The 285,026-nt window shown below is 38.4% G+C and overlaps 25 protein-coding genes and 1 long non-coding RNA gene across 61 annotated transcripts in view; 12 read left to right on the forward strand and 14 right to left on the reverse strand.

Annotated features, from left to right (window-relative positions):
• Positions 1-28,714: 28,714 nt before the first annotated feature.
• LOC129239300 (uncharacterized) lies at positions 28,715-29,891 on the reverse strand. The gene is made up of 3 exons (XM_054874710.1): positions 29,693-29,891; positions 29,256-29,640; positions 28,715-28,877 (listed from the first exon to the last, which is right to left on the reverse strand). Exons 1-3 carry the CDS (start codon positions 29,754-29,756, stop codon positions 28,799-28,801), a joined length of 528 nt encoding a protein of 175 aa, XP_054730685.1. The 5' UTR covers positions 29,757-29,891; the 3' UTR covers positions 28,715-28,798.
• Positions 29,892-31,033: 1,142 nt separating this feature from the next.
• Positions 31,034-32,784, reverse strand: LOC129238793 (uncharacterized). The gene is made up of 3 exons (XM_054873980.1): positions 32,410-32,784; positions 31,328-31,493; positions 31,034-31,192 (listed from the first exon to the last, which is right to left on the reverse strand). Exons 1-3 carry the CDS (start codon positions 32,474-32,476, stop codon positions 31,114-31,116), a joined length of 312 nt encoding a protein of 103 aa, XP_054729955.1. The 5' UTR covers positions 32,477-32,784; the 3' UTR covers positions 31,034-31,113.
• A 3,975-nt stretch (positions 32,785-36,759) lies between these two features.
• LOC129238820 (uncharacterized) lies at positions 36,760-37,271 on the forward strand. Its single transcript, XM_054874014.1, has 2 exons — positions 36,760-36,940; positions 37,009-37,271. Exons 1-2 carry the CDS (start codon positions 36,853-36,855, stop codon positions 37,239-37,241), a joined length of 321 nt encoding a protein of 106 aa, XP_054729989.1. The 5' UTR covers positions 36,760-36,852; the 3' UTR covers positions 37,242-37,271.
• A 1,507-nt stretch (positions 37,272-38,778) lies between these two features.
• Positions 38,779-40,867, reverse strand: LOC129238821 (uncharacterized). Its single transcript, XM_054874015.1, has 3 exons — positions 40,681-40,867; positions 40,433-40,601; positions 38,779-38,960 (listed from the first exon to the last, which is right to left on the reverse strand). The coding sequence occupies exons 1-3, from the start codon at positions 40,742-40,744 to the stop codon at positions 38,882-38,884; spliced, it is 312 nt and encodes a 103-aa protein (XP_054729990.1). The 5' UTR covers positions 40,745-40,867; the 3' UTR covers positions 38,779-38,881.
• A 1,332-nt stretch (positions 40,868-42,199) lies between these two features.
• On the reverse strand, positions 42,200-45,102 carry LOC129238822 (uncharacterized). The gene is made up of 3 exons (XM_054874016.1): positions 44,744-45,102; positions 42,803-42,935; positions 42,200-42,527 (listed from the first exon to the last, which is right to left on the reverse strand). The coding sequence occupies exons 1-3, from the start codon at positions 44,838-44,840 to the stop codon at positions 42,410-42,412; spliced, it is 348 nt and encodes a 115-aa protein (XP_054729991.1). The 5' UTR covers positions 44,841-45,102; the 3' UTR covers positions 42,200-42,409.
• Positions 45,103-52,328: 7,226 nt separating this feature from the next.
• Positions 52,329-56,023, forward strand: LOC129238823 (uncharacterized). 2 transcript variants are annotated; one of them, XM_054874017.1, is made up of 4 exons: positions 52,329-52,431; positions 54,051-54,162; positions 55,543-55,675; positions 55,834-56,023. In XM_054874017.1, exons 2-4 carry the CDS (start codon positions 54,054-54,056, stop codon positions 55,931-55,933), a joined length of 342 nt encoding a protein of 113 aa, XP_054729992.1. In that variant the 5' UTR covers positions 52,329-52,431; positions 54,051-54,053; the 3' UTR covers positions 55,934-56,023. The 2 variants fall into 2 exon arrangements, with proteins under 2 accessions (XP_054729992.1, XP_054729993.1); XM_054874018.1 differs by having other exon boundaries at positions 52,359-52,411.
• Positions 56,024-57,443: 1,420 nt separating this feature from the next.
• Positions 57,444-58,007, forward strand: LOC129239418 (uncharacterized). The gene is made up of 3 exons (XR_008581841.1): positions 57,444-57,595; positions 57,671-57,776; positions 57,858-58,007. It is a non-coding gene; the product is annotated as an uncharacterized LOC129239418 (long non-coding RNA).
• A 564-nt stretch (positions 58,008-58,571) lies between these two features.
• Positions 58,572-64,069, reverse strand: LOC129239415 (glucose dehydrogenase [FAD, quinone]-like). Of its 6 annotated transcripts, none has more exons than XM_054874884.1 (3): positions 63,976-64,069; positions 60,355-62,354; positions 58,572-60,278 (listed from the first exon to the last, which is right to left on the reverse strand). In XM_054874884.1, the coding sequence occupies exons 2-3, from the start codon at positions 60,646-60,648 to the stop codon at positions 58,671-58,673; spliced, it is 1,902 nt and encodes a 633-aa protein (XP_054730859.1). In that variant the 5' UTR covers positions 60,649-62,354; positions 63,976-64,069; the 3' UTR covers positions 58,572-58,670. The 6 variants fall into 6 exon arrangements, with proteins under 6 accessions (XP_054730859.1, XP_054730861.1, XP_054730860.1 ...); XM_054874886.1 differs by having other exon boundaries at positions 60,355-62,094; positions 63,976-64,066; XM_054874885.1 differs by having other exon boundaries at positions 60,355-62,094; positions 63,904-63,986.
• LOC129238439 (glucose dehydrogenase [FAD, quinone]-like) lies at positions 62,448-64,386 on the forward strand. The gene is made up of 2 exons (XM_054873464.1): positions 62,448-62,741; positions 62,812-64,386. Exons 1-2 carry the CDS (start codon positions 62,448-62,450, stop codon positions 64,384-64,386), a joined length of 1,869 nt encoding a protein of 622 aa, XP_054729439.1.
• Positions 64,387-68,298: 3,912 nt separating this feature from the next.
• On the forward strand, positions 68,299-76,885 carry LOC129239414 (cell division cycle 7-related protein kinase). Of its 2 annotated transcripts, XM_054874881.1 has the most exons (4): positions 68,299-68,414; positions 68,495-69,599; positions 70,414-70,636; positions 74,326-76,885. In XM_054874881.1, exons 2-4 carry the CDS (start codon positions 69,080-69,082, stop codon positions 75,959-75,961), a joined length of 2,379 nt encoding a protein of 792 aa, XP_054730856.1. In that variant the 5' UTR covers positions 68,299-68,414; positions 68,495-69,079; the 3' UTR covers positions 75,962-76,885. The 2 variants fall into 2 exon arrangements, with proteins under 2 accessions (XP_054730856.1, XP_054730855.1); XM_054874880.1 differs by lacking the exon at positions 68,299-68,414 and having other exon boundaries at positions 68,432-69,599.
• Positions 76,886-81,416: 4,531 nt separating this feature from the next.
• On the reverse strand, positions 81,417-82,242 carry LOC129239417 (zinc finger protein 593 homolog). The gene is made up of 2 exons (XM_054874888.1): positions 82,156-82,242; positions 81,417-82,092 (listed from the first exon to the last, which is right to left on the reverse strand). Exon 2 carries the CDS (start codon positions 82,022-82,024, stop codon positions 81,557-81,559), a length of 468 nt encoding a protein of 155 aa, XP_054730863.1. The 5' UTR covers positions 82,025-82,092; positions 82,156-82,242; the 3' UTR covers positions 81,417-81,556.
• A 922-nt stretch (positions 82,243-83,164) lies between these two features.
• On the forward strand, positions 83,165-133,518 carry LOC129239717 (high affinity copper uptake protein 1). Of its 7 annotated transcripts, XM_054875488.1 has the most exons (7): positions 83,166-83,634; positions 124,486-124,701; positions 127,862-128,036; positions 129,465-129,649; positions 129,858-130,102; positions 130,306-130,335; positions 131,625-133,518. In XM_054875488.1, exons 3-7 carry the CDS (start codon positions 128,003-128,005, stop codon positions 131,824-131,826), a joined length of 696 nt encoding a protein of 231 aa, XP_054731463.1. In that variant the 5' UTR covers positions 83,166-83,634; positions 124,486-124,701; positions 127,862-128,002; the 3' UTR covers positions 131,827-133,518. The 7 variants fall into 7 exon arrangements, with proteins under 7 accessions (XP_054731467.1, XP_054731468.1, XP_054731463.1 ...); XM_054875492.1 differs by lacking the exon at positions 124,486-124,701 and having other exon boundaries at positions 83,165-83,634; positions 129,483-129,649; XM_054875487.1 differs by lacking the exon at positions 124,486-124,701.
• Positions 133,519-135,889: 2,371 nt separating this feature from the next.
• LOC129239718 (probable phosphatase phospho2) lies at positions 135,890-137,081 on the reverse strand. Its single transcript, XM_054875495.1, has one exon. The coding sequence runs from the start codon at positions 137,049-137,051 to the stop codon at positions 136,248-136,250; it is 804 nt and encodes a 267-aa protein (XP_054731470.1). The 5' UTR covers positions 137,052-137,081; the 3' UTR covers positions 135,890-136,247.
• Positions 137,082-140,603: 3,522 nt separating this feature from the next.
• On the forward strand, positions 140,604-148,789 carry LOC129238837 (dual specificity protein phosphatase MPK-4). 2 transcript variants are annotated; one of them, XR_008581810.1, is made up of 6 exons: positions 140,604-141,074; positions 141,133-141,264; positions 147,010-147,109; positions 147,198-147,433; positions 147,510-148,206; positions 148,293-148,789. XR_008581810.1 is itself a non-coding variant. In XM_054874037.1 (5 exons), the coding sequence occupies exons 1-5, from the start codon at positions 140,849-140,851 to the stop codon at positions 148,049-148,051; spliced, it is 1,236 nt and encodes a 411-aa protein (XP_054730012.1). In that variant the 5' UTR covers positions 140,604-140,848; the 3' UTR covers positions 148,052-148,789. The 2 variants fall into 2 exon arrangements, 1 of the variants encoding a protein (XP_054730012.1); XM_054874037.1 differs by having other exon boundaries at positions 147,510-148,789.
• Positions 148,790-150,864: 2,075 nt separating this feature from the next.
• LOC129237612 (luc7-like protein 3) lies at positions 150,865-155,867 on the reverse strand. Of its 9 annotated transcripts, XM_054872463.1 has the most exons (7): positions 155,424-155,867; positions 154,386-155,245; positions 154,219-154,319; positions 153,934-154,154; positions 152,956-153,383; positions 152,692-152,785; positions 150,865-152,638 (listed from the first exon to the last, which is right to left on the reverse strand). In XM_054872463.1, exons 1-4 carry the CDS (start codon positions 155,523-155,525, stop codon positions 154,045-154,047), a joined length of 1,173 nt encoding a protein of 390 aa, XP_054728438.1. In that variant the 5' UTR covers positions 155,526-155,867; the 3' UTR covers positions 150,865-152,638; positions 152,692-152,785; positions 152,956-153,383; positions 153,934-154,044. The 9 variants fall into 9 exon arrangements, with proteins under 9 accessions (XP_054728438.1, XP_054728431.1, XP_054728432.1 ...); XM_054872456.1 differs by having other exon boundaries at positions 150,865-153,087; positions 153,189-153,383; XM_054872457.1 differs by having other exon boundaries at positions 150,865-152,785.
• Positions 155,868-157,681: 1,814 nt separating this feature from the next.
• Positions 157,682-158,781, forward strand: LOC129239345 (pyridoxal phosphate phosphatase PHOSPHO2-like). Its single transcript, XM_054874793.1, has one exon. The coding sequence runs from the start codon at positions 158,021-158,023 to the stop codon at positions 158,774-158,776; it is 756 nt and encodes a 251-aa protein (XP_054730768.1). The 5' UTR covers positions 157,682-158,020; the 3' UTR covers positions 158,777-158,781.
• Positions 158,782-158,970: 189 nt separating this feature from the next.
• Positions 158,971-193,047, reverse strand: LOC129239344 (supporter of activation of yellow protein). Of its 4 annotated transcripts, none has more exons than XM_054874790.1 (13): positions 192,911-193,047; positions 192,112-192,259; positions 166,512-170,265; positions 164,690-166,067; positions 164,230-164,453; positions 163,029-163,120; positions 162,806-162,955; positions 162,302-162,748; positions 161,943-162,215; positions 161,550-161,874; positions 161,321-161,483; positions 161,064-161,252; positions 158,971-161,001 (listed from the first exon to the last, which is right to left on the reverse strand). In XM_054874790.1, exons 3-13 carry the CDS (start codon positions 170,148-170,150, stop codon positions 160,505-160,507), a joined length of 7,377 nt encoding a protein of 2,458 aa, XP_054730765.1. In that variant the 5' UTR covers positions 170,151-170,265; positions 192,112-192,259; positions 192,911-193,047; the 3' UTR covers positions 158,971-160,504. The 4 variants fall into 4 exon arrangements, with proteins under 4 accessions (XP_054730765.1, XP_054730763.1, XP_054730764.1 ...); XM_054874788.1 differs by having other exon boundaries at positions 192,531-193,047; XM_054874789.1 differs by adding an exon at positions 171,057-171,659 and having other exon boundaries at positions 192,112-193,047.
• A 2,046-nt stretch (positions 193,048-195,093) lies between these two features.
• Positions 195,094-196,817, forward strand: LOC129236775 (N-alpha-acetyltransferase 20). Of its 2 annotated transcripts, XR_008581715.1 has the most exons (7): positions 195,101-195,300; positions 195,423-195,538; positions 195,599-195,728; positions 195,794-195,930; positions 195,995-196,056; positions 196,343-196,488; positions 196,588-196,817. XR_008581715.1 is itself a non-coding variant. In XM_054870985.1 (6 exons), exons 1-6 carry the CDS (start codon positions 195,248-195,250, stop codon positions 196,645-196,647), a joined length of 558 nt encoding a protein of 185 aa, XP_054726960.1. In that variant the 5' UTR covers positions 195,094-195,247; the 3' UTR covers positions 196,648-196,817. The 2 variants fall into 2 exon arrangements, 1 of the variants encoding a protein (XP_054726960.1); XM_054870985.1 differs by lacking the exon at positions 196,343-196,488 and having other exon boundaries at positions 195,094-195,300.
• A 6,696-nt stretch (positions 196,818-203,513) lies between these two features.
• On the forward strand, positions 203,514-208,640 carry LOC129236776 (dentin sialophosphoprotein). 5 transcript variants are annotated; one of them, XM_054870990.1, is made up of 4 exons: positions 203,514-203,950; positions 204,342-205,074; positions 205,250-205,561; positions 205,629-208,640. In XM_054870990.1, exons 2-4 carry the CDS (start codon positions 204,600-204,602, stop codon positions 206,366-206,368), a joined length of 1,527 nt encoding a protein of 508 aa, XP_054726965.1. In that variant the 5' UTR covers positions 203,514-203,950; positions 204,342-204,599; the 3' UTR covers positions 206,369-208,640. The 5 variants fall into 5 exon arrangements, with proteins under 5 accessions (XP_054726965.1, XP_054726962.1, XP_054726961.1 ...); XM_054870987.1 differs by having other exon boundaries at positions 203,520-203,950; positions 205,250-205,567; XM_054870986.1 differs by having other exon boundaries at positions 203,521-203,950; positions 204,273-205,074; positions 205,250-205,567.
• Positions 208,641-210,702: 2,062 nt separating this feature from the next.
• On the forward strand, positions 210,703-219,531 carry LOC129237729 (alpha-(1,6)-fucosyltransferase). 5 transcript variants are annotated; one of them, XM_054872638.1, is made up of 6 exons: positions 210,703-210,753; positions 210,956-211,359; positions 215,444-215,921; positions 217,293-217,827; positions 217,900-218,324; positions 218,393-219,531. In XM_054872638.1, the coding sequence occupies exons 3-6, from the start codon at positions 215,686-215,688 to the stop codon at positions 219,045-219,047; spliced, it is 1,851 nt and encodes a 616-aa protein (XP_054728613.1). In that variant the 5' UTR covers positions 210,703-210,753; positions 210,956-211,359; positions 215,444-215,685; the 3' UTR covers positions 219,048-219,531. The 5 variants fall into 5 exon arrangements, with proteins under 5 accessions (XP_054728613.1, XP_054728617.1, XP_054728616.1 ...); XM_054872642.1 differs by lacking the exons at positions 210,703-210,753; positions 210,956-211,359 and adding an exon at positions 211,914-211,964; XM_054872641.1 differs by lacking the exons at positions 210,703-210,753; positions 210,956-211,359 and adding an exon at positions 212,285-212,323.
• A 4,508-nt stretch (positions 219,532-224,039) lies between these two features.
• On the reverse strand, positions 224,040-228,209 carry LOC129237529 (odorant receptor 7a-like). Its single transcript, XM_054872334.1, has 5 exons — positions 228,164-228,209; positions 224,984-225,933; positions 224,559-224,919; positions 224,273-224,486; positions 224,040-224,207 (listed from the first exon to the last, which is right to left on the reverse strand). The coding sequence occupies exons 2-4, from the start codon at positions 225,916-225,918 to the stop codon at positions 224,412-224,414; spliced, it is 1,371 nt and encodes a 456-aa protein (XP_054728309.1). The 5' UTR covers positions 225,919-225,933; positions 228,164-228,209; the 3' UTR covers positions 224,040-224,207; positions 224,273-224,411.
• LOC129237531 (odorant receptor 7a-like) lies at positions 226,142-227,381 on the reverse strand. Its single transcript, XM_054872336.1, has 3 exons — positions 226,684-227,381; positions 226,273-226,633; positions 226,142-226,216 (listed from the first exon to the last, which is right to left on the reverse strand). The coding sequence occupies exons 1-3, from the start codon at positions 227,343-227,345 to the stop codon at positions 226,142-226,144; spliced, it is 1,098 nt and encodes a 365-aa protein (XP_054728311.1). The 5' UTR covers positions 227,346-227,381.
• Positions 228,210-230,283: 2,074 nt separating the features above from the next.
• LOC129237530 (odorant receptor 7a-like) lies at positions 230,284-231,944 on the reverse strand. Its single transcript, XM_054872335.1, has 4 exons — positions 231,804-231,944; positions 230,918-231,650; positions 230,490-230,850; positions 230,284-230,403 (listed from the first exon to the last, which is right to left on the reverse strand). Exons 1-4 carry the CDS (start codon positions 231,901-231,903, stop codon positions 230,329-230,331), a joined length of 1,269 nt encoding a protein of 422 aa, XP_054728310.1. The 5' UTR covers positions 231,904-231,944; the 3' UTR covers positions 230,284-230,328.
• Positions 231,945-234,149: 2,205 nt separating this feature from the next.
• On the reverse strand, positions 234,150-243,139 carry LOC129238440 (uncharacterized). Its single transcript, XM_054873465.1, has 4 exons — positions 243,063-243,139; positions 241,050-241,595; positions 240,455-240,987; positions 234,150-240,395 (listed from the first exon to the last, which is right to left on the reverse strand). Exons 1-4 carry the CDS (start codon positions 243,137-243,139, stop codon positions 239,092-239,094), a joined length of 2,460 nt encoding a protein of 819 aa, XP_054729440.1. The 3' UTR covers positions 234,150-239,091.
• On the reverse strand, positions 241,682-252,716 carry LOC129239533 (mitogen-activated protein kinase kinase kinase). Its single transcript, XM_054875086.1, has 9 exons — positions 252,108-252,716; positions 251,247-251,824; positions 249,982-250,474; positions 249,443-249,605; positions 249,208-249,374; positions 248,972-249,147; positions 247,969-248,160; positions 246,997-247,129; positions 241,682-246,484 (listed from the first exon to the last, which is right to left on the reverse strand). Exons 2-9 carry the CDS (start codon positions 251,640-251,642, stop codon positions 244,002-244,004), a joined length of 4,203 nt encoding a protein of 1,400 aa, XP_054731061.1. The 5' UTR covers positions 251,643-251,824; positions 252,108-252,716; the 3' UTR covers positions 241,682-244,001.
• Positions 252,717-262,261: 9,545 nt separating this feature from the next.
• Positions 262,262-285,026, forward strand: part of LOC129239676 (uncharacterized) — a 226,779-nt gene continuing 204,014 nt past the window's right edge. Inside the window, exons 1-3 of one of the 2 annotated variants that reach the window (XM_054875371.1) lie at positions 262,262-262,761; positions 282,006-282,188; positions 282,318-282,375. In XM_054875371.1, the coding sequence (XP_054731346.1) occupies positions 262,675-262,761; positions 282,006-282,188; positions 282,318-282,375 (328 nt within the window). In that variant the 5' untranslated portion in view covers positions 262,262-262,674. The remainder of the gene's footprint in view (positions 262,762-282,005; positions 282,189-282,317; positions 282,376-285,026) is intronic. The other variant, XM_054875372.1, reaches the window with a different exon arrangement.

Below are 285,026 nucleotides of genomic sequence, written 5' to 3' on the forward strand. Positions count from 1 at the left end.
GTTTCGCCAAACTTTTCAAGTTGTTGCTTCTTTGTGCTTTTGCAAGAAAGTTGAAATCGATAATTTGAATTTCTAAAAAGAGCTTTGAACTCGTAAGATATACCTTAACTGTGTGAAAACTATTGAAGGAATCCGACTTTGTGAGCATATGTATGTGTATAATCAGTAGTAGCTGCTACGCACGACTCTACCTGTGCGGCTGGCTACACCTACGTTAGCAAAATGGAGAAAAAGCATTTTCAAAAATTTTGAAGCAAAAAGTTTGGCCAGCTTAGATAACTTTGAGTTTCATGAAGCCAGATGTGCGTTCCAAAATAAAACATCAATTGGAATTTAAAAAACCTACAAATCAGTTCGCGTGCGCTTTGAAGAGATCAGCACGGAAAAGCAAGGCCTTTAGGACTCTGAGCAGTTCAGCCTACTTGGTGCCTGGAAAAAAATCCACACAATTGAGTCAAATAAACGCCTAAGGAAATAAAAATTGACTCCTTGGGGAGAACTAATGGCATGCCACACAAGATTTATCAGCGTTAGCTGAACCTGCAGAGTGCCTGGAGGGCTAGCCAAGTAACTTCATTTCACAATATTATCTACTTTAACCCATGAATGAACAACAGCATTGCACAGTTCAATACATACTCACATAGGTATGTATGTATGTTTGCCATGAGTTAATGTGCAATTCCCATAATAGACCAAATGCTCATTTAACTATAAAAATGGTTATGTGCAGGAAAAGTAATTTTACAAAAATGTTTTTCAGATTATTAAAATAATAAAGTGCAAATGTTTTGCAGCATTTAATAGTTAGAGCGAACTATGTAACTTAAGTCAAGTCATAAAAAGTGAAAACATAACACCATGAATAAAATATTAAAACGGATTGCAATGAAGCGAGCTCGACTGCAAAAGCCCACCTGATAAGGCAGTGAGTACTGGTAGACAAGTTGGGCTACGCATGAAAGGTTGGCAAATTATAGGAAAGAGTACACAATATACAGAATGCCTATACAAGAAAAAATGTTGTTTGCGGCAATGAGCGTGGGGGGTCAGAAAGAGAGTGATGGTTGAGCACAGTGGAGAGAGTAATGCCGGTGTGTGATAATTGAGCAGCAATGGGCTCCTAAGAGCATGCATGTATACGCACATATATGTTTACAATTACACAGAAGTGTTAGTAGCCACCAGAGTGCTTAGAAATGGAAATATAATATTTAGTATGCACGCTTAGCAAATATTTATATGTGGATTTTAATTAATAAATGCAGGGCTTTAAAGATTCATTTGAATTTATTTGAAGTGATATTTTTAATTATTTATAACATTTACAATTCTTGGCCACTGAAATATAATATGAATGATGTGAAGATCTATAAAAAAGTGGAATTTTACCTTTTTATAAAAATTAAATTTTTGTTAAAATAGAAAAGAATTTATATATTTATTTATCTGTAGTATAGTGTAGTATTTACAATAAATAATCTTTTTTGCAGAAGTTTATGCTCGATAAGGCAGTAGTAGTGATGATGTGAAGTAGCCATCTACCTAAAACATTTAATTTGATTAAATAGGTAAACTAATCATAAAATTCAATTATTAGTACCGAACAAAAACTATTTAAGAACACTTAAATTAAAAAATATTTTTATCAAGGAAATAAAAAATATGTTTAGAGAGTTTCCACCTATCTAATAAATTAAAAATAGTTGATTCTGTTATTTAAGCAATATGTTTGTAATTTCAAAACTTCAATTGAAGGAATATGCGAAACCATTAATACAGAAATATTTTTCAATAGGGTTGCCTAAAAACTACCCATTAAATTTCCGTTGCAACGATACCAAATCATTTGTCCGCCAATCGCCACACACTCATACGTTTTCAATGGTTCCAGCCCTCCATGCTGCCAACACTGTCACTCTACATCTTTAACGGTCTGCCACCTACTCGACAACTGCCCACATTTTTAACAAATCAGGAAAAGTATCTGTTAAGAACTACTTCCTCAGAAAATATATCAAAAATGTCAGGATTGAAAAAATTGATTTGTTGTTTGCTCCTCTAACATAGTTACTATATTTTTACCATAGTCTTAATTAATTAAGTTTTCTAGTCTCCTTTTACATGTAAGACCTTTAAGCTAACCATCTGTTACTTTTACATCAGCGAGCCGAAGGTTCGGCAGCCAGTGCTCCTTTTTTACGTGTAAGAATAATTATATTATTATTTGACGTCTGTAAATAAATAAATAAATCTTTACAATTCAAAAGTACATCTTTTGGAAGAAGTTTTTCGATCTTTTCAACAATGTTATCACGTGCTCTGAGAGTCTTTAAATTATAAATTATGGTGTTGTCTGGGCAAGAGTTTCAATATAATAACTTTTCTCAATAATGATCTGTCATGTTTTTACCTGTTTAGTGAGCAAATTAATTACGCCACGAAACTCACGTTTAATCTTCAATAGACCTGTTTGATCTACAACACGTCAAAAATTAATTAATCTATATTATTAAACTGAATTAAAAAGAAAATCGATCGCCTTTATTCCTCAAACTCATTTACCTCTTCTCCTACATTAAGTTTGCTATTTTTTGTTATTAGATAAATATTTTTCACATATTATATATCAAGTTTATACCAATATGTCCATTCATTATTATATTCCAATTTTAATTATTACATTTGCTGAAATTAACTCCCTTGGTCTTGCGTGGAATGACCTGGGATATATATTACATAAAGCTCATGCCCGTGTCCGTTGGCGAAGAGGTGTATGTGACGCTCTATGCTCCAGTAGGATTTAAAGGAAAAAGCTATGATATATAATTATTATATTAGGATATTCAATAGTATGAAACGAAAGCTATTTCAGAACGCTTTAAATAAGAAATAGTTTTATTCATATTGCCACCTATCGAAAATATTAGAAATTCAATAATTTTGTGTAAAATTTTTCCAGTCGATCTTTAGCTCCTGGGCGATGCTCTACTAAAATGCCGGTCAACTTGGATTATTTCTGTGATTTTAATAAAAGTATAGGATATATCAGTATAAAAATTTTAAACTTTTTAAACTCTTTCCAAAATTTTCATATTGTCGCCTACAATGGTTTACCAAATTTTCCATTAAATTGTGTAATCTGCTTTTGCATGTGTTTCTTATATCACACTCACTCGTTCTTATTACCTCTACTCTGCCCACACTGACTGCATTGCTTTTTCACTCTTCTAACACAAGTAAATTCCATACAGGCTAACTTTACCGATTTTTTTTTCAGCCCGATTGTTGTGTTCTTTACATATTTGAAAAGGTTGACGCCTCCCTAGATTTGTGTAAAAATGTCAAGCAAATCAGAGGAGAACTGAGGGAGTTAATCAAATTTTGCTGAGAGGATTTAGACAGGGCAAGTAGGTGCCAGGTCGCCGAAAGCTTCATGTAGCGCTAAACGCCCGCATTCAACATTTAATCTATATATATAAATGTGAAAATCTGTCCCTATGTTCGCTTATAACTCGAGAATGGCTGAACGGATTTATCTTATCTTGGTCTTGAATTATTCGTGGAGGTCTAGGGAAGGTTTTAAAGGTGAGAAAAATTCGAATAATTGCCGGGAAAATGGTCAAAACGTGGACCCGGGTAACCTTCGGATGTGTATATACAATATGGGTATCAAATGAAAGCTGTTGGTGAATGCTTTAGTTCAGAGTATTTTTCATGCCGCTCCGTGACTAGGGTCTCGAGATAGAGACCAAAACGTGGACCCTAGAATGTGTTTGTACAATATGAATGTCAAATTGAAGCTGTTGGTGAATGCTTTAGTACAGAGTATTTTTCATGCCGCTCCGAGACTGGGGTCCCGAGATATAGGTCAAAATGTGAGCCCGGGTAACCTTCGGATGTGTATATACAATATGGGTATCAAATGGAAGCTGTTGGTGAATGCTTTAGTTCAGAGTATTTTTCATGCGGCTCCGTGACTAGGGTCCCGAGATAGAGACCAACACGTGGACCCTAGAATGTGTTTGTACAATATGGATATCAATTGAAAGCTGTTGGTGAATGCTTTAGTACAGAGTATTTCTCATGCCGCTCCGTGACTGGGGTCTCGAGATATAGGTCAAAACGTGGGCCCGGGTAACCTTTGGTTGTGGATGTGCAATATGGGCATCAAATGAAAGCTGTCGATAAGTGCTTTAATGTGGGGTAATTTTCATACCTATTGATGACTAGGGTCTCGAAATATATGCCAAAACGTGGACCCACCATGTCTTTGCCCAGCGAAGCGGGCCGGGTTTGCTAGTTGCAAAATAAAATTTTTAAATTTTTTCCTCAGAATTTTCCCCCTTGCTGCAACCCATGCCCATTTAGCAAGTGCGCCACTCGGTCAGCTCCGTTGGTAAAAATCTGCGAAATTAGTTTTCGCTGTTTGCAGTACTTTCTAAAATATATTTTTAATTTTTCCTTCGTTCTTTACAGTGCCTACTTTTGGAATTTTTGTTTGCGCTCCAAGATCTTTCCGTTGCTGCATTCCTTTTCTGGGTCATTTACGTTTTGTTATACGAGTAGAGACACTCAGACTATTCCTTTGTCATGCTTCACCATTTATTTGCTACCCCAGTCCATCTCTCTCTCTCCTTTCTTTTTCCTCACTCCACTTAGTCAAAATTACTGCAGTTGCACAACTTTATAAGCCCCTTCGATTTAGCTACACTTCAGCTTGGTTTGCCATATATTTGTGCATGCTTGTGGGTGGGTGTGTGCATATGAGTATGTGAGCCGCATATTTGCATGCACGCATACACACCTATTCGGCGGCCGCCGTAGCCGAATGGGTTGGTGCGTGACTACCTTTCGGAATTCACAAAGAGAACGTCGGTTCGAATCTCGGTGAAACACCAAAATTAAGAAAAAGATTTTTCTATTAGCGGTCGCTCCTTGGCAGGCAATGGCAAACCTCCGAGTGTATATCTGCCATGAATAAAAATATCTGCCGTTCGGAGTCGGCGTAAAACTGTGGATCCCTCCATTTGTGGAGCAACATCAAGACGCACGCCACAAATAGGAGGAGGAGCACGGTCAAACCACCAAAAAGGGTGTATGCACCAATTATAATATATATATACATATATATAATATATACTCACCTATTCCCACATATCTGCACTTAAATGAAAGCTGGACTTAAACTCTATCGTGCTCCCTCAACTCGCACACCCCAGCACCACCATCACCATCATTGCCACTGCTGTCCCAACCTTTTTAAAGCCCACTAGTAAATATTTCCGCTTGTTTTCTTTCTTTTACTTTACATTTGCTACACTTCACATGCACCCATCCACCCGCGTTTCGTTTAACTAAAATTTTATACGCTTTTAAGTTCTTGCGCAAAAATTCCAGTTAATTTTTTCGACACTATTTCGATTGGTTTTCTGCTACTTTTGGTGTCAATCCCTCCTTTCACCCTTTACCATTCTGCACTAAATACTTAGTGCAGCTTAGTTCTCTACAAATTCGCCTTAGCATTGCGCACACACACCAGGACACAAAACTATTGCAACTCGTAGTTCGTTGAATAGTTGTAGTTATAGTTGTAATTTTGTTTTTGTGTCGCTTATTTTAGTACTTTTCGGTGGACTGAGAGAGTGAGTGTGTGCGTGCGTTTACGTGGAGGTAGCACTGAGTATTTAATCGCATTTTTCACTTTGTGGCAGCTCTTTTTTTTGTTATTGTTTTTTTTGTTTTTGCACAGTAGCATGGGCCGGTCGATGCCACTGGCGGTGGTAGGAAAATTTCACTTATTTTAAATACTTTTTCGAGCTTTAGTAGTAGTAGTTGCTGTTGTTGGTTTTTCCTCTAATTTGCATAAGCGTAAAACCAGTTTTTAATTTGGTGCGCAACAGAAATTTTAGTGGCTTTAAACATAAAGGCATGCGAGTCCATTATGTTGAGAAGAAAAGAAGTGTGAGGGAAAAAATTTGTAATTTCCAAATTAAAAAATTAAATTGGTAAAGCTTTTTATATTAAAATGTAAAGTTTAATTTAAATATTTCTCTACTTAATGAAATAACATCTTTTACTTAAATGTTGCGCTACGCAAAAAAATGTAATTAGTAAAGAAAAAATTTCTGCGCATAATGTTGGCATGTTGGAGGATGGTTCCATGTGTAGAAGTCTACGGAAGTGGGGAAAGTTACTGCTCGCCATTCACTTGGGAATGGCCAGGACGATTCTTCTGCATATGGTTTAAGCAGCTCACAACGTCCGGGATTAGCCCACGTATCCTCTGAATAGCTTCCGAACACCCATTCGGGAGTAAGCAAACGATTTGAGGGCATGCACCTGGAATGTCCGGTCCCTTAATGGGGAAGGTGCCTCTGCCCGGCTGGTTGATGTCCTCGTGAGAGTAAAGGCTGACATCACTGCCATCCAAGAGATGCGATGGACGGGGCAAGGCAAGAAAACCATAGGACCTTGCGAAGTCTGCTATTCGGTGTCGGATTTGTTGTGGAAAAGAGACTTCGTCGCTCGCAATAATCCGCATCAAAGCGCGATTTTTTAACATCTCGCTAATTTGCGACCACGCCCCGACGGAAGAGAAGGACGATGCGACCAAAGATTCCTTCTATGAGCGCTTGGAACGTTCCTATGAGCGCTGCCCCCGCCACGACATAAAAATCGTGCTTGGCGACTTCAACGCCAGGGTGGCAAGGAAGGAATTTTTGGTCCCACAGTCGGAAAATTCAGCCTGCACCACGAAACATCCGGTAACGGGCAGAGGCTGATCGACTTCGCCGGGGCCCGAAACATGGTAGTCTGCAGCCCCAGATTCCAGCATAAAAAGATCCACCAAGCTACCTGGCTGTCCCCTGATCGAAAAACACGAAACCAGATCGATCATGTTGTGATAGATGGAAGACACGCTTCTCTTCTAGTGTATTAGATGTACATACGATCCGAGGACCCAACATCGACTCGGATCATTACCTTGTTGCAGCCAAACTGCGCACAGGCCTCTGTGCAGCAAAAAACGTGCATCTACCTACGCAAAGAATGTTCGACATCGAAAAGCTGCAATCACAACAGACAGACAGAAGATTCGCCACTCGACTCTCACTCCTGCGCTCAGAGAGCACTGCCCAACAAACCGGCATGCACGAGCAATGGAGCAACATTTCTCGTTCTCTACGTACCGCCGCCGAAGAAGAAATCGGATTCCGGTGAGCCCAAAAAACAGTTGGTACGACGAGGAATGTCACGCTGCCGCTGAAAGAAAAGATGCCGCCTATAGAGCCACGCTGCGATCGGGCGCAACGCGAGCCATGTGGGATCGCTACAGAAAGCTAAAAAAGGAAGAGAGACGTATTATCCGAAAGAAGAAATGGGAGGCCGAAATACGTGAGTGCGAGGAGCTTGAGATGCTGGCCAACAGGAACAACGCCCGAAAATTCTACCAGAAGGTTCGGCGGCTTACAGAAGGTTTTCAGACCGGGCGTTTTCCTGTAAGAACAAAGACGGCGAACTGGTGACTGACATCCAGAGCAACCTTAAATTATGGAGAGAACACTTCTCGAACCTGTTAAACAGTGATAGCTGCGCATGTCACAGAGAATGTAAAGATCCCGATACTCCAATCGTCGACGACGGAGTTGTCGTTCCGCTACCCGACCATGATGAGGTGAGAATAGCTATAACGCGGCTAAAGAACAACAAAGCCGCGGGCGACAACGGACTGCCGGCTGAGCTATTCAAACATGGCGGCGAGGTGCTGGTAAGGTGCATGCATCAGCTCCTATGCAAAATATGGTCGGATGAAAGCATGCCTGCCGATTGGAATTTAAGTGTGCTCTGCCCAATCCATAAGAAGGGTAATCCTGCAATCTGTGCCAATTACCGCGGGATTAGTCTTCTAAATATCGCCTATAAGGTTCTAGCCCACCGTCAACCAACTGATTGGACCTTATCAGGGGCTTTAGGCCTGGAAAGTCTACCATCGACCAAATATCCACAATACGCCAAATCTTGGAAAAGACCCATGAAAGGAGAATCGACACACACCATCTTTTCGTCGATTTCAAAGCTGCATTCGACAATACGGAAAGGAGTTACTTGTATGCCACGATGCCTGAATTCGGTATCCCACAAAACTAATACGGCTATGCAAGATGACGTTGCTCAACACCAGCAGCGCCGTCAGAATTGGGAAGGACCTCTCCGAGCCGTTTGATACCAAACGAGGTTTCAGACAGAGTGACTCGCTGTCGTGTGACTTCTTTAACCTGATGTTGGAAAGCATCGTACGAGCCGCAGAATTTAATCGCTCAGGCACAATATTTTATAAGAGCGTGCAATTGCTGGCGTATGCCGATGATATTGACATATTGGCTTTAACAACCGTGCTGTTAATTCTGTCTTCTCCCAACTGGATAAAGAGGCAAAGCGAATGGGTCTGGTGGTGAACAAGGACAGAACGAAGTACCTCCTGTCTTCAAACAAACAGTCAGCGCACTCGCGTATCGGCACCCACGTCACTGTTGACAGTTACAATTTCGAGGTTTTGAAAGACTTCGTTTATTTAGGAACCAGCATTAACACAGATAACAATGTCAGCCTTGAAATCCAACGTAGAATCTCTCTTGCCAACAAGTGCCACTTTGGACTGAGCAGTAAAGTCCTCTCATCATGCCCATCCTAACGTATGGCGCAGAAGATTGGACGATGACAACATCCGATGAAGCGAGAGAAAGATTCTGCGCAAGATTTTTGGACCTTTGCACGTTGGCAGCGGCGAATATCGCAGACGATGGAACGGGCAAAATCGCGTAAGCGGTTATCGCGCCAATTAAAAAGAAGAATGTTGGCATTACGCCCTACAAAGAGGTCTTTGGCACTTTTGTTTTTAGGGAAGCCAGATGGGTGTCACAGCGTTTTGCAATTTGAGCAAAAGCTTGAATCGGGGGTGTCACTCTTACTCCCTCTGTTTAAACTTTAAAGCATTGGTAAACTTTTCTTCATGGTTCAGAACTGGCCACAAGAGGAGTTTGAGAAAATGAGCTGGAGAAGTCATATAATCAACAGCACAAGAATTTCTTCAATAGTGAGATTATGAAATGGTTTCTTCAAAATGGATAAAATGTATCGACCAAAAGGGTGCATATTTCATCGATATCGAATGATCCGAATTATGTTAATTCCATCGTCAAAATATTATTATTATTATTATATATAAGAAAAGTAGAGGAGATCCACTACTTTACATTGAAATGGAGCACTAGTGTAAACACCTTCGGCTAGCTTGTTAATGAATTTACCAGAGTAACAATAAATAGTATTAATATCTTACATTATACGCTATTAGACAATTAACTCTAAATTAACTTCCTAAGCTCAACTAACGTAAGGTACTTGTTGATGTGCTTGATGGATTCGGAGTCATAGCTTTTCAGGGCATCGGAAGGGGTGTTGTAACCGAAGACGTTGCATCTTATTGTTGAAAAATGTTGACAATTATCGAGCAAGTGGATGACCGAGATTGAAGCGCTGTTGCAAAATGGACACTGTGGAGGTGGAAGACCCTTAAGGAGATGGTTATGCGTTGCTGTCGTATGACCAATTCGTAGGCGGGAGAAATTTCTAAGATCGTTACAGTTTATTCCCCTCGGGAAGGTGGGTGACTGCCTTACCGAGTTTAATGCTGAGTAGTGATGCCGGAAATTATTCCACTCAGAAAGTTTGGCTTTGAAAAATTTTGCTTGGGAAAGCCTAAAAACATCTTCTTTGAGAATCACGTTCAAGGCGATAGGTGGTTGATTTGCTGCCAGTTTTGCTCTTTCATCAGCGGCTTCATTGCCAGGTATTCCTACGTGGTTTGGAACCCACATGATTTTGATTAAATTATTTCCACCAGCTAAAACATTGCGGATCGTTGAGATGATAAAGTTGCTTTTTGGTATGTTGGTTACTGAACGAATGGTGGACATGCTGTCAATACATACAATGTATTTTTCACCAGTTCGGAGAGCATATTGCGTTTCCAGCAGAACGGCGGCTTCTGCAGTAAAAACGGAGCAGAAGTTTAGTAGATGACCAGCTGAAATTGTGTTATGGTCGGAGTCTACTACCGCAAAGGCTGTGGTGGAAACAGTTTTAGTCCCGTCCGTATACAAAAATGTCCATCCTTGTTCTTTTAGATTTGAAGCAAGTTGTTCGAAGGCTTGACGGTAAACTGTTGGAGGAGTTGTACTTTTCTTAAAAGAATGCATGTCTAGGTACAGCAGACTGTTAAACTGGAACCATGGCACAGGACGTTTGTAATCGAATTTCTCTGGTTTGATAGGAATACCTAGTTCATTCGCAGCATTTAAACATCTCATAATAGTTGACGGTCGATATCCGTGTTTTTTCCTTCTGCTTGCCGAATAAACCGCCTTGAGCAATACTGCATTCTTGCACCGAAGGAGCTTTGGAATCAATTTGATGGTGTTGGCAGTAGCTCTCTCTTCGATGGTTGGAAGACCAGCTTCTGTCAAAGTGCAAATAACCGGTGAGGTAGGGAAGGCACGTATGCTTCTCCTGGCTGCGGTGTGGTATGGAGGGAGAATGAGCTTAACATTGTTTTTCGCACAGTGCCCATAGATCGGTAGGCCATAGTCGATTTTAGATAAAAGTAGCGCTTTGGTCGCATTGATGAGCGATGCTGGATGGACAAGACAGTGTTTCGACGATAAGTATTTGATTATATCTAATATTTTAACTAGAGCTAGTCTAAGGTATTTACAATGACTTTTGAAAGTTAGCTTAGAATCAAATATAATACCAAGAATTTTTAAAGTACTACATAACAATAGGTTAACATTATTGAAAGATAAGTTCATCGGTGGACACATTTTCTTATTGCATATATGAAAGTTTCTGCATTTATTAAACGATATTTTGGCCACAGACGTATTTGACCAGTTTGTTAATTCCGATAAAATTTGTATGAAATCATTGTGTACCACCGATAAATCTTTACATTTAGAGGAGGGAAGTAAATCATCGGCATATATTATGTGGTTAATTCTTTTATGCGTCGATATAATTTTGTTTATGTCGTCAAATGCAATAATGAAGAGGATCACTGATAGTGGTGACCCCTGTGGGATACCATTAAAAAGTTTGTATGTGTTTGAATATTTATTATTGACTTTGACTGAAAAAAGACGGCAAGTAAGGAAGTTTTTGATAAAGTTATATATCGTTTTACCGATTTTCCAAGACGCAAGATTTCGAAGAATGGTATGCGGACCGATTCTTTCGTAGGCTTTCTCGAAATCAATACTAAGAACAGATACGTGGTTTTTTGTGGAAAGGGCAGAAGTCACAAAATGTTCAAAAATAAGTAAGGCGTCCATCGTTCCCTGGCCTTCCTTGAACGCTACTTGATGGGCATCAAATAGTTTGTTTGAAAGTGCGAACCATACAATGCGGTTAGCAACAATCTTCTCTAGTGTTTTGCTTAAACATGACAAAAGTGATATAGGTCTATAATCAGAAGCAGAAGTTCCGCATTGAGACGATTTTGGAATGGGAAGTACTAGTGCATTCTTCCACGTGTGTGGGACGATGCCTTGGCTTAGGATGGCGTTGTACAGGTTGACTAATCGAGTTTTGACTACAGATGGTAAGTTTTGCAGCAATGAATATGAAATACGGTCACGGCCTGGGGTTTTACCTGACATGCAACTAATGGTAACTTCAAACTCGAAAATGGTAATAGGGGACTCAATTTTTTGGGCTGAAGGCGATGGAGAGTTAATAACGTACTTTTCTATTAGAGTTAGATTTTTCTCGGCAACAAAATTAGGGTGGAAATTGGAGTCCTTTGAATAGCTTGACCAAACTGAGCTAAAATGATTTGCCATGTCCGCAGACGAGTTGATAGGGCCATGAGGGGTGTCTAATACTTTGATGGATAAGGGGGAGAAAGTACCCGAAAGCATCTTTATATTAGACCAAATTTTTCTGGGGCTGCAATCTGGGGTTATTGTACTAGTTAACACCTCTGAGCTTTGTCTCTTTGCGTCTTTCAGTTTTTTTTTTTTGAAATAAGCGTTACTTTTTTTGTATTCCAATAGATTGGAAAGGGAACGATGCCTCTTATAATTATGCCAAAGGGTTTGTTTTTTGTTACGTAAAGAAGAAAGAAATTGAGACCAGTAAGGCACCATGGTTTTGTGAAATTTGTTTTGTGTTTGGGGAATAGATAGGTGAGCAGCTGTACGAATAGTTTTAGTTATATTGTTGGCCTCTTTGCTGATCGTAGATGATTGGTTCTACTTAAACGACGTTACAGTTGCCGTACGTTGGAAAAGTTCCCAGTTCGCCTTTTGTGTTATAAACTTTGGTTTAGGGATCCCTGGATTAGACAAGGCGGCTACAACTTTAGTGAGAAGGTAGAAATGATCACTACCGTGGAGAAAAGACGAAGTGGAACAAGAGAGTTTTGGCGCCAAGCTCGCCGAGCACATGCTTACGTCTACATGGGTAAATGTCTGGTGAGTTGAGAAATGAGTTGGCGCCAAGTTGTTTAACACTATGTAGTTAATTAGAAGGATGAAATCTTCTACTATTTTGCCTCTGGAGTTATCCGAAGTGGATCCCCAAAGGGGGCTCCACGCGTTCAAATCACCGATCAAGAGTATATCTGTAGTAATACTAGAGGTTATGTCTAGAAGCATTTTTAGATTAAAAGGTTGTTGCGGAGGAATATAGAGAGAAACGACAGTAAATTTGAAACCTAAATTGACTTCGACGGCAATGACTGACAACGGGGATATAATGTCTAATAATTTGTGGGGCGTTCCTTTTTTTACCATGACGCATATGCCTTGCTTTGAGGTAGCGTTATGGGGCAGGTTATGAAAGTAGCTATGAAACGAATTCGAAATAGGCGCAGACCTATTGAAGGGGATGTGAGTTTCCTGCAGGCAAACTATAGATAGAGATAAGTCTTTAATTAGTAGTTTTAATTCATTTAAATTGTTATAAAGTCCATGGATATTCCAATGAAGTATATCAAAGGTCATCAATGGAGTTACTAAACCTATCTGATCTTTCGCTTTCAGAGTCAGAGGTCATCCGTGTTGAAGAGAAATAGCGGTTTTGATTTAAAAGTTCCTGGGTTAAACGAGTAATAGGCGAAGAGATTGTAGAATTAGAGATCGGTTGTGATTGCATAGTGTTGCTTGAAGTAGTTGTTATATTAATGGAAGTTGAAGGTTGAGATATGTTGGATGTTTTTCTTGGTGGTGGGGAGAAAATAGGTGAGTTAGAAGTAGTATTGCTTGATGAAGCTGTTAGATTAATGGAAGTTGAAGATTGATCAACATTAGATGATTGACTTGATTGTAGGGAGAGAGAAGATGAGTTGTAGTTCGTTTGATCATTGGTATTTGCTGGCTTAACGATATTTTTGCTTGAACTCGAAGTGGTATGTTCTTGCTGGAGTAATAATACGTTCTTGCTAGTGTTTGTTTCTGTTACTGGTTGAATGATTTTGTTGCTGGATGTGACACCAGCGAAAGAAAAGTGAGCTGAGGTAGAGGGAAGTTGAGAAGAGTAAAACTCTCTCGCTTGTTTCAATGTGCATTTACGTTGGGTTTTTATTTTAAGGATTTCCTTTTGTTGCAAAAATTTTGGGCATTTATTGTAGCTGGATGGATGTTCTTCATGGCAGTTTGCGCACCTTATGCGTGAATACTCTAAGTCTGGATGAGGGGGGAGGCTGCATACTTGACACAATGGAGCATTATTGCAATGTTTTTTAGTATGACCTAAATACTGGCAAGACTTACAGCGCATCGGATTCGGGAAATATTCCCTCACCTTAACTTTATACCAAGATATGTTGATGGTTTCTGGAATTCTGAAAGCATCAAAAGTAAGAAGGATGACTCCGCTTGGTGTTGCTTTGTTATCAACTATCCTAGTGAATTTGAAACAACTTACTACACCCTCCGTTGATAGTTCTTTTACGATTTCCTCATCAGGAAGAGACTTGAGAAAAGGAGCGAAGACCGTCCCTTTCACGAAATTGAGGTTATCGTGGTATTTGCATGTGATATCGCATATTCCTGGAAGTTGTTTGGCAGCTATACATTTTTCTGCAGTATGCTTGTCTTTGATCAGTAGTAAAAGGTTTCCATCTCTCAGTTCTGAAATTTTTTCTATGTTTTTGCTTAACACGTTTAACGATTTTTGCACTGCGAAGCATGAATAATGCGATAGGGGCTTCTGATAATTAGTAGAAGAAACAACAATGTATTTTGGGGTGGATATTGTTTTGTTAAGATCTGGAAGATCAGGAAAATCGTCGAATTTAATTGGACGTTTTTTCTTCCGTTTGGGGGAGGACGCTAAGGTAGCGAACCTATTATCCCCTAAATTATGCGCCCCGGGGGGCATTCTGTCACTGTTTAATAGAAATAAATTAAGCACGTGGTACACTTGAAAATAAGCAAATGGAAAAAACCAAACGTAAGAGTGTAGTTGTTGTGATATAACTGCACCGCGAATGAAGGAACTCAGAGAACACTATCGAAACTCAACCGTATGCTACGAATGTTAGTCGATGACGATCGTCAAAATAAAGCAGAAAACTGCGCGGGACTTTTGATTTGACCTAATATATACTAAAATATCCCAAAAAATCTGCTGAGCTTGGTGATTTACTTCCCTTTTAAAATAAACTTAAAAACATCATATTTTCAAATCTTGCAAAGCAGCATTCCTCCTTCTTCTAGAACTCATACTGTGGAACAGGGTAAAGAGGAGTCCCAGTATTGCGGATAACTCAGTCGATAGGTGCTCTTACAGATGGCCTGTTGGTTACCAACTATGAAAGGTTGTACACGTATTAGGACCAGCACAAGGTCAACTAAAAATAGACACGTGGCCCACCGCCTCCTCCCCAAAGTTGAGGCTTGGCTACAGAGAAAGCAGGAGAAGTAGAATATTACCTCACACAAATCTTAAGTGATCGTGGCTATTTTAAGACGTACTTTAAGGGCTATGGGCTCAAGACGCACACCGCAAATCGGAGGAGAAGCTCGGCCAAACACCCAAAAAGGGTGTACGCGCCAATTATATATATATTAAGGGCTATGGGTATGAAGGACTCTATACTGCGAGCAGTACACACCAACAGTTGACGAAGATGCGGAACATGTGCTTTTCGTGAGTTTCGATTAATAAGCCTAAAGGCTTAAACGGCACAGCGAGCAGGCAAGATGGAGACGCGATAGCCAAGAAAGTGTATAAACCAGAAAACCTACTCAGAGGGGAACAGGTAAACTGACGTTGTCGTTAGAAACTAATATTTATATGGTATAAACTGGGACGTGATATGAGGGGGCATGCAGATCGCACAGGGACGACTCTCTTCTGAAATTATTTCACAGTGAATGGTAACAGGTAGATGCAGCTTGTGCCGTATTGCAACAGGACAGTAACTGACGTTCAGTGTCACGCTCCAACCCCCTACCGACTAGATACTTGACGGCATACCGGGGGTATCGGTACTTTGACGGTAGGAAGTTTAGTTCGGGTTAAAGTCCTACACTGACGGGGTAAGGCTTTCGATGCTTCCTCCTCGTAAAAAATAAAAATAAAATAACATGAGTTCAAGAACCGGGCAGCGACAGTTTTTTATACGAAACTGAATTACTTTTTCTCAAAACTTTAGGCCGCACCCATCGCGACATTGCAACAGAACATTCAATGAATGTGAAATGATACCGCATTTCGTCAAGGTCAAATGAGTGGCAACCATATTGCGAAAATTAAATTATTTAGCACAGCAAAATACCGTCAAAGAAAACGTGAAAATTTTAGGTGCATATTTTTCAGTTCAAATGTGCTGATTTACATTTTTCTCGCAACAAATTTCTGATGGCAAATTATCTAAAGCATAGAGGATACTGTATGACTAAAATATTAGAGTGGCTAAATGAAATATTTCGGAGAAAATAAACTCAAAATTAAACTTCTAACAAGGAGCTTATTCACGTACCAAGCACACAATGCACATCACGCATTGATTCCCAAACACGAATTTCTTAATTTCGTTTCACACGTTCATTTTCCACTCGTGTCAACATAACGGTGCGCGCTAACATTTGCGCCTGTCTATATGCATCTAAAATCATTTCGATGCCTCGTCTTCACTTGAATTTCACACCAAATTTATTAACACGCTGACACATTTCACTGTCTGTGCCAAGTGACTGAGACAAACTTCAAAGCTTTCTAAGCATCAGGTAGCAGAAAGCATTTGGCACGCCTTAAAATATGCAATATTTTATGCTTCTACGCGTTATTGCAAACACGAATATATTTTATTACGCTTTTCCTCATTTAATATGAGAAGAGCAACAAAGAAAAAGTTCTAGTTGAAATATCCAAGTGCGGCGGAATGGTGGAGAAAGGTGCCAGGTTATGCGGCCATGTTTGCAACGAAAATGCCACTAATATAAAAATGTATGCGTGAGGGAGGAGAGAGGTCGAAGCAAGTGTAGATTTTCGTGCAGAAGCATTACTTTCAGCAAGGCTACGCTGTGGCAGTGAAGATGGCCAAGGCCGCGATTGAGTGCTGCTCGTCTAATTGTTGTAACTACTACATTTACATGAATACATACAAGCAAATGAAATACATGCAAACCTGTGCAGATACGCGCGCTTCGAAGTGTCACTTTAGTTGTTTTTGTTGTTTGTTTTATACATTTACTTTTTTTTGTATGCCAGCACTTGCCACGAGAGGCTGGCAGTCCGCTCGAAGTGAAGAACCTTTTAATTTACGCTCGAGCCTTGTAACAATAATAACGCTTGTCGAGTGCACCGAGAGCAGCAAACACATATACATCAAACAACCAAACATTACAACAATAATAAAAATCCACTAAATCTTCATAATAGCCTGCCGGGTCGACGCTTAAACGGCGCAGAGGTATGTTCATATTACACCTACTTCCTAAGGTGTGACTGTATGAGTGTGCACAACTGTAATTACAATCGCTATTAAATACGAACACATACGCGCGCCTTAATGCCGACGCTGCACTTGAATTTACCTCTTGCTGCTACAACAACAAGCGCAGGAAAGTTATGGGATAGAGGGTAGCGATGGAGAGGAAGAAAGCGCGTGCTATGTGAGCGATGTGTTAAGAAATTACTCGTTCGCGTTTGTTAGAATTTAATTAACATTTGGTGCGATGATTTTGAGGTTGCCTGTGTGAAAAGAGGCCGAGCGCAAAAGCAAGGTGGGGCGCAGGGAAAAGGTGCAAATCATGCCATGTATGGTATGTCCGTGGTTTGTGCTGAGCTTATCCGTGGTTCCAAAACATGCAGTGAACATGTGGGCTCATATCGAATTGGTTTGAATTCGATTTGTGGGATTGTAAAAAATTATTGTAAGGCATTTTTGTAGGAAGTGTAGGCAAGGTTAGGTTTTAGTGGCAGTCGGTTTAGAATGGTCAACTCACTTAGCCTATGTAGGTCCGTTATGGTACCATTTAGACACTCTTATGAAGCGTAGAATAGGTTTTATCCCAACACCGGATAATTTCGTAAGAGAGGTCCTAACGACCTTGCTCTACTCCTAGCTAAGACTGGACTATTACAGAGGAAGTGCTCTACTATTTCTTCCTCTTTCTCTTCTGTACAAATTCTGTAGTACTCATGAGAAAAGATTCCTTGCCTAGATGAGTGCCTGCCTAACAGCCAGTGGCACAAGCTACGACCTTCGAGATGTTCCCCCTTGAGAGGTTGAGCAATTCTCCTGACCTTTTCTTATCTATTTGCGACTAAAATAGTCTGGTTGTAACACAAGCATTTTCTTCTCATCATGACCTATCCTCCATGATCATGGCCTCCTGGAGAATATCATGCTTTATCCTTAATATGCAAGTTGCCATAGAATTCCAATATTGGCTCTGTTTTCAAGCAGTGGAAGATTGGTACCCTTTCTGGCTAGCTCATCGCCCTCGCGACTTCCTTCATTATCCCTCAACTATAAAATTTACGTAAATTTTCCTTCTTAAAAAATTGGTGTGCGTGGACTCTCTCCGCCTCTTTCTAATGCAGGTAGAATTTTACCCATGAACGCTCATTCAATGACCACCTAGAAAGTGAAAGAAGAAATTTTAATTAAAGAGAATAGTGGTCGGTGAAATGAATTGTCGTTGAAAAGGCATCAAAGAATTAAATAAGGATGTTAAAGATGTTGTTTACTTTCACTTCAATTCGCTGCAAAATTATTTTGCTCATTAAAGTTCATGAAAAAAGAGCCGTAGAGTGCCGCTTCAGTATAACAAATAACCACAAAGTTTATGCAGGGTCTACTAGTTGGGCCTCAAACATTTTATTAATGGAAAAAGCAGCAAACATTTACACTCCACTTAAAGCTGAATAAAGCTCAAATCACGAAATTTCAAAGAAACCAATGGAATTCCAGCTTCTAATAATTGTTTTTTTTTTTGCCATGACTTAAAACCATTTGCGGGTTTTACAAACGAGGAATTTGTGGCTTCTAGTGAAAACCTTCTAATAAATTACTTTTTGGTATGACTTGAAAATTTTTTCTCGTAAAATCGTTCTAATAAAGCCTTACGGGTTATCCTCTGCTTACAACTCGAAAATTATTTTCAGTAAAAGCTTCTTAATAAGCTTTTAGTTTTCCTCACAGTATTTGTTTTTGTTATGGCATAATTTTTCATAGAAGTTGTGTAGTGAATCTGGGTGCCGAATTATTTTTATGAAAAAATTATAATAATTACAGCTCAAAAATTAGTTCCTGTGAAAGCTTTCTAATCTTAATTAAACAAGCTTCTATTAATCTTTTTGTTTCTGTTTTAACGTAACAGTGACAGCTTTACCTTCAGTCAGAGCTTTCTAAAGTTGCTTGTTATTTAAAAAAACAAAAACAATTTTTTTCTAAAAAGTTTCTAAAAAAATTTAATTTTTTTATTTGCTTTCCTTTATACTTGCAGAAATTGCTTTATACGAAACACTTCTAATGAAGCTTTGATTAATTTAGTGGAGCTTTCACAGTAATTAAATGAAATAAATTTTGAATTTAACCGAGTTGGAAATTGTTTAGTTCTGCAACATTATTCAAGTTTGAAGCATAATCTGATGAAAAGCTTTTTTGTTCGTCCTTTTAAACTGTCTTTTGTTAAAAATGGTCCTTTATTATTTGTTTTTGCATTCAAATCTATATACGCATGTATATATTTATAAATAGATGTCTGCATGTCGTAAGCTAATGGTTTTGTAACGGAAATAATGACGCACATTTAACAACAACAACAATTGTTGTTAAAGTGACACGTCCTGCAAAGAATCACACTCAACGAACCAACTAACAGACGCCAACATCACCTCAACGCCTTTTTAACTGCCTCACGGGGCGCTGCTGTGGAAGCAACAACAAAAACGCAATTTCATCGCCTCCATAGCATTCACTCTCATTCCCTCAGTATTTCTCTTGCGCCACGCTGTTGCATAAATTTTATGAACATGTTTTGCCGCTTATGTCTGCCACGAGATTAATGATGTCGTTCGTGTCGACTGGGCAGCATGTCAGGTGTGGGTCAAGGAGAGAGTGGAGCTGAGGTGGGGGTATAAAGTTAGATAAAGGCGGCTTAGCGCAACATGCAAACGTACTTACGGCGCAGCAACTTAGAGCAAGCAACTTCGAAACTTCATTTTCACATACCTACAAACACGCACACAAATAACTTTTACAGCAATAATCCTGCGCGCACATATCATTCCAGCAACAACTCACTGTCGCGCTTTGCTTGCTCTTTGGAAAACCCAAAAAAAAAACAAAAAACAAAATGACATATTTTTTGCTGCTTCCGTTCTTCAACTGCTTCCTTCCATTTGTATTTGCTACTTGGCTACATTTTAACACACAGCGAAATTATTTAATTTAATTATATTATATAAACACTTGAACAGCCGTGTGAACACTCACACACGCAAGCCAGCTGTCAGCAGTTGCAACGCATATATTTGCACCACACTTTCATTAAATTACACGTATTTGTGCATGTGTGTGTGTAGGTGCCAAGGTAGTCAGCCGTTTGCTGCAATTTAATTGCCGACGGAGCGCGATTCTCCTGCCACACCTTCCATACTTTTCATAACTTTCCACGCTACCTTTTGGGCCAGAAGTGCTGCTGCTGTCAGCTCAAGCTGAAGTGTTGTAATTTATGCTGTAAATACAGGTATTTATGGACATTTATGCATATGTAAAAGATCATAAGGACCATGACTATGACAGAGAGATAGCTGTAATGTCACTGATTTATGGAAAAATTTGCTTACTTCTCATATCTGTACGAAGATGGCGCACAAGTGGGATTCAACGGAAGAAGTTGGTCTCGAAAACTTTGTAGCAAAAACAGTAATTTCCGCAGCAAACGCTTTAATCTTCAAGGCAGCTAAATATTGCTAGTCATATTTGAAAATTCGCTTAAGCTGCGAGTTGAAGCGGGTGAACTCAATTACTCAATGCACTGGGACGGGATAAGTTTAATTCGGTGAAAAAAGGCAATATTTGGGAAATATTTTTCTACATTTTTATAGGAAAATAGTGAAAATTGAGTGAATGACAGTGAATCTCCGCAGGCTTCGTGAAAAAAGTTGTTTTTTTGTGTACGTCCTAACTCGGAACTGAATTTTTTGAAGGAGATGACCCTCGAGGTATTCCTGGAAGAATTTCGTTCGTTTTTTAATTTTTCATAGACAAAAATCCGATTTTCGTTAAACAAAATCGGCTAATTTGCTATTGTAAGGTAATAATTATTTAAAAAAGCAGAATCTAGGGATATCTGGCGTATTGTGTAAAGAGGTACAATACAAAATTTCAAGACGGTTATAGATATAATATCCTGTAACTCCGGTTGGAGCGTAGGGCCAGAACAGAAGTATTGAAGACTTTTCGATTGGGAGCAAGTTCTTTTAAAAAAGAATAATCGGTCCAAATGACTTACCCCTTTCGTCTCGAAGGGTAGACATATGTACCAGCACCTTGGTAAAGACCAGGAAAACTTTAAATGTAGGTGACAGCTTATACGCCTCTTCTCCTCTTTGGAGTAAAATAAAGCTCTCTATAAAACTAAAATGGCGAAGAGCGAAGATTTTTTACCCGTTAAGCGCCACCATTTATATGAAATTTGCACTGCCCAGATACCATTGAAGTAATTAACTGTAAAACTTGACATTATTTTTTTTAAATTAAATTATAATTCTAATTAAGCTTACCTTTGTTTTTCAGCTTGTGGGTCACATGGCACTCAACGTGTTAAGTTAGCACTTTACCTAACCAATTTTGGTTTAAAGTTAAAAAAATTTAGTCATTTACAGGCGCTGATTAGTTTGGAACTAAATTAAGAGAAATTATTAAAAACAAAATTTAAATGAAGGTAAAGCGAATAAGATTTGTCAAAAATGCCAAAAATCGGAGTCCGCCAATAGACGCTACTCATTTTTCAATATTCATATCACATTCAATCCACAAACTATGATTATATATGTATATATATATATATATATGTATATATGTATAATTGGCGAGTACACCTTTTTTGGGTGTTTGGCTGAGCTCCTATTTGTGGCGTGCGTCTTGATGTTGTTCCACAAATGTAGGGGCCTACAGTGTCATACCATGTAGACATGTCATGGCAGAAATACACTCGGAGGTTTGCCATTGCCTGCCGAGGGGCGACCGCCACTAGAAAAAAACTTTTTCTTCCTTTTGGTGTTTCACCGAGATTCGAACCTACGTTCTCTCTGTGAATTCCGAAAGGTAGTCACGCACCAACCCATTCGGCTACGTTGGCTGTCTTATGATTACGAAGTATTGATATTAAAAGGCTATTTTATGTGGAGTAAAACTGAGGCAATATTCAAAACGTATGAATTTGAAAAAATTTTAATAAATTGCAAGGAATACAAAAATTTAGTGACCAAAAAAGGCTTCACACATAAATCCAAGGTTTAAACCCGACATACCCCTTAAATTTATAAACTTAAAGATCATTACCAGCTTGAAATCGATATTAAGCGCATGTATATCAAGACCTCCTCTGGAAAGATCAGGAGGAGAAGGACTTGGTTTCTCTTAATGTGTCCACCTGACACGAGAAAGAAACGACTGGCGCGCGAAACTCGACCAAAATCGCGTAAACGAGTAGTACCGAAAACATAATATTTAAACGAACATAGCAGAGCAGCCTATTAGGCCAACTTAGATCTTGATCTTTTGCCACATTTCGTTACCTTCGTCCATATGAATCTTAATCGGTCTGTAAGAAAAAGTTTTGCCGATATGCTTCAAACGAGCTTCTGTAGAGAATTTCTTTGGAATAGAACCAGAAACTTGCAATTCAAATTTTCTTAAACTCGTTAGCAGTGCCCAACAAATTCATTGCCATGCATATCTAAGACTTTCAAAGAGATTAATAATAAATAATATGAAATAAAATAATGCATGAAACGTTTCTGAACCAAAAATTACTAAGCCTAATTATTCTTCGCTGTTACACCCCGCCCCTCTGTTTTTTTTATTTTCTTTTTGTATCCCCCAACATTTACTTAATTCTTCCAGCTCATTATTCAAGCCATTCATTCAACAGTTCATTAGCTCATTGTGGTAAGCGATTGGTTTACGTAGAAGCAGAGTAAAAAAAGTGGACATCAGAAGGGAAGCAAGGGAGTGGAGTATTGTAAAATTGCGAAAGTGCGCAGGCATTCTCCGCTTAATTTTTCATAGCAGCGCACTTCCTGTTGCCTTTCAAGAAAAAAAACCGACAAAAGTAAAGTAGCTTTACTCGCAACTTTTTTTGCTTTCTTTTTTTTTTGCTTATCCTTTAATTGCCCCATTTCTTTGGTATTTTTCTACTTAATATTTATTTTCATAATTTCGCTCATATGCGCATATTCGCGAATCCGTGCACCCGCTCACTTAGCACAATATGACTTGCTTGCTTTCTCGCCTTCTCACTTTCTTGCTTCCGTTCTGCCCCTGCTCTCCAACGCCAGCAGTCTGCCGCTGACCATTGCCCTTCACTAATTTGATTGAACAAATCCACAGGCAGCCGAGCAACATACCAGTCGCTCAATATCCGCCCCGCCTTTACTCCTCAACTGGTGCAGCCCACTTGCCGCTTTCACACTTTCTTACATTCGTTCGCCTTTACTGTCTATCTCCCTCTTCGTCACCTACCGCTCATCCGCCGGATTTATCATTTCCTTCATTAACTTCCCGGCATCTGTGCTCATCACTGCATCTGTATTCAAGCTATCGTCAATCCTTCCCGCTTTCCTCGCCCGCCCAGCCCTTCTCGCTCTTGGTATGGCGTGTCTGGTGTCCTTCATTTTCAGTTATCCTAATCTGCTGTCAGTAGCACCGCCGCCGCCCCCAAGCTGCGCATAACGGAAGTTTTCTAAAAAAAAGAAAAATGTTGCAACTTTTTTTTTAGTTACCAGCGCCGACTTTGCTCTTTTTATTTACATTTTTTCCTTGGAGTAGTACTGCATATTCATGCTTTGTTGGTGTGTGTCTGTGGCATGACTAATTGTTTTTGCTTTTAATTTTTTTATGGTTGATACTTTTGGTACTAACTCACTTGAGTTTATCGCATTATTATATTGATGTTTTTTGTTTATCTTTTATGTCGTTTTTTCTATTTTTTCTTAATTTGAATTTTCTTCTTCCTCCTCTTTTTTGCTTTCAATTTTTATCTAATCTTTTCGCATCATTTCTTTATTTATATTTAATCTTACGTACTTCTCAACCGCTGGCCAAGATTCTCATTATTTGTTCGTGTTTGTTGTCTTTGTCGATTAACTTGGCTGCTCATGTTTCCTCATCGAAGCGTAAAAAGTCGCTAATGATTGTCCAGCAATTAGCAACTAACTTTAGTTTTCATTATTTTTGTTGCTGTTCTTTATTTATAATCGGTTGTTATGCTTGTTTTTTCCTCGCTGTTGCACGTACTTGGCAAGATTAAAAAATTTTCAGAAAATTAGCAGAAATCAAAGATTCTGCTGTTTAAACAGTGAAAAGTTGTATGCGGGTCAGTATTAAATGGAAAAAGAAAAATGTTTTTGATTATAAAAAACCTACAAAAAATAAATATGGGATAAGTATTTGAACGTTTTTTTTATCGACCTCTCTCTTGTTGTTGCTACAACAGCATAAAGATTCACTATAAAATTTAGGGAACGCTGCTGAAGTGCCATATCTTGGCTGGACCCTTCCGATAGCGTAGACCTGAATATCATGGGTGCATTTCCTCTTCTCCAGTGGCTCTAAGACTGTTTAATAGCACTAACAATAGTTTGTCATAGTCGGACCTCGGTAGGAAAAATTTCCAATGAAAGATCATCTGCTATTCGGAGACGCTCAACATCAAGGCACACACCACAAATTAAAACAAAACTTCGGTCAAACAACCAACGCGCTAATTACATACATATATAATATATAATACACCACACCATGCTGATCGCCCCAAATACACAGCAGCACCTTCGAAGGATGGGTATTCGGCCTTTGAGTAGGCCGTGTTCTCTCGATTTCACATAGGATTTTCTGCTTTTAGGGGTGTCATAATGGTTTCATGTTTTATCCCAAGTGACTATCCACAAACACGTTTCTTTTTACTGTTGAAGCAGCATTTCAGTCAAACACAATAGCCCTTGAATGCTTTCCACGATTTGTGTTTTGTAGGGAATAAGGTTCACATAGTCGGAGCTCAAAAATGAGTTCCTTACAGTTCGAAGATGCCAAATAATGATTTCATAGCCCAAAAACTTAGTTAGCGTAGACTGAATTTACGTAACTTAACTTAATATTTTGCCCGACCTCTTGTAATATTATATTTATATTGTATATAATTGGCGCTTGCACCCTTTTTGGGTATTTGGCCAGCTCCTCCTTCAGAAGGTGGGTTTTTATGAGGAGCTTTTTCATGGCAGAAAAATACTCGGGAGTTTGCCATTTCCTGCCGAGAGGCAACCGCTATTAGAAAAAACTTTCTCTTCATTTTTTTTTGTGTGCCACGGAGATTCGAACCTAGGTTCTCCGAGTTCCGAATGGTAGTCACGTCGGCTACTGCGACCGCCATACCTATTACCTAACCTACTATATATGCCAATATGTTCATTTCGTATTGATTCTGCTGAGTTACTTCTTGGTTTGAAGCAGGATATGTTCTAATTTTCAGGGCCAATAAGGCCCCCATTATATCGAAAGTCGATAGGTATTTATATATTTCATATATTTTTAAATGTTAATATTGGACAAATTTTGAATTTTCCGAAATCTTATCAAGACAAAAATTGTTATAGAAGACTAAATATGAATTTCTGTACGTTTTGTGTTCACTCCAAAAAACCTTCACATATTTGACCAACTTTCGGTTGCCTGCCAACGACATGAAGCCAACACTCAAGACAATAAAACTAATATGAGAAATGGCTTGCTTTAGCATAAACAAAATACATGGAAAGCAAGGAACATGGCAGACAGCGGAGAATAGGACAAATGAGCAAATAAATGAATAAATAAATACCTACAACATAGAAACAAAAACAGGAAGCACTTTTTAAAGTGAGTGCTTATGCCACGGCACACAATGGCTCAAGTGACACAAACAAAGTGCGAACGCCATATGCAGACGCATACAAGCACACAAGTATGCAAAAGTACATTCGCTCACACACTTGCAAGCATTTTAAAAGCGAGTAAATATTTAGTACACAAAACAGGCCAAAAGCATCTCATCAACATTCCCAGCTAGCTGCAAGAAATTAAAAGAAAATAACGGAGTGTGGAAGTGACACAATAAGCACGAATGACATGGAGTGAGTTGCAGACTAGGAGAGTTGTGAGTCTGATACCCCCCCCTTCCAGCCCAAATTGAAGATTTTCATGCTTCTCTTTTCGCCCTTCTCCTTGCCTTCAGGTGCAATGCAATGGAAAGCCTAAATAACGACAGTTTTGTTGTAATAACAACTGCGACAGCAGTTAACTGTTTTCCGTTTACATGGCCACAACAACAGCGAATTAAATAACAACAAAACAAAAAAGCGAAAACCTAAAAATAAAAATAAAGCAGTGAAAAAAGTTGCAAGCACCACGAAAAAAATTAAAGGAAACAACTGCTTCAGCAACAAGCACCACATCCGCGCCATATAACAACAAAAATGAGTGACTTTACAACGAATTTAAGCGACAAGAGCCATAACTGCCATTACGTGGCCGTAGACTGTAAGCCGTAAGTTTTCACCTCCGGCTGCAAGCCGCTGACTCTTGGTTGCCGCGGATTGGTTACATTCGGCAACTTCGGCTGGTTTCCATACCACAAGTTCTTGCGTGCGCGCTTGGTGTCCTAAAGGTCGCTGCAGCTTTAGCGTATTTTGAGTTTCTGAGGCATGAGTATAGGAAGCAGGGTGCCACAGTGGTCTTGCAACCTGGTTGTATTTGGCAAATGGTAAGGTGTACTTTATTCTAGTACAACGAGGAATAGAAGCGCTTGGAGTGGTTGTGGATTAAACCCGAAAGTGGGTAGAATTTGCTTTAATGTCAACTCAATGACGATTTACATTGCAACTAGATGCGGTAACCAAAATTCGACAGAGGTTTTACATTGGCCTAAAATCTTGCTAAAGGTGTTAATATATACATTTAACCTTACCAGCTGACATCGGTATCCACGTCCCACTGTTCATAAAGAACACAGAGAGTTTGAGAGCCCTCAAAAAGTTGAAGCTGCTTGGCTAACAAGGCTTTGGCACATTGTGTAAAAGCGTCGCATTCCCTTTAGCTGCCAGGTAATCAAGGTTTAAATAAAGCAACCCCCATGTTGAGGTTATAAAATCATTCAAAGGTTCGCATTTTTCTTCTTAAACCAAGAACTCATTGAATTTTAAACCCTTTTTGGAGGCTTTTCATTTCAACTTTGTGTCTGTTTCTCTTATCGGCTTAACAAAGGCTGATCAGCCATAGGTAAAATTTCTTTTGCATTTGACCTCTCGATGTACGATTTCAATAGTTTTTTTCGAAAGTTTTCCTCGACAATATTACCGAAATTTTTAGCCATTTCTACTAATGGGCTCTTGGGTTCCGAAACAAACAACTTCTCTGGAAGTCTTATACAAAAAAGGCTAAATAAGGCTTAAGTTTTACAGTCTTATTACAGAAGAGTCATTAATAAGAATTGGGGACTCCCACTTGAAGTAGCTAAGAGATCATATTTCAAGCAGTAATTTTCTATGGAAGCCCAGTACATCACAGGCACTCGTAGCTCCATATTTCTCAATTCGCAACGAGTATAATTCGCCTACCTGTAGTACTCTCTTACCAACCTTCATTCCTCGCCATCAAATAGAATTCACATTTACTTACCTTCCTAACTGTCCTAATTTAATGCACTTTTTATCGCATTCACCCCACTGTACTAGCATTTTTGCGTCACTTTGGGCCTGCAAGCATTCATTTGTTCATAAGTTGAGCTTTTATGAACTCCTTAGGCAAAAATAAAAAAGGGAGAATTTGGTCAGCTGCTCTGGAGGCGAGTTGCTTAAAAGGCAAGCGGGTGCTGGGTTAGTCGGCTGATTTGCGAGTTGGCCAACAGTTCATTGTAGGGAGAGACACGAAAATAATAACCAAACCAAAGGTTTTTGCGTGAAATAATATTATTTTTAACTTTGATTTGTTTGTTGTTATTTTTTGTTTTTTACAATTTATTTCTCTTTTTTATCGCCAATCATTTCCGTATGCATTTGCAACGGTGTCGGCGACGCTGTCATTTCGTTTATTTCCGCTTCGCATTTACGCCTCAAATTGCAGGCAATCAAAAATGCTGGCATACTTTGGGGGGTTGTAGCATTAAAAAGGCAAGCAAATGCAATATGTGTACCTAAAATGCATACCCCTTCTTGTTGCCATTGCAATATCCGCTGCCACAGCAGCCACCCTCAGCTTCCACGTCGCCGCCATCGCCTGTGGCATCCGGCTCAGCATACAACACCAACGCATACGCAAACGTCATGGCAATTCAGTGGCAGCATCATAATTTGTTTAAAATTTGATTAGTAGCAGCAACAGCAACAATAATAACACCAACAATAAGTTGTAGACAAAGTGGATGTCTCGAAGTTAGCGTACGAGTGTCGGCTTTAGTTGCGCAGGTCAGCCGAATTGACTGCTTCTCTGGAGAGTATTGCTGTATTGTTGCTCTGTTTGTAGATTGGAAGTGGCGTGAATTTGTACAAACAACTACAACTTTGTGGAACAGGTGGCGCACTGCTGTCACTGCTATGAAATGACAGTTGAGTTATTTTGACGTTTGCTATGTCCAATGAACACAGCCAAGCACATACAACTATATGGATAAACGAGTATAACAAAATAGTGGGGCAGGGAGTAAACGAGTTGTGTAGGAAAACCAAGATGGAAAATGAAAGCAGCAAAGAAAATTCAGGCTGATTGATTGAATTTGCGTTTTTACATTCATTTACCATAAGAACATTTTTTCTATTTTATTATATTTTACATAGTTAATTTTTTTTTTTTGTTTTTTTTATTTCTCCATTTTTTATTGAAAAAGAGATTTAGATATATTTTTAATGTAAATAAAATCACTGTAAGGAGAATTAACAAGAATTATTTTTTTTATATCTAATTAATCATATTCTAGTTGAATAATATTGACTTTCTCTTCCCTGAATACAACTTCTCTACTTAGCATTCTATGCAACAGGCTGGAAATTCTCCTTGAAAAGTCAGCTGATTTTCGCATACCACATTGAAAACCGAGCACCTGCCAAGAAAAAATCATAAACAAGTACTTTAGTGAGCGTATCCTAAATATACTAGCGCAAATATGTCTCTATTTTTTTTGTTTTTTTGATTATTTACAGTTTACTATACGAGTATGTACAGGAAAGCTTATCATGAATCTATCGTGACACAAGTGCACATTCGAATCCAAAATATCGCGTGCTTTTAGGCTCCTGAAATTTAAGTATAAGCGTCATATTCTATGCACTTCACGAGCAACTTAATTTTATGCTGCACAGTGTACAAAATGTTTTAATATCGAATGGGTGACTTACTACGAGTTACATGATTTCGTCGTCAACGTTTTCGCTCAGAATTTTTTATGAAAATTATACTTAAATTTATTTTTCACACTCACTCTTCCACTTTGACGGTCCACGTTGCATCATTCTCACAAGTAGCGCGTTGCAAACACAAGCCAGTCACATTTTGCCCATAATCGATAAACTCTTGGCCTCGATCGATTGTTGGAAACCAATTGAGTTCCATATTCACGCCTCGTAGCGTCCTGTAACGGCATTCTACGGGTGATTTAGGGGTGGTAGTAGTTGTGGTGGACCTTCTTGTAGTTTTATGTCTAGTTGTTGCTCTTTTAGGTCTGGTTGGTTTTATTGTAGTTTTAGCGGAAAATGATTTTGTGCTTGCTTTCGAAGCGTTCGATTTGGTGGTGATTTTGTTGGCGATTGCTCGCATGGGAAATTTCGTCGTTCTACTCGTACTAGTCGAGTGATTTGTAGTTGACGCTTAAAAAGTATTAAAAGCTAATTTTTTCCTTATACAATTTTACGACCTTACCTGATCTAGCGGCACACACAAAGCCCAATATGAGAAAATTCAAGAATAGCAAACATAATTTCATTTGAATTAAAAAAAAACTTTAGCGTTTTACAGTCGGTGAAATACTGAAATGGTTGCAAGGCAAATAATTATTTTCATCTGATTTCGGTATACATTTTTTAAAATTTCATTATTCAAAATTGCTGGTAGTAACAGGTTTTCTCGATCAAATTTATGTATTTCGATCATCAATTTTGGATTGCATTATCAGTCGCTCGTCAAAAGCAATCGCAATCAAGAACAAGTATTGGTTATTGAAAATTTTTATTTGTTTTTAATTTTAATCGGCAATCGACCTTAGCTGCGACGAAAAAAATTATCAGTAAATGAACTAAAGTAAGGAAAGCTGGCTTACGATTCTTACTTATCAGTACTTCACGTTGTCAAAAAAAGGCAAAAACACATTGAAATGGCTGTGGCTTGCCTACAGTCAAACCTGGATAAACGTTGCCTGAAAAAGTATGAACCTTTCCTCTTACACATTCTGTCAGAGAGCTCCTCATTTACAGAGAATATTCAAAAATGAAGACAAAGGGTAATCTCTACAACTTGTAGAGTTTTCCTGCTGAAGCAATTCTCATTTATATTGGTTTGACTGCACTAAAGCGCGAATTCGATAAGTAAAATTTTGAATATGTAGATTAAAAAAAAATTAAGTTATTGAAAATTCCAGGGTTCAGGTTTTTCGTACCTAAATTCTATACTTTATTTGATTATATAGAACAGAATGGTCGTGTCATTACAAGCTACCTGGGAAAATATTTCCAACAGATTTAAACAGATTTCTTTGTGATAATATCTAAGCCCAATTTCTCTACTCATTTAAGCTTTGCCGTTTCTGGTTGGGAATCGGTTTTAATAAGAATCTTAATTTGAGATTTTAGTTGGACTAAAGTTTTCATTTCCGAGTTGAGCTCTGAATAAGTATAATTAAGTTCACTGACAAAGTCATTGAACTGTCAGAAAATTTTGTAAAGCCAATCTTTTTTTTTTTGAGAGACAACTCCGTAGTGACTTTTAGTCATTAAGACTAATGCCTGAGCCAATTAACGAGCTCTAACCGCATTCCCTGTGTATCAAATGTTGCATATGTATGTCAATGAGTAGGTGAATGACGTTGTCAATTTATTTGAGATTGATGGGGCAGAGACTCTGATTAACAAAGCCTGCCTGAACTAAAGTTTTATCTATTGAGAGCATCGGGCAATTGATGCCCCTAAAAAATTAATTCGCGCTCATCATCTGAATAAAATATTTCAGTAGTGTGTATTAAGTCTGATAAAAATTATAGATCGATACTAAAATTTTGAAAACAGTTTTCAACTTGAAACTTTCAATTTATTCTATTAGAGCTTTTTCATAAATTTTTCATATAAATGTTAGCATTTGATACAACAGGCTGGGAATTCGCCTTCAAATAATATGCGATTTTCACAGGTTATTCGGAGGTCACTGCATCTGTAAAAAATAAATATTTAAAATTATTTTTTTTAATTTATTTTTGTTTTTTTTTTTTTATTAATATATTTTTAGTTTTATGTTTTTAAATATATGAACTCGTACTTATTCAGTCTTTGCTTGTTTTCTACTTACTTTAGTACTTGCGTCGCAAATTCCTTATTACACCTCGCTCGTTGTATGCAAATTCCATTCGTATTGCTGCCATAATCCACATATTCCACGCTCTTATCAGCGGCGGCGTCATAGGAGACCACTGGCGCTGCACCACTGAGCGATGTATAACTGCACGTCGTTGGAGCTGTTGGGGAAAAAATTTTAAGAAGCCGAAATTTAAAACCGAAACTAATTCAACACGTTGACCGCCGAGTCGTTCTGAAATTCTGTTTAAAACCAGCTTAAAGCAGTTTTTTATATTTTTTTTTATTGGTGCCTAAACAGTTGTTTCTAGCCGATTTCCTTTTTCCATGGGGTATCACAAGGCAACATACGTCGTGGCAATCAAAGTGTTAATTTAATATTACTTTATTTATTTATTTTTTTGGTTTAGAGTAAAAAATTTAATTTGAAAAAAAAAAGGTATTTTATTTACATTTACATTTATGTGCTGTTGTTTTGTTTTTTTTTTTTTTGGTGTCTTTTACCCATTACTTGTGGTGAGAAAAAGTATTAAACCGCTAAATTAGCTAATTTAATTAAAACAACCTCATTAAAGAAATATCATATTTAATTTTACTTAAACAGATTTTTTTTTTAATATTCAGTTAAAAAAAAGCATGCTTAAATAGTGGATTTTTACTTAAAGCAAAAACATGTAAAAACAGTTAATTTTTACTGAAATAAAACTACTTATAAAAAATGAGAATTTTTATTTGCAGAAAAAAAATTGTATTAAAAATAAAACTTTTTTGATTAAAATTTAATATATATTTTTTTTAATGCATAAAATTTTGTGTACCGGCATTTGTTTAAAATACAAAGTCTATGTTACACGTGGTATGGAAAAATATTCCGTGGGTGCAGTAATAGAACTCTTTTAAGAAAAAAGTAAACTAAAAACTATAAGAAATTTAATTAATGAATTTGAAAAACATATTTATATGAAAACAAGTATGTTATGAAAAATAGTACATTATTTGAGCATACAATTTTAAGAAATCTTTCTTCAGTCAGTAGTTGAAGTTCACTTAAATATATTTTTTATTTTTTGTACTTACAAGCTTCCGAACAGGCTAAGACTTTCAACAGAAGCAGCAAACTCAAACACAAATACAATTTTGCCATAATTATCCACCTTTTTCAATATCACTGATTTCAAACTTCTTTCATAAGAATATCCTCAAATACGCCTTTAATGTTTTTAGCCCTTTCTAGTTAATTATTTGATTAGTTTATATATTTCGAAAAGGTTGTGGCTGAAGGAATATATTGTTTTATATAATTCAATTTAAATGCACTTAATTTTTTTAATATCTCAGTACTCGGATTTTTTTTCTATACAAATTTTCAACCAGCAAACTGATTTTTCTCACGCAGTACAACACCAACTGAAACCCGAAATTAATTTTCCGCTCGCTTTTATAGCTTTCACCGCAGCGCACAAGCAACTCAATTAAGTGGTGGAAAATTTAAATATTTAATTACATAAATATTATGAAACCCCTACAAGTACCAGCTCTTCGAATAGGCCTCAGCGGCTAACCTTCCATGACTTACACAAAATTTATTTGTTTACACACTTTCCCTACAAGAACGTACAGCTCAAGTGAATTGGTTTGTTTTAATTTACAATAAAGTGAACGAGTTGTTGTTGTGCAACATGATTAATGTGCAGTAACAGAATGTGATTGAGAATGAAGATTTCTGCGCACTCTTACTTCCCAGAAGTGCTACTTAGTTTATGTATATATGTATAAGTATGTGTATGTATATATGTATGTATTTAATTTCGACAGTAACGCAATCGATCGTGCGTGTAAATTGATAACGGTTTGGTCTTATTTTTTAAGTTCATGATCTCATTTCCTTACTTCAGTGCAGTGTGGACTCCGTTAGCTTTGAAGAGCATATATAAGGAGTCTCATATTTCTTCTCAAAGACAATATTGTGCAATGGGAATGACCCTCTATGAATGCGAATGAGAGACCTTCAATAGATTTGAATAGATGGCCAAGTCTCCTTTTGGCTCTGATCTCTCGTTCATAATTAATATTTTATCAGCACATAGGCGCCAGAATGATTTTTAAATCAGCTTCATTACCTAACTTCATCTGCTCAAAATGAGTATTCGAACTGAATAGTCCACATCTGTCAAGTAAAATCCATTTTTTTACACTAAAGCAAGCCGACGGTTTTCAAAGCCAAATTGATAGCAATAAGCGTCGATAACTGTTCAAACGCGGTCGTAATGAGTATCCACATTCCACCATGGATATACCATGATTGGTAGGCGATTAATTGTTTTTGTTGTTGGAGGAGCTTTACCATGCTCTACCTAGGTTGGTGCATTACTTAGCTTTGTAATCGAGATCACGTGACGTTTGGATGTGGTCGAACCAAATGGAGAGAGATGTGAGATGAGTTCTTTTGTGTGAGCTAGTTAATATTTCATTAGTATCAAGTGCAGGTTCTGCACATCCTGCACTTACGTTTGATATGTCGGAGATTGCCCTCGATAAGTAGAACGTAGTTTGGCGCGTCTCAGGTGACAATTAGAGCTCTGTATCTGAGTTGATTGTTGTTAATTAGGTTGCGATAGATGTCGTGCAGTAAGTCCGTTAGGTCCAGTTGTTCACATACGTATTACTAAGGCACTGTTTTATGTTGCCAAAATTTTATACTGAGGTGTATTCTTACATAGCCTAGCAGAATTCTTCTAACAGCCAGATTGTAACTAATTAGTTTCGCTGCCTTTTTTGAAAACCTACCTTGGGGTGATTGATAAACCCACCGAGAAAGCGATAACGGACAAGCTGAGGAAGTAACCAGTACTGTTACCGAGGAAGTACATTGTTTCGACATATCCGGAGGTATTTCCATTATATATTGCTGATGCTGGCGGCCTACACTGCTCTACGTTATTTGCTACAGCTATTCTGATTCTGATTACCGTCAGCGGCAGTAAAAGAAGAGAGCATTATTTGTGCTATACAGCTTCTTGCTAAATGTTTAAGTTTGGTTCCAACTCTCTCATTTGGTTCCAACAAGATAGCGCAATTTCCCGCACAGCGCGCTAAAAACCGAATTATTGCAATATTAACACCATACGCCCAAATTTATTGGGAAAAAAGTCTGAAATTGGACTGGTCGAATGGACCATGTAACTTGTAGCCGCGGCGGACATATGCCGGATATCGTTTTCAAAAAATAAATGCCATGAAATTATCTGCCAGATTATAATAAAAAAATAGTCCCTCCAACAAAATTTCTGTATTGTACTTATATATATTAAGTTCTCAAGCTTTTAAAAACACAGCAGTTTATGTTGAAGCAAGGATCAGCGGGTAAAGCATAGCGAAAACTCTACACTTTGTTGGGCGTTAATGTTGAAGCTTCAATGAGAGTGCAGATCTTAGTGCTATTTTAGTTTTAAGGGGAAGCAAATGGACACCGAAGAAGAAATGTTGTTGCTGTCTTCAAGAAATAATTATAATAATTTTAATCTAAGTTCAAACTAAACGAGGCCAAGCTTTGAAGAAAATTTCGCTTATGAAAACTTCAGTGCACATATTGACCGGAGCGACTCGATCAACGATTTTCTGGGTTGTTGTTGTTGTTGTTGTAGCAGTATCTTTGCCCTGTCAGTGTAGTGTAATCACCGGCCGTCTTCGTCTAGCTCATCTAACGGTAGGCCCAGGAAATTGGCTGTTTCGACGGGTTGGGTCCAGAGGGAGAGAGGTGTTAGATGAGTGGGTTTGATGGGGCATGTGAAAAGGTGGTTAGTGTCGTGCGGGGTGCCTTCACATGCCGGACATATGTTTAGTATGTCGGGGTCGATTCTGGATAAGTAGGAGTTTAACCTGCTACAGTATCCAGAACGTAATTGTGCCAAGGTTACCCGGGACTCTCGGGGAAGCTGGAGCCCTTCGTCTGCAATTGGTGGTGGTTAGACTCCGATAACGGCATTCGGGGGTTGGGAGCTTAGGAGGTGGTAAGGGTCTCCCGATGAATGTCGTTTATGGCCTGTCTGTACACTGTCTGATCCTGGAGTGGTCTGTCTGTTTTGTCCAGGATCTCGTCCACGTAGTTGAGGAAGTGCCTCCTGATGTGCCTGGGAGGTGGCTCAGGCTCAAGCAAGTGTCTGCAAGGGTGAGGCCTACGGTGACACCCTAGCAGAAACTGCTTGCTGAGCAGTTTGTTATGCTCCTTCACAGGAAGCATGTGAGCCTCGTCATGCAGGTGTTGTATAGGGGTCATCAGGAGACATCCTGTCGCGGTCCTTATTGCAGTATTTTGGCAGGTCTGTAGCTTTCGTCCGACCAGACAGGCGCAGCATAGTTAAGAACCGGTCGGCCTATTGCTTTGAAAGTCGACAGCAACATTTCTTTGTCTTTGCCCCAAGTGCTGCCGGCAAGCGACTTGAGGACCTTGTTGCGATTCTGTACTCTCGTTGCAATAGCGGTTGTGTGCGCTGAGAAGGAGAGCAAGCTGTTAAAGGGGACTCCCAATATTCTGGGGTTGTTTACCGTCGGTATTGGGGTATCATCGACGTGTACCTGAAGTTGCAGCTTGACCTCCTTTGTCCAGGTGGTTAAAAGTGTCGCCGTGGATTTAGTGGGAGAAAGTTGTAGGTTTCTCTCAGTGAAGAAGCGAGAAAGGCGGGCGAGGTAGTCGTTTACTTTTGTGCATAGGCCATCAATGTTATTGCCCGACGCCATTATCGTGCAGACGTCGGCGTATGAGACTAGTGAGACTCCCTTTGGTGGCTGGGGAGGTTTCGAAATGTAGAAATTAAAAAGCGACGGTGAAAGGACACCACCCTGCGGTACTCTTTGCTTTTTTTTCTCTGTTTTGACGTTTGGTCTCGAAATATCACCGACGAGTGACGACCACTCAGGTAGTTCGCGGTACACCTCTTCAGCTCTGGTGGAAGTGTCGACTGTAAAATGTCATCTAGTAGCGTGGCGTGGCTGACTGTATCGAAAGCCTTTTGTAAGTGCAACGCTACTAGGACAGTCCTTTGATCGCGTCGCTGGGCTCTTATCGTTAGCCTTAGTTCACAATTCCGCTCCTAATAAACGCCATGTACGAGTAAAAATGTTCTCTGCTCTTATCTCAGCTAAAACATTAAACCACCCTTAAGCGTTTATTGCTTATTCCCCCTATAAATTTGCCTTTTCTTATTTATTATCAATATTTTTTCCGCACGTTTATTGTTTTCTTTTTTTTAATTGTCTCATTGCCGACTGTAGCTCAGTCTTTGTTCTCCTCTTAGCCCACCACTAATTCACTCATTGCACAAAATCTGCCAGTTCTGCTTCTAAAATAACACAAATGACGCCACCACGTCTCAAACCTCAGTAAGCATCACTTCAACAGATTAGCATTTGAAAAAGTAAACATTAAATATACGCCGACAGGTTGAGTACGAAAACAGTCTATCAACAACCAGCTTACGCAGAAGACCTTGACGCTGTAACCAGTGGTAACGCAAGTTTAGAATGAAGTTTCTTGTAATAGTAAACGTCGCTTTGTGCATCGTCGCTCCAGCGCTTGCTGAGTCCTATTTGCCTAATTCGCCAGATCCAAGTGAGCTTTATGCCAAATAAATGCTTAGATAAAAAAGTACTAATTAACTTTGGTCACCTCTCCCTCAGATAATCCCGGGCACTGCTTCCACCAGGAGCTGCAGCTCCCCATCAAACTGAATGAGAGCGTCAAACCGACCAATGCGGAACTGTGCGCCGAACTGACTTGCCAAGAGGAGGGGCTCATACGACTTAGTCAGTGCCCGCGCGTGCAGCCAAGCTGTAAAGATTTCAAATATCTGCCAACTGACTTTAGCAAACCCTATCCGGAGTGTTGCGAGCGTTACAAGTGTAATAAATAAATAAATAAATGAATAAAATAGTTTATTGAATATCAGAGATTTAAAAAATGTGTATACGTGATATCATGGTATTGTATCTATATACATATGTATATATGTATATGTGTGTATACTTATTATTTGTATTCAAGTTGCTGAGATGCTGCGCAATATCTACGTCTCACTTCGGCCAGCTGCCTTTTCAAATTTTGCTAGATGTGAGACGTCTGTAAGATTAGTTACACGTTTTTGCTTCAATTAACTACACTGCACAACACAAACAAAACATAGCAAAGTTCTTGTGATAGATTCTGGTAGAGAGAAAGAAAAATTGTGATGAATCGGCATAGGAAACCACGTAATCGGACAGCGGATTCTGATAGGGATGAGCCAAAAAAATTATGTACCCGTTTCGGCAGTTTGGAAATTTACGTTTAAATTTTTATTTTAGTGGCGGAGGTCAAAATGTTCATTCTTTTGCACATTATTATGGTAAATCAGCTATTTATATAGGTTATCCATACACTTTAAATGCTTAAAGTGCTTGACGGTCATTCTATATATAAAAAATACAACGGGAATCACGAAACACCTCCAAATTCGATGCTGCTTTGAGTTCACGATAACTTTTTGTAAAATTGCTACAGCTCGCTCAATTTTGCCCCGTTTAGTCTGAAATTTCGGCAGATCGTTGCAAAAGCGTTAGGCTTTTTAGGCATGCAAACTGATAAAAATTGGTTGTAAACCAACAAAACTGTCAAATGCCGAGTGAGCCGGAACACCTCCTAATTCAAAGCTGCTTTGAGTTCACCATAACTTTTCGTGAAATTGCTATAGCTCGCTCAATTTCACCCCGATAAGCCTGAAATTTCGGCAGATCGTTGCAAAAGCGTGCTGCTTTGTCCAAATCTGTATTACTACCAGTCTCGAAAAATATTTAATTTCGATCAAATATAATATTTATTGAATTGTTTTCTAGTATTGCTCCCAATCATACTATACGTATATAAGATATGTATTCCCATCATCTGCACAGAGAAGAAAAAATTATGCATAATCTCGTTGTTTATAATTACTTTAAGAAATGACACAATGTAACGCTTACTGTAACATTTTTTGCAAACCCCCCCATAAATCTGAGGGTCTGCGCACGGGCCTGGTCTATATTGACTCTTTTGGAAGAAAAATACAAACAAATACTCATAACAGAGAAGGGATTTAAATGTACCATGTATTAAAATTCTAATATAAATCTCTTACAACAACAAAGGTCAAAACTCAACTTGAATCCCAGAAATAAGTCAAAACGAAAAGTATGACAACGTCAATTTCGTTAGTGTATTTTCACTTTTTTCTAATGTGGCAACTTTCAAATCGTCAATATAAGTATATTTTCTTTTGTCTCCTCTACCAGAACACAATGCCAAAACTTTTTGTTATTTTGGCAAATGTCTCCTTTTTCACACAATTTTATTTACGGTTGGGAAGTTTATCGTAATTGGGCAGTTATCGATGCACAGTTGATTGAGTATTTTATACACAAATAGAGTCACAGGCATTTATGGGAAATCCATTTTTATTTATTAAAATCCATTTTCAATCTACAAATTTTTCTCAACTTTTTTAATTTACTTTGAAGTGCTGCCTTATTTCTTCGACGCTTAACACTTGACACAGCAAGTGGGGAACAAAGATGTGAAAGTATGCCGGTTGATGCAGTCTACTTTGTAGTCAGTGCAGCTGAAAATTCAAGAAAAAAATTGAAGGAATGAAAAAACATTATTTTTTATTGAAATTCCAAGATATTTGAGTATTCGTTGAAGTAATAAATTAAATCGTTAGTGTTGAAGTTCTCAAAAAACGTTAATATAAAAAGAGTTTGAAAGAAATTATCTCACGGGGCCACGTTTTGAAGTAAGCAGCTATCGGTTTTCAGTACTTATAATGCCAAGTTTACATACAGAGCCAATCCTACGTTCAATGTTAACCACAAAAATATGGAATGCGAGCTAAACAGATTGCCCAAAGAAGAGATAATTTATTTGGTGTCCTATAGTGAATCACTAAAAGGAACAGAATCCTGTTGCTATCATATATAAAAGTGAATCATGTAAAAGTTGGCGCCAATCAAAATGAAGCGTTGGTCAGGCCGATCCAATGAGATATAAAATTTCTTGTTGTACCAGAGTTTAATAATACTTTCAAACTTCATTTGGTTATTTATGAGGGGGTTTTCATCATAAAAATATGTTTAGAGAAAAGAACTCCACAGAACGACCTTTGTTAGGAATAACCTTTTTACGTTTAATATCCGCAGTTAAGCTCGAGCGAGGGACTAAAATATCATGCACAAACACGTATAAGGACAAACATATAAGGGCAAGTAAAACAAGCAGTTCTGACAGTATGGCCATTGATGTAAGCTCCTCCTAATGGTTATGAATAAAAAATATGCTCCCAACAAATGACTCAGGTTAGGTTATGTACATTTGGGGTTAGATTCGGATGACTACTTTATAGAATATTATTCGGAGACCATAAAGGCTCATTATGGTGCCAAGAGAGTATTCAAAATTCGCCTGCATGATTTCAAAAACCCCTCCCTGTATTTCTGGCGAATCCAGTCAACCAAGCCAACCAAGAACGATAGATGATAAGATTTGGGCATCGGAAGCAAAATTTGTGAGAATACCTGTGGCTACTACGTCATAGGGAACTTCACAGCACAATTGTGCCCACTCATTCCACATGCGTTCTAATGATCTTCCAATCAATCGATCTTCCAATATGGCCACGAGTTACATTGGCAGTGGCTGCGTTGATTTTTCCATACATCACCATCACAAACTCAGTTTTTGCCGACCTTTGTTGTTGATATACCGCTCTTATATCCCGTATTACGTCAGCAAATTAGCTGTTTTCTTCAAATTTACCGATTAACGGTTTAATGTTGGTCACATATCTGCATTCTGTACATCGAGCAAGCCAACCAAACAAAATTTGTACTGGATAGGGCCCAAATAGTCTCGCAGTGATCTAAGATCATATGACTGGAAATTCCCAAGTGAAGTTTTGAATGGACTTTGCCTTATCTTCATTCAATTCTGCAGAATGATCCAACAACTTTCTGGGGATAGCATTTTATTCCACCTGCTCAGTTCGAATTTTTACTCTACTTATGTAATTATAAGTACATATCTGCATATACTCACGATTCCACTTTTGTCTCATAAGTCTCCAAACACTCCGCTCTTTGCAGGCACACACCATCCTCGCCGTTACCATAATCGATAAAGTCCTCGCCTGCCTTGATACCCGGAAAATATCTCAAAAATACATTGTGACCATCGAGTGCGGTGTAGCCACAGACTTGTTGCGATGCTGGTGGTATAGAATTTAAAGGGCGGTTACTTTATTTATTTGTTTTCATAAAAAATATTATTGCGACTTTTTCACTCACTCGCTTTGCTGCTGGCGAACAGACACCCAACCAAAAACAACAACAATAAATAATGTTTCATCATTCGTGACGCGTAGATCGGCGCTTGAACTGCGAATGATTTGCTTAATAAATTCGCGCACAACTTTATAGTATTTACAACAAAAACAAAAACAAATCAATAATAACTACACAATTAGCAATTGCAACTGATCAACGTAAATGGCCGATGAGTGATAAGCAAATGTGAATACTTAGAGAGTGCAATTCGCTAATTAAAATAAATATTAGCGGCGAGCACGTTAAAAAATCATTGCAGATGCATACAGATCTGTGTGATTTATATATATTTAGTTGCATTATCACATTTGTATTGGGTGATGAGAAGGAGGAATGAATCGTTTTTTTTTTTTAGAACTGAAGCGAAAGTGCTTGACGTGGTAGAGTTCTACAATTATTAATTTCATTTAAAAATAGGACCAAAAAGTGAATTTTAAAATTTTGTTATTTTAATTGCTTCTTAATTGAAAAAAAATAATTTTAATTTTATTTATTTTTATTTAAAAATGTTTTTCTTAAATTTAAAATTTGCTTACAAGTTCGTTTTTTTTTTCTTTTTTTTACTATCAATCATTTTATTTTATACTTTTTAGTCTTTCCTTTATTTTCTAAACAATTTTGAGCTCACTTTGGTTGGTTGGTTGGTTTAAGGGTGACCCCGCATCGGAGTGCCACATAGACCGCAAGTTGGGTCCGTTGTGTTGCCCTAGAGCTCATTATGTTATATGATTTCCCCACCTAACCGAGATTTTTATTGTGCTTTACTCACTTTACTTAATATATTAGCAGCGACAAAAAACCGAAGTGTGTCTTCCAAACGTTACGCTCAATATTATAATTTTTTTTATTATTTAGAACATTTTTAAATTTTTTCTATTTAATAATTTTTTTTTGTCAAATTTGTAAAATTTTTTCTTTTAATTTTTTTTTTTTTAATTTGTAAAATTTTTGTTTTTCAAAATTTTCATTTCTTTACTTATAATTTCGAATTTCTATTTCTAAAACGTAAGGTCTCCGTAGACAAAATATTTTTAAGCTGGGAATTTTTTTAATACTTTGTTTTTTAATTTTTCAACATTTTTCCTATATGTATATATTTTTTTTAATTCGTAAAAAATTAAAAAAAGATGCATATTTTTTTATTTATTTATAGTTTTCTGTTTTCACTAAATACTCCAATCGTCCATTTTCATAAAAAATTAAAGCCTGTTCTGAAAATTATAACCGAAAGTTTTATTTATTTGTAATGAATATTAAAACAATTTTTTTTTGTTGGAAATTTGAAAAAAAAAATTAAATTTGAATTTTTTAACCATAGTAATTTTTTTTAATTTTTCAAAATTGTTTCCTAGATTAGTTTCTGTTTTCTAAATGAATATATAAGGTGAAATAGAAGATAGATAAATAAAGTTGACATGTCCTTCGCAAATAAAAACAAAATTTCAAAATTAAAAACAATTTTTCATCATTCGTTTTTTTTTTTGTTTTTAATATTTTTTTATTCTTTCAACATTCTACAATAAATGTTCTTCATAAACTTCTACTTTTTCTATACACATAAATAACACTCGTTATACGCCTGCAGAGCTGCGTATTTTTATAAACGTGACAAATGATTTAACACAATAACAACAATGACCATTTCGAAATTGAAACAATTAAGTTTCAACAATTAAGTCGCCATTACAAATTAAATGAAATTGTTGTCTGTTTGACACACTAAGCGCGGACAACAAGCTGGATATGCGCGCCGCATATCCGATTCGATGCGGCATGTCTCGTTTGGTTGCAGGTTGTGGCGACCGCAGCTGAGAGGGAAGAATAAAATTGAATTTAAATAAAATTTATTCGACTTAAGCTCAAACCAAATTTAAATGCATAAAAAGCAAAAGATAATGAAATTTTGTGTTGATTTTTTTGTTGCCCGGCGACACACCCTGCATTTCGCAACATAATTTTTTATTGAATAATTAGCGTAAGGCACACAACGAACAGTGAGGAAACATAAATAATAATGAACCTCGTGCTGGATTTTTTTTTTTTACTTTTTACTAAATAAATATTTAAAATCGCGCATACTCACAATTCCATCTCGATTACATAATCTTTGCGGCAAAAAATCGATTCGCAGCGTCCATCTCGATTAATTGGTTTGTAAGATTGATTCTTGGGTATCGGCTGACGGAGCTCCTCGTAGTAGCATTGACCCGGGTAATCTGAGGAATACAATAATAATTTTACTGAATAGAAAGCAACCAGAATGTATGATTTGAAAGGCGTAAAGGAAGGATAAGATGATCGACTTTTGTTCTCCGCACATGCACTGCACATCGTGGACATTCCCACGACAGTCGGTTCTACGTTACCGCAGCATTCCCCTACCATGCATATAGAGTATTTATGCTGTCATAACAACAGCAACAACGTGAGCATGCGAAATTTTGACACGATCTATCACCCTGGGCGTTGGCATTGGCTTCTGTACTTTGAAAAGCTTGCGCAGCCTAAGTATTTAACTCACAAATTTCATAAGGCCGTAAAAGTAGCTGACTCCAAGGTGGCGTGGTAAAGGTTAACGCTATGGTTACAAGGGTATATATGAACAAATTTTAGAAGGAAGAGAAGACTTGGCCATGTCTGTTTGTCTGTCTCGTGGTTCGTTCGTTCTCGTTCTCATTCATTTTTTTAAAGTTATTGCGTAAACTTCATTGCAAATACAAGGTGGGTTACTAACTATTTATTTAACTTAACATAATATAACTTGACTTAACGTAACTTAAATTAACGTAACTTAGCTTAAATTGACTTAAGTTAGTTAAATTTAACTTAGGGCCGGCCGACTATATGGGAGACATTTACCTATGTAGTATTAACGAGTATTCCAGGTTAAACCTAATTGAAAAACTTTACAAAGCTATTGGTCCCCCAATGCTAAGTTCCGAACTTTTGTGAATTGACAGCGGTGATTTTTTTTATTTTTAATCTGGGGTATTTGGAAATACATTGTAAACAAAATTAAAAATATCGAACAAAATAATGAAATGTGCAGTACGGGTATACTAGAAATTTACTACGTTCAGTAAAATTATGAATTAATATCAAATAATGAGTATTTCACTTCTATACCTACTAATGTATATAAAAAAATTAAGTTTTTACTTGAAATTAATTGAATTTTTAAGTTTTTACTTTAAATTAGTTAAATTTTTTTATAAACATTTTTTTATTTTGGTTTAAAATTTAAATTTTAGAAATAAAACTTCTAAATGTGTTTTTTTTTTTTTTTTGTTTCACACTTTCTTATTTTTACTTTTACTTTACCAAATTAAATTTTTTTTTAATTTTACTAATTTTATTTTGAAATTTATAATTTTGGTTTCTGATTTACAAGATGGTTTTACTTTTACTTCTAATTTTATTATTTTTTTATTTTGGTTTTATTTCGATTTTGTATAATATTTTTTCGGATTCAAGTATTTCTATTCTTACTTCTAATTTCCTTTACAAATTTTTATTCCTTTCCTTTAAATTTTTTAATTAAAATTTTTCAAATTTCATTTTAAAATTCGTAATTTCAGTTTTTGACTTATAAGAATTTTTTTCATTTTAGTTTAAGATATTCTTATGTTTACTTCTAATTTTCTGACTTTTTTTATTTAAAATTTTCTTATTTTTACGCTTAATTTTCATTGCTCTGCCAAATTAAATTTTTTAATTACAAGTTTTCAAATTTTTTTTGATTTGAAATTCGCAATATTTTGGTTCACAATTTTTTTTATTGTTACTTCTAATCTCTTTGCTTTGTCAAATAAATTACTTGAATTAAAATTTGTTCTTTATTTTATTTTAATGTTTATAATTTTCGATTTTACTTCATTCGTCGTACAACGACGTTTTATTTTTTATTTTATTTATACTTTTAATTTCCTTTGCTTTGCCGTGGATTTCGATTTCCTTTTTCTCTTAGCACAAATATTTCAATGAGTTTTTTTCAGTTGTAATGAAATTCACATTTTTTACGCACCTGGATGCACTGCATTACCGCGATAACGTAAGTCCCCCGAAACACTGTATCCAGTCAAAATTGCCATTAACAACAAAAGCAACAGAGTGGTTTGCATGATTTTGGCAGATAAAATAACTTTTTTGTTAACAATTTAGTTGGAAAGCTTTTAATAATCAATTTATTTTAATTTTTTTCTCCTTCTTTTGTTTTTAGTTTTTCTTCCCAAAATACTGGCAAATATTTTTTTAGAAAAATATTTATGTATCTACTTATAAAGGTACTTGACACTTTTACTCTTTACGCTGCGGCGTTATTTTCGCGACTGGATAATGCAAAAGTAATTGTTGTTGCTTATATATAAAATTAATTATGGACCACTTGTAGTTGGCGGAATGCGAAGTCAGTTGAAGACAATGAGATACTCGTAGACAAGCAGCAGACCGACCTGCATACAAACTTTGCTACCTAAATCATACACGCATATATATATACATGCATACATACATACATTGTACTACTACAAACTACTCTTTCAGTCGATTTGTGGTCTCTCACGTTACTTTTTCTACTTTTTATCTTCTTCTTCTTGCTCTAGTTTTGATTTTAGCGCAGAGCTTTTGTTGATATTCATTTTTGTCGGTATGCTTCCTTTTGTTGGTGTTGTTGTTATTGTTTCTCCAGTTACATCGCCTTTGCTAGGCGTTGTTTATTGTCTTTGCATTGTTTAATTAATTAAGCTCAAGACAGAAACTGTAATTCGAAAAACAGGCGGGTGGGTAAATGTGACTGTCACTGTGACTAGAGCTCGTAAAAAGTTATTTTTCTGTATAGGACAAACAATATGCTCACGATAATCCAGCGCCTCAAAGCGATTGAAAGGAAAAGTGAGGCAAAGAATTTGCCAGCCTGAGCACACAGAGGAACAGTTTGAGTTCGTATTGCTGCTACCCTGTGAGAGCCAGTTGGCTGCTCATTTTTTAAACCAAGAACAGGTCGCTCAAAGAACTGCCACCCTTGAATTTACTCTGTCAGATGGAAATGAAGATGTCTGATAATGCTTACTTAATGCTGCTTAGATACAAGTAGAAACTTTTAGGCACAGAGAAATGTCCCAGCTGCCAGCTCTCTTGTTAAAAAAAAATCTCTCTCATGGCAATGGCGCATAAACTGCAGGTATCAACCGTGGCAGTCCTAGACACTTAAGCCTTTACCCTCGTTAATCAAAATTTTTGTAATTTAATTTTCAAAGAAAAAAGTCTCCAATTAGTTAGCCCCGAAAGAAACCCTGAGCCAGACCTAAATTTCATCAGCTGCTGGGTTCTCAGAAAAAGAGCTGTCAAATTCTCTTATGTAACATTTTGTCTCACCCAAGCCTGTGCAGGTAAACTGCTATTGTGGTATCGCAATGGATCGGCAAAAGCCTAAGTCAGTTGGTTTAAAGACCGACTATCACTTCTACCTAAGCCTATGCTGCCATGCTGGTAAGCGTGCTCTAAACACCTAAGTTATTTTAAGTACATATTTTAACAATTTAAAACTTTCTTACTGGTTTTGTTAACAATTGAACTATATTTTTATAATAAGTTTACAAAGAAAATGTGCAAATATTACGAAACGAGCTGTTCGATTTTCAGTGACTCCCACTGCATATTTTTTGGAATAGGTTCTTTGACATTAAGCCAAGCTTACCTTTTTTATTTACATACATATAGGGTTTTCCAATAACAGGTGTTATTGGTGAATGGATTGCGCTATCGAGAGATGATTAACGATGTTTTATGGTCGGTACTGAATGGTATTGATCTGGACAACGTTTATTTTCAACAAGACGGCGCTACGTGTCACACAAACAACGAAACCATTGATCTATTACGGGAAAAGTTTCGGGACCGTGTTATCTCTCGAAGAGGGGATCACAATTGGCCACCGAGATCTTGTGATTTCACACCTTGTGACTTGTTTCTTTGGGGGCACGTGAAAGAGAAGGTCTACGCCAACTGCCCTGGGTGGATTTAAGACCTCAAAGATGGAATTCTTGAGGCTATCGAGGATATAGGGCAGCCACTATGCAATTCGGTTATGGAAAATTTCATGAAAAGGATATTGTCCTGTAAGCGTGGTTGTGGTGGTAATTTGCCTGATGTTATTTTCCACTATTAACGGCATATCTTCCTCTTCATAATAAAATAAACATGAAATCATTTATATTAAAAAATAGCAGTTTTCTTTGAATATCAAAATAACACCCCCGTTTGGAAGGTCCTATAAATTTCCTGAAGTGAAGATCGAAGGTCAAAGACGCTAAAAAAAAGACACAAAAAGACAATAGCATAAGTCGCGACTAAACAGAATTACACAGCTCACAGCACTTGAGTTGCGTTTGCAGAAAAATTTAAAAAAAATATTTAAACTGAAATAAAATAAAATACTGCCATCACAATTAGTTAAAAAAGGAAATGTTTCACAAAATGTAATACAGAATATTCAGAGAAGTCATAAAATCAGATAAGTAAGCTGAAAACCAAAAACAAAATAAAAACAACAACAAAACATAAAAAACAGCTTAAGAAAAAAAGTTCAGCACTTGTCCGCTCAGCGCGTCCGACTTCAATGCTAATTAGGTAGATTAACAACGGCAAACTGACAACGGTTTCGAATTAAATACACACACAAACCTAGTAAACGAAAACCTATACAAATATTCATTCGCTTATATAAATATACCCATGCTTTATACAAGAATTAATGGCATTAAGCAATGTATAAAAATAATAAATAATTTGCATAATTTCAACACCTAAGTGACACCTTTCGCACTATGAGCAATTTGTTTTGTTTTTTATTTATTAATAATTATCTACTTGGTGCTGGGTCAATACATCACAAACACTTCGTTCATTGCTTAGGCTTGATAAAAACATAAACATTTTGTGTAAATCTGCTATAAGCGATTCATTACAGTTTCATTTCAAGTACGCACTTAACGGTACTTGACGTCATGCTGGCAGTTGCGCGTCGAGTACACTGCGAAAAATTCAGAGAACATTTAAAAACGGAACATTTTCTAATACATTATATATCCATATGTACACGGTGGCACAAAATTATTCATCCCATTCCTGTTTCTGAATAACTTTTTACTAAATAAAAAAATTACTTAGAGTGATGGAAATATTTTGTTTACCTTTACGCATCCATTACTCGTCTTTTTGTATACTGCAGCTGTGCACATTCTCTGCAACATGCGCAGTTGTCACTATTCACAAGTTCTCTAAGTGTTTCCTCCACAATTTAAGCGTGCGGATGTCAGTCACCAGATCACTGCCTTTGTTCTTACAGGAAAACGACTCGCTTCTCAAGCTTCTCGCCCTCACTTTGTTCGGTCTCTCGTTTCTTCATACCGATAATACGTCTCTCTTCCTGTTACAGCTCCTGGTAGCGATCTTACATGGCTCGCGTTGCACCCGAACACAAGTCCTTCATTTGCGCGGCAGCGTGACATTCTTCGTCGTATCAATAATTTTTCCGGCTAGTCGAAATCCGATTTCTACTTCGGCAGCGGTATGCAAACAGCGGGAAATACGCTAAATTTGTTGTCGAGAAACATCGTTCCACACTAGTCGACCCACCCTAATAAATAGGTATGCATATATCTACATATACCTATGTGCAAGAAGACCAATATTGCTTGCTCCGAATAGTCAGTTGACTGTGTGACTTGACTGAATCATTATACACGGTGGCGCAAAATTAATCATCCTATCGGAAGATTTATAATTTTTGCAATGCCGTCGTACATCAATCATTTTTTACACTTGTGAACTAAACAGTTGCAGTATACAAGCAGGCAAACAATGGAGCGTGTAAAGGTTAAAATAAAGGTTTCCATCACTCAAAACAGTTTTTTTTAAATGGTAAAAATTAATTAAATTAATTAATGATTAATTTTGCGTCATCTTTTCCATACATTTGTTAGCTGCCTACTGCTGGCGTGTTGGCGCTGTTGTTGTTGTTGTTGTTGTTGAGGTGGTTGAACATTTCTACTGAAATACTCCTAATTAGTGACCAGCACCGTTTTACTACCACTGTCTCGTGTGATGATATCTTTTTTTTTGTTTTTTTTTTTTTTGTTTGTTTCCAAGTCAGATCCATTTAGTGACGTCCAAGTATAACAGCAAATCCTTTATCTCGATGTCTGAGATCTCCTTAATTTGTAGAAAAGGCTTACCGAAGGAGCGGAGTCGTGCCCTGGCTAGCTCCGGACATTCACATAAATAGTGGAAAATACTTTCCTTCGCCCCTTCCGCTTGACAGCTTCTGCAGATAGGATTGAAGGGTAGATTGAGTCTAGCTGCATGATCCCCTACTTTGGCCGAGAACATCCTAGCAGGTCATTCGCCCTTTGGATTTTGTATGAACCCATGTGTTTTTTGTTGTAATACATGTTGTTATTTGCTTCCATCTTCTTTCGGCTAAAGCATGATAGTGTGAAGCAAAGGATGCTTTTAATGTGTTCAGTGGGGTGGAGACTGCCACCGCCTCTGCTATGTCTAGTGTCGAACCTTTTCTTGCTAGCTCATCCGCTATCTCATTGCCCCGTATGTTCCTATGACCGGGAATCCATATCAGAGTAATTTCAAACCAATGGCTGAGCAATTCCAGCTCCTCTCTACACTGTAAGACCAGTCTGGATGAAATGTACTTGGAGTCTAAGGCCTTTATAGCTGCTTGACTATCTGAGAAGATAGCTACTCTTGCACCAGCTTCCTTACATAGCTCTAGGAAGCATGCTTGCATGCTTCTCTGATCGCTAAAGGTTCTGCCTGGAACACGCTGGCATAATCAGGAAGACGAATTGACTGAGATAGGTTGAGTGGCTCCGAATGGAAGCCAGCTCCCACACCACAGTTCATCTTAGAACCATCGGTATAAATTTCGATATCGTGTCTTCCAATCACCTCTCCTTTGCTCCATTCGACTCTCGGTAGAAAACGTACTGTAAAGCCTTTCTTGAAGTTAGGGTCGGGGACTGTGTAGTCTGATCCGTTTTTGAGCAGCGAGGGCCCCTGTAGGAGGATCTTACGGTGACCGTACGGCCTTGTTGCCCAGCTTCCTATGTCTCTGAATCTCACCGCGCTGCAAGTAGCTATTGTTTTAATGTGAAAATCTAATGGCAATAGATGTGTTAGTACATTGAGCGCTCCTGTAGTTAAGATACACGTTAGTTTTGTTATATTTCCTTTCTGTTGCAGGCCACCAAACTAGTGCCGCATATGTTAGTATTGGCCTTACAATGGCTGTATAGGACCAATTGGATAGTTTTGGTTGGAGACCCCATTTTTTCCCAACATCCTCTTACACGTGTAAAATGCTATATTGGCTTTCTATACCCTGTACTCTACGTTGGATTTCCAGCTGAGTTTGGGGTCCAGGATAACATCTAGGTATTTTGCATGTTTGGTTAGCGTGAGGGAGATTAAAGTTTGGCACCTTGGTTTTCTTGGTGAATAGCATCAGTTCAGTTTTTCTCGGGTTTACACTTAAACCACAGTCCGTGGCCCAATTGCTGAGTAATGCCAGAGCTCCTTCCATAATCTCACTGATTGTGGTTGGAAACATTCCTGAAAGCATAAGCACTTTCGGTTGAATTTGGTAAGGATGTTGTTAGCGACTAGTAACCACAGCAGAGGGGATAAGACTCCTCCCTGAGGAGTTCCCCTGTTGACAGAGCGTTTTATCGTGCTTCTGCCTACCTCACCGATGATTATTCTAGTTTTAAGCATGTTCTGTATCCATTCGTTGAGACCTATGTCTATGCCTAACATATTAAGAGCCTCAATTATGGATCTTCTGGTAACATTGTTGAACGCCCCCTCTATGTCGAAAAAAGCAACTAGTGAGTATTGCTTATATTCTATGCTCCTTTCAATCGCACTTACAATTTCATGAAGAGCTGTCTCTGTGGATTTTCCTTTGAGATGGGCATGTTGAGATGGTGAAATCGTTGTGTCTGTAATCTTCTACCTGAGATATACATCCAACAATCCCTCGAGAGTTTTGAGGATAAAGGAGGATAGGCTGATGGGTCTGAAATCTTTCGCTGTATCATGACCACGTCTACCAGCTTTGGGGATAAAGATCACCTTAACCCTCCTCCAGCTTTTTGGTATATGCCCTAGCATAAGGCTTTTTGTGAAAAAGTCCTCCAGCCAAGGAATCGTCGTTTCCGAGTGTTCCACAGCATGGCTGGGAATATCCCATCTGAACCGGCTGCTTTATATGGTTCAAAGCTTTTTATAGCCGATAATATTCTATCTTGGGATACGATGAGGTTGATTATAATGGGTGATAGTTTGGATGTTTGAATACTGTCACTATTGTTCTCAATATATTCTGTGTTGCTTGGGAAATGTGTATTTACAAGATATTCTAGTGTGTCGGCCGAGGATTTCGTCCATTCTCCGTTATCTTTCTTCAAGAAGGAAGGGCAGGAGTGTTCTTTGGATAAAAGCTTACCTAGTCTGGCCGTATCTTTGGTTGATTCGATGGAACTACAAAAATCTCTCCAAGCCTCTGTTGGCGCTATATACATATAACTTTTAGGGGGTCATGTGCGCAATCTGTTTTATGTTTCTGCTTTTAGTTTTCCAAGTTAACTCAAAATTAGTTCTTTACGTTCCTCACAACAAACCGGCTGAGCTTTTACTTAGCACTGCTTTGCCCACATATACTTACTTACTCACTCAATTTAGCTTGTTTTTGTTTGTTTAATTTTTAATCAACTTTTCCATCAACTGCTCTATAAATTTTATTAGGTCCGCATCTGCTGCATTGACTTTATTTGCTTGGTCTTGTTTTTTGTTTTAATTGCTGCTCCATTTGACCTACATATGCCACCCTACTTGATAGCCTTTCACCTCGCCTACCTATCAACGCTATCAACAATGTTTCGATGAGTTATAAAAGAATATTAACGCATTGGGTTGTTAACCTCACAAATTTGTAAATGCTAAAAATCATATTTTGCTTATTTTCGGGAGCATTTTTTTAACAAATATTTTTACTTATATTTACATAAAGTACATCATAAAAATATACATACATATATGCCGTATACTTGTTTTCGCATGATTTTCTATTTCCATATTTTGTACATATGTACACACGTATGAATATCTTTGCGAGTGTATATTCGATTTTTCTACTCACTTTCCGGATTTTTTTTTTTTCAATTTCTCCGTCATGTCACACCTTATGTGTTTCTCTCCTTCCCACGTTGGCCTAATATTTTACAATATGATTTCTTTTCTACTTAAATATTTAAAACTAAATATTGGAGAATTCTTTTCCGCATATGTATATTACAATATATAACCTCGCACAACCTGAACTTGAGCTCATCAGCCCCTCTCGGCACGCTACTCAAATCGTTGTGATGATCTTCAGCATTTTAAGCGCCAATTATTAGTCATAAAGCCAAAATATGCACACATATGTACATATGTATGTGTGTATGTGTCGGAATATTGAAATGCTTGAAAATATTTAAACTCAAATAAATAATATTTACATTTGTTCGATCATTAATATTTGCACAGCTGAATTTAGTAACACTTGGATCTTCTTCGTAAACGCAGCTTAAACGACACCTTAGGCGTGAGAGTAGGAAAAAAGATCCACTTAAAAGTAATCAAAATAAAAATTTAGTAAGTAAAAATGAAATGTGTAAATAATTGTCAATTATCGCGTGAGAATATCAGGAAAAAAGTCGTAAACATTTAAAAGTGGAAGAAGTTAATGGAGAAAAAAATTTAAAAAAATATAGTAGTAAAGAAAATAAATAAATATACACTCTATATTCCAATCCACCTACCGGTTGTGCACCCAACGCGTATGTGGCGCATTCAAAACGGTGGCCGACGATGCAGCTCTAGTTATATCTGGCATGTACCCGCTCCATACTAGCAATAGAAGCTGCCCAAATAGCGAGACCACAGAGGCCTATAGCTCGTCTTCTCGAGCATCAACGAATGGCAAACAAGGTGGGATAACTCTACAAAAGGGCGTTGAACGCACAAATTCATTCCCAACCGTGAGCTTTGGCTAACGCGGCCACATGGAGAAATGGACTTTTGCCTGCCCCAGTTCTTGACTGGACATGAGTTTTCCATAGAGCCTTTGGATAACCTCCTTCACCGGAGACAGACTTAACCTGGTTTCAGAAGGCCAATTGAGCGTAGCGAACTACTACAACGACTATGAAATAAAAAATAAAGAAATACTTTTTCCCAAGGCAAAATTAAAATAAGAAAAAAAACCACAAACAGTATATATTTTGTGACAAATATTTTTTTATTAATCAATATCACGGTTCATAATTAAATGCAAATGACCTAGCATCATGACATTTGCAAATTATTATAGAAAATATGGTATACAGTGAAGTCTCTCTTGGGCGGTCACTCAACTCCAGTCAGCTCTTGTACGTCCAAGAGAGGTGTGTACTCAAAAGAGGGTCACTTCTTTCGATACATAAGATTTGGTATAGAAAAAAATGTCCGCTAAATGTAGGTATCTGTCTAATAAAGGGTCCGCTAGGAAAAGTTACACTGTATTTAGTTGTTGTATTGCCGTAGTGTTTTGTTAATTCCACACAGCCAAGATATTTTTAAACTCAAATGCCGAACTGCCCTAATACATACATTCACCTTCCACTTATATACACAGGCTTTTCCAAGTTTTCAAACGCGAATGTTCTATGGTCCAGTAGTCGCTCAGAAATGGCCCTGAGTCGGTTTAAGGATACTTCACATTAAATGAATTTTTGGGTTCATTGATTACGAAGCTGAGTTAATTTGTCAAAATTTAGAATTCAATACGATGGACGACTTTTAAAAATAATTATCCGATTTTAATCAAACCTCGTATAGGGTGCATTCCTATATCTAGATGGAGGTCTTAGTTCGGCTCGAGGAAGCAGTGCTTGCAGTTAAATGCAGTTGTGTTGTTTTACTTCATATCAGCCAGTCAAGTCGTCAGAGTGGTCACTGCTATGTTATTCATACACAAATAAGCCCGTTAGGAAATCATATTCCGCTACAGCAGCGACAGTAGAGCTCCGTTCGGTGGATAACCTTTGAGGGCCCTGCTTACAAGAGCTTTAGCCAAGTGAAGATATCACCAGATAGCCTATATTTAAAATGTAACTGAGTTTTAGTTTCAACTTTCATAATACCATTGCGGCCATATTAACCGTAATTAAAGCACAAAATTTTAATTAAATGTTTTTTAATTAAATGCATTCTACGCCTGTTCCATTCCATAGATCATGGAGGAAAGCTTTAAAATGAATACGCTGTGGATTTTACTAATTTTCGCATTATTGCCGTTGTCCTGCTCATTCTCTACACAATACCTCGGTAATAGGAAGCACACAGGTAAGCAAAAATGAGCAGTAAATTAATTGAATGCATTCCTTATTAAAATACCTGATTCGTACTGATCTTAGTTTTTTAAGAAAAGTAAATATACCAGTTAATATAAATATTTGCTTTTCATATCAAAAAGAATAAAAAATCTGAGATATTTAAGAGTCATATATTTTTATACAAATTGAAAAAAAAATTTAACTAAAGTAGCAGAATAAAGGTTGGTTTGCATAGAGACCACATGATACCTGCCCATAAGCGGCATTATTCGCTCTTCGGATGCAGATTTTAGTTTGGTTATGATTTTTAATCATATCATCCGGTTCACCACCCTTCCTCTCAAATTTTCAACCACTAATCGTTATTTGATCAGTCTGTGAGCCTGTATGTAAATTGGGACTAAGCTAAAAATTTACATGTATTCATTAAAAGCAAAATATTGCTTAAATCTCGACATAAAAATGTCTAGAAAAAATGCAAAACCCAAAATTCAAAAACCGAAAACTCTTTAATTTCGAAAATATTTCTACGAACCTTCGGTATTTAGAAGTCAGTTAACTAAGCATTTATATGTACTCGTAAATTTTTCGAAAAATAAAAACCAATAGTTTTGTATGGAAAATTACTAAAAAGTATCTAAAAACTTTCAAGAAAAATATAAAATTGAAAATTGGAATTTTTCGAAATTTTTCAAAAAATAAATTTAAGCTTTTGTACTCGAAGCAGTCTAAAAAATATACTTTGTATTTGAAATTTTGTTTTTCATGTTTCAATTTTTGGAGAAAAATATGATTATATTATTGCTCATTTCCCAAAAAAATGATAATATATAGAAAAAAGCGTGCCAACCCAATTTTTTTTGTTTTTTGCGCGAATGTAACTGGTATTATGCACGTGACGACGTTCTTGTTGTTTTGTAGCAACATAAGCTTTCCTCATTCATAGTATACGGGAAAGCTCAATCGATTCAATTAAAAGTTAATTAAAGACGGCAATATATTTTTTTATATACATATGTATAGAAGTTTTTTTTAAGGATCCCCTCTGCTACAAATAGTGAAAAAAAGGCTGAATCTGAAATACTTGAAAAATAACTGCGCATGCAGGTGTCAAACCCTTTAAATTGTTGCAATTTTGAAACGACATGAAAAAATATATGAAGGACCTTAAATGCTTCAGCTTAATAACTATTTATGTCATTATTTCTTTAAATTCAACGTTTTAGTTTGAGTAATACAATTTTTTTCTCTTAAAGAATCTCTAATTTAAATATATTTTTTGATAAATTTTTAACCTTAAATTTAAAAAGCATTAAGCAAATATTTTTACTAACCATTTCATATTTTCTCTTTTGATGTGGAAAATATATTTTTTTCTTTTTTAATTTAGTTCTACCAGACCACTGCTACTATGAGGAATTAGAGCTGGCAGTGCCAGTGAATGAGACGCTGTATCCAACAGATATTGAATTTCAATGCATAACCGTTACCTGCCGCCAGGATCATGTGCTGCTGATAAAGCAGTAAGTGCAATATTTAATTTAATTGTAATTAAAATATTACTGCATAACTTTTGCTGTGTAAAAAAAATATTTTTTGATTCAAAAGAAGCTTCTTCAACAGTTAGATTAATTTCTACCATTTTTCTGATTTTTTTTTTTTTTTGCTTTTACTCTTACAGCTGTGACCGTTATCTGCTGCGACATGGTTGCATTGAGCAGCCACCTGACTACAGCGAGCGTTATCCCGATTGTTGTGCCCAAGTGAAATGTATTAATTAAAATGTTGCTGAATGAGGAAATTTATTTAGTAAGGAATAATTTATGTTAGTGAATAAATTAAAATAAAAAACGTAATTATTATTTTCAACACGCGTTTTGTGGAATTATTACTTACCACAATAGGCAACTTACCACAGACACCACCAACGGTAAGGCAAATTGCTTTCTCACTTCCGCCCTTTACAGCCGACCCTCCTCCCTTTCTATATGCCAAACCACTTTTGTTTTTGTATCGGAAAGTATTCTGATTTATTTGTATATTTTATTGTTTTGTTTTTCATTTTTTATTACATTATTTTGTATAAACACACATTAAATGACCGCTTGACTTTCTAGAAAAAACATAAAGTGGCAAAAGACGCTCTGCTCACCAATCTCAGATTTACTTATCTCTACATATATTCGAAAAATCCCCAAACCTACCGGTTTCGAGCGTTACCGAAGATCATCTGTCGTCGCTGCCAACCAAAAATTTTCGTCACGCAGTGTGCGGCTTTCACCAAACAAATGGTCTAAAAAAGGTAAGATGGGTAGTAAACTAAGCTTAAGATATATATTTGCTGGAACACTAGACAAATTAGATAAACGGTACGTTTGGCGAGCAGGCATATAAATCAAAAAGTTGGATTTTAAAAAATCTGTGGTGAAACGGTTCATTTTAAACCCGATAATTAGGTATTTCCGATTTTTTCAACAATTTTCAAATTCTCAGAAATTTAGATACTCGCTTATGTGCCAAGTGTTACTGGAAAAGAGCCTGACTTATATGCCTGACTTAGCACTCGGGACCTCTGGCTATACCCTAAGGTCAAAGCACACTATTTCGACTGAAGGCCAATTCCGAAAGAATTGGAAAAATTAACGTGAAATTGTACTGACGCAATTGCAGATAATAGTTAGCGAGTGAGTGTCAAAACAGGTCAGGTTGAGACAAATAAGTGAGATTATAAATTAGAGATTAGAAAGAAAAAGTTCAAGACTTACAATTTTTCAGACGCTTACGTTTCAAAGTTACGTTCAACAAAAAAACGAAAATGAAAACATTTCGAAAAATGTTGTATTTCTAAAAACAAATTAATATTTAATATATTTTATATATTTTTTAATATTTAATTAATATTTATTTTTTTATTTCGAATTTTTTGTAGAAATCTAAAACAAATTTTTCTAAAATATTTTTTTTTAATTTTAAATTCTCAAAAAACTTGTATTTAAAAAACCACATAAATTTTAAATTTGAAGGTGGCCATATATCAGCTTATCCCTTGATAAGCTTCCTTCATCAATCTTAATTTAAACTTTTTTCCAATCTTTGGCCGCCCTTCGAACACTGTGCGTCTCTTCCTCTAATATTTTAAAATTGAGCTGGGTTTCTACACTCAACCCGACCTAATCAGCGATAATGCAATGTAGTAGTTATTTAATTCTTAAAACATACAAATACAATACAAATCAGTAAATAGAAAACAAATAGCAACCAAATTCTCTTTATAAGCACCGGTTTTGAATAAGCAAACTTCAATAGCTGTTCAGATTTTGTTGAGCATAGAGATAGTTTCGATCGCTCGAGAGTAGATTAAAAAATCAGCGCCATGAACTGTGTTGGAATCTTTGGTTTGTTGTTTTTGGCGCTGGTGGCCGCGCTGAGCAGTGTAAATGCCGGTTAGTGACAAGAATTTTGAAGCGTTGTTGGAAAAATTATTATTATATTTTTTTATTCTCACTCCATGTCAAAAGACTGTGAATATGGCGGAGAGAAAGCAAAGCCCGGTCAAGAATTCTAAGTAAAAGGCGAATGCAATATCTACACCTGCCACGAAGGCGGCGGCCTTACAGCCAAGACGTATGTTGATTTGAGACTCCTGTTCAAATTCCTCATTATTTTAATGTTTTAACATTTTTTCTTTTCATTTCCTTAATTTAGCTGCCCAGTAGTGCAAGCCGGTCCTAATTGCGTAAAGGTTCCACAGGACAACTCGAAGTCTTTCCCAGGATGCTGTGAAACATACAACTGTTGAAACGTGATTTGAAAAAGCGACAATAAAAAATAAAATATTTAAATTATTTCCACGTATCCATAGGAAGTCCTTATTTATTTTTTCTAGACATAAAAAGAGCACATTTTAAAATTTTCTTTGAAGCTGTAAGGGTATGATGTGGTGCAGCAATTTTCATTTTGTGCAATATTTTACCCCAAAGAACCGATTCTTTTCTTCAAGCACATCTTTATAGTCCAATCGATAACTGATCAACAACACAATTGAGCTACCGTGCTTCGATGGCAAGTGTAGAGTTTACCAAACTAAATGCTGGATTTTAGTTGTTGAAAATCAATAATGGAAGCAAAAGTAAAGCAATCTCGAAACCAATATATCTTGAGAGGCTTCCATGCTCCCGGTCAAGAATCACAGCAAATTGCTCAACAGGCAGCTTCTGCTTGGGTGTAGAAAAAAAATGGATCTGTAGAACTGTTGCTCCTACTTTAGGAAGGGGTTTGTGATAATTATTTTCCATATCCCGTGAATGATCATAGCTACCGGAGATTAGATTTGACAGAAATTGTGTTGATGAATTTGTATAATGAACGTGTAAAATAGCTACCTAATTACTGTCGCGCCCTATATAAAAAGGAACAGACTTCCAATCAGTTGACAATATTTTATTTTGAAAAGGGGATTAAATGAAATTACATTTATTGTGGCAAAAACGTTTGAATATTAATATATGAAATCCACTCTTAAGGCCTTTTTAGCTTCCCCTCCTCCTCATCCTCCCCATACTCTCCTTCTTCCATCACTTTCCCTTTCTTCCAATCTTGTTTTATGAAATCGGCCGCTCTTTCACCGATCATAATCGTCGGCGCATTCGTGTTTGCTAGCGGCACAGTCGGCATTATACTTGCGTCCGCTACACGTAAATTCTTCACACCATAGAGGCGTAAACGTGGATCTACACACGCTTCCCGATCGCTGGTCGGACCCATTTTCACAGTGCCAGTCTGGTGATAACCCGCTTCACCAAAATATTTAACATAGCAACGCCAATATGCATTCGAGCGGTACTTGTACTCATCGCATTCTTCGAGCGGTATATGCAATAGGGTCGCATTCAGTTCGCGCATAGCCTTTGTGCGCGCTAAGCGTTCAAGAAAGCGTATACCGCGCAAAGTAGTCGCCAAGTCTTCAGGATCGTCAAGGTAGTTCGAGAACAAGCGCGGATGGTCCAAATAATTGTTACTCCGCAATCGTATTTTGCCAACGGAACGTGGCTTGGATAGCATCATCATGAAAAGTAGCAAGCTCGACTGCTTCAATTGCTCACTTAAGACTGCCGTGAATTTTTCGTCGCGTCTGATCAAATAACTTTGCAAGGGCTTCACATCACCACGCCGATAAAACAAATAATGATATTGAATATCTGGAATATCGCCGTCGCCTTTGGTATTAACGAAAGAAACTAAACCACTGGGGCCCCTAAAGGTGCGGCTGTCATTGCGTACTAGAAAATCATAAAAAGGATCTGTGCCTCCTGCCTGGCCCCATATATCTAAAGTTTCATTATACACTTTGAAATAGACCGCTATCATCAAATGATCGCACAAATTGGAGCCAACAGCCAAGTCATGCACCACTGGTATGTGCAACTGTTGAAGATGCTTGCGTGGTCCCACACCAGATAACATCAACAACTTGGGTGAGTCCATAGTGCCTGCTGAAAGTACCAACTCCTTGCGCACTTCTACGCTCAGCTCATGCTTGCCGCGTAGCACAAATGTAACCTTATTGACGCGCTTGTTGTTGCGATGGAAGTGAATTTTGCGAACATGCGCATTTTTGATGACGTGTAAATTGGGGCGCCCGGACACTTTGGCCAAATGCACCTTACCTGTGGACATACGTTTGCCTTCACTAAGCATTACTGGTAGAAATGTTGTGCTTATTTCTATGCCGTTCTTAAACTCCAACTTTGCAGGCACGCCCAGCTCTGCTGTGGCACTAAAAATTGCATTATACACTAGTAAATTGTCGGATGCATTTTTTATGTTCACTACTACATAACCCTTTGGGTGTGTGGCATTACCCACTGGGCGCAGCGCCTGCTTGAAATAACGTTTCACATCCTCCCAACCCCACTGCGTATTACCTGCGGCCAACCAATCATCAAAGTCCTTTGGATGTCCCTCTACATACACCATACCATTGATTGCACCTGAGCCTCCTATAAGCTTACCACGAGGATTGTAACACAAACGACCTTTCAGTCCTAGGCAAATGTGTGCAAGTGGCTCTGAATAGTAGTCCCAGGTATAACGAGTTTGTTGCAGAAAAGTGTTCATGCTGGGTATCTATAAGAGGAAAATTGCGTGAAGTCAAAAATTAACTGTTAACTGCTAAAAGATATGTGTATGAACTCTACTACACCTCTGACTCCTGCGGTGGATCATCGCCCGCCTCCAACACCAGCACTTTCCACTTGGGATTCTCACTCAAACGACTTGCTACAACCGAACCCGCCGAGCCGGCGCCTATCACTATGAAATCGTATTTTCCCAATCTCTCCTTTAGTGCTTTATCGGCATAATCTTGTGGCCAATCAGACTTAGCGGAAATAGCACATTGTGCCGTTAGTATCGTTTGGATCAATGTGGAGACCAGGCTATTAACTGTGCCGACGCTTTGTGCCGCGCAGGGCAGCTGAAATGTAGCGTTTGCCATCACGGCTGTATTGTAAATATTTACAAGATCGCCAGCAATTTTCGGTTAAAGGCAGTTGGGCCGTTTGTAAAACGCGTGTGACCCAATTATTGATTATTTTAGTTGTTTAAGAAACTGGATGCTCAACAATATGCTGGATTAAACTACGTACGTGACTGCTAAAGTGTGTGTGAGTGTATAAGTGCTTAACACCCCAAGAGGCTTCATTATGGATCATCTGAGATTTCCAAATCAGTGAGCCGGTATCGGAAGTCAGTATCATAGAGTTGAAAGAACTTGTAAATAAAGTTTTGAGACGCATGTAGCTCCATTTCCTAGAGCCCAGTTTAGTTAGGCCTCCAGATGTATCGATTTCGTCCAAAGCTTCTTTATCTGCCTAAAAGTACTGCCGGTTAAAACTTCGACCTGTATTGCGCTCATTCGTAGCTTAATACAAGTTACGGCGGGAGAAAGAGAACACAATTTCGATGGCTGCAATTTTTGTTCTTCCCTTTGTCCATAGAGCGGATAGCAACAAAAGATTTTGCTACAGAAAGGAGAGATGGCTCTTTTGGAAAATGTTTCATTACTCCTGTCGGCGGCGAGAAGAGATTGGTTAGATAGGGCTTAAACAGAGTCGCGAAGAGTACCCCACCTTAGGACTCTGCCCTCTTTGGAAATAATGCTTCAGAGCAGATGTGACGGAGTAGGTGCTTTAAAAATTTATATATATAATATTTTGTTGACATTGTCTTCTGTGGCGCGTTTTAAAAATAGAAGAGGATACGTATTGTCGAAGTGGTGAGAAGCAAGTTCTGGGCAGAATACCAGTAGGCGTTGCACACTGGCTGTTGCTTGGCAGAAGGGGCAGATTTTTGATATAATGCCCTGTAATTAGATGTGCGCCCAGTACGGAGACGTTTTTTTTCAGGATGGCGCCAATGAAGAGGAAATTCTCATGAGTACTGCAATACCGGCATAGAAGTATGCACGGCTTGTAGCCTCACAGCTACACCTACGTATTAAACACCTCTCCACAATCTACCACTCTTCCCACGAACCTGCCAAAAAGGTATTACACCCCGGGGATGGTTAGTTCAAAAGCTCCTAATTATTCTCCGTACTCCGTGACTTCGGATGTAATTATTAGTATGGCGGAGGTGTGTTACCCTGGATGCCGGAGTAACCAGGCATCCACATGATTTTGATACTGCTCCGATGGGATGTTGCTTGGTCTTCCTGTCGGAGCAAATTATGCGTTTGTCCTTGCTTTTGGCGCAGTATTGCTTCGGTGATAAAAATCGACCAGAATGATTTTCCTTCACCACAGTGTAGGAAGTGTGGGGTCCTTTCGTCCCGTCAGTGAAAACCAATTACCAACGGTTAAACTTATAGTGTGCGATTGTTTCGGAGACTTGGCCCTCTAGACGACGTTTGGTGTATTGTCTTTCCGTAAAGATGCTTGGTCTAAATAAAATTTAAAAATATACATATGTACGTGTATTTAATACAACTTTTTTCATGCTCAATAACAAGTCTTAATGAACAATTTGTAGAACAATGTTTACACTTCATTCGAGCGCATGCACCTAATTTATGTATTTATTTACCGTTATCTCGTATTTTTCCGGAACCCTTTTCATTTATAACGAACAAATAAAGTATTGTGTGTGAACCGTATTTTCTCATTGTTGTTCGCTTCAAATGCCATTCACCTCACAACTGTTCTGAAATCGAACAAAAGCCCAGAATTTTGAAGGGATTTCAGTATATCACATCATACTAACAGAGTTAAACGTTGTACGCTCCATACGATATAAATGTCTGCGCCAATTCTACAAGCGCACTGTCCCAACCCCAGTGTTGGCACAGCCAATGGTTTGCTCAGCACCTTAGTACAGACGCTAATCACAGCGCAATGTGCGATTTCCGCAAAGGAGAACTGGCCCGAGGACTATGGCGGTCTGGCGCTGGAGAACGGTTTAGAACCATATGATTTTGTGGTGATCGGCGCGGGCACAGCAGGTTCAGTGGTCGCTAGTCGTTTAAGTGAGAATAGAAATTGGAAGGTGCTAGTTTTGGAAGCCGGCGGTGATCCACCCCAAGAATCCGAGGTACGCGAGTTTTCTTCTCCGCTATATTGTTTATTTATTAAATGTTTAACTCATTTTAATCACATTAAAGATTCCGAGCCTGTACACCTACACAACATTTACAAAGTATAACTGGAACTATTATACTGAACCCCAAACGACCGCCTGCTATGCCGCGCGTGATCGCAAATGTTACTGGCCGCGCGGTAAAATGATTGGTGGCACTGGCGCTATAAATGGCATGCTTTTTCTGCGTGGAAATCGACGTGACTATGACAACTGGCTGGCGAAGGGAAATGTAGGATGGGGTTGGAACGATGTACTGCCCTATTTTCGAAAAGCTGTGACACCAATCGGCAATAGCACTTACCCTATGGGTCATGTGGTATTAAACGACTTCAATTTCTACTATGACGATATACTCAATTTGGTGTGTAATGGATCTGCCACGTTAGGCGTGCCCCGTGTACCTCAAATCGGTGACGAGGGTGCCGCTATTGGTTGTACTCGCGCGCCAGGCACAGTGGAGAATGGCAAACGCATGAGCACCGGTAAAACATATTTGGGACGTGTTCGCCAACGACCAAACCTGCATGTAATCAAGCACGCTCAGGCCACTCAGATCAATTTCGACAGAAGTGGTCGTCGTGCGGTGTCGGTCTCATTCATGTTAAGGGATACATACAAAAGGACTGTGAAAATTTTGCGCGAACTTGTGGTATCAGCCGGCACGATTGAGTCTGCGAAGCTACTAATGCTATCAGGTATTGGGCCAAAGGAGCATTTAGATAGCTTGAAAATCCCAGTATTGCATGATTTGCCTGTTGGCAATAATCTACAGGATCATCTTATGAACTTGATGTTTTTCACGTTGAATGTGCGGCCGATGCAACGCATTACTCAAGAAAAAGAAATGGAGAACATGGTAAACTATCTATTGCATAACAAAGGACTGCTTTCGAGCCATGGCACCGCTTCGGTTGTAAGTTTTGTCAATACGCTGCCAGAGAGTGATGTGCCATATCCCACAACGGAATTCCACAATATCTTCTACCAATATAGCGCCATCGCTGCTATGAATCTGACCACGAATGTGTTCGCCATGCAACCGTTATATGCTGATTATTTACGTAGCATAGTGAATCAATCAGATATGATTAATATATTCAATGTACTTTCTCACCCAAAGTCAACAGGGCACATACGTTTAAGCAGTAGAAATTACAAGGACAATCCACGCATTATACCGAACTACCTTGATGATCCAGAAGATATCGAAAGTATGCTCCGTGGTGTACGTTTCCAGGAACGGCTTATACGTACTGCTCCTTACCGCGCTGTAAATGCCACCATTCTGCGTATACCTATAAAGGAATGCGATAAATTAGAGTATAGAAGTGACGCTTATTGGCGCTGCTACATCAAATACTTCACCACAACTCTTTATCACATAACTGGCACAGTGAAAATGGGAACACCTACCGATACCACTACGTGCGTGAATCCTCACCTACGCCTGCATGGCACTTGGAACGTGCGTGTGGCTGATGCGAGCATTATGCCAGATGTGATCAGCGCAAATACGAATGCAGCAACGATTATGATTGGGGAACGCGCTGCAGATTTCATAAAAGCCGACTGGGCAGCATTGGACGCGAGAACATGATCAATTTAGAGGGCATCTCTCACTTCTGAAATCATAAAATCATAAAAAATAAAATAGGATAGTAAAAGGAATAAAACACAGGCATCCTCACTTAATTCCTTATTTACCAAGTTTGCAGTTCTATTTCATTAAAATTTATTTTTTTCTTATTTACTGTTGCTATCATTCGTATACATACATATCTAATCAATAGATGTGAAACTTCTTCATTTTGAGAGAGAGCGCGCCCATGAGGACGTTTAAAAACTTGGCAGCACTCACACATTATGGGATTTTGAACAGCTGATAGGCGAAATGGCAGACTGCCAGAAGAAACGCGCCGAAAATAACTGACGAAAACAGTTCGTTTTTGCTTAATGGAGAAATGACGTGTTGAAATGTTTATAATTATTTGTCTTAAAATTAATTCAATTGAAATGTAATAATTTGAATTGAAGTGAGTTTGTAGAATCCAAAGCTCGTTATATCCTTTTCGACTTCTACTTTTAATTAGTCTTATGTACATAATGTAATATTATTGAAAACTGTGTGTTGGTTTATGTAAATTTGTATATACTTAAATATTCTATGGTTGAAAAGCGTAGGTAAGGGAACTGAATTTGTGTTTGGGATATTTTACAAAAATTAAAGGTAATCTGCTTTAACTTATTCTGTTCGTTGTTTGAGAATTTTTTTTTTGTTACCCAATTTCTGTGTTATATTAAAAAAATCGCAATAAGTCATGTTTTTAATTATAGCTTATGTTTTTCGGGTTCATAACTTTATTATTATTAAATTACTTATGTATATCAGTTTTAAATAATTTCATTTACATATAAATTTTTAAATTTTTGGCTTATTTATGTACATATTTCATATGGATTGTGCTTATTTGTAGTATATGTAGGTGTTTACGAGTGATTTAAGGCTATTGGGCAAACGCACACTAAATACTAACCTCAATGGTGGTGTGGAAACTAAAAATTCCAGACCTTTGGTTCAAAAATGCCCAATTCATGTTTCTACCGGTCTGGCAATATTGGAAAACGTTATAAAAAATGCACATTTTTCAGCGCTCTCACGAGAAAAAGAGTTTCACATCTAGTCATCTATGCTAATCAAGGCGGACTGAATTATTTTATCATTCTTTATATGATATAAGAAATCAATTGTGAATGGTAAAGCTATTGGGGCGAATTGGGCAGGCTTAAACACAAGAATGCAAGCAAGGTGGATTTAATAAGGTGACAGCATTCACCCAGCTGAATTTTTCGCCGTAGGGATGGCTTACGTCAAAATGATATGCTTTGTTTGTATGTATTGGTATGTTTACATTCGTATGTTCACATTTGCTTGCTGATTTTGACATGATGCTTGCACCAAACGCAACAACAAATATATGTAGGGTTTTACTTATATGTGTTTGCTGTCACCTGTAATAAATTCGCCTTGAATGCAAGCAAGAATGATAGAATACTCAGTTCACCTTGGCTTAAACAAATGCTGCCAAGTTTTTTTTTTTTTGTAAAAATTTGTAAATATTCATCATTCTGGAGTGAATAAAATTATTTCAATTGATTTTCAGTATACCATTGCCAACATATGTAACAAGGGAGAAACTCTTAACGGAATAAATTATTTGTCTGGTGTATACATTATTTTAAAACACAGCTTGTCGCTCTTTGTAAGTCATTCTCATATCAGACATTTGTAATTATAATCTCACTTCACCTTAACAAACTAAAAAAACTAATAAAATCACGCTAAGAACCACTTTCCCAATGACTGATTAAGTGATTAATCGGAACATAATCGTCAGAGGATTAGAAGTGGGATTTCTGGCTAGCGCAGTTATCTTGTGATAAAGTTTATGGCAACCTGAGAACCAAAACAAATACTAACAGCTTACAGCAAAATAATAAAATATATAAATAATTGGCACGTACACTTTCGTTAGGTGTTTGGCAGAGCTGCTCATGCTATATGCGGTGTGCGTCGTGATGGTGTTCCACAAATTGAGAGGCTTATAATATGTTCACATATAAGTAGATGATCTACTTTTTCGTGCCTAACTCAAAATCCATAAATAAAAACCACGATTTCCCATACAAAATTTTCTCCCAAAATCTGAGATTATAAAGTAATCCTAGATAATAACGATACTTTTTGACATATAACCCTTTGTTTTCTGGGTTATCGATAATTATTATTACGAATGTAAGGAAAAACATCAAAATAAAAACTAAATGAAATGGATGTCGGCAAAGAAAACAAGTCTGTAAACATAATTCTAGTAAAATGTTTGTTAAATATTATTAATTATGGATTCATTTTACAGAAAAAAACGTGCCTCCATAAACGTTTTGTTCTCTTATTACTTATTATAAAATGTAATATAGAATTTCCCATAACTTTTTGCAACCTCAGTAAACGTCGCAAACGGATTTTCTCCAAATGTTAATTATTAGCAGCCAATTGTCCAATTAAATTAGCTGTTCCTTCTCCTTGTATTTCCTTTATATCGTTGGTAATAATTAAAAAAGCAAAAACACCGAAATATTCCACTAAAATAATTTCTATGAAGAAAAACCTCTCAAAGCAGAATTGACAGCTTATTGTCAATTTTGCAGGTAATCTGCCATATGTGAACGGGTAAATTAATTTGGTTGATTTATAGGTGATTAATGCATATGTGAACGTATTATTACAGTTTTAAGCCGACTCCGAACGACAAATAGTTTTATGAAGAGCTTTTTCACTGTAGAAATACACTCTGAAGTTCGCCATTGCCTGCCGATGGGCGACCGCTATTAGAAAACACTTTTTCTATTGTTTGATATTCATGTGCGGAGATTCGAACCTGGTGGAACCTGTACTTCTTGAGAGGATTTTCTTTAATATTCCTACCAAAGCTGTTCGTAGTTCAGAGTTCTTCATTGTTGGTCTCTCAAACTCTGCTTGTGCCCGAAATGCTCCTATTACTAGAGCCTAAATTGAGTTGAATAAAATCTCTAAATATGTTGAGATAGATTTTTCAAAATATCACCTATTGAAATGTTTCAATATTTATTATAATTATAAATAGCTTAATTGTACTTCCTTTTTTTAATGCCTGTTAAGACTAGAATTTGTCCACTGAGCACAGCTTAATAAATAAATCAATAAAAAGCAGAAAACCCGCGTTTGGAAGCTTTATATTCATTTGAGGCTTAATAATTTAATTTCGTTTTCATTAGTTTGCTTAGTTTAAATGGCACAAATCACAATTCTACGAAGCCATTCACTGAGTTTTCACAAACATATAATTTCTCCTCCTCTAGTTTATTTTGTTCGTTTGTTTTGTATTGGAAAAAAGCCTGACGTCAGACTTGTCAAAATCACGAAAATTAAAGTAACTGTTTTGAGAAGACGCCACCTGCAGTACTCTATTCGCCTTGGATATTACCTTAGTTGAATCCGCTCAAGGCGAATTTATTATTAATATAAATCAACCTTAAATCCGCTTTAATAGCCCCTGGTGACGCTCCAGTATGCTTGTCCAGCAGGCTTATATGTGTGCGTGTCGGGTGCTTGACGCTAATATCTAAAATTTTTGATTTTCATCATGCAAAAGCCGACAACAAGTATGTGTGACACGAAGCAAGTACGAGTGTCACCCGACACGCACACATATAAGCCTGCTGGACAAGCATGCTGGAGCGTACCTGAGGCCATAATAAAAGTTTGTATTCAATTCGCCCTAGCTTTAATATATGAACTTACACTTCGCTCCTTTCTTTGACATTTATCGCATTTATCGCGGTGCTTCTGTATTTCTGCCAGCTGCTCCAGAGAACGTTAATAATATTTAACGTTCTCTGTGCTCCTCTTTTGTTTTTAATAAATAAAAAAACGTCACATAATCAAATAAAAGAAATGGCAATGATTCCAAAGCTCAGCTGGGAACGCCTAGCCATCCGCATTGAGTAGTTGCGTAGCCCGGAAAATGCAACACCGGGTCCAATTTACTTTCAGCCTTGCCGTCATTCTCACAGCAAACTCGATTTTCGGTAACTGACAGGCAAAAAGCGAGACGGGTTTATTTTTTAATAATTTTTCATAATTTCTCATCAGTAAAATTCCTATTTAGTATTTATCAACGTCAGCTTTAACAATACGGAAAATAAAATAAAAAAGTTTAATTACCATTTCGGTCGACACAATTGACTGTGAAATAAATTTTTCCGTGCAAAATTTGTTGTGTGTCGTAGGTACGAGAGAGAAATTTATATGAGTTCGGTTCGGAGTGAATTACAAAAATCTCAATTTTCATAATTATATTGGCAGAAATAACCGAGATCTGCATTTGCCTCAGTATCTGCGTTAAAGCGTTTTTCGGTTTGTCTTTGTGAAGCGACAGAGGCACAAACATATTAGTACATAGTTGAAATAAATAAGGTGTTGTGAAAAGTTTGCTGTAGTGTGCCAGAAACTAGCTTGAAATAAAAAGAGGTGAAGTGCCCCAAAGGCGTCGGGAAAATCGCAAGTCACAAATGCGACAGATTCAGTGACAACGCCAAAATTTTACGCCAAGGGCGCAAGCACCAAAAAAACTAACATCAGGTAGAACAACAGTCACAAGCAAAAGTCCCTGAAAAGCCATCACAAACAACACCAAAGTTAAAAGAAAAATCCGGCATCAAATAAAACCGGAAGATAAGCCATCTACAAAAAAATGGAAAGGAAATCGCATAAAACGGCACGCAATAGCAACATTATAGTAGCCGGTGGAGGACTCGGCCTTAAAACCGGCAGTGCAGTTGCACCCGCCACGACGCTTGCCATACCCACCCTCGCAACTGGACAGAAGCAATACACGACAGGCGGTAGCGCTATAGCCGCAACTGGCGAAGCTGTCGATAACGCCGGTGGTGGTTCTGTCAGCAGTGGCAGTAAACATCGTAGCAGTAACACAAGCCATCACAATCATAGTCGTCACGCACACAATACTAGTCACCATCAACATCATCAGCACACACATAGCAGTCAGGCGCAGCAAACGCAAGTGCAGCATACAATACATGCCACGAACCCAGCGCTGATGTTAGCGGTCGGCAAAGCTGCCAACGAAGCCAGCAAAAATACGAAAGTTGTAGGCACACAAATCTCCAACGCCATGGAACAAGTAGCAGCAGCGCTAACAACAGTCAGTCCCAAGTTGGCAACGACGACGGCGATGCGCAACAAAAACGAAGGTAAATAGACTTAGCGCACAATACTTTAGTGATTATCATTTGTTCTAATGCCAATAAGTCGAAGGTGAGAAAATCCAGTTAGCGTGTATTGGGAAAAAATATAATTATAATAATAATGATAGGTGATAAAAAATATAAACTCGTACATAAATAGATATGTTGATCTCAACCAAGTGTAATGTGGAAATTTTTTTTCGGTGTGCATTAATAATACTGCGCTAAAAAACGACTTTTGCTAAGGTTGCTGGACGCTCCTACTAACCACAATAGAAAAACTATGAAAGTGAAGAGAGGAAAGCTCTAAATGATTTTTTCACAATTAGTGCACAGATGTACACTGGTACATATGTATATACAAATTGTTGGTAAATAATTAAGTTATTTTTATTATGCATAGTATGATATTAACTGGCATAGAATTGAAGAACAGGTTCATTCATATACGTATGTAGCTATATTACAATAACATCCATAAATTTATAATTAACGTAGTACTCAAACACTCAATTCTTAGTATTACGGCATTTTTTATTTGCCGACTCGTGTATTGCTACAATCAATAAAATCATCAATAATTTGTCGGCGTAGTACTAATTCGACGCTACTGATTAAATTACTATTTATTACCAATACAATGCGCACATGAATGTGTATGTGCCTTTTTACCTCACCTTTGCCCCAAAATTGGTTAGTTTCCAAATTCTAAGGTACATTTATTGTCATAAAATTAAGTTTTTTCTACTTGTAAATGCATACATGCACATGCACATCTACATAGTATGTATTAATCACTAAAGTATACCTATATTTATAGAGGCTATCAATGACTTACGTCAACGCATTCCTGAAATCGAAAATATTTTCGATGTACACAGCCGGATCGGCAATGGCACCTTTAGCACGGTGCTGCTGGGCACTTTGAAGAAGGAGCGCGATTTGCCCGAACATGTGCGACGTAAATTCGCTATTAAACATCACATACCCACCAGTCATCCCGATAGAATAATGAAGGAGTTGCAGTGTATGGCAAAAATCGGGTAAGTAGTGGCGATAGGGCGAATGTAATTAAACGTAGTTTTTTACAAACTAGTAAGGAAACTGAGCTTAGTTACTAATTAGTAATTAATAAGGGTTGGAAAATGGGATTCACTGAATTTTAAAAAGCATCTATTGGAAAAGCATAATCAAATGTTGCATTATTTGAGGGTTTGTTAAGATTGTTTATTGCACGTGCAATAGAACGGCTGTCCCATAGAACGGCAGAAAATCACGCAGGTTTCGGTGAGAAATATTAAAATATTATTTTTATTGAAGTTTATTAACATAAACTATAAAAGCTGTAATAAAATTAAAAGTAAATGTTTACGATTGATGGGCTATTAATGTCTTAAAAGTCTTAACGGCGCGCAACAGTTGTATTTAGCTGTAATGCATTATTTTACAAAAAAGGGAGAACGATGGCCAGAAAATTCCAGTATGAAAAAATATTTTTAGCAAATTTAAATCTACAGAAGTGTCAAACAATTGTGTCCCCCAAATGACACCCTCTGCTTGAATTTACAGTGGTTTTTTGCAAGTGTTGGGGGTCTTCTAAAATATTAAAATTTCTTAAAAAAGCACTCAATAAAATTGCTGCTAATGGACAGCAAAAATTGCGTCACTGTCCTTTTTTATCAAGCTCCAATCATTTTTCTATGTATACTTTGTTTGACTGCACACTAATACAGTGGTGGGCGATGAAATAGAGCCTGACAATTGTGTTAAAATACACCTGGTGCAACCGTCATTTGGTTTCATATGAAAATGCTTTCTAGAATTTTGATTTAAGAACAAATAAATTTTCTATGTGTATTTAATAAGAAAATGAAAGAATGTGTGTGACCTTTAGAGAACAAAATATATTTAAAAACAATTTGCATGAACTGTTGTCTATAACTGATGCAAAAAGTAAAAAAAGAGATTATATGGACTAATATAATCAATTCTCATTGGTATTCTAAATTATAAAAACCGTGGCTTTTAACAATAACAAAAAATTTAACTAATATAGCAAATATTAATGGTTTTATGTAAATTAACCAAAAATTGTCCAACTACTCTACTCATCTTAAGGCGTTACTTTATCTGGAAGGAAAATTAAAGTTTGTTATTTTTCTTATTAAATTGGAGAAAGTGTATGAGTTATTTTATATAAATAAAAACGTTGCATTGCCGGTGGCACTATATCATTGCACACCACTATATATTTATCCATATTGGTTGTATAGCTCTGTTTTAAGAGCCTACAAAATCGCCATCCAAAGAAATGTCTAAAAATAATCGCATCTCTGTTGCCTATTTCCACTGAATTTCATGTTACGGCTAATTTCGCAATTTCAACAAAAATTCTTCATCACATTTTCAATACATAATTATTATACGTATCTACGTTACCATCAAATGGGGGGAAATTGGAGCGAAAACATATCGAGCAAAGCATTCACTTGCCAAAAGAATCGAGCACGTCTAAGTCTTTGTTTTTGTTTGCTAAAAAATGTGTAATATATTGCCACTCACGCATCCAAACGTTGACGTCTTCAACAACGCATTGAATTATGGTGGAAATTTATGACGTATTTCAGTAATTTAAAATACCCATGCAACGCTTTTCGTATTGAAATAAATTCATTTATAAAGTGGACGCACATACATGATTTGGTCGTGTACATAAAGTTTGTATAAGTATGTGTGTACGTAAGTACATTTACTTGAGAGCAACAGCAGTCAACTGCCACTACTTAGCCGTTACTCGTTGTCGTCGACTGCCGAGCACTTCCTTTTTGTGTTGGGGACGCCTACGGGTTCATTGCGGGCACAAAACTTTCGCACTTGTAGGTACTGAATACCTTCATGCATACACATGTACATATGCAGATACATGTAACCAGGACGGCCGGCATCCAACCACAATCATTGAATGCGAATTAACGTCAACGCCAAACTATTTTGCAAATGCGCATGTGAAAAGAACAACAACCAACCGCAATCACCCCACCCTACAACGCCCTCGATTGAATACGAGCACGCAAGCCATACGCCCTACACTGCACACCGCAATTAGAGCAACGAGACGAGCTACTTGAGAACGCTTGTGTTGGTGCTGTTGTTGGCTACACGGTCAATCGATCGTCACTGACGTATGTACTCGTACATATCGGCACTTGAGCACCAACAACAGTGCAGGCGTTGCTGCCGGTACCGTAGCCGCCTCGTAAGCACTTTATGTAAATATAAACAGTCAACAGTCTGGACGGTATTGCCGTGTAACCTTCACCTTCGATCCATAGTTGAAGGCGGTCGTACACCAGCAAGGTTGCAATTGTTGCTGTTCTCACTTTAATAGATTTTCCGTTCAATATAATGCCGCGTCTACCCCTTCATATTCGTATTGCTGTCTGTGGTGCTAGCGCGCGCCGTAAGCAAAGCATAGCGTGCACTATCGCGCATTTAATTCTACTTTGCTTTGTGATTATTTTTTCTTTACAGTTTTTTTATTATTTTTAGTACATTCATCTTTGATAGATAGGTCTATGCGGGCATGTATCTACGTCACAACGTGTCGACGGACGTCACAGGGAAATTTATTTCTATTCAACTCTCAGTGTAACGAAAATAATGGCTATCCGTCTGTCTAGAGGTGATAGGCCGACGGGGTGGCGAGTAGCGTGTTTTTCACCTTCAAACGACAACAGTTTATGTCAAATCCTATTCCCAAACAAGGATACACATCTTCGATTACAATAAAGGGAGTGATGTGAAGGCCCTAAATGCTCGTCAACGCCCCGCTGACATACATTGCACACAAGGCGCACCTACTTGAATTAAATTCAATATGCTTCATTTATTTGTTATATGCGTATGTATGTACATCATATGTTGGTTTATGAATCCCTACAACGTCAATCAGGCGCCTGCTTTGTGTTTGTGGGGGGTGGGGGGAAGCGGCAGCAGTATGACGTCCGCTCACGTTTCCTCTATAAAAGTGCCACTCTCTCATCGTTTGTTGTGCTGTTGTTCGGTGGTGGCTTTGGTTTATATTTATTCGCCAAATTTTTATTTGCGTAAATAACAGCGCGAACACTTTCTCGTCTTGTCGTTGATGATAATTGCTGATATTAATTTTTGAATTTGGTTGAATTGAAATTATTGGTTTGTTTGTCATTATGTGACGCACAGCCCTTTTCATTTTACTGTAAAATATTTGGTTAACCCACTTTTTATTTGTATGACAGAACCGCAGTATTAAATTTTTAACGTCAAATGTTCCTAATTCGGATCACAGTTTAATAAAATATTATTCTTATTATTAAAAGAAATATTATTGTTGATCATGTCGTAGTGCTTAGATGGCTCGGATTAACACCCAGCCAAGGAAGGCCGGTTTAGCAGCTTTCCCCAAATTTTTTCTCCAATATTTGTGAAAACGTTTGCGTTTATTTGGCTTCGATCCCAGATAAGTTGGAGTTTAAATGTCCACATAGTATCGAGACGAGAGTTGTGCCACATCATGTATGAGTAGGAATCTGCCTATATCTACTTTAAAGGCTGTATTCTCTAATATAAGGAGTTTCAAAATTGAGACAGCAAACTATTTCTAACCTGAAAATGCCCTTTAACTCTTTGGTTTAGGTTAGCGAACCTAATGTCCCCTTCCGTTACTAATGCAATTTCTCTCTTCTCATTTTAGCGGCTCAGACAATGTAGTCGGCATTAATTGTTGCATACGCTACAACGAATCGGTTGCTTTCATTATGCCATACATGCAACACGATCGCTTTCACGACTTCTTCAACAAAATGAAACTGTTCGAATTGCAGCACTACATGCGCAATCTACTTATCGCCTTGCGACACGTACACAAATTCAATGTCATTCATCGCGATGTGAAGCCCAGCAACTTTCTGTATAATCGCCGCAAACGCCAATTCCTGCTGGTAGACTTCGGTTTGGCGCAACAGGTGCTTACACCCCTCCAGACCAGTGCACTGGAAACTGGTTGCGAGCAGCCGCTCTCATTGACGCTGGGCTCGGAGGGCAAAAGGCCACGCGATGGTGACGAGTCGCCCACCAACAAGAAAGCCGATTCCAATAGTGGTGTGACGGCCAGCGATGCGTATAACGGTTCAAAACGTCCACGTTGCACCGGTCCGCATGGCGATCAGGAATTTGCTGCAAATGCGACGCCCAATGCGCGCGTTGCCAATAGTTGCATTGTGGGCGGTTCGCCATTCAAAATGCCACTCAAGCAATTGAACGAGATCTCTGCGGCTGGGGGCAATAAAAGTAGCACCTTGAACATGGCAGCTAGTACGATGGTGGCAGGCACCAACAACAATGCCAATCACACTAACTACGCCGGCGACAATGGCATCTGTGATACGCCGCTGGGACGGCCGGTCAAGTCCGCTATCATCGGCGGCTGTGCAAACAGCCGAATGCAGCAGAAGTTGCGGCAAAGTGGCAGCGTCGTGCGCACTCCAAACAGCCTCGCGCAAGAAACAGCTAACGGCTCGAACGCCGCAATACAGTGCACAGAGAGCAACATGACCAGCAAGTACAACACCAATCGCAATCTCAGTGCCACCAACGGCCCGAAGTGCGTATGCTATGGGAATCCGCAGGTCTGCAACATATGTCTCGTCAAAAAAGAGATGCATGCATCCCGTGCCGGCACACCGGGCTATAGGCCGCCTGAAGTGCTGCTGAAGTATGCCGATCAAACCACTGCGGTGGACATTTGGGCTGCGGGCGTAATATTTCTCTCAATACTGTCGTCGGTATATCCATTCTTCAAAGCACCCAACGATTTTGTGGCGCTTGCTGAAATGGTTACGATATTCGGGGATAAGACCATACGAAAAACAGCATTTATACTTGACCGCTTGGTGACGCTGAGCCAAAAAACCAGACCACTGGATCTGCGCAAGCTGTGTGTACGCTTTCGCAATCGCGTCAAATTTAGCTCACCTGAGCTGCTGAAGAAGTATCAGCGGCCGGATGGCACCTGTGAGGTGTGTCGCAACTGTGATCAATTCTACTTCAACTGCTTGTGCTCGGAAACTACATATAACACCGAGCCACTGGACGATGATGATCCCTTCCCCTCGAGCGCTTACGATCTGCTGTATAAACTACTTGAAGTGAATCCCCATCAACGCATAACTGCCGAGGAAGCGCTCAAACATCCCTTCTTCAGTGAGACGGGCACCACTAGTAGCGACAAGTGTACAGGTATCTCCAACAACAACAACAATATAAACCCCTCCGTCATCGCCTTGGAGGCCGCGCAAAAAAAGGGTTCGCGCGATAAAGTCGACCCTTGAAGTTTGCGAAAGCGTCGTGGCAAACGTAAAAGAAAAGGAAGAGAGAAACCAAAAGAAACTGAAAGTTAGTGAGCATAGTCGGTAAAACTGTTTGCTAAATTTGAAGAGTGCAAAATGTTCAGATGTGCGCACCTCGGTCAATCATAAACGATGTATACCAGTCACCGATGTGTCAGCGCACCAACGCCTCCTAACTTAATGGCTCCGACAACGCTACGCAGATACCGGATCCCAAATCGCCTTGTTAAACTATACGACGATCATTTAGTGTATTTATTATTAGTAATTGGTAGCAACCGTTTTGGGTCATTAAAAAATTTTACAAATACGTTTGAAAAAATTGTGGATCATAGCATAGTAGTGTTTTTATATACATAAATAGTATAATAGTATAGAAATATATTTTTTAAAATCATGCAAACACGCGACGATTACATGATTATTAAGAAGGGCAACTAAACACTTTGGAATGGCATGGTGCGCCAGAAAAACTACCCAGTTATATTGTAAATGACACGCTTTATTTAGTAATTATGCTTTCGTTTGTTTTTGTTGAAAATTGCGCTTATAATCCTTAGTTACTCATAATTTATTGCGTATTATTGAAGAAAATAAAACGGTAAACGTTGAAAAGTTTCAGTTTTTTTCTAGGTTTTATTACAGTTTACTGTCAATACTATTATTAAATATTAATGATTAGAAATGTTGTGTGTATGTTATTTCATATATGTTGTGTGACTTAGAATTGATAAAAGTTTAGCGTACTAATTACAAATTATTTTAACACAAATCTGCTGTATTGCCAAAATACAAAACTCTTGTTTCATAGTTATTTATGTATATATATTTGTTGTATTTATTTTATTAGAAATTTTTGTTTTGCTAGTTCGAGTAAGTAGACGTAATAAATTTTTGAAAACATTATTTCATTTGTTTTATATATGGAACTTAATCAAAATAGACTATAATTCCAATGGAGACCTATGGGCTCTTAAACAAATGATGTGAAAAACGCATGCCTTTACTTTCGACCTCTATAATATACAGCAACACCGATTGGAATAACAGGTGCAGACTAGAAAAAACAACTACACCTAGAACAGGCACTCTGAAGCAGGAAAGAAGCTTTAAGACGAAAATATGTGACGTACAGCACTGCAGCACTGTAATAGATTGGGAACGATTATCGCCTGCCAACTGCTCCACCATTTTATTCGGCGCATGAGTATATGAAAGAAATGGGGTCAAACTTTGCAAAACTAGGAAGTAAAGAAAGGAAGTATTACCTGGCACTTGAAAAACAGTCGTTCGCTCTTTGGTGAACTAGTCTACGGGATAGTAGGAACCAATAGGAAAAATCTCCAGGTATGCTAAAAATCGTCATATATCTTCAACAGACTTCAGAGTTGGTCAAATCGGTGGCTCGCCTCTGACTAACCCAGCGCGCTACACACCAAGCTAAGTAAACGAACTATTGCAAGTCATTCCCATGGCAGCCGGTTCTACGTTACCGGAATGACTCGGGTTTTTCCCGACCAAGGGAAGCCGCCCCAGTAAACTAGCCCTGTCTAGTGAACAGTATATCACCCCACCCCTTACGTCACAGGAGCAACTCCTCGCACCAACCGTGCTCCAAATACTTCTCCCCAGGGCTGGAATTGAATCCAACCCTGGGCCAGAAGTATTCTATTGCTGCGTCTGCCATAAACGGCTCCGCCCGAACTCCACCTCGGTTAGTTGCAACAAGTGCAACGGGTGGAGGCATCTTAAGACCTGTTCAGGCCTAAAGACCCATAGAGAGTGGTTCACACGGTGGCCTCGTGTTGCTCCCGCCGGCAGGCGTCAGGCTACTACCCCCCTGATAGGCCGGCACTACCAATCGCCACCACAACCAATACCTACGGTAAGGAGCCTATCGGAGCAACACAACTCCCCCGACTTAACCCATCCCCTTCCCTCCTGCTCCAACCCCAGTGCGGGGACAAACCAGCAGCTCTTGGTCCCCCGCACAGTCTGTTCCGTGTGTCAGGCCGTAATACCTCGAAATCTGGCATCAGTCAAGTGCAATTCTTGCAATGGCTGGTGCCATTTTCGGAGATGTTCCAGCCTGCGCATCACCCGTGAGTGGACAACTAAGTACGTTGCCCCCTGCTGCAGAGCTCTGCACCCGCAACCGCCCCCCGTAGAGCGGCCACCCACCATCATCAAACCGCAACAACAACAGCGGATTACACAGCAGGCCCAACGTAGGCAACCCCACGCGTCCCTCACCCTCCGAGTTACAACGACCTCACCCAGAAACTTTAAGCTTCTGCAATTCAACAGTAACGGACTCACGAGCAAGGTCGACGAGATAGTTGACTTCATGAGCCGGCACAGTATCAAAATAGCTGCGGTCCAGGAAACCAAGCTGCACGCTAGGTCCTCTCTGATCATCAGGGATGGCTATAACGTGCACAGACATGATCGCGAGCGAGACAATGGTGGGGGCCTAGCGTTTATAGTCCACCACACAGCGTAGTATCGTCTCATTGATGAAGGGATCGACCGCAGGGACAGCACCTTAGAATGTCAAGGCATAGCTGTTTGGACAGGCGATTCCGAGCTCGAAATTTTTAACGTTTATATACCCCCTGTCACCTGCTGCCCGGCAGGATATCACCCTGATATAGGTGCGCTCATCAGAGGTGAAAACCGATTGGTTGTAGGTGACTTCAATGCGCATCACGATCTTTGGCATTCAAGCTTGCCCCACGATCGTAGGGGACAGCAAATAGACGATTCGACATTCAGCACTGAACGACGAAGCCCCCACCAGGGTAGTGGACAATTGCAGCAGCTCGCCTGACCTAACAATAGCTAGCGCGAGTCTGATAAATAGCATAACGTGGCGACTTATGATATCGCTTGCATCAGACCACTTGCCCATTATGGTCTCGATTGAGAGACCTGCCGACTTTGTTTCTGCGAACCACTGGTCCTATTTTAACTTTAAAGCTAATTGGGCCGGCTTCACGGAATTCACCGAGGACACCTTCGCCGCTCTTCCCATCCCCACCGATCTGCGCGCAGGCGAATGCGCATTCCGCAAGGTGCTCACAGCTGCTGCGGCTCGCTTCATCCCAGCTGGAAGTTTCAAGGGCATCCGTCCTCATTTTCCAGCCGAAGCAGCCAGCTTGGCAAACGAGCGTGACCACCTACGCCAGGCCGATCCCGGGGATGCCCGCATAAGGATTCTCAATTTGAAGATCCGGCAACTGGTAGACCAACACAAGCGGACTAAATGGGTTGAGCACTTGAAGACCTATAACCTCACCTCTGGGGTGAGTAAGCTCTGGTCCACCGTTAGGTCCCTGTCGAACCCGACGAAGCACAACAACAAGGTGGCCATCACCTTCAACGGTTGTACTTCGTCGGACCCGAAGAGGTGCGTGAGCTATTTTAGCCGGCTTTTTATACTGCATCCTCCGGCCGACAGATCCAAGTGTCGTGCTACCAGAAGGCTGCACAAACTGACGAACGACAGTGCGCGACTTACTTCTCCGGTGATGAGGTGCAGGAGGCCATCAACAAATCAAAAACATCTAAAACAATTGGCCCTGACGGACTAAACGACGAGCTGATGCTGAAACACCTGGGACCATTGCGAGTAGGATTTCTCGCAAGGGTCTTCAATCTGTCCTTGGCCACTCTCATCATCCCTGACAAGTGGAAAGCAGAGAGAGTGGTCCCACTACTGAAACCTGGGAAACCCGCCAACCAAGGGGAACCTTATCGTCCGATAACTCTCCTTTCCCCAGTAGTGAAGACACTTGAAGCCCTCCTACTCCCACTCTTCACGAAACACCTGGCCCCAGCCCCACATCAGCACGGCTTCCGACGAATGCATTGCACCACCACTGCACTCACCGTCATAAACGCCCAAATTAACCAAAACCGCCCCTGCGAGAGGACTGTCCTAGTAGCGTTGGACCTGAAGAAGGCTTTCGACACAGTCAGCCATTCCACGCTATTAGATGATATTTATCAGTCGACACTCCCGCCAGGGCTGAAGAGGTGGTCCGCAAACTATCTGAGCGGTCGTCATTCGTCAGTGACTTTTCGAGATTAAACATCAAAGCAGAGGAAGATAAATCAAGGTGTACCGCAAGGTGGTGTCCTTTTTCCCTTGCTGTTCAACTTCTACATCTCGAAGCTCCCCCAACCACCAGCGGGAGTTTCCCTGGTCTCATACGCTGACGACTGTACGATAATGGTGTCGGGCAATGACATCGATGGCCTGTGTTCCAAAGTGAACAACTACCTCACCGACCTTTCTCGCTTTTTCACTGCGAGGAATCTCCAACTTTCCCCCACTAAATCCACGGCGACCCTATTTACCACCTGGACAAAGGAGGTCAAACTGTCCCTTAAGGCAAAAGTCGACGACACACCAATTCCGACAGTAAAGAACCCCAAAATTTTGGGTGTAACCTTTGACAATTTGCTCTCCTTCTCAGTGCACACAACCGCAATTGCCACTAAAGTCCAAAACCGCAACAAGGTCCTCAAATCGCTTGCCGGCAGCACTTGGGGCAAAGACAAAGAACTGTTGCTATCGACATTTAAGGCAATTGGTCGGCCGGTTCTAAACTATGCAGCGCCTGTCTGATCGCCTGGAACTAGTGACACGCAGTGGACAAAGCTACAGGCATGCCAAAATACTGCCATTCGGACAGCGACCGGTTGCCTTCTGATGCCCCGGTTCAACACCTACACAACGAGGCACAAATGCTTCCAGTAATGGAGCATAACAAACTGCTCAGCAAGCAGTTCCTGCTGGGATGTTACCGCAGGTTTCACCTCTGCAGACACCTGCTTGAGCCTGAGCCGCCTTCCAGGCACGTCAGGAGACATCTCCTAGACTACGCTGACGAAATCCAGGACAAAACTGACCGCAATCTAGTGGACCTGACAGTGTTTAGGCAGTCAATAAACGACATTCACCAGGATACCGTCACCACCTTCTTAAGCTCCCGTCCTGTGAATGCCGTAATCGGAGTCCAACCACCACCTACAGCAGATGAAGAGCTCCAGCTTCCTCGTGAGACACGTGTAACACTGACACAATTACGTTCTGGATATTGTAGTAGGTTCAACTCCTCCCTATCCAGAATCGACCCCGACATACTAAACATATGTCCGGCATGTGAAGGCACCCCGCACAACACTAACCACCTTTTCACATGCCGCCTAAAACCGACTCATCTAACATCCCTCTCCCTCTGGACCCATCCCGTCGAAACAGCATGTTTCCTGGGCCTACCCCTAGATGAGCTAGACGAAGACGACCGGTGATATGCCCAACACTAGCGGGGCTACTATAACTGTTAACAAACAAACAAACAAACTATTGCAAGTTGCAACTATTCTTCTAAAGTTCAAAAACTTCTAACAATCAAAGTGATACGGCCAATTTGAAATCTTATTCTAATTATTTATTTTATCCATATCACTTTTAAACATATACATATCTCTAGCTTTGCTACATATCCATGCTTCATGCCTTCATGTACGTATGCAAATGCTTGTAAACGAAACAATGAAAATATTCACTTATAATTGCATTTTTTCCACCTTTCTTTTAGATTTGGGTGTCTCAACATCCTCCATTTCTTTTTCTAGCTGGATGCGCTTGCCGTTTTTCACTTCCTCTTTTGTAGGTTGCGTCTTTATTACTCGTTTTTTCGGTGCTTTATAACTGCCTTGACCAGCGGCACGCTCGGCTTCCTCCACCGTGTAAGGCTCCAGTTCCAATGCCTTCATACGCCGCTTATGCACTTTGGTGCGAAAGTGTGCTTGCATTGCATGGTCATCTATGAAGTACTTGGCGCAGTGTACGCAGTAGAATTGTGCAAAACCTGGTTCATCGAGATTCACCGCTTGATTGATAAGCTCCGCTGATTTTGTGCGCAAGTCATCGTCGATTTGGTCGAGATCACGTCGTCGACTGCGTACTCGCCAACGGCGACGCAGATGCGTATCACCGGAGTGCATCTTTTTACGTTTCTGTACCATACCCATTATGAGGCAGTTCTTTGAAATATTAAAGTCACGGAGGACGAATTTGGAAATATGTCAAAACTGGAAACCTAAATTAAAATAAATGTAATTAGTATATTTAATTTTATTTACAAAGAATAAAATGTTGCTACCAAATGAAATTCAACTTGGAAAAGAACACGCGTTTTTGTTTTTATCAGAGAACGTAAATATGAATTTACGTTCTCTGGTTTTTATATTGCCTACAAGCAAACATATGATTTTGACACCTCTCTTTATATGACATGCGCGGCGGTGGGCAGAGCACAGAAAGTGGCGCCTTCTAAAAGAAGCTACTTCCCATTGCCGTGGAAATTCGCAAGAGAAACCGAAAGAAATTGTATTTGCTTATAACGGCTACTTAATAATTAATAATTTTATTTATTCGTATTTCACAAAATCTCTTTTTTATTGCAATATAAAATACTTATGAATAGATTAGATAGATTATTTTCTTTATTATGGAAATACACATAAATATCTTAAACTCTTTATTAAAAAATATGCGACAAAGGCCCAAATGGTCATGCGTCGGAACAACTCAATTATATTCACATTAAAAACTACTTTTATTCAAATAAAATACGCAAATATTAATTATATTCGTTTACAATTAATTGTCTATATTTTAAAAGACCAGTGACAAACCATTCCACTCAATCTATTAATCACTTCATCTTAGTCTAAGGAGAATTACCCAAAGTATCGATATCTGAGTTGTTTAAAAATAGGGCACCTTCCTAAGAAGTGTGCTATGTTTTCTAATTCGTGTAGTTACAAAGAGAGCAGTTCACATATTTGTGCCCCCGAAGTAAATAAGATCGCATCTGGCCTTCAAAATCAAAGAGATTTAATAATTTTGAAACGTATCGTTGAAATAGCTTTTACCAATATTGTGATCTAAGTCCTTGTATATCCCAGTACTTTTCAAAGCTCTTTGCTACAATCTCTGTTTGTTCGTAGAGCTCAGTTATGTATATTATTCCATAGTTTATTTGCAACTATCCCGCCAGCGCCTTGAATCTCTCAATTCACAATAAACGCTCCAAAAATGCACTTTGGTGAACAACTGTACACTTCAGTGTGAATGATTCGTTCTCTGTTGTTGGTGATAGTGGATTGCAGCGCTGCAGAGCTGTCAATCGGTCGAAAAGCTTTGAAGTGATTGGTTATGTGAGTTTCCATTGTAGCTAAAATTAAAGTTATTCAGTTGGCTAAAGATTAAATAAGCATAGTTCATTGTAAGAAATAATAAAGCACCAAAGGTGCAAGATTTCAAGCGGTGCAAAACATTTAAGACCAATAAATGACAAAGTAAATTAGTGTGATGAGGCTTTTGTAGCCTAAAACAAAATTGTGCACAGTGCAAGTTGTATGAAAAAATTGCTGATTAACGAAAATGCGCTAAATGAACGAATGATAAATTCGAATTGGATTGAATAAGCTGTTATATACATTCCGATAAAGTGCATTCAACTGCTACAGAAACGCAGTTGGTTATTTACCCAACTAGGCAGCAGCCATTTCCATAGCAGTTGTGTCTTGATTGGTCTTCCATTGCACGCCCCAAAGGTGATAGTGCATCAAAAACGGTAAGAAAAAAACGCATTTGTAAATACTTGTATCGTTATAAACTACTCTTATCAGCAGCGCTTATCGGCTTTTACACCAATTAATACTACTTTTTATGCAATCAACTTAGCTTGATTTTATTCATTTCCAATAATTAAATAGTTATACTATCAATTTTATTTGCATTGTCCGTGCGTTTACTTCCTTCATCTAAAGTACGAGTATGGGTTATTTGTGAATAGGTTGGTTTTCGCATGATGTAACGTGTCAGTCAGCCAGGCAATCGCACATTCAGGCACGCAACAAAGCGCAACGCTCGAGTGGAACAATATTCGCAAAAACTTGCTGATGTGCATACATCGAACTGCACACAATGCGAGAAATACGTAGCAGCGTGCCGTCACATGGATGGAAGTTAGGGCCAAATCACATTGTTGCTTAATCAACAACCAGTTTTTTCTAAGCGCGGAATTCACAAAAACACTGTGCCAATTATAACATACATACGCTGAATACTACCATTTGCACATTTACGATGAAATTCGTTGCTTTGGGGGAAATACAGACTTTAAAGAGCGAGTGTTCCATTAAGACTGCCTAATTTAATATTAGCAAAAAATGCTGCTGGATTAAAATTAAGCGTCCTTTAATGGAATGATAAAAGAAATATCGCGGAAATATAGTTTTTCCACTCACAAAATGGTAAAGTAACCAATTAAATATGTGTATGTGTATGTATGTTGTATATTTATATGTACATTCCCTTGCTGCTCTTCATTCGAGCAGTAAGCAAAACTTACTGTTTTTAGAATTGCTCCAGTTTTTATTAGCTAAAACATGAGCAACAGGTTATACTCTTACTTCGAATTGTCATAATATTGCCCCTACAAATACATCCATACATAAACATTTTTCAATATAAAATTTTTAAAATATTCCCACGAACTGTGTAAAATGTGTAATTTTATACAGTTCCGTTTGTTTGCTTTCATAATCTCCATTTTACTATAAACCTGCTGTGCTATGTGTTTATACAAGTCTTACCAATATTTTTTTACCAAAGTGAAACTGGTTTCAAAATATTTTCAATTATTATTTTGTTCATTGTCTCCTATTGTTTAACACAAAAGGTAAATATAAAAAATATTTGCTTGGAATTTAGATATTTCTTCAACCTTTTGTGATGTTTTTACTTTGGTTCTTAATCGACAGACCCTTAACAATGTTCAGATACGGCTTTCCCATTTAAATGTAGTTATGTTCACTGTATTTTGTTGACGACACAAATAATACCCATTACAGAAGTGATAAGACTCCCTTTGAAAAAAAGGGGAAACAAACGCTTGCAAGAAAGAAATGTCAAAGAGAGTAACTCCGAGCAATGAAACCGAAATTTCCGCCTGCACAAACATCACAGGTCAACTTATTGGATGCCCATAGTCGTCGACTCTCGATACAAGTCGCTCACAGAAAAAGGGTGTCATCGCCGCTATGCTTTTTATATTTATATTCTTCTATAGTCTTTCAATTATGGCATACATTTTTGTCATTTGAAGAGCCTTTAATTGGCAAGCAATTGTAATGTTGTTGTTGTAGCCACTTACCATGCCCCGACTAGATCGCTTAGGTCCAAGAAACTTGCTACTTCAAATAGAAAAGATAGTTAGATGAGTTGATTTTACGTGGCAAAAGAAGATTTCATTAATTTTATATAGGGTTCCTGACAAGTATGACATTTTTGAGTATGCCCTTTATACAAAAAACTTGCTTCAGCAAGTGAAATGAAATTTTGCGACCAAGCCAAAAATTCTTTCTGAATAATTTTTTACCTTCAATAAAAGTGAAATAATTGATAATTAAGTGTAGTGCTTTTGACAATTTGATTTCCAAGTAGTAGGGAAACTGCATAGCAAATGAACTTACAAGGATAGGTACAGTTGGGAAAGTTTCTCTGGTATGCCTTTAAGTTCACATTCACAAATTCGTATAGTTAGCAACGAAATCCAGGTTAATTTCATAAGGGATTGTAAATGTCTGTCAGACAAGTCTGCTCAGGTAGAAGACCTTTGTTGGCCTCTGTCGCATCCATATATGAATGCACGGCGTCGAAGGCTGCATGTTCGAACCCCACTTCGGGCATATAAAACCCTGTCAAAGCTCCAAGTGGCTTTGTACCATTATTGTAGACTTCTTTTATTTTTTTTATTTTTTTTTATAATTTTTTTTTTTTTTGTTTTGAAGACAAATCAAGTAACTCGGACCAAATCTATCAAGGTTTACTAAGAATTGGCTATTTTTTTAAGAGTTATAATACAAAACCGAAATACTTTTGTAATGAATATTTTTATATTATAATTTGGCATTTATTTTTTGGAAATAATATCCGGCATATGTCCGCCGCGGCTACGAGTTACATCTTCCATTCGATCAGTCCAATTTTTGACTACTTTTCCAATAGATCTGGCCGTATGGTGTCAATGGTGGCTTAAAAATTGCAATAACTCGAATGTTAAGTGCGCCGTATTGCAAGTTGAGCCGAATTATTGGAATCAAATGTTGTCGATGTTTAGCGGATTAATTTTTGAAAACAAAAATCCAACCAGCAGTAACGGCAGCTCCTTCCTTATTTTGAAAGAAATAACGGCCGATGATGCCGCCAGTGATCTATGAACTTCGCGAACAGATTTATTAATTTTTTTTTCAAAGTAAATTTCCACAATTTGGAAGCGTTGTTCTGGCATTAAACGATTCAAGATGAGCTGCCAATCCTTACTAAACAGAAATGTCAACACAGTTTGCCATTATCAGCTGTCTAACGATAGTTATCGATATCGCTAGTTCTTATGCAGCTGAAAAAAACACCCGATACATCTTCTGCTAGCTAAAATTTCTCTGCTCAAAATTAAAACTTTCATGAAACATGCGAGATTTGCAAAATCATAATACATACAATAATTTTGAGTATGTTTCTCTTTTGAAAGCGAACAGTTTCTTCATGTATGTATGCAATACGTTTACATGCTTTACGCTTTTAATGCGTAACAACAACAAATGTTTTATTTTTTGTCATTTTTATATGACACCCGCCCTGTAAGTCTTCCATTTAAACTGAGATATACATTTTCCAGTAAAATCGCGCTAGCCAGCAATGTCAATGGCAAATTTGTTAAGGCCATTATTACTGGACATTGATGGACGCATAATTAACAAGCAAATAGCTGCGCTAATTACTGTCACTATCAGCTATCAGTCAGTTGTCAATAAATAATGAACACTTACATATTTACATAAATATACATTTATTATAGATTTGGTTATTGAATTACGATTTGTAATGATTTGCATGATTCACCCCAAAGGCAACAACAGAAACAGCCGCAGCAGCCGCTGTTGCTTCAAGCGTTAACCACCAGTTGCTGAAACAGCTGAAGCTTCAATTACAATTAACACATAATAATAGGCCGACAATAATATTGACGAAAAAATAAATAAAAAGGGTTTAAGCTTACATATGTAGGTGGAAATAACGGTGTTTTTGATTTCTGCATATGTAATACATAGGTGTGTCATATGGAGCCATGCGCGCAGCTGGATTGTGCGTTGATGGCACCTGAGAAATAAAATAAACAAATGTAATAAATATGTAAAAAAAATTAAGCGGCTGGAAAGAAAATGCCGCGTCACGTTAATCCAATACTTAATCGGTGGAAGCGCAACAAAGTCACGTTGCTGTGCTGAATACTCAACGTGGATGTTGCAACAGTTGCGTCAAACTCACTTGTATGCATAAATGCATACACATACATACACACAAATATACTCAAATGTAAAAGTGAATGTGAGCGGAAGAAACACACACCAACATGCAACTTCGGGCCAAAATTTGAAAGTAAATCTCAATGCCATTCATGCTAACTGTGCAGGAGCAAACTTTTTCGGCAAAAAAACTTGCACCACTGGCAAAATCAGCAGCGATTTTTTTCAATTCTGTATTTTGCTTAATCACCAAGTAGTATGGATCTAATGGCTGGTCTACAGCTGTGGTGAATTACAAAATTATGCTCCTATACATTCTGTGGAAGGTAAAAATTAAGGCGTGCTATCCCGTTGTATTTTGCCATTTACGTGGTTTCGGGCTTTTGAAAATGAAATCCCAATACTTTCGGACTGTAAAATACTTATTTCAGAACTTCGGAACTCTGAAATGTAAATTCCGAGCCACAGGATTTCTTGGAACCACGCTAAATATTAGAGCTATTTAACGAACTATTTTTCAAAAGGTGGAAAAAACAGTTGAAACACATAAGTCCCGGTATTCGGGATTTTATGTTATGATATGAAATACCCTAATACACATACGCTTGTACGTGTATATTAGCGCTACTAAAATTGCTTTTGCCTCAATTATTTATTGCATATTTTTTATTTGTAAACAACATAGTCGGTACGTACGTTTCAATGCATACATTTGGCTTGGACTCCCTCCTTTGGTTGGTGCGGAGTCTTGCCTTTTTCTGTTTCTCCGGCTTGCTATCTGACCAGCTTTTAGTTATTGCAGCTGCTGCTTCACACATTCCCTTGTATTTGTTTCATGTCAATTGATTGTTATTATTGTCATTATTGCTAATAAGAGATAGAGACTCATGCAAAGTGCAAAGAAACTGCAAAGTGCTTCATCAAGTGTTATTCGATAAGCCAATACATATTTAAACAAATTCAAAAAAGAAAACATAGCAAAATAGCTACCAAATAAACAAAAAATAAATATATAACCATGAGTGTGATACGTTCTCCCCCTTGGGAGAGAACACGATCCACAAGTGAGACTAAAATTCTTACTCCGCAAACAGTGCCGCTACATATCGAAAACTCGAACTCAATGCCGTGCGCGAATTTAGCACAAAGCGGATCAAAAACAAAAACAAACGGGCCAATACAGTCAGCTCCCATAAGCTGCAATAACAACATGCGCTCTACATTATTGCCATGGAGCGCAGAGCGCTATGCTGATAATCAAATCAGCAGTCCCGTATTCCCTACATCATGCGTGAGCACAACTGGTATGCCCACAACTACCACAACAAATTCATCGACAACTACTTGTTCAGCTGTAGCTTCAAATGGTACAACAACAACTGCATCGACAGAACTAATGGTAGCGACCCTTTTGTCTGCCTCTACGCAATCAGCTACACCAAAAAAGCAAACTGCGTTTAAAAGGGTTCGAAACTCACCTACAAAGGTCTCAACGTCGACTGCCAGTAGCAAAAAAATTAAAGCAACATCAACCCTGAGTCAAAGCAAACTGCCAAATTACTGGCTGAGTGGAACTTCTTCTGCAAACAAATTTGCAGTTTTAGATGTGGATGATGAAGAAGAATCTGCTCAAACTGCAAACAGTGGGCAAATTAAAGATCCACCATCACAAAATATAAATGCAAATAAAGATGTAAAAGAAAAAAATAATAAGCCTCCGCCAATATATGTTCAAGGTGTAGAATGTATAAAAACATTAAAGAGTGCTTTAAATGAAGTTGCAAATAACAGCTTCACTCTAAAAATTTTAGCAAATAACGAAGTTCGCATTCAAGCAGAAAATTTGCAAATATATAACCAATTGCACCATATGTTAAAAGAAAAAGGAACGAAACTGTATACATTTAGACCAAAAAGTGAAAGAGGATTTAAAGTAGTCTTACGTAATATGCACCACTCTACAGACCAAGAAGAAATTAAAAAAGAACTAAGCGAACATGGCCACAAAGTACTTAACATTACTAATATAATACAAAGATCAACAAAAAAACCACTATCACTTTTTTTTCATCGAACTACAAGCAAGTTATAACAACAAAGACATTTACAATATAAACAAGCTAATGAACTGCATAGTCTCCTTTGAGGCACCTCACCATAAGCGCACCATTTCACAGTGCACGAAATGCCAGAAATACGGTCATACCAAAAATTATTGTACAAGAGATCCAGTATGCGTGAAATACGCTGGTAGACATCTATCAATAGAATGCAATAACCAAATAAAGGAAGTTAAATGCGCCTTATGTGGAGGTAACCATACCGCCAACTACAAAGGATGCGAAATTTATAAAGCACTTAAAGTCCAAAGATTTCCACCTCTGCGAAATAAAGAACCAACATCAAATACAAATAAAAATAATACGCCAATAACAACAGCCGTAACAAACATAATTCCCGGAGTCAGCTATGCTGATGTTGCATCTTCTTCAAGAGAACATAAAGCAGAGCAGGAGCTGACTAACAAATCTGAAAAAAAAAACAATGATATCGAAGAGCTTAAAGACATGGTAAAATCCCTAGTCAACCAGATGACAAATATGATGAATATAATTACAATGCTTTTAAAGAATATGAATGGACAAAAGTGAAAAAATTAAAATTCTAATTTGGAATGCAAATGGACTAATACAGCACTATTTAGAACTAAAACAATTCTTAGCTGACAAAGAAATTGACATAGCATTGATTGCAGAAACACATTTTACTGACAAAAGTTTTCTGAAATTTCCTAATTATAAAATATATGTGACAAACCATCCTGATGGAAGAGCCCATGGAGGGACAGCTATAATTATTAAATCTCATCTCATTAAATCTCATCTTCAATCCACGACATTGCAAATATATGACAAAAATGGACCAGTATCTATTTCCTCCATTTACTGTCCACCTAGACATATAATAAACTCGGATGAATATGACAAATACATAAGAACGCTTAACAATAGATTTATTGCAGCTGGAGATCTCAATGCAAAACACATCGACTGGGGCTCAAGACTCACCAACAAAAAGGGCCGTATTCTAATTAACGCAATTAACAAAAACAATTGCAGATTTATAAGTACCGGAGAACCTACCTATTGGCCAACTGACGTAAAGAAAATTCCAGACTTGATCGATTTCTGCATAACCAAAAACATAAGCCATAACCAATTGACAATTCAGTCGTGCTACGAACTTTCTTCTGACCACTCGCCGATATTACTTGAATATGTAAGTTATATAAAATCTATAGATACATCTTTTCGCGTATTTAATGACAGAACCAACTGGGAAAAATTCCGCCACCATATTGACGATCAACTTATACCAAATGTGATATTAAAAACGCAACTTGACATTGAACGTGCCATTATCCATTTCAATGACGTAGTACTAGAAGCAGGGATCAGATCGGTACCAAAGCAAGCTAATAGAACAAATTCAGCAGCAACTGACATTTCTATGAAGAAGCAAATTATTGAAAAACGAAAGTTAAGAAAAAGATGGCAAAAAACCAGATCACCTGACGACAAGAGAAAACTAAACTTAGCCACAAAAATTCTTAAGGATACTTTAAACAAAAGAAATAACAAAGAAATCGAAAACTATTTGAAGAACCTGACTCCCAACAAAGATACAAACTACTCTCTTTGGAAATGTACCAAAACATTAAAAACACAAATAAAACATCAACCACCACTAAAGAAAGATGACAATTCATGGGCCGTTACAAAAGAGGAAAAAGCGAAAACTTTAGCAAAATACTTTGAAGAGGTTCTATCAAATGACGAAGAAAAGAAAATTGACAACCAAAACAACTACCATTATGACTTTACAAAAATAAAAAGGACGAATACACACGAAATAATAGCTTGCATCAAAAAAGGACTAAAACATAAAAAAGCACCCGGATATGACATGATAACAGGAAAAGCATTAGTGGAGCTACCAACCAAAGCATATATATTTTTGCGAAACGTTTTCAATGCCATGTTTCGCTTGCAATATTTTCCGAAACTCTGGAAAGTGGCAGACATTATTGCATTGCCAAAACCGGGTAAAGATCCAACTACCGTATCATCTTATAGACCAATAAGCTTACTACCGACAATATCTAAAATTGCTGAAAAATTACTGCATGATCGACTAACCCAATTTCTGGAGAAAAAACGTATAATACCGGATCATCAATTTGGATTTAGAAAAAAACATTCGACTATCCAACAGATCCACAGAATTACAAAAAAATCCAATCAGACTTTGAAAACAATCGTTATTGTGCGGCAGTATTCTTAGACGTAGCTAAAGCGTTTGACAAAGTGTGGCACAGAGGCTTACTCCACAAAATAAAAATAATGATTCCTTTTGACTACTATCTTATCATAAAAAGCTACCTAACTAATCGAAGTTTCTATATTAAATATGACAATCAATGTTCAGATATTCATCTAATAAATGACTGCTGGAGTTCCGCAAGGAAGCGTTCTTGGACCTCTACTATATGTTTTATTCACCGCAGACATACCACCTCCTGACGAAACTAATTCATCAATTGCTACGTTCGCAGACGATACAATACTACTGGCATCGGATAAAAGCTTAACTATCGCTACTGAAAAACTGCAGCGATACACAAACGCAGTTAAGGAATGGTTCGATAATTGGTGCCTAAAAATAAATGAAGACAAAACCGTACAGGTTATATTTACTACCAAAACAAAATTTACTGCAGTTCCAATAAAAATAAATGGCAAAGCAATTACAATTAAACCAACTACGAAATACCTTGGAATACATTTGGACTCGAAACTAAATTGGAATCACCACATAAAGCAAAAGGTCAAACAAATAAAAGAAAAGCTTCGACAACTTCATTGGTTAGTCAGCACAAAATCCAGACTTACTATACAGAACAAGCTATTATTGTACAAAGCCATGATTAAACCAATCTGGCTATATGGACTACAGGTATGGGGAACGGCTAAAAAGTCTCACCTAGTAAAAATTCAACGACAGCAATCGAAGATTCTTCGAATTTTGACCATGTCTGACAGGTACACGAAAAATGATGACATCCGCAGGACTTTTAATATAGCAACAGTAGACGAAGATACCAAAAAAATAGCAAGAAGCCACTTTGAAAAAATACAGGGACACAATAATGCAGAAATCAACAAACTTCTGGAAAGGGGAAAAAAACACTGAAAGACGCTTAAAGAGAACTCGACCAAGCGACTTAATGAATGCTAGAAAATAATAAATGTGCAAAGGGGTTAAATTGCTGTTAAATTGTTGTAAAATTGTAATTATGTAGAGTAAAACTTGTATTGAATATTATTTAATTGTATATAGTATTACTTCGTTTATTTTAATTTTTATCGCTTTGGCACTGGTCATTAAGCGATGTATGTAAATCCTGGCCAAATTGTTAAACAACGTACTTAATGTCACTGGACAGATGTATAAAATAAAGGGGATAAAAAAAAAAAAAAAAAAAAAAAAATTGATTGTTGCCGGCTCACTGGCTTGTCTCATTCCAAGGCAATCCAGTTGGATGTAACACAAAAGCCAAGTGGCATTAAATGGTGAATGGTATCTGTAACTTAGATTTTATTGCAGTAACTCGGCTCGCTTATACAGCGTAAAATGGTAGCTAATGAGTTGAGAAGAAAATATTGAGGAAAAGCGATTTGGCATGTAAACTACCACACACATTTTATATATTTACATATATTAATCTTTCAAGTGATTGCAAGGGACCTAAATTTGTTTCTAAAACTCGGAGTTGGGCGGCATTTTTTGTTCGATTTACTATTTCTCTTGTTTGATTCCGCAGTTAATTTCCTTTTTTTGAGCGGAGGTCTTTTAGAGGCTATGTTCACTAATATTTTGAGTACTTCCTCTTCTACGAACATTTGTATTTATGGGGCCCAGGATTTTAAATTTTCTCATTAATTCAATGCTAATTCAAGCAACTAAAAGCGCAAGATAAGATAGTGTTGGGCTCACAAGTAAAGAAGTTTTGGCAAGTTACAAATGAATGTTGTTGTTGTTATCATTATTATTATTATTATTATTATTACTACTATTGCCATTCTTGTTTTTGCTTGTCGAGGGTGTTGCACCAGCCTAGCTCAGTTAGCCTAACAGTTGTCGCTCAAGAAACACTTTTTCGACGAGATCGGATCGAAGAACCATCGCCGACTACATTCTTCAATATCAACTAAGGCAGAATGTCGACTCTGCACACCTTAAATACAACTTGGTTCAAGTGCCAAATCTGAGAGTCATTCCTTCGCTATTCTCGAAAAACATTTCCGCGTCTTAGCGTTATTATTTATTAGTCCGGTTAAACTTTGCGCAGCACTGTTCGTGAAAGTCCAACACGGTTTTCTTTCTTCATTCCAACATTTCTCTCTTGCACACAGCGGTCGAAAATTGCAGCTCGCAACTTAATTTTGCCTTTTTCTATTGGACCATCGGCGCGAGCAGACCTTAAGTTTTTGTCTTTAAATTTTTGGTAACGGCAACGGGCTTTTCTGCGTTCAAATACAAGTATTTTAGCAAATCTGAAATTGGAATGGCTGAAAATACTATTTTACTGCCCGTCATCATAACTATCAAGAAGCTTTTAGGCTTCATTAAGGAGTGGGAATGTTAAAATTGCTCTAGTCGACTTTATTTGCATTCATATAAAATTCATGCCAAATTAGGTATGAAAAATTCAAATCTATTCCGAAAGCAAAACGTAAAATTTCTGACAGACCAATTTTAGTTAGCGAAAGGCAATGCGGATGTAAGATCTCCACATATCCTTCTCTACTTGCTAACCCATAAATCTTACTGTGCTTTGCGCAAAGAAATTTATTGCAATGATTATGGCAATAAAAAATTGCATATTTACAACATCCTCAAGCATTAAAAACTTTCAAATAAGAACCAAATTGCTAGAAAGCTTTCATTTCAATCAAATAAACGTTGATTAAATCGGAGCAACAGAGTTTTTCGGATGAAGCAAACGCGCAGAAATCTGCTTTGAAATGTTGCAAAACGCATTTAGTTCATTGACCTAGAAGTGATGGCAGCAGCAACAATGAAAGAGCCAACTACACGCCATAAACAGAACTATAACAGCAATAAACAAGAACAGTTTAAACCCCCTGCAGTAAAACGTAGTTGTAGCGTACGGCTATCTCTTATGGGACCAGTACTGGTTCACGCTCCAGATAATGCTTTGACTCGAATCTATTTGTATGCGGCGATGTGCTAGCAATTGGACTGCTTTCAACTATACTGAATGCTTTCTGAACTAGTTTCGTTTTGGACAATTCACTACAACAAATTCTGTAGAAAGAAAAACCAATTGAGGGGCCACAAGCCTGCGTACATTCCTTCCAGACTTGAGCTTACCCCTAAATTCGTAGATAATGTCAATCCGGAGTTCTTACTTTGCTGGCGAACTTTTTCTCAGTATATTTTGCAGTAGCTGATTGCAATATGCAGCGTTACTATGGTCATACGAGTATTGAACACGCCAGACCACATGTTAGTTACCACTGCTGTCAAATTATAATATTTCACATATTCGTACGTAGATGAAGACTCAACAATGCCGCGACTGGCCAAAAATATAGCTCTAGTCAGATTCCATTTAGTAAACGACAAATAAGATTTTTATTTTATTCAGGCAGTTTTACGGCGCAATACAAATGCATGAAGTCGCCGCCCTCTTCAAAAAACAAAAAAAATCCCAACTGGCGTTTAGATAATGGAGATAAAATATGAATGGTCAAATGTCGTTTTCGGTGTGTTTGTACTAAGCTTTATATGAAACATTGCAAAGCTTCCAAATAAAAAATTATAATAATAAGCTCACCCAAGAAAGGCGGCAGTTTTTTTAAGAACCGAAATCTAAAAATATTCCGCTTCAGAAAAAATTAAAAAAACTAAAGTTTCAAAGTATAATATATCATCAATTGTCGTCAAGTTTTTAGTCCCCTGTTGGAGTAGCATATAAAACCGCGTCATTCCGGTAACCTGGAACTGACTGACGTGTGAAACTAAGAAACCCTTTTTAGTCCCCTCGTTAACGATGGCGCTGCCGATGCCGATGAAAACTGAGCAAAAGTGGTCGTACTCTCACTCATTTTACATTAGTTTGGAGGCAGTTACGAAATACCTAGTATGAAACTGGCTCACGGAGCCTGTCTCCAGTGCCTACACATACATACATATTTACGAGTACATACATATCTGTATAAACTTTTTTCTTACCTGAAAAAACAAATGCCAAACTTTCGTTCAAGCTTCGTTCGCGTCTTTGGGTAGCATTTTGTGATTTTCTTTCACCTAACTGCTTATAAAACTATCAGTTTGTATTTAATTTGCTGCCAGAAATATGCGCCCGTGCAAAAAAAGTTATTTGTCTACATTTAAATATAAGATGAATAGCTCTTAACTGCTCTTACTATTTCAACTTGTATACTTCCTTTGCAGTAGTGTTCTATTATTTATGTATTTACAAGTAGTTTTGAACTCACGACATGCGCTTGTCGGACCTGCAACTTTGTTTAAGACATTGAAGTATATTTGTATATACATACATATGCATGTGTGTATGTATGCATGTAACAAAAGTCATATTAAATGTGCGCTGTTTTCCAGAGTCTTCCTTATCTTTTGCGTTCATAAATCTTGTAAAGCCCCCGCTTTAACCGCCTTTGAGTGTAAATGCTATTTATTTTCGCTGCAATTTTTGCTTTCTGTTTGCAAAAACAAATTTTTCTTTACAATGACCTCTTGATTTTATTTATTTAAAAATGTATGGCCATAACTTCTGAGCTGTGCGCAATTTAGCCTTATTAATTAAGGCAACCAACATTTTATTTTTCAACATATTGCATACCGTTATATGTATGTAAGTATGTGCCTATCTAAACTACTGGGAAACACTAAATTGAAAAAAAGATCAAATAAAACATAATAGTCAAAACTTTGCACTAGTGGCGCTGCTATTATTGTGAATAAAGGTCGAGTATATACCATACATATGTATCAGCATATGTGCCTGTGTACTTATTTGCCTTATCATGCATTCGTGAAAACAAACTTAAGAGCTGCCGATAATTGAAAATTCTTGTCCTTGATCGTCGCCGATACCCAGAAGAAAGAGTAAAAGAAGGCGGCAAGAAAAAATTTAAGAAAAGGAATGATAAGTACAATGACAGTTATTGGCTGTCTTCTCACCTTAAAAACGTTCGCTTTGGTTTTTTTTTTCTTCACTTAAATGTCACGAGACAACGTGGGAAAATGTGTGGGTAGACCAGCGATTGTTTCCACTGAAATAGTTTCTTCGTCTGTTTTCATGTCTTTCGACAAAATGGAATCGAAGAGTATATTCAGTTTGTCGGATATCTTCCAATGTAGTAGAAGTAAGCCAAGCTAATAAACTCTTATAGAAGTTTTATGATTGGGTTTTATGATTTAATTATAACAATAATCAATATATATATTATATATACATATATACAGGGTTGGCCATATTAAACTGACCCATGTGATTATTAAAAAAATATGGAAAAATAAACATTTTTTTGTGTTTCATTGTGAAAAACATTTAATTTAGTTCAAGGAGATTCGTTTACATCACTTTTTGAATATGATATCGCGCAAGTGATCGCCCTTAGCACGTATTTGGATATGTACAGGGTTGGCCATCTTAAACTGACCCATGTGATTATTAAAAAAATATGGAAAAAGAAACATTTTTTTGTGTTTCATTGTGAAAAACATTTAATTTAGTTCAAGGAGATTCGTTTACATCACTTTTTGAATATGATATCGCGCAAGTGGTCGCCCTTAGCTCGTATAGCGTAATGTGCCCGTTTTTCGGCGTTTTCCATAGTTTTGGCCAGCGTCTCGGCCGATATGGCGGCTATTTCCCGTCGGATATTGGCCTTAAGTGCGCCTAGTGTCTTTGGCTTGTTGACGTAAACCTTAGATTTCAAATTACAGTAAAAAGTTATAGGGTTACTCAATGGGTCAGTTTAATATGGCCAACCCTGTACCTATGAAACCGGTATATGTGAAATAAAAGATGCGTTTATAATTTAATACTAGATAATTGTCGTAGGGGCCGTCTGTTAACTCTCAGATAATTTGTGAATGTCTCACCAAAATCATTGTTCAAATTTAAAGCCAAAACTCGCCTTTTTCAAATTTTCGTAAGAAGCGAAGCTCAAAATTTCATCCATTTGTATATAGCGCCATCTATGTATGTGTGAATTCCTATTTCATATGATATACAACTGGTGCATTTGTGGTGACATAAAACAGGCAGTTAAAAATAAATATTCTTTATATATTTTTTTGGCAGCATTCTTTATCAAATTTTAGGACTGTAGTGACAGACCATGGACGAATATAAAGTCGATTTTATGTATCTGTAGGTAAGCCCAGTCCAGCTCTCCAATTCCCATCCAACTAAAGTAATCCCTACTGACCTCACTGTCAGAAAATGAACAAAATATTCGAGAGCCAGCCAGAGCTTTGCTAGAGCTAAGCTCATGAAGCCATTTGTATGAAAAATCCAGCGAGTAGCTGTTCTGATTCAACAGAGGGAGCTGCAGAAATTTTCAAAGGTCTTCTACCGTGATCAGGCCACATGCACAACAACTATATTTTTACTATGTAAAGTGATGGAAAGCCTTTAGCTAGAAATATAAAATTTAACCAAAGTCATCTCGCCGCAAACAGGGACGTTCTTAATTGCTTTCACGCTCTTCTTTCCACTTTCCTTATACTTTGCTTGTTGCTGTAATGCGATTTTTGCATAAAACAATATTTTCAATTGCAAGAAAGCGGCAAAGAATAAATTTGCTTAAATATGTACGAGTGCATGCAATCTCATTATCTGGAAAGAAGCCGGTGAGCTGCTGCATTACTGTTATTAAGCTGAGTGTGTGCGTCTGTTCCTGCACTATTTGACCGTTGTAGGTGGGTTCAAGGTATTATATTGTATTTCTTGTTATTAAAAAAATGCAGCTGCATCAACGGAATTCTATTGTTTGTACAAATAAAGTTTTACCAAGTGTAACGCTTCTTTACGTTCTTTCTTTTCTTCATATTTTGCTGTGTTACACTCTGCTTCTGCTCAAAATTTTCTTTTCGCCTTTGCTTTCTAGTTCGCTCGTCGAAAGTGCGATAATATTTTTTGTCTACTTACCAGCCTAGCAGCTACCTGTTATTGTTGTTACTTGTAGCTCTGTGTTTTGGTGTTTTAAGCTGACACAAGACTGGTTGAGGCGCGAAGTACAAAGGTCAAAAATCTCAGTTTTTTTTTGCCGGAACTGACAGCTGTTTTAAGATCAATAAGAATTCTTCTTTTTGTAACTGAAACGCAACATATGCGGAAACAGTTTCATTCGACTTCACAATTTGCTGGGAATTTCGGAAATCGGTTTATTATTATTATTTTTTTTATTATTATTTTATTATTTTTATTATTATTTTATTATTATTATTTTTATTATTATCATTATTGTTTTCATTATTATTATGTTTTTTTTTTGTTATTATTATTATTTTTTAATTTAAATAATTCAACTTTTACGTTTAACTCTAAAAAGTTCTCGGGGACTGATTTCCTCGCTTTATTTCCTTGAATACTCTGAAAGATTTGACGGGACTAAGAATCAATTCGTAGGGATACGAATTAAACGTGGTTAGAGCAAGGATATTGATAGGTGTTTCACTTGGTAAATTCATCTTCTGCTTGCACAAAAGTTTCTTAGTACGTGGCGACAGGCTTCGTAAAACCTTGAAATCCCATCAACGTTTCTGCTGCTGCCCCACCTCATGCGCTTTTTCCACCTACAAGTGGGACCAAATGAACTGAGTCGCATTCCACCATTACCTCTACTAGCCGCACTATTCTCTTTGCACTTCCCTGTACTCACAAACCCCGTTTTCTTTTCACAAGCGATTCTCCCCCCAAACCTCCCATCTCCCTCCTCCTACAACTTATACATTTGTATTTTTTTGTCTTACGATGAAGCATAAATCAACTTTTCCTCCAATTAAAATCTCATGAATACTAAGAATCTGGCATGATATTTCGGCCACAGCAGATGTCTTCCGATTCTGATTCCCATTTTTCTTCTCCCTACATCGCCTGTCTCAAAATATTGTTTATCTACGAGAAGTGGCAAATTTCGTTTACAACATGACAAATTGTTGCTGTGTACATACACGTACATGAGCACTTAAGTGTGCGTGTTCTTTTGATTATACTTATACAATAGAGATTTTAATTACTCGTCATACGCTGCGTATACGCAACGCATTATGTGCAATGACTGCAAATTATTAGAATTCGTGTAAATCGTAAGTATGGAAATATATACTCCAATATTCGACATATATTATACTGCTATATATTTTATTATATATATATATATATATTCAGGACAAATTTGTGGTTAAATTAAGCAAAAATATTTGAGCAAAAATTCTCTTAAAAGCATGCAACATCGTAATTGGGTTTTAGTTATGAATTGTCTAGGTTGGTTAAAAAGTAGAGAAATCAAAATTTATACGCTATTTGAATACAGCTTGAACAAGCAAGAAGTATTATTTCGAATTATCAATTAATTGTTTGCTTACGAGCCACTCGCAGTGGACGTGACGGTTTTTTTTTTGTGTTTTGCAATGGCAAGCACAACAAATCTTGAAAGTGTTAAAGAAATATGTTGTGCATCGATGGGTTTTTGAGTTTAAACGGTGTCTTAAAAGCTTTGAAGGTTAACCTCATCATGACAAATGTAACCTTGTGTTAGTTGTTTGTAATTCGCTATTTGTTGTGTTTGTGATCTTTTATTGTATGTTAGCTTTGCGGCATTCAGTGTGAGTGTTCTCGTACTCCTGCATATTTTAATAAAGATTTTACATATTTCATGCTATTGTGTAGCTAGATATAGGAAATCCTTGTCATATTTTTTGTACTATTTTTTTTATTTATTTCTTTGTTAAAAATAAGCTATAAAAAAATGTATACGTATGTATGTAACATATTTATAAGAGAAACCGGCTACTCAGAATTTGTCTCATTGTGTGTTGATATAGACTATAGAAGTAGACTATATAGAAATACATTTTAAAATCGAGTTATAGTATTACTAAAGAAATTTCAAAGTAAATCATAACCTTCTTACCAATAAACCCATACCTATAACCTTCTTAATTTTTTTTATCAGATTCACTATTTTCCTGTCTTTCAGTGACGGCCTAACTTGAAAATGCTTGCATTGTTTGCTGGTACATTTTACAATAATTTTTGAGCCTTCAAATTTAAAGATTTGTTTAATTTTTTATAATGCATTTACTGTTACACGACCTGTAAGTTTTGTTGAAAACAATTATATAACAATGATAAAACATCTATGGCATGTGGAAGAAAATTGAGAGACTTGCTCACAAAAACACGAATCTCCACATTTCTTTGATATGAATTTAATTATCTAGAACAAATTTATGTTTGGAGATAAATAGACAACAGAGCAAAGTTACTTTGGTCAACTAAAAATCGAAAAATTCCGCTTATATTATATTGCATGCATACATATACATACATACTTACAGTATAATAAGTGAGCAGCTGTTAGGTTTATTGTAGTAGCGTGAAAATCGTATGTGAACCAAAAACTCTCGTCTGTGTTCTATTGTAATTTTTTTCCTATTTTATAATAATTTTATACAGCTCATTTTTTTAGCCTCGCCCTTGGGTTTTGTTTAAACATGTGTTGTTAAAATTTAATAAAAAAAACTGTTGTGGTCATTGAACTGCATCAAAGAAATGCATTCCTTTTTTTATATATTACAAATTTAATCCATTTTTTATTGGAGTCCCTGTACATATAGCTTCTGCTCAAATATGAACGAGACGGTATCAATAAAACGGTCCGCGGATGACATATGGCAAAAATAAATTTTTTATTTTTTGGTGTCTGAAGCCGAAATTTTGTTGGAATAACAAAATTTCAAACAAATTCTTTGAATTTCCATCGTTAAATTCGAAGAACACACTCGAGCTTGACTTGTTTACAGTAGCACAGAAAACAAACTATGTGACTTATCACGCTGAAATTTGCCATGTAAGCTTATAACAGTCCTAACAAAAAATAAAAAATTTATTTTTGCCATATGTCATCCGCGGACCGTTTTATTGATACCGTCTCGTTCATATTTGAGCAGAAGTATATGCAACTCTGCATGGCCTTTTCATTTACTAATTTTAGAATGAGTTTAAAACTTACATATACAACTTTACGACATTGTTTCCATCCATGAATCGGTAGCCAAAATCAGAAAAACCGCATTAATACACAGCGATCAGTAGAGAACAACCAAAACCGCTGATTACACTATGTATGTGTGTAGGTATGCTTTTGTATATAAAGCAGAAGTGAGTTGCATATGTATGTATGTACGTAAGTGCAGTATGTGCTATGTGCATGCAAATATTATATCAGGTGCAGCAAAAAGTTCCCAACTTTTTTTCCATTTATTTCTGCGATAAAATTAATTTTGTTAGTTTTTTTTGTTTTGTGCTCACATGGCGGCCGATTCAGCGACTTTTAGGATATTATCAACATTTTCGACGATTGGCGCTCCAGCTATCCTCATTTTTGTCGTAATTTTTACCTCTTTTTTGTAAGGCTGTAATAAACAAATGGCTTCTCTAAATTCAAAACAACTTTTTCTAAGTGCTTCTCTTAAATCGCCGTATGGCATATGGGATAAACGCTAAAAAAAACACTTTTTTCATGAATTTATTGTAGCGAAACGGTTCAAGTCAGTTTATTAAAAGTTGTTGCATATTATAAAGTAACATTTCAAGAATATTTGATAAAATTTTCATGTAAAAATATTGCAAAATGAGCGAATGAGAGCACATTTACGTAGACGTCTTTTCAAAAATACATTTTGCAGTAGTCAGCATATCTCAGCGTAGAATCATCTGAAATCAAAAAAATCGAATAATTTAGTTAAAGTATGAGTTAAACTTCCCCCCAACGTTTATTTTGACGATTTATTTTCATTTTCAGCCATTTGGTAGTCGTTTGAAGTAAAAAGTGATTTTTGACGAAAAAATGCCGCCATTTTGTAGGTGTAAAACCACCTTAATATAAAAAAAAATGGCGAAAAAAAACGTTGGGGGACGTTTTTTATATGTAAAATATGTGTGCAAAATTTCAAAAGGATCGGTTGAGTAGTTTTCAAATGCCAATGACTACGCACTTTAAAAAAAAAGGTTCGAGAAAACCGCGTTTAAAGTTTTAAGTTATGAAGTTAGGTATACGTTTGTAACGCACTACGCGCGCAACTGCTGCGTCTCGGCAGATGTTTGAGGCGGCTCGGCTTTATGCTCTATAACTTAAAAAGTTTTGCTCGGATTGACTTAAAATTTTAACACGGTATTTTTGAAATGTTTTACTACAATAACATGCAAAAAAAAAAAAAAACTTTTTTTATCCCTTACTCATCCTTGAGAAATTACTTGAAATTTGTACATAATATGCTAAGTTTTGATACCTAAGGTAAGTCATAGGTAAGTACGCTTACAATTCGAAGTCACTGTTGGAAGTAATGTTATATTTTCTTATCTGACACCTTTTGTGTTCCTACAGTCAAATATCGCTGCTTTTGTTTTTTTGTATTTGAAACAAATTCACTTTCAACCGCAGATAAAACCGGCGGTACACATTCAACTTTTACTACTATCGCCTAATGAAGTTAACTGCGGTTGTGGTGGTCTAACATTGTGTTAGATAGAAAATTCACTGCGCTGGAATTTTACATTTCTTGATGTACTATAATTATCACGTTGGGTAGACGGCGCACCACATTCAGAGCTCGATATTAAAAATGATTTGAAGCAAAAACACAAAATACAGTCGTGTTTATGCAGCAAAGGCAAGGTGTGATACAAAAAAACAGCATAGTTGAAAGCATTTCGTGCGGCAGCCAGACAATCACTTTTTGGTGAGTTTTGTCTATTCGCCCTAGATCTCGTGCGATTTTCGAATAACAATAACTATCTTTTTCGCACAATTTTCACAACTTGCAATTTCCACTAATTACTATACGTTTTTTCTGCAATTGTTGTTGAACGGTCAAAGTGTTTGGACGTCGTTGCATGCAGATCCATACTTGTGCTTAATTAGTTCGGTTTAGTGCTATAAATAACGGTATTGTTTCTATGGTATGGTAAACAGCTACATATTTGTTGGTACGCGCTGCTTTTTCCTGCCGCCATCCCTCAGCGTTCCTGTTGCCCCGCAACCAATCACTTTGTGCCGAAATTACTGCAGAATTGTGCTCGTTAACAGTTGCAAGTGCAATAACGGAAGGACCTAAGAAGGACTAGCCGAGAGAAAAGTGAAAGACATGCAATGGCACACATGAGCAGCACAACTTCTAACCGCCGACATTTATTCTGAGAAATTGGCATTCCAGCAATTGCCGTGGCATGTTTAAGCCGAATTGTATATGTATTTTGAATATGACATCTAGGAGTGCAATTTTCGTCTTCGTAGGTTCACTATTAAAAAAAGTATTCAATCAATATTTATTTCAGAGCTGCGAAGTCAAATTCGCACACACAAAACTCGCACTAGCAGCGCATATGGCATCCATTCATTAATAGCTGTGTGTGCGAGAGCAATTGAGTGTTAGTGCTTTGAGCAATTGACTCCAGGACAATCATTGCATTTTGTGTGCTTACGTAGAAGTGAGTGTGTTCGTTTGCCAAATGAAGTATGAGCCAAAACATTTTTTGATTTGCTTGCTATTAAGTGTTTACTTTGCTGGCGAATACACGCACTTATGCAAAGGGTATTCCGAAACAACAAAAGACACATGTTGTATACTTAATTAAATTCAATATTATTGCTAGACCTACACTTTTGTCCATCTTTTAGGCAATTTCTGAATGCCTCGGCAGAAGCAACGACCACTTATAGAGGCAAACCAGTCATTGAGGCATTTTTTCACATTTGCATAGGAAAAAGAGTGTCACCCTATAAACACGTGTCGTAACTGCGTAGTAATACGAGTATTTATTTATTTATTTAATAATCTACAAATGCAGTATTTCTTACAGATTATAAAAACTGATTAATGCTAAATAATTCAATCAAAAATAAATTAAATTTCTAATTTACTTGTTTCACTGTAATGAATGAAATCTATATATATAAAAAGAAGTTACATTTCCTTGGTAATCTTATAACTCAAGAACCGCCAAACCGATTGGCACAAAAATTTTAGAGTTCTTTTCTATCTTTAAGGAGGTGGTTTGTGTGAAGTTTTATTGAAATCGGTGCAGCCGTTCCTGAGTTATGACATTTTATGTGAGTAATGGTTTCCTCTCATACGAGATGCCTGTATGGGAAAAACAACAACAAATACACAGCCGCTTATGAGCGTTTCTGTTGTACTGTTACATTCAAGGAACTGGAAAAACATTTTTAACTATTTATTTTAGCATAATTTATTTAGCGTAAAAAATTGAAATGGAAATTAAAGAATCAAAGTTTAATTACAAGTTTTTATCGGCTCTTTCACCTTACCTGTATATAGGTGACCACCACAATCAAATTTTAAAAAAGTACAGAAAAGGCTATTGTGACATCTTTAGAAAGTATGTTGAATGAAAAAAATCAACTAATTCAACTGTTTAAACATTTTACGAGTTTTATAAAGAAAACTTAATATGAAAAATTTCTTGCGATATAAAAAAAACATTTTATGTATGGTGGTGCGAAGCCCACTGGGAAATGCTAGTAAAATATAAAATTTCTTATGATTTACAAAGAAAGAATATTATATGATACTTATTATTTAGTTAACAATACATTTAGTAGCAATTTGAAGTGGTACTTTGTTGAAGAAAAATTTAGGACAATATGATTTGAAAGCCAATGAAATTATCTCAAAGTTCTTGTAATCGGACCATTAGAAGCATAATTAGTTCTACCCATCCCTAACCAGAAAATATTATGATTTCGAAAGCTTCGCTGCGAAATGTTGAAATTAAATTTTTCTAATATAGTAACGACGGGGAGTCAATCGCCCCACTTATCAAATCGAAAACGAAAGTTTATCTCCCTCACATTACAAGTCCTTCTAATATCTAGCGTTTTCAGATTAATGAGCACCGACTTTTATGGGATGAAATTGGATGAAAAGAGAGTCAAATACCAAACCAAGTCCAATAATTTCACTTCGATTGGATAAACTAGAACCAGCAATGTGATAGGAAGTGGGTATAAGAGAACAAGAGACATAAAAACACTTGCTTATATTTATATTGTGGACCAAACGTTGTTGTCAGAATCCTACGCTCATGGGCTCGTGAACCACTGTGAAATCTGAACAGGAAAAATCGACTTAAAGCTGTAGAGCAGCCCATGCTCAAAGGGATACCGCAAATATTGGCAAATGTTGACGCCACTTTGAGACACCCTTTACATGCACCATGGCCACCTATTGGTCTCGATTTAAATTTCAGCAACATACGCAAGTTACTTTAAGGGGGGGGTAGGGTTTAGCGCTAAAAAAAAAAACACTTTTTTTTTAATTTTTTACAGAAATATGGCTTAAGATACTTTAATAAAATCAGTTGCATGTTATTGTACATCTTTTCAATAAGTTTTTAAAAAATATTAACAATAAAATATTGACAAATAAGCCCAGAGTTTTTTTGGAGATATGTTTTTCGAGAGGTGCTCTGCGGTGCCAATCGGCATTCGTCGTAGAATCATCTGAAACTAAAAAAGTCGAATTTTTCAGTTAAAGTATGACGTAATGCTCCCCCCTACATTAATAATTTTTTTTTTCATTTTTGTAGTTTTGGTGGCAAAAAAACGTAAAACGAGCATTTTTGGCGAAAAATTTCGCCATATTTGTAAGTGAAAAACAACCTTAAAAAAAAAAAATGAAAAAAAACAGTGTAGGGGGGAGGTATTTTTGATTTAGAAAAGGTGTGCCAAATTTGAAAAGAATCGGTTGAATAGTTTCGGAGTTGTGATTGGCACCGACTTTTAAGAAGTCGTTTCGGGAAAAACGCGTTTGAAAAAATGACTCTGAGAAATTATCGATGCTCCGCATTCGAGGTAGAGTGCCTACAAAGGCTATAACTTTGAGAGTTCTGCTCCGATCCACTTAAAATTTTGACACAACATTCTTGAAATGATTTACTATAAGATGAGTGAAGAAAAAAATTTCGATTTTGTGACCCTAACCCACCCCCCTTAAATGTTAATTAATGACTATTGGCTGAGTAATTGATTGTTGCCAGTTTCAACAGCAAAAGCAATTAAACGAACAATGTGCATGTGAATTTATTTCAAAAAGCAATGCTGGAATTCTTATCAATGTGTTGCTAAGAAACAGAAAAATAAGTAATAATAATGCCACAAAGTTTTTAAAGGATGGTAAGCAGGAGTGATAGTTAATTGAATTTGTTCGGTGTCAGATTCCCGCCTTCTCTGCGGCTTGGTAGAAAAAGTTGAAAGCTGCCTTTTCATAGTTTCATTTACATAATATCAAAATTCAAATAGTTTTTACGCAAATACAAAGTGGCGCAAAATTAATAACCATATCGGAAGATTTATAATTTTTGCAAATGGCGTCGTACACCATATTTGAAACAAAGGGACAAACAATAGAGCGCTTAAAGGTCAAAATAACGATTTCCATCACTCAAAAACATTTTTTTTTATTTAGTAAAAAAACAAAATTGGACGATTAATTTTGCGACATTTTATATAAACGTAGCTTGAGCTTACCTTACCTGTCCTCTGTTACCCTTTGATTTATCACTCAATTTTCACCCTCTATATATTTGGGTACAACATTTAAACTATTTTTATGAGCAATTTTAAAAAATGATGCTGGCCAAACTTAAAGCTACGTTTTGAATTTTATTTCCTGCTTCGACAATCTCAGGATGGTTGTGGATGATAAAGCACGCAATGTAATATAGTTTGGTCTGTAAAAAGAATGTTTGTGGATTGCTCGGACATAAGTGATGAGAAAACAGTCTCCATCTTCAGAAACAGCCGAAAAATCTGCGGCCTAATCGGAATTGAAATCCTGCCAAATGAAGCCAAGTGAAGTGAACACTCAACTCTTCAGGTGCCAGTTCTTGAGGTGCCCTTGACTGATTTTCTCAAATATAGATATATTGTATATATTGGGTGTTTTTTAGCTGCATGAGAACGAGCGAGATAGATAACTATGGTATGACAGCTGAGAATGATGATGACAGCTATGTTGATTTATGTGTCGATTTATTGCAATATTCAAGCCACCATTAACGCTAAGCGTTAATATTCATTATTGGTATATCTACATATATAGAGCTAAGGGCCGAAATTGTATAACAAACATTTTTGTACTAAATTTTAAGCCTTTATACACATACATATTTTATGTGTTTTTTCCTAAAAAGGACAAATAGTCCAATATGTGAAACAGGTAATGAGTTAATGTGTTCTAAAAAATTAATCTTATGATCTCATATCGTTTAATCCTGTTCGTTGATAGTTTTTTGAAAAGCTTTTTCGAATCAGAAATATGCTCTACAGTTTACCTTAGTCTACCGGGCCTTTTCACGCTCGACTAAGACGGTAACCTCAGGTAGAGCAATGCTCTCTAAATAAGTTTGCAATAAGACAATGGCTTTTATCGATTTTTTATTATAAATTTTTTTATCAGCAATAAATGCACATTTTTAGTACGAAGCTGCACATTTTCAATGCAGTACAAACACAATTTTTTGTGGAAAAGGCAATATGCTGTGGAATCAATATTGACAAATTTTAAGCCTATGAAAAGGCCTCATTTGCAAAAAACCTTTCACTTTCTAAACGCACAAATACACATGCATACACATAGTTGCTGAACAGTTAGAAATATACAATTTGGGCTTAGTTTCAACATTCACACATATACATACATACATATACTATATGTATGCGAACGTAACTGCTTAATTTTCCTTTCAGCTGTGTTTCTAAATTTATAATTACTTTTTGGCATTTTCATAACCGACCATCAGATTAGGCGAATTCGGTAATGGTTGGCAATGGTTGGCAACTCTGGCACGTACCAAATAACTTCAACTAAGTTTTTTAAAATTTTATTATGCTCACTTATAAAACGCGGAAAGTTCATATGGAATCGAAACAAAGCTGAAGTATAATGAAATAAATAAAATTTTATTTCTGAAATTTAAATGAAAAAAAATATATATTTTTTTAAATTTAATTTAATTTTTACACTATTCCACAGTGTATTTATTTTTTTCTTTCCTTAAAAATTCTGCCCATCCCGGGCCACAAATTGTTGGTAAAATTTAGTGAAAAGTATATTGTGTCCAACATCACATTGTTAACCGGCTTTCAGCAAAGTTGAAGGAATCAGTTCGGCTTCCATGTCATCGGTGGCTCAGCAACAGAATTTTGTCCGCTCATTTCGCAGGTATTCTTACGCTCATCCAATCAGTCGTTATTCACGTAGTGAAAAGATTTTTAGAGGTGTGCTATTTAGAAGCCGGTATTCGGCTCTCAGCGTGTTTAAAAAACACTGAGCTTGTGTTGGTGGTATACGAGAAAAATCAACCAATGACATTTCGTTGCCGTCTGAACAACGACTGATTCGACGAGTGTACGATTACATTTGAAATGATCGTGTAGAATTCGGCTGCCGAATCCCCAAGTGACGTGCAACCAAAGTTCCCCTCACAATTTTATTTTTCACCATAGTTAAAGATTAAACCTAGTAAATCTATCATCCTTGGTTGTTCAGGCCGCAACGAAGTAACATGAGGAAGGGATGTGTCGATTTTTTTCTTACATATAATATATCACCAATACACTCTAAATTTTTGCCAACGTATTTTTTAAGCAAACCGCTATCATATCCCTTCTTCAAATCAGCTGATGCCTTCAAAATCGGTCTGATGCTGGCCACACCTTCTATAATTCTCTCCACCAAGTTTCGCACCCTGGTTCTATCTTTCTTGTGGGTTTACCATGTAAAGTTTCTGATCTGATCTTCCTCAATACTTTATTTTCTATTAGTTCATATTTTGTTTTGTTTTACTTTACTTTATTTTATTTTATTTTTTAACTGATTTTATTTGTAATATTATATTCTTATTAATGTAATTTAATTCTATTTTCTGATATAATAAATAAATAATCGCTTAACTTTATTTTAATTTAGTTTTATTTTATTTTTTTAACGTTCTTTTTTTGTTCCTCTTATCGTAATTTATTTTTCTTTGATTTGAACTTTTGTTTTGACTTAACTTAATTTTTCTGTTTTAATAAAGTTTATACTATTTTTAATATTATATTTTAATTCATACAATCGAAACTTTTGTTTTGTATTATTTTAACTCAAATCTTTTATTTTTTTCTTTTTTTGAATAATTTTGTTTTTGTGTTTAGTTTTAATTTTGTTTTATTTTATTGTTGTCTTCTTCCGTTTGTTTTTTTATCACTGTATATTATTTTCTCTTTCTTTCTTCCCGGCCATTAATTTCTCTTCAAAACGCACTTGCGAGCAAATTCAAAATAAAATGTCGCCTCACAATCTTTATTGCCACTTTACATATTCATTGCAATGTCATTGGCGTTGTAAGCAGTTTTTGATCCATAAATAAAAGCCAAACCTCCTCCAAGCAACGCTCCATAAATATTCGCTTGGACACTTGATACTGCGTTTACGTTTTCATGAACCTGACAATGCTACGCCTGCGGATGCAACTATACCCACTCATTTATCGTTCTTATTTTCTAGCAATTGCACAGCAATCGGATGATTTTGTAAACAGCTTTTCACAGTAAAAACCAATATCATAAATACTTTTTCATGCTAATCGTTGCATTTGTACTGTCACTGGCATGGAAGTAATTGTGCTTACGCAATTTTACAGTTCAATAAATAAAAATAATATTAGAAATGGCTCTAGCATCTCTTCATGTGATCCTTATGGCGTGCCGCACACGAAAACCAGCCCTTCAGCAGTTAGGTGGAGCTGAGAGTGGGGTCGCAAGCCATTGTTCGACCCACACCTTGGTTGCATCCTCATAGCCAAATTTTTTTTATGTGTCATTCATTTGTGTCAACTAAAAACATGACTTTTCTCTTTAAAAATTATATTTTTGGGCATTTTGTGTCATTGTTTTTGCACCAACTAGCGATACTACCGTCTACGCTGTGCATGTAGGTACTCATATTGCATTTGCTTATGTGTGGGTGCTGTAGTCGAGTGTGTTTATTTATCGCATACCGGCATTAGTTACTGAATTCAAAACCTACCACTGATATAAATCAACCAAATGATGGAACAGACATATTTATAAATGCAGTGGGCACTCGACTTGCAACTGGCATTGGCAAGCCGTCGAGTACATTTCAGCCAAAAAATAGCCTCTCATATAAATTTTCTGGAATTCAGAGGTGGAATAAAACTGTAGCGTCCTTTATGTGCCAGAAAATAAATGAAAATGAAGGTTCACGTAAACCTGTCAAGATTGTAAGGCACCATACACAACAGAGCATTGCCGTTGGCTGCTATTAAAAAAAATCTTTGCTCTTGGAAAAAGCATCTTCATTTTTTATGTTGTGTGTAAATCCATCCATTTTGCTATGCTAACTTTTCCGATCTACCACCACCACATAAATTTCTCAACAGTATATCGAAGTAATTTCATTATCGCCTCGGTATTTACATAAATTAACACCCGTGCCAAGTTCAATCGCATCACTAAAAGCCGTTCGGCAAAACCAATGGAAAAAAACCTGAGAAGGAAAATACTTCGCATAGAAATGCCTGCGTGTCAAATGTGCAAAATGGGTTTCTATTCCTATTGCCGCACACATATACACACATACATCCCAACCATTTGCCTCACAGCCCCACCCGCATAGCTCAACTCCCACGCACATTCACTAACAAACCTGCATAAATACTCTTCCATATAAAAGCATGAAATCAACTCTGTTTTTGTCATCAACCTTCAGTCTTTTAAAGAAATTCCAAAAATATGCAAAAAAAGTGCTCGCCCTTCGCCGCTGATCCAACAAGTTGCCGCTGCCGGTATACGAAGTACTCTGTCTGAATTCCTGTTCCACACGCCAGCCACACACAATATAGGTGTATGTATATATGCACTCCCTGTTTTCTTCTTCTTCTTGGTAATATTTTTCACGGTTATTATTGTTGTTGTTATTATTGTTTTTATTAATGTTCTGCATGACCTGCATGTTCATTAGTCGGCTGGCAATGTCAACCACATTGCTTCTGGTACAACTCGACATTCTATAAGTACATACATACACATTGATAAGTACACACACACAAATATATATATTTATATGTACGTATATACAATTGCATTGCATTAACACATACAATAACGCATTTGAACATATCCTTCACTGCGGCTGGGTGTAATGGAGCTGCTTGGCTCTGGTTTGCTCCACTGCGCCGCTCTTCTTCAGTGTCAAGGCAACCGACTACTCGCATAAGTGAGCACGCACGACGCACACGTCTCAGCTACAGTGTCCAGTATCTGTTATTCGCATTTGTAAGCTTTTAATTTCCGCTTTCCATTTTCTTTATTTTATCTGCGGTTTTTTCCTTGTATTCTTATTTATTTATTTATTTTTACGAGCCCTCTATTTGTAAGCAGGTGGCCCGCAATTTGTGCGCTTTTATTGTGGCAATAGTGTAATTTTTAATATCCGAGAAGAATCCATAAATCATGCTTTCTTGCATTTTGCTCACTTTAACGCTTGCAGGCACTCGCTGCTGCCGTCTTGCAATTTATTAAGTGCAAATTTATTGTGTAAAATGTGCTTAATATAGCAGTTTATCTTATTTAAGGCTTTGGAATAGTAAGTACTTAGCGTCTAAGTGGAGAATGATGATGCTGAGAAGAAATATTTTGATATGATAATTTTAATAATTTATGAAGCATTCAAATGTGCTGGCTTTCGAATGCGGTCTCATTCTCTGATGCTCCAAAAGCTGTTCATAGCCAAACTTCGACTTCCATCATAAGTGTGTCGAGAAAAAAACAAAAACACTAAGCCATAAACAGCCTTAACCCTTTAGTCTGACTCGTGGTAAAGAATTTGTGCCATAAGCGAAAACAACGAGTCTGACTCGTGGTAAAGACTTTGTGATCAATTGATTATGATTACTTCCTAGACATCTTAAAATTACTATTTGTACCTAAACATTGTTTATTATTTCACAATTCCTTTCGTTGCATTGAAATATATATGTTACGAAAAGTATACACTTTGCGCCAGTTCGGGTACACGGCTGAACAGTTGAATGGCACGGCGCGCGAACGAATTTCTTGCGTATTATAGCTCGCGCAATTGGTAGATATCGTGTAGGCTAAGGGGTTAACTAAGTCCAGAAGTCATAACTTTTCTCCGATGTATGCTAATTGCAATTCCTATCCTTGCACTTAAGGTCTAGTTGCTTGGCAGATTAGTAGCGTGCGCGAATATTTGCTCCTGTTAGCATGCTGCGCTCGATCAATCGCTACGTAAGATGTGATTTCTAAAAACTTAGACTGGCGCTGCTATGAAAGAAATGTGGATGCGCCAGAAGCCAGCGACCGCCAACTGTTGAATATGAAGCTCTCTCTTTCGAAAGCAGTAACTCTCACTTCTACGAAAAACAAAACAGTTTAGCCGATGCGCTCTCTCGTATTAGAGTTGTTATTTTATTTTGTTTCACAGGAATAATTTTAAATGTAAGAATACAAGAAGCGCCGTAGACGAATAGCCTCGTGCGTGACTACCATTCGATAGGGGCCGGCTTAATAAAGCACCAAATGATGCAAAAATTGTTTCTAAAGCAGTCGTTCCTTGCCAGGCAACGGCAATTCTCAGAGCGAATTTCTGCCACGAAAACAGATCTTCAAAACTTGAGGTTCCTCTATTTGTGGAACAACATTAAGACGCATATCACAAATTGGAGTAGGAGCTCGGCCATAGTATTAATACAGCAGCGAATTGTTGCGAAATTTTGCATGGAACTTCGATGTACTGCTACAGAAACATAATTTGTACAGAATTTATTGAAAAAATGGAATGTTCAAAGAAGTAAGTAGCTTAATCGTTTCGCGGTTGACGAAGCCGGACGTCGACAAAAGCGGATGACAATATTGCAAAAAAATTGTTATCTAGTTTGGTTTGATTCGATTGGAACCTCGTCGAGACACACACTACAAATAGGAGGAGGAGCTCGGCCAAACACCCAATAAAGGATGTGAGAGCCAATTATATATACAGTATACTCTCTCCCAACGGACACCTCGCATAAGCGGTCACTTTTTCAGTACATATTACAAATCCTTAAGCATTAAAAAAAATGTTTCTCTTGAGCGAACTACCCTCCCATAACATATTATTGACTTTGTTACATTTCTCTCATAAGCGGACTAATTTTTTAGTTCCTTAGGTGTCCGCTTAAGAGGGAGTACACTGTATATATATATAGTTCGATTGGACACTGGTCTTCTGAAGGTCAAACTATTATTCAGCATTACTACCTTCTTTTTTCTGCTAAACTACGTTAAAGGTTAAGAGAAAAACTGACTCAAATTTCGGAATTACAAGATATTTGACCCATACCAAAATATGCGCCGCCTCATGTGGCATTGTCTTGTTAGAAAAAGTTTCTAATCTAGTACCGCTTTCCAGTGTTAGACCATCTATCGCATTCGCCGGATCCTAAATATTTGTATTAAAATATTTTAAATTTTATTTAAATATCGTTAAAGCTGTGACAGAGAACGGCATGCGTTCTGAAGAAGCTAACAGACGGAGACTTCCAGCACTGTTTCGAACAATACTTACTTATATTGAAATTGATAATAGATAAATATGTATGAAATCAAAATGAACCTGTTTTACATCAATAGCCTTATTATTCAATAACCACATCTTGTATTTTTTTAACTATGGTGATTTTCAGCAAATCAACCTTATCGTGAACTCCATGTGAACAAATCTTTTCCATAAATTATATGCCAATACAATAGTGAATATTCGAAATCTATTTAACGAATGGTAAAGCGAACGTGTTATTTGAACGTTTTTTGTGCAGCATTTTTTTATTTTTTTATTTTAATTTTTCTGTGAACTTTATCCATGTACCTACTTCGTTAAGCCAAAGATCAATTAAAGGGTGCTTGAGAGCACTTTTTTGTCGGCTGGTTCAAAAAGCGGTTTACTTTCAAGGCAAACTTTCGAGCTATAATTGGCTTTCTTGTTCAGCTACCCATTCTTTGGTCATTATTTTCCTATTTTCGCACTCTTTTACTCTCATTCCCGTCGCTTTTTGTTTTTTTTTTTTTGAGTGGTTCAAGGTACAGTGAAAAGCGATTGTTCCATCCTATCACAAACACACCCACACAACTTAGCTTGCATTTGAGCTGACTTTGTCATTCCATTGAATGCATATCTATAGATAGCTCTAGTATTTTGTCAAAACAACTTAAATCGACTTAGCACTTTCAGCGTGTTAAGCGTTAAATTTCTGTGCACTAATGCAGCTGTTGAATTATTTATCATTCATAGCTACAACCTAGGGGCCCATTTAATAAAAGCTCAATTGGAATAAAAAATTAACAAATAAGAATCTGAATTTTTTTACCTAAAGCAAAACCTGCTAAAATGAAATAAATTATTTTGTGAAAATTTCACAGATACTCTATCCATTTGTAGTTAATCTGTCGAAAAGTCCACCTAACTCCAAGTAAATTGGCTGTCAATCGTTCAGTTGCCCTGCAGAATTGGCAAATTTGTGTAACTGCATTTTTAGTTGGGTTTTGGAATTACTTATGTATTATACATACATACATACATATTCCCCTACGACCGCACCAGCAAATTGTTTCGTTAGATTAGCTTAAAAGCTACAAATACCTAAGCACATTCATACACACATACATATCCGGATGCGATTTTTTTTATATATGTATATGCACACTTGTATCACCTGCCGCTGGCGAGAAATTGAATAAACAAATTCAACAAATTCGATGTGCGCCAATGAGCCAGCAAAAGTTGTGCAACCAATGTGCAAATTTAGCAATGGCAAATAACTTTCATGGTATTTACTGGGTGGAAATTTAATTTAGGTTGGAAAGTTAATTCCAAATGAATCATTATTTTACTAAAATTTGTTAATGTTATAAGCTTTTGTTCGCAAAACAACCGAAGCGGTGCAATACAATCAACCATTAAATGAGAGTTAAACTCAAAAAAAAAAAATATTTAGATAAAAAATAGTGGTGCACAAGTGGTTTTTATGGTTTTCAAAACATCCTCCAATTATTGGGATTAATGTTCCAACCATTTCTACGTAAAAATTTCTGCTGAAATGAAATTTAAGTATAACCGTCGCTTGCAAGTGTTTAGGTTTCCAAGGAAATGGAAAATAAGTATGTAGGTATGAAAAGGTATTCTTCCGAAACAAAAATTCCATTAAAAGCACTGAAGTGTTCAATATTCTATTGTAGTTTTATTAGCGAAAAAAATTTATGGTATTTAGTGTTAATAGATAGTAATATATGGCCAGCTTAGCATTTCCTCCATAACCAGTTATATCACGCTAATACACGCCCCATGTTGTTTTTGCAGTTTACATCTACATAAATATGTACATTTAAATGTTCAAATTTCCATGTATTTATTGTAACAAAGCGTCCAAACTCAAACTACGAATGGAGGTATTTCAATTTTGTGAGCATTACCAGAAAATGTTACGCTAACAGTGATACAAACTGTAAGCATTTTTAAAGAATACTTTCATGGATTTCAGATGATAAAAATAAGCATATTTTCTCTTCTTTTTTTTTGTAGTATAATAAAGGAAATATTTTAGTGATGGACCAAAAGAGAAACACTTCTCCACGTAAAGGAAAACCGACTTTGCGTTAGACTCAAATATATAATACCTAGTTTGGTATTTCTAGATATCTGTTGCGATCGCCATATAGAGTAAAGCTTGCTGAATGTTGCTGTACTTTCTTTATTCATTCTTGAATATCTGCACTGGCTTCTCCATTCGCCACAATAATACTCCTTCATTATAACTCAGCCGCTTATCTGTTTACATATAATCTGCAAAATCGAACTCACATATCGTAGTTGATTGGCCTGAGTATATAGTGTGAAATATTTATTTGCTGTATAAAATAAAAATTGCTAAAATACATTTGTATTTTCCTGCAAAATGAATCTAGTATTTTATATTATGTTATCTAAATTCTGCACTCGTTAACGCAGAACGATAATTAGTGAATACTCCCGCCTAAAAGTTCTCGCAAATCAGCTGGCGTTGTCGCAGGAAGCAAAGTGTTGGCATTCCACGCATAATTAAAATTCTTTTGTTATTGCAATACCCTCAAACTGGCAAATTATTTAACGATAGGCAGTGAAAGTTTATGGTGCATCAGTCAGTCAAGGTTTGCCACTAAATTTTGTTGTAGGTCAGCGGCTTTCCCCAAAACCGGTGACCTCTTTCAACAAATTTGAGCCTTTTTGTTTTTTTTTTTTATTTCGCCACCGCACTACATCGATATGCATACATATGCATGTGTGGGTAGCGACATTGTATGCCGCACATATACAATTTATTGTATGACAATATATTTTGGGCGGGCGTGTTGTGCATCACAATTGCACAAAAGCCCAAACGCATGCAAATACAATAGCAAACTGCGTATGAAACACTCGACCATAAGAGTACAGTAGTTCAAACAAGTAAAGATACGCTTCGAAAATATTGTCTTAAGTAGCTGTAGGTGTGATCAGGATAGTTCACTTGGTGCCGGTTAACACGAGAAAGAATAGACTAGCGCGCTTTGTTAAACTCGGCCAAAATCGCGTGGGTGTGTTTGTGCGTGACTACTATTTGTTGGCTTAGAGTTTGAAGCGGATTATTGACATGAAATATCAAATTATATTAAAAACTTTTTTTGTGTTTTTAAGGAAAAAAAGAAAATTCTCGCTGCGCGTTAGTGTCATGAAAATATATATATACTAGCGGACCCTCACCCGCTTCGCTGGGTGAAAGAAAAATATAAATGAAAAGTGTTCTTTGTTTTTTTCTTGTTTCATCATTTAATTCATGCTCGGCCATTATTTTGTGACTTATTCTAATAACAATGTTTTATTTATTTTAGTGACTTACTCTAATGATTGTAAACTAACAACTTATTCTAAAGCCTTCTGATACACAAAATTTTTGGTTTTATTTTCATGCGGTGTATAAATATAAAGTAACGATGGTTTTCCTACTCGAGAACATTGCCCATGTCCAAAGCATGGATAAGTTAGGTCAATTCCACATAATTGAAGTGTTTGAACTTGAGACTTATTGATTGTAATAGCAAAAGCAAGGCGAATGGGAAATTGAAGTCGCTTAAAATCAAAGGGCAAATCTGTTGAAATCATTGGAATGCACGGAATCAAAACATCTTCACCTTTAAATTTGCCTTTCAAAATTGTTGCTTCAATTATATTGTTCATTGTCCGTTTCACTACTAATCTTGTCCCATTGCATAGTTTCGGCTGATTGATATTTCGCAACATAATGATCACTACGCCGACTTTCAATTGCAAACGATGTGGTGGCAAGCCAGGCAAATTAAGTGAATTCAAAAATTCAATTGGATAATTCACTACATCGTCGGGATTAGTGATTGAATCAATTGATTTATAGGTGACAACTTCACCTGGAATTTGAGTCAAAATACTGGCATTGCTTTCATTGACATCGACATTTTTGGCAGCTAATATACTAGCTCTCTCGCTTAGCCAATCTTGATTTCGATAGTTTTGTGCAATATTTGGGAATACATTTTGCACTAATTGTACTCTTGATTCTGTTACGGTACCAAAAATAGTTGGAAGTGTGATCATGGCTGTATTCTTTTCAATTGGCTTTCGTCCATTTCCAATTTGCAACAAATGTTCGGAAAATTCAGCAGCTGTTGGATCATTCTGTAACTGCACACGAACATTAGTAGTTAATGTGAGTTTTTGAACATATCTCCGCAGATTAGAAGATTTAAGGCACGCTCTCAATTCATCAGCTGCTGTTGATTTGGGAATAACAGGCAAAGTTTGTCGAAAATCGCCGGCCAATAGAATTAGTGCACCACCAAATATGTTTGTGTTATTTCGAAAATCTTTCAGTGTTCTATTTAAGGCTTCCAGTGATTTTTTATGAACCATCGTACATTCATCCCATACAATAATTTTACATGTTTGTAAAACCTTTGCCATTCCAGAATTTTTAGAAATGTTGCAAGTTGGTTCTTCATTTACTTGCATATTTAATGGTAACTTTAATGCAGAATGTGCAGTGGGACCGCCGTCCAATAAAGTTGCCGCTATTCCAGATGATGCCAAAGCCAATGCAATATTATTCTGTGATCGAATGGTGGCCAAAATTAACGACAACAAAAACGTTTTTCCAGTCCCACCTGGTGCATCTAAGAAGAATATTCCTCCTCTTTCATTTGCAACATTGTCTATAATTGTGTCATATGCCTTCCTTTGTTCTGTGTTTAATTTTGGTAGGTTTGTTGGTACAAATGTGTTCAGATCATTTCGATCATATTATTTTTCACGTCTTAATTCTGCATTGTATGCATCATGCATCGGCCGATTTGGTGCGTTCATACCTAACTCACTCAGAGTTTTATTTGCAATCATCAGGCAAAAGTCTTCGATTTTAATTAATGCCTCATTATATAATATAATTCATCTGTATAAATCAAATTTGGATTTGCAGTAATGAGACGTACTTGATGTAGGATATCTTCTGTCATGTATTCTTGGTAAGTACTCCACAATTCTTTTGGGTTTGCTGGGAAACATGTAGCAATAATGATGACAAATAGTGTTCTTATTTGGTGTGGAGAACTTGTTGCACATGCATCCATAAGAGTTGCATCCCACTGATTATCATTTTCAAGCAAATTCAATTCTTTGCATGCTTGCTGATAAGTACAACAAAGATGACCATTAACTCGTTTCAAACTTTCAAATGATCTTGGGCCGGGAATATAAACTAAGAGTAAACGTAAATAGAAACATTCCACTTTACTTGGATGCACAGTGTAAAGTCGTCCGATTGCATCACCCAAATGAACACCTGGATATCCATCTACAGGTATTCCTCGTTGCCTTCGTACCCAGGACCTTGATGATGCATTCCAAGTATAATATTTAGGAACATTTGAATAAAGCAATGTTCTTGCAAATGAATCTGTTTCACATAAATTGAAAAATGCAGTTAGTGTTGTTGCTGGTGGTCGTTCGGCCATTTGTTGAGCAGTATTTTCAGTGAAATAAACACTTTGTTCATTTTCTAAATGGACTGACAAATGAATAACAGCTGGATGGCGATCATGAATCGGAAATGATAATATTCTCCAAACTGCTTCGTTGCTACTAATGTATCTTCCCATTTGGTAATTAGTAATTTCATCATTTCGATTTACAACTCCAAATCTGCCATGTCACTTCCTTTATTGATATATTTGCATATGTATTTGATGGATTTTACGGAGTTACAATATTCAACATTTATATCGCACCCTAAATACAAAAGGGTCACAACTCAAAATGAGCAGAAGCTCAAATATGAACGAGACGTTATCAATAAAACGGTCCGCGGATGACATATGGCAAAAATAAATTTTTTGTTTTTTGGTAGGACTGTTATAAGCTTACATGGCAAATTTCAGCGTGAGTCAAGCTCGAGTGTGGAAAATTTTGAGTTGTGCCCCTTTTGTATTTAGGCTGCGATATGTGCGTTAAATGTTTTCGATAATAATTTGGAATACGGAACTATCCAACGGTTATCGATCTCCACATCTTGATTATTTATTTTCACAGTGACTGTTTTTCCATTATCTTCTGGTGATCTTTTACGGTACAATGGATATCCATCATTTCCAGTCATTGTTTCAGCAATTAATTGCCTTGGGTAGTTTTTTGAACATTTACCATCAACCATACATGGAGAATTTTGATTTAACGTACCACACGGTCCATGAATCATGTTTTTGGTTACAGTAGTATGTAATTCTGGATCTTCATTTATATCTGGAATTTCAGCACATATAATATGATCAATTTTATCTGTGGTTAGTTTTTGTTTTAACCAAATCAAAATATGCGCATGAGGCAAGCCTCTTTTTTGCCATTCCACAGAATACATGAAATATTGTACATCTCCGTAAACTTTATGTTTTACAATGAAATCCATTAGAGACTGTAGCTTTCGTCTAAACACTCTTGCAGTAATGTCATGCCTATCAGTAGCTGATTGCCCAGTATATAAATGATTCTTAATATCATCCCATTTCGGATTGCATGTGAAAGTTATGAATAAGTCGGGTCGAGAATAATTTCTGACATAACACATTGCATCTTGGGCGTATTCATGCATATGCCTTGGACTGCCTGTATACGATGAAGGTAATATTACCATTTGGCCAATGTTATTAACTTTGGTATCGTTGTTAATTGCATCTCGTAAATGTATGTATTCGTCACAGCGTAATTTTCTTTGGTTGAATCTAATGTAATTCAATCGTTCTGTTTCTATTTTCGCATACATGTCAACAATATACTGATTAAATAATTTACGACATTTTAAATTGTGATTCTCTTGATTTTCTCTTATCATGATTCTGTATGCATAATAATTCATTGCGCTTACAGTTTTATGTGTTTCTTGACCATTTGCTGGATTTATTTGTTTTGTAGCAATCGAATAACCATCTTCACTACGACAGAACATAAGAGGATATTGTAATGCATCATATTTTCGATGCGTTTCATTAACACGTTGCAGTGTATCATTTCTTCTTTGCGAAACAATATCTCTTGGTTGAAATTCATCTCCAGATATACAATTGCAACCTCGTTGCTTGAAGTTGGTTGATTGTATCTTCCACGATGTTCGCCGGCAGGCGTTTTATTTGCATCAACTTTAATTTTATGATTATCAGATGACAATCTTTCGATTGTTGTTTTAAAACTTTGCACCAAAACATTGTGTGTGTAATAAATCTTGTAGCTCTCTCATAATGACTCAGTTTATATTTCTGGAAAATGCACACCGTGCTTCAAGTTCATCATCGTTGTCATTAATGAAATAAATTTACAAAAATTTTGACTCTTGATCGGGTAGTGGTAGTAATGAACCTATTAAGTGATATGCTTGCCTTGAATCTAAAAAAAGCCATAATTTGTGTCCATAAAATCAAATGATTCATTAGATGTGTCAACGAATGTTGTTGAACGTTGAAGTTTATGTATTACCTTGAACGTTGGCATGAAGTTATCGGTTATAATTTTTCCAGCACCAAAAGATGTCATTTGAAAACATGAATTATATGTGGAAATTTTTTGAAGAAAATGTTTGGAATCGGGTGATGTTCCCGATAATAATGTAACTAATGGTTCGGGCGGATATTGTATGTCTGGTAAACGAACTTTTCCTGCAGCGCAACACATGCCTGGTATTTCAATTTTGAATTTCAATGCTTGACAAAATCCGCAAATTTTATCCATAATTCCAATGACAACGTATTTTTGAGATGAATAATCAAGTTGTGGATTATATTGAAATGCTGCAGCATTCAAATTTACAGAATTGATATTTATTGGCCGATTTTGAGAACGTGACCTAGTACGATCTCTTTGTTGACTTAATCTATCAGCATGATTTTCCTCACTTTCATTTTGTCTGTGATTTTGCACATTTCTATCGTGACGTGTATTACGTCCGATGTTAGCATGTCTTCCACCTTTTGGCATTTCTTTTACCGAATCAAAGTGGTCTTCTTTATGTCACTCTGAGCTCTTGATTGCTACTTTTCTTGTTTTTAAACTGGAATTCAAATTAACATACTGTTAGCGCCATCTTTTAAAAATATACTTTGAAATGAAAATTACACAGAACAGAAATGGGAAATAATCAGCAAAAATAATATATATTTTTGAAATTTTTCTTGAAAATATCTACGGAAAGTGTGAAAACAATCTCTTTTCTTAAATATCTTAAGTAAAAACTTCTAAAATATTAATTATTTTTGCCGATTTCAGTTGTGTGTATTTTTCACACCATTTATTCACTGTTTCACTTGTTATCAATCATTTGCAAAATTAATATATATTTTGTAAACTTTTCGTGAAAATATCGTTGGAAAATGTGAAAACAATCTTTTCTCTTAAATATTTCTGACGCACTTTTTTTATCTCTTTGGTTGATGCCTGGAAACTGCTTCACTTGAACACTTTACCAAATAAAACACTTTCTTGTTAGTTTTAACACTTACTTTCACTATGCACTATTACTTTGATAATCTTCTAAGAAAACGGCCTTGCTTAAGTACTTTTTTAGCGACGACCTGTTCAGGTTCGTTGAGCTAATGGTTTTGCTTCGGTTATCCCGAAGTGTGGGTATAAAGAAGAAGTATTTAAGCAAAGTGTTAAGTTAGTCATAGCGGCATTGTGTTACGATTAATTATTGCAGGCTGTCAGCTACAGCTGTGCCTGCTAATTTGTATGTTTCTATTCTATGGGAATGCAGGCGTGCAGCCACTGCTGTATGAATATATGTATATGTATGAATGTTTGCATTCCATTGAAATGTATGTAATGGAATGAAAATTTAGGCATAAAAACTGCTGCGTTAACTTGTACATATGTGAGTAAATTGTACGCTCCATGCAACCGTTTACAATAACAACCACACGCGTAAAAAGAACGCTGCCTCGTGTATACTGTGTGTTGACGAAGAAGTAAAGGAGATTTTAACCAAACATAGTTGCAAACTTGCTCCACATGTGTCTCTTCAAAGTGGCAAAGTTTGGTTAAAATCGGTTGAGCCATTCTCCGTAAAGTTCATCACAACGCGAAAAACGGCTGAAGTTTTATATATATATGTAGATATAATTGCCGCGTACACCCTTTTTGGGTGTTTGGCCGAGCTCCTCCTACTATTTGTGGTGTGCGTCTTGATGTTGTTCCACAAATGGAGGGACCTACAGTTTCAAGCCGACTCCGAACGGCAATATTTTTATGAGGAGCTTTTTCATGGCAGAAATACACTCGGAGGTTTGCCATTGCCTGCCAAGGAGCGACCGCTATTAGAAAAATCTTTTTCTTAATTTTGGTGTTTCACCGAGATTCGAACCGACGTTCTCTCTGTGAATTCCGAATGGTAGTCACGCACCAACCCATTCGGCTACGGCGGCCGCCGTGTCATGAAAAGCTTCTCATAATATTATCTGCCGTTCGAAGTTGACATAAAATTTTAGGTCTCTCCCTTTGTAGAATAATCTTAATTTGCGTGATACCCGCATCCTAATTCTTAATTTCTCAATGCTATTATTTACTATTTTCGCCTTAAGAATAAGTGGCAACGCAACATATAATTTTAATTAAAACTATGCGCATTACTCACAAAATATTTTATTTGATGCCAGTATCTTAACCCCTAATTTAAATTATGTTTTTAGTTTTCAACTTTCTTTGAAATTTGCTGGCAACGCGAATTAAGAATAGTCTATTAAAGCTATGCTTGCACTTGCATTGATATATGTATGCATATTTTTTACAGTTAATATATTTTTGTAGCCAATTTCTTAATTCACAAAAAAATAGGTAGCAATACCGACTAAAATATTTTTTTTTGCTTACTTAAAATCCTTTCACTTAATACTTTTATCTTAATATTTGTGATAAATTGCCTCTTTTGTAAAACAAACCTGGTGGCAACACCATAAAAAAAGGTTTTGGAATAAAGTTTTACTACTACTTTTTTTTAATTTTATAAAATTGGGCATAGCTCATTCTACAACAAGTATTAGTATATATATTAAAGTTTCAAAGTTTGTAAAAATTTTCACCAACATTTCAATTTTTTTCAGAATTAAAAAAAAAAGTTGGATGTGCAGTTTTATGGCCCATAAAATTTTACTACATATGACTAAGTGCAAGCTTCAAGTGGCTAACAATTCACGAAATTTTTTATATAGAAGATACGTTACACCGTCAGGGAAAAAAATTAAAGAAAAATCCACTACTGGGAAAGCCGATTAAAGGCATTAGCAACCACTGGAAGGACCGACTCCACATGGTTCTATGTAAGTCATGCGAACTATCAGGCGGAGGCCTCAGAGAGATGGGCCCATAAGATACTTTTTTCTATTGCTTGCTCTGGGCATGCTGCATAATTATAATAAACGAGTTGTAAGTGCCTTTAATTAAATATTTCATAAATCTGCTGAGAATTGCAAACCAATGTTTCAAAAGTTGCAATGTAATATACTTCGTGAGAGATTTCTAAATCGGTGTGATTTTCTCATATGGCGATATTTTGTCTTGATTTCTCGAGTTAAGTTGAAGTCGTCCCCATCTTTCAGCCACATATGTGCATGTTCTCAAATACCGTGTGCACCCTGTACAACCCCCATGCTTGCGCTGCATTACTATATTTTAATTCTTTATTTCAATAGTATTTATGTGCTCCCTCTCCTTCTGATTGTCTCGCAATATTGCATTGCAGTATTTTTGCATGCAAATATTTGTTTTTTTAATTAGCAAAAGCTTAACGAAAATTTTCCGGAATTAAAGTTCTTTGCAGCCTCTGCCAATTGACCACAACCCTCTGACTATTGTATCCGCCTACTCCCGTTGAACGGCCGCCTTTTCTTTGAACTTGCCCTCTGTCTCTCTTGACCTTGGTTTTGTTTTTGCTTGTGAATGCAACAAAGCCGAAATTCTGAGGACTGTCTGTTGCCTTTTTAGTTTGTTGTGAAAAGGAGAAACTGATTTGCCGCCACCAGAGGACTTGAAGCACCATTTCGCAAGTGACAAGCGTTTCAGTTTCAACATACTTTTTTACTCCATTTACAATGAAATATATATACATATATGCATGTACATATTCTCACTCACGAGCATGCAGCACACATTGCTCGAAGTTTTCTAAAATTGCTCTGGATTGTTTTCCCAGAAAATATTGATTTAACACATGTCGGTTGTCAAGTAAAAACCATAAACGAAGAAGGCTTGATTGCGAATTTAAAAAAAGCATTGAATGAAAGCTACGCGTGTTAATAGAAAATGGAAACATTAAAAAAATACCAGTAAAAAAGCCTTTCCATTTCATTTCTAGCTAGCAAGGCACGCATGAAAAGTAGACAACGTCTGTGCTCGCCTGGAGGTGTTCGCTGTCAGCGGCCATCTAACTTTGAATAAAAAATATACTATCATACCTATGAAACCGGAATTGTTTAATAAACAGAATGCGCTTTATTAGTTTACGAATAGAATAGTAGAAAATATTTCATTCAAAGTAATGGTGTTTATGAGACTCGCATTTTTACCAACTCTCCGGCAATTTGCGAATCCCGCGCCAAAAATATGTTCCGTTTTTATAGCCAAAGCAACCATCCGATCCGATCCAGTCGATTACGGCAGTGCTTCTCAGCTAAACATTTCAACGCTTCATTTCCTAGATTTACCTTACACGACCCCATATCCTTGAAAAACCTTGTCTCGCATTGTATTATTTTCCGAAGCGATTTGGATATGGCTTTCCACTTTTCCTCACTGATTTGATGCCCGAATATTGTTGCTTGAAGAATTCGTCCATTTTTTGGCCACCATTAGAAATTATTCAAACAGATGAAGCCTTCGTTAAAAAGCTAAGTCCCTTCGATTTCGCCGGTACCAAAGATATTTGTGTGCAGCCAGGCGCTTTAAATTAGAAAAACTTTTCCTAAGTAATTAAATTGAGTTAACATATAGAGTAATGCGCTGCTCCCATCACGAATTTAGAAAATTTGTGAGTTTCCTACTAGTTGGGCTCTCAATAGACGATGTGTTTTCGACACGCCCTCAGCAGGATTCGGATTTCGGTTGCCCCTTGACAGGCAATGGCAAAGCTCGAGTAGTTGCGTTGTACGACAAAGCTCGAGGATGAGGTGGGCGCCAGCGTATATTCCACACATCTGGGTATATCTTCTAGCTTTCGGTTCCCGGGCTAATGTTGTGGTTTTCAGGCTGAACTGATGAGAATAGTTAAGGCCGTAACAGTAGTCGTATGTGCTGCGATACCTGTAGTTAATATTTACATTTTCACTGATATCCAGACGGCTTATAAAATCCTTCAAAAACCAATCGATAACTTCCACGGTAGGCAGGAAGTGCTGAAAAATCTTCAAGATATGGCTAAGTCATTTCGTCCAAATGTAAAATGGGTTCGGCCATCGCGACATCGAGCAGAATTGTGGAGCCGTTGAACTAGCGATACTCAGCGCCAAACTTCCTAAGAAGTACATTGGCCATGATATAGGTACACCATTTTAAACATGCAAGCTACTTATTTTTGAGACATTTTTATGAATAGCGAACGAGTGGCGTAACGAAACCGCCTACAGAATCGCCCATTAATTGTAGCAGACTCTCAATACTAAATGCACCGAATCCCTGCTGAGCAGGGAAAATTTCGGTTAAAAAGGCGCACTATCTATATTCATCATTCTGACAATGCTTTAATGAGTTGAAGCATCTCCGCACTGTGGAAATCAAGGATCGTTTGAAATTTTTTTATTAATTCACATTGGTTTTAGGCGATATCAGGACAAGTTCGCCATGCGGCACCACAATGGGCTGTCAGCTTGAGTATGTCCCATAATGTACAATCGCTACAACCTAACATAACCGTATAAATAGTTATTTAAGCGAACTGCGCATATTATTTTCCTCATGCAAAGCCTGAAAATGCGTGAAAACGGAGAATAAAATAATCATTACAAGCTCTCATATGACCGTCTATGTAACTTTAGCCTCAGCTTTTTTCCCGTAGTCTTATCAATCCTCTTAGAATACGAGTTGCACAACGAGTTTAGCGGTTGGAAAACCGTTTTTGCTTGCCTCATGCGGCGTTGCGGCCGTTTGGTTTTTCTTATCATTTTGCAGTATTTTTTGTTTAAAAATTCAAATTTTTTCTAGAGTTGTGCAATTTACATACTCGTACAACAGCAATGAAAAGTTTTGTCTGCCTAAGCTGATTATGCGTGAGCTTATCGCCACTTTTTAGTTATTTTTGTGTTTTTTTAAATAATCTTCTGTTGCTCTCATCTCTTTTTTACATTGTTCAACGATTAACTGCGTTTAGCCATCCTTGCTTACGAAATGTTAAACATCCGCAATTAGTTATGTAAAATTTTAACAAAAACATATTGCAATTAAAAGCAAACCGCACTTAAAATCCTTTCGCTTTTTCTGTCTTTACAGTTAGCAATTTAAAAGCATTCTTCCTAAGCGTCAAAGCAACTGCTGCGAAATAAAAAAAAAGAGTTACAAGAGTGGTTAACTCTCTTTCTTCTGTTGGTTTTAGCTACAATAATAATTGGTTACCTGTACAGTGGTGGCAAAATGGATCATTCACAGCACAGTATACACAATCACGGTAAGTTTTGGCAGTATACATAGTAAAAATGAAAACGACTTTAAAAAAAAATTTCTAGAAACTTATTTTCGAATTATTTCATTTCATTATTTTTTCTCATATACTAAAGAATAATTGAAAATAACAGTTAGGGATTGTTATTATTATTATATTTTTTGTTTTGTTTTATTCCCAAGATCGAGTCTAATTTTTTTACTCGCACACTCTCAAGAATTATTCGAATCGTTCCGGTAACGTAGAACCAACTTTCGTGAGAGGCAAAGGGCTCAGTAGTTACAAGTATGCATAAAATTGAGAGGCGGCAAAGTTTTTTAATTAAATAGCCAAGCTTTGCCATTCTCTCGTTTTAGTAGTTGTTTTTATTTTATGGATCCAAATGTATCCCTTTGTGGGACGCCTTGAAGATCATTAGCATATTCCTAGTGCACAATTCCCATCAGGCTTGTGGAATATGATGTATCTACTGATTTAACCCTGCGTGTAGAACAAAAGACCTGAATTCAGGCCCACAGAATTCAGTTTCTTTTTTTGTTTTTATGTGGGACTTATTTCCTTTTGTACGCTGTTCACAATTCTCGGGACCAAAAGTGCGCATTCAAGTTACGGTTTGGGAAAATCTGAGGCGGATACCCCTAAAAACCTGTAATCAGCGACCCCAACAATTTTAAAGCAACTCCGAAAATAGGGAGTAGCTCAATGCAATTTATAATCACCATGGCGGTCACGCAGTTCAGGAAGATAGCCGCTGATTTTTGCCGCTGACGTTAAAAATTCTGTTTTGTTAACTAGAGCTTGCCGAGTCATTGTGCTCAAATCTACTTCAGAGGCAAAACACGAAATAATATTATCATCCAAAACTATATAATCTCACTTTTTTCTAATAACGGTCGCCCCTCGTAAGGCAATGGCAAACCTCCGAGTGTATTTCTGCCATGAAAAAGCTTCTCATAAAATATTTTCATATCTGTCGTTCGTAATCAGCTCAAAACTGTAGGACTCTCCATTTATGGAACAACGCACACAACAAATTGGAGAAGGAGCGGGACCAAATACATACCTAACAGAAGTGTGCTCGCCAATTATTTTTTATAGAATCTTAGCCCAAATGTCCGAAAGAGTTTTGCGCCGCATGTAAATAATAAATTTTGAAATGTTAGCCAATCTTTATGATTTTTAACCGTTAAAACTATAATTCAACCTGATTTTGAATTTTTTACGTTATTTAAACTTTCAGCTAAAATAGTTTAGCATATTTTTTAATTTATTTTTACTTTATTACGAATTCATTATCATTTTTCCTAATTTCTGTTATTAATTTACCATTTTTTTTATTATTTTTTTATACAATATTTAATTTTTTGTTTCAAAACTACACCAAATCATCTTTTGCATACTTGATACTTGTGATTCATTTGGATTGAACTAAAGATCATCATATGGCCTTAGATACTGCAACAACGCACGACCATGCAGCTATGATGATATCTACCACCACTGCCAGTCCCATTGATATAATGGGCCAGGGCGCAAGCGATCATCACGCGATGCAACACAGCCACGAGCATGGAACAATGGGCATGGAGGGACCGATGCATCATATGATGTCAATGGCGGTGAGTAGAAGGCACATGCATAGGTATGCGCCTAAAAGTAGATAGAAAAAACTGTAGGATGCTGAAAAGTAAAAATACTAAGGCTACAATGCTTTGGCGTCACCAACAGGCTCCAGCTGCATATTAGCTTCAGCTTTCCTCAACATTTCAATATTTTCCAACTACTTTAACTGCTTTTATCCTATATACTTGCTCGCCATTATTTCAGTTTCACTTTGGCTATAATGAGACTGTGCTCTTCTCATGGTGGAAATTTGATAGTATTATGGGTTTAATTGGCTCAATGATCGCCATATTTGTAATGGCTGTTCTTTATGAGGGCCTAAAATACTACCGGGAGTACCTGTTTTGGAAAACTTACAATTTGCTGGAATACCGGCCGGTCACCGGTCCGCAACGCAATCCCGAAGATCCGCAGCGTAGCACGCCGTCAACGAGCGCCTCTCCAGTGCAGTAAGTGAAGGAGCATACATAATTTTGTTGTTATAGCAAATATTTTTCATTTTTTTTCTTTTTAATTTGTTTTAATGATTTGTATGCACTTTTTGATCAAATTCTAATCTGCATTTGTTTTGTCCGTTTTGCTTACTTTTTCAATTTCATTTCTCTCTCTCATATACATATTTGTGCTGTCTACGAAAATTTTCTCTAACTAGATATGTTGGCGAGGTCATACATAAGCAACCGTGAGTATAAAATAAAAAAGAATATTAAGACATTTTGATAGCAAGTGACATGATTACCATTGCATTCCATTTTAATCTGATTTTTATGTCTGTATGTATGTTATATGTGTCGCATAATAATGATGATTCTCAGCCTAATTTTCTTGGTCATGCCTCACGTGCAGAAGTATGTCAAGTATTTTATGTAGATACCTACTAGACACTGTTTGGGCATAGAATTGTTACACCTCATGAAAATAATTGAATAGGGAATCGTTCAGTAACACAGTTAAAAATAAAAGCTATGCATCTCTGTACGTCTCTGCAGTGTAGGAAAATTTGTTCAACTGAATTTTTGCGTAATACAGCGGCCGCCGAAGCCGAAGATGCGAAATGCCGGGCAAGAAGCACCAATTGATAGGAAGAGTTTCTATTCATAGCGATCGCTCCTTAGCAGACAAAATCAAACCTCCAAGACTATTTCTGCCATGAAGAAGCTCCTCATAAAGAAAACGTCTGCCTCCATTTGTGGAAGAACATCAAGACGCATACCACAAATTGGAGGAGGAGCTCTGCCAAACACCTAAAAAGGGGGTAAGCGCCAATTATTTAGAATATATACATAACATAGTCTAAACTACAAAGTTGGAGAATGGTTCTAAGTTGCTGGCTAATTTATTTGCAAACCCCAGCAGAACTATCTTAGGCGGCCCACGCATACCGGAGAGGAATCACAAACGATGATAGCTCCAGATTTTGCAAATGACTAGAAGAGAAGGAAACTCTAGAACACCTTCTATATTCTTGCCCTGCTTTAGCTAGAACCCGAATGAAATGTTCAGGAGCTCTACAATATGAGAGGTTAGAAGGTCTCTCGGGGATAGAGCTTCAGAGCTTACTTAGATTCGCAAAAGACGCAGGCTTATTACAAAAACCTACCACAAGGAAACGTAAGGGTCTATGTGATGGATTTCAGCCAGTCAGGCCAACCTAACCGAACCTATTTGCAAACCCCTAAAATTTCCAATATTTTATATGCAAAAAATATCCATTCCAACAGTTTCAGCTCAAGCGCTGTATTAAACCTATGTAAAATCCATTTTCGTCTCGCTCAACTTCCACCTATGTATGCATGTGTTTGTTAGCGCATCGATTATCCGCCTTTAAACGCATCAAATAATCCGTTTCCTGTTGCCATTTTATATTTTATTTATAATGTATGTATGCATGTTAATTTTAAACACTTTTCCTGGTTGTCCCTCGCACTAATTTAAACTGAATGTACTCTTCTTACTCTCTTCCACCCGCAGTCCGACAATGTTGTCACTGAATCATCTATACCAAACCGGCCTCCACATCATCCAAGTGACGCTCTCCTTCATGCTGATGTTGATCTTTATGACTTACAATGTATGGCTGTGTATTGTGGTGGTACTCGGCGCCGCTGTGGGCTACTTCCTGTTCTGCTGGCGGAAGTCGGTGATTGTCGATGTAACGGAACACTGTCACTAGCAATGTTTAAAATGTGAAAGGCGCTTCACTTGGATGCGCTGCCTCTGGCCAAGGCAAATTGGCAATTCAAATAATCATCAAACTATAAATACTAAAGCTGCAGCAGCAGTGACTACAACAACAGCAACAACAAATAGAACTGGCACTAGATTGAGCATAGCAGGCGGAGGAAGCAGAGCCGAGCGAGGATCTGACGCTGGGGAAAAATATAAAAATGGCAGAAACGGTGAAGCAACTCGTCACGCAACGGCTACTTCGCTAATGAATTCCGCTGGTGGAAGCGTACGTTGTGCGCGATATACGAAGAGTGCGGCGCGTGACGACCTTGAGAAGCAGCGCGGCATACAAGTGACCATGGCGAACTACAACCAAAAGGACTATGATATTTACTACTACGAACGTGATGAGTATAAGGATGAGAAAGTTATCATTGATACAATTGCCGTTTCGGCGACCACCACTACCCAGCGGATGGAGAGCGGTTGCGGCAGCATCGGTGCTAATTGTCAGGAATGTCGAAATATTAAAATTCTCTTAAGACTAAGTTTAAGATATTTTTATGATATAAACTGTGAAATTGTAAAAAACACAATTTAAGGAGAACTCAAAAACACTAAGGCAAGCAAAAATTAAAAGTAATAACAAGTGAGCCACAAAAAGTGAGGACAAAAAAAGAAAATCCAAAATGTAGTGGGTTTAGGCAAGTGATAGCACGCAATTGTGCGGCAGGGAGAGCATATTGCAGAATTTAGAAAAAGTGAAATATTTTTACAAGATGTAGTTGTGCAGTTGTTTAGATGTAAATTGGATGTTTTGAGCTCGGTTCGTGCGCGGCAAGCGGCGAGCTATCGCTTAAGTACTGCGAAGTGATCTTCGACCAATAAAAACGAAAGTTTCACTTTTTATTTGTTAAATTACATTCACACTATTATATATACAAATATACACATACATATATATATTTTTTGCCAAAATTTGTAGCTTAAAAGTAAAACTTACTCAGCTGAACGAACATATTGCCACTTTATGGCGTTTATATTTAATTCTAATTTATTCACGAAACCAATATTATGGAGTTTTAGTATGAATTTTATTTTTCTTATTTACCCATTTGCTACTTGTTCTTATAATATTGAATTTTTTTTATTATAATCTTTTTTATTGAGAATTTTAATCGTATTAGGTCGCAAAGTATACACACAAGGCAATTTAATAGAGCAGAAACGTACATATACATATGTACCTACGCAAAGAGAGTACATAGGTACTATAAGACCAACCCACTTAGATACAGAAATGTGCATGTTTGTATTTGAAAAATTGTTACAGATTTGAGTGCGAAACGCAAATTATTGCAAGTATTATCGTATATTGCATTGTTAAGTTAGGATTGATTACAGTGAAGAAAAAATGTGCTATAATATAAAGCTCTACAACAACGCATTTTAAGTATATACATATGTACATTAAGGAAAATATTTTAAAGGAATCAAAACAATGCCCGTGGCTAATGACTTGTGTTATGGAATTAGTTTTGAGAACCAAAAGGGCCCTAAATTATACACTGCTACAAATATACATGCATATATTCGCACACACATCCATGCATACATCATACATATGTATAATATTACGAGAAAATTTTTCAAACTTACTGTGTATACTTCAAATAAAGACAAAAATATTCTTTAACTAACTGGTACTATTTTGGATCATTCATAAACGTATGTATGTATATGTGTATAACCACAATCAAATGTTCATAAATATTGAAAAAAATGTTTTTTGTATTAAAAATCAAATGGCAAACTATTTGAAATCATCTTCAAGTTAAAGCAATTTTAAATATCATTTGATACCCAATTTTTTTTACATTTATTTTATGCTTTGTATTTCGATACAGTATGGCACCATTATTTCAATAAAAAATAAATTTGGTTATTAAACGGTACAGAAACGGTAAACAACAAAATACAAATAAACAATATTACAATTTTAATTTGTCTATTCATTAAAACTTAACATCGTTATAAATTTTTTTCGGAGTATTCTTTATTCAATCCTTGTTCATATGAACCTAATTTTGGGATTATATTATCATTAAAAATATATTTTTTAAACGAAATAGATGAAACAATATGGTATGAAAAAATTACATTGTGTTCAAGCGCCTCAAAGATATGCAATTTTCAATAATATTTTATCACAATTAGGTTCATATTCTTAGGAAACATATTGAAGAAGTTATGACTTTCCCAATCTCACCCCAGGCACCTTCTTGTTTTTATTTCCTTTTTTTGTTTGAAACTTCTGCTGTCTCATTCAAATAAAATTGATTCCCATAAAATTAAATTTTAAATCTCTTGTTTAGTGTATCTAGAACGTGGAGATAAACGTGTCTGCAAAATAGAGACTACGCGTGATAACTCACATTTATATTGTATATACTCGTACACTCGTGGACACGCAAACATAACCACCTCACCTTTCTCACCTTTTCCCCAATTACTGCGCTTTGGTTTACCAAATCTTTCTGAAAATCGAAACATCTACAAAATAGAAAATAATGCAGTTATATAATATGCAGTTGAACCGTCTTTGGTAGCAATAACTGCTTAGACCCAGGCAGGCATTGAAGCAACGAGGTTTTCAAAAATTTCGTTCGGAATTTCCCGTTCCCATACCGTATTAGGCACTTTTTTCTGTTCTGCCTTAAAGTTTGATCTGTTTTGAGCCACTTTCTTTATCATCGTGCGCCATAGGTGCTTAATCGCAAACATTTTCTACATCTGTAGGAAACAAAATGGCGGCACTTGCCATAAACATGCGAATATATCGTTGGTTAAATACCGTATAAAATCTTACCGATTTAGCTCGATGACATGGTGCGGATTGAATACAACTTTTCCAAAATTTTAGCGTTCATCATTCCATCAATAAAAAGTAAAGCATCCCGTATATAGAAAGAAAACCATGCCCGGATCCATGCCCATATGGTAAATGATCATTGCAGTGCGAATTAAATCTACTTTCACCCGACCATAGTTCCGTTTTCCACTGCTCCAAGGACCAGATACGGCGCATTTTTGTCTATTCCAACCAAGATAGTCTAATTTTTGTAGACTACTAAAATGCATTTGTCAATATTTTTCACTTCAACTTCAAAAAAGAAAACACTTAAGATCAAAATAAAAATTTAAATCATTTCGACCAGAACTGCTAAAACTGCAGTTAAAATGCATATTTACATGATAAAGTTTACTCCTTCGGTTTGCGTGGCCACGAGTGTACATACATACATATTTTTTCAATAAATAAATAAAAGCCAATGTCACGCTAGATATTATCAACGAGTGAAGAGAAGTAATTTATTAATTTATACCTAGAGTTAAATGGTACAGACACTAGGAAAAATTTCAAAATATAAAAATTTTTTAGTTTTTAGTATAATACTTACTTAAGGGTAAATTCCAGTAACATTATGCTAAATTATTACACAATAAATAGTACTTCAATATATAATAGAGCACTGATTTGAATTCGATAAAGCTAAATGTTAAAAAAAATCGAGAAGGAATTGAACTCCTACAGAGCTCTATTAATTGGGTGATTAGCATTGCAAAGCCTTTTATATAAACCTACACGAAAAGTATCGAAACTGCGAAGGTTTCTACATGGCACATTAAAATCAATTAACCGAAGAAGGGACGAGTAGGCGATTTGACCCGAAAGGGTAAAGGATTATAAGATGGAATCAGTTCAAAACAATGTAAGGAGTACAATGCAAAACGTACAAATATTTTATGCACTCTGTCCAATCGATTTATATGAATAGTGTGATGTGGTATCCAGATAAAGCAGCGTATTCCAATTTAGACCGAACAAATGAAGAGAATAGAATCTTAAGTATATATGGGTCAAAGATTGCGAAGAATGTACGAATACGATATAATAAATAATGCCCCTGTTCCGCTAAATATCCAAACTAAATTTGCAGGTTTTTTTATATTTTTTTCACTTTTATTCTTTTATTCATGCAATAATGCAGTTTTAATGAGCTGCGGAAACGTCTAAAAAATATATTTACTTTCACATCTGAATATATATAGTACCGTGAGTAGGTACAATAAAAAATGCTTTTGTTGCTAGCATTACATACACACATATTACACAAATTTATTTACACCCACATCTAACACTTCTTACACAAATGTTTACAAATACAAATTACAGTTATGGGAAGTATTTTGTTAATTGCAACAATGAGAAGTACACAAAGTCAAATTACAATTCATGCACACAAAGTCATTGAGGAATAAAACGCAATTAGCTAATACTAGGCACACCACGACACTTGTTAGTATTGAGTTGACATACGTAGTTTAGTGAAATTGCAAATTTTCTAGTCATCAATTTACACTCTACTGTTTGGTTGACTCAGACTTGGGCTCGTCTGCATCTCCATCATCCAATGTGGCGTCACGTTCCACCAATTGTTTCAGCAATTCAAAACCACTCTTCCACTTAATAATGTCCGCCCGCAAATCCATTTTATCTCGGTGTGCTGTAATCTTTTTGTCCAACGCGAAATCTCGCCGTGGACAAGCTATGTCGCCCTGTCGCAGTTTCAGCACTGGACACAGGTCATTGTGGCCATCACCGACGTATATGATGCGCTCGTATTGCGTATTATCACGCAAATTTCGTTTGGCCACAAAATGTTCCAATATTTTACCTTTGCACAAGTTAGAAGCGCTTAATTTACATTCGGTCTGATGGTGATAGGGGCGTACATGCAGCAAGCCATCGTTGTCAAAGTATGCTGGATTTGTGAATATACTTTCGAAACAATTTGTCAGACCATGCGCCTCCAGCCATTCTGTTATGAAGATGGTGTTCGAGTCACTGATAATGATTAGATCGTATTTGTTTTCCGGCGCTTGATGCAGCCGCTTCAGCAATCGCACAAAACCAGGTACTTCCGGTATGCCGCGTATTTTGTCGCGAATCGATTGTGGCGAATAACATTGCTTATGCAAGCGTCGAAAAACATCAGCCATGTATTCTTGCCATCCTTGTTTGTGAATAATAGTATCACTGGGAAACTTATCGACTGGTAACAGGTCCCGCACAACTGTGTCCGTATTATCATCCACCACAGTGCAGTCAAAATCAAAAGCGACCAAGCGGCGTGAAACTCTTGGAAGCATCTTGCAGTTTGCCATAATCGAGCTATTTGACTTTTGAATAAACAATCAAACGCAAAACATCCCAAGCTTGTGGGTGACTGTCAGGTAAATGCGAACAAGCAGCTGACTTTCTAATGGTTGCGCTCACCTAGTTTTGCATAGATGTGTGAATGAGTGGGTGGGAAATTTTTGCACCAGGAAATTTCTAAATTTATTTAGAGGTCACAAGTTTGACCTTTACTTTGGATTAAAAGCTAACAACTTAATAACATTACTTAATTCAATTTTCAAAACGCTTTAATAACAGAAAACAGAGAACGCAGAGATGGTCTAAAACGGAAGCTCGTTTCGAAAATATACACAAATATACCAAATGACAAAATATTAGCAGAGTAGTATTTTTCATGCATGAGAGATTTTAAAAACAGAAACAAAAAATAAAGAACATTGGATAAATCCAAATCAGCAGTTGGGATATCAGAGCAGAGAACGTAAATTGATAGAGAAGGCTCAGAGAACGTTAATGTATACAATGTATCAGGGCCGTGGAGAGAGTATTCGGGCCCCGGGGGAAACTTGAGATGCGGGCCCCTTCAAATTATGTCTAATTCATATAATTCGAATTACTCTCGAGTCCGGGCCCTCTGAAAACTCCGGGCCCTCTGAAAACTCCGGGCCCGGGGGAAAAAGTACCCAATCCCTCCCCCTCTCGTCGAGCCTGCAATGTATACATTATTCTCTGGGGATATAACAACAGAGGCAAAATATTTTTCGGTTTTTGCATTGTTTAGTGTAATTTAAATAAATTTGATAATTTATAGAACTACTGTTCCTATCTGTTTAATTTGCATTGGATAAATCGGTATAAAATTAAAGAATGATCTGAGAAAATTATTCTTAATAAGTCTTACACCATTCTTTATTTAAAAAAATTTTAAATTTAGCAACAATTCTCCTAATTTTGTAGGTGATAATCATGTATAAAAAGATCCCTAAATACTAAGGTCCGTCTAAATTTTTGAAACGCATTTCCGCTCATATTTCTCACGAGTAGAACTAAGTAGGAGCGATACGTGGAATAATTCCGCACCCTCATTAAAACCCTCCGGGGGATTCTGCAGTTTCCGTGGCGCCGCAATCTGACGACGGATTCTTATAGAACTCGACAAAAGAAAACGAAATGATTAAGTAAAATTTTTTGATATTTCGCTTAGTTTTCGAGATATTTAATAAAAAAGGTCTCAAAATGCCCTTTGCAACTTCACTATAATTTGCCTATTACGCTATATATTTTTTAACACTTCAATAAAATTCACGAAATATACACTCACACGCGTGTTTTTACTTATTTTTATCCTTATATTCGAATTATTTCTATTAAAATAAAATGCAAATGCATTTGTCCATGCAGTAACTTTCCAATTTTAAACGCGAGTAAGAAGAAGATTGGAATGACGACAGTATGGTGTTGCCGGATGCCTGCGAATGAAACAAAAATATGAACCAAAATCTGAACAAAAATTAAGGCCGAAGGCCGCCCACGCGAAAAGGTGTTCTACGCAAAAATACTGTGGATTGCGTAGCCGGAGTTGGACTGATGAGGGTTATTTTTTTGAAGCGCGGCCGAAGGCCGCCCACGCGAAAAGAAGTTCTACGCAAAAATACTGTGGATTGCGTAGCCGGAGTTGGACTGATGAGGGTTATTTTTTTGAAGCGCGGCCGAAGGCCGCCCACGCGAAAAGGTGTTCTACGCAAAAATACTGTGGATTGCGTAGCCGGAGTTGGACTGATGAGGGTTATTTTTTTGAAGCGCGGCCGAAGGCCGCCCACGCGAAAAGGTGTTCTACGCAAAAATACTGTGGATTGCGTAGCCGGAGTTGGACTGATGAGGGTTATTTTTTTGAAGCGCGGCCGAAGGCCGCCCACGCGAAAAGGTGTTCTACGCAAAAATACTGTGGATTGCGTAGCCGGAGTTGGACTGATGAGGGTTATTTTTTTGAAGCGCGGCCGAAGGCCGCCCACGCGAAAAGGTGTTCTACGCAAAAATACTGTGGATTGCGTAGCCGGAGTTGGACTGATGAGGGTTATTTTTTTGAAGCACGGCCGAAGGCCGCCCACGCGAAAAGGTGTTCTACGCAAAAATACTGTGGATTGCGTAGCCGGAGTTGGACTGATAAGGGTTATTTTTTTGAAGCGCGGCCGAAGGCCGCCCACGCGAAAAGGTGTTCTACGCAAAAATACTGTGGATTGCTTAGCCGGAGTTGGACTGATGAGGGTTATTTTTTTGAAGCGCGGCCGAAGGCCGCCCACGCGAAAAGGTGTTCTACGCAAAAATACTGTGGATTGCGTAGCCGGAGTTGGACTGATGAGGGTTATTTTTTTGAAGCGCGGCCGAAGGCCGCCCACGCGAAAAGAAGTTCTACGCAAAAATACTGTGTTAATTAATTTAATTTTAATTACTTTATTATTTTTTGAGATACGCTTAATATCATTGTTTTTAAGTTTGAATGAGTTGTATGTTTTTATTTTCAAAATTATTTCTCAACTTAAAATTAGAGCAAAAAATACTGCAGTTTTACAATGAATTTTCTACTGAACATCTCTGCATACGAACTTCGTTTTTATTTCAGGTGTACGGCAACACCAACTTTGCGCTAAATTAGTGAACTTTAACATTAAATTACTCGAAAACTAAGCGAAATATCAAAAAATTTTACTTGTTCTTTTCGTTTTCTTTTGTCGAGTTCTATAAGGAACCGTCGTCAGATTGCGGCGCCACGGAAACAGCAGTATTGCCACCCTCCGGAGGCTTATAGTTTTTTAAGAAAGTTATTGTTAAAACTGCGGAAACTAGCGAAAAGTTAGTTCTGCAAGACATCTGAAAAGAAGGAACTGGAAGGGTGTTTTTTAATCCGTAAAATTTTTGCATAAGACGTTTTATGAGTCCAACTCTGCCTGTGCCGTCCACAAAATTTTTGCATAGAACTCCTTTCTGCGTAGACAGCTTCGTCACGCTCCAAAAATATCCCTCGTAAATTAAACCGTCATATGTATTCGGGTAGTCTGAACCCATAAAAACTCCCCTTCCCTATCATTAGCATTGAATTGAAATACTTATTTTTTGTTCGTATTTTTATTTTCATTTGCAGGCGTCTGGCAGCACAGGTTTATTGTCAGTTCCAAAGAATTATTTTCGCTTAAAATTGGAAAGCGATGATATTCATAGATGTATTGCATTTAATTTTCATTGAAATATTTTTTTTATTGTTTTTATTGAAAACATGTGTATGACTGCATATTTCATTAATTGAAATTAAGTCTAGAATAACATATGTATAATGTGCCATACTGTTGTGAAATTAATGTAGGCAAATAAAACCACACTCTAAGTGGAAATATCGCAATAATATTTTCTACAAACGCAATTTCACACAAGTGCGAACCTCAAGTAAAGTTTTGTGTGCCGATTTTTATCATCAAACCTACAACCCTGCCAATTGGCTTGTTTTGGGTAATTTCTCTCCCTTTTTAAATTTCCTTTTACTACCCTTTAAAACACGCTCCGTAGAGTAAAAACAGCTGTTCGTTTTCTTAGCAAAATGTAAATAAAACATAGGGGCAAACGTCAACACCACTACTGCAAATAAATTTTGGTTTTCGTGGTCGTGCGCATAGCATAGCAAAGTGTTTTAGTAGTCTGCATCGCACAGTGCAGTCTAACGTACGTTCGCAATTGAAGGTGTACGTTGAAAAGCTGTCATCATTAATTCCATAAATTGTGTCCTGGCATAGTAGTAAATAGTAAGATTTGGTTTCAAGAAGAAGTTTCCAAAATGGAAGTGGAGCGCAGCTCAGCGCAAGCACAAGTGAATACGACAACTGCTGCTGGTAGCAGTACTGGCGCAACAGTTGCATTAGGTTCGGCCGAGAAATGTGCAACAATTGCTAATATCAAAAACCAGCAACATCGGCGATTACAAGATGTCGGTACTCTACAGCGGGAAGACTTCGATGGCGGACCAGTGAGTGTAGATGAAATCGAACCGGGACTCTACTTGGGTATGACTGCTGAATATGTACCATGGAATGATCAATCATCCATTCTCTTCTGCTGTAGGTAATTTGACAGCAGCAACTCACATGGAAACGTTGAAAAATTTTAAGATCACACATATTTTGACTCTGGACTCAGTTCCTTTACCGCAACATATAACACAAGCGAGCTTCCTAACAACCAAATACGTGCACAGTAAGTTGTGTTTCGCTTTCCTTACCAAACACTACAATCATATCACGATGTTCTAACTGAAGCACAAACATTTTCATGAATGAGTCGTAACAAAATTTCAAACCAGTTTGTATGATAGTGTGATACAAAAAGAATTGCTTAGAAAATTTAAAATTATTTCTGTCCTTCAGCATAGAAAGGAATTTTTAAAGATATATTTTGCCACCTATAAATCTTAAATCAGCATTCGTGTGTGCACATACACATGACATTCCAGGGCGTCGTACTTAAAGCTTCACAATGATTTTATTTAAGGACTTACATGTATCGAAATAACAAGAATTGAGCACATGAATTTAATGTCAAAGGGCCTTCTAATATAGTAGCACCGAATTGTGCTCTACTAATATTATTGCATGACAATCACGCACAGAGCTATATAAAGGGCCCGTTGGGATAAAGCCTTACAACTGGTTGCAAGGAAAACCCTGCCGAGACAGTTTCAACAAACTAAGCTTTTAATATCCTGACGAGTATCCTTTATGATGCACACACTAATGCACGTATTTGCATAGCCGGGTACTCGCATATGCCAACATGCCAATGCGCGGTAGCCGAACATGCAATTTAGCCATATTGGCACGCAATTTCATCAGCAGACGCACAGGCATGTGGATGAGTATTGCGTTTCGCCTATCCCTCTGTCGCTGACTGTTAGCGCCTTATATACGCTTCATCACATTCACCCTCCCCTGCACCCGTTGTGTGTGCGTATGCATTGTTGTTGTTGTTGTTATTGTAGCAGTATCTTTGCTCTGTCAGTATAGTGTAATCACCGGTCGTCTTCTTCTAGCTCATCTAACGGTAGGCCCAGGAAACTGGCTGTTTCGACGGGTTGGGTACAGAGGGACAGAGGTGTTAGATGAGTGGGTTTGATGGGGCATGTGAAAAGGTAGTTAGTGTCGTGCGGGGTGCCTTTACATGCCGGACATATGTTTAGTATGTCGGGCTCGATTCTGGATAAGTAGGAGTTTAACCTACTACAGTATCCAGAACGTAATTGTGCCAAGGTTACGCGGGACTCTCGGGGAAGCTGGAGCTCTTCGTCTGCAATTGGTGGTGGTTGGACTCCGAAAACGGCATTCGGGGGTCGGGAGTTTAGGAAGGTGGTAAGGGTCTCCCGATGAATGTCGTTTATGTCCTGTCTGTACACTGTCTGATTCTGGAGTGGTCTGTCTTTTTTGTCCAGGATCTTGTCCACGTAATATAGTTGAGGAAGTGCCTCCTGATGTGTCTGGGAGGTGGCTCAGGCTCAAGCAAGTGTCTGCAATGGTGAGGCCTACGGTGACACCCTAGCAGAAACTGCTTGCTGAGCAGTTTGTTATGCTCCTTCACAGGAAGCATGTGAGCCTCGTCATGCAGGTGTTGTATAGGGGTCATCAGGAGACATCCTGTCGCGGTCCTTATTGCAGTATTTTGGCAGGTCTGTAGCTTCGTCCACTGCGTATCACTGGTTCCAGGCGACCAGACACGCGCAGCATAGTTAAGAACCGGTCGGCCTATTGCTTTGAAAGTCGACAGAAACATTTATTTGTCTTTGCCCCAAGTGCTGCCGGCAAGCGACTTGAGGACCTTGTTGCGATTCTGTACTCTCGTTGCAATAGCGGTTGTGTGCGCTGAGAAGGAGAGCAAACTGTCAAAGGTGACTCCCAATATTCTGGGGTTGTTTACCGTCGGTATTGGGGTATCATCGACGTGTACCTGAAGTTGCAGCTTTACCTCCTTTGTCCAGGTGGTTAAAAGGGTCGCCGTGGATTTAGTGGAAGAAAGTTGTAGGTTTCTCTCAGTGAAGAAGCGAGAAAGGCGGGCGAGGTAGTCGTTTACTTTTGTGCATAGGCCATCAATGTCATTGCCCGACGCCATTATCGTGCAGTCGTCGGCGTATGAGACCAGTGAGACTCCCTCTGATGGCTGGGCGAATTTCGAAATGTAGAAATTAAAAAGTAAGAGTGAAAGGACACTACCCTGCGGTACTCCTTGCTTTATTTTTCTCTGTTTTGACGTTTGGTCTCGAAATATCACCGACGAGTGACGACCACTCAGGTAGTTCGTGGTCCACCTCTTCAGCCCTGGCGGGAGTGTCGACTGTAAAATGTCATGTAGTAGCGTGGCGTGGCTGACTGTATCGAAATCGTTTTGTAAGTCCAACACTACTAGGACAGTCCTCTCGCAGGGGCGGTTTTGGTTTAGTCCGTGTTTATGACGGTGAGTGCTGTGGTGGTGCTGTGCACTCTTCGGAAACCATGCTGGTGTGAGGCTGGAGTCAGGTGTTCTGTGAGGAGTGGGAGTAGAAGGGCTTCAAGAGTCTTCACTACTGAGGAAAGGAGAGTTATCGGACGATAGGACTCCCCTTGGTTGGCGGGTTTCCCTGGCTTCAGTAGTGGGACCACTCTCCCTAATTTCCACTTATCAGGAATGATGAGAGTGGCCATAGACAGGTTGAAGACCTTAGTGAGAAATTCTACTCCCAATGGACCCAGCTTTTTCAGCATCAGCATGTTTAGTCCGTCAGGGCCAATGGCTTTAGATGGTTTCATATTTTTGATGGCCCCCTGAACCTCGTCGCTGGAGAAAGCAAGCGGTGCACTGTTGTATGTCAGTTTGTGCAACCGTCTGGTGTCACAACGTTTGGATCTGTCGACCGGAGGATGCAGTATAAATTGCCGGCTAAAGTAGCTCGCGCATCTCTTCGGATCCGACGAAGTACGACCGTTGAAGGTGATATTCACCTTGTCGTTGTGCTTCGTCGGGTTCGACAGGGACCTTACGGTGGACCAGAGCTTGCTCACACCAGAGGTGAAGTTGCAGGACTTCAGATGCTCTACCCATTTGGTCCGCTTATGTCGGGTTACCAGTTGCCGGATCTCCGAATTGAGATCCTTTATTCCCCCCGGGATCGGCCTGGCGTAGGCGATCACGCTCATTGGCCTGAACAACTGCTTCGGCTGGGAAATTGGGACGTATGTCCCGGATCCGTCCAGCGGTTATGTGAAGAGACGCGGCGGCTGTGATCACCTTGCGGAATGCGCGTTCGCCTGCGCGCACATCGGTGGGAATGGGTAGGGCTGCGAAAATGTCCTCAGTAAATTCCGCGAATCTGGTCCAATCAGCTTTGTTAGAGTTGATATATGACCGGTGATCCGCGGAAACAAAGTTGGCAGGTTTCTCGATCGAGATGATAATGGGCAAGTGGCAGGCTTGAATGCCAAAGATCGTGATGCGCGTTAAAGTCACCTACTACCAATCGGTTTTCTCCCCTGATGAGCGCACCAATATCAGAGAGATATCCTGCCGGGCAGCAGGTGACAGGAGGTATATATATATTATAAATTTCGAGCTCGGCATCGCCTGACCGGACAGCTATACCTTCACATTCTAAGGTGCTGTCCCTGCGGTCGATGCCTTCATCGATGAGACGATACTGCTCTGAATGGTGGACTATGAACGCTAGGCCACCACCGTTGTCTCGCTCGCGGTCCTTTCTATGCACGTTGTAGCCGTCCCTGGTAATCAGGGGGGAGCTAGCGTGCAGTTTTGTCTCCTGAACCGCAGCTATCTTGATACCATACCGGCTCATGAATTGGTAGTGGCCTGATGTTGACTGGCGACCGCGCCAATGGGGGCGGTTGCGGGTGCAGAGCTCTGCAGCAGGAGGCAACGAAGTCGCGTGTCCACTCACGGGTGGTGTGCAGGCCGGAGCACCTCCGAAAATGGCACCAGGCACTGCAAGAATTGCATTGGACAGTTGTCAAGTTCCGAGGAACTACGGTCTGACACACGGAGCAGACTGTGCGGGGGACCAAGAACTGCTGTTTTGTCCCCGCACTGGGGTAGGAGCAGGAGGGTTGTGGGTCAGAGAGGGAGTTCTGTTGCTCGTAGGGGCTCCTTACCGTTGAGGTGTTGTTGGTGGCGGCAGTTTGACGTGCCGGCACTGAGGGCAGTATCGCCGTTGAGGCCGGGGCCGCCTGTGGGCGGGAGCAACACGTGGCCACATACCTTGTGGACCACTCCCTGTGAGTCTTAAGGCCTGAGCAGGTCTTAAGATGGCACCACCCGTTGCACTTATTACACCTAACCGAGGTGGAGATCGGGTGGAGCCGTTTGTAGCAAATGCAGTAGTAATATACTTCTGGTCCGGGGTTGGGTTCGACGCCAGCCCGGAGGAGAAGTATTTGGAGCAAACGTGCTGTAATGAGTTGCTCCTGTGAAGAAAGATTGGGGGTGGGATACGTTACACTTGGTCGGGAAAAACCCGAGTCATTCCGGTAACGTAAAACCGCCTGCCATGTGCATTTAATTATTGCTATTGCCATAAAATTTCATTTGCGTAGGTTTTATTAAATTTCATTTTTTGCTGCCATACATCCATTCAATAACCTTTCTTAGCACACCCACATTATGCAACATCGCCGCTAGTCATTGACAACGATAAGTGAATTGTAGCACACACCACATACCATCCAACACTTGCCGCGCATATCAAAGTAGTCATTACATGAGGCGCTTCACACACTCGCATATGTATGCATGTGCGAGGTTTACTAAGAAACATAAGGGGACTTTTAAAATTTCGCGGACTACGTAAATACTTGAACATACATACGTTTTCGGCCATTTTACAATTCTGTTTTCTGTTTTATATAAAGGATCCACGATCGACCAAAAGACGGGCTTGGTGATTTTTTTACCCCTTGTTCGTGATTTTTGGTCATACTTCTATTCAGCGGACTTGGCCCTTTGCGAACTGGTCCCGTTCGCGAAACTGAAAACATCCCTAAAACAACAGATATGCCACGCTCGAGGACATAAAGACCGTACCAGAGGAAGATTTTAAGGCTAGCTACAGAACGAGGATTAGAAAACGCGATGATGCAAAGGAATCTGAGGGCATTATTTTGAAGGGGACAGCAGACACGATAGATAATTACATAAATACTATTCGAGAGACACAAAAAGTCACCCTATTTTTTAACAAACCTTGTAAATATCTGGATACATATACACATATGTGCAGAGCTTTTACCCCCAACTGTCATTGTGTAAGCTACAACGATCCGACCCATCGCCCTGTGCGGGTTGCGTTGACGTTGATGGCAGATACTGTGGATTTGTTTATTATTACACTCTCATCTGAATTAAGGCAAAAGCGACAGACTCGAATGTTTTTATTGGCAGCGTGTTTACTTTTCCATGATATATTTATGCCAGCCGCCAGTGTGGGTCGCAGAGCACATGAAAAAAAAAACAACTCTTATAATAGCCTTATTCCACACATATAGAAAATAAACTTGCAGTGACATCGATAAACAAAATACTTATAGATGCTGATGTGTAGCGTTAGAAGTAAAGGAGGGAATCTTTTCAATATTTTAGACGAGCTGTTCAGCCATAAAAAAACTGAATACATGAAAAATTTCACTTAAATAGACATTTATGGCGATTTTTTAAAGAAAATTTTGAGTTCACTGACGAAGGTTTTTTTCCATATACCTTGAAAATTCATTAACAGCATCTATATGATTTAGCTCAAAGTTGCACATGCACCTTTGATCCATAAGAACCTTTTAAAATTACAATTGTTGAGTTTGTATACAACTTCAATGGCAATTCAAACCCAACCCAACGCGGTTTTGTGTTCTCAATTGCTGCTATGACTTCTCATTTTGTTTTTATTAACTTTCTGTGTCTCTCTTTCATTCTATCTAGTTGCGGATATGCCTAAGGAGGACATCTTACACCACCTGGATACCTGCACGGATTTTATAAGCAAGGCTTTAGAGCAAAAAGGCAATGTTCTTGTACACTGGTGTGTACACTATAACTAAACATACAATAAGAATTACCTTCTGCTTTCTCACCTCGAAATTTTTAGCTCATACTTATTTCCCTTTTAGTTACTTCGGCGTTAGTCGGAGCTCCGCAGCGGTCATAGCTTTCATTATGAAACATAACGATATCGAGTATCAAGCCGCCTTTGATTTGGTGCGCTCAAAACGACGTTTCGTACAACCAAATCCAGGCTTTATGTCGCAGCTGAAACTCTATCGCCGCATGGGCTGCAAAATCGATCCGCAATATCAGCGTTATAAACTGTATCGCCTACGTTTGGCTGGGGAACAAGTACGCAAAGGTGTGCACTTGAAAATTTAATTTGTGAGCATCATAAAACTTTCTTTACAATCATTTTTTCTTCTTTTTACACACAGCGAAAATATTGCCACAATCGTTTAATAGTCTGATAAGATCAGATCCAGCCGTCACACAGGAGAATCCGGAACCCATTGTCTATCGTTGTCGTAAATGTCGTCGCATTTTGGCGTCCAAATCGCATGTGCTGCTGCACAACAACAAGTCGCTTCCTGTTACCAGCAATGCGCTATCAACCACCAGTCACACCAATGTAGGCGAGCAGACGGCGCCGCGGCTGCTCGAACAGATCGCCGCTCAAATACGGAAAGCTTCATTGGAGTCACCCACCGGCACTGATGCCATCAACGCTGCCACGGAGCAGCAGTCGACTGCATGCCGCAGCATCCTGTTTGTGGAGCCGATCTCCTGGATGCGCAACATTTCACACAGCACACAAGGCCGTTTGAATTGTCCGAAATGCGACCAAAAGGTGGGAAATTTCAGCTGGATCAATGGCTGTCAATGCCCATGTGGCGAAGAAATATCGCCAGCTTTCTATTTGATACTATCGCGTGTAGAACTTTCCAAAGCTGTGCAGAACGTGCAAACCACACTTTAGATTAGTTTGAATAGAAAGTAGCAAGCGAAAGCTAGACAGTGAAATGCTGGGCCTTTATTCTCAATGGTATTACTTGGCTTACTTACTACAGTTATGAAAACAAAAATTAAAATCAAAGTTTACAAATCTTGATGTGAAATTGAAATGCTTCCATTGTAAGTAAATCGAGACTCAAATTAAACAAGATATCCAAATAAATTACTTCCTAGCTAAAATATCAAAATTTTCAAATTACGTTTAGATACATAAAAAACAAATTTAAATGAAAAATACCAAGTTGTGAGCAGCTAATCAAATTTAAATGTGTATATTTCTATGATGCGAACTTACGGCGGTAAACTTTTTAAATTTTGCAAATTAGCCAATTTCCTTTATGTTTCGAAAAAGATAATGTAAGGAATGTTTGTATGTATTATTGTAAAGTACTCAGCTTGAAGAGATTAAATTATAAATTTATGCGATTCCGCAAGAGCACCGACAATAGTTGGAAAAACTGTATTAGAAACTTATTCCGCTTTACAAACATTTAAAAAATAATGATATATTGATATATGTGTGTATGTACGTGTCAACAAAGATAAACTAAATGAAAAAATATTAAAAAATGGATATTTTAAGAAGAACTCATTTCTATGGGAAATTATTAAAATTCGTGATATGAGAAATGCCCAAGATTTATAAACGTTTTCCAAATAACACTGCATTTTTCGATTTCAATAAATAACAATTTCCATGAAACTACTGAAGTTTTTGTTGCCAAATGTACACACAACATTCCATATAGGTGACTACGTACTAAGTATCATATTATATATAAGAGTACTTACCTGACAAAGATATTTTCAGCTCAAATTATATTAAAAAAAAAAGTGATCCTTCTGCAGCATTCCTCCCTTTGAAGGTCGTAACCTTCACAATTTGGAAAATACCATGATATTTAGAAAGATATAGGCAGACGCGTGAACCATTCATCGGATACAATTTAAAAATGCAAAAAAAAAAAACGAAAATACAGGGTCCGCCATATAACTTTACGGAATTAAAAATGCTATAAAAAAGAAACTACTCAATATTTTTCCAAAGTGTTTCTTTTATTTTGAAGTACAATTCTTCCGGTTAATGATGGAACACAACTTCATTCATATGGCTGCCTCGGCTAGCTATGCACCATCCCATACGGTCGGTCCAATTTTTCAACACATTTTCGATTGTATGCGGCTGTATTTCAGCTATGACATCGCGTATCTTGGTCTTCAGTGCATCAATTGTTGCTGGTTTGTTGGCATAACACTGGTCTTTGACGGCACCCAAAGATTTCGGGTGTACGTACGGTTTTTGGTCGGTCACGCGTTGGTTTGTCAATAAGCAACCCAGTTTCTCTTACTTTTTTCGCAAAGTACGCACATACGCTTCATTCGGTGCTTTTTTTCTTCCCATTGCTGTACGTAATTTTCGTACACATTCTGCAACATTACCATGATTTTCAAAGTAATGTCGCAATATTTCCCAGCGTTCTTTGAGCGTATGCACAACCATTTTCGTTCAGCGGAAGAATAAGACTAATTTTCTGTCAAATCAGATGACAGCTAAGTGTTACCATTCTTCAAATAATACCTAGTTCAAATCCGTAACGATAGATGGCGGGCCCTTTATAATACTTAAAAAAATATATAATCCTTCATGATCAGCATTTTGGTCTTAGCATAAGATTAGCCATGAAACTTTTATGTTGTTGCTAACACCGCATAAAAATACTACAACACCCCATTCCCATGGCAGCCGGTTCTACGTTACCGGAATGACTCGGGTTTTTCCCGACCAAGGGCTGCCGCCCCAGTACACTAGCCCTGTCTAGTGTATCGTATATCACTACAACACCCCCACGTTCCCCCCAACAGTCGGTTCTACGCTACCGAAACGACCCGGATTTATATCCGGCCAAGGTCTGTCACTCCAGCAGCATTATGCTGTTACAACAACAACAATACAGCCCCATAAACACTAGGCGAAAGGCTAAACATGTGCAAGCCAGAAATAATTCAGCTAAAAGCTAGCATTATTAGTACATGGAACAATTTCTTAGCTAAGCCATACATCTCATACAAAGCTAAATGGAAGCTGTTTCAGGCTGTGTGCAGAGCCATACGAACATACGCTGCTCAAATCTGTGGTTATACGCTGTTCGAAGAAGTAAATAAACTTCAGCGTTATTTTATTAAAAGAATTTTCAAATTACCTGACTTCACCCCGAATTATGCAATAACGCTAGAAACTAACGTAGAAGATAGCTACTTACATTCGTTAGAACTACATGGGGACATATACATTTGGAAAACTATCTATAAATACAACAGCAGTAGACTCTCGCTCAAACTTACACAGTGCATATTACGAAAAAACGAGTTTTGTTTTGACGTCGAGTGTTCTAGGCGAATTTAAAAATAACACTTCGAATCGCTTAAGCACACATCTAAGCAGGTTAGACTGCAAGTCTGCTATAACAACAATAACGGCAACTTGATAAAACAAGTACTTTAATAAAATAAGAAAAATTGTGCAGCCACAAAGACTCAATTCTTATAAAAATTTCAGAGCATTTTTTTCGCAACGTAAAAGTTAGCTCGGATAATGGCAATCTTGGGCCGCACGGAATGAAATTATTAAATGTACAAATCATATTTAAGCTCACATAAAAAATTTTAATTTAAAACCATTTCAATGCAGCCAAGAGTGTCGTAATTTGCTGTCAGCACTTCCTTCCCCCTTCGCAAATCGTTCCATGTCCAATATCAAAATAATACAATAATCGCCGCTTCTTTTCAAATCTGCATATTTTATTGAAAATTTTGTACCCATCTTCGTTTCATAAATAACTATGCTACTTTAATTAAACCTACAAAATCGGATAACGTATATGTCTGCGTACGTTTTTATACAGAAACGCGAAAAGCGTGTATTATTTTTATATTACAAGTTGTTTAGCTTTTTAACTTTTTTATAAAATTCTTCATTAAATTTTCAAGGCGCTTACATAATTTTGCCGATTTGGATGTTAAAAAAACGAGTTTGACTAATTTATAATATGAATTCAAAAAAGTTCAATTTGAAATACGAAACCTAGTAATTCAATCTGTAATAAGTCGCCTATGGCGGCCGAAAATAAAGCAACAAATTGCAAAATGACGTTGTATTATTTTTCAATTACAATTCACGCTTAATTGCAAAAAAGTTAAAAAGTTACAATATTAGAAAAATAACATACGTAGTATAGTAGGCAATTTGCTTGGAAACGAATTACCATTTGCCATTTTTTCTGTTGTTTTTCAATAATAAAAATATGTATAAGAGAACTCAAGCATAAACTCAATAGTTAAAAAATCACCTTGTTTTTTGGCTTTATGGTGACCTAACAACTGGCGTACTGGCAGACCGTCCGGACGCCGACGTTGGAAGTACCTAGTTGCATTCTTTGTTGTGCTAAGTGCCGCTTCGTGTTGCTGATGGGGTAACCGGTTGCTTGGCTGTTCTGCTCAACTGTTTGTGTTTGAAAAAAATGTTGATTTTGGAAGGTGTCTGTTACCTGCAATGAGTTGGGGTTTTGCCAGTTTGATGGCTCATGTTGCACCAAACGAACAAAGGAAGGTAGTAACGATTGTTTGAACGAGTGTTGATTGTAGTTGCTCGATGATTCGCTGTATTCTTGTAGGTGATTTCTGTAAAAATGCACAGTATTGTGAAAGTTTTTGCGAATACCTCATTTTAATATCTGCTAAAAAAATATACCATCACACAAAATTTATGAAGCCTTCTTTCATCGCTTGTATTAGAGAAAGTAAAGGTAAAATTTTGCTTTATTTAAGGACTTAGGTATGAGGGATGAATGCGCTATATCAGCGATAGCCACGAAAGCTTTTCAAATCGGAAAACGCATGGCAGGATCGAGTTTTTGGTCACAAATGCAATAACGTCAGATACCATAACACATGCGCCAAATCTTCATTGCCAAAATTTAAAACCAGTGAATTGTACACACAAAAGCGAGCTTTCAAGGTTATTTCGCCATTTGAGGCGGCTAGGACGTAGGATACCGAATTGTTAGTAAACGGTTGTGGACGACATCAACTTAGTATATCCAGTTACGATTTTTTTAAATTTTGTTAAATCATAATCTTTGGTCTTGCAAAGTTAGGGGTTTTCACCCATTTCAGTTAGAATATCGTTCGTTTTTATTTTAATTTAACATTTATTTTTAAAAGGCTTTCGTGGCGTGTTTAAACGAATATTTCTGTACCGCAAATTGTTAACTTATTTTTTTATATTTTTTTAAGCAACTTAGGTCTAACATTATTTTTCCATATTTTTTAACTGCTGTATTAAAAGATAATATTTTCTTATTTAAATAACTTATTGACTATTTTAAATTATACGAGAAAAAAATACAAGTTAACCGTATCATAAATTATTGTTACCTTTGTAAAGCGGGTATGAAAAAACTGAGTTTTCCACTAAATCACACATCAACTTCAATCCCTTCACTTCCACCACATTACTTTATAACTTCCCAACACACAAAATCTTTTTCTCCTACTAAATAAGAATTAAGAGGCAATTTGCAAATTGATTTTTGTTTTAACAATTACCTCGGTATGGGTGAATGTGTGCGCAGTTTACTGAGCGTACGAACGAAGGAGCGAACTGGCGTACGAATGAATGCGTACGCGGGTCACTTAAAATCTACAAATGATATTGGTATGGTAATCTTCACTTGTTGACTTCCAGAACATACAGTACGAAAAATACGAGTATTAATTTGCTTCTTTTTTGTCACTTTGTTATTATTATTTTTTTTTTTTTTTTTGCTTTAAACTACATATCAGAAAAAATCCAAAAAATAGAAAAAGTACCTTGTAATAGAGTTGGTTCGAAGAGGACTGGTCTTGTAGTCGCAAAAGAACTGGGTTCTGGAGGACATTCAGTCACTCGTGTGCGCATGTGTGACTATAGTCACTTATCTTCGTTTTGTAAGTAAATTCACGCTATGAAAAGTTAAACAAAAAACTCAAAAATTAAAACCAACTACCTTGAAAATAAGCTGTTTTTTAATCTATTTTGTGTTTAATTTTTGCTTCAAATGTACCTCGAAATGACGTTGCCAACGTAAAGGATTTTATAGCCTGACAATCGCACAACCTACGGCAATTCACGGCGGCATTTCGCAACAACTAATGCCAAGTGAGAGTAGAGTCTCATGGAGTTAAGTAGAGCAAACCGCTGGTTAGCGTTACAGGCAGTTACGCTGCAACGCCTTCAATGTGCATGAATGTCTCTGCTCCTAACAATTAAAAGTATTGATTTATTTTTTTAGTTTTACATTAATTTTACAACATTAAAACTTATTAGATAAATGAAAATCATTTTAAAGGCAATCTCCTTTGCCTAAACTATTCTATTTCTGTTTTTTTTTTTTTTTTTGTATTTTTTTTTTGTATTTTGAAGAAAATTCTGTAATATCTGTAAATTTAAATATTAAATAAAATATCTATTGGCGATTCAACTGCGTCAGAGTACACAATATACAAGAGTTGTATTAAATCATTAATAACAAAAACGTTTAGACAAATGCTGTCCCACACAAAGACATTCAGTCCACTCTAGACAAACACAAATCAAATCCTACATCAATCATAATTCTCGTTACTTAACTCAAGAGAATATTTTCCAATCGAAACCCCAAAAATGTTAACCCCACATTTTGTTATTTTATTCTTATGAAAACAATGTAGCACGCGTTTGCTTTGAAAATTATGCATTGATTGTAGAAATATGTGTTTTATGTAAATATTCTTAAATAGAAATACTGTTAAAATAATATTTTCACTCACCTTGTTCTACGAATTGAGAATATTCTTTTATTTAGATTATGCTAGATTTTTAAGTTATATAGTTTGTTTTTGGGGAGAGTACCTCAATCCGCCACGTACGAATGCGTGTAATTAATAGCGGCTGCGACTACGGCTCCGGCTGTGACTATGACGATCCCGACTGCTGCGACGATGACTGCTGCGCGAATGCGATCGTCTGCGATGCGTTGATTTATGATGATCTGAAATTATTAAAACCAATTAATAGTTGAGAAAAATGTATTTGTGTAAACATTTTTGGCTTACGTCGGTGTCTATCGGCTGAGTGTCGGTTGCTGTGATCGCGTGAACGTCCACGATAATCACGCTCTCGTTCACATTCGCGATCACGATGATCATGATGCTCGCTGAGATAAGAAATTACGAAAGGTATGCATTATTTTTTGGAAACTACTAAGCAAGAGCATGTTTACCGTCTACGGTCGTTATGATGGCTATAACTGCTACGTTGAGCGCTGCGTTGCTCACGTTCCTCACGTCTCTTGCGCTCCTCCTCTTCTCTATCCTTTTGCCTGCGCTCGTGTATTTCTTCTACGGCTTTGCGCAAGCGCGAATACCCCAGATGTTGTTTGCCCATGAGATGGTCTTCAATACGCTGTTGAGCGTCGCCAACAATGAGAAACGCCCCACAGATTTCACAAACTTCCATTTGCTTCTCGGGTAGGGTCCCCAAATCCTGCATCCAAGGCAGCATTTTCTTTTCACTGCCACTGGCGCTCGAACTTTCTTCATTTTTTGGTGATTTATCGCATTCGGATTTCTCAATGATGGTGTCCGGTGGTGGCGTAGTTAAAGCTTCTTTAAGCGCTCCATTTGCCTGTTGGTGTATTTGTTGCTGTTGTTCGTGCTGGGCGACCAATGCCTCCTTCTCATCTTTCAATTGCTCGCACAGCGCCATAAGATCCTTGGCCTGATCAACATCACCGCGTATTCCAGCTTCCTCTGCTTCGGAGAGTAACTTTTTTATGCGAGCGTTCATATTATTCAGCTGCTCCTGGTACTTCGACAGTGGTATTGTTGGTATAGGCTGATCACGATGCATGAGCTGCAGTCGCTGTTTGCCTTTTTGTATTTTTCGATCCACATCATTTAGCATATTATTGCAAAACCTTAAGAACTCATCTTCGTAAGATCGTTTTCGCGGAGATGGGCGTGCTTCATCATACATCCGTTTCGCCTCGTCATCGTGGATTTGAGTGCATGGTCCCAAATCGGCTCGAGTATTAATAAAAAGGTCATGCGGACAGAATTTAACTATATAGTATTGGCAGAACTGTAATGAAGCCATAAAAAAACAAAAACAATAATCAACGTTATTTCTAGATACATCATAACGAGCGCGGCTTTATTGTTCCGCATGTGTTATCGATTTTGCAACAAACTACCAAAAACCCTACAAATGGTACAAGAGTGTTTGTATGTTTGATGGCAAATTAATTCATTATACTTACATCGGGATCATCCCAACTGATTTTACGTGGCGCCTCTGATGGATGTAAATTTCGATTACGACCCATAAGTTCGTCAAGCATTTGACGGGCTGCGTCCACCATGATTGAATTCTATATATATATATATATTTACTGAATTCTAAAATGTAGGGGTCAAATGTGAAACTTTCGGCAACGCACTTTCGATGCCACAATTAAATTACTTGCGCGAGTACATAAACAAGAAATTAAGATCTTTGTGTTATACTTTGCGTGTTTATAAAATACTATCGATTTTTCTCGTTTATAACTTTTATTCACGACTTTTTGATACGTTTATGTATACTCCAAAACTATAGATTTTCCATCCAAAGTATATTTTTTTCATCAAAACTATTCTTAATGGTAGCTGTGGTAATCGAAATAGCCTGTAGCCGATTTAACAAACACGATGACAGAACGAGAATGTGAAAAGCATCCTTGCCATGTTATGGTAAAAAGAAAAAGCACATGGTTGCATATGATTAGCCATGAACCAATTACTAAATATCATATAATCGTTCAACCGTGGGCTGTAATCGAATTTGTAAAAAAAGTTCGTCACGTTCTGCTTTTTGGAATTTTTCGTTTAGTTTATATTTCATGCTTCTTTTACATTTTCCGCATTTAAAAATCGACCTGTTCTGTTACTCCACGATTGTAAACCACTTTCTACCATGAAAATCATATTTTTTTAAAACTTTGTTAATTTTCAATCAATTAAGGAATGCGAGCTGTCAATTTCATGGCATGCGGAAAAATCATTTCATAACTTTTCATAAAGAAAATCAATTTTTCGGGCAGAAAAAAAGTTATTAAACGCGAAATAAAAAAAATATCAGTAGCTCAATATATTCACTGCCTAACGTTGTTTCAAACATCACTTTGAAAGGAAACGCGAACTATAAGATTGCACTATATGTATTTATATATGCTTCTGTACTGTTTGACAAATAGATTCAATATTATTATAATGAGCGCGAAAAAATTCTTGAAATAGGTCACAAGATTTTTATTTGAAAAGCGATGAATTTTCGCATATTAATTTACTAAAGGAACTGAAACTGGCGTCACCTGCGGAATTAAAAGATTTTTTGGATCTATTTGTTTATAAATCTAAAAAAAAAAAAATTCGAACGCATCTCTTTTTTTTAATTTATATTACATATATCCAAGACAAAACACAATTACAACTGCTGGACCCAACAGTATATATACAGACATTAAACCATTACCAGACAGAACCATAGGGAGACTTCTACCGCTTTCCTATATTCCTACTCCGAATGGCGTCATCGGAGTCCAGCCACCACCGATCACAGAAGAAGAGCTTCAGCTACCTCCTGAGATCAGCGTAACTTTGGCTCAATTACGTTCTGGATATTTTAGTACTTATCCAGAATCGACCCGGACATACCCAATATACATATGTCCAGCATGTGAAGGCACACAATACGGCACTAACCACCTATTTACTAACCTACTCACCTAACACTGGACCCAACCTGACAAAACAACACATTTCTTGTGTATAGCCTTAGATGAGTTAGACGAAGACCACCGGTGACTAAAACACACTGGCAGGGTTCAGTAAGCTGCTACAACTCCAACAACAACCAAAGAAAAGAAATTATGCACAAGCGCACAAACTTTCTTACCATGGCCTCATCCTTATAAAAACTGCTTTTGGAGCTATATTTATAATTCGTGCTTTTTCTATTTTACACACGGTACTTCATTTTCATTAGTTTGTTTAGTTTAAATGTCACAAATCGCAATATTACCATGCCATTCACTGAATTTTCGCAAACATGTAATTTATGCTCCTTTGTATTATTTAAGTGCCTGACGTCACACTTTTCAAAATCGCGAAAAATAAAATAACGGTTTTGGGAAGACGCCAGCTTTTGCATTCAATTCGCCTTAATTCTTGGCATACTAAAGCTTTATATCTGGTCCAAGGCGAATTCATCTAAGGTGATGTTATTACAACAGTTGATTTGTTGTTTTTTCTTTCATTTTGGCGGCTTAAATTTCAAAGCGATCTGTTTTTAATCGATGTTTATGGAAAGTAACCTGTCTATTTTGACATTTATGCCCGCCCAAGGACCATCACTTCAGCAGCATTCACCACAAAGAGATCGATCCCAATTACGTTCCGTTAACCTACACCCATCGAGATACACATTTTTTCACCTGCAAAACCTGATTGTTCGTTCATGAAAGTAGTAACTCATGACAAAATTTATTTGCGCATTTCAATATTTTTAAATAAAAAGAATACGATTAGGAAACAATTTTGCGAAAGGACGAAGCTACGTCTACTTTTATCAAAAGCCGAAAACTACTACTAACCTGAACTTGTTTCACGCATAGCAAGTTTATTTCTCTTTCAATACTTCCTTCATCTACATACTTACATATGTATGTATATATTCACATATCACTGTAACTTTCTAAAACACATTTGATATTTCGGGTTATCATAATAAAATTACAAATTCACTAACCAAAAATATAAATTGTTTGACTTGCGCAGCAAAAAGGGCTTCTACTGTTAACCGACTGATAACCGAAAAATGGCTTTCGGACCGCCTACGCGCCGATTACTTGTATTAGATTTTGACGAGACGTTAACGTCTATAGATCCGGTATTCCTCCTACGCGATTTGCTACCCGTAAATCGACGGCCCAAAGAGCCTAATTTTACGAGAGTTGGCTGGATTGACTATACGAACTCGCTATTAAGAGAGCTGTGCTCATCAGGCTTTTCAGTGGTAGAGTTACGGAGCCTCATTGCGGCCATACCGCCAGTTCCCAGTATGGTGGAATTTGTGCAACATCTATACGATTCGTGTGATCCCAAATACGACATCATCATTATAAGCGACACCAGCTCAATTTTCATTCAGGACTGGCTTGCCAATCATAAACTGACCAAATGTATCAAAGCCGTTTTCACGAATCCAGCTTTCGTTGTAAGCAACGATGGGCTCTTGATGCGACCCTACCACAGTAACACGTGCCCGTTAAGTCCACCTAACATGTGCAAGCGTTCCATTCTGGAGAACTATGTGTCGAAGCGACATGAAATGGGCATCAATTACGAACGGACGATTTTCGTTGCGGATGGCGCGCATGATTATTGTCCTATGTTGGGTATACGTAGAGATGATATAGTGTGTGTTCGCAAGGGAAAGGATTTGGAGCAGAGAGTACGTTGCTACCGCAGAAAGTGCAAGGTACGGCCGCTGTTATTGTTGTGGAGTACTGGACATGAGTTGCTGTCGTTGCTGGAGTCAGTAATGGACTGCGTGGCTATTTCATGTTTTTGAGCGTTTTTGAGGGTACTTGAAAGGAATTTTGCTTAAATTAATAAAATTGTAGCAAAAATTAGTTACACGATAATAAAAGGTTATGGTTATATTGCAAACAGTGAGAACTTGATCCAAAAACCAAAAACAAGCCTAACCAACATTTATAATTTTCTTTATACCAATTCCAGTATTCATATTTTTGGCAAAATAAATTATTGTAGAAAAATAACCGCATATTTTATTTTTATTATAATTATCATATCATTAAAATAGTATCATAGCATTTATTTGGGTAAATTAATTACTTTATTACAGTAAATTAACCTGGAGCGTATATCGCCTCCAACGCGCCACAACTGCGGAGAGGAGGCGTCCGTAAGGGACAGATAGTGCACTTTTCTTTTGTAGACTTAAATATTCGTTTGCTTCTTACTGCTTAGTTGGTATTTAAGAACTAATTTTTAGATAAGAAATAAAAAAATACAAATTATATAGGATCCAAGAGAACCAATTGTGTTCATGTACGCATTTTTGTTGATTTTTATTAACTACATTATTTTTGTCAACACACTTACAATTCTATAATAATTGTATATGGATTAAAATCATGTAAAGCAAACGCAGCGGCGGAGAGTGTGTGGCATTATCAGAAAAGTTTAAAATTGAGAGAACCCGCATTAAGGGGTTCGAAGTCATTGTCAAGAAAAGCAACAGCAAAAATAATAAAAGCAATTACTTGCTTTTTAGAAAACAACAAACACTTCATAACCATAACTACATAAGTTAGCTAAAAAAAACTTAACGATTTAAAAACTACATCTAAGGATTGCATATTCAAACATTAAAAATTAAATTGCAGCAATTGGAAAACCACATAGAAATATTTCATCTTCATAAGGCGCAACTGAAGCTCTGCATAGATTGCATTTTTCGACAATTGCCACTCCGCCGCTTGAAATATAGTTTGTTCGACAACTAATGTTGCTTTTTTGTTATATCTTTAAATACATTTTCTTTGTAATATAATATTACAGTTTATGGTGTTGTATACAAAGTGAATTTTACGCATTATTTAGTTAAATATTAAATTTAATAAGTTTTATTACATTTTTATTATGGTTTAATTTGTTTCCTCTTAGCTTTACTTAAGACTTAAATTAACTCTTATGTGCATTATTTGACATTTTATAAAGACATGATTGTGTTTGCAAGCAGCAAACCTTTTACTTTTGTTTTAGTAGTAACTAATGTACGTAAACATTTGATTTTAATTTAAATATTCATTATTTCCTGTTTGCACTATAATACATTTGATAAATTAAAACTTTAGGTTTAACGTTTTAGAGTAGGCGAATCGAGCATATATTCCATAAATTTAGCTTATCAGTAAACAGAACTAAACATATAAACTTAATTAAAAATTAAAACTAAAAACTTAATTTTCAACTCAAATCATAAACAAAGTCGTTAAGGTTCATGAATAGGCGTTAAGTTTGTCATCAATTCTTCAATAATATGCTCAAAGCGCAGTATCTTTAAACTTAAGACGAAATGTAAATTTCTGCTTTGAACTTGTGAATGTTTTAGTAAAATTTTAAGATGCTTTCGTTCCTCATTCACATCCCCATCCACGGTGTTTTAGAGCAGCTCATGCACCAACATACTTTGTTCAGTTGTCGCCGCACTTCATTGCTACTACATATCTGTTAGGCTACTACGCTTGGGGCAGTAACGTATCACCCCCACTCAGGCAACAACGGGCGGTGGCGGCGGCAGCGTACTGGCTGCGCTAGATTTGTTCATTGCAGGCGCAACAGCTGGGGTGGCACCTTTGGTGCATGCACCATTGCTATTCGTTGCTTCATTGGCTATCGCGGTGGCACCAACAGTCGACGCGTGAGGTTGCGGTAGGATTTTTACTGGCTGTTTTTGTTGCATTGCGGCGGGTGACGACGACTGATTCGATGCACACGTGGCTACTACGCTGCTAACGCATGGGCTGGCTATTTGAACACGTTTTACGCTCTTCGAGCGGCCGCATGGCACACACAACATGGAGCATTGTTCACGCAATTTCGTGATGTGATCTATTCTATACTCGTTAATCCACTTTACTTTCTTGTGTTTGACTTGTTTGATCTTCTCGCCATTTGGCGAGATTAGAGTTGGTTGTTGCGGCAAGCCCTCTGGTTTGGTGGCGCCGCAACGAATGCAAATACTGCAACGATCACAACTCCATCGACCTGGTAAACCGATAAACGTTAGTAATCTTATCATTGTACTTATAAAATTTGGCAGTACTCACCATCTGGCACGGCTTTGATGCCCAGGCAATAAATGTGAAAGCCTCGATCGCACTGCTCGCAGTATAACATTTTGTTCTGATCCTTCTTTCCTTTGCATTTAATGCAGCATTTACACTCGGTACACTGCCAGTTGTAGTTCCTCACACGCGCCACCATGCGATGTGGCATTTCAATACAACTCGGGTGTACTGCAAAGAGAGCAATGTATAGTTTAAACTCGAGTACTTAAAAAAGATTTTCTAAGCTGATCAATTACCTCTGCGTCGACATGTGTAACAGCATATAAAGACCTCGGGCAGATTTTTCATATTTCGATTCTGCACAAGTTGACAAACGCCACAGGTGACTGGCGTGTTGCTCTCCTCTTCAGATGACGACGAAGTATCACCGTTTGAGCTATCCGAATCGGTATCCGAGTCCTTTAATAAGAAAAGTTCAAATACCCTCAAGTTCTTGTTCAGTTCTATTAATTTTGTATAACTTACCGTTTCACTTTCACTGTCCGATGAGGACAACGCGGACTCTGTTGCACTGTCGCTTTCCACTTTATAGCTTTCCTCTGCTGACTTCACGTTATCACAATTTGCCTTTGAGGCATAGCGTGAACGCCCGCTACATCGCAGATCGTTTGCTGCCGTGGTGCTTTCCATACAGTTGCCAATGGTGGCCTGTGCGTCTGCTGCATTAGCAGTCAGACTTGTAACCTGAGCGCTCTGGCGATCAACCAATGGCTTTGTATCCAACTCATATTGCGTCATACGTTCAGCCAGCAAACGTGGGTCCTGAAGAACCGTGTTAAGCGGGAAACAACTGCAAATCAAGAAAAAAAATTTCGCTGCTGAGCCTTAATTAAACTTGGCATTTCCTTTCTCATTTACCTCAACTCAAATGGCGTGTATTGACGATATTCCGCATAAAACTGGCCCGGTATAACTGCTACGGGGTAACTGGTGTTCAGATCCCGTGTCGGCGTAGTGTTGCGCGGTTGCAGCAAGGTTGGTGGTTCAGGTATTTGCTCGGCTTTGGCGGCCTCTGCCACTGACTCAGCTACAGGCCTATTCACAAGAGTTGCAATGGGTGCTGTTGCAGGCAATGGCACATTCACTGTTAACGTCTGCAAGTCTAGGCATGCTAAACGTTCCTCCTTGCGGCTGCAAATACAATAAATACAGAGTTTTAAATTTTAAAAGCCTGTTCAACTTTATTCTTTTTTTTTTTTATTTGAAGAATATGTTACCTCCTATTGAAGTAAGAATTCCATTTGCTGGCTGATAGCAGAGCACGTTCACGTGCTTGCAGCCCACGACCAGACACATTGAGACCCAATGCTTTCTGTTTCGCCTCGATTTCGCGCAGATGCTTTTGCCGTATGAAATCCTTATACTCCTCGTACTTTTCATAGAAATCTGTATACATAATGTCCAGTATGTCGGATGCCCAGACTGCCGTAATGCCTAAATCGCACATACGTTCTGAAACGAGGCCTTTCTCCTGCAACCAATTACGCTCCTCCATGTCGATTTGGCGACGTGGCAAATCAGGATATTTTCGCTTAAAGCTCTTAATTCCCAAATATAAAGCGACCTGCTCTTGGATCATGAAAGTATCGCGATTCTTCGATGGGCAACAACCTTTTGGAGGTGGCCACTCATACTCGGCAATCGCTGAGACGGTAATTTCGGCGCTGAAATGATTATTATTTTTTAGCTTTCCAAGTTTGTTGTAGAAAATAAAAACTTACTCTTCAGCAACGCAAACTTCCATTTTCTTCTTCTTTGGACGTTTGATAACGCTGCCATTTTGGACTGCAGTCACAGTGTTTGGATCCAAGATGCTATTCGTGCTCACCACTGAGGATTGCGACTCATCATTGTTAAGAAAATCGGGTTGTCTAAAAATTTACAAGCAAAAACAATAAAAACCGTTACAAAATGTTTATATATATTCATTAAACAAGCTTTTACCTCAAAGGAGTTAGTGGCTCCGGTGGCAGCTGTATGTGCGTATGACTCAAGTCGGCGCTCATGCGTGTATCCTCTTCAAACACTTGTGGGGACTGTTAAAACAAAATAATAGCGAAATGTTTTAGCAATAAAAGCAGGAAAAAGTTTCAAATATGAACACTCAATTATTTCAATTACAATGGTTTCGTGAAAAATTAATTAAACAAAACTAAATACATTTAGAAGGTAAATTTTTTCAATTTCTATTGTCGCACCATTTTTCGCCCTCTCTGCAGCGCTTGATGAATATAAAACTGAAACGCATCAATGCAAAGTAATTGCGATTGTTGCATAAGTAGTTAATTAACTGAAAATTTAATTTAACATTAACAACAACAGCAGCACTACTATTCTCGCTGGATATCGCTTCATATGACCGCATAATAAAACAAAAGCAAGAGCACAGGGGCACGACATCACCAAATGGGGGTTCACTTAATTCCCAACTTGGGTACACAGGGCAGGGGAAATTTATTTGTAGTTGGCTGGGGAAGATATTCGAACATTCGTAAATTCATATTCGAAAGAAGCCCTATTTATCTCTGTTGGCCGTCAGGTCTCACCGCGCACCACACTTTTACAATGGTTTTCCTAAGTGGTAGGTATAGGTAAAATACACCACAAGGAAAGCGGGGAACAAAGAAAAGCGTAAAAAGCAGCTGCTCCGCACACCTGAATATTTCTGATATTCAATGATTACGAAGTGGTATGCGGAGATGATGACGTTCGCATGCTGTCGGTATGAGCAATGGAAGCACCGATGAACGCCGCTTGCGGTGCGCGTAAATAGATATGTGTGTGTTTGCTTTTTTATATGCTTTGCACGTTTGCATTGGTAAAGTGAATTGGCGAAACAGCGAAGTAATAAAATGTACTAAATTAATATAAAAAAGAAAAAACGGCGAAAGCACGAAGACGAATGAAATAAGGAAAAAAATAACAAAAAGACAAGACTTACTAGAGCACCATAATGCAGGTGCTAGAAAATGTAGCGCACAGATAAATTTAGAAGAATCAGTGGAAGCGCTCATAACAACTAGTGAAGCGTCGGTTTTTGGACATTGATTGTACACGATTTTAGGATTATTCGCGTCAACAAATTTCGCTTATTTCAATATATAGGAACATCTGAGTGTATGTATGTATAAATTGAAACACTTACCGGACTGAAGAGGCCTTTCATTCGTTCTGGGTCGGGTGTATGCTTCAGACCACCAATGCATCGTGGCCGACTAAGCGCGATTTGCTTAGCGACAGCGCTGGCTCCACGGCCCAAACGATGCGCACGACTGCCACGTCCGCTCCCACGGCCAGAACCACGTCCACGACCGCGTCCACCGCGTCCACGGCCAACAGGTGTGCTCACTATACTTGTGGTCGAATCGTCTAAAACGAAAATAATAAAATCCAAACAACTGAATATTGGTTTTCCAAAACTTTGTTTCAAGAATTTAAATTAATTTCATCATTGCACTATTGGTTCTTTTATTAATTTTTAAGTACTTGTTTGAATTAATATCTATTGTTTTATATTCCTCCTTCTTGCTTTTACGCTACATTTTACTGCCTCAATCAATAATTAATCAATTACAGTCCACCTTTTAGTTTTTCTTTTTACTCACCTCCAGACATACCCGTCCCACTGCCTTCCGCACCACTACCCTGACTGACAGACTCTTCATGGCGCACATCATATTTGCTGCTGTTTATCGTTGTCTGGATCCGCAGCAGATCCGTTTCCATACCTGCGCGGATTGAGTGGGCAGCGCGTAGCTGTTGAGTTGCCATGAGCGATGAGAAATCGTTAGGTCTAAAGACCACATCCGGTACTGGATCAGAAGAGGAGAGTATAGTGGCCGGTGGCAGCATTGAGCTGCTACTTTGATTTTGCACTGCGGCGTTGATTGCACCGGCATTAACGGCAGCACTTCCACCTGCTATGGTCATAGTGGCAGTGGTGCTGCCATTGCTCGCTGACGACGACGACGAGCACATAGTCAAATCGATTTGTGTGGCCAAAGAAATGGACGAAGCTACGCCAGTGCCCAGTTGGCCGCCAGCAGCTGTTGTAACAGTAGCAGAGCTCATTGAGCTGCTTGAGTAGGTAGACGATATGCTGGAATTCGAGCCACCATAGTGATTAAGGACGGACAAACCAGCATCTGACACTGAACTTGCGGTGGTATTGTTAATCGAATTTGAGCCAAAGGTGGCACTGCAGCCACCTAAGACGTTTACCGAGCGTTTGCGATTTTTAATAGACACTTCGCCATTGTTGCCGACAGGTTTCAATTTAGCTACCGGCGTAATTGCGCCACCCGGCAAAAAACTACGTCGGGAACTACGCGCCCCCGTGCGCAAGGCGCGTTCACGTTTCAAAATCTCACTATCATTCACTACCTCTGCACTTTCCTGCTCGTCGACTGGCTGCTCACCATCGACCATATCGATTGCGAGACGTTTACGCAACAGCTCTACACGTCGTGACTTCGAAACAACCTCCGTATCGTCGATACCAATGTTGCCTTCGTTAAATGCTGCTGCCACTGGCATTTGCACGACGTTGGCCGTCGCAGTAGCATTATTGAAGGCATTCTTTTTCGGACGGCCACGCCGTTTGACGACGGGTGTGTGTACAAGCAACTGTTCTGAGGTTGCTCCACTTACTTCATTCGATACGTAACTATTATTAGCTACATCATTGTTCAAATTGTACTGCATGGGATCTTCCTCGTCTAGTGGTATAGCCAGCAGATGTTCGTGGCGTTGTTTGCGTGGACGATGAATGGAAGTCTTTGGCGAAGAGAGATGCATTGCGATGGAGGCGTTATCTGATTGAGCAACATCGTTGGTTATGTCCACGACGTGATGATTGCCACCGAATATGGTGGGTGATGTAGTTATTAATTTCGTATTAGACGACTCATCGTCCGTCAGTATGGTTAAAGTGGCCATGGTATGCGACTCACTATCAATGCGCCGCACTTTATTTGGTGTGATCTGTACCAGAGCAAAAAATATGACATGTATGAAAATTGTGAAAATGGTGCAATAGAATACTAACTAAAACAAAGTAAAATTAAATAGTTTAAATGAAAAAATAATTTATTAACAAAATATTAAATAATTAAAAACATGTTTATCAAATCTGTCCACGCACAGAAAAATGTTATTATTTTTACTTATTATTTTCCTAAGAGCTCTCCACTCATCTAACCCTGAAACCTCTAAAATCGGATAATTCCCTTTTACAACACGCTTTCTTTTCCAATTTTTATTAAATATATATAATTTTTTTTTGTTTCAGCATCCATTAAGTTTCCAATGAAATAAAATTAATTAAGGATAAACAAAAGCCAAGGTAACAGAATTGATCGAACAAAAATTAAGTAAAGAAAAAAGCAATTAAATAAAACTGATTCTAAAGTTTCCTTCTTAACTCACCTCGATGCATTGTTCCGCTACTTCGTTCTCCATCATCAAAGTCGACATGGCGCTCGCGTGCCTTTTCATATTCATATGATTTACCTCATCCGTTGGTGCTGTTGAATCCTCCATAATGTTGTTGTTGTGACTCAAAATATCTGCGCTATTTTCCTCGTAGGCACCGGAACCTGTTGTATCATTCAATCCATCCTCGTTGTTTATATGCAGATTCTCTGGCAACGCAGCGCTATCGTCCAGTGTTAAACGCGGACTGCCCTCCGGAGTATCCAGAATCTCAATCGAATCAATGACCTTCTCCGGTTGCAGTGCCATCTGACATGACATGTTAGCACTCATAGCTGCATTATTTAAGGTCGCGTCCGCAGCATTGGCTGCACACGTTATGGTCGAATTTTGCCGTACACGCGCGCCATTAGCCATTAACCGTTCTGTTAATTGGGGATATTTAATGCTGTTGCTTATTTGCTGTTGCTTCTGTTGTGGCTGGTGGAGGCCATGTTGTTGATGATGCTGTTGCTGTTGCGGCTTCGGCTGTAGTGGCGGAGGTGTACCGTATTTGGTAGCGTTCAGCGACGTATTCAATTGATTGAGCAGGAAACTGTTGGTGTTGTCCAGTGGTGGCGCAGTCTGTATAACGGTCATTTCACGCTGCAGCCGTTCCATGAGTATGGTGGCTTGTGGTGGTTGTTGCGCATCGCTTATTTGAGGATCCGCATCAGTGTAGGTGAAGTGCGCTGGCGATGAGCCAGGCGAGGGTGAGGATGTCAAGTCGACGGTATCAACAACAATCGACAAATCATCAGCGGATAGCGGCGGCTGCATGAGTTGCGATTCTTCAGCGTTTTCCATTTGCAGCGAATCACCATTGCTAACATGAAACACATTGTTGAATACCTGTGGGTCATGTTGCTGCAAACACACATCAATATCCATGTCGTCAGAGTTACGACGTGGCTCCTCAAGGTCCTCCTCTTCAGCAAATGTTGTGTTGTCATTGTTGAAGCCACAAAATTCTTGGCTACTGCTCGATTCGCAACCGTTCACTATTTGCTCGCGCGCATTACTCTCTGTACTTTTTTGTGGACCCAGCGGCCTTTGCGGCGCGGCGCACATGACTGTGGCGTTTGTGTCGATGGCGCTTTTTGGGTCGCTGGATTTTCCACACTTTTTTGAAGCATTACGCTGTGGTTTATCCTCTAAAACTGCTTTCATTTTCAATGTTGGCGACGAAAGATTTTTAATGGTCAGCTTGGGCACCACTTTGTTAGCAGCTGACTCTTCCCCGGCTGAAAGGGGTGGCGATGATTCGCCACTTAGGCATTCATCACTCTCTTCCGAGGATTGATGCTCCATATTGGGTATAGATTTAATAGTTAGTTTGGGGATTTTCTCCTTGCACTCGCTGCTGCCACCATCCTGACTGTTAGTTTTAATTGTCAGCTTTGGCACTACTTTCTCCACAGAAGCGTCACAAATGCTACCTTTCACATCCTGGCGAGATATCATTAGTTTGGGCAGCCTTTCTGGTGACTCCGGCTTGCGGGTGCTGGTCGACAGCTGCCGCACCACAAGCGACGATTGCTTGGGTGATTGTGGCGACACGCTGCCCTCCAAATTCGCCATGGAGATGGTTAGTTTCGGGATTGCATGAATGTGCTCCATTTCGGGTTGCTGGTGCAATGTCTTAATACAAAATTTAGGCGTTGCGGCTTCAGCGGCAGTTTCGTTTGTTTTTATTGTTATCTTGGGTATCTTCTCTGGCGGCGGTGCTGGATCCTCGCTTATGTCGCTTAGCGACTCTTCTACATCCAGAGATTTCGTTTTGATCGTCAACTTTGGTATGATCTGTGCGTTAGAGGTGTCATTGTGCTGCGTTATAATGACTGCGTGTTCCTGACCGGTTTTGATTGTAAGTTTGGGAATTTTACTGTTACCGCTGCCAGCGACATTGCCGCCGTCGTTAGCTTCGGCTTTGTCTTCAACGGAAATAGTCGCTGTAGATGTGCTGATGCAGGCACCTGTTGCATTGGTTTTAATTGTTAGTTTTGGCACCAGCTCCTCGTGCTTCGGAGGCAATGTTTTTATCGTCAGCTTAGGCACAGAACATGTATTATTGGTGGTATTTGAAACCGTACACAACGCGGTGGTGGAAGACAGCGAGGGCACGCCTGCTGACGAAGATGTGCTGGACGATGACGACGAGGAGAAAGCTGGCGAAATTGTGGACATTATCGATTCGCTGGTGCCATCTAGCGATGTTTTTATGGTGAGCTTCGGTATGGGTGGTGGAGTGTGTTCCGCAAGTGATTTTGTAGTTGCTGTGCTGTTCGCCATGGAAGTGGACGCCGGCAATTGACTAATGCTGTTGTTACCATGCAAACTGCCTTGAGAATCGGACATTTTGATCGTAAGCCTAGGCACAATTGAACTGTCCGAACTGTCGTTGGCCGAACGTATTGTCAATTTGGGCACAATGTGTGGTTCGTCGCTGCCTCCAACGACGACGGACGCCTTAATAGTTAGCTTCGGTATTTGTGCACCGATTCTTGTGCTACAGGGCTCTGCCAGCATATCGTCTTCGGCTGAAGACGAATAGTCCGAGGATGCAACATCATTTGTTTTCTTCACGATCGGTCTAATTGTGATTTTCGGCACAATATTTGGACTATTATGTGTGTGTAAGTTGATTTTCAATGGTTCCACTTTGCGGGACGGCTCAGCACCGCTGTAGCCAGCGGCATTGTCTTCCGCAGCTATCAATTCGGTATTGCTCTGAGATTCAATGGAGCGTGCATTTACGCTCGTAGCGTTTGGCTTGGGTAATTTTAGTATTATCTTATGTGATTCGGTGGTTTGCTCAGTTTGCATTACTTGACCTTGCTCGCCACCGGCACTTAAACTCACTGCGTGACCAGCGACAGTATCGCCGCTTGTAGCCACCGTGGTTGTTGTCTGCTCGCGCGCAACCATAATATTGACGTGTCCGTCCTCGTCGCCGATCGTATGTTCCAAACTGCCGTTACTTAAATTACTAATACTATTTTTGCTATTGTTGCTAGCAACAACCGCTGTCCTCAGTTCCGCCTCCTCACCCCTAACGCCTACTGTACTTGTCGCCGCTGCAGCAGAAGTTGTCGGCATTGCCGAGTCTAGAGCGTGCACTGCTCGAGAGAAAGCACAGGCTGCCCCACCTGACTTCAGTATGTTCCGGCTAATGAAAGATGATTGCGTCGATTGATGTGGTGATTGTGATTCATCCTCGCTGGAGGCATCCGTTGTTGTTATGTCGCCACGGTTCTGGGTCGATTGTCTGCCACTACCGCCGCTGCTGCTGCTGCTACACGTCGTGGACAACACACGCTGCGGCGATGAGCTACAATCATTCCCCGTGGAACTGGTGATGCGCGCCGGCGATGTGATCAATGCGTCGATATGCGGCAAATGGCCGGGTGTACTTGTCTGCGTATCACTCGAAGTTGACGTGACGATTTGCTCCTGTTCTTCTGCAATTAAGTTGTTGGCCTGCACGTGAGCCAGGATGGCGTTTTGGTTGCGGCTAACTCGACTGACTGCGTACGAAATGTTCTGTGTTGGATTTTGTGATTCTTCGGACGCTTGATTGTTTGTATCATTCATTGCTTCGCTGCTGCTTCGTTAAGTGTGATGGGTTGCGAAGTCCGACAGAAATGCACCTTGAATTCGTTTAGGATCAATTATCGGGAGAAAAGCGCCATAGCCTAGAGACCAATGTCTGGAATTAAAAAAAAATAAATAAATAAAAAAAGAGGATAGAAACGAATAAATAAATATATGCATACGTGAGAAATGTGTGTGCTCGTCATATAGTTTATTAAAAAAAAAATTGGTAGGTAAATTCCTATAATTATTTTCCTTGTGCAGAAGGTTCAAAAAAACCTTCCGCAATTACACTCACAAATTTTTATTTACATAAAAGCGCAAATCAAAGCCAAACAAAGAGATAACCGCGTATAAGTTCAGCGCCCACCGCAGCAACAGCAAAACTCTTCCTTCGAATCACGTTCACCAATGGATGCAAAAAAGCGAAACAAATTTACATTGAGATCGCGCCGCGAATACTGCCAGCCAGGCAGCCGATGAGCTTCAGCCACGCGCATCATAGGCGCATTTGTCGTCAAGTCGGGGAATCCGCACGCCTGCTATGCGCCTATCGCTAGCTAACGTTTGTCATAGTCATAGCCGAGCTCATTGCTAGGTGGACAGTCGAGCTGGCGAAGAAACGGACAAACCGACAGACAACTAACCCCACGACAAGCTCCAGCCGGCGAATGGAGTGAGCAAAACAAAAAATGCGAAACTACGAAAAGCACACACAAAGAGTTAGTTCTTAATTGTGTTTCAGCTGCTGTTTGACGACGCTGCTTTGCCTAAACATTTGGAACAAGGTAAACGGCATCAGCTGTTCGTTCTCTAAACGTTCATAACTGTTGGTGCTGCTGCTGCTGGTGGCTGGCCCGGTGCTCTATTCCTTTCCTTTGGCTTTGCCTTATCACAAACACTCACCGCCCAGCAGATGCCATGCCATCATTATGCTCTCTGCATGCAGCACACTCTCACTCTCTCGCGCGCGCGTAGTACAGCCAGTCGAGCGCGCAGTTTGTTTGTATGCTACGGCTATGGCTACCGCTGCTGTAACGCCACCACAGGGTTCCCCTTCATCTAGGAGCGCATCGAAGGTTCGGCAAAGCGACGGAGAAAAGCTGCGAAAATATTCAAAAGTGAGGTGATTCTTTCATTTCTCATGAATTAAAATGTTCGTCGTGTGAACGGGCATGCGATTGGCATTACAGCTGGGCAGCTATCGGCAAAACAGCCATACTAACAGTACGGCAGTCAGCAGTCGTCAGTCAGCACAAACAACCAATCAGCCAACAAACCAGCTAGTCAACGAAGAAACCAAACGGCCCACAATGACTGTCGGTGGAAACGTTGTCGCATTTGCAAATGGAACTTCAAGCGAAACACAGCCAGAGCAACAAAACGACCGAAAATGAACAGCAGCAAACGCGCAAGCGAATAAGAACATCGACATGAGGTACAAAACGGTCAATAACAGATGATAAAGGGTTAATAGTAACTTCAGTGAAAAATAAATATGTAGATAGGCTGAAAAGAGTTGAATCGTTTTAAATTATTAAAATATTATTTTTTTCGGTGTTAATTTTAGCAATTCTAGTAGATAAGAATACAATTTTTCTCATATTTACAAGTTTTAGATAAAGAAAAACTACAAGGAAGATGATACGTTACATATTACAAAATGTTTTTCTTATATATATGAATGAATGTACATATGTATGCACTACAGAAATTTATGTTATATTCCAATCAGATTTTGAAGTCTAAAAGCTTAAGCCCAAAGACTGGGTGCGTCGAAAACCTTTGTAAAGTATACTTTGGTTTCTGGTACAATTTCCTATTTTTTACATAAAAAATGTATCTATAAGTGAATACTTGAATAAAACGAAATTATTAAAAAACTAATTAAGCAGCAAATTATGAAAACCTCTTCTTGTACAAAGTAATGAATATTTCAAACTTTGTATAATATTTTCAATTAAAAACTTTAGCATGCATTTTTTATCTGCCCAACTTTGGTTATTTGGTTTAAAAACAGCAATTTCATTCTTCCATCTGAGCAACGACGTATTTTTTCGTTATGCATATACTATATGTACATATCTAACAAAAGTAAACCCAATATGCTGGAACATTTATAAAATTTCTTTCCATCGAACCTATTAAGAAAACGATAAAGTAATTTTTATCATATAATATCTATTTGCAAAAAAACTAGCAACATACCTTACCTTTTATTGTATTTATTTTAAATACAGAAGGCAAGCAGTTGACGCAATCCGTCTGGAGCTTTCACGATGACTTCATCACCTCTATCTATTCATGAATTGCTGAATAATAACAAACGCGAACCCAAGATCTGCAAAACTGGCAAATTTCAAGCAAAACCAGATCAGCTGCTTTCCTTGCTGTTGATTCTTCACAAAAATTTTTTTTCTGAAAAGACTTTGCCAATGCATAGAAATGGGGCTTACGCGAACAACGTTCAAAACATATTAGTGGAAACTTTTTTTGATTCTTCGAACTCCCATTTAAATAATTATTAGTTTAATAAATTTTATATGCATGCTTGTTTTGTTTTTGCTCATAATTTTGGTTTGACTTAATCGAAAAAAATACGGGAGCATAAACAGAAAAAATCGCTAAATCGCAGACGATCACTCAGCGTAATACTGATTTCCCAGCCGTCAGTTGTGCTGCATAAGCGTAAAGTCAAATGTTCTTAACAAAAACGGTCTTAAAGGTCTAAATTACATAATGGTGGTTTTCGTATTGCAGTGCTAAAATGCAGAGCGATTTTTAGGAAGTCACCCTAATTATTTTTTTACTTTAGGAAAATTGTGCAATACCCAAGAAAGCGAGAAAGTCCAAAATTGGCATTTCTTTTGGTTGGAACACGCAAAAGCGACTAACGCTCGTCGTATTCTTTTTCACCTGCACAGCACAACAAACAGTGCAAGCAAAACAAAAACTCGAACAAATAAGCGAGCAAAACAAAAGCCAAACGCCGCAGGAGGCGAAAAAGCATAGACCGCGTAAAGACTACAATGGGTCCGATACCCAGCTGCCAGCACCTAATCGAAGCAATAATCGGTCGTGCGCCCTTATCGACTAAACGAAGTAGTTGACCGAGCAATCGAACGACCAAACGAACAATCTACCGAGCCGAACCAACCGGCCGACGAACGCAACATCCCAATATTCACTTGCACGACCCCCAAAATTTTCAATCGCCAAGCATGACAGATTGGCGAGCAGACAGACCGTCATTCAGACAAAAGCGTGGCGACGCAAAGTAAGCACTGCTAAACACATCCTCCACTGCAGCCTCGGTCGCAACCAACACTACATACCCATAAAACCAAATGTATGAATGAGCGGTTGAGTAAGTGAAGGAATGAATGAACGTACGTATGGGCAATGAGCGAACAAACGCACAATTGTTGCATCTTCTCGCAGCGCGCAATGTTTTGGTTTCGGGTCATTCACCCGCACGACAGACAGTCAAGCTTATAGCTAGCGACCGTTTGCTTCACACCCGCACCGCAACACCTGCAGCAGCAGCTTCGATGGCGCGGATACGTTCGCTTTTGTTCAATTCAATTCTATTCAGTTCAGCTAAGTTTAGTGGCGCTGCGTTTTCGTCAAATCGCTTTTGTCGGATTTATTTGCGGGGCCGTACGGAAGGTACTCGGCACCACAATGACACACCGACAACGCCGACGACGTTGATGACGAAGATGATAATACAAAGCGCTATGAGACAACTGGGCAATTGAAACCCCACACGAGGAACTTTACACGCGGCGTGAGCGCCAGACGCTTGATAGTTTGTGGAGGCAAGGTAAGCAAGCGACGTGGGGTGACTATGATTGTGTTCTTTTAGACCTACTTTTTCGAACGCTGATAAGAATTATCCTCAATTGTTCAATGGAAAATGTGTTGCTCTAAAAGAGAAAGTTTCATTGAGGCACATTGCGTTTTGCGAGTGCTTGGTGTAACACTTGTATGTGGTGATGATGCTAAAAATTGTATAGCGCATATCTACGTATACATTATTAGTGAAATCAGCTGTTTACGCAACAAACAAACAAAAATGGCATGTATAGAAACAAGCGGGCGATTCATAAATGATCGGATTCTAAAAGCTGGTTTCAAGGTTATCGGAATATGTATGTAGTTGTGTATATAGAAGCATGTTAAGAATTGGGATAAGAATTATTTTTAAGAGGCATGACTAGTATCACTCAAAATAGAATCGCGAAAATTATAAATATTTTGATTTTGATATTTTGAAGCAATCGAGTAATTTATATTTAAAGATTTTTCAATATACTTATAGCAGTTTTTTATTCTCTACTTTTTTAAGTTAAACTATGTATTTCTCTAAGTATTTTAAAAATTAATGATTTATTTAACGCTTTATAACATTTCGGGCAAATTGAATAAAAAATCACTACCATTTTACATTAGTGCAAAAAATACTAAATTTTCTGGGTCGGCTTCTTCTAGTTTTTACATATGGTACAAATTTAGATCGGAATATAAATCGTTCGATATATCGACATGCCTGATATTTAAAATGGAATTTTCATAGTGGAATATAAAACGTACGTTCACATAAGCAGTGATTAGCAATAAGTCCACAAAAATTAGTCTACCCGTTCATATACGACAGATTAGCTGCAAAATTAACCATCAGCTGTCGACTGTTTCGAAAGGTTTGTCTTCGTAGAAATTGGTTTGGTGGAATATTTTAGTGTTTTTAGTTTGTTTAATTATCATTAACGATATGAAGAAAAGGCAAAGAAAATCAATAGTTAATTTAATTGCACAATTGCTGCTTGTAATAGACAGTTGAAGGAAATCCGTAAACGACGTCTACTCGAGTTGCAACAATTATGGCAGGTTGCACAAATTATGACAGCAATCGCATGCGAAATTCGATATTACATTTTATAATAGCCAATAACAGGCGGAGGCGACTATGGTTAAACGCATTTTCTGTAATATGAATGCATAATTAGTAATATCTAACAAACATTTTTTTAGATTTATGCCTTCAAACCTCTTTTATTTTTGCCGGTTAGTTTTACTTTGACTATTCTTCTTGTATTCGTAATAATAATTGTCGATAACACAGAAAACAGAAGGTTGTTTCGAAAACATTAACTTTATAATCTAAGATATTTTATAATCTCGGATTTTCGGAGAAAAATTTTGTATAGGTAATCTCGAAAATGTGTTTTGTATAGTATATTTAGAGGTATATTTTTGACGGTAGGAAAAATTAATATGGCAGCATAGTTCCCTCACGGCTGTCAATTTACGCAAAATACATAACATACTCTACGTTTTCTAAGTTAAGTGGAGTTTAGGCTAACCAAAAGCACGTGGTACTTAAATACATATGTGGTAGGTTGGCCTAAGTTATGTCTAAGTCTTGGCTAACGGGGGCTCTAAATCGTTATTACGCACAATTTAATTTCGACGTAGAGTTCAATTAAGAAGTTAGCGTTTGCTTTTTGAACCACTTATTTTTTTGAGAATGGTAACACAAATGACATGTCAAATGTGTTCATAATTTACTTAAAGGTTTGACATTTACGAAATGGGACGCTATACGCTTGAGCAAAATTGGGAAATATTGAAAACCTATTTCCAAAGTGGTGAGTCTTCTTCTTCCGCGGTTACAGTAAATGGCGAGTATTAACGTGACATGCTCAACGAGTTTTTGTTTCCACAAATTGAACTGGATGACATGGACGACATTTGGTTTCAACAGGACGGTGCAACTTGTCACACTGCCAAAGTTACACTCGAACTTTTGGCTACCGTTTTTGAATTCCGATATCAATTGGCCGCCTCGGAGCTGTGATTTAAGCCCGTTAGACTATTTTTTGGGGAGCCGTTAAGGACAAATGCTGTGCGAACCATCCAGAGACGATTGATGCTTTAAAGCACGGAATCGAAGTTGCCATTCATGAAATTCGAGCCCAAACAATCGAAAATGTGCTTAAAAATTGGGTTGATCGAATGACCTACTGTAAAGCCAGTCGTGGCAGTCATTTGAATGATATTATTTTTCATTAATAAGTGACCTTAAAAAAATTCTAATGATGACTAAGAAACATGACATAAATATAATCATGGGCGACTTCAATGCAAAAGTAGGAAAAGAGGAAACAACAAATGTGACTGGAAAATTCGGTCTAGGAGACAGAAATGAAAGGGGAAATAGACTAGTGCAATTTTGTCAAGAAGAGGAATTCATAATTGGTAACACGTATTATAAATTACCAGAGAGACGACTGTACACATGGAAATCACCACAAGACGGAATGAGAAATATAATACGTAATCAAATTGACTACATCTTAATTAACAAAAGATTTAAATCATCGATGATACGGGCAAAAACACTTCCAGGCGCAGACGTTCCTTCTGATCACAACTTATTGCTGGCAACGATACGATCTCGATTAACATCACGGAAAACAAAACAGAAAAAATCCCATATCGATATACAAAAACTGGAAAACGACTATATTAGAAATGACTTCCAAAACAAGCTAAATGAATTATTGACAAGCTGCAATACTGGTGAAAATCCGATTGAACGGTGGAATAATACTGCTGACAAGATAAGAATACTGACAACTAATACACTAGGAACAAGAATTAATGTAGCAAAAGAAAAATGGATGAATGATGAAATTCTGAACTTGATGAATGAGAGAAGAAAATATCGGAACATAAACATTGACGAATATAAACGTAGAAACAAAGAAATCAGAGACAAAATAAGAGACGCAAGAAACCAATGGATGGGCAAACAATGCGAGGATATAGAGCGATTGGAAAAGTTACATGATAGTTTTAATTTACACAGAAAACTAAAGGAAATATGCAACCTGAGAAGATACAATACAATTAATACATTATACGATACAAACGACAAGGTTATAACAGACGAAAACGAAAAACGCAATATTTGGGTACAATATGTCCATGAATTATTCAAAGACGATTCAAGAGATGTAAATATCAGCACAAACGACTCAACAGACGATCCACTACTTAAAATAACTATGTCGGAAATAAAATATGCGATAAAATTGTCAAAACCAAAAAAAGCAACAGGCTGTGACGAAATCTCAGCTGATATTCTCAAACTTATAAATGACAGTGGAATGCCAACCCTAATGAAAGTGTTTAACCACATATATGAAACTGCTAATTATCCAAGTTCATGGTTAAAATCCACGTTTATTGCGATACCAAAAAAGACCAATGCAAAACAATGCAAGGACTATCGGCTAATAAGTCTAATGAGCCATACGCTAAAAATTTTTCTTAAAATAATTCACAACAGAATTTATCAGAAATGCGAGGCCGCTATAGGAACAACACAATTTGGCTTTAAGAAAGGGTTTGGGACCAGAGAAGCAATATTTAGTCTTCAAATGCTTACACAAAAATCACAGGACGCCAATCAAGATATATGCATGTGTTTTATAGACTACGAGAAAGCCTTTGACAAAATAGAACATAACAAGTTATTTGAAATAATGAAAGACTTGGACATAAACAAATATGACGTCAAATGTATACAAAACTTATATTGGAATCAGACTGCAGAAATCAGATTCGGAGACAGCACCACAAGAGAGACAAAAATCTACAGAGGAGTGAGACAAGGTTGCATTCTATCGCCACTATTATTTAATGTGTACGCAGAAAAAATATTTGAAGAAGCAATAAATGACGCAGAATTAGGTATTAAAGTTAATGGCATATATATAAATAACATTCGCTACGCAGACGATACAACGTTAGTAACAAACAATTTTCAGGATCTCCAAACTATTGTAAACAAAGTTGAAAAACACAGCAAAGACTTCGGGCTAAACATAAATATTGACAAAACCAAATTTATTATTGTAAATAAAAGCAGCAGAGACTACTCCCATGCGAGGCTAACCATAGGTGGCAAAACAATAGAAAGAGTAAAACGTTTCAGGTATCTGGGTGTATGGCTGAATGACCAATGGGACCATGATCAGGAGATAAGAGGGAGAATAGAAATGGCTAGAACAGCCTTCATGAAGATCAAAAAGATACTGACACGCCGGGACATACCAAACGGGTTAAAGACAAGATTTTTAAAATGTTATGTATGGTCAACACTCTTATATGGATGCGAGGCCTGGACATTGAAAACCGTAAGCATACACCGACTAGAATCATTCGAAATGTGGTGTTACAGAAAAATGTTGAAAATAAGCTGGAATGACAAAATATCGAATGACGTAGTGCTAAATAGAATGCAAACCGCTAGGAACATGCTTACGGACATAAAAAGGAGGAAGGTCGCTTATTTCGGACATATTACAAGAGGTGACAAGTATGATATTCTAAAACTGCTGATGCAAGGAAAAATTGAAGGACAAAGAGGAATTGGTAGGAAGAAAATGACATGGCTAGACAACATCAAAGAGTGGACAGGCCTAAAAACAATCGGCGAATTAACAACAGCAGCGAAAAACAGACAAAAATATAATGAAATCATTAATAATATGACCTGACAACTGTATGACTAAGATCACAATGACGTTTGTATGTAATCGCGAACATCCAGCATGGATACGCCGATTAAGAAGAAGAATAAGTGACAATATTCAATCTTGAAAATAAAGAAAAAAGTTTGAAAAAATACATTACATGGTATAATTTATTATATATACAAATATAAACATTCACAAATCTCCAATTCAACAAATTCATAACAAAAAAATCAAATACAATATTAATCTAAAATGTGTGCTATTTATAACTCCACATCTGTACATACATAGTTAATATGTACATATAATATTTGAAAATATAAAAATGTTCCGGTCTCATACATAAATTTCTCAGAAAAAGGAAGCATTTAATACTAATTACATATATATGCCTTCTATTCCAATCTTCCACATGGCAGCAATATGGAGTTCATTGTGTACTATGTACGTGTGGGAATAACATTTTCTCCCTTTTATTCATATTCTCACAGATTTCATAGATGTTCCAAGGTGTTTATTAAACAAACGCTTGCACACTTTTACATATTTATTTATGTACATATGTACATCTAAGGTACCCCGCACACATTTCCATTCATAGCGACAGACTCGTCATGAAAAAACACGAAATTGTACATTGAAAAATGTAATAATGTCGAAACGAATAGAGTGCAAGCGCAATTGGCAAATAAATGGAAAAGCGAACATGTAAAATTATTATTAAATAATATATCTAATGGAGAATTTTAATATTAATACTTGCAAATTTATATTAATTTACATGTATTTGTCGAAATGTGTAAACGTACGACTGACTGGCTATGTCTTTGCAATCATTAGCCAGCCGTCACTCTTGACAATATACAAACCGATTTGAATGTTTACTGATTTATTTGTATTAAAATGTTTGTTGAGTACCTCATATGCTAACCTTGTAGCGGCCTAATTGTTTTTACTATAATTTTATATTGACTTGTGAGCAACGAAACGCGCTAAAACACCGTACAAGTAGTATGTATGCACATATCTACACATGTTTGCAGATATGTATGTGATGTATAAAACATGTAATTATAATAGAATTTCTAGCACAGCGTCAGCGAAAAACGCCGAGATCAGCACAACTTTGCACATTAGGTGTACTCACACAAATTTCATTACTTTAGGGGTTTGTTGGTAGGCACTTTGACATTTTTGACTTATTTCTGACAGTTCTGTAACGCTCCTTCGCACTTGCTGATTTATAGCAATTCCATTATATACAAGTATAATCTTATATATAAAATTCTCGTGTCACGGTGTTCGAACTTGAACTCCTCCGAAACGGCTCGACCGATTTTTGTGATCCTTAGCGTGATTGTCGGCCAGGGTGGAGAATCGGCCAACATCTATTTTTCATCCCCCTAAATGTTAAGGGTAGTCCACCCCTATGTGGGCCCGGGTAACCTTCGGATGTGTATGTACAATATGGGTATCAAATGGAAGCTGTTGGTGAATGCTTTAGTTCAGAGTATTTTTCATACCGCTCCGTGACTAGGGTCTCGAGATAGAGACCAAAACATGGAGCCTAGAATGTGTTTGTACAATATGGATATCAAACTGAAGCTGTTGGTGAATGCTTTAGTTCAGAGTATTTTTCATGCCGCTCCGTGACTAGGGTCCCGAGATTGAGAGCAACACGTGGACCCTAGAATGTGTTTGTACAATATGGATATCAATTGAAAGCTGTTGGTGAATGCTTTAGTACAGAGTATTTCTCATGCCGCTTCGTGACTGGGGTCTCGAGATATAGGTCAAAACGTGGGCCCGGGTAACCTTCGGATGTGTATATACAATATGGGTATCAAATGGAAGCTGTTGGTGAATGCTTTAGTTCAGAGTATTTTTCATGCCGCTCCGTGACTAGGGTCTCGGGATAGAGAGCAACACGTGGACCCTAGAATGTGTTTGTACAATATGGATATCAATTGAAAGCTGTTGGTGAATGCTTTAGTACAGAGTATTTTTCATGCCGCCCCGTGACTAGGGTCTCGGGATAAAGGTCAAAACGTGGGCCCGGGTAACCTTCGGATGTGTATGTACAATATAGGTATCAAATGAAAGCTGTGTGTGAATGCTTTAGTTCAGAGTATTTTTCGTGCCGCTCCGTAACTAGGGTCTCCAGATAGAGACCAAAACGTGGACCCTAGAATGTGTTTGTACAATATGGATATCAAATGGAAGCTGTTGGTGAATGCTTTAGTTCAGAGTATTTTTCGTGCCGCTCCGTGACTAGGGTCTCCAGATAGAGACCAAAACGTGGACCCCAGAATGTGTTTGTACAATATGGATATCAAATTGAAGCTGTTGGTGAATGCTTTAGTACAGAGTATTTTTCATGCCGCCCCGTGACTAGGGCCTCGAGATATAGGTCAAAACGTGGGCTCGGGTAACCTTCGGATGCGTATGTACAATAGGGTATCAAATGGAAGCTGTTGGTGAATGCTTTAGTTCAGAGTATTTTCAATGCCGCTCCGTGACTAAGGTCTCGAGATAGAAAGCAACACGTGGACCCTAGAATGTGTTTGTACAATATGGATATCAAATGGAAGCTGTTGGTGAATGCTTTAGTTCAGAGTATTTTTCGTGCAGCTCCGTGACTAGGGTCTCCAGATAGAGACCAAAACGTGGACCCTAGAATGTGTTTGTACAATATGGATATCAAATGGAAGCTGTTGGTGAATGCTTTAGTTCAGAGTATTTTTCGTGCCGCTCCGTGACTAGGGTCTCCAGATAGAGACCAAAACGTGGACCCCAGAATGTGTTTGTACAATATGGATAGTAAATTGAAGCTGTTGGTGAATGCTTTAGTACAGAGTATTTTTCATGCCGCCCCGTGACTAGGGTCTCGAGATATAGGTCAAAACGTGGGCCCGGGTAACCTTCGGATATGTATGTACAATATAGGTATCAAATGGAAGCTGTTAGTGAATGCTTTAGTTCAGAGTATTTTTCGTGCCGCTCCGTGACTGGGGTCTCGAGATAGAGACAAAAACGTGGTATGAATAAAGAAATAAATAATGTGAGAATAAAGACATACATAATATGAAAACCATATCTTTTCTGTTCTAAACCATATCTATTCTATTTAAGTGTGCCTAGCGAAGCGGGCCGGGTTTGCTAGTTTATATATATAAAACAAACAAAAATTTGACTAAGAAAATAACTTACTTTTTTTCCTTCCCTTTTTTGATATTTTCAACCAAAACTTCGCGTCTCACCATCAAATCCAGTTATCAAACAGCTGATTGTTACTTTGCCAACTACCGATGAAATAACCAAGTTTATCACTGCGCAAATATACGCATAACGGCCAAGTAACGAAGCAACGAGCTCGATGGAAAGACCTTATTTTTTTGTTTGTTTTTTAGCGCGAATTTTTAAAGTTTTGTTTGAGTGATCATTTATTACACTCATATGATATACAGAGAGCCTTAAGCCGGAGCCCCACTATACATCTGTCTATAAGTAACAATGTATGCACATATTTCACAGTGCACTTGACGCATTCATTTTACAACTTTTTCAATAAATTGAAGCACTTTATACATAATGTGCATGGTCTGCGAACACCGAAATAGCAGAAAACACGAATGTAGATACAATTATTCAGCTTGTTAGCACATACGCGTTTAAGTGCAGACTTTCTTTCACCCCTTAAATTTTTTTCTTTATAGTATATCCCGCCCCACTCTCTTTCACGAACAAACGCCTCTACTAACACGTTTACACAAATGTGTACATACTTTATGTGTCTCTACCGTACCACTTCTTTCTGAAAGCAGAGCGAATTTCAACGTAAATGATGACTACTTTTTCATAATTTTCACCTTTACTATACACAAAACACAGTACGTCAACACAAGTTTTATCGAATTTTCCTGAGCGCTTGACTATCTGAAAATTGCATGCGCTTCGCGTAAAGACAAACGTAACGCACTGCACGCGTTTCAAAACGTTGAACTTCGAAACTGAAAACGAGAACGAAAATATGCTGCCTACAAAGAAAAAAAATTGTATTGTACCTTTTTTGTGCGCTGTGAAATTTTCAGTGCTATGCCAACGAACGAGCGCGACATAGAAACGAATCGTACTAGCCAGCGCACGAAAATATATGAAACAGAGGCAGTGATAAATTACAGGAAAGCGTAGTGGGAGAGAAGTGACTACCGACGATGGCGAAAAGCAACGAATATGCATGCGACAGCTATGCCATTGTGACGGTGGCGGCAGGCAGCGGTAGAGGTAGACGAAGTGCAAAGTTAGAGAAATAACCATACGAACAGATAAAGGTGGCAGGGGATACAGTCGCCGACTACCGAACCGAACAGGGCGCACGATCAAAGAACGGACCGTATGAAGCATGTGCACAAGAGAAACATGAATAAAACACGATGCAGAGCAATAGCAACTCAAGAAACCCGAGTTCGCATTTGGCTAAGTGTGTGTGTGAGTAATGTATGAATAGGGTGGATGGATATAAAAGTAGCAGCAGCAACAGCAGTATGTTAAATGACAGCAAAAGATGTTCGAAGAAACTGACGAAACGTATACCAAAAGTTGCCGCTGCGACAAACAAAGAAGAAACCAACAGATACTTTTGTCTCCACATACGCATACGGACCTGGGTAAGTATGCACGTGCGTATATACGGTAGTGTGTAAACCCCTGAATGTACAGAATCAAGTCGCTAGTTCAACAGCGTCGGAAAATTAATAAAACATATGTATGTATTTTGTAGGCAAGAGATAAACGCTAACAAATTTTATTTGCTATTTGCCAGTCGCAGATAAATATTTCGCCCCATACAGAATGGGAGGTGTGGGTGTTTTAGCATGTGGCAGAAAAGAACAACGAAATACATTTTTGCCGTTGATATTCCAAACACGACGAAATTTGACGAATTAGCTTCACTGAATACGATAAACACAGATATAAAAGTATTACGCACGAATACAACTACAATTGCATATACAAACAAATTTAATCACAAATACAAATAGCCATTCAAGCATTCAATAGCTTCGGCTATCATATACTTTTATTTTTTAATATGTGCATATGTATGTAGTAACAGCATAACAGTTGACCGAACGTTCGACCAACCGACAGACAAATGACGATGAAACATTTTGATATGAAAATCGCAATATGTATGAACGCGTGTAGCTACATGGAATTAAGTGAAAACAAATACACGAACCACAACATCCAACACAAAAAAAAAGAGCGCCAGTACAAAGTGGCGACATTTTAGGTATAAAATGAGCGAATTAAATTAAAAATCTGGTGCTTTAAGTAACGAGCACGCTCCAGATGGGCTACGAAGAGACGGATGCCAACTTAACTTATAACATTTTCTTACAGGGAAATATTAAATTGTAAATAGTCACATATTATATTATGTGATCGTTTAAAAAGTTCGGTTACCAATTTGAGCACAATCTTAAAAAAATAATCAAATATACGCCAATTTGATTTTTCCTGGCATTTTTCGAGTAAATTCCGTTAGCGTAGAAATTCTGTGAGTTTTTGAAGTATCATATTTGCTAATACAATTCGCGAGAACGAATTACGTTGGCTTTCGGAATACATCATTAAATCAACAACCATTTTCTATATATATTTTTTTTAATAAACCTGACAATCTTGAACTCGAATCTCCTGCTGCAGAACTAAACACCCACACGCACGACTTACGCGACCAGATACAAAGGACGTATGAGGGTTGCCCTAAGAAAGTTACCATTTCAATGCCTGTGCGGTGAGTGGTATTTTTTTAAATTCTTGCAGCACTGGTCATATGGCATTCATGGTGCACCAGATTATACAAATTACACCAAACATATGTCCAAGAATAATTATAGGAATGATACACAAATAAGATGTAAAGCTCAGTGGCGAATTTGAGAGAGCAACAGTGTGAGATGATGGATGCAGAATGAACCCAACTAATATCAATGCAATGGGATTTCGGTGGTTTTTCGGCAGAAAAAATATTGTATGTAATACACATGTACCTATAATTATAGGGTCCGCCATATAATTTTACGGAATTAAAAATGCTATAAAAAAGAAACTACTCATTATTTTTCCAAACTGTTTTTTTTTATTTTGAAGTACAATCCTTTCGGTTAATGATGGAACACAACTTCATTCATATGGCTGTCTCGGCTAGCCATGTACCATCCCTTACGATCGGTCAAATTTTTCAACACATTTTCGATTGTATGCGGCTGTATTTCAGCTATGACATCGCATATGTTGGTCTTCAGTGCATCAATTGTTGCTGGTTTGTTGGCATAACACTGGTCTTTGACGGCACCCCAAAGATAATAATCCAACAGCGTCAAATCGCAGGTCCGAGCTTGCCAAACGATATCAGAATTTCGGTTGATAATGCGATCTTCGAAGGCAGTGCGCAAAAGATTGATCGTAGCATTCGCTGTGTGGCAAGTAGCGCCATCTTGTTGGAACCAAATGCCACCAATATCCTCCTCTTTAATTTTTCGGAACAAAAATTCGTTTAACATGGCCCGGTAACGCTGTTGTTGTTGTTGTAGCAGTATCTTCGCCCTGTCAGTGTAGTGTAAATTACCGGTCGTCTTCGTCTAGCTCATCTAACGGTAGGCCCAGGAAACTGGCAGTTTCGACGGGTTGGGTCCAAAGGGAGAGGGGTGTTAGATGAGTGGGTTTGATGGGGCATGTGAAGAGGTGGTTAGTGTTGTGCGGGGTACCTTCACATGCAGGACATATGTTTAGTATGTCGGGGTCGATTCTGGATAGGTAGGAGTTTAACCTGCTACAATATCCAGAACGTAGTTGTGCCAAGATTACGCGGGACTCTCGAGGAAGCTGGAGCTCTTCGTCTGCGATAGGTGGTGGTTGGACTCCGATAACGGCATTCGGGGGTCGGGAGCTTAGGAAGGTGGTAAGTGTCTCCCGATGAATGTCGTTAATAGCCTGTCTGTATACTGTCTGATCCTGGAGAGGTCTGTCCGTTTTGTCCTGGATCTCGTCCACGTAGTTGAGGAAGTGTCTCCTGATGTGCCTGGGAGGTGGCTCAGGCTCGAGCAGGTGTCTGCATGGGTGAGGCCTACGGTGACACCCTAGCAGAAACTGCTTGCCGAGCATTTTGTTATGCTCCTTAACCGGGAGCATGTGCGCCTCGTCATGTAAGTGGTGAAAAGGGGACATCAGGAGACATCCTGTCGCGGTCCTGATGGCAGTATTCTGGCAGGTCTGAAGCTTCGTCCACTGCGTATCACTGGTTCCAGGCGACCAGACAGGCGCGGCATAGTTCAGAACCGGTCGGCCTATTGCTTTGAAAGTCGACAGCAACATTTCTTTGTCTTTGCCCCAAGTGCTGCCGGCAAGCGACTTGAGGACCTTGTTGCGATTCTGTACTCTCGTTGCAATAGCGGTTGTGTGCGCCGAGAAGGAGAGCAAGCTGTCAAAGGTGACTCCCAAAATTCTGGGGTTGTTTATCTTCGGAATTGGGGTATCATCGACGCGAACCTGAAGTGGCAGCTTGACCTCCTTTGTCCAGGTGGTAAATAGGGTCGCCGTGGATTTCGTGGGAGAAAGTTTTAAGTTTCTCGCAGTGAAGAAGCGAGAAAGGCTGGCGAGGTAGTCGTTTACTTTTGAGCATAGGCCATAAATGTCATTGCCCGACGCCATTATCGTGCAGTCGTCGGCATATGAGACCAGTGAGACTCCCTCTGGTGGCTGGGGGAGTTTCGAAATATAGAAATTAAAAAGCAAGGGTGAAAGGACACCACCCTGCGGTACTCCTTGCTTTATTTTTCTTTGTTTTGAGGTTTGGTCTCGAAATACTACCGACGAGTGACGACCACTCAGGTAGTTCGCGGTCCACCTCTTCAGCCCTGGCGGGAGTGTCGACTGTAAAATGTCATCTAGTAGCGTGGCGTGGCTGACTGTGTCGAAAGCCTTTTGTAGGTCCAACGCTACTAGGACAGTCCTCTCGCAGGGGCGGTTTTGGTTAAGGCCGCGGTTTACCTGGGTGTTTATGACGGTGAGTGCCGTGGTGGTACTGTGCACTCTACGGAAACCATGCTGGTGTGGGGCTGGAGTCAGGTGTTGAGTGAGGAGTGGGAGTAGAAGGGCCTCAAGTGTCTTCACTACTGGGGAAAGGAGAGTTATCGGACGATAAGACTCCCCTTGGTTGGCGGGTTTCCCAGGCTTCAGCAGTGGGACCACTCTCCCTAATTTCCACTTATCAGGAATGATGAGAGTGGCCATAGACAGGTTGAAGACCTTTGTGAGATATTCTACTCCCAATGGACCCAGCTTTTTCAGCATCAGCATGTTTAGTCCGTCGGGGCCAATGGCTTTTGATGGTTTCATGTGTTTGATGGCCCCCTGAACCTCGTCGCTGGTGAAAGTAAGCGGTGCACTGTTGTAGGGCAGTTTGTGCAGCCGTCTAGTGGCACAACGCTTGGATCTGTCGACCGGAGGATGCAATATAAATTGCCGGCTAAAGTAGCTCGCGCATCTCTTCGGGTCCGACGAAGTACGACCGTTGAAGGTGATATCCACCTTGTCGTTGTGCTTCGTCGGGTTCGACAGGGACCGTACGGTGGACCAGAGCTTGCTCACACCAGAGGTGAAGTTACAGGACTTCAGATGCTCTACCCATTTGGTCCGCTTATGTTGAGTGACCAGTTGCCGGATCTCCAAGTTGAGATCCTTTATACGAGGATCCCCGGGATCGGCCTGGCGTAGACGGTCACGCTCGTTTGCCATAACGGCTGCTTCGGCTGGGAAATTGGGACGTAATTCCCGGATCCGTCCAGCAGGTATGAAGCGAGCCGCGGCGGCTGTAATCGCCTTGCGGAATGCGCGTTCGCCTGCGCGCACATCGGTGGGAGTGGGTAGGGCTGCGAAGATGTTCTCAGTAAATTCCGCGAATCTGGTCCAATCAGCTTTGTTAAAGTTGATATATGACCGGTGATCCGCGGAAACAAAATCGGCGGGTCTCTCGATCGAGATGATAATGGGCAAGTGGTCTGATGCAAGCGATAGCATAGGTCGCCAGGTTATGCTATTTATCAGACCAGCGCTAGCAATTGTTATGTCAGGCGAGCTGCTACAATTGCCCACTACCCTAGTGGGGGCGTCGTCGTTTACAGTGCTGCTCTGCCAGTAGCTGTCCCCTACGATCATTTGGCAGGCTTGAATGCCAAAGATCGTGATGCGCGTTAAAGTCACCTACTACCAATCGGTTTTCTCCCCTGATGAGCGCACCAATATCGGGGAGATATCCTGCCGGGCAGCAGGTGACAGGGGGTATATAAATATTATAAATTTCGGTAACGCTCTCCATTGACGGTTACAGACACTCCTCGCTCATTTTCGAAGAAATTTGGACCAATGATGCCTCTCGACCAAAATCCGCACCAAACAGTGACTCGTTGTGAATGCATCGGCTTTTCTTCGAGTGCGTGCGCATTTTCTGAGCCCCAAATGCGGCAATTTTGCTTGTTAACATACCCGCCGAGATGGAAATGAGCTTCATCCGAAAAGATGATTTTTCGGTAAAAGTCTTCATCTTCTTCAAGTCGATCCCAAGCCCATGAAGCGAAGCGAAAACGCATTGGGTGGTCGGTCCTTTGAGCGTATACACAACCATTTTCGTTCAGCGGAAAAATAAAACTAATTTTCTGTCAAATCAGATGACAGCTAAGTGTTACCATTCTTCAAATAATACCTAGTTCAAATTCGTAACGATAGATGGCGGGCCCTGTATATATATGAATATGTGTATTGGATAATCAGTGAATAAATAGATAAACAGCAAACCCCATTTTCATTATAAATTTGAAAGATGACCAAAGTTGTCGGGAGGAATGGCAAGTGAGCCAAATCTGAAAATATGCATATATGCTCAACTATTGCAAAATTCTTGATGGTTCATTTATTGCAGAGTGCAAAATAGATTACGAATAAAGAAAACATTTATTATCACACGCACATTTGTACATTGCTAGAGCAACCAAATTTGAATGAAAACAAAATTGTGAAACTCTTTCTGTGAGTGAAACAGAAATACAAGCAGGCAAAGATTCCGAAGATGAATGCAAAATAAAAAAAATTCGTAGGATAAAAAACTAAAAATACATATGTAAGTGCAATATTTAGACTCGATAAAGAAAAAAACAGAGCGGGAGAGGCATAAATATGGTTAAGTGGATAGAGACACAGAGATAAGATGCCGAGCGCCAAGATGGGAACTGGTGAGGGCTTGGTAAACTGCTACAACAACTGGTGAGGCATGAAAAAGTAATCGATGTACTAAATATATTTCATTTGGAGAATACAGAAGGTCTAGTTTCTGAAAACAGCTGCTTTTGACGAATTTAACAATGGAGTGACGTCAGTACGGAAAGTAAACATAGCTGTATGCAAATGTATGCACGTGCAGATATATGCGAGCACGATTTATTCTATTCTATATTCTTGGCTTTCTATTCACTTATTTACTTACTCTTCTTTTTCTTTTTGTATACTGACGGGAAGGCGCAAACTTTATTAATAGAATATCAATCTTCTGAAACATACATTCAATTTTAATGTCGTACCAATTATGGTGTAATGCCGACAATCTCCATATTTTTAACTTTTATTTTGAAAACTAATTTTTTTATTTTTTTTCGCATTTCTCTCATTGTTTAAAAAATTCCTTTCATAAAATTACGCAAAAAGAAGCTGAAAATCGCAAAATGAGGAATATGAAAAATTATATTACAAATATTTGCAGTAGATCTGACGAAGTTGTACTCACATTTTGTTTTAAGAACTTTAGTTTATTGCATTTACAAATCTCCTTATAGTGGAAACCCTGTGCGGTGTACTAAAACAGTCGCGTGCCTGCTAAGGACGAGTTAAAAAATATTACATTTTACAGTTTATTGGTTCAAATTATTGTGGTATTAAATCATATTTTGTTAAAAAAAAAAACCATTCCACAATCATCAGCGAGAAGTTCAAAATCGTTAAAAATAAATTCAAACAGAGAAAATTACTCATCGAACAGATTAAACAATAGATTTGGCAGAGATCACGACTAGGGATTATTTAACCGTTCACAAAGCTCGTTCTCTGACTGGGGACGTTATAGCGTTGCAAAGACCACACTACCAGAGCGTTCCGAATTTATATCTGGTCAATGACAAAAGTGCATGCAAAAATTATTAAGACAAAAAAACTTCCAGCTGGATGGGGAGGCTCAGTAGTCCCAACTGTTTTGCTTCTTAACTTAATTAATTCAGTCAATCTTTAAAACACCGTTATTAAAAAGAAAGTCAATAGAGGATGGTGGAGTTGAAGGAGAGGTAATGAAGATTTTCTGCATTATTCGTAAAATACATACATATGTGGAGTTTTATTTCAACGAATGCCAATGCACTTTTCACCCCAAAAATCAATAAAGTATCGATAGGCCCGAGGAGTGAACGCATTCCGCTCACTGTAGCGTACGTATGTAAATACAAATTTATGACCGGTTTTCCCCTTCTTTGACTGCTTACACCATTTCGGATACAGCTAGTTTTTGTATACAGATGTTAAAGTTACAGCTTTTCCGTTGGGTGGATAACTCTAATTTACTTATTAAGTGAAATAAATATGCATGTAGTAGAAGAATGCATCACAGTCAAATCTATCTTTACTTTTTTTTGTCTTTCCCTCGCATACAAATTCAAACACATACATACAATGCAAATAATCACTACACATGTATAAATGTATCGCATTGACGCTGGTTTGTTGCCGTTACTGCTGTAAATATTAGCGCCATTGACTTGGTGCACGCTTGGCTACTGCTGGGTTGACATTACTTTACAAAACACGCGCGCGTCCGTTAAGTGACTCGACGAAGGGGAAATACAACAGTCGCACAACGAAGCTGGAAAAATAACAAACAAACGAATGCAATGTGGAGAAATTTATGAAATGAAGAAATGTCGAAAATATTTAAAGAACACTGACTAGAGTAGCATTGTCGAGCAAAGAAAAGTGGTGAATTTTTTTCAATCAACAGGGTGTCCCGGCAGAAGTATTGTGCCAGACTAGACAAAATCGCTTGAATGAAGTTGGGAAATATAAAAATCGAATAATCAGTCGAAACGGTTATGTCGATTGGCCGTCGCGATTTGACTCCATTAAATTTTTTTTGTGGGGCATATTTAGGAATAAATGTTACGACAACAATCTAGAGACGTTTTAAGAGTTGAAAGTCAGAGTTTCCATTGGAGAAAGAAATGAGGATGTATTGAAACAGAATGAACCATGGAAATTATTGGGATCATATTGAAGCTGGAGCATTCATTATTTAATTTAAGACAAGTCCTATAACCTGGAATATCAGCGAAAAGTTTCCGGATTTAATCCCAAGTTTTTATTCTGTAAACGGTCATCTATGCTTGCTACTGAAATTAGTAAAATATGCAAACAATATCCCACTTTATTCAACATTTTAGACCGCAAGAAACCAAATTTATGAATTTGAATTTCCTTTTTGATTTAGATTTTTTACTCGGACGTCATGGTCGTTTGTGCTCTCTACTCATCACAGTACCTCATCCAGACCCAGTTCCCTTATTAAATCTAAGATAGAGCTGTGTTGGACTATGAATATGTGCCTTTCTTCTGGCTGCAAATGCTGCTATTGCGCTGCATTCAAGAAGGTACATTGGAGCAGAAACGACAAGAGTCAGTGGGCCATACCTCGATCATGTGCAGATGATTGCGCAGTCTTCAATGGCCTGTGAGAATGCCCGTGACAGTCTTAGCTTATCTTTGAGGAGTTTTATGAGTTTTTAAACCTATTTTGGTATTGCCTCCACTAAGGATTTTACCTGCCGTAGTCCAACAGTTTAGTGTCATTTAACCTCCCTTAGACTTTATGGATTTCTTTCAAACAAGGTTTTATCAACTATATTTATAATTAATAGTTTTTGAGAAAATTTTTTAATGACTGAGTGTTCTATGTTTCTTCTCTAATAGTATTGCTGTTATCCTTGAGTTCAAAATAAGGATTTTTTTATTTTGCATTTAATTTGCAATACATTTTGATTCTTTTTCTGCTTCCTCTTACTTTTCCGGTTTTTATGACTTAAATTTGATTTTTTGGTGTTGAGTTAAATTGACACTTTGCGACTTTATAGAAGTGCATTATTCCTTTATAATAGTTTATTCTACATATAAACAATTGCAATGTGTTTTCCCCTTCTTATCACTCTCTACTCGCAACCATTTCATCAAAAGTTACCACATCACAATCAACCAACACCCTCCTCACACACAACGAGTGAACTTGGTAGCAACAATAATAACACCAAATAAATACTCACCATTTTAGCCCAGCATACGAAGAACACAATGCAAACATATGAAATGGCAAGAGGTATACTTGTGTATGTTTCCTGCGTTGTATTTGTTGGAATTAATTCACTTTTCCGAATAAATACATATATTAATCTTCTACTTTCCACCTAATTACTATAAGCACAATTTAGAATTAAACAATTGTATATTTTTTAAATTTAAGAAAAGCGTTTTTGGCCGTCAGTCGTCATTTACCAGCGAGCACCGAACGCGCATGTAAGTTCAACGAATAACTCCGACAATTTGTATGAAAACAGTGCGTGGCTCACGAGTCGAGTACCCACAGCGAGTGTTTGTAAGTGTGCGTATACCAGCGCAGGATGTTAGTTGTGTTGGTACCCTGCTAGTCTGGCACAATTTTTTTACTTCAACGTTAAATTTTTACCTAATTTTTCCAAAATTGTAAAAATAGCACATTCTCTTAATTTTCATAATTTGCGAAAGAAAATCACAAACAGATCAAATTTTGCTAGTATCTCGTAACGACTCGCGCACAATTGGTCTGAAATTTCCCGCAATGAATTTTTTCATCTTCACCATTTCTGCTTTTTACAGCCTTTACCAACTCTTATGCTTTCGTACAAATTCGCTGGCACTGGTGCTGGTCCACCGCAGAGCCGTTCTACCGTTTTCGCACCCCTACCCGAATTGAACGTATATACTGGTCCAGTCTCTGTATATTGTCCCACTTAAGTTTCTTTTAACTTTTACTACTTTTACAATTCACCACCCACTTTATAATTATACTATGTGTTTTTTTCTCACTTTTAACTTAAAATTAGTTTACATATTTTTCTTTTCACCGCACAAAACTCATTTGAAAAACACATTCAACTCGGTACGATGCTTTCCGCAGCGAACGAACAGTGACACCGAAAAGCGAACAACGAACGAACGATGACTAGCAACATTGCCAAATGAAACATTACTATTTGCTTGAGCCTTGGTTTGAGCTACAAAAATTGTGACATAAAAATAAAATTTGCAGATAAATAATATATGATAAGATTACTCAAACTTACTTACTTACTATCCAAACTGGAATTCATTTTTGGAACTATAGCCAAAGTAGTGGAAATAGGTTCAACTTATTTTAGACTGTTTTTATTTAAAAAAAAAATTAAGCAAACAAAAATTCAGAAGGTGTGACCAATATCTTTTTAAGGCGAGTTTGACAAGTGAGTGACATCCGTACAGAAGCTAAATAACCTTCGCATGCAGATATATAGCCTTGGCCAAAAGTATTATTACTAAAAATACAAGTAATTTCTATTGTGGCTAACGACGTGACCGTTGTTTTTTGCAGATGTGTCATTATTAAAACAATAAATTGTATTATGGGAATAGCCATGACACACTTGATGTGTTACGTCTAAAACGATGCATTTTTAAAGGTACACCTAAAATATTTCGGAATTTTAAATTTGGTAGTAAAAGTGTGAAAAATCCTTATGCAAAATTATTAAGTCGGTGTAAATAATTTCTTTTTATCGAAATTCCTAAACAAAGTGAACTTTGTTACAACAAAAGAGTGAGAATATAAGTTTTAAGTGAGGAAGGGAGGACAAATTTGAAAAGTCCCTTAGTGCCCGAACAGCTAGAAGAAGGCTTCTGGAAGCAGGTTCAAAAGAATGCAAAGCCCGAAAGAAGCATTGGCTTTCAGAAAAAAATCGGAAAAGGTGTTTAGAAAGGGCTCTCCGATACAAACATTTTACGGAAGAAGATTGGTCGAATGTTCTGTGGTCTGCTTAATGGAACTTTGATGGATGCTGATTTAATATAATTTTAAAATATCAACAACCCTAGCTTCTTACGCTATTCCAATTACGAGCAAATAATACAAGTCTCATAAAAAGATTTTTTCCTTTCTGACAGGTATTTGGAGCACCTCGTTTGGCGTTCGTGGGGCGACAGGTTGTCGAGGAATACCATCCGGGATTACGAGGTACGCATTGTTAATCGTGGGGAGGCAGCATTATGATCTGGGGCAGCATGACTGCTAATAGTGTCGGTGAAATGTTCATTTGCGAAGGCGCATGGACAGTTCCAAGTACATAAATGTATTCAAACGAGACGATACTCCTTAGCGGCCTCGATGCGTGGTTTTAGAGACAATAACATTGTTTTTTGGTCAGCATAGTCTCCAGATCTTAGTCCCTTAGATCGCATATGGGCTATTTTAATACCTAAGATAAAGGTACACAGCATAATATCGCAAATAGCCCTGAAAATGCTTTAATTCACGAGTGGACCTCCATAAGTATAGCTGAATGTACAAAGCTTGTACGCAGCATGCCCCAGAGGATTGCTGCTGATATCAAAGCAAAGACTGGATCTACTTACTAAATATTCACGTTTTTATCACTTTTATTTGTACTGTAGTAAGGAGGTACAATAACCCCATCCCCATCATTAACACTAAACTCAAGTACTTAATTTTTGTTTTCATTTGCAGGCATCCGGCAACACCATATTGTTGTCATTCCAATTTTCTTCTTATTCGCGTTTAAAATTGGAAAGTGATTGCATGGGCAAATTAATTTGCATTTAATTTTAATAGAAATAATTAGAATATTAGCATAAAAATCAGTAAAAACACGCGTGTGAGTGTATATTTGGTGAATTTCAGTGAAATGTTAAAAAAATATAGAGTGTAATGTGGCAAATTATAGTGAAGTTCCCGAGGGCATTTTGAATGCATATAATTAAAAAATTATTATTTCCCGAATAATTTTAAGTTATAAAGAGTGTTCCTTAACACCTCACTAACATCTCCACCAAGTCTCATTAAAAAAAACATTATAGTTTGCCAGAAATTCCCAAATATACATTGTTCTAAATTCCAGCCCTCTCTTCTTTCTGTTCGTTTATTTTCTGTACTGACATCAAGCTTTTGGGCAGGTGCAATCTTGTATTCAGCATTCAAATAAATTAAATTACACATTTAGTATAAAAATACAACATTGTGTTTAGACAGTTCTCTAATATAACTGACAGTGCTCTCTTTGTGTTACTGCAAATCAGCTGTGTGTGACGTGCAATTAATTTACCAAAATAGCTTTTCGTAGTTAATTTTCCATTTTAAATTCATATATTTAAAAGATGACTACGCTGCGACCATTCACTTGTGATGACCTATTCAAATTCAATAACGTGTGAGTGACCCATCAAGGATAGTTTTTCCTGAAATTCCATTATGGTTATTGCTCAGGCATTTGGTTGCCTTTTCTCCTGCGAAAAAACTGTAAAAATAAATGTTATATTTACCAATTTGCAGCAATTTTGACCCACTGACTGAGACGTATGGGCTTTCGTTTTACACGCAGTATTTGGCAAGATGGCCAGAGTACTTTCAAGTGGCCGAATCACCGAGTGGTCAAATAATGGGCTACAGTGAGTATAATTAATGATGTAAAGTCCACTGAAAACGTATGTTCTTATTCTCATATACAGTTATGGGTAAGGCAGAAGGCCACATGGAAAATTGGCATGGCCATGTTACCGCGTTGACCGTTTCTCCTGATTATAGACGTTTAGGTTTGGCAGCATTGCTGATGAATTTCCTAGAGGATATTTCGGAGAAGTAATTGAAGTTTAGAATACTAACGTTTTTATGATATAAATTTGATGATTGTGTATAAATTTCAGAAAACGTGCGTATTTCGTTGATCTATTCGTACGCAAAAGCAATAAGGTAGCCATCAATATGTATCAAAATCTAGGCTATATAATTTATCGCACTATACTTGATTACTACGCTGGCGAACACGACGAAGATGCCTATGGTATATCATGAAAACTGTATATCTTATATATTTATGAAATGCAAATGTTTTTTTTTTCGTTCAGACATGCGAAAGGCCTTATCTAGAGACATGGAAAAGAAATCTATTATACCCTATACACATCCGGTACGGCTGGAAGATTTAGATACCAATTGAGATAAATTGCGCATTTTCGTGCTGCTTGCGGCCATCACAAAAACACATTAATATTTCATAAATAAGCATTACCGAAAAAAGTCAAACAAACTATAGATACATACATACAATAAAATTAGAAAAACGTATTCCTTCCGATATGTGACTAATTTCATCGTGTTAACTGCTTTTGCATTTCAATGAAGCTGCTAATATATTAATTTAAAATATGTTAATCATTAAACTATTTGCTAAACATCATTAATTCTCCTCTTAGGAATGTAACTAATTCTTAAGAAAAAACTGTTTCTACATGTAAAGTTAGTACACCGATAAAACCAAAAACATGAGCTCCGCTGTTTTGTTTACTACTTCCCAGAGTAAATAATACACCACACCACAACACATTAATCAAATGATGAGGTAATTCAATATAAGTAACGTGACTGGCATTCAAGCAATTTCATTCCACATTTTAAGAAAATATCTATGAAATTTGATTGAATCTAATTTTTTTTGCAGATAACAACACATCAACTACATCTAGCGAATGCAAATCAAACACCCACGATTATGGACTAGCTTTACTTGTGGACTTGATATACATATGTATTCCAAAGAAGAAATTTTAATATATTCTTGCAATAAAAATGTTGGTCTCCGGTATAATGCTTTGCAGGTCTCTAAGTTTAAAAACGGCACATATTCATAGTCCAACTCCATATAAATAATAAATTATTTTGTACATTTTACGCAAGTTGGCTAAAAAGTTCAACACACTTTATGTTAGCGAAAAAAGCTATACAGAACATGTGCTGCCAAAAATTACCCAGTGGTAACATTCTGAGGTGATTTTCTTAACACTACCACCTACGCGCACACTCCTTTTTTATTTAAAAATCATTTTTGTATCCTAGGGGGGGGGGGAGGGAAACCGACTTATATCAATAATTGGCAATAAAAAATAAATTAAAAGAAGTTGAGCAAAACGAGTGCCTTTGGAATAAGTATAGTCTGCTGGAGCTGCGTGCCCAATAGTGTTGGCGAATTTGGTGCACATTTTGTTAATCTATTTTGTCAACTATTATAAAATTTAACGTTAAAAACAGTGGAGAGCTGCCGAAAGTGTTGGAAGTCGTAAAGGGATCGTTTTGTAATTGTATTGAGCATAAAAAATAGATCGGTTGGAAATACAAAGGAGTGGTTAATTTCCCTCACCACCAGTATAAGTCCAAAAGGGTGAGATAACTTGTCCTGTGCATACTTTTTAAAGTTTTTCTGAATGCTTGTTAAATTTTCAATTCCAAACTTGGTCTCGCACCCGCACGCAACAAGTTCAGTAAAAAGTGAATTATCCAGTTGAAAGCAAGAGCGAACATAGGTATGGCAGCTATGAATTTTTCTGCAACCATGGATCCCATCGTCATTTCAAGCTGGATACAATAGAAAACAAAATTTGCACACTAATAGGGAACTATTTCAAATTTATAAACTTCCATAGGCAGTCCGCTGATCCATTTCTAGCTGTAATACAAGAATTCTTTGAGAAAGTACCACCACGCAAACAGTTGGTATTCAAAAGGGATTAGTGAACTATGTATACTTACAAAATGTGTGTGGAAATTGAAGTCTAAACAATAAAAATACCTATGTTAAATTATTTGGGCTTAAATTCGAGAGAACGATTATTAGATTCCTTTACTTAGTTTAGTTATTTTAAACTTTCAGTACATTTATTAAATAACTAGCAAACCCGGCCCGCTTCGCTGGGCACACTAAAATAGAATAGATATGGTTTAGAACAGAAAATATATGGTTTTCATATTATTTATTTCTTTATTCAAGTGCTTTGGCATAAACAATATTTTTTGTTTTTCTATTTGTTTTTGAGTAAATATATAATGTTGTTGGCTTCCCAACACGTGAACAGCCAACGTATAGTTGACCATGGGTGAATACTGGTTCTTCTAAATTCATCCCGCATATTTCTAAAGTTTGCCCTTGTGATTTCTTGATAGTTATTGCAAATGCTAAACGAATGGGCAGTTGCAAACGCTTGAATTCAAATGACAATTCAGGTGGAATCATTGGAATTCTTGGTATTAGAACGTCTTCATTCTTGAATTTGCCAATTAAAATAGTTGCTTGGATAACATTATTCATCAATCGTTTGACTACCTCATTTTGTTCTTGACGTTCTTCTGATGTCACGTTATTCCGGGCATTTCTCATGCGCCTATTATTATTTGTCGAACGACCAATATGATTACGTGATTGTCTTGGCATTTGTACTGTAATAAACATGATTGTAATTATGGAATTCTCAGATTTTAAAACATGTTTTTTTCTCAATTTTGTGGATTATATTTTCGATGCATATGTGTTTAAAAGCCCAAGTCCACATGGTCAGGATTATTTTATTTTGTTGTGATTTTCTTAAATCATGTCTTTTCTTCTGAAAATTGTTGACAATTTGCATGATAAGACTATTATTTTTTTCATCAAAGTTACGCATTTTTCGTGCTCTTCTTTTGCATCCTTTAACAATTTCTTTTGTTTTTTCATTTTTTTTTTACCATTTTTTTCACTCATGGTGTTTTGTAGCTTATCGCATATGAACCGAAAAAATAACTCCACAAAACATAATTTCATTTGAACATTCGGATTTCACATTAAATTCTCGAATTTCGTAAGAAATTATTCACTGTTCCAAAATCCACTCCGAAAAAATTCACAAAAAATGTTTACACTTTGCACTTACATACGTCTTCTCCTTATGGCGTCCAAATCAGAAAGAAATGTTGACACATTGTAACTCACACTGTCAATTTGACAGTTCAGCTCCGCCCCAAGCGTTAAAAAAGTAAACGACATTATGGCTGATTCAAAAGAACGCTGTACGCGTTGCCGGTTTGGTTTAATTCGGTGCAAAGACACGGCGGGTCCACGTTTTGGCATATATTTCGAGACCCTAATCATCAATAGGTATGAAAATTACCCCGTATTAAAGCACTTATCAACAGCTTTCATTTGATACCCATATTGTACATACATAACCAAAGGTTACCCGGGTCCACGTTTTGACCTATATCTCGAGACCCCAGTCACGGAGCGGCATGAAAAATACTCTGTACTAAAGCATTCACCAACAGCTTCCATTTGATATCCATATTGTACAAACACATTCTAGGGTCCACGTTTTGGTCTCTATCTCGAGACCCTAGTCACGGAGCGGATGGAAATACTCTGAACTAAAGCATTCACCAACAGCTTCCATTTGATACCCATATTGTACATACACATCCGAAGGTTACCTGGGTTACCACGTTTTGACCTATATCTCAAACCCTATCCACCAATAGGTACCCTATGTTACTTGTATCACCTCCAAAAACATGTGTACAAAGTTTCGTAATAATCGGTTAAGTAGTTTTGGCGTGAAAGCGTAACAAGCAAACTTACATTCACATTTATAATATTAGTAGGGATATAGATTAAATAATAGACATTTTAATAGGTTAAAGGATTATTGGGAGCTAAAGTGTTGTTTTCTTAATATAATCTATTATCAGTTTGTTGTTTTAAATCCTTGACTTCATCAACTTTATTATTTTACCATTTACTTCACACCATCTTCTGATTCGCCATTGCTTTTGTTTTATTAATGTGAGTTTTAGCTTGTAGTTGGCAATTTTTTTTTTTTTTTTCATATAAAAAAATTCGCTCAATCTCGTATGGAAAAAAGACTGAGAGGGCAAAACATATCATATATATAATTGGCGTGTACACCCTTTTCGGGTGTTTGGCCGAGCTCCTCCTCTTATTTGTGGCGTGCGTCTTGCTGTTGTTCCACAAATGAAGGGACCTACAGTTTCAAGCCGGCTCCGAACGGCAGATATTTTTATGAGAAGTTTTTTCATGGCAGAAATGCACTCGGAGGTGTGCCATTGCCTGCCGAGGGGCGAGCGCTATTAGAATAAACTTTTTCTTCCTTTTGGTGTTTTATCGTGATTCGAACCTACGTTCTCTCTGAATTTGAAATGGTAGTCACGCACGATCATTCGGCGGCCGTGCGTTTATAGTTTATTGAAATTTAGCAATGGTGGATATGACAAGAAATCTAGAGGTACGAATTAATAGTGATTAGAGAAAGATTACTATGTCAAAAAAGTTCCGGGAATTGAATGCCACACCGAGACACCCGTTTTCAGCCGATAGAATACATACAGGGACTGGTATAAAGAATACTAATTTTGTTTTAGTATTTACAATGTTTTTCGAGTTAAAATTTCAAATATTGTTGCAAGTAAAACACCACCACGCCTTAAGCGATGAACCATTATGTTTAACTGTTTTTTTTCGCATACTTGGGATTCAATTCCTGAAGTGGTGGACGTCTCACGCAAAACCTTCCATCATCCCCAATTTCACTAAATTTGGATCCATTGTTCAGTAATAAATTTAAAAATTCTGCTGTAAGTATTCTAAACGCGCTGCAATTAATGTTCGAATTAAAAATATAAGTTTAAATTGACCTCAGGCGTACTGACCTTTTGTGAAACAAACTCACTTTACCACAAAACATAGAAAGTAGTCAAACATATCTCGTGCAGTATTACTTTGAACAAAATCAAATTTTACCGTTAAGTCATTGTTATTTTTGATTTTTTTAAATTGTATTTCCGACTACTTAATTGTATGAGCACAAGCGTACATACATATATACATATTTATCATTCGTTTGTATCGCATTTTCCTCCATTTTGTGGCTTCATTCTATTCCCTTATTCATTTCATTAGTTTGTGTTCTTCTCTGCTATTTGTTCCTCATTTATCTATATTCTTGCTACGCTTTTGCAGAGAACGTTAATGATACATTACATACGTTCTCTGGCTTCTGTTTTTGCCATAATATGACTCCCCTTGGTTTCTGCTTCGCAAGCAATAACAAACCGATTTGCTATATTCACGCTACACACTCCTATACATACATGCTGTAATGCGCAGAACAACGCCAACGCCAGCGATGTGAAATTCAAAAGCGAGTAGGGTAAAAGTACGGTAATTTCAAAGGAAAGTGGAAATAAGCAACAATTTAACATATCGCCTCTATGCTTACTCCATTACAACAACATAACATATTATATACATTGCTTAAGCAGTTAGAGCAGCAGTAACAATGCAACCAGAACCAATGTGCGTCGGCAACCAACCAAGCAGGAAGGCAATAACGACCGATGTCGGCTATTCATCGTTGTTTTACATCACTGTCATTATTATGCCTGTAGTTGTTGTTGCTGTAAGACTGGACACAGTTGTCGCTTATCGACACACATTGAATGCTACATCTGTAGCGTAAAGGCGCCGCGAAACAACACCACGATGGCCATGTGTGAATGAGTAGAGAAAACGCACAGCTGCTGCTGAACGACAACGGTGTTAGCGCTTGGTTTCTGCTTCGCCAGCTACTTACTCACATACACGATTGTCGTTGTGTTATTGGTATTGTAGCAAACACACGGTTGTAGTATTACCTGCTGCTCGCACGTAGTCGACTGCTTTGATCGTTAAGGTCGTACGGGTTTTTTCCATGAGCTGTTTAGATTTTGGCTGTCGCTGGCAATAACCGATTACAATGAATGTAATATAATTTTTTGGATTTGTGCATATGCTCATATTTTATGCACCCACTGTATATACATATTTGCATGTATACGCTGCGCTGGTATATGTATGTATTTAGAAGTTATCGATTGTGTATGCGGCACTTAAATTGGGTGAACAGTTTAAATCTGGTCTTTTGAGAAATTGAGTAGAGAAAAAGTCGAAACAGTCACTGTGCGGTGCACAGTTCACTAGACGTTCCCATTTGCTTGTGGAATGTTTCAACGCTGCATTGCAACCCTGAAACGAAATGTTCACGAATTGTGTAGCGAACGGCCGAATGCAGCCGAATCTTGGTGTGTGAGTGATTTCATACGAACTTGGAACAAATAGACGCGCTTGGCAGCAGTAAAGTATAAGAAGAACACTCAGCAATACACACGCTAAAGTTGCCACATAACTAATACGAAAATGCCCATGTTTAAGTTTGTAAATTTCCAAAACGTAACAAATTTGGTTAATGGGCATAAAACGTGAGCATTTGCCACCGTTAAATTAAGAGTTCGCAATGAAACTCTTTTCCTTGTCGTTAATACTTTCACATGTCAATAGTACGTTGTCTATTGCAGCACTTACGCCTTCGTGTGTTTATTTAATTGGTAGTGGTATTTGAAAAAGAGCCTCAAGATTCGTATTGAGTGACCAAATAATTAACCCTAACTCATTTTCAAGGGTACCGATTTCATGATACTCAACCTAATGAAGTTTCTTCGTTTCACGTTCTACCTCGTGAAGCTTCAGAATCATACGCCAATCTTGACAAGCGTCTAAATGCCGGCATCATTGAGTTCCAACCAATCTTCAACTAAGGGAAAGTAGTCAACTCAGCAACTAAAATAATTACACGAGCGTCGTTGCATGTATAAAAATCTAGCTAAGCAGCAAAAAATTAGTTGTCGAACGAAATTTGTCAGTAATAGTTTTCAAAATATTCTAAAATTGCTCGTTTAGATAATGCCACACAATTGCAGAAGTATTTGGTGCCCAGGGCAATCGGAAAGAGCTCGAGCACTTAGCCTTCTTTGTCTCAAATTGAACGAGCGGCAGAATTTATCAATAGACCGAGTAGACTGAAGGCGTATTGCATTCTCATGGCAGGCGGTTCCACGTACCGGAAGGGGTTTCCCGACCAAGGGTCGCCGCCCCAGTAAACAAGCCATGTCTAGCGCGCAGAGCATCTCCCCTCACAGGCGCTGTTGAGGGGCCACCGATTACGTTGACCTGTGCAGGGCAAAGACAGCACTTGGGACAAAGACCAAGAAATATTGCTGGCGACATTTAAAGCAATAGACGGGTCGGTTCTAAATTACGCCATACCTATGAAACTTCCGTGCTTGATAGAGTCTGAGCCACTCCGCAGGCGAGTCAGGACAGACATTAAACGAAATTCATCGCGAATCTTATACTACCTTCATAAACTTCCACACACCAACGATTAAACCGAGATATCTGAGTTCTTTCCTAACTCAACCCCGAACCGGGAAGTGTAGTGGGATCAAATCTTATATGTAGAGCTAGGCAAGACCCTTATTTCCCATAGCAAGCATAATTTGATTGGGAACACCGCTCACTTTTTCGCATATCTATCCCACGCATTTGATACCTGAATCGCTTTGAACCCAACCAAAGGAATTCACAATTTCTCGGAGGACTATGACTAGATAAAATGGATGAATACATAAAAAATTTGGTAGTAAAACGCTTTTAGAGGATTCTGTTTAGTTTTAGAGGATTCTTCAGGTGGCATCCTTATTTTTAACATAAGCAAATAAGCAGGCAGGGAAGCAAATCGCGAACTAAAAAATCATCGGTCAGGCAGCAACTTTGTCGACAACGATGAGTTTAGGCAACCCAAAGCACAACGGCACGGCAACGATAACGTCTACCAACCGGGCACAGCGCAACACGGTCGTATATAGCAATACGAAAAGCAAACATACACACACACTTATACATACACTAGCGTGAGCACAGTGAACGCGCAGTCTGTCGCTGAAATAAAAGAAAAGCGAGGCGACAACGAAGTGAACCACAAAAGGGAAATGAAGATAAAACGAGGAAAAAAATTCTGTCGATTTTTATTCGTCGCTGGCGTAAACTGAAAAACTTGAAATTGAATCGAAAATAAATTTGTAGTCGGTGGTGTAGAGGAGGTGATTTTGACGATTTAGTGAAGTTTTTCAATTGCAAAGGAATCACTTTTGACGTATTTTGAATTGAGGTGAGTGCAGAACTTTGTTTTTGAAAGAAGTTGTGTCTTTTTACTCTTTAAAATTAAATTAGTTGGATGTGTAATATGGTAATGAAAGTGTGTGAGTTATGAAAAAAAGTCTTGAGCTGGGATTCAAGAGTGAACATGACTTCGTTATATTGTTTCTAGAGCAGGACTAGTCGTGAACATTAAAACATGGTGTAAAGCGAAGCCATACACCAAAAATTGCTGCATAATTGTGGAAAGCAGTTAACAGCAGCCAGAAGAAAAATCTTTTTTTATATGTATATATATGTACGTATATAGTTGTTGAATAAATAAATATCCGTAGGATCTATCTAAATCGGCAGGGGATTGACCAGTGGGCTCACAATATTTATTACAATCATCTTCCCCACAGCCATTACGACTCATCCACCACCACAAATAACGTTGTCATTATCATCACTACCACAACTGCGAGTGTGGTACCAATACCAGCAACTAGCAACCACCAGTGTAACCACTGCTGTGCTAACCAACATTGCCATCGATCGATCCATCTGCCAACAATAACGATAGTAGCGGAAGAAATAGCAACGGGTATATACATTTTGAAGAATATTCGTTCGAGAACGTCAACGTGATCGTCACCATAAACGCAGCAGCTGTTTTCGATATGACAACCAACAAGGACACTGCGTCGTTCTTCGAGAATGGCACTACGCATCAATTCGAATATTGCTACAAACTTTACCCACAAGTGCTGAAGCTAAAAGCAGAAAAGCGCAATAAAAAACCACAAGAGCTTATACGTTTGGACGAATGGTATCAAAATGAGTTGCCAAAATTGATAAAAGCACGAGGGAAGGATGCACATATGGTATACGATGAGCTGGTGCAGACCATGAAATGGAAACAGTCGCGTGGAAAATTTTATCCGCAACTTTCGTACCTGGTGAAGGTAAATACCCCGCGTGCTGTTATGCAGGAAACAAAGAAGGCTTTCCGTAAACTGCCTAATCTAGAACAGGCCATTACGGCACTGTCAAATCTAAAAGGAGTCGGCACTACCATGGCATCAGCGCTTTTGGCAGCTGCTGCACCTGACTCGGCACCATTCATGGCAGATGAGTGCCTAATGGCCATTCCAGGTGTGTAATGATTTTTTTCTATCATACATATGAACATATACTCCTATAAAATATGCATAGGTATATAAATTTAGTAGGTAAAGTAATTTACATACATATTTCGTTTATATAAATAATATGGAATAATAAAGTATTATTTTTGCTTAATTTCCTTTATTTATTTTTCAAATTTTAGAGATCGAGGGTATCGATTATACTACCAAGGAGTACCTCAATTTTGTTCAGCACATATATACTACTGTCGAACGCCTGAATGTTGAGGCTGGCGGTGAAACTCCGTTTTGGTCGCCACACCGAGTAGAATTGGCACTGTGGGCACACTATGTAGCCAATGATTTGAGTCCAGAGCTTTTGGATGAAATGCCCGGGCCAGGTGCTGGTGGTGGTGCCAATATTAATGGTAGCACAGTAAAGGTGGCAGCACATACAGCCGAAGTTCTTAGTGGTGAAGCTGAGGATACCAACGATGGCGATGAAGAGAGCTTAGGTGCAGGTGGATAGCAAAGCGATTATGTATGTTTACCATCTCATTGACTTTTACAACTTTCTTTTAGCTGAAAATAACCACAATAACGCTGCACCCGGCATTACAACAGCGACCACTTCCTTGCAGGATGGCGATTCTAACTTCGTTTCAAACGACTCCACCTCACAAGAGCCCAATATCGATGAGAACACCACCCAGACCACAGCTACAACTTCAACCGATGATGGCGAAGTAGGTACACCACTCGCTTCAGATTCAGAAAGCAATTTGGAGGCACCAGAAAAGGCTAAACTTAAACATAATAGCAGCATCAGCAATAATCCAAACACAAATAGTAACAGTGAGATTGTAGGCATCGGCCACAGCGACATCAGACAGAAAGATGTGGTTGCTGCGGTAGTAGGAAATGGAAATAGAAATGGGAATGGTAATGGTACTTTAGTGTCTTTGGGCGCACCTGGTAGTGATGGAGAAAACAGCAGTTGCTTGCGTTCCACAGGCATTGAAGATGCTAGTGAGGAAGACGACGTTGACGCTGAGGATGATAGCAGCAACAGTAATAGTCGCCACATTGGCCAGAGCCACAAGTCAATAACGCCCCTGTTTGGTGGTAACTTGAACGATGGTACAAATTACACCACGACCAACGCCAGCGATTCCAATAATGATTCCACGCTTAGCAGTGCCGCCGGAGGTGTTGTGGCGCAGAAGCGAACATTACAATGTAACGAAGGTGGTAGCGAAGTCGATGGAATAGCGGAGGAAGCACACAGTCAACCAGAGCTGAAGAAAATTCGGAGTGAATAAGTTAGAAAAAAAAGTTAAAAACGCAGGAAAAAGTTTGCGTATAAACTAAAGGGAATAGGCGGTTTAACTAGAGCGTAATTAAAAGGTAAAATATATAGAGGGCGACGCGAGATCCTGGGCAGGTTAAAAGACACATACCTAACAACAATAACAATACATATAATATACCGCAAAAGAAAGCGTCGGAACAGCGTGTGTAGCATTGCAGGATCACATTAATTCTTTATCATTAAGTAAAATTTTTACGGATAACATCTTAAAAAAGAAAATTAAAAAATACTAGAATGTAACAAGAGAGTATGTAGAAGAAAAGTAGTTGAATGAAAAATGCAAAGGAAAATATTACAGAGCGTTAAATGTCAAATCGCAATAAGTACCATTCATACAATTAAAGTAGAGCCCAAACATGCAGCGTTAAAAAAAATGCTGCCATGTACTAGTAACAAATGCCTTGAACCCACTCATTGAACAAAACACACACAGCACAGATACAACGTAATAGATACAGCGTTTTCTGGCTGGCCTAACGCTTGACTTCCAGCTCCAGGATGAGCAACCGCTGCCGTCTGCTGTTGAATTTTCATTTTGCTGTACGCTTTTAATTTCCTTTTAATTCACCTTTTATTCTTGTTTTCTGTTTTGTACTTTTTTCTTTGCACTGTTCGAACTATTTTTCAACAAATAAGGAAAAAGCAAAATTAGCACTTTCCTGAAAATAAAATTATAAGTTAGTTTAATAATAATTTTTACATAGTTTATAATTAAAGAATATTTATTTCTGCATTTTTTCCCCACAAAAGAAAGATTCAATTCAAAAGAGAATATCTTATTAAAGAACTAGCAAAAATCATTACGTACATTTTTATTAGTTTACTCTTAATGTAAAACGAAAGTAAGAAAATATGTTTTACACAAAGCATTAAAAATCAAAGTTGAGACGAAATGTGAGTAAACGGCAAAAAGTATAACGGTGAAATTATTGAGATAACGCATTGAAAAGTCATAACGCGAAATTATAATTATTAAAATAATACAATAATAAAAAACAAAAACACAAAAAAAACAGTAAGTAATGCGAATTATTTTTAATTAATTAGTAATGTAATGCATACTACTTTAAAACAAATTAAAATGCCACACACACATATATATATATATGCAAACATACATACATACATCCTACCACCATATTAAAAATACATTTACTAAACATAATTTTACTACCACAATAAACAATGACGAAAAGTTAAAAATCCAATAAAAATTCAATATAATTGGGTATATACGAACATATCGCTAATGTGCTGTATGAGTGTCAAAATGTAAGTATGTAAAAGTAAAGCCATATTTCCACCTAATGAGTTACGGTAATTGGTATCGCCATGCACTTTTACACACCACAAACATACTGTTTTATCTACATACTTATCTAGGAATAAAATGTTTTCCGATTTTGACACTTGCAGCAAATGAGCGTTAAGAATATTTGCAAAAATGTGTATTTTTGGTGTTAAAACATTTTTCATATATTACAAATTACGGTGCATTTGATACGCACCACCGTACATCTCTGGGATGACGTAAAGAAATGTCAATCAGATTCCATTTAATGAAAGTCGAATATGCCGTTGGTGGTCGTTTAAGACACTAATTAGGTTATTGATTGCAAACATTTCTCTCGCAGGCATTCTTTTTTGTTTAAGCCTAATACAAGGATAATAAAAATAGTCGAATATGTGAAGTGATCAACAAATTGCACTACTACCTTAAATAGAAAGAAAAATAAAAAATACAAATTGAAAATTTTTACAATAGCGCATTTACAATACATATAGAGAGCAAACTACATACAATTATAGCAACAAAAACCAATATTATTAATTAAAAGAAGCAAATCGAAAAAAACTTAATTTTAGGTACATATAGTCATAGTAATATGAATATACATATATTAAAGAAGGAGAAACATTCAAAAATACAATAAAATAAATTTAAAAGTATAAAAAATATAGGTAATACAATTTTTGTAGTAAAAAATCAAAGAGCAGGAGATAAATTATAGCATTAATAAAATAAGAAAAGCAGGGCTGATGTTTAACAAGGCAAGGTTTGGTCATTCGAGATAAAAGTGAACCTGAGGGCAGGTGATCCAACATTTGATGAACGACGTCGAGGATACGAAGTAAAATGTGTAATTGCAACAGCAACGGTATATAAACAAACAAATGATATATGAAGTAATATTAACAAATAATAAACACATTAAAAGGAACTTTTAATCAAATTTGCTTTGCAACTGGGAGCGGGTGTCCAACGGGTTGTTGTTGTAATAGTATCTAGAATCTCCATAAATACTTGCGTCTGTGACTATTGGCCGGCTGTCGGAGTCCTGTACTTGAGTACTTTACTGAGGCATTTTGACTGCTTACCATAAGAACAACAGTGAAATCGACCAACGGCTGTGTCGATGTTTTGGGAATGGGTCGTTATATCAGTTCATAGCTAGCCAACAACAAGTTTTCGACATTGAATATAAAGTATCCAAAAGGTAGCAACAATCATTTAAGAGTGGTCGCCGCTTGGCAGAGAATGATTACTTCCAATCGCAATTCTGCAGAAAGAAAACTAAAGATATTTTAAGAGGATATTTAGCGCACAAAAGTTATTTCCTTGATAGTGGAAGTTTTAAATTTTTCCAACACTACGGTAAAAATGTTTATCAGTTTAACATTAGATTTGTTTGCATAAAATGGCGTTTTCCGCTTCAGTAGCATTTGGAAATTGGCGCATTCGTTAACGTTCTTCTTGATTACTCGCTGCCTTAGTTTTTCGTTATGCCAAACATCGTAAATACTATCCACTGTTTTACTAATTTAATATTTACGTTCTATGGTTGTATTGCTTTTGCAGAAAAAAGGTCACTTGACACCTTTCAAGTGGCAATCCCTTAACTAACTTTCGCTAAAGCACAGTGTATTAAATACCTCCATAAGCAACTAAGTTGCATACATAAAATTTCAAAATTTCTTAAATATGTGTTTAATTTTTCAATTTAGATATTCACTTTCGTATATACATAATATAAATATAACGCCACTTTCAAAATGGCCAAGCACGACTCCCATCGGCTTATGGCCGATTACATGCAAGTAAATAAAATGTAAAGAAATAGAAGCATATTTATGGGTATGTGCGTGTGTGCTGAAGCCGGCAAAACATCGACATGGTAGCTGAAGCACTGGAGGATGAAATAATGCGAAGGCAGGTAGCAATTTCAATGCTGTTGCCATACAGCGTCGACTTTTGTTCGTATCCGGCAACGCTCAACTTCGACGCGAAATGTATAAACAGAACGAAAGTAGAAGATGGAAAAGAAAATTTGTAAATTAGTTATCGCAAAACAAGTAATCATAATTTAGATACGAGCAAACGTTCTCTGGTGTACAAAGCAACGAATAATATAGAATGCAGAAAGGAAAAGGAAACAACCCCCAGTCCAGAGAACGTTGAGCAAATGTTAGCCATTCTCTGCCCCGGCATTTAAGTTGTATTTGTATTTCTTTATGGCTTAATTTTGTTTTATTTTTGTTTTTATGGCAAGCCGAAATAGGCATAAAGTATGTGATAGAAAAATCGCTGGTAACATGTACATATATATTCATATACATCTGTATTGATGTAAGGTTGTTTTTACATCTATGCAATCTGCATTTTTAATGACTGCCCCTGTTTGAGGTATTTCTACTGCAGCCATTACTTTACATACCTGGTACGTTTCAAGGTAAACATGGGTAAAATATAACTAAAATAAGTATTTCTGGCAAACCCGTCCATGAGTCGAAAAAGGAGATTTTTCGCTGATGTACTGTCGAAATTTTATGGCATTCTGACAAATAGAAACGTACTTATAGAGTCTGAGGTGGTTATTTATGCCATTAGCATGAAAATGATAATGTTGTTGCTTTAACGACTTTAATATTCCATACAAATGTTTGGGGAATTCTGTTGCAGTGAAAGTTCTTGGCCGGATATAAATTCGTTTACTTTCGGTAGAACCGGCTGTAACGGAAACTCTGAAACTGATCGCTGAATAGTTTGATCAAATATTCGAACAGAATATTGCGCGGGCAGTTCGTTTTTCGCATTTTAGCTATCAATTACTCTTCGGATTTATTTTCCTCATTTGTCGTCGGGTTACTTTGACATTTTCGGAAAAGTGTATTTGCGATTTGGTATTTTGAATATCAAAGTCACCTGTTTCTTTGTTATCGCTTATATTTTGATTAAAAATTCGAGATTAAAAAACCAATTTAAAAAGCAATTGAGATGCAACGATTTCGTCGTTCAAATATTTTTTATTCCCACATAGATTTCGAACTATTTTGGTGATGTGTTGAACCAAATTGAAATTATATCCTGAAAATTCAAAAATTTGTGCAGTTATAAGATCATTTTTTTTGTCGAAAAGTCTCATGTATTTGGCAAATGACCTTGAGTCGTTTGAATTATTCTCAAAACAGAAATTCAATATTCAGATATTTTTTTAAGAACTTTTTTTGATATCTCTTTTTCTCCTTTACTTTGCAGATAATATACCTACTTTGCTTGTTATTAAGACGTAGCCGTTGAAGGAAGAGTAATCGGTTCATACTTCCAGCAAAACCTGACGAGTACCAACTTGTAGTTTACTTGGCAACTCTCCGATTGAGTGAAATCTTATTAGCAAATGCAGCATTTCCTCGGCCAGCTACAAGCGAACTATTAACCTGATACTAAATTCACGCTATTGCGACGGCCAATACTGGCGCGAGCTATTCAGTGAATACCGTGAGTCGAGAATGTGTCAATTGAGAATGTGTCGTTTTTGAGTGCGCATCACATGGCGAGTACGAATATTTAGAAAATATCTGCTAGTAAATTTGCTGCTGCAGCACAATTGTACCTCAAGAATCAAGAAAAAGCAAAACGCAGATAAAAAAAAAAAAATAAATGTAAGCAGGTTGTGGTGTTGATAAAAAACAAGTTAATAGATATAATGTAGTTTTAATATCTATATAAATGAAATCGAAAATGTTTCGTGTTGGGGAATAGAAGAAAAAATTAAAGCGAGAGAAAAACGAAAACTTTTTGCTTTGCGTTGGTGATTTGGAGAAGGAAATACACTTTGCGGTAAAGCAGCCGCTGTTGTTTTTGGCTCTGCTATCTCGCAAGCTACTCACATACTGTAGCAGTCTGCTGGCTGAGCAGAACGCACATTCACATACAACATATGTGTGTTGATGGATATTACAAATGCAATACATCTGCCTTGTGTACGCCAGCTGTCAAAGAAGCGCCCACAAAGCACTCGGCTCTCACCAATAAGTGCCCTGCTCTTTGCACTCAAATACGCTCATTAAATGTAGGAGTAGTTTTTTTTGTTTTTTATTTGGGGCAGTTGTTAGTTTCATTTTATTTACATTTTTGTTGTTGAACTTATGCACACATGTATGTTTGTACATATGTTCGTACGTAAATATGAGAACTTGACAGTGGTTTGCTAAATGATGCGCGCCATTAATAAATAAAATTTATTTGGAATTCCAACAGAAATCTGGTATGAAAAAGATTAAAATTTGATTGTGCAATAAAAAAATTGGCTGGCTGATTAAAAAGGCAAAAAAAAAAAAAGATTAAAAATAAATAAGTTCTGGTGCCGTTGAAGTATCAAAATAAATATGCAGAATATTTGCGATATTTTGTCGATGTAGATTTATTTCTCTTTTTTCTTTTTTGCTGCTCGCTCGGTTCAAATAAATTTTATTAAAACGCAAAACAACCAGTGTCAGCTTGGTGAGTGATTAGTTCACCGCACTTAAAGGCGTGTTATTATATTAGCTTTGTTATTGTAGTAAGCGTTGATTATAATCCATAATACACAGTGAAGGGAGAATCTAGAAAAAAAAATCAAAGGAGGTTAGTAACAAATCTAGAATGAGAATACAAATTTGCGGCTTCCCAGTACGGAAAATAAACATAGTAACGGCTTTCGGAAGGCGTCAACTTCTGTATTCCCTACATCGTGGTAATAAATAATGTGCGAGTAGAATGTAATTATCTTTAACGCCCCCATTAAAACCCATTTCGTGAGCCCATTATTTTCTACTTGAATGCTATTAATAAATAGTTGTCCTTCATTAAATGATAAAAGTATATTCCCCACGGCGAAATGGCAGCACATTGACAGCAATTTTCAATATTTTTTTAACGTTCCAAATTTTATTTAAACTTTACAAACTTTTCATCACAATTCTACGGCTTTTAATTAGAATTTCGCGAAAAATGTGCATTCGTTACATAGTTCAAGGAAAAAAATAAAATAAAATAAATCAGGAAAAATCACAAGGAGCTTTCATCAAAGTTAAAAACAGTGAGGAATTGGTTTTTCATGCATCTAGTGGACTTGCGTGATAGTCAGCTATTTGGCTTAATAATTAAAGGATAACCATATTCTAATTTCTTTAATGAAATGTTGTTGTTGTAGCAGCATAAATATTCTCCCATTTCTAATACGGTACGGGGAATGCTGCTGAAGTAACAGTCCTTGGCCGCATATACATAAATCCTTGTCATTCCGGTAACGTAGTACCGACCGTCGTGGGAACGAACGGCGATCTGCCACCTCGCAAGTTGAAATGTTTGATCACATCCCTCAATTGTGGCAAAACATACTTTGAACATATAATAAAACTACAGTGCCAGCTCGCTAATCCGAAGGTGTGTAATCCGAATTATCCAGTAATCCGAATTGAATTTATGACGCATTACGTGCTCTATAGTCCGCATTCGTTGCAAGCTCGCTAAACCGAATTTTTGTTTTTTTTATTTTTGAGTCTGTTTTTTTACAAAACCATGAACGGAATTTTAAATCTAACGGGGCATTATTGAAATACAGAGCCTTCTATGTATAATATGTAAGTGTGTATTTATCTTGTTGCGAATAGTTTAGTTGTGGTATTAGTCGCGAAAACACCAATTTAAATAACATGGCAAAAAAATGAGCACATAAAACACTGTCATTAGCTGATAAGCTTAAAATAATAGAAGAAGTAAATCGTGGACAATCAGGAAAAGTTTTAGCAAAGAAATTTGGTTAATAGCTTCAACAATTTGCGACATAAAAAGAAATGCTGAAAATATTAAAAGGTAAAAAACCTGTGTAAAAAATGTATGCTTGGTTTGAAGAGAAGCGGTCGCGGCATCAAACCATTTCAGCAGAAATTTTACGACAAAATGTATCCGAATCAATCATTTCACGCTAGTGACGGATGGTTGCAAAATTTTAAGAAGCGATTTTCTGTGCGAACTTTGAAAATATGCGGCGAATCCTTATCTGCTAGACCTGATCTTGTACCTGATTTTCAAAATAAGCTCTATGGCATTATCGAGACTGAAAATCTGATTGACGACCAAATTTACAATGCTGATGAGTCTGGACTCTTTTGGAAAATGTTTCCAGAAAAAACTTTAGTGCATTGTAAAGAAAAGTCTGCTCCTGGTATCAAAATGAGCAAAGAGAGAATCACCTTCTTGTGCTGTGCTAACAAATCTGGAACTCACAAGCTTAACATTGCTGTGGTTGGGAAATCAAAAAATCCACGTTCGTTTAAAAAACAACATATTGTTGAATATTACGCGTCGAAAAATGCATGGATGACAACATATATTTTTACTGAATGGTTTTTTAAATCGTTTATAGCACAGGTAAAAGACTATCAAATTGAAAATAATTTGCCCAAAAAAGCTTTATTGTTACTGGAAAATGCGAAGTGTCATGGAGAGCCGCTGGTATCTGAATGTGGGCAATATAAAACTATGTTTTTACCCCCAAATTGTACTAGTATTATTCAACCCATGGATCAGAACGCGATACAACTAACTAAGCTGTTTTACAAAAAAAATCTCTTGTGTGAACTGGTAAGCTCTGTAGCGGATGATTCAGACATTTTTTTGAAACAATTCAGTTTAAAGGACGCTTGTAAATTGCTTAAACGTTCTTGGGACAGGGTGCCCAATTCTTCTATAAAGTCTTGTTGGAAGCATATTCATTCTCAGAGGTGGGCTTCAGATGATAATATCCCTCTATCATTGTTACAACAAGAGTTGCCAGAGAATGATCGTGTTGAAGAAACAGAAGAATTTCGCACAATAACCAACTTATTTCACCGCAACAATGACGTGCATATTTCTGAAGATGAAGTTCTTAGCTGGATTATTAACTCTGACAATACTTCGTGTAGTAGTTCAGAGTCAGACACAAAAAATCATGAAGCTCTGCAGGCCTTAAATATTTCAATAGATTGGGCAAAGGAACGAGGTCTGCAATCAGATTACATATTAATGCTAAAAGAATTGCGGAACAAGGTTTTAGAAGCATGTGCACTGAAAGACAAGCAAACCTACATCACTAACTACCTACGTTAAAAAAAAAAAAACGTAATATATAAATACATGCATACATATGTACATATGTATTTATAAAAATCTTTAATTTTTTCATTGTTGATTAATAAAAATAAAATAAATTTGTTTTGATATCCTGGCTTTTGTTTTATTTTCGAATATAGTGAATTATAAGCATAATAACAGCACATCCAGTAATCCGAATATCTCGTTAATCCGAATCAGGGTCTGCAATCATTAATTCGGACTAGCGAGCTGGCACTGTATTACGGAAATTATTTCCAAATACAAAAAAAAAAAATCAAATCTTAAAATTATTTGTGGTTTTCTTGTACAAATAGTATTCTGAGTTTTTGCATAGCATTGAACATCCAAAGTTAAATCAAGTGAACTCATTATTTGGAAAATTTGCTATTCGTGCTTCTGTAATAAGGAGAACGTTATGGAACTAAAAAAAAAATACCTACATTAATTGATTTGCTCAAAAACATTTTTCTGTTAAAATTTACATAACTCACTTTTCCACTTCCCTAACAATAATCATAACTATTTGTTAAGGAACCTACTATCTAGTTTAGAAAATGCTCGCTCCTAATCTATTACATGTTTTATTAATTTATTAAATTTTTTTAGCTCAAAATATCTACTACCTCTTCATGGATCTGACGAACTTCAGTGACGAGTGCAGCAGTTGTTGTTAGTGCGGCATTCGATGCATTCCCTCACCTTTACTACCAACTGAAATACGTTCATACATACTTACATATATCATACAATTTGTAGTTGCCATCAAAGTTCAAATCACTGCATCAGCAGCGTAGTATTCGCTTTTCATTTACGGCCTAAAAAGTTCAACCAATAAAAATTTCAACCAAATGTCCTTATTTCGACAATTTTTTGGTTCAACCTCAAACTCATGGATACGCGCCCTCATTATCTTCGTACTCACCTGGGCGCTGCTCGTTTACGTCTTTGTCAATAAGCTGAGTACGCAATCGAATACGGATTTGGATACGATTACAGCGAAACGCATCAATCAGGCGCTACAGCTGCTCGAATACTCAAAGCAACGGAATGAGGAATTGCGGCAGATGATCGAGAAGTTATCGAGGTGAGTGAAATAGAGTGATAAATCGGGGCCTGTTTTCTGGGATGGGATAGACGACGACGACCGATAACTTTGAACTTTCACAACAACAACGAAACCACTTCTCTTATGTATGAAAGAATGCTGAGGTTCGTTGCCCGGGTACTCTATGGAAGGAGTATTGATGTAAGGAGGAAGAACTTTCCAGTTCAACTTTTTGTCCTGGTTGAAACCGAAAAATGTAACTTTTTATCTATGCCATTCAATTTGGTTCAAGTTACTACTGTATTATGTTATATTTTGATATATCAATACTTTTGGCTATTCTATTCAACTCTTTGCATCAATTCGTATAGTGCCACTGTATACGATTAACCCAATTACGTTTCGTGAAAGAGGTTTCTGCTGCTGCGAGAATTTTATTCAGCGCATATAAAGCTCGCGAGTCGAAATTTCGACTCACAAAGGAGTTTAGAATAAAACTTACGCTCGCGATTCAATTATAATATAAGGTCATCACGTATCTGATGCCGATAGAAACAGAAATTAATTTGGGGTATGTAACAGATGTTTCTCAACGGAAAGAAATTATTTCTGTTGCCTGAAATTCTTTAAAAATTCTTTACCTACTGTCCTAAACCACAAGCATCATAATCCGCGAGTAAACTGCTGAAATAAAAATCCTCACAAGTCCGCCGAGAGCCCGGATAAATTCGTGACAAAGCTGCCGTTCATGATATTAGTAATTAGTGCACAAATTTCAACTCAAGCAACACCAACTTTTGCTGCGAGGCTGTTTGAAGATGAGCGTAGGACAGAAAAGGTCATCTGTGATATGACAAGCAATTCAATGTTCGTGCCGTTGAAACAGTCTAATGATGCAATTTTGTACAACGTGGAAGGTGAATACAATCGGACTCTTCTACTACAGCCGCACATGCGTCAATTGTGTGTGCATTAAGCAGCCACCTACTGCCCGTCTCACACAACTGCGTGCCACTTACGATTGTATGCACTTTCGCTTGTGCGGCTTAACAATAAAAGATTTCCGCCACTACTCTGCGCTTGCGGTGGCTCAGTTGTCATTTTGGGGTCACAAACGTTCACTCATTGTGGGCAGTTAGGGCAATCAAGAGCAGGAGATTACAAGGGATCAAAGTGTAATTGTACCATGCAGTTAGCGTTGATTAATGCAATGAAGCTTAACGGTAATTAGGCGGGCAATGGCGTACCATTTGCTAAAAAGCATTTTTTCACGCTTTGAATAGGAAGCTAATTGCGCTTTCAAGCATTTGTCAGACATTCTGCTAAATGTTACCAAATACATCCATATATACATACACACATGTTTACTCATATTTCTTTTCTGTTTTTTTTTCTTTTCTCCTCTCTTAGCGACCAAATCGACAAACAATCAGCACAGCGTCTTATTGAAAAGTTGGAATTCAATTTGCAAAATTCCATAAATATACAAAATCAAGATGCAGCTTTGGGCGATTTTATGGACGCCGGCGATGGTGATGCCAGAGACCCTTTCGGCGGTATGCAGGCTTCAAATGCGGGCGCTTACCGAGCTGCTGGCAGCGCACATGAGCCCAGCCTGGAGTATGAGCTGTTGCGCCGTCGCATACAGTCGAATATCGGTGAGATTTGGAACTACTTTAGCAGCGAGTTAGGCAAGCTGCGAAAGCGCGCTACGCCAACGCAGACCGAATTGGCGCAAGACATCATTCAGGTGTTGCAGATGGGTGCCGAACACAAGCGCTCGCTTTTGAGCGACATGGAACGTCTGCGGCAGGTGGATGGCTATGAAGTGTGGCGCCAGCAGGAGGCGAGCGATTTGAGTGATTTGATGCAGCGTCGGCTGCACTACTTGCAGAATCCCAAGGATTGTGCCAATGCGCGCAAGTTGGTGTGTAAACTGAATAAGGTGAGTGTTGAGTTATACATTTTTTATATTCGTTGTTGAATATATAAATATATGTATATGTGTGCGTTACAGGGCTGTGGTTACGGTTGTCAGCTGCACCATGTGGTCTATTGCTTCATTGTAGCCTATGCAACGGAGCGCACTATGATATTGAAGTCACGCGGCTGGCGCTACCACAAAGGCGGTTGGGAGGAGGTTTTCCTACCTGTATCGGAGACCTGCCTAGAGGCGGATGCAGCGCACGCGAGCAACTGGCCAGGGCGGCATGATATGCCGGTATTGGTGCTGCCCATAATTGATTCGCTGATGCCGCGTCCTCCATTCTTGCCGCTCGCCATACCTGAGGACTTGGCACAGCGGCTTAAGCGCTTGCACGGCGATCCGATTGTCTGGTGGATCGGACAGTTTCTGAAATACTTGCTGCGCCCGCAAAAAGGCACGCTGGAGTTCCTGGATTCGGGGCGTGGGAAATTGGGCTGGAAGAAGCCTATTGTGGGGTGGGTAGGAATAACCAATTTAATAGGAAAAATTTTCAACAAAATTTCGTTTTCATTTCATGTTGCAGCGTTCATGTGCGTCGCACCGACAAAGTCGGTACCGAGGCTGCATTCCATCGCATTGAGGAGTACATGACACACGTTGAAGACTACTTCCTCACATTGGAGATTAATGGCACTGGGGTACCACGCCGCATCTTCCTCGCTTCCGACGATGCGCGCGTCATCGAGGAGGCACGCAGTAAATACCCCGATTATGAGATTATCGGCGATCCGGAGGTGGCGCGCATGGCCGCCGTCTCGACGCGCTACACCGACACTGCGCTCAACGGCATTATACTCGACATACACCTTCTGTCACTGTCCGACTATCTGGTGTGCACATTTAGTTCGCAGGTCTGCCGCATGGCCTACGAAATAATGCAAACTCTATATCCGGATGCGGCGCATCGCTTTAAATCGCTGGACGATATCTACTACTATGGTGGCCAGAACTCGCACAATCGACAAGTCGTGATCGGCCACTCGGCGCGCAATCACGATGAAATCCACATGAGACCGGGCGATTTGGTAGGCGTGGCTGGCAATCACTGGGACGGCTACTCGAAAGGCAAGAATACGCGCACAAATCAAGTGGGACTCTTCCCCTCGTTCAAGGTGATCGACAAGGTGGAGACCATTAAGCTGCCACTCTACGAGCAGGTGCAGCAAGGTCGGGTGTGAATGTGGACGGAGCGCGTTGCGCACACAATGCTGTGAGCGTTGCGTTGCTGCCATCAAATGCGTATAAATATATTGTTTGTATGTGTGTATGTATGTATTTTTAGTTTAATTTGGTAAACATAAATTTTTAGTGCTGTGCAATAATATTCTGCTAGATGCTAGATTTTAGTCAATAACTGTAAGCACAACATGAAACTTCATGTAAAGTAATATATACGTATGTGAATATATATTTTTATATGATATTTGGTAGCGTAGCCAAGTGTAGGCAAACGCTGACTTTTGAGTTTTTTGTTTTATATGTTTTTTTAATTTATTTTTTTACCGATAGAAAGCTGCACAAATCGCTTTGGATTACAGTTTTGTACCGCATTTTTATGGCAAATCACTTTCTCTTTATTTTTGATGTCGTTTAAAATCGAATAAATTAGTTATTAGGTAGTTATAAGCACCTACGAGTAAAAATTATTGACATAACAAATTATTTGACATAACTAATTATTTATTGGTCAAATAATAAACAGCTGAGTGAAGAGCGTGCTACAGCTTGGTGAATCCGAAATTAAACACAAAACTAAATATAGCCATTCAAATCAGCTGGGTTTATGGAGCGAGAACTTCAGCAGCATTCCAACAGCCACTTAATTTTGTGGAAAAATATTTTATTTTATGCCGTTCCAACGAAAACCACAGTACCAATTCAGTTGTACAAATAATAAACAATAAAAATCTTTGAGAATAAAAATATAATATTAAATACATTTCGATACACTCTTAGCCTACGATTTGTATGGCAAGCAAGCGAACAAAAGTTAATTCCGATGTTTTGGTTAAGAATAGAATATGAATTCAGGTTGACATTAAAATATAATTTTTTGACATTTTTCCACGCTGTAAGCTGCCCAAGTGTTTACACTATCGTAGCAATATTTCATTTTCTTTACAGTTTTTCTTTATATATATGTGGCTGTAATAGTAGAGTTGTTTGCATTTTTGGGCATACAAATAACTGTTCTCTTTTTATTCTATTTATTTTCTATTACGAGTATCTTCATTATCCGATGCCCAGACAAGATCGGTTGTATTAAGTGCCTTACCACGGCATGCCGGCTCTGCCGTGGCGGACCACCCTTTCCGTGCCTACTCGTGGGACCAAAAAGCGTATGGAATCCAATATAACAAAAGAAGAAGTTAAGGAGTTAACGGAGAGTTTGCTGGGCACTCTGGCCTCGATCTTCTGTGCAAAACACAGCACCCCGCTTCTAAGACCAAGCCTTCTCCAGTCGGCTACCAAGACGACCTCTGGTGAGGTAATCAAGGCGGCCTCTGGAAAGGTTTCCTTGGGGGCTACTGCGAAGGTCACCAAGAAGAAGAAGAACAAGAAGTCGTCCGGTCTCTGAGTCAACTCTGACAAAACGGAGTTGATGCTATTCACCAGAAAATACAAGGCTCCACCTTTTAAGCTTCCTAGACTTAACAACCAGTGTCTTACACTTTCATCGGAAGTCAAGTATCTTGGTGTAATACTTGACCCCAAGCTCCACTGGAAGCTGCACATAGAAAATCGAGTTAAGAAGGCCAATATAGCCTTCTACGCCTGTAAATCTATGTTCGGCAAAAAATGGGGTCTCAAGCCACGTGTCGTACTTTGGATGTAATAGGACTATGAATAAGTTCGTGCGGTTTTACAACAGATGGCGTAACTTGATTATTATTCCATCGATCCACATTTCCAAACATTCATTGGAGAGCTACTGTCGTAAGGCACAAACGTCAGTATAAGTTTTTTATTTGAAGCGTAAACAACAATATTTTTACCACACTTGAAAATGTCGAATTTCGTGCCAAATAATGTGTTTTTGCGGGGAATTCTTCTTCATTATTTTAATATGAAGAAAAAAGCAGCCGAAAGTCATCGTATCTTGGTGGAAGTTTATGGTGAGCATGCTCTAGCTGAGCGAACGTGCCAGAAGTGGTTTGCACGCTTTAAAAGTGGTGATTTTGGCCGCGCCGCCAAAGTTCATGGATACCGAATTGGAGGAATTGCTCGATCAAGATCCGGCTCAAACGCAAGAAGAGGTTGCAAAAACTTTGGGAGTTGATCAATCAACCATTTCCAAACGTTTAAAAGCCATGGGAATGATCCGAAAGGTAGGCCATTGGGTGCCGTATGAATTGAAGCCAAGAGACGTTGAACGCCGTTTTATGGCATGCGAACAACTGCTTCAACGGCACAAAAGAAAGGGTTTTTTGCATCGAAATGTGACTGGCGATGAAAAGTGGGTCCATTACGACAATCCAAAACGTCGGGCAACGTATGGATACCCTGGCCATGCTTCAACATCGACGTCGGCGCAGAATATTCATGGCCTGAAGGTTATGCTGTGTATCTGGTGGGACCAGCTGGGTGTTGTGTATTATGAGCTACTGAAACCGAATGAAACGATTACGGGGGATGTCTACCGACGACAATTGATGCGTTTGAGCCGAGCACTGCGAGAAAAACGGCCGCAATACGCCGATAGACACGACAAAGTTATTTTGCAACATGACAATGCTCGGCCACATGTTGCACAAGTGGTCAAAACATACTTAGAAACGCTCAAATGGGATGTCCTACCCCACCCGCCGTATAGTCCAGACCTTGCGCCATCCGATTACTATCTCTTCCGATCGATGCAACATGGCCTGGCTGACCAGCACTTCCGTAATTACGATGAAGTCAAAAAATGGATCGATTCGTGGATTGCGGCAAAACCGACCGAATTTTTCACAAAGGGAATCCGTGAATTGCCAGAAAGATGGGAAAAAGTAGTAGTAAGCGATGGACAATACTTTGAATATTAAATTTGTAACCATTTTACGTCAATAAAGTTTCAAATTTCGAAAAAAAACCGCACGAACTTATTCATAGTCCTATTACAACTTAGTGGTTCTGCCAATTTTGACATACGGTTGCCTAGTTTGGTGGTTAGCTCTTCAGAAGGGCTATAACTTCACTAAATTAGAGAGAGTGCAGAGAACTGCATGTGTGGGCATCACTGGTGCCTGTAGAACATGTCCCACCGCTGCGCTCAACGTTATTCTCCACTTAATTCCTGTGGATCTGCAGGTTAAATCCATTGCTGCTCAGAGTGCTATTAGACTGAAGGAGTTTGACCTTTGGAGATAACTCCCTGTAGGGCATAGCAGCATCTTGAAACAGATCTCCCCTTCCTTCTCTGATATTCGCACCGACCTTTCCATCCGCAAACTGTGCTTTGAGGGTTGTGCTAGGGCTATCTTTCCGAGCAGGCAAGATTGGAAAGAGGGGAGAGTTGTTGCGGATATAGATGCCTCTATTTTCACTGACGGATCCAAAATGGAGTCTGGAGTGGGAGCGGGGGTCTACTCCAAATCAGCCAGCATTTCGGTCTCCTATAAACTGCCTGAGACAAGCAGCGTCTTTCAAGCAGAGGTCTTCGCGATCCTGCAGGCATGCAAAATGCTTCGGAATCGCTGTTGGGAGGGAGACATTAATATTTTTTCCGATAGCCAAGCTGCAATCAAGGCACTGTCGTCACCGTATTGCAGCTCTCTTCTCGAGAACTCTTGTAAGGAGGAACTTAAACGCCTCGAACGTGCAGGAAACATTTCCCTCATCTGGGTTCCTGGGCACAGGAATATAGAGGGAAATGAAATTGCCGATGAGCTTGCCAGGAAGGGGGCGGCAGAACCGAATCCAGCTGCCCTCTTCTCAGACATCGGTATCCCCTTGGCCGTCGTTAAAGGGAAACTACACAACTTCTTTCTAAGAAAAGCGCAAGACAGATGGAGGTCTGTCTCATCGTGTGCCATTTCAAAAGCACTATGGCCTCAATACGATATAAACAGAACGCTTTATGTGATGGGAACCCCCCGACATTCAATTTCCAAACTCATTGCGGTGATCACTGGCCACTGGGTGATCGGCACTCACGCGGAGAAGCTTGGAATTCCGTACAACCCCCATTACAGAAGCTGTGGGGATCCTACAGAGAAAGAGAGTGTGGAACACTTTCTCTGCAGATGTCCGGCTTTGGCGGCTAGGCGCTTGAGATTCCTCAGCGTCCCCTTTGGGGATTACTTGATGAAATTCTCCAGCCTAGATCCCTTTTCTCTCCTCCGCTACATCAACAGCACTGGATGGCTGTAGACGGTTTTATCTCCTCCCTTAATCCTTTCACAGGTAGTGGTCCCCTTTATGGTATCAAAACGGCACGTAAGTGCTACTTGTAGCGTACCTGGGGTACTCTTGCCATCTTACCTACCTACCTACCTACCTATCTTCATTAAAATTCACGTTTCCCATTAACCTAACCTAACTCTCAATGTTTTCTGCAAAAGTCTCTTAGTCTCTTCTACATTCAATTACGCTACGGCAAAATTCCACAAATTTTTCCTGCCAAGGCCACAGTACTGGCTGAATCGGCTGTTTGCTTTACCATCCTAAATTATGTCAAAACCAACTTTAGTTGATGCTGTTGTGGTTTCAGCCGTACCCGAATTAAATACATACAAGACGTTTCGGCGGCATTCCTTCAAGTGTCGGGAACGTTGAGTTTTAATTTTTGTTTATGTGACATTTTAGAAAAAAAACTCGTATAACTGTTCCCCAACTTTTTATAAAATAGAACTTTAGGAGTCAAAAGTAAGTCTGCCTTTTAAATAAATATATTCAAAAGGTGTTGCCTCTTTTACTTTTATTTGTCATTCTACATATCTCAATGGGTGCATTGCACCTATAGTTTTTTCTACGGTTTTTTCATATGATATCCAAAGTGCTTAGTTATGTCGAAAGTTAACGCAAGGTCCTACAAACGCAGTCGTCTCAATTACGCCACTACTTGCCACTGCCTGTATTCCACTCGCAGCGCTCTTTAAGATCCGTCTCTTTGATTAGTTTGTGAAACGTAAAAGAGAGTAAGATTTAAGCTTTCAAAACTATTCACACTAATAAAAGTGCCAGATTGATCGGCTAACAGCTTCCAAGGCTCCTGGGTGCACGTGTCGAATTGGTGGTCAAGTTTTGGATGCGTTGTAGCATATTTTTCTTGTATACTCTTGTGTCTTCCCAAAGGCCCGCAGTGTTGAGTTTCCAAATTTCCTTCCTCAAACCAACCAAAAGTGAAGGGATATCAGCTGGAAACCGTTAAATCAGTCACATGAACGCTGTGAATATTTTATATAACTAATGTAGCCCATACCTCAGCCCCTTGTGTTCTGTTGTCGACTTGTCTTGCCACACTACACTACGAAATGTGCAAAATAAGGTGCGACTATATCAAAAAGAATGTTGATGCATGTCTTTAGTAGACTCGCGTCTTCTTTATACTCTGCGCAGTTTTACAGACCCTCAAATCTTTCCTTTACGCCCATATTATTGATGAAACTGTATAGTGTGAAAGAAAATTTGGCAATCTGAAAGAGAGAGAGAGTGTTTAATGGCTTGTTTTCTATTACATATACAGCTTCACGAACACCCTAACTCACTCCGACAAAGGTGGTCAAGTTGATGGGGATCAGCTTGCCGGCCAAAAGCTCCATTGGCTTCTGTGTGTGCTGTGTGAAGACCACTAACATTTTGCGAAACTTCTCATTCTGCTCCATCCAATTGCCATGAAAGATCGTATTGGCCAGTCGATTGCTATCATCCAACAAGCTTTGTCCATAATAGCACAGCGGGTAGACTTCCATGAGTAGGGCAACAACTAACGCGAAATGTCCGACACGCGCTGAGTTGTCGACCGCAAAAATCATTATATTGAGCAGAGTGCAACCAACCATCAGCGAAGTGGTCATGAACTGTAGGAAATAAGTGGTGGAGATAATCGGATGCACAATGTCGAAGAGCCTGGAGCAATGAAAAGCGCGTTTAGGAATACTTTTATATCGAAAAGAGAAACATTTTCACTCACTTCAGCAGTGATTTGTGATCTTTGATGCACATTTTAAGGTCTTCGTAGTTCTCTTCTAGTGTGCGTTCCGGCTTCGTCCCCAGCTTCTGTATGCGCATGAGCAGTGTCTTCATGTGTGCGCGCATTATACAAACATAAATCGGTGCATACGAATCAGTAATCGCCTCCTCGGCACACAGTCCATCCATGAGAATGAATTCCCAGAGCGCGGCCCATACGAACTCCCACTTAGAGTTGCGCCAATCCACCACCGGATTATACAGGTTGTAGGGCGGGCGCCCTTTCAATGCGGCGCCCAAAAAGGTGCTTGTCGAGTAAATTAAATTGCAAATTAAAATGAGCACCAAAACACGATTTCCCTGACGTACAACTTTGCGCAGCACTTCGATTTCATCCTCATCCTTACAGCGCGCGTCTAGTTCGGTCATTATGGCTTCGCCAGCGCGCAATTTAGGTAGTTTAAATGCCATGACCAATAGTTTGACACCACCGACGACAGAGGCAATGCCCACCTGTACTGAAGTCAGCAAGTTGCCGATCTTAATGGTTGAGTAGTCCAGCGTAAAATAGGATACCGCGAAAGCTGTCGGTAAGTAGAAAGTAATGAGACCTAGCGGCAGAATCGCATAAATACAATAGAGAAACTTATGCTTCTCAGGCATTAGTACACCAAGTGCCATGAAAGATCGAAAGAGATATGTGAGACCATCCTTCGAATGGATGTCGTGCATGGCGCCATAAGAGCGCTCTTTATGCTCTTCAAGCGTTTTGTTATTGTCAGGCGTACGAGTGGCCCTTTCGAACTGTAAGCGTATCCGTTGGGCATTGCTCATTGAAGCCTCAGCAGGCGGTCGTTCCTCCACAACAGTGGGTGCTTTTGCGGCAGCACCTGAACAAAGCAGCTGCTTCACTTGGGGTTTTGGAAAGTTGCTCATCTTCGGCACTTGTTGCTGAAAAATGTGTTTGACGAGTATTAGGGGTGTAATTATATAAACGCCAGCTAATAGCAGATATGCTATAAAATATCCTATCCCACTGGCCTAAACTAAGCTAAAGAGGTAATAACACACGCGTTCACAAATATATATATAAATGTTTATTTGTATAAGTATACAGCGCTATGCACGGTGAATATAAGAACCGGAAATTTGGTTGCCTTCACTCCAGCCCCATGCGTTCCCTTATGCCCATTTTCTTGATCAGCGTATACAGGGAGAATGAGAATTTCGCTATCTGTATTGGCGAATGCTTATTAACCATACGAATAGCCCACGTTTTTACATACTCACACTCAGAAAACTGCCCAGCGTTATGGGAAATATTTTGCCCGCATTCAGCTCCATAACGCGCTGGGTGCGCTGCATAAAGAAAACCATCATTTTCCTGAAGCGCGCATCCTGTTCGATCCAATTGGAGTGGAAAATCTGCTGTGACAAGCGTTCACTATCGTCCATGAGGCATTGGGCATAGTAGCAAAGAGGAAAGATCTCAACCACCACGGCTAATATATAGAAACAGGAGGCGATCTGTGCCGAAAGCTGGTCGGCGAATATGAACATATTAATGAGTGTTGCACTGAGTATGCTAGCCGTGATCATGAATTGTATGAAAATCGTCACGGAAATTATAGGTGCTACGATGCTGTAGAGCCTGAAAAAATGGGAAGTTATAGAGCTCGCGATTGACGACTGTAGACTTACCCCAAAAGGTTCTTGTGATCTATAATACAAAGCTTCAGTTCTTCCAAATTCTCCTCCACACTCGTTTCCGCGTTCGTGGCCAACTTCTTGATGCGCATCAATAAAATATTCATATGAGTTCGCAGTATACAAACATAAATAACCGCATAGGAGTCATCCACCACCTGCTGAAAACAGGCCACATCCATGAGCGCAAATTCAATTAGTGAAGCTACTATGAATTCCAGCTTTGACTTGCGCCAATTAAAAAATGGATTATACAGCGCGTAGGGCGGTCGTCCGAAGAATACTGAGCCGAGAAATGTGCTCGTCGCATAACTCCAATATGACATGGCAAAGAGCACTAAGAAACGATTACCCTGTCGCACAATCTTACGCATTTCCAAAATTTCGTCCTCATCACGACAACGCGCATCCAAACGATCCATAAAAGCATTAGCGGTACGCAATTTCGGCAGCAGAAAAGCCATGACTACAATTTTCACCGAACAACCAATCACATTGATGGCCACCTGAATGGACGTGAGCAGGCTGCTGGGCACCAAGTCTGCAGCGGACATCGTGGCATAGCTGAAGACGAACGACAGTGGCAGCCAAATGGTAACTAGCGCATGTGGAATGAGTGAGTAGAGTGCGTAGAGCCACTTGTGGCGGGCAGGCATGTAGATGCCGAGCACGCGAAAACCGTTGAAGAGGTACTTTGTCGCATGCACGGTGCGCACTGGTGGAGCATCAGAGGCGCCTTTTGACGGCGTGGCTGGTGGAAAAGCGCTGCTGATGAAGGTGTGTGGAAGAACGTACTGTGACTAGGTGGTTACTTACATGATAGGTGGCTGTTGGTTGGAGCGTCTGCCATTGCTGCTTACGTGGAGGCGACTCTGGCTGATAACAAGCTCGTTGGCGCATGTTCGAGTATTTATAGCAAAATTTGCGAGTGGCTTAGGAACCTTTGGCGGAGTGAATGACTTTCGAAAGTTTACAAGTTTAGGAAAAGCAAAAGAGTTTGGGGCCGTCAAAATTGGTATACGGTGGGGGTGCGTCCAATGCACAGCGAAAATTTTCTAATTACATTTAGTTATTTTTATGTTTTCTTGTAGGAACCGCGGACAGTTTGCAGTTCAAGAGCTAAGATGCTATTTGTACATCATAACGTACTTTTACGGCCCACATATTTTTTAGAGGCGGGCATATTTATCAAACTACCATATTTTTCTATTACCAGCGAGTCACAATTTTCAGTGTAGTCACTAAGAATTTTTAACACTTTCACAATTGAATTAAAAATTAAACTGAATTTCTGCTGAGACGGGAAACTTTCTTGCGCTAACTTTTATTGATGAAGTAATTGAACTTTTTACATACCATACCTCAAGTGGCGTGAGTGTGTGACTATTGCTTTATTTTGATATCTGTAGGACTTAAATGTTTGAAGCAATCAAACGCGTTGCCTAAATATACTTGATTTAATTAAAGTAATTACCGTTACTCTGCTCAATTCCCGTTTCCGCTAATTGTCTTAAAGACTTCCAGGCAAAAACTCAATGGTTCTGCCTACAGTTGGTTATTTATTTGCCTATATATGTGTGTCAATATATATATATATATTTTTTTTTTTGGTATGTATGTATGCATATGTATATGTATAATGTCATTATTTGCCTATTAAATATTTCACACATTTCATAATAATTTAGTTGTGAGTTCATAAACGAAAACTTCATGCATATTTCATTCTCGACGGTATTAATATGTTTGTGTGTGTATGGATTAGTAAATATATGCTTATATATAGGGGTTTCTAGTAGAGACACATAATTTTGAGCAACCGTATGGTGTTGAGTGCCGCCATTTCCTTCGGCGACGCGATATGAACAGAATTCCATAATTCCCGGCAGTCAGTCGTTATCACCAAACTGGCGTACAAGATCCATGTTGCTCCTGTGGTAGCGGTGATAAGCTCTAAATCCAACGTCTGTGCTGATGAAACGAGTAGGTTTAAGGAAATATGCCATGGTGGCTACCACACGACAGGCAAACGAACAAACACAAACAAACCTCCGACTGAGTGCATTTCTGGCACACAAAAAAAAAAATCTAAATCTGTATGCCGCTTTTTAAAAAAATTGTACATATAATATATATATAAATTCAGCGGTTTTTAACTTTTCATTTGCATAGTCGAGAAATTTTGTCGCAAGTGGCAGTACATTTTTTTTTGCATACCGATTACTCTAAAAAAATACATTTTTTTCTAAAAGATAGAAATGTGGGTCAAAATGGTCATGATGTTAGTTATATAGATATGTAGGGCCTTGCATATTCCCATAACTTTAGCCCCATGACTGCCACATACTGGTCGATTCAAGTGCTTCTATTGGAGAACCCTATAGCTAGTTGGCCCTGTTGATTCGCTTTATTTCGTAAGCGCATTTTAATGCATTAATAATGGAATTTAATTGCCATTGCCACATGCTTTTAAATGCATGAAGACGTAAGAAATTCAGCATTTTTAATCACATTTGCAACTGGTTGAAAGGCACTTACGAATAACTCGAAGTACATTGATGGGTGCCGAAGTCTTAGCCCAAATTCTGATAAATGCAATAAAAATTCTCATCCACCTCAAGACATATGGTGACCAAATTCAGGAGCTTGAATCTAAAAATTTACATTTACCTTTGCGACAAGTTGTTTTCAGTTCCATCTGCCTAATAAAAGCTTACACATAGCTAGACCTTTTGAGATGACGGCCACCATGAGCTTAGTCCATCTGCGTTCACTTGACGTCTCCTGGTCATTCGATTCCTTCTGACGGCGGCTTTGATGGTCAGGTTGGTCGTAGAGGAGCGTAAAATATCTGGTGCTTAGATGCTCCCCTGTGACCTAGAACCCATGTCAGTAAAACAAGCTCTTTGCCCAACTTAATTAAGCCATTGTTTCCTTTGTTAAATCTGTTTTAAAGAAGTTAGAGGGCTGACAAGGGTTAGGGGGTTATTACTGCCGTTAGGTGACTGCATGCCTTAAGTTTCCTGTATATTTCGGCTTCAAGTACTGAAGGATATACTTTAAGGGAAGATTAAGCTTGCCCCACTTTCTTCGTCATAAGCTCGAGATCCTTAACTGTTTTTTTTGAGCCACCAATAAAGATTTTATGATAGGACAACCGGCTCCATCACTGCGATTAAACCAACACTGCGCTTAAGATAGTTCAAAATTCTAATGCGTTTAGTCAAAGGTAGCGGTGGCATTGAAAGTGCCCTAGTGTCTAGAATCTATGTTTTGCCTAGGACCTTTATGCAATGCCAAAACGTTGCTGAGACTTTCTCATACCGGGGAAATATTTCTTTCACCAAATCTCTTCTCTAATTTAAGGGGTGCGTGCGAAATGCTTGTAGTCCCGGCTCTTACTCAAAAAATACAGCATTGTGCGGGGTTTTTCTAACGTTTATTTAATTATGTGAAAGTGCTTTAGAAAGTTTCACATCTGACAAGTGTTTACAGATCTACAAAGCTCAATTAAGTAGTGTCAATGCCGCGTGCATGTAAGTATAAGTAGACTACTTCTTCTTGGGTATTTCTAAGTTCAGCTCTAACGACTGCTCTAATGAAATCCTGTACATGAGACGACGAAGTGCCGATCTAGCTTCATTCGATGCCCAGTCGCTCTTTCAAATTCATTTTTTCAATTAGAGTGTAGAGCGAGAATGAGAATTTGGCAATCTGAAATGAGAAAATCGTTAAATAACGTTGCAGATATTAGCAAAAGTTTTTCCAGTTCCGGCCCTAAATCTACTTCTAGCACTTACACTGACGAAACTGTTTAGTGTCACTGGAAACAACTTGCCAGCGGTCAGATACATCGGACGCTGCGCACGTTGCATGAAGAAAATTAATAACTGACGATACTCTTTGCTTTGGTCGATCCATTGCGAGTGGAAAATAACATTCGACAGCTGATTGCTATCATCGATGAGACATTGTGCGTAGTAACAAGTGGGGAAGATCTCAACGACCACGGCCAGTATGTAGATGCAAGATGCTATGCGTGACGAGAACTCATTCGCAAATATGCCGATGTTGATGAGCGTCGTACCAATGCAACAAGCCGTCACCATGAATTGAATGAAGATGGTTACCGAGATGATTGGTGCAATGACGTTGTATAGTCTGCGCGTGCAAAAGTGATTGGTCAAGCTGAGAGTGGGCTTTACAAGATCTACTACCGCAAACTTACTCGATCAGTGACTGATGGTCTTTAATGCACATCTTCAGCTCCAATAGATGTTGTTTCAATGTCAACGTTGTATTAGTGCCCAACTTTTCAATGCGTAGCAGCAGAATTTTCATATGAGTGCGTAGAATATTAATGTAGATGACCGGATAGGCATCGTTTATAGTCTGTTGCAAGCAGCAGGAGTTCATCAAGAGGAACTCGATGAACGAAGCAATTAGAAACTCTGTCTTCGAACGACGCCACTTGAGAAAAGGGAAGTACAGCGCATACGGTGGATGACCCATAGCAACTGAGCTGAGGAATGTGCTGATTGAGTAGCTGAAAAAGACGATTAGGAAAAATACGACGGCCCTTTGCCCAAAACCGACAATTTTGCACAGCTCGGCTACTTCATCTGCAGCACGACATCTTTTATCAAGACGCTGAGTGAGTTCGTGTGTAGCACGTAGTTTTATCAGCATGAACGCCAACACGAGGAATTTTGCGGAGCCGCCGTAAACGTCGAAAGTGACCTGCAGTGAAGTGAGTAGGTTACCAACATTTACCTCTTCCGCACTGATGGTAAAAAATATGAGAGTAAAACCGATGGGGAAATAAAAGACGCACAACGTGTTGATGACGAAGGAATAGAGAACGTAGAGTATGCGGTAGCGATGTGGCATAATAACGCCCATATAGAAGCCGATTTTGAAGAGGTACCTGGTAGTGTCTTGGCTGCTCACAGGTAGATCAACTAAGGAATACGGAAAAAAGCAAAGTTCGAAAGCGTAGTTCGCGTTATTGTTTGACCATGTCTTAAGACACGACCAAAATACTCCGCTCCCTCACACTAACGGAGTGCGAGTTTCTGCACATTTAGTCGGCTGTTCTTCTGAGCACAACTTACCACTTGCCGCATCAGTAATTTCCTGCAACTCGCTTAGAGACTCTGTGGTTTGTAACAAATCTCCTTGCTTTCTTGCGTTTTTTTGCAGTTTAAAAGCCATACCCTGCTTAATATTCCAAAGTCTCTGCGAAGGTATGCCATTTGTGGTTACATCTGCCGGAACTTTAGAGAACTTTGAACCGTTCATGTTGAAACGAATTTAGAGCTTTCCTTTTGCTATTAAGCCTTTTATACGAACTCGTTGAGCCAATTTGTAGAAGGGTGCGCTGAGTTGGGGCGCAACTGTGAGCGTTGCAAGCCTAAAGTAAGGCGGGGCGCAGGAAATTTACAAATGCTCACATGGGCATGGTTTTTTAATGACTTCAATATTTTTACTTATGCCAGCCAAATGGCATTGTAACCAAATGTTTCTATGCATGGCCGGTTTGGCCTAGTAGCCTCTGGGTTCGTTGCACGCTGTGGACATAAAATATCAAAGATAGTCAGCCCCTCTCTAGGCAAAGGTAAACCTGCTTTTGGATTTATGCTATGAATAATGTTTTCATAAAAAAGATATCGCAGGTGGTTTAACTGAAAGAGTACGACGAGGCGAATATTGGAGAAGTGCGGCCTAAATACCTGAGGGATGAGCACATGTGCCAGTCTAAGCCTATTTTCGTTTCATTTTCTGCGCAAATGCATTACTGGTAATTTCTTTGTCAGCCCACAAGTTCCGTTAGTGCCAGGTTCCGCATGTGAATGCGACGGCATTTCCGAACTACAGAAATTGTGGGCGGAAATGGAATTCAACCCACTAAAAGCTACTTGCATAAATTATGTTATAATTATTACATTCGATGTGTACAGAGGCCAGTTGTAGGCGGCAGCTTTTTTATTTTCAATTATGCCAGTTAAACATTCACTCTGACACGATGAGGGAATAGTGGTGGACGGTGAAGCTTTTGCGAACATAGCGAAAAAAGCAAAAATCCAATCTTGAACTAACTTTTGTAGAACTCAGCCAATCTATACAAGTCTCACTTGTACCAAGTAGAACTGCGTAAATTCTTTCACTCGAAGTTCTATAACTCCTTCAGTTTTTCTTTGATTTGCTTGAAATTTCGATACAAATCGACGGAAGCGTTAAGCTTTCGAAATATGTAAAAAACCCAAAAATCGGATAAAAATGAAAAGATCGGTGAAATGTGGCGGTGAAATGGGCCGAAGAAGATGTTTACTGACGTATTTTGAATAGCAGTTTTTGTAGCTGAGCCAACTCTTAAACATATCAAAAGGCAGAAGCAGGCTTTAAACAACGTCTATCGGAAGACAACTAATATTGATTCTGACTTCCTGGCAGAAGTCTGTTCGACTTAGAACTTTTCGTAATTCTTTGTTCCCAGATGCTACCCCTCGCCCACTCTTCTCACTTGTAGGAGCTGCCATTTGGGATAAATTTCCCATTCTAATAATCTTTTAGCGCATACGCCGGATATCAAACACTTCATATTGCAGATGAAAGCTTAGAGTTATCTAGTGACAAGCCGCTTCGAATACCGTTCAGATTCAGGTGAAATGCCAACTTGCGCCTTATGTGGTTCAGGATGGACGATACAAATCAGTTCTTCACATGCTTCTAAAACAAAAGCGTTTACGAAGGTGGTGCTAAGGTTACGCGTGAGCACCTTCAATGTGATTGCTCAGCGGTTTGCATATCGCGGGCTAGTTGTTTTCTTTATGTCTTTGTCTTCTTCGTTAGGGATATCGTAGACCAGAGTAGCAACCATTTATAAGGACTCGTGAAACACTGCATCGTGAGCAGGTTCGCTTCCATACACTGTCAATTCAGTTGAAACACTGCTGAATAGTCAACCTAACCTAATATCCCCCTCCTTTGGGTTCGACTTGGTCTCAATGACTTCTTCCTGGGAGTAATCTCATTTTAATCGTTGCTCTAGCAGCTTACAGATCACTGCTTAGAGCGGTAGAGATATCAGTCGTCGTCATCAATCTGATTTAACGGTAGACCAAGGAAGCAAGCTGTTTTGACAGGGTTGGACAAAATGGAGAGGACGCTAGATGAGTGAGCTTCAGTGGCCACGTGAAGTGGTGGTTGCTGTCAGGCGGGTTACCTTCGGGTGCCGGTCATGTGATGAGTATGCTGGGGCCGATTCTAGGTGGATAGGTTACAATATTGCGCAATTGTGCCAGGTTAAGGCGAGCTTTATGAAGCAGTTGAAAATCTTTCACTTACAATCGTGTCCCTTGTGTAGAAATGCTGCTACAGAAATAACAACCTAATGCATTTTTAAATAATAATATTGTTTTTTTATAAAAATAGTTTATTCGAATTTTCGTAATGCTATACCTTTTGGAAAAAGAGCTACAACTAAAAGTGCAAAATACAATATTTGTTAGTCGCAGATTTTTTGTACAGTAAATTTCAGAATCATTAAAAGCTAAAAGCGCGTCCAACTTAGTTAAACGAGCAAATGAAAAAAACTATAAAAACGGTAAAAAAAAATATTTATAAAATGCAACAACATTATGACAAAAGAGAGGACTAGATCAATTGAGCGGTTATAAATACCATAACATATAACGGTTTACAGATGTACTCGTCTAGAGTACCGTTTGCACTGCTATTTTCCATGCATGCAAATAATCTGCGTGTCATTTGTTTCATTACAATTGTGTATAACTGTAGGCTGGACAATTTTGCATTTTGTTTAAAAATCTTTTAATAAAACAATTTCCAACGCTTTCTGCATGAAATTGCGGTTATAAGCTTACAAACATTTTGAATTGGTTTATACTTTCAATTAGCTATGTATATTTGTGTTATAGGTATGTATGTGTATGTGGGTGTGTTTATGCATGCTTTGTATACGTATATGTGGTTATGAGTAAAAGAAACGCCCATTAACACATACATCCGTATACGAGTATATATATGTAATTGCTGTTCAATTAACAATTGGCTAAGCATAAGAAGCGATCTTATAAAATAACGTGATATACATAATCATTTTTTTTAATTGTTTTTGGCAAAATATTTATATAATTACATTAGTACAAGTATAGCTAATACATATGAAATAATACACGCACACAATCACGAGTGTGTGTGTGTGTATGCAAGCCCTTCACAACTAATTTGAATGAATGCATTCCAAGGCTGACTGTAAAACAACTTTCACTTAGAAATTAGTTTTTTCTTAGCAAGAAGGAAACTAGCGAAAGGAAGCGCGGTTTTTAAAAATGCAAACTTCAGTTTATTAATTTTTGTATATATATATGTAAATAAGTGGTATGATAGGAATGGAGGAATTTAACTCCATGCAACAGCGCGCGTTTTATTGCTCCAAAGACTCGCGCGCGCAATGCTTCGAATCCACGTTGTTTTTAACGCTGCCTGTTGGTCTCGTAGGCTTTTAAAGTGTATGCGACCTTCTTTACCCGCGCTTCATTTTCGCTCGCGTATACCAATCCATGCGTTTTAATAATAATGCAAATATTTGGACTGCTTGCGAGTTTTTCTTGCAACTAGAGCGTAAGCGACTTATACTTTGTACGCCCCTTTTTCATTCGCAAGCACGTAAATAATTTTGTTTCGATATTCGGGCGGGATATCGGATGACTCAGGTATTCAGGAGCCCCACTGTGGCCCGGCTGCAAGTGACCTTCGTTTAGTGCTTACCCCTCCATCGCGCTCGTATTGCAGTCATTTCTAAACTCGCGCGCTGTTAATGATTAATTGAATTTTTCAATTACCAGCAAGTTTTTTTCGTGCCTTAGTCGGCTGTTTCAAATTTCAAGCAGCGCAAAATACTGCTCCTTTTCACTCACTTCCGCAGTCTTTTCAGTCAGTGGCGTGCACAATTTTTCTTTCATCGATTGTGAGTTTCGCTTCGTTCTTACGGGGACCCGGTGTTCTAGAAATTTCAAAAAATCGATTTTTTGTTTTTTCAATATTTCGAAAGCATAGTATCTTAAGAATATACTGTGAAATTTTCATGCAGAAATTCCCAATATTATAGCTTCTACAGCCCATTAACTAGGCAGAGAGCGGCCCGCGTGCTTCTGCGCCTCAAACTTTAAACTCATTTATCTCGAAACGAATTTTTTCGGCCACGTGTTTTCAAAAAACGAAAAGAAAACTATTCAACCGAATCGTCTGAAATTTTAATATGTTTTTCACAACATCAATGGTTATCGCCCGAACTAGAATCATATTATTATTTCAATTATTTCGTATTTTTTTATTAAAAAACTGGAAAAAACGATTTTTAGAGTGTCAAATTCAAAACCGCGCCATTTCGTTCCATTTTTTTTTCTACAGTCATACTGGTTAATAATTTTTTTGGTTTTTGAGTTTCAGATAAATAGAAGAGTCAAAATGTATAACACCATCCAGGTCCAATTTTTCGGGAGGGTCAACTTCAGCGCCATTTTTTAAATTATTAAAATTAAAAAAATACTTTGTTTTCATTTTTGTATGTAAAAGAAGTTAAATAAAAAGCCTAAAAAATTTAAATATCGTTTTTAATTTTTTTATTGTAAAAAAAAATTCTGAAAATACCCTAAATTTCCGAGATTTAGACCACCGGGACCCCTTAAGCATCTTATTTATGTGCTTCCTTATTTATTTCTGTATTATTTTTAACGGGAGTTTATTTTTTATGTAATAAATACTTTTGTTGCTTTAGGAAAATGCGACGAACCATATTATTGTTAGCTTTTACCTTTCTTGTGAAAAAAATAATTTTTTAAACTTTTACTGACCAAATATCTCGCACATTTGGAGGCCAAGTACTGTATGATTAATAAAACATTAAAATTTTGATAAATTTCCGACCTTCATTCCTCATTGATTACAGAAAACTGTAGCCTATTCAAGCGTAAACTATCGCTAACGGTATTTTATGAGCTAATATTAATATTGGAATGTATAGAAAAACGCCGAAGCATTTCCTTGTTCGCTCAAGAAAGCAGCAGCAATTCAAGCTCTCTTATGCTATAATTTTGAAAGTACAGTCAGGCACCGATAACTCGAACTTCATTCAAATGAAAAACAAAATTTATTTTCTCACGCCAAATTAAAAATGTTTATCCTCTTTTTTCTAGTATTTCGTTTTATTATGTGCCAAATTAGTGTTCAAGCTACCGAGTGTTGACTGTACTAGGTACGCTTGATTGTATTTTTTCAAGTTTTCTAATATAAATTCATGAACATACTTGTTTGCCTTGCTGGTTCGCTTGTCTATTGTTTGCATAACAGTAATGCATACATATACATACACTTATGAAATTACATCAGCCTTAAATTTATGCACCTTATTCTTCTTCTGAGTATATAAAGATGAAGAAGAACTTACAAATTCTTAATTTCCAAATTTCTAAATTTCTAAATTCAAATTCAAATGCAAACGTCCCAAAGAATACATATGAATCAGGGAATTTCGTTTTTTGTTGTTTTTGTATGGATTATAGCAATATTATCGTTTTTTAATTCCAAAATAAATACACATATTTTGTTATGATTTTTTGTTGTTTAAGTTTTACATTTTTTTAATTTTCTTGTTAAGGCATCAATTACATAAAATTTTATAGTCGACTTTACGTTCTCTTATTGGTAAGCCGCTATGAGTCCATTTTTGAGATTTTTTTTGGGGGTTCCAATGACCAAACTTATAAGCATTGATTTGCTTTTTAAAATAAAAAAATTCAAATACTTTCTGGTTAGTATCAATCTTTCTATGTATGTTCGCATGTACAAAAGCTTAGCGTTTATTATGTATTTTTGCTATTAATTGCTATGTAATTATTTGGTAAAACTAATGAAGTGATTAGGGATAGATTGGCATATTTGGAGTACTGAGCCGTTGAAACATCGTTTAATTCGATTTTTACTATTGAAGTTAATCCATTTGCTTGTGGAAATTGCTTCGTATGCTATTTTCTCAAATTTTTATTATTCACATTAGACTTTTGTTGCTACTTACTTTAATTTGGCGCATATGACTGCCATTCAGCACATTTCATCGGCATTAGCGCTTTTGATCGCTATTCAGCGTTACTTTAAAGTATTCAGCGTGTCAGTGCCTTAATCAGCCAGTTGTTTCTAGCTTAGACTGCCCATATTCTTGCTTAATTGGCATTATAATCAACGCTGCATTCAGCGCAATTCAGCTTCTGCTTTGGAGCACTATTTTTCGCATTGTCTTTTATATTTACATAAAAATTCCATTTCAACACTATTCAGCTTTCTTAAGCGCACTTAGCTACAATTCAGCGCCTTATATTTACAAGTATGATTATAAATTTACTAAAGATTTGCTTGAAAATCTTGCACTAGCTTTTAAAGTATTCTTATGAGCTGTAAATTTCAGCGCAATTTTCTTCTCGCCTTTCAGCAGATTATTTTTAATTTTAAATTCAGCGCATTGCTTATTATGGATGCCAATAGTAAACCAATACTATGTTCCCTAAATAGTTGCTTGTAGTGAGGCCGATGCAGCCTCTTAGAGTGCTCGAAATGTCGCTGAGCTCTGATTCAATTCAATTTGCTTAAGAATTTACCAAAAAAGCGGTTACTGCGATGTTGCTTGCAAGGTAAGCTTTTCCTGCCAGCTGGTGAAATGAAAAAGTGCATCTGCGATGTTAATAACTGTACTCAGACGTATTTATATATGTATGTTGTTCTATGTTGTAAGGCTATTTGAATACTACTTCGTATTGAAAGGTAGTTAAGACTGAAAATCCTGTACCATACACTGTTCGCTAAGATTTTCTGTACATTCGCTTTGGTTGAATGCGAAAATGTTGTGATTATTTATGTAGAAAGTGGAAACCGAAAATTTTACAGTTGTTGCCCTAGAAACGCTAAAGCGGCACTTTACAATACTTAACTGTAGACAAGCGGAGCGGGGAAGTTCCGGAATTTCCGCTTAATTCAAGCTTTCGTTTAGAAGTGGCATAAATTACTTATTTTGACAGCTAACCGAAGCTAACCAATTTGTGCCCTCCATAACTGCTGTCTTCTCCCCTTTCTTATTTCTTTTCAAATATTTTTTTGAGCTCTGACATCCACCAATTCGTTCTCTTACAATCTGTACTCGTAATGCGCGGAACGAGAACGTCGTGCGCCGGAGTACCACCGATACGGCAGCTGTTGCATTGAGTGTTGCGCCGAGGCGGACATTTGTTGCTGTTGTGGCGAATTCAATGACAAAGAACTGCCGACCAACGCGCCAGGACTGCGCGCCAGTTGCAGTGCAGTGATTGGAAAATGTGCAGCGCTGCCCTGCTAGGAGGAGGGTGGCGTGGTAGCGGACATGTCGCTGGTGTGGCGTCGTGATACGCGTCGATTGAAGAGCGATATTGTCGATTGATTAATGTAGCCACTCGCGCTACCGCCGCCACCATTGTTACTATTGCTGTTATTGAGGCTTCCATTACCGCTGCTGGCGTCTAGAAACGCTTCAGGGCTGAAACGCACACGACTGTGTTGCGACGAAATGGAACCCTCTTTGGCACTCAGATACGAGCTGTCGTCACTGGTAAGTGAATCAGGTGGCGTCGGGTTGGTGGGCGTGCCCTGCTGTGAAGAAATGCTGCCTGGGCGTTTGGCGCTGCCGCTGCCTGTGTTGACGCCTATATCGGGAGCATTCCCTGTTGTGTTGGCCGTGGCAGTGCCGTTTGGCGTCTTGTAATTGTATTTTTTCAGCGATGAACGCAGTTTGTTCGCCCCGTTGCCGTTAACTCCCAGTGTCGTTGTTATTGTCTGCTCAAAAGGTAGTGAAGCCGGTCGCTCCTGCACGCCCAGCGGTTTTATGTGCATCGGACTAACTGGCGCCATCTGCGCGTGAGCTGTGTGCGTGTAAAGACTGTGCTGCGGAGTACTAAAGAGCGACTGGTGCTGCTGTTCGCGCTCGCGTTGTAGCTGTTGTAGGTGCTGTTGCTGCGTCAATGTGTTGTGAAACTTGGGTCTAAGCAGTGGACTGCCAATGTATGCGGGCACATTTTCATAGTCGCGCATGCGATTCAAACCGCCCCCTGTATCGCCACCCATGCTGCCGCTTGGGCCGCGCTTCAAGCGTTGCGTCATCTTAGGCGAGCTCTTGTAGAGCTCGTGCTTGCTAGGCGGCGGTACTACGCCGATTGGTGCAGACGGTAGGGTTGGCAGTTCACGATAATGCGCATAATCTGGAGCGCTGCCTACATTTGCGCCACCGGCTCCTACATTTATATTCAATTGTAAATTCAGATTATTGTAATCATACAAATCGGCGGTATGCAACTCTTCGTGATCAAAAGAGAATCCTTGGTTGATATTCGAGCTACTTGAGATAGTCGAGGGTGTGCGCCGATGGCCAGCAGCGCTGACCCCCATTTGGGGAACGCGCGGCGGCGGTGTGCGCGTTTGGTAGTGCTGCTGCGCCTGCTGATGCTTTGGGGTTGCTTGCTGTTGCTTGTTGTGCTGTGAATCGTAGTTGTAGTCGTAGTAATTAGGTAGACGGTGATTGTAGTCGTAAGAGTAGTCGGGATAAGATTTGCAATCGCGCTGATACGCCAACTGTACCTCTGGCCGATATGGAAAGTAGTTGGAACCTAAAAAGGAGAAATGCTTATGACTTCGAATATCATAGCTTCAATGAATATAGACTAACCGAAGTAGTCTGCACGGTGCACACCTGCGCCATAGGCGCCGCCATCGTTGGAGAAGCTAGGTCCATGACGCAGGTAGTCGGCACGCGTGTAGTGTGTTGTGGGTGGTGCCATGCCGCCGCCAATGTGAAAATCATCGTCAAAGGGCCGCGTTAGTGGAGTCTCGTCATGCATTGAATACTCGAGCTGCTCTGTAAACGAAGAGGTGCTAATTTTTCGGCGCGGCGAGGGCGTTGGCGGCTGCGTATGGCTACCCAACGATGACGAAAGCAGTGCCGAGGTGTTATTGGTGAAATTCGAGCCTAAGCCGCTGGTAGTAGAGCCAGTCAATGGCAGTTGCTGATGCTGTAGCGTTTGCTTTTGCTGTTGTTGCTGCGTTAGTTTGTTACCGACTTCGACTGCCGCTTGAGGCAGCGCAAGCTTTTGGAAGTAATAGGTTGATGTCGCATGCGCTTTCGGCGAACCGCGCGGACTTTGATGCAGGGAAGCGCGCTGTTCCTCCAGACGGGCGAAAGTGGCGGCATTCAGTGTAGCGCTGTGAATTTAGTTACCGTAATCAGATAATGTCGATTAACGCTTAACGAATTTTATACTCACCGATTATGCTTGCTGGTGCCATGATAAGTGTTGGCGGCAAAGCGGCTGCGGTCATCCAAAACATTCGGAAACTCCATTTCCATGGGCGCCTTTAATGCGGGCACATCGCTGAGCAGCGACGGATGCACTGGCGACACATTTGAGATGCGTACATCATAGCCAGCGGCAACGCCAGCCAACAGCGCTGCCATATTGTAGAGCAACACCTCGATGACGGAGAGCTTCGGTTTGCGCACCGCATCACCTGCATAAAGCGTCGGCATGGGGATGTTGGAAGTGAAGCGACTGAGCAGGTAGGGATTCGGTGACATAATGGGCAGCGGGGCATCTACGATTGTGCTGCCTGCGCCAACAGTGGCGGCAGCGGCGGGCAGCGCATGCAGTGGCGAACACCAGTCTTTGGAATTGTAGCCTGATGACGATGGGTAGTGGTGGTGTGGCGCGTTTTGAGAAAAGTGAAAAAGTTTCAATTGTGTAAGAAGGAGAAGTGAACAAAACGAAGAACAAGACGAAGAAGAGGCAGGGATAAAAAAATCGCAGACAAACCTAGTTGTTAAAAAACAAATTATAAAGTAGAAATCGAAAACTAGCCAACACCAATTTTTGCGAAACAAAAATAATAAAACCCAAAGTTAATTGTAAATAAAACTAAAGTACAAACTATTTATTGCTTGTTTTTTGAAATTTATTTTAGTGTTTTTGTAATTTTTTTATAAACTTTCGAGGGGCTTACGGTACTTTATTTCGCTACTAATTTTGCTTTATGGTATAAAATGGAATATTTTCGTAGCTTAAATTTCAATTATACGAAAATTGTAAAGCATTTAAAAATTGCATTGTAAATGTAGTGGTTAAAAGATGTCGCAATACATAAGAGACGGTAGAAAAACAAAAGTCAGGGCTATGTAAAGCAGGCACAATAATAGAATTTTTTAACGCTAAAAATTTAAACTAAATAAAGCCAAAGTGTGTGCAATTAATGAATGGCCCGTAGGCGGGGAAAGCGGCGGTTTTTTTTACAAAGATTTGCTAAGGTCTTCTCAAGTATGACCTCAACCGAATATTTTCATTAAAGGTGGCTTAGGAAAAAAAAGTTAAGACGAAATGTGAAACGCTTTGAGCAGTTTAGCTTAAGGTTACGGCGATTTTTGTTATGTACGAGTACAATCCGGTGTGCCGACATTTGCCAAATCTTTTGAAAAATAACCGTTCAATACACACTCCGCCCCCGCCATTGAACGCACTCAAATACAGTCGAAACTCGAAAACTCAAGCGACGATTATTCGATGGAAATTTTTCGCCATTAGTTTCGAGATTTTTGTTTTTACAGGGCAAGTACTATTTTTCACTCGCTTTTCGACTACACACATCGCCAATTTGCTGCAAAGTTAAAATTTTTCAAGCCATAAATTAAATAAAAATTTACATATATGTATATACATATATATATTTTTTAAATGTTCACAACAAAAACATTAATTTTATACTTAGTAAAATAATACCCAGTTCAAGCCAATCGTTTGGAAAATAATTTTGTGTATAATAAATAATTTTCGGTAGTAAATTTCTAAAAAATTGTATATCAACAAAATTTGTTGCAATTTTGTGATGTCACCTATTGCGGATTGGCACTGACAAAACGAAAATATAAAATAAAAATATAAATTTGGGGGCGCATTAGAAATCATACAATAAAAAATGGGACAATTTGCACAACTTTTACATAAAATTAACAAATTTGCTTTACTTTGCTTCATTTTGTGATCACAGTTTTTCCAACAAAGAAAAATATAATAAAATACATTGAAAAAAATCTAAAAAATTGCAATGGTTTGCATGCAACCAAAAAAAAAACAAAAACTGACTGGACAATTTTTTAAACATAAAAATAAATAAGACTTGTTTTTGTTTTTTAAGAAAAAGCAGCGATAAGATAAATTTTTTTACTTAAAAATTATGCAAAAATTTCAGCGCCAACGGTTTTAAAATGTAGAGACGACCGTATTTCGCACCGAAGCTGTGGCGTGTGTAGCTCAAGAAATACGGCTGTTGGTGGATGATCAACATTTGGATATGTCTGTGTATACATGTATGTATGCATGGGTCTGTGTACTTTTTTACTTAAAGTACATCCAATTACACAGTCCATATTGGCTAACATCGGTTTTCTCTGCGTTTAATGGTTAAACATTTCACTTCATTTTTTTCCTGTTTCAGTTTTCTCTGAGGCACTAAAGTCTTATATTTTAAGCTTAGAAACTAGATATTTTTGCTTGCTTTTGTTATGCTACAATTTAACTTAATTGAATGCACTTGTATTTGCTTTGCATATCTCCAAGAATTTTCCATCATTCAATTTGCAATTCCATGTTTGAGAAGCCCACTGGGCCATTCGCCTGGCAGCGGTTATAGCGCCTGTTTATCCAAATGCACCGCGGCCACGGTTTCATGCTAAGAATGTTTATTTGCTTGTTTGCTTTTCAGGTTAAAAAATAAATGCACAGAAATACACATGCACTGGTTCGAACGTCTCGGAATACGCGCAAGCGTAAAAAGCTCAGACGCTTTTTTCATGCACCGCCAACGACTACAACACGTTCAAGTAAATATTTATTAGTTTGTGCGCATACAGATTATGAAATCCAAAAATCTTTACTTCCGGTATGTGGTTGTGCATACATTCGCCGTTATGCGCTAAGTTCTGCAGTTAAAATTGCGCCGTAAAATCGAACTTCATCCAATTGTCTTGGCTTTCAATCCGGCTTTATATAGCGGCACTAAAAATTCACATATTTCACTGTCCACTTTTGAATACTCTCGCGCTTCTTCGCCACTTTCCGTCCTCACATCAAATTGATTCCTCATGTATACGTAATTCCCTTCAACACTCCTAGTATTTGCTATGGTCACGTTCTTTTTCCCTTCAACTTCGCTCTTCCACTCCCCATCCGCTAAACGCACTCCAATTGCTCGCATGACTTCGCCCTCGCATTCGTTTTTCTGCGTGTTTCGTGCACGAATTCCGAGTTGGCGTTTTCGAATAATTTGTATTCACTTTCCGACTTCTTTTTGCGCAACGTAAAGTAATTCAGGATGCTTTGCACTTTGTGCTGGAGGGATGCCGACGTGCCCGACTCCTTCGATTTGCTGCTGCTCTTCTTCGCCTGCATTTTGTGTTTGCGTGCCTTCGCTTCTTGCGCCAACAGCAAACTTTGATGCATGCGCAGCACTTCTGGCGCCGGCTGTACATCCTGCAGCTTTAAGCCATGCAACAACGAGTTTTTCGGCATGACCGCTGCTGCGCTAGGCGGCGTTTTTTGCGTTGCGGTGTTGATGAATTGTTCGGTGTCTGTGTGGAAATGCGACGCGTCCGTATCGGTGGAATTGAGGGTTGTTGAAAAGCTAAATAATTGATTGGCGTTGGCAATGGCGTTGCTCACTTGGTCATCGTTAGAGGTACACGAGTTACTTTGCGAGGCGGACGAGTTCAGCTGGAAGGTGACGGACGATTTGCGCGACGTTTGTGTAGAATTAGTTGTGTCTATAGATGACGACTGGTCGGAGCATATTGAATTGAAGTGTTCATCTCCCGAATGCGAACGGAATGAAGCGTTTTGTGAGCCGCTCGCATGCGATACATCATCGACGGTGTCGCTGGCGTTTGTTGGCTGCTGGAAGAAACACTGACGTGGAAATTGTGAGCCAGACGCGTTGCGTTGAAAGCGGTAGTTCGGCTCATAGTCGACGGCCTCCTCAGTGAGCCGTGAGGTCGAATTGTACTTGGTCAAATCGCCGCTGGACTTTGAGTTGAGACGCTCCGAGCATTGACTGCCGAAACGGCTGCCAGTTGGCAGAGTGAACATTTCCTCCAATGATTTTTGCATTTCATGGTAGAAAGCGCGATCGTATGTTGGGTCATTCGGTTTGTTAATGAGGTTAGTTGAGCTGCTAGCGGCGCTGTTGCTGTGCAGCGGCTGTGGCGCTAGCTTGTCAAAATCAGACAGTAGCATAACGATCGGCATCATTTTCGCTTGCTGTTGCTGCTGTACTCGTTTTTGCACACGTTCGATGGCCGATAATTCGCTGTCGAGCGATAGTTTTTTGCGGCCGACAGCCGGGCTGTTACCGAGGCTACTAAAACCGCTGATTGCATGCTCGGACATTGGACTACGGTCATGGTAGGGGTACGGCGATATGGGATGCTGCGTGACTGGCGACACTTTGCGGAATGGGAAACAGCTGACCGTGGGCGTAGGCGGTTCGGTTTCCGTATCGCTTTGATCCGATGGCGGATAGTCTGGGGCTGGCACGAACTGATATTGCCACAATGACAGCGGCGAACAGGGATACTGTGCCGGCATGTCCAAGCCATCCTCTTGGCTGCGAGCCACTGGTGGCAGTTGGGGGCTTTGCTGCCGTAGGAATTGCTGCTGCTGATGCAGTTGCTGTGCTTTCAATTTCTTATTGCTACATAAACTGAGACTTTTCACACTAATAGTGCTGCCCGAGTCCTTTCTAGTACTATTATTGCTATTATTACTGTTATTGTGGTTATTGTTACTGTTATTACCATTATTCCTATTACTATGGCTATTATTTTGGATCAGTGTACTAGTACTTGTATTACTACTACTATAGCTATTCGTATAGTTATAGTTGTTGCTGTTGTTTTTATTATGAATGTTGGGGTCAAATATGAAGTTGTTGGTGGCAATATTACCGCTGTTGTTGCTATTGCTGTTATTGCTCGAATTACTATTACTATGATGTTGATGTTGCAGATGCGGATTCTGATGAGGATTATTGTTATTAATATTTATGATTGAAGTGGCATGAGGATGTTCGTTTGTATTATTGAGTAATGGGAACGTCACCAGCGATGAGTTCAATGATTTCGAGCAGGGCGAGGAGTTGGACATATTGTTGTTTGCGGACGTTGCCGTCGCTGCTGTTATCATTGTTGTTGTAGTTGGTGTTTGCGTTGGTGTAGTATTGGTACTGTTGTTTTTGTTGTAATTCCTTATAATACAAATACCTGACTCGTTGTAGCCGATGCAAGCATCGGATGCATACGTCGGCGAAGTGGGCGAGCACGGCATCGAGCCGAATTTGTAGTCGATATGATGAGCGTGCGAATGATGCGACGGCAAATGTTGGAGCCGATGATGGTGAGGCGAATGATGGTGATGAAGCGGATGGTGGTGGTGGTTGTGCTGATGTTGATGGTTATGATGCACGTAGTGGAGCTGATTGGGCCGTACGGCCTTCTTGTCGAGATTGGGCGCACTCTTGCTGAACAAAGAGTTCGTCGAGGCTGGGCTGGGCCATTCGGTGGCGAGTAGTGCAGGCAGGTGGGGACGCTCGCGCTGGTGCACCGTCGAGGGGCCCCACGTCTTGCCTTTATAACCGTCGGGTGGCAACTGAGGCGGTGTCACTAAATACGTGAAATTTGAAAAACAAAAATAAAAGAAAGAAAAACGAAATAGAAAAAAAAAAAAAATAAATGATAAAATCAAAGAAGGAAAGTAAAAGCAATAAACCACCAAAAAAATACTGCGTAAAAATTTAGCAATAAATACTACGATTCTAATAATATAAAAAGTAGTTAAAAGAAACCAGTGTCTAAAAAGTACGCGGACAAGTTGACCAGAACCAATTTTAACTAAAATTTAAAAAATTTAAAGCACAAAAATTTGAAAAAAAATAAAAATTTTCAAAACTACGGATTTTACAAAATAGTAATTTGATGTACATATAAACAATTTCGCGAAGCACTTTTGAATATTAGGCGACGCCGGATGCTTACAGAAAAAATTCAAATGAACTGAAAATAGCATTGATATTTGCACGAGCCGTACACAAAATATTTTGTATCCTTAAAAATTGTTTCCAACACTGTTCATTTTTTGGTATTTCTTATTTCAATACGAAAAACTTCATACTTACGTGCCACAATGCGCAGCTGGGAAATGGCTGGCGAACCAGGTGGGGTATCAGTCAATGGTTTGTCGTGTATCGCCGTCACTGTGTGCCGAAAATCTGTTGGAAGTGAAATTTGCACTTCGTTTTTTTTAAGAAGCTGCAAGTAAAATTGTATTCCATTAAAAAATTATAAAACTAATATAATTTTTCTTCACTCAAACAAAAACAAAAAAAAATTTCCATCTTTGCTTGCCAGTACCAAAAAATTATAGTTAGGTTTTCTATCGAACGAATAAAATAAATGCCGTTAAAAGGAATTGCTGCACTGAAAAGTTTTAAATGATACGAGTACCAGAGGAACAAATTAATCAGCTGACTTGCAAGAAAACTTTTCTCCTTATGAGATTTTTAGTGACGAGTTCGCGGAATTATTTATAGGCGGTTACATTACTGTTCATTAGTCGGCCAACAATCGAATTATACGTTTCAAGTGTAGTTGAAACTACGGTGGTGGAAATACTGGGATATCGGCATATCTTTTCATGCCATTCCATTTCACAACATAGTCCTAAATTCATAGTGTTGGCGGTCATTCTCACGACTTTTGGGTTTTCACCGCGGTCTCACTAAAAGAATTCAGAGTTACAAATTGCAGTAAAAAAGTGGGACACAAATCAAGGGGGTAGTCTCAATGAGTGTCTGACATACATATGTTGAGTATGCCGGTTATGTTAAAAAAAAATTAGTCAAATGAGCCTATCTCGCATGTGGATAGGTAGGGGTTAATATACTATAATATCCTGAACGTGGGTTTTACGAGGCAGCTAAGCTCTTTGTTTACGATGGGTGGTGGTTGGACTGCGATGACGGCTGTCGCCAAGAAGGGAGTTTATTAAGTATTGATATTTCAATTTCGATATAGTTTTACGCGAAAATTAACAACCACCTTCTTTGATTAAACTCGGTTCTACGATTCAAAACCAAATATTTGCTTACCTTGAGTTTCACTTTACTGAATTTGCCACGCCTACGATTTGGTGTGGGTGTTTGTTGTGCTATTTGAAGCTCTCGACCTATTAAAGCCATTTCACGCAGCTTCAAATGCTCGGCGAATCGTTTGAGATTCATGGCCTGTTCGTCCTGTTCGCTTTGAACACGATTCAAGCGTTCCTCTTTGGTGCGCAATTCCTGTGGAAGAGAGAAGGTGAGTATCAACTTAATTAGAGAGCAGTAACAACAAAAAAAAAAGCATCTAAAGCACATGCAAGCATTTATTTACATTTGAAAGGTAAATATTTACGATTTGTTTTTGCTATGTAGAAAAGTTTTAAAAGATTAAATTAAATGTACAGCTATTTTCCAATACATAGATTAGTTGCATTTTTATACCATAAATAATGTTTGCGGCATTGTTCTCAAAAATTTGCATTTTCGTGCAGCTTATTTGCATATTTGTGAGCAAATCGTTAGCAAAAATTAATTAACATTGAAGGCATCAGCAAAATAATCACAAAAACGCTACGTTCGGTAGCTCGCATGCAACACAAATAAGAGACATATACATATAATAAAAATTTAGTTTTTGCTTCGAAATCGAAATGAAACACAGCCTATTAGTTTTTTTATTTAGCAAATTGTCGGCAAGAAAATGTAGTGTCTTGCTTACCTCTTCGATTGCTTGGAAACGCTGTGTGAAACGTAATCAAATGAATCAGAGATTATGTTACGATTTGTTCAAATATGCAAACAAATTATAGAAATGTACGAAGACGAAACTACGAACGCATAAATCACAAGAACGAACCCTCAAATATTTAACAGAAAACTACAAATTATCAAAAAAATTACACTATACGCGCCTAAACAAACACGCACACACCTCACAGGTTTCTACTAAATACATTACGACAATTAAACGTAATCAGGTATATAATTCTATACAAATTACTGTTAGAAATTCGCAGCCTTTTGTAGTTTTTGAAGTATGGAACGCACTTACCTTTTCTTTCAAGCGCAACTCGTGCAGCACCTCGGCTATTTCCTTTTTCCAGCCATCTTGCATAGTATTGAATGACTCCTGTGGCGTTAGTGTGAAACCTGAACGTGCAATATCTTCGAGCTTTGTCAGTATGTCTCTGAAACCCGGACGCTTGTGAGGATCATTCTCCCAGCAGCCTGTGAAAAGTGTTTTATATGTTTTAAATTTTCGAATTACAATTTCTATTGAGTACGCACTTTTCATGAGTTTTCCCCACGCCTCCGGGCAAGTCTTCGGTATAGGCAACGTCAGCATGTTTACCGCAATGCCAAATACAACTGAATACGAGTCGAAACCTTTATATGGCGTTTCGCCTGTAATGAGCTCCCACAGCAGCACTCCATAGCTCCAAACATCCGATGATCTGCAAAAGTGCAAAGAGTTGGTGTAAAAATAGATTTCAGTTCCGCTGTAGGTGGACCATTCACTTACTTGGAGTATGTGCTGCTTTTTATCACTTCCGGCGGCATCCAGGCATAAGTGCCCGCCGTTGATATGCGTGTTGTGTTGTAAAGTTCGCGGGCTAATCCAAAGTCAGTGATTTTCAGCATTTTGTTGTGCAAGTTTCCTCCGATGATTTCTTCCAAAATGAGCACTGCAATACAAACAAAAAATCGTTAAATGAATAGTTTAACAGAAATGTAGGCAAAATATGAAGTTCAGCAAAGTTAGAAAAATAATTAAAGTACACAAACAAAACAATAATAAACGCCACACTTTAAATTTTCGATCCAACTTCATGGCAGCATTGTCAGTGTCCGCCCTCCATGCAATCGTTACAGCTAAACAAAGTTTTATCAATATGAAACGTCACTAAATATACAATTAAAGTTGCCTCATGCCGAGGTAATAAAGGCTGTGCGTCAGATGTTATCAATGCCAAATCAAAACAAAACATTTAATTTTATTCACCAAAACATGCAAGCCTCCAGACACCTGCAATCGTTCTCGTTTCCCTCCCCTCTACTCACCATTTGAGCTTTTCAGATCGCGGTGTATGATCGAAATGGGCGCTTCGTTGTGCAGGTAATTCATGCCCCGTGCAATCTGTATCGCCCAGTTGACCAGCACATCGGGTGGTATTTTGCCACGAGCTAGAATGTGATTTAAACTGCCGCCGCGCGCATACTCCATTACCAGACAGAGATCCGGCGGCTTTAGGCAGACCCCGCGCAGTGCCACAATATTTTCGTGTTTGACGACCCAGAATAGTTTCGCCTCCTGCAGCACATTTTCGCGATTTGACTCAATGTCGGGTCCAGCTTGCGGTGCTACTTTAATCGCAACCTCTTCGCCGTTATAATATCCACGATGAACTTTGCAGAAGCCACCAGCACCAATCACTTCGCCTACTTCAAGTTCGGCATAGTCGATTTCCTGTGGTTGTATATCGCCAATGGCTGAAGGTACATCTGGCAGCATAGGATCCTGGTCTGTCACAAAGTTACTGGGAAAAATGCCGACCTATGAAAAGACAGCGATAAGTGAACAAATATGTGATAAAATGTATACAAGAATAGAAAGAATTGGAGCTTAGTAAGAAAGAGCTGAACATGAATATGAAAATGATATGATTCTAAGAATAGTTTGCTACAAAAAATCAGTAATCCATGAAGTGGCAAACATCAAGCTTAACACCGGTACTCGAAATAGAGAGTTGCGTTGAGTAGAGAGCGCTTGCGGATTGCAGAATATAGAGGGCCATTACATATTCAATGTATTTATGGCAAACATTCTAAAAGTCAAAAATTTAAAATTGTAAATAGGCAGGAGGGTAGCCATTAATACATTAAATAGAAAAAAACAAAAAAATGATTTTATGTACTATGTATGAATATTGCCCGAATCTAATCTCTACAATTTAAAAGCCTTAAATTGACACCGTAGATGCTGCCAACTCAATTCACTTGAAAAGCGATAACGTTTAGATAAATATGTCTTGTGTTGTTGCCCTTATCAATGTTTCGGTGCAAAATAAGCAGTAGGTGGAGGACGTCTCGCAGCGTAAAAATTTTAATGCGATAAAACTGTCGTCAGCACAATAAAGCATTGCAAAGAAAAAGTGACAAAATACAGAAGAAATGCCAAAACGTCGCATTTGAGCACACATAATTATGTACGAGCACACTGACGTCATTGTTCCATCTCGCTAAAAAGTATTTTTTTATAATGAAGCAAACGCAAACTTAAGAACGATTATCAACGATTAGTAAACGTATAAAATATCGATGGTTACCTTATCACCGATTTTGCCCGTCCACCAGCCCTCATCGCCTGAAATATTGCTATCCATTGACAGCACCACCACAATTTGACCGCGTCGCAGCGTAAGCTCATCTTCGCCTTTCGCATCATAATCGTATAGCACCGACCATAGTGGCCCGTCAGGCAATGGCGGCAAATGTGGTGTTTCGTGTGCGCTGCTGTTGTTGCTGCTAGCAGTTTGCTGGCGCTGTTGTTGGCTCGTGCCGCTGACATTGCCATTAGCATGATGCACCTCGCCATTGCCATCGATTTGGTTACGCTGTGTTGCGTGCAACGCTTCCGTATGCTGTTGCTCCTCGTTGATGGAGAGCATTGGTTTAGTTTGCAGTGGCGATTGCTCGTTATTACTTAAACGGTGCGCTGGCATATAAGTAGTTGACAAGTGCTATTCGAAAGACAAAAATAACAAAAAGTAGAGCCAAAGCGGGTGAGGTTGTCTAGTGTCCTCTAACGCCAGACGATATTGTATATGTGGTATGTGTTCTGTGCCTCCGCTTGTGAGCAGCCATTCGGGTTTTAGCGCCGCTAAGGTACGTGGCGTGAAACTTGCTGTGCGTAAAGAAAACAAATATAGTTATTAGAATAAATTACAATGGTGCATATTAGAAGGTCAGTGCATTTGGAAGGTCTATGTCAGTGTAACAAAAGGTAATATACAGCTGATGGATAACAAAACACGCCGCATATTGTTGTGGTTTCTGTGGCACTTTGCAGTGTTGTTTCCGATTTGATAGAACTATAAATGAAATGCACTTGCTACCAAATATCGACATCTTGAGCAACTACGTCATTGCAGCCACAAATATCTTCAGCAAGAAGAATCAATTAGTACCTGGAGTATACGCAATCAGTCTTTCCCACTGACGCTGTGGACTGACCTATCCGTCCAACCAGACAGCAGTAACTGAGCTCTGTTTTTTGTTCCCAACTCCGTTTTGGGCTTGTTCTTCTTGGATAATGTCGTCTTGTTTTACTGCGGTTAACCTTCTCTCTATACGTATGTAGTATATATACATAAATTTATTATAATTCGATCGCAAAAAATTGTGCCTCCCTGTTTATATATCGTTAAATCCGTTTCCTTATCACGCGTTACCACCGATATGATTGGATTTGGATATCTGCTCCAGCGCTTGTCACAGATTCTTATTTTTATCTTTGCCTTTCTTTTTATTTTTTGCTTCGTCGTCGTCGTCGTGCAGCAGAGAAATTATATTTTCCCTATTTCATGTGAAGCACTTTGGTTTCGTTCGAATTCGCGTCGTTTTATTTTTAATATTTTTATAAAATTTAGTTATTTCTATTTGTTAACACGCAAGCGTTGCGTTTTCGATTAGTCTAATTAAGAATTTATCGCGTTTTTGTGCAAATTTAAGTCATTTGGAATTCTTCGTTCTAAACTGCTGCTTTTCGGTTCACCTTCCTCTTCATTTACTGCATGTCGTCTTTTGGTAATTTCCTTTTGTGACTTCATTCTACTTCGCCTTTTGAGTGCTGCCAGTTTCCACCGAAGAACAGAGTTGCATGCGCATATATACTGATAAAATTGCGACTGTAGAGAAATTAGTGCTCTGAAATAAAAATATCTACGATAAAAAAATTTGATAATATATATATCGAATAAAGAAATTTAACGCTTCACGCAATACAATGAGGCATGTTCACTGTTTTTGGGAAATTTCTAAGGTTCCGTAGAGCGAATTTGGCAGCACTCGCGTATTCGGTGCTTGTCAAGGATGATAGAATACATGGTTACGCCTTCCGAATTCACTGCTTCGTAAGAGCCCATGTATAAACAAACATAAGGAAGGGGAATCACTTGTTGCTGCAGAGGAAGAGTAGCCGAAAGCAATGGAAAGAACCAAACCAGGGAAATTATACGTACGTAGAAACACGTGCTTGCATAAAAACGCAAGCAAACTGCATTTGGAGGTTTTATGGTATAGTAATCTGTGCTTTCACAATTTAACACGCGGCACTTTGTTTTCATTAGTTTTTTTAGTTCAAATGTCACAAACCATTCGCTGAATTTTGGTTTGTTTTGTATTGGGAAGGGAGCTGACGTCAGACATGTCAAAATTGCGAAAAATAAAGTAGTCGTTTTGGGAAGGCGCCCCTATGATACTTAATTCGTTTTGGGTGTTTGTCTGTGCTACCCGTTCGAAACGCAATTTACTAGGAACGCACAATCGCCTCCGGTTAATTAATAGGAACCGAGCTCTTCATTGTTATGGGACAACACACCATTAAAAAGTGAAGAGCTAAGCTGAGGGAGGTTACTTGGCACTAAACTTTAGAACTACCCCAATGGAAGACATCTGCACATAATCGGATATGATCCATTGATTCCTGTGGTTTCTACGACCAGTCCCAGGAGACTCCAATGCACCTTCTCCTTGAATGTGGCGCTATAACACGGAGAAGGTTGAGACATCTCGTCCAACTGCAGCCAGAAGAAAGGCACATATGCGCAGTCCAAGTCAGAGGTCGAAGTGCAAACCTCGAAGTAATCTAATCTAATCTACCTTCCGTTGTTCGTGGATTTACTTTCGCCAGTTCGATTACATTTTCAGGGTGAATTGAGTATTTCAGGTGGCGCCATTAAAAAACAGTTACTTTATTTTTCGCGATTTCGACAAGTCTGACGTCATCTCAGTTCGCAATACAAAACAGACGAACCAAACAAGCAAAAGTAGAAGAAATAAGATGTTTGTGAAAATTCAGTGAATGGCTTGATAGTATTGTGATTTGTGAGATTTAAACTAATCAAACTAATGAAATCAAGTGCCGTGTGTTAAGAACAGAACTGTTTTATATCTGCCGACTTCCGGTACGCGTTCGTTTAAATATTTCCAGTTTCAAGTGGGTGGTTGCTGATATAGCGAATGCTCAGTGAATTGTGCGTAGTGCTCAGCAAAGTCTCCAAAAAGCAAGCATGCGTGGCTATGTAGGCATTGCTCTTGCACAGCATCTCTCGTGGCCCTCGCACAGCTACCATGTATTGGATACGAGCAACCGGGAGACAATCAGCAACATAGCTTAAATCCTGCTTCTACAGCTGAGTTGAGCAGCCAGCTGTCGTCCTTCTGTTCGTGGCTGCTGCTGCCGTGGCGGTGTGAAAACTAGCTCAGTAACGCGCAGGAATCTAACGAAATCGTACACGAAATACCAAACGACGTCGCGTATGTGCTATATACCATCAGCATTTTTACAGCAATTTTGGAAAATTTCTAAAATGAAAATTTTGCATTTTCCTAAAAGTGCGCTCATGTGTTGTGTTGGTGTCTGTAAGTCTTTGCAAAAAATAAAATGAAAACCGTTGAAGGAGAAGCTATGTGAAAAAATTACCAAATATTTGAAATAATATTAGTGTGAAAAAAGTAAAAACGAAAAAAGCAAAAGTGTGGTTGCGAAATGGTGATAAGAGAGCGGTGGTGACAACGACGACAGCAGTCAAAAGTGAGTTTGAAAAAGTTGCAGCAACGACTATGTACTGCATCCCACTCCGCACACGCCCTATTTACCAACTTAGCGAAGCAGCAGCAGCAGCAGCAGCAGTACAAGCACCAAGCAGCTGGTAAAAGTGCGTGTATGCGAGCTGCTGGTTTAGCTGACGAAGTGGTGGTGGTATTTTCGGCGGCCGAGTAGCAGAACAGCGTGCTTGCGTGTGTGTCGCAACTGAGAATAAAAATTGGGTTTTGGCCAATTGCAGCGATTGTGCAAAAATCAGCAGTAAATTAGTTACTTAACCTAAAAAGTGAAGTTGCAACGTGCAAATACACACACACAATCACTGGTGTGTACATGCTTGCCTTGACACGTTCCGCTGGTATTTGTCTTTATTTTCTCAGTGATCATCGCGTTTTTCGCAAACCCAGCCTTATTGGTGGGCGTTCACATTGCCGCCCACAAGTTTTTGTTATTACTGCATGTTGTGTTTCTCATTCCATTGAATAACCACACAACAATATATTAACTCATACAAGGTTAACCGCAGAATTCAAAAGCCGCTGTGTTAGTTTCAGGTGCAGCCTAAAAACAAAATTATTAATTTTAAGAATAAATAACAAAAATGTTAATGGAATGCCAGTTACAAGGCTAACGTCCACCCATTTGCACAAATACTTTTGCATATACCTTCGAGTGTAAATATCATATTTCTAATCAGCAAGAAATGTGTAGCATATAGTGAGGCGTAGAGTAAATATGTGGTCACCGGCGATTCAAGAGCAACTTGCAAATAACTCTGCCGACGGGGTTAGCGCTTTTTTTTCTTTACCGCTGCTGTTGCTGCCATCAGCAAAGTGAGTCCTTCGAAATGTCTTCGCCGATGGCTTGAATGGCGTTTGGTGCACTGCTTCTTTTGCTCTTATTCTCTTCATCTTTTCGCTCTTTTTGCTTGATTTATTCATACCACTAGCCATAAGCCCAGCACCATTAGCCTTAACGACAGCAACATTCGCATTAACTGGGCATGTGTGTATAAGTGACAATAACGCACATAAATAAAACACAATAAAAACAACAATAATAGACAATCATGTATAACATAACAGTAAAAAGTCCTCTGCAACATTCATGAGCTGCCATTCTTTTGCTGCTGTAACGAATGGTTGGCGCTTCTGCTCTTTGTCCATTGCTGGCGCTGCTCTTCAGTTCCTGCCGCTGCTGGTGCTCTGCCACTCTTCAATAAGCTTTGTTAGTTTTTCTAGTTGCTGCTGATATTGGTTTTGCAGTTGGCGTTGGCGTTGTTTCCTTTTTTCTTGCCAGTTTACCATTCAACATTACCATTGTCGTTGCTACTTTCGATTTATACAGCTGACTCTTCTGCCGTTAATGTTAGCAGCGCTGCTGTTGTGGATCTTAGGTGGTGCTGCCACTCTCTTTTTTTTTGATGGAGGCGTGGTTGTTGGCCAAACTCTATTGTTCTGTTATTTGTTTTTCTACTGTCAACTTGCTTTACATTGTTGTAATCGTGCTAGTTGTTGTAATATTCATTGTTATTCTTGCACGAGGTGTTACTATTCTAACAAACTCTGTGTAGGCGCGTGTATAGAATGAGGAATTTGGCAAATGGAAATTGTTGCTAGAGAGCGGCAGAAGCAGTCAATTATTATGGTATCAAGAATTACAGACGCCTCATCATTTTTATGTTATTTTAGAGACTTGGCACTTGCCTCCATGCATTTCTTTTTATTATTACGAATAATAAAATAATCTTTGTTAAAGTGAGACCAGTTTAGAGTATTTTTAGAAAAAGAATAAGGAGTTTAGATAAAGATGCTTTAATTAATATTACATCTGTATTTTAGAGCATAATTTATTAAAGATTTCGGCCGTATTTCTGCCATCAAATATTCTCATAAAAGCCTTTTGTCTAAACAAATTAGAAGGTGAATATGCTCAGAAATTTGCATTGTTCTTTTTTTATTCCTCCAAATCTATTTCCTCTCCTTCAAAAACCACTGATCGAAATTCAATATTTCGCCTAGTAAAACATAACCAAAACGAAATTCGCAACAAAAGCAAAAAGTTGAATACCCACATTTTTCGATTCATTCAAACAATTAAAATTTTAAATATCAGTTTTCATTTTACCCCCGAGACATTTCTGAAAGCGAAGCAACATTTGCGAAGAAGATTTGTTTACATTTTTACTGACAATGATTTTGTGGGCAGCTGCAGCTGAACGGGTTGGTGAGGGACTACCATTCAGGAGTGCGTAGACTCGAATCTCCGTGCATGAACATCAAATAATAGAAAACGTTTTTTCTAATAGCCGTCGCTCCTCGGCAGCCAATGGCAAACCTCCGAGTGTGTTTCTGCTATGGAAAAGCTCTTCATGAAAACCATTTGCCGTTCGGAGTCGGCTTAAAACTGTTGGTCCCTCCATTTGTGAAACAGTGTCAAGACGTATTCCAGAAATAGGAGGAAGAGCTCGGCAAAAACACCTAAGAGAAGTGTACGCGCTAATTATTAATAAATTTAAAATTTAAAATAAATCTGTACTCGAAAAATTTCGCCATATTCTGCAGTGCCTCTTAATTGTGACAGCGAACTTTCGTCCAGCGATTTGATTCCGTTTATATGTACTTTTATGCTGCTAATTGTTGGGAAAGTTGTGAAACACTACTTTTCAAATGGCACCTCTTGGCAGTAGTCTTTTTATTTGGTTGAATAGCCAGAAGATACACGGAGTTTGGGGAAATTCGCTGCACTTGGGGCATGTGTTCAGTTTTTGACCGAATGGCCACAGACATGGATCGAATTTTAAGACTGTGAATTGCGAGTCTAAAAAATGCATCAAAATTTGATAAATCCACATTGCATATTCTGAGCTTATTTGAAGTCAAAATTTAATTTTTTCACCTTTTTTGCCTTTTTGAATTATTCATTTAAGTTATTGCTAAATTTTTACGTGCTTTTTCTCATTGAATTTCATATTATTCCTTTCTCACTGTTTTTTTATTTACTCTCTTTTCCACATTTCATTGAAACGCACGAAATGCTTCACTTTTTTTCAGTAACCCACAAATATGTGCCTCGTTGGACGGCTAAGTGTAAAATAAATAAATAACTCTACTCCTTTGTCCATACAATCGGCTAACAGCCCCTAAACCATCATTTTTCTTTAGTTCGCACTCTATAACAGCACACTTCACTCCTCATCTCGACCAAGCCATTTCCTCAGCTGCTCGTCGATATTCTGCCTATGTGTCCATCCATTCATTCATTTAAACAGTTCCCTACGCTCCTCGCTTTGAATGTGACACGGCTGTCAGTTAGCTCTGTGCTTTTTGTAGGCAAAGCAAAGTTCTCCAACACACTCTGGTATTTAGTAGTTGCGTGTGTGTGCTCTGATGATTGTCTGCTGGCCTGCCTTCGGCTGTGTAAGAAACTTTCAATGCTGCTTCCGCTGTCATTCCCTATTGTGGTATATCTACACGTTTTCTTAGTCGTTTGCTGCCATTAGTTTGTCACATATGCAAAGAAACGCTGTTGTTGTGATTTTTGCTTAGTCCTCTACTCGTTACAGTTACAGTGTCAATTCATTCATTTTGGCTGCTGCCAGCGCTGAAATTAAACTTCTGCCAAATACGGGGATTGTTTTTGTTGTTGTTTCCGTTACAAGAGCGCGTGCGGGCGGCACGTGTGTGCGTGCGATGTTTTTTGTATGCTTGTGACGTGATAACGTCTTATAATTCGATTTAACAGGCTGCACGCACGAAAAAATGTGTCGTTACCTTGCTCATTTATCGTTACCTTGCTCATTTATCGTTACCTTGCTCATTTGTCGTTACCTTGCTCATTGCCGTTACCTTGCTTATTTGTCGTTACCTTGTTCATTTGTCGTTACCAACGTTCGACATCTTGCTCTCTCCTATTTAAGTGAGCGTATATATGTGTGTATATGCGCATATGTGCATATATAAATTCACGTATTTGTATTTGCATATGCTTTCTTATTGATTATTATTAATTTGATTTACTTGAAGAATTTAAAATAAAACCAAGTTTGTTAATAATACCTGTTGTTTTAATGTTATTATTATTAATTTTTTTATTATATATGAAGGAAAAAATGTATGGTAATATTTACCACATACCTTGTAAGATATGTTGTATACTAATATATGTATGTAAACATGCATATACATATACAATTTCGGGCAATTTTCAAAAAGAATAAATCTATATGTAAAGATGCATACAAATCATATGGACATATCAAATATACAAATCTATTCCGTACGCAAGCAAATGTAAGCTAATGTGCTTGAACTGCAAGCGAGAGCGCGGAACGAACGACAAAGAGCACAATCGGCCCCCGCGTTCGGCAACGTTCGACATCTGGCTCTGTCCTACTTGAGTGACCATATATATGTATGTATGTATATGCGCATTTGTATATAAATTCACATACTTGTATTTGCATATGCCTTCTTCCTGTGTGCATGGTAATGAACCATTTCTCTGTTGAGAATAAACGATGATAGGAAAAATAGGAAATGAAAGGGAGTGTTTCAAGTGTAATGTGTCTTGAGAAAGTCAAATCCATGATGATACCTCTTAGTGTTGTTGACTTATTAACGTCTGATGCACAATCGAAATTGAAGATATCTTTCATGAATTTGATAAATGTTTCGTCATTTTTCACGTTTGTGTAAATTTAACTTGACCTATTCCATTGCAATTCCATTTACCTCCTCCTCTATATCCATACAAAATATCTATCAAACAGATAAAATTAAAATTTTGTTTTGAAAATTGCAACCATTCCATCAATATTTTCTTATGACGTTGTCACGTTAAACTATCGTCAGTAAACCGACTTTACAGACAACCTCTTTTTTTATTTCAAATACTGACTTAGATCGTAGACATTTACGGTTTGCCAGGTACAATGTGTAAAATCAACTTAAGCTATTTTGTCAAATGTTTACAGTTTTGTGTTTAGAGTGATATTTCAGGCGTTGGAAGGTTTTGGTAGTAGTGACATTATTTTTTGTAAGAAAAAAGTCACCTAAAGTGCGAAATTGAAAAATAAAGAAGTCGTGGGCGTGGTTTGCTATAAATCTTTGCCTGTCTTCGCACAGAGAGATTCCAAAAAGGATTCGACCCGATTTTTAGTCTAAAAAATTCTTCTACATTCATAAAATATTACAGTAGGTTCTGTTTTTATGCGGTAGATACGTTCCGCAAGAAACAGCATAAAAAAAACAGCATAAAAAAAGCTACTAGTTCTATAGTAAAACTATAGATACGTTTCAAATGCTAAAACCACATAAATCTGAAATAATGTAATAAAATCGCATAAAAAAGGGCACTAGTCCCATATTATAAATATAGATACGTTCCATAGACCGCATGAATCTGAAATAATTAAATAAAATCGCATAAACAAAATATTGTATTTTTGAAAATTATATCTTTATTTAAGAAACGTCAGAATCGAAAAATAAATTTAAGTCAGAAATAAAATCAGACAATACCCACATGTTGCGCGTTGGTTTAGGATTTGGCGTAAAATCACTTTCGTCACTTTAGGAAATGTACACGTCTGATCTAGATAGTTATGCAGGCGGTTCCATACTTGTAGGGTTAGCATTTCTGATGTAATCTGTGATGAGTTTTTGCTTAGCTGGTTTAGAATCTTGTTTATATGTACAATTCCCGATAGGTCGACATGCATTTTGTAATTTAAAAAAAAAACGCACTATTTCAAAACCGCATAAAAAAAAGCCGCATAAAAACAGAAACTACTGTATACTGAAATATCCCATCGGTACATTGAATGCTACATAATTCAAAACGTACATACATACATACATACATAAATGTGCATTAAATTGTGCGTGCCGCTTTGTTTTTTATATTTATATATTGTATTTATTTGTCTGCTTGTATTTTATTTTACCTGCGCTTAATTAGGGCTGATATAAAATGGTTTATGTGTCTGTAGTAAAGATAGAAAGTGCCTCCTAAGGTTTCGCTGCGAATGTTGCTAAGGTTGAGTGTCAAAAATAGTAATTTTTTGCTGCAGAGAAGTGCGTATAAAGAAAGGGGTCTAACAAAAGTTCGTTTAGTTAAATAAATTTGGCAATCCTCTTCACTACTTCAACATACATAAGGTGGAACATTTTTTTGTGTGGGTTCGTTTTAATTTTTCTAATGAAAAAGCTGTGCAAAGAGCTAATAGCAAAGCTTTATGCAAAGCTTTTTCATCAAAGGCAACATTTATTCTCCAGCTTTGGAAAAAACCAACCTTGTTAAAACCTGATAGTTTAAGAAACTGTTGGCTGGCCTGACCAGAAAAAAAATTCAAGCTTTTGGAATGCAATAAAAGCAACTGCGCTGCTTAAGACAGTACTCATAATCAGTTCATCAGATTTTCCAAAAACTTGCAAAAGTTGTATGTCGCGTTTTGAGGGTAATAGTTCTCCAATAGGTACGAGTGTGTGACCTATAATAGGTGGATAGTTACAAAGAAGATATTTGGGCATTTTATGTTATTTGCAACTGAATTTAATCGGAGAAGACCCTTTGTGTAGCTGAGGCTCTTAAAGTTATGACTTTTAAATTCTTTCAAGTCTTAAAACTCGCATTCATTGCCTACGAGCAGGAACTTGGAATACGATATCTTGTTGTTACATTTCTCCTAAACCTTAGTACTTATAGTTCTGTGTTTTGATCATCGGATATCCTGTGGAAATACTTTTGCCGAAATAGGCGCCCTTTCATTGCTATCAAAATGTTCAGGCCTCTATATGATTTTAAATTGCTCTGAGTTTTTTAAGACAGTCAGTAGTATGCAATGAATTTTTAAATTTATTCCATTTTAGCTCTAGCATCGGAAAGTCATAAAAAGTTTCCAGCAAATAAAATTGTTGGCTATATCTTTGGAGAATTTTTTATAGAATCTATTTCGCATCCGGTTTTAATGAAGCTTAAAATTGTTTACGGACAGATTTCTCGAAAATTTCACCAACCAGCGAACTTTTGGTGCACCCTCCCTTTTATTTTTCTTTCTTATTTTCATTTGCGGTTGAATGATTATCTGTGCCTAAACGCTTGCGCGAATATCCATTGATGTCTGCCAGCTGCTCGCATGGCTGCCTTTTGAGCGCTTCCGACACCCCAAAAGGGGCGTACATATACTCAGTTAATTGTGTTTCCAGTAATGGTATAGCGTTATTTATTTAAGGAATAGATGTGCAATAAAAAAGTTAGAATGTTGTCGAAGCGACAGTAAGAGCTAATATCTTCCTCGCTGTAACCGCTGTCACCACCGCCAATTGCGCTCGCAAATCCGCCCATCGAAACGCAGTTTAAAAATGTGTAAAAAGGCAATAAAAAATGTATTTTAATCTTTCTCAATATTTGTTTTTGCTTACAGTGAAAATATTGAAATATTAAAATCATAAAAATTACTCAGTGTTTGAAATATTTTACAATATTACACATAAATAAATCACAAATAGTGCTCTAAATAATATCAAAGCGGAGTGTCACACAAAATTATAAGCCACCTAAAACGAAAAAAAAACCTTAAAATCAGTCTAAATGCAAACCGTCATCGTAAAAATGCATAAACCCTCAAAAGTCCAACGCCCTTCTCAAGTATTGTTGCGTTACGCTTCCAGCGTCCAATTGCTTACACGACAATGAATAGTTGAGGGCACGTGTTGGGAGGTGTAGAGCGTGCGCGTGTATTGCCCCGCCCATACCCAAACGCCGTACACGACGTAACGCTAAAAAGTTTGTGTTGTTGTTGTGCGCGAGTGCGTTATACGACGTTTGTCTGCCGAGACCGGCGCAACCGCCACCGCTGCCGCCGTCGTCAGTGCTGACAAAACGCTTAAACGTCGCCTGTGACCGAGCACGGGCGCCGAGCTGCGATGCATGCGAACAGTAGCGGTCGAACAGCTTTATCGGCACAATCATCGGGTACACCGTCCCAATCAACGATCTCGTCGTCGGGAAAGGTAAGTGTGGAGAGAGTTAATCTTGACTGAAAGTGGGCTGTCGGTTAGGGGTCCAATCATTTTCCTAAGTCTAGTAGATTAAGCTTTGGAGAATGGTAGGAAATGGAAACGGATTTCTCAGATTTCTCAGATCTATTGGTCTATGGATAAGTTCGTGCGGTTTTACAACAGATGGCGTAACTTGATTATTATTCCATCGATCCACATTTCCAAACATTCATTGGAGAGCTACTGTCGTAAGGCACAAACGTCAGTATAAGTTTTTTATTTGAAGCGTAAACAACAATATTTTTACCACACTTGAAAATGTCGAATTTCGTGCCAAATAATGTGTTTTTGCGGGGAATTCTTCTTCATTATTTTAATATGAAGAAAAAAGCAGCCGAAAGTCATCGTATCTTGGTGGAAGTTTATGGTGAGCATGCTCTAGCTGAGCGAACGTGCCAGAAGTGGTTTGCACGCTTTAAAAGTGGTGATTTTGGCCGCGCCGCCAAAGTTCATGGATACCGAATTGGAGGAATTGCTCGATCAAGATCCGGCTCAAACGCAAGAAGAGGTTGCAAAAACTTTGGGAGTTGATCAATCAACCATTTCCAAACGTTTAAAAGCCATGGGAATGATCCGAAATTCAAATTTCGAAAAAAACCGCACGAACTTATTCATAGACCTAATAGATACTTTTATCAGAGTTTGAAATTTGAAATTTGAAAAGGCGAGCCGAGAAGCAGAAGGAGAAGAAGAGAATGGTGACTCCTAAACTCAGGCTAAAAATCCCATTGTATTAAAAGCTCTGGAAAGTAAAAGGATAGATGGTTCAGGAGGAAAGGAGAGAAAGAAATAGAATAGAATATAGACAGAGAAAGGGATTGCTAGTCCTGTGAGAATTTTCCAAATTCTTTGGAAAATCTGAAAATATCCTCCAGTTTGAGTGAACGAATATTACACATTCTCATGACATCGGAACCCAAAATTCGTAGCCTTGTTCCAACAAATGTAGGACATTCACAGAGAAAATGCGCAGAGCCATTTCGCTCCTCCAAGCAAGGCAGGCAAATCGGGTCATCAATAATTCCAATGGTGGTATATACTGACCCTATAGATTGTGTTCTGTTATAATACCGACCCTCAACCGAACGTCTTTTCTACCATCGCTCTTTATGTAAATTGCATACATAATCAGTGATCCAATTCATGATTCCTGTAGAACTGATTCCGATTAATGGCCTGGTCCCTATGGAATAATCGCTGAACCGCAGTTGTCCTATTCATCCCATGACCTCGCGCATATATTACTTCGAACTCTTCGGTTACGTTGATATTTATTCAAACCCATCGGAAAAACTTTCTCGAATACTTAAAAATTAAGCGGACACCCTTTCTTGACACTAATTCTTCCATTACTTTGCTTATTATAAATATTTTCAAGAAGTTCACGGTTTGGGACAGCTATTTGCAACACCTAACCACAGTGGATGTGCTACTCCTATTATGAGCCGGTTAAGAGTTTCGACGTATTTCCATGCATTTCCAAATCAATTCTTGCTAGAAGAGCTTCCAATCTCGTTCTCCGAAATCATATATCGTGCAATCAAGCGTGCCAGGGAAGGTATTGCGCAAAGCAATTCACACGCATTAATCTTGCCAAAGTAGCGCAGTGGGACTGCCATTGAGAGTTAAGAATCGCAAGTGAAGTATATGACAAAGTAGAAAAGTGTCCCACGTGCCATCCATACACACACAAATGCAAAAGTGTCATCATGCATAGAGTTTTATTGCATTTCAACAAAAACAAGCTTTACGACCGCAACATAAGTAGATGTGTCGCGTACTCGTAAACTCGTAAATCAACAGCCATGCACGCTAAGAGAGAGATAAAAAGGAAGTAGGATAGCCAAGCCAAGGCGCGCTCTCCCAGGCAACAGTGCAGCAGCAACAGTTGATAAAGATGTGGTTGCGACAACTTAATTAAGCCGGTTTCCAAATTGAGCAACCTAAGTAAGGAGACTTCGTAAACAATCAAATAACTAAAATAGTGTAAAAATAGTTGTGCGCTCATAAAAAAGCGAGTTATGTAAAGGAAAGCTGCATAAAAAAAATTGAAGAAATAAAAGGAAAGAAGAAATGTAGTAAAAATCCAGGCAGGATAAAAACAGATAATTTGAAACAATTTTTATGCATTTCCAGGGATTGATTTCAAGTAAAATGGGCGGTTGGGTTAGTCATAAGTAAATTAAGCTAACGGATAAGTACGTAAGTGATTGCTTTGCGAGTGCCGATTTATGTATACCCATAACTTTAGTGACTGACTATCGGTTCACTGTCATGCTGGAGTTGAGATTGCCGTAAGCCAACACGAAGAAAATTTTGTTTGTTTGTCCATCATTTGTGTTGATGCTGTCAATGACGTTGGTTGCTTACCATCGAATGGTTATTGAAAATGCGAGCAAAGTTGCTGGTCGAAAGCCAAGTGATGGAGTGGAATTAAGTGGCACTCCAAGACACATTAATAGGCGCATATTGAGTTGTAGAAATACGAGCAGATATTTATATTTACTTAGAATAAATACAATAGCATATACACAAACATACAGCCCCTACAACTGAAATAGTGTTGGACGGGGCTGATAAAACAATGCAGGCAAATGAAATTTCTTGGCATATTTTCGGGCAAACATTCGTGGTTTGCTATGGCATTGCAAATAATTTGAATCTGACTAAATGGCCGCATGCGATTGAATGAAGTGTGGGTAATGCTTGACTGGCTGAAGAGTATTAAAACAACAACACACGTGGTTGAAGAAGTGGTGATAAAACTGAAATATGTGCGTGGGAAAGTGGCCCAGGGAGCGCAGTAAAAAAACTTTCCTATGAACCTTATATGAACCCCCTTATATTGATAATGGTGTATTAGGTGCGCAACTAAGTTCCCGCTGTTTGCCAATAAATGCTACCAGCAGTGTGTGCTAGTCGATTCTAACATAATCTAACCGCCATAAACCAAGCGTAGACATATGGTAAACAAACTGCTTCGACACATTAGTGATTTTGTTTTCGTATCATATACTTTTGGTTTTTTGAAAATGTCTGATTTTGTGCCGAATAATCGTCATTTGCGGGAAGTGTTGATTTTCCTTTTTCATTCGAAAAAACGGCGGCTGAAGCGCATCGAGAGCTACAAAAAGTTTATGGAGATGTTGCTTTAAGTAACACAACGTGTCGAGATTGCTTCCGTTGCTTCAAAGACGGTGATTTTAATGTTAACGACCGTCCGTGTGAAAGAAGGCCAAAAACCTTCGAAGACGCTGAATTGAAGACATTGCTCAATGAGGATCCATGTCAAATGCAAGAAGAGCTTGCTTCAGTATTAGGAGTTACCCGCCAATCCATTTCCAAGCGATTGCATGATTTGGGAATGATTCAGAAACAGGGGACTTGGGTTCCTTATGAGTTAAAACTAAGGGATGTTGAACGTCGTTTTTTCGCCTGTGAACAACTGCTCCAGCGACAAAAAGAAAACCCTTCCCTTCATCGTATCGTGACGGGTGTTGAAAAATGGATTCATTACAGTAATCCAAAAAAAAAAAAATAAAGTCATGGGTACTGCCCGGTCATGCTTCTACGTCGTCGCCTGGGCTATGTAGTTGGTGGGACCAAGTTGGTGGTATTTATTATGAACTGTTAAAACCAAGCAAAACCATCACTGGGGATCGGTATCGACTTCAATTGATGCGATTAAGCCAAGCATTGCGCGAGAAGCGGCCGCAATACGTGGAGAGGCACGAAAAAGTGATTCTACAACATGACAACTCTCGGTCTCACGTTAAAACCTACCTGGAAACACTGAAATGGGAAATCCTACCCCACCCGCCATATTCTCCAGATATTGCGCCGTCCGATTATCACCTGTTCCGATCGATGGCACATGGCCATCAGTTCCAGTCATATGAAGATATCAAAAAATGTCTTGATCCGTGGATAGGCTCAATAGATGAACAGTTTTATCGCGACGGTATACGAGATCTACCAGAAAGATGGGAAAAAGTAGTAGCCAGCGCTGGGCAATACTTTCAATGATTCACTTGTAACCAGTTTTTCAGGATAAAGTTGTACTTTCAACAGAAAAACAGCGAGAACTTAGTTGCGCACCTAATATATAGGCTGTGAAGTGATGGCATATATCTGGAACATACGGCACTTAAATGGAGAATACAATGTGATATGTAAACTTTGTTTTGGATGGCCAAATAATTACAAGAACTGGGTGACCTACAATTGTGTCATGAGTGTGTTGAACTTTATCTATTTGCGCCCCCAATTGATGGACGGCAAGTGGGATGTGAGATTGTTTCTAAGGCGTACGTTAGCGGGATCAATGAACAATGAGCGGGCGTAGTCGAACTGTGTCAAAGGTGTGAGTTATCGCCTTTTGGAAAGGGAAGAGTGGGGACTTTTCCCGCAGCGTTAGTCGGTTCTACGTTGTCGGAACGACCCGGATATAAATTCGTTCAAGAACTGCCATTTTAGCAGCGACGATAGTTTAACGTGATAACGTCATAAGAAAATACTGATTGAATGGTTGCATTTTTCAAAAGAAAATTTTAATTTTATTTGTTTGATACATATTTTGTATGGATATAGAGAATGAGTTAACATTAACATAACATATACTTTAACATAACATAACATAACATAACATAACATAACATAACATGACATAACACAACACAACACAACACAACACAACACAACACAACACAATACAACACAACACAACACAACACAACACAACACAACACAACACAACACAACACAACACAACACAACACAACACAACACAACATAACATAACATAACATAACATAACATAACATAACATAACATAACATAACATAACATAACATAACATAACATAACATAACATAACATAACATAACATAACATAACATAACATAACATAACATAACATAACATAACATAACATAACATAACATAACATAACATAACATAACATAACATAACATAACATAACATAACATAACATAACATAACATAACATAACATAACATAACATAACATAACATAACATAACATAACATAACATAACATAACATAACATAACATAACATAACATAACATAACATAACATAACATAACATAACATAACATAACATAACATAACATAACATAACATAACATAACATAACATAACATAACATAACATAACATAACATAACATAACATAACATAACAAATTACCCCGTATTAAAGCACTTATCAACAGCTTTCATTTGATACCCATATTGTACATACACAACCAAAGGTTACCCGGGTCCACGTTTTGACCTATATCTCGAGACCCCAGTCACGGAGCGGCATGAAAAATACTCTGTACTAAAGCATTCACCAACAGCTTCCATTTGATACCCATATTGTACATACACATCCGAAGGTTACCCGGGTCAACGTTTTGACCTATATCTCGAGACCCTATCTACCAATAGGTATTCAAACTATACGGAAATCATATTCAATACCTACTTAACAATGTGTGTAAGTTTGGTTTAATTCGGTTCGAAGACACGGCGGGTCCACGTTTTGGCATATATTTCGAGACCCTAGTCATCAATAGGTATGAAAATTACCCCGTATTAAAGCACTTATCAACAGCTTTCATTTGATATCCATATTGTATAAACACATTCTAGGGTCCACGTTTTGGTCTCTATCTCGAGACCCTAGTCACGGAACGGATGGAAATACTCTGAACTAAAGCATTCACCAACAGCTTCCATTTGATACCCACATCGTACATACACATCCGAAGGTTACCCGGGTCAACGTTTTGACCTATATCTCGAGACCCTATCTACCAATAGGTATTCAAACTATACGGAAATCATATTCAATACCTACTTAACAATGTGTGTAAGTTTGGTTTAATTCGGTTCGAAGACACGGCGGGTCCACGTTTTGGCATATATTTCGAGACCCTAGTCATCAATAGGTATGAAAATTACCCCGTATTAAAGCACTTATCAACAGCTTTCATTTGATATCCATATTGTACAAACACATTCTAGGGTCCACGTTTTGGTCTCTATCTCGAGACCCTAGTCACGGAGCGGATGGAAATACTCTGAACTAAAGCATTCACCAACAGCTTCCATTTGATACCCATATTGTACATACACATCCGAAGGTTACCCGGGTCAACGTTTTGACCTATATCTCGAGACCCTATCTACCAATAGGTATTCAAACTATACGGAAATCATATTCAATACCTACTTAACAATGTGTGTAAGTTTGGTTTAATTCGGTTCGAAGACACGGCGGGTCCACGTTTTGGCATATATTTCGAGACCCTAGTCATCAATAGGTATGAAAATTACCCCGTATTAAAGCACTTATCAACAGCTTTCATTTGATATCCTTATTGTACAAACACATTCTAGGGTCCACGTTTTGGTCTCTATCTCGAGACCCTAGTCACGGAGCGGATGGAAATACTCTGAACTAAAGCATTCACCAACAGCTTCCATTTGATACCCATATTGTACATACACATCCGAAGGTTACCCGGGTCAACGTTTTGACCTATATCTCGAGACCCTACCTACCAATAGGTATTCAAACTATACGGAAATCATCTTCAATACCTACTTAACAATGTGTGTAAGTTTGGTTTAATTCGGTGCAAAGACACGGCGGGTCCACGTTTTGGCATATATTTCCAGACCCTAGTCATCAATAGGTATGAAAATTACCCCGTATTAAAGCACTTATCAACAGCTTTCATTTGATACCCATATTGTACATACACATCCGAAGGTTACCCGGGTCCACGTTTTGACCTATATTTCGAGCCCTATTTCCAAAATAAAATATAATCCATGTTACTCGTGATGTAGCTTTCGAATGGTGAAAGAATTTTTAAAATCGGTCCAGTAGTTTTTGAGCCTATTCATTACAACCAAACAAACAAAGTTTTCCTCTTTATAATATTAGTATAGATATGGTAAATATTACCATACATTTTTTCCTTCAGATATAATAAAAAAGTAATAATAATAACATTAAAACAACAGGTATTATTAACAAACTTGGTTTTATTTTAAATTCTTCAAGTAAATCAAATTAATAATAATCAATAAGAAGGCACATGCCAATACAAATACGTGAATTTATATAATTATGTATGTACATATGCGCATATACATACATATATACGCTCATTTAAGTAGGGGAGAGCAAGATGTCGAACGTTGCCGTTCGTTTGCTTTGTCGTTCCTTCCGCGCTTTCGCTTGCAGTTCATTCAATGCAATGAACAAGGTAACTACATATGAGCAAGGTAACACTAATATGAGCAAGGTAACGGCAATGAGCAAGGTAACACTAATATGAGCAAGGTAACTACATATGAGCAAGGTAACGACACATTTTTTCGTGCGTGCAGCCTGTTAAATCGAATTATAAGACGTTATCACGTCAATATATATGGAGTAATTTATGCTTTTACAACAACAACAATCACTGTTTTTGCAAAGGTTGAACAAGAAAGGCTTGAGTATCAATAACATAAGCATTTGATCGATAGTAAAAGTGGCCGAAAAATCTGGAAAATATTCGTCATTTTAGAGAACGTACAAACACTGGCTAAATTTCTCTAATAATAAGAACGCCGTGCAGTTGAAATGGAATTCTAAAAAATAAATAAAGTTTTAAGCGCCTTCGAAACCCTTTTTCCTACTGGGTAAAGTCACGTTTGAAAAGTTTTACATACATATGTACATATATACATTAAATATTACTTGCATGCACTCGTAAAAATAGAACAAAATTTTATGTTATTATTTAAGCCAGCCGCAAAAGCGCTTTCACCATACACCCGACAAAGGGTACGGCAAAGCGTGGCAAGTGAGATAAAACACACCGATTCTGCTATGTCGTAGTAAACCACAATATAGCAGTGTGTGAAAAAGAATAACAAATAAAATATGCTAAATTTTGACTTCTCGTAAAAACCAAAAAAAAAAAGTTAAAAGGCGACGCACTAATTCAATTCTTTTGTGTATGTGTTTGTGTGATTATGCCAGCTGTTGTGCCCTGCAATGCGCGCGCCGCCTCCTTTTCTCCACTGTTCAGCAACACAATTGAAAATTTTAGACATTTTTCCCCAGCGGCTGAAAACACACTAATTTTTTAAAGGGCTTTGAAGTCAAAACACCGATTTTTCATAAAAAAAACTTGAAAACTTTGTTGTTATAAAATATGACAAAATTAAAAAAAAAAAACTCGACGTCATTACCTCGTGAATAAAGTAAAGAAACAAAAAAACCAAATTTGAAAAGAATCGGTACAGTAGATATGAATCTACAGTGGACACCGACCGTAAAAAAGGCAAGTGTGAGAAAAACGCGTTTAAAGATTAGGTAGCTATTTTCGGCAGCGTGAAATCCGGTTGGAGAGGTAGATACTTAATCCTTTGTGTCTTTGTCAATTTTACTCTAATGCACTTCAAACTTTCACACAATAATCTTAAGATGTTATAGAATAATTTAAAAAAAAAAAAAAAAAATGAAAAAAAAAAAAATACCATACTACCCCCTTTAGGCGCGCAGCAACTAACTGCCGTTTCTCGATGCTCAGACCTGCATAATCCAAAGCGGTCCAACACTTTCGGTTACACTTACGTACATACAAGTGCTCATTGTTGTACATGCAATAGTAGTAGTAGTACAAACATTGTTTGTTGTTGTTGTTAGTGTTATTGCCAGTACAAATTCAATATTAGTTTGGCCTCAGCTCTGTTGACTCGAAACGGATACTCGTTCGGGGTCATTCACAATGTCGTCGCATTGTTCGTAGAATTTATATGGTTCATAGGCATAGATATCTATGCACACATACACCTATACACTCATACCTACATACGTACTCATATAGTATGCACATTTCTCTTCGGAGCAATAACACATTCGTTTATGTGGCAGCATGATTTTGATTGTCCGCCAGTGTATTCTGTTCGTATTTTTGTTTGCTTGTCCTTTTGCCGTTGACGATTGAATGAACAGACCAGTGAAAGCTTCGCCATCCTCAAATTATTGAAGTTTTGCATATTTCACTCAAATGCCCAATAAATGTTTGATTTCAAGCTACCTTCGGCAGTAGTCGGAATGGAAGAGTGAAGGAAAGGGGGTGAGCGATGCCACAGCGCAATTGTCAGTGTAATTGAGAGATTAGGGATTAGGGATATGCATAACTGTTTAAATTAACAATTGTAATTGAGTGAAAATTGAAAGGTGAAAATGAATGATCTGTGTATTGGTTTATCCGAAATTCTGGCAAAGGAAAGGGCGATTGCAGGGCAGTTTATGGTAATTCATGAATACGAACGAAAAATATTGAAGTGTTAAATTTCAGAATCATTGGGGACTCCGAGCTTAGGGATTATATAAATGTTGAAATAATGACATGTTGCAGTGACCAATTGGCACCTGAATTGTCGATCAAGAGGCATAAACCATTTTGGAGAAAAGCGATGGGGAAATGCAAATATGTTAGGCCAAGGCTTGTCACTTCACCACGTCCCCGCAGAAACTTTAATAAAGTCCGATAAATTTCGTGTTTCATTCTAGTGGAAAGTTCGCAACTGCAAATTTAATCATTCTTTGCAATGAATGGTGTTCATTTCTTTATTCTTTTTTGTTGAATCCCGTTAAATTCGCTCTTGCCCCCATCCTGGAAACGCAAGTCCGACAAGGAGGTTACGCTGATTACCAAGGTGCAGCGAGTATAGTGGATGCGGTAGCAATTCATATTGGACCTTATTTGATTTCGGGGTGACAATTCGAAGTGAATGGGATATTTTCGGCCTGATTTCATAAGGGCCAAGAAAAAATACCTGGTTATTTTCTTAAAGAGATGAAAATACTACAACAACCACCCATGGAGCAAAACCTTCTTATACTAATTCAGATTCAGTGTCCCTCATATTCTGTTTACTGCAGCTAAGCGATCATGAAGAGACAAGAGAGAGACTTCTTAAACTATTTATTCATAAACAAAAGATGCCTAAAAGAGTTTAGATTTGTTAAACTTGTATCTTAAATGAATGAATAATTCAAAAATGAGCTTTTCACTACGAGCTCGTGGTCTTTTGTGCCCTCTACTCATCACAGTACCTCATCCAAACTCAGTTCCCTTAATAAACTTAAGATATGTTTGGGTTGGGCTGAGCGTATGTGCCTTTCTTCCAGCCCCATGCGGCCGAGATATCTTAACTTTCTTCGCGCTTTAGCGTCACATTAGCTGGAGTCTCCGTGGACTGCTCGTCGAAACGTCAGGAGTCAGTGGACCATATTCCAATCCTGTACAGATGTCTACGCAATAGATATAGAAGATCACAGATGGAGTCAAAGTCTGATTTCCATACTTATATGGAAATCGAAAACAGCGAGCTAAATCATAGCTTTCCGAAAAAACACCATCCGCAAACCTGCTAAATGAGCATCTAACATCTAACCTCACTTTTTCTTTGGCTGCTTGGCTGTACTGTTTATTTTTTATTTGTTTAATACAAGGTTTTATTTAAATAAACTAATAATGCGGACTTTCTCCCTTCTTCAATCACTTCCTTGAACTTCCATCAATTTCGGCAAATTTTTTCCGTCATTAATTATTCGCTTTGTCTGCGAATAGCGTAAGGACACGCATCCTGCTGCCTTTGCGCCAACAGCAGTCGTATCAGAGGCAGTCGCAAAAAGATACGACCCAATTTTTTCGAAATTACTAACGCCGATACTGCCGCTATACTCTACGGCGAAGGCTGCTTTTCTGCTGATTCTTGTTAATGGGCCTGTGTCGTAACTTGCGCTGTTTTGTGCTTGTAGAGGCGCTGCCAGCTGTGTGTATGCTGCTGTGGCGGCTGCAGTTGCTACACGCAGCAGCCTTTCGCTGCCTTCAGACTATAGTTTTTTGATGTTGTTGTCGCTGGACGAATGTGTGGCACGTACGAGTGCGGCATATTTGTTCGCATCCTTGAATTAAGCCAGTGCGCATGTCATGGCAGAGTACCGAGGCAGCCGAGCATGTGGGTGGGAGAGGGCGATATGAAATGAAAGCAAAAGTAAGTAGAAAGGGCGAATCGGAAAACGAAGTGTGGTGGGTGAGGTGATGAAAACAAAATGAAAAAGTTTGCAAAACTCTACAAAAATGAGCTAGTTGCGAGCAGCCGCCTTTTCAACGATTTTGCGCTCATAATCTGCTGCTGAATGTCTTTAAAGCTCCCCTCTCCCATCTTTCGTTTCAGTACTCTCTGCCTCTTACTCTGCATTGTTTATCGCGTGGCTGCGTGGCTGCTGTCAGCGAATAATTTTTGACAGCTGATACTGGCTATTTGAGAGTGCGACAGAGTGAAAGCAACAACTACAATTACTGCAGCTAGTAATCGCACGCACGGCGACCATGATTTCGTGGCTCACACACTTTTGTTTCTCTCTGCTCGTCGGCGTTGTGCTCACGTCGCGTGGCACTGGGTCAACTGTTCGGCTTTGCGGCCGTTGCCTACTTTTAGGCGTGCACTCCCACAAACAATCGGCTTTCGGTGTGGAGACTTTTGTTTGGTATGTCTCTTGATATGGTAGGCAGGAACGGGCAGGCAGGTTACTTCAGACGAAGCGAAGCAGACAAGCAACTCATGGCCAACGTTTCAACAGAACGGCGGCAACATTCAAAGCAACAATGGCTGATGTGGACAGCGCAATTTTTGTTAAGTAAAAATGTGACGACTGCTGCCGTTTAAATTTCAAAAATGATAAGCCAAATGTGGGGCTATCCACAAGAAAGTGTTCGCTTGCCGGCGTCTCTTTTCAGTAGGCATCAAAGGATAATGACAGGCATTTACCAGTGACATTGAACGACTGAAACGCCAACAAAACGCTTTTGTAGTATTGCGCGTGTTCTTATTGTTGTTTAAGCATCACTTAGATGAAAATGTACGATTTGGTTATTTAGTTCAGTACCAGCGTTGCTTTGAGCTGAAAGTGTGCTCTCGTCTCTGTGTCCTAAACCCTCCACGTTTGCTTGTCTCTTCCCACGCATTCATCGCATTCACTTATTCATTGGTGCTTTGCGTGAGAAAATAAGCTCAACAATGCATAATTTCAACATAATTGCTGTCATTTTTCACGAGAGACCTTTCAAGTAGTCGAAACTATTTGCCTTACTTGACACAAAGGCAGCAACCGAAGGCTTTTGCGACGAGCGCAACGTAGCACGAGTTCCCGACTCAAGCACTACCCCACCAAGCAGCCAAACAGCCTACGATGCCGGATGTGGAAGCTGGGCGGGCAACATCAGTCGAGTAATAGCGAGCATACGAGTATAAGCTGTTGGCCTGCTGTACGAATACTTATGTACGTAGGTGTATCTTAAGCCTAAGCCAATGCCAGTGGAACAAAAGACGGCAAAGGATTTTACGAACGTATTTTAATAATAATGAGGTGGGCTGTGTGGTAATGAGTGGAGGAGGCTCTTGGTGTGTGCGAGAATGCGTAATTTAAGCTGTTCAGTCAGTTAAAAGCCAGAGATGACAATTATTCGTAATGCGAGGTGGCTGTAGTGAAACGGGTGCGACGGACGGGATGGTATTTGTGTATGGAAGTATTTTAGACACTCAATATCAAAGGCGGGTCTGTCTGTGTCCGTTGTTGCTTGCATTGTGCATGAGTTTATCTGCGTTTGTGTGCGCGTGTGTTTGTAACTACGTATGAGTCCAAAATTGGGTAGGTTAAATAGCACAGCATGTGAGGCACACCCAACTGCGAATCTGAATATTTATTTGCTGCCATTAAAGTTGGCTAGCTTACGGGACTTTGTTGTGGCAGTAGTTAGACTTTGCTGTTCCTTATACGAGCTTCAACGCGCCTCCCCTTGTCGGGACAGCCGTAATAGCAGCAGTTTTATTTGTGTGTGTGTCTTCGCCGCCTTCTCGCACGCGTATCACTCGAACATGTATTGATGTTGACAGCTTTGGCTCGCGTGCACGTTCTTGTGACTGCTTACACCACTACATGCGTACACCACTAGATTCACATTTATGGAAGTTTTCGAGTGCTCAGTTTCCTGCTTCCTTCCAACCGCCACTCTGCTGGCTGAACTGCTGGCGTTCTTGCTGTGATATTGCCACCCAGCAAGACAATTGTTTTGTTGTTTTTTTTGCTTCAACTGTGTCGGGCAGGTAAACTAATTAAATGTGGCACTGGCGACTTGGCAACTTTTCTGTTGTGATTTCTGATCAGTGGAATTTTGAAATGTGACGGCATGGTGTTCTTTTTTTACGTGTTTTTTAATAGACAAAACAGCAAACTAGAGTCTTCCGCCATCGTTCTGGATCTGTTTGTAATAAACCATAGCCCCTAGCTGGATCCAGCTCAGCGCGAGCTGGGTTGCTGCACAAGCTCTGTGGAGGTTTCATACGACCTTTAGTTGTTTACCTACAGTACACAAACTGGTTCTTCCTTCTGTTCAATACTTGAGGTTTGCCTGTATGCGAGGGGTGCCAACCATAGAACTTTCTCATTTTTTAGATCTCCCAAACTCAATACATCTTTCCCAGCGCAGTGCTACACTTTGATGAGTCAATCTTCTCCAAAATTCAGCGCATAATCTTCCTTTGCCATAATGCGAATTTTTAGTAGTCCAATAAGTGTCTAATGCAAATTTCAACTAATTTTTCTGGATGCGTACTCCGATTTTCGATTCTGTACTGCCAAAGTGAGATAGGTGTGGCATAATGGGGATCTCCTAAAGAAAATCGATCACGGGACAGAGAAGTATAGCCATCTACCGCTGAAAATATAACTTGGTTCTATGCTCACTTGAGCGCATTTAAAATTCGACTATGTCCTGAAGTTGTTCTCTTCGCATTCCTTCGTGTACACGGATGGCTTTCTGGTTGAACTTCAGAAATTTTGGGAACCATAGGAAGAGCGCTTGACTAACGATGCTGAATCGTGGGTCAATCTGTCAATATTTACTCGAAAAGAGGGAAGTACTTTTCCGGGAAGTAACGCACAAGCGTCTGAGTGTCTAGTGCCGTGAGTCCCTTCCAACCTCTAAATATAGAAAAGAAAATTCTTAGCACAATTCTGAATTCCCGAAAAAATCTCTCTCCTGTGCATTTATTTAAGTCTTTCTAGGTTAGACTTTGAATTTCGTCTCTAATCGTCCCGAGCTTTGTATTGGAATTGCCAGTTGGATAAGGAAGCTACTGAAAAGACCTTGTTTTTGTAGTGGTGCCACAGAGCATTGAACGCCAAAGTATGGGACCTGCCTTTCGATTCACCGCACTAAAAACGTACTTCAGCTCACTTTGTCCGCGGAACTATCGTTGCTTCGCGGAGAGGAAGCGGCCACACAACGTACCTTTTTGATGATTTTATTTGCCATATCGACAGACCGGCGAAAAACAATATTCTGCGCCTTTAATAACGTAATTTGCACAAAAGGTGCAGAAAGAATTGTCTTCATGTTCGAGCTTATGTAGCTAAATTAACTTCCATGCCTTGTTTATATTTGGGCAAGGTGGAAATCCAGTTACCCATATCTTCTGTTTAGCCAACTTCGTATAATACAAAATTATACGATAAATCCAACGTACGTTCGGTGGATTGCTCCATCGACTCTGCCACTTTTGCCAACAACTCTGCTTCACTGCTTGACAACTCATCTTATTTTATGAGGATTCAGCCGTCTCCCTAACCAAAATGTCTATTGCGCAAAAGCCTTGCTTCCTCTGATGTAGTTCGCCTAGCTTTAACTCACATAATGGCACACGTAATATTCACTTCGGGATCGATCGCCGTATGCCGATCATTGTAGGTTAATAATAATATGAAATACTTAGTACTTTGGGACGACCTCCATACTCGCACCCACACACCATAAACCATTCCCACTTCTAACACCTGCTACTTCCCTCTGCTGAACAATTTCATCCTTGTTCGAAATCTATTTACTCACAAAGCCAGATGCAATACCGAGCAGCTACACCGCAAAGATAACAACGCGCCAACATTACTTGAATCCACAGCAAAAAACGAAAAATAAAATGAAGAACGCACAAATTTACTTTCTCATATATTTTTGAGTTTTTGGGCAAATTTACAGAAAACGGCGCAAAGGTCTTTATGAGAATGCCATAAAAACAAATGAGAATAGAAATGAAAACGCAAAGTGTCACCGTGTCAACTTGAATGTCAGGAGGCTGAATGGATGCGCGTTGTTTGCCCTGTTGACATCAATAAAGTGGGCGCGGCAACAGTGTGGATTCGCATAAAAATGGCACGGACATGTAAAAGAGGATATATGCAGACATACACACACATAAGCGTGTCAGCCAGCTAACGCCTAACAATTGTAGCAGGCAGCACTCAACCTTCAGTTCAGTGCCATTTATACGCCTACCCGCATGGCCGTATGGCCGCATGGTCGTACCAACGGCCTACATAAACAAACAAATGAAACGGCGCGACAACCTAGAAAACAATGGCATCAAGGACGCTTCAATGTGCACAATGAAATGATAAAGACCTGCTGCAACAACACCACCACCAACAACAACAACGACGAATATAAATGGCACAAATGGCATGTACGAGTACGAGTAGGGCAGGGAACAACAAGTACGCTTGCAAAGCCAACGACAACACCACCAGCAACAATAGCTAAACCAACAATGCTCATACTAACGCCAACAAAGCATTGTTAGCGCTGCAGTGGCCGCCGCACGAGGCAGCAATCAACAGCGACACCTACCGTGCGACAATCTCCAGTATGCAGGCGACAACGGCGTTGATTTTTCACTAAGCAAAAGTAGGAGTAGATGACATGTATGTGGATAAATATTTAGCAAAAAGTGGAGGAGAGGCAGTTCGCTCCATTGCTGCTGCTCGTTGATGCTTGCTGGCTGATGCATTTGGCTGCAGTGATTGTGGGTATTGTTATTATAAGTATTGTTGCGGGGAGGTGGTGGTTTCTTGCGAGGGTGTTTCCTGTGCCCGACGCTTGCCGACTTACACCAACTTGCTCGAGCTGGGCGGTGCGCTTGTAAAGTTGTCGACATGGCTGGCTCATTGCCAACTGTTTGACTGGACTGACAATAGCGGCGTTTAACAGCAGCGCAAGCGAAACAAGAAAAGCAGTTTTCAGTCAGCGACGTTGGCTATACAGTTGTGTATTACTTTTATTATTGCAAGCTGGCAGCCCTGCCACCTGGAAGCCTGCTCGGTTCAATCCAATTGAGTTTTCTGCGTCTATGCAACTTGATGAGGCAGTGCTCTACTCGACAAACCGTCAACTCGTCACCTTCTCATCAACGCTCCTCACCTTGCCAGCTGTCGTTCGCTTTGCATTGTTTGTTCCTTTATGCGCCAACGATTTGTTTTTTTTGTTGCTGCAGCAATTGTTGCTCGCCACCGCTGCGACTTTTTGATTGTTGCTGGCATTGTAGTTGATGCTGGCTAAAGTGATTTGCTTTTGTTGTCGAGCACCTACTCTCTGCCACTTGGCAAGCTTTTAAGTCATTTTGTGCGCCTTTTTTGTTTTCTTTTCTGTGCTGCTCAAGGCTTTCTACGTTCATTGTGTCGGAAGAGATGGGCTTGTTGTATTTTAAAATTAGTAATTCTTATAAAAGTTGATTTACGTTCGTGTTTTTGTAGTACATTCTCGCAACGATGTTAAATTTCGTACAATTTATCGCCTTTGATGTCCGTAATTTGGCCCTTTAACCTGCTCTTATCTACTTTCTCTCGACTCACTTCCAAGACAAGTCTTTTCAGTGATTAATTGCAGCGCTATTCGCCCATTTCTAGCCAGCTATTCGAGTTGATCTTTCACCTCTACTGTCTGTTCATATCTTGCTGCTCCTGCATTCGACATTCACTTCGATTTACGCCCTCCGCTCTTATTTCCGCTGCCCGCATGGCTTAGTTTAGTGCTTTGTTTTCCATGGTTGGCGCATTATAAAGTTTTATTGTTGTTTTAATGGCTTTTTAGGTACTCTTTTATCTCTGTTGGCAGTACTTCACTATAATGATGGACTCAGCCACAGAAGGGGGCGCAGAGAAGTAGAGAAATTTTTGACCATTCAGCAACAAAATAAACTTATGCTGGTCTAAGTGGTCGTGTGTGCACGTTCACTGGGGATGTTAATATACTCCATTTAGTCTCAGTAAATTCGGTGATAGATCTGGGTCTGGTGGTGAACGAGGACAAAACGAAATACCTCCTGTCATCAAACAAACAGTCGGTGCATTCGCGTATCGGTATCCACGCCACTGGTGACAGTTATGATTTCGAGGTTGTAAGAGACTTAGTTTTTCTAGGAACCAGCATTAACAGCTATAATAATGTCAGCCTTGAAATCCAATGGAGAATCTCTTTTGTCAAGAAGTACTACTTTGGACTAAGTAAGCGATTGAGTAGTAAAGTCCTTTCTTGACGACTGGCGCGCGGGTAAGCGGGTATCGCGCCAATCAAGAAGAAGTCTCAGTAAACTCGGTGATATATCTGGTTTCACTCCTTTGATGGCAAAGGAGTTTTATGTAACAGCCACCGGTATTGCCAAAAATAAAAAAGGATAAAATAAAAGCCAAAGCCAACCGAGACTCTTATCTCAAATTATTTGTATGTTGAACACGAATCTGAGGTCGAAAAGTTCCCGCTTTTCACTATTATCAGTTTAATGCCTATCAAACACTTTCCCTATGCATTTAAAGTATGCATGTATATCCGGACTATCTGTCCCATTTATTTTCATCAAAGTTCCTTGAAGAAGTCCGGCTCTTGGCAAGCCTATAAAAATGCTCGTGTAATGGAGTGTTGGAGGCCATTTGGCGCGCAAAAGATAATTGCTCCAATAAATGCAGCTGTGAATACCAGTTTTTATTGCTCATGAGTCGTGCCACTCACCCACTATAACAGCCATTAGCACTGCCATATTAACCATGGCTTTATTTACTGCCTATGTACTTGTATTTTTCCGCTTCACTCCTCTTTCATATTTTTTGTGCCCTTTCACTTTTTCTCCCCTAACTATTCCTGCCTTTAGTTTTACTTTTGCGGTCGAGCAGGTGCCAACGTTTATTACCACAGCACTGGTCCAGTGTCCAGCTCGTTGTGGCTGTAGCTGGAGTAACGCTGGGGCGCAGTCAGGTATTGCTAATTGCTTCGCCAAAGTGGACGTTGCTGCCCTTGATATGCTGTCCAGGCAATTAGTGTTGCTTTTTAATGTCGGCAACTACGCTGTTAGTAGTATTTAGCAGAGGCAACAATCATTTGAGCGACAAATACACACACACACCCATATGTATACAGTCAAAGCATCAAATGACGACCTCAAAGGGGCACAGCTTCAACTGTTGGCAAACTGCAATTTTATGCTTTTACTTTTTTGGTTTGTCTTTTGGTCGAATTTTGTTTCTCTGTCGTTTTGTTGTTGTTTTTTGATTGACATTAACTTTCGCTTTGCTGTCATTGCTGTTTAATGTTTTTGAAGTGGAAAAAGTAAATAGGATAATTGCAAAGGATATGCCAGTAATTTGTTGCAATTAATATAACTGTTGATTTTTGCTATAAATTTGTGCTGGCAAGAAAAGTAGACCCACACAGCAGGTGGACGGTGCCCATCACATAACTGGGTTCTGAAAGGAGCACGTGGAAGCACACGTGTGTACATATACATCTGCACACTTGCTTGTATTTGCATGCATGTGCGAATATTTATTTGCTTGTGTGTTGGCGTGCATTGGGCGTTTAATTGTGGTTAGGTAATGTAAATAAGATTAATTTTCGGTAAAGTTTATTAGGCACATACACATACATATATGTACAACCACACACAGGCTTAAAGTTAGTGGCACACGCAAATGCCTATTAAGTAGTTTATGGTTTAATTACGAACGCCTAAAAGGCTGCTCTTCCCTCGTGCGTACACATTTTGTTGGGCGTAACGATGTGTTCGTGTTTACTAAGCATTGCTATGGTAAGGTATACGACATGGGCGCCTTCATATGCAATCAAATAATAGCATGTACACTCACTCGCACGTGCAAGAACATCACTTGCTTTAGAAATCTCTGAACTAATAATACAATTAATTTATCTAAATAATCGTACTTATAGTTTCCTGCTGCATTTCTAATCGCCTACTCTCTCCTTCTCCCTCCCTCTTTCTTTGCAGCAACAAGTTGTTGAGTTATCGGGCTACGTTATTATTTTGGTTAAAAATGTTGAGGGCAAAATTAAGTTGTACGGCTCACCGCCCGATCGCGATAATCTGGAAGTGGGCGATGAGATACTCGAGGTCAACGGTCTGACCTTGGAGAATATCTCGTATGCGGAGATTATACGGCACATCTATGAGGTGAGTAGTTTGAAAAAAAAAAAAATGAAATTAATTTTTGAATCCTTCCGTTTGTAATAATAACAGATTTAGGTAAGCAGCGTAATTTTAGTTTTTCCTACTAATCTCTCGCTTTTCTTTCCCTTGCAGTGCATAAAATCCTGCACAATTTGCCTGCGAGTGCGAAAAAAGAATGATACTCGATTGGGTAAGTGTAAAAATATAATAAAATATTACTTTAGCAAATAACAATAATTGCTATATTTTGTACATAAATTGTATAACTCAACTAAAACCATTCCAAATTTTTACGGTTGTTGGTATGCCAAGAATGAAAATTTTTTTAGAATCCGAACACCGTGATTCTCATGAAAAATCACAAATTTTAAATTTTTTGCTCGAAAAAGAACCGATTTTTACTTTAGTATACATGTATATACATTACCCAATTGGAGCTGCCGCTTGGAGATTTGCGAATTCAGAAAATGGGCCAAAAGGCCTAATGTTTAAAAGTGGAGCTTAAGCTCCATCATATAATGTCGAGTTCAAACTTGATTTGCATACCATCATTTGAGCTCCTAAGTTTGTTACGTGGAGCTTTGAGCAAAGCTTTAATAAAAGATTTAAGGACTTTAGCTTTAAAACGGTATGAATAAAACGGAGATTCGGCTATATTTTCTGAGCTTAATCTCACAGTGGCAATTGCTCAAATTTATGTTCAAAAATATACTTAATATTAGGCAATAAGCAGCGCCAAGCTTCGGCTCAAAAGATGGTATTTTTGAACACACCTCAAGTTAAAATGGCTGACTTTATAAGTCCGATAGAAATAAAAAATGAAATCATACAAATATTCGACGAAATAATTTTGAAAAACCTCGGAAAATTGTTAACAACATTTTTAGTAGTGCACATAAATTCTAAATAAAAAATTAAACAAAATATAAATATATATATATACAAATGTTTTTATTAAAATTCTCTAAAAAATTAAAAAAATAAATAAAACCAATAATTTAAAATTGAATTGATATACATAAATAAACGTACAGCTGTTGTCAGCTAATTAGAAACGCTCTCTTTTGATAAACGCTTGATGAACATAATATTAAACTGTTTAAATTTACCGTTATTTTTTCTCTTAAAATCATTTGCATTGCTTTTGCTACTCTATTTACTACCCAATGCGCCTAGTTTTGTAGTTGTGTAATTGAAGTACCGTTAATATTATCTAACGCAGTGCATGGGTTACTTAGTTCAAGGTAAATAAACTGAGACGATTAATTAGAAACAGTTGTTCAACGGAAGCATATTCGGCAAGTTGTGTTATTTTAATAGTAATATTGTATAATCGACTTTTTGGTATGTATATATTTTAAATTGGTTGTTAAAAGCAACTAAAATATTCGTCTTCAAGATGTGTAATGGGAAAAAGCAGCAGCTGTACACCTGCCCTGCACAGCTCCATTTTTGACCTTCGTAAGGCTGGAAAGTCGTACAGTGAAGTTTCTAAGCAAGTCAAATGCTCAAAAAAAATGGTTTTTAACGCCTTAACGCATATTTAACTTTTTAAGACTGTTGACAATGTTCCACGTAAGAAAAGGCCCCGGAAAACTTCAGCAGAAATTGACCGCAAGATAGCAATCATCTCCAAAAGAGACCCAAAAACAACTTCCACTGACATCCAACGGGAAATTCAGGATCAATATAATTTCGAAATATCCAAAAGGACAATTGTTCGGCGTCTGGTCGAATCTGGATTGCATGGCAAAGCAGCACGCAAGAAGCCCCTTCTAACCAAGATACAAAGGAGACGGCGAGTAGTCTTTGCGAGATCCCATTGGTCATGGACTCCAAATCAATGGAAATATATCATTTGGAGCGATGAAACCAAGATAAATCGTATAGGCCCAGATGGTAGAAGGTATGTTCGACGGCCAATCAACCAAGAATTCAATCCTCGCTACGTTTCGTGTGTAGTGAAGCATTGTGGAGGATCAATCATGGTGTGGGGATGCTTCTGGTGGAATGGTGTTGGATTGGATTTATGGAATTTTAAATAAGGAGAAATACGTCGATATACTAAAAAATGTAATGTTGCCGTGGACTGAGGAAAATTTGCCTGTTATATGGAAGTTTCAACAGGATAATGATCCAGAGCACACGGCAAAGTTGACGAAACAGTTTTTCGACGAAAATTTCATCAATGTTTTGGAATGGCCATCATCCAGTGTGGACTTAAACCCAATAGAGCATCTTTGGGATGACGTTAAAAAAGCCGTGAGTGCCAAAAATATCCCAAATATGGATGTCCTTTTTGCCGAAGTAAAAACGGCATGGCAAGCAATACCTGTGGCGCGCTGTCAGAATCTCATTACATCAATGCGCAATCGATGTGAGGCAGTGTTGAAGCAAAAGGGTTATGGAACCAAATACTAACATAATCTTTATGTAGATCTGATAATACATTACTGTTTCTAACTAGTTGCTCTATCCAAATCGTGTATTTCACATGCTTTAAAAAAAATATATATATTTAATAAAGAATTGGGATTAAATTGTTTTCCACTAGTTTTTAAGTTTATCATATGTTTAAATAAAATTGGCAACAAGTTATGAAAATACGTGTTTAAAAGGAAAATGGAAAAGTTGTTTTGAAATAAGTGTCGTTTCTAATTAGCTGTCAACAGCTGTATATACGAAAGCACTATGTTTTAACAAATTTTCTTGATGAATTTCTAAATTGTATTTCTAAAAATTTTTTTTATTAAAATATTTGCCACTCAAAAACAGTTGTTTCATTTACACACTAAGGTTTCGCACCTCAAACGTGCAAAGGTAGATTTACTCAAGACGGCG

Source organism: Anastrepha obliqua, chromosome 2 (genome assembly GCF_027943255.1).
Source record: "Anastrepha obliqua isolate idAnaObli1 chromosome 2, idAnaObli1_1.0, whole genome shotgun sequence".
Classification (NCBI taxonomy): domain Eukaryota; kingdom Metazoa; phylum Arthropoda; class Insecta; order Diptera; family Tephritidae; genus Anastrepha; species Anastrepha obliqua.

Bases quoted from the DNA above. Each gene is read 5' to 3' on its own strand.
- LOC129239300 (XM_054874710.1), bottom strand. From the start codon at position 29,756: ATGAAATTATGTTTGCTATTCTTGAATTTTCTCATATTGGGCTTTGTG. The intron at 29,641-29,692 runs GTAAGGTCGTAA...ATACTTTTTAAG, and splicing joins TGTGTGTGCCGCTAGATCAG to CGTCAACTACAAATCACTCG. The intron at 28,878-29,255 runs GTGAGTGTGAAA...TTTTCTTGGCAG, and splicing joins TGGACCGTCAAAGTGGAAGA to GTGCTCGGTTTTCAATGTGG.
- LOC129238793 (XM_054873980.1), bottom strand. From the start codon at position 32,476: ATGGCAAAATTGTATTTGTGTTTGAGTTTGCTGCTTCTGTTGAAAGTC. The intron at 31,494-32,409 runs GTAAGTACAAAA...TTTCCCCAACAG, and splicing joins CTTAGCCTGTTCGGAAGCTT to CTCCAACGACGTGCAGTTAT. The intron at 31,193-31,327 runs GTAAGTAGAAAA...TATTTTTTACAG, and splicing joins TTTGCGACGCAAGTACTAAA to ATGCAGTGACCTCCGAATAA.
- LOC129238820 (XM_054874014.1), top strand. From the start codon at position 36,853: ATGAAGTTTCTTGTAATAGTAAACGTCGCTTTGTGCATCGTCGCTCCA. The intron at 36,941-37,008 runs GTGAGCTTTATG...CCTCTCCCTCAG, and splicing joins GCCTAATTCGCCAGATCCAA to ATAATCCCGGGCACTGCTTC.
- LOC129238821 (XM_054874015.1), bottom strand. From the start codon at position 40,744: ATGATGAAACATTATTTATTGTTGTTGTTTTTGGTTGGGTGTCTGTTC. The intron at 40,602-40,680 runs GTGAGTGAAAAA...CTATACCACCAG, and splicing joins GTTCGCCAGCAGCAAAGCGA to CATCGCAACAAGTCTGTGGC. The intron at 38,961-40,432 runs GTGAGTATATGC...TTGAATTTTCAG, and splicing joins TATGAGACAAAAGTGGAATC to CTGCACTGACTACAAAGTAG.
- LOC129238822 (XM_054874016.1), bottom strand. From the start codon at position 44,840: ATGCAAACCACTCTGTTGCTTTTGTTGTTAATGGCAATTTTGACTGGA. The intron at 42,936-44,743 runs GTGCGTAAAAAA...TGTATTCCTCAG, and splicing joins CGGTAATGCAGTGCATCCAG to ATTACCCGGGTCAATGCTAC. The intron at 42,528-42,802 runs GTGAGTATGCGC...CTTCCCTCTCAG, and splicing joins TATGTAATCGAGATGGAATT to CTGCGGTCGCCACAACCTGC.
- LOC129238823 (XM_054874017.1), top strand. From the start codon at position 54,054: ATGGAGGAAAGCTTTAAAATGAATACGCTGTGGATTTTACTAATTTTC. The intron at 54,163-55,542 runs GTAAGCAAAAAT...TTTTTAATTTAG, and splicing joins CGGTAATAGGAAGCACACAG to TTCTACCAGACCACTGCTAC. The intron at 55,676-55,833 runs GTAAGTGCAATA...TTACTCTTACAG, and splicing joins CATGTGCTGCTGATAAAGCA to CTGTGACCGTTATCTGCTGC.
- LOC129239415 (XM_054874884.1), bottom strand. From the start codon at position 60,648: ATGGCAAACGCTACATTTCAGCTGCCCTGCGCGGCACAAAGCGTCGGC. The intron at 60,279-60,354 runs GTGTAGTAGAGT...TTCCTCTTATAG, and splicing joins ATCCACCGCAGGAGTCAGAG to ATACCCAGCATGAACACTTT.
- LOC129238439 (XM_054873464.1), top strand. From the start codon at position 62,448: ATGTCTGCGCCAATTCTACAAGCGCACTGTCCCAACCCCAGTGTTGGC. The intron at 62,742-62,811 runs GTACGCGAGTTT...ATCACATTAAAG, and splicing joins ATCCACCCCAAGAATCCGAG to ATTCCGAGCCTGTACACCTA.
- LOC129239414 (XM_054874881.1), top strand. From the start codon at position 69,080: ATGGAAAGGAAATCGCATAAAACGGCACGCAATAGCAACATTATAGTA. The intron at 69,600-70,413 runs GTAAATAGACTT...CTATATTTATAG, and splicing joins GATGCGCAACAAAAACGAAG to AGGCTATCAATGACTTACGT. The intron at 70,637-74,325 runs GTAAGTAGTGGC...TTCTCATTTTAG, and splicing joins CAGTGTATGGCAAAAATCGG to CGGCTCAGACAATGTAGTCG.
- LOC129239417 (XM_054874888.1), bottom strand. From the start codon at position 82,024: ATGGGTATGGTACAGAAACGTAAAAAGATGCACTCCGGTGATACGCAT.
- LOC129239717 (XM_054875488.1), top strand. From the start codon at position 128,003: ATGGATCATTCACAGCACAGTATACACAATCACG. The intron at 129,650-129,857 runs GTGAGTAGAAGG...CCATTATTTCAG, and splicing joins ATCATATGATGTCAATGGCG to TTTCACTTTGGCTATAATGA. The intron at 130,336-131,624 runs GTGAGTATAAAA...TTCCACCCGCAG, and splicing joins GAGGTCATACATAAGCAACC to TCCGACAATGTTGTCACTGA.
- LOC129239718 (XM_054875495.1), bottom strand. From the start codon at position 137,051: ATGGCAAACTGCAAGATGCTTCCAAGAGTTTCACGCCGCTTGGTCGCT.
- LOC129238837 (XM_054874037.1), top strand. From the start codon at position 140,849: ATGGAAGTGGAGCGCAGCTCAGCGCAAGCACAAGTGAATACGACAACT. The intron at 141,265-147,009 runs GTAAGTTGTGTT...CATTCTATCTAG, and splicing joins AACAACCAAATACGTGCACA to TTGCGGATATGCCTAAGGAG. The intron at 147,110-147,197 runs GTGTGTACACTA...TTTCCCTTTTAG, and splicing joins GGCAATGTTCTTGTACACTG to TTACTTCGGCGTTAGTCGGA.
- LOC129237612 (XM_054872462.1), bottom strand. From the start codon at position 155,525: ATGGTGGACGCAGCCCGTCAAATGCTTGACGAACTTATGGGTCGTAAT. The intron at 155,246-155,423 runs GTAAGTATAATG...GCTTCATTACAG, and splicing joins TCAGTTGGGATGATCCCGAT to TTCTGCCAATACTATATAGT. The intron at 154,320-154,385 runs GTAAACATGCTC...TTCTTATCTCAG, and splicing joins CATCATAACGACCGTAGACG to CGAGCATCATGATCATCGTG.
- LOC129239345 (XM_054874793.1), top strand. From the start codon at position 158,021: ATGGCTTTCGGACCGCCTACGCGCCGATTACTTGTATTAGATTTTGAC.
- LOC129239344 (XM_054874790.1), bottom strand. From the start codon at position 170,150: ATGAATGATACAAACAATCAAGCGTCCGAAGAATCACAAAATCCAACA. The intron at 162,956-163,028 runs GTAAAAGCTTGT...GTAAATTTTTAG, and splicing joins GAGCCACTAACTCCTTTGAG to ACAACCCGATTTTCTTAACA. The intron at 162,749-162,805 runs GTAAGTTTTTAT...TAATCATTTCAG, and splicing joins GAAGTTTGCGTTGCTGAAGA to CGCCGAAATTACCGTCTCAG.
- LOC129236775 (XM_054870985.1), top strand. From the start codon at position 195,248: ATGACTACGCTGCGACCATTCACTTGTGATGACCTATTCAAATTCAAT. The intron at 195,539-195,598 runs GTGAGTATAATT...TCTCATATACAG, and splicing joins TGGTCAAATAATGGGCTACA to TTATGGGTAAGGCAGAAGGC. The intron at 195,931-195,994 runs GTATATCATGAA...TTTTTCGTTCAG, and splicing joins ACACGACGAAGATGCCTATG to ACATGCGAAAGGCCTTATCT.
- LOC129236776 (XM_054870987.1), top strand. From the start codon at position 204,600: ATGACAACCAACAAGGACACTGCGTCGTTCTTCGAGAATGGCACTACG. The intron at 205,075-205,249 runs GTGTGTAATGAT...TTCAAATTTTAG, and splicing joins GTGCCTAATGGCCATTCCAG to AGATCGAGGGTATCGATTAT. The intron at 205,568-205,628 runs GTGGATAGCAAA...ACTTTCTTTTAG, and splicing joins TGAAGAGAGCTTAGGTGCAG to CTGAAAATAACCACAATAAC.
- LOC129237729 (XM_054872638.1), top strand. From the start codon at position 215,686: ATGTCCTTATTTCGACAATTTTTTGGTTCAACCTCAAACTCATGGATA. The intron at 215,922-217,292 runs GTGAGTGAAATA...CTCCTCTCTTAG, and splicing joins ATGATCGAGAAGTTATCGAG to CGACCAAATCGACAAACAAT. The intron at 218,325-218,392 runs GTGGGTAGGAAT...TTCATGTTGCAG, and splicing joins TGGAAGAAGCCTATTGTGGG to CGTTCATGTGCGTCGCACCG.
- LOC129237529 (XM_054872334.1), bottom strand. From the start codon at position 225,918: ATGAGCAACTTTCCAAAACCCCAAGTGAAGCAGCTGCTTTGTTCAGGT. The intron at 224,920-224,983 runs GTGAGTGAAAAT...TCATTGCTCCAG, and splicing joins GATCACAAATCACTGCTGAA to GCTCTTCGACATTGTGCATC. The intron at 224,487-224,558 runs GTGAGTTAGGGT...TCTCTCTTTCAG, and splicing joins ACTTGACCACCTTTGTCGGA to ATTGCCAAATTTTCTTTCAC.
- LOC129237531 (XM_054872336.1), bottom strand. From the start codon at position 227,345: ATGCCTGCCCGCCACAAGTGGCTCTACGCACTCTACTCACTCATTCCA. The intron at 226,634-226,683 runs GTAAGTCTACAG...CCATTTTTTCAG, and splicing joins GATCACAAGAACCTTTTGGG to GCTCTACAGCATCGTAGCAC. The intron at 226,217-226,272 runs GTGAGTATGTAA...TCGCCAATACAG, and splicing joins CGCTGGGCAGTTTTCTGAGT to ATAGCGAAATTCTCATTCTC.
- LOC129237530 (XM_054872335.1), bottom strand. From the start codon at position 231,903: ATGGCTTTTAAACTGCAAAAAAACGCAAGAAAGCAAGGAGATTTGTTA. The intron at 230,851-230,917 runs GTAAGTTTGCGG...TTGCACGCGCAG, and splicing joins GACCATCAGTCACTGATCGA to ACTATACAACGTCATTGCAC. The intron at 230,404-230,489 runs GTAAGTGCTAGA...TTCTCATTTCAG, and splicing joins CACTAAACAGTTTCGTCAGT to ATTGCCAAATTCTCATTCTC.
- LOC129238440 (XM_054873465.1), bottom strand. From the start codon at position 243,139: ATGTATACACAGACATATCCAAATGTTGATCATCCACCAACAGCCGTA. The intron at 241,596-243,062 runs GTGCGAAATACG...TTTAACAACTAG, and splicing joins CTACACACGCCACAGCTTCG to GTTTGTCTGCGATTTTTTTA. The intron at 240,988-241,049 runs GTGAGTATAAAA...CTAAATTCACAG, and splicing joins GGCACCAGCAAGCATAATCG to CGCTACACTGAATGCCGCCA.
- LOC129239533 (XM_054875086.1), bottom strand. From the start codon at position 251,642: ATGCCAGCGCACCGTTTAAGTAATAACGAGCAATCGCCACTGCAAACT. The intron at 249,606-249,981 runs GTGAGTAGAGGG...TTTGTATTGCAG, and splicing joins CGATCTGAAAAGCTCAAATG to TGCTCATTTTGGAAGAAATC. The intron at 249,375-249,442 runs GTAAGTGAATGG...GCACTTTTGCAG, and splicing joins AAAAGCAGCACATACTCCAA to ATCATCGGATGTTTGGAGCT.